This window comes from Doryrhamphus excisus, linkage group LG17 (genome assembly GCF_037039965.1).
Source record: "Doryrhamphus excisus strain RoL-2023G ecotype Guam linkage group LG17, RoL_Dexc_Guam_v1.1, whole genome shotgun sequence".
NCBI lineage: Eukaryota > Metazoa > Chordata > Actinopteri > Syngnathiformes > Syngnathidae > Doryrhamphus > Doryrhamphus excisus.
The window spans coordinates 10,001,360-10,209,344 of record NC_136373.1 but is presented as its reverse complement, the minus strand read 5'-3'; the positions used below and the strand labels follow the sequence as shown (position 1 = coordinate 10,209,344).

At 42.7% G+C, this 207,985-nt stretch overlaps 6 protein-coding genes and 2 long non-coding RNA genes across 30 annotated transcripts; 5 read left to right on the top strand and 3 right to left on the bottom strand.

Annotated features, from left to right (window-relative positions):
* Positions 1 to 13,644: 13,644 nt before the first annotated feature.
* Positions 13,645 to 14,704, top strand: LOC144901992 (uncharacterized). Its single transcript, XR_013630204.1, has 2 exons — positions 13,645 to 14,153; positions 14,601 to 14,704. It is a non-coding gene; the product is annotated as an uncharacterized LOC144901992 (long non-coding RNA).
* Positions 13,660 to 15,199, bottom strand: LOC144901991 (uncharacterized). Of its 2 annotated transcripts, none has more exons than XM_078798190.1 (7): positions 14,950 to 15,199; positions 14,777 to 14,847; positions 14,419 to 14,595; positions 14,287 to 14,333; positions 14,137 to 14,214; positions 13,963 to 14,022; positions 13,660 to 13,881 (listed from the first exon to the last, which is right to left on the bottom strand). In XM_078798190.1, the coding sequence occupies exons 1-7, from the start codon at positions 15,117 to 15,119 to the stop codon at positions 13,732 to 13,734; spliced, it is 753 nt and encodes a 250-aa protein (XP_078654316.1). In that variant the 5' UTR covers positions 15,120 to 15,199; the 3' UTR covers positions 13,660 to 13,731. The 2 variants fall into 2 exon arrangements, with proteins under 2 accessions (XP_078654316.1, XP_078654317.1); XM_078798191.1 differs by having other exon boundaries at positions 13,963 to 14,019; positions 14,950 to 15,197.
* A 14,404-nt stretch (positions 15,200 to 29,603) lies between these two features.
* Positions 29,604 to 34,777, bottom strand: idh3g (isocitrate dehydrogenase (NAD(+)) 3 non-catalytic subunit gamma). The gene is made up of 13 exons (XM_058085472.2): positions 34,545 to 34,777; positions 34,315 to 34,362; positions 34,070 to 34,081; positions 33,330 to 33,427; positions 33,130 to 33,245; positions 32,630 to 32,690; positions 32,082 to 32,214; positions 31,617 to 31,750; positions 31,440 to 31,542; positions 31,214 to 31,360; positions 31,029 to 31,123; positions 30,191 to 30,251; positions 29,604 to 30,108 (listed from the first exon to the last, which is right to left on the bottom strand). The coding sequence occupies exons 1-13, from the start codon at positions 34,623 to 34,625 to the stop codon at positions 30,007 to 30,009; spliced, it is 1,191 nt and encodes a 396-aa protein (XP_057941455.2). The 5' UTR covers positions 34,626 to 34,777; the 3' UTR covers positions 29,604 to 30,006.
* A 5,002-nt stretch (positions 34,778 to 39,779) lies between these two features.
* Positions 39,780 to 52,648, top strand: fam3a (FAM3 metabolism regulating signaling molecule A). The gene is made up of 10 exons (XM_058085149.2): positions 39,780 to 40,075; positions 40,980 to 41,011; positions 41,106 to 41,213; positions 43,104 to 43,136; positions 43,225 to 43,351; positions 43,611 to 43,669; positions 44,272 to 44,322; positions 44,563 to 44,647; positions 46,576 to 46,702; positions 50,663 to 52,648. The coding sequence occupies exons 2-10, from the start codon at positions 40,999 to 41,001 to the stop codon at positions 50,759 to 50,761; spliced, it is 702 nt and encodes a 233-aa protein (XP_057941132.1). The 5' UTR covers positions 39,780 to 40,075; positions 40,980 to 40,998; the 3' UTR covers positions 50,762 to 52,648.
* Positions 52,649 to 53,338: 690 nt separating this feature from the next.
* wnk3 (WNK lysine deficient protein kinase 3) lies at positions 53,339 to 116,099 on the top strand. The gene is made up of 25 exons (XM_058085130.2): positions 53,339 to 53,845; positions 67,689 to 68,820; positions 89,247 to 89,419; positions 89,956 to 90,176; positions 90,501 to 90,658; positions 90,739 to 90,827; positions 90,909 to 91,128; positions 91,263 to 91,533; positions 91,611 to 91,726; positions 91,812 to 91,979; positions 93,560 to 96,337; positions 96,618 to 96,661; positions 97,479 to 97,614; positions 97,684 to 97,800; positions 97,891 to 97,986; positions 98,059 to 98,107; positions 98,335 to 98,487; positions 98,714 to 100,290; positions 104,469 to 104,718; positions 107,791 to 107,867; positions 107,953 to 108,296; positions 111,654 to 111,889; positions 111,950 to 112,030; positions 112,173 to 112,336; positions 113,661 to 116,099. Exons 2-25 carry the CDS (start codon positions 68,125 to 68,127, stop codon positions 114,183 to 114,185), a joined length of 8,739 nt encoding a protein of 2,912 aa, XP_057941113.2. The 5' UTR covers positions 53,339 to 53,845; positions 67,689 to 68,124; the 3' UTR covers positions 114,186 to 116,099.
* LOC131137322 (uncharacterized) lies at positions 97,089 to 100,369 on the bottom strand. Its single transcript, XR_013630205.1, has 3 exons — positions 97,871 to 100,369; positions 97,680 to 97,777; positions 97,089 to 97,573 (listed from the first exon to the last, which is right to left on the bottom strand). It is a non-coding gene; the product is annotated as an uncharacterized LOC131137322 (long non-coding RNA).
* Positions 116,100 to 116,555: 456 nt separating the features above from the next.
* phf8 (PHD finger protein 8) lies at positions 116,556 to 131,607 on the top strand. 2 transcript variants are annotated; one of them, XM_058085144.2, is made up of 23 exons: positions 116,556 to 116,840; positions 117,282 to 117,323; positions 117,409 to 117,509; positions 117,600 to 117,685; positions 117,758 to 117,887; positions 120,215 to 120,375; positions 120,464 to 120,605; positions 121,846 to 122,032; positions 122,126 to 122,288; positions 123,883 to 123,970; positions 124,125 to 124,231; positions 124,309 to 124,400; positions 124,602 to 124,691; positions 125,519 to 125,791; positions 126,014 to 126,096; positions 126,185 to 126,351; positions 127,344 to 127,429; positions 128,500 to 128,621; positions 128,720 to 129,048; positions 129,126 to 129,221; positions 129,301 to 129,410; positions 129,497 to 129,857; positions 129,934 to 131,607. In XM_058085144.2, exons 3-23 carry the CDS (start codon positions 117,412 to 117,414, stop codon positions 130,020 to 130,022), a joined length of 3,060 nt encoding a protein of 1,019 aa, XP_057941127.2. In that variant the 5' UTR covers positions 116,556 to 116,840; positions 117,282 to 117,323; positions 117,409 to 117,411; the 3' UTR covers positions 130,023 to 131,607. The 2 variants fall into 2 exon arrangements, with proteins under 2 accessions (XP_057941127.2, XP_057941128.2); XM_058085145.2 differs by having other exon boundaries at positions 117,282 to 117,338.
* Positions 131,608 to 134,336: 2,729 nt separating this feature from the next.
* huwe1 (HECT, UBA and WWE domain containing E3 ubiquitin protein ligase 1) lies at positions 134,337 to 192,168 on the top strand. Of its 21 annotated transcripts, none has more exons than XM_058085118.2 (81): positions 134,337 to 134,444; positions 144,329 to 144,378; positions 144,482 to 144,549; positions 144,823 to 144,921; positions 145,103 to 145,309; positions 145,431 to 145,583; positions 145,677 to 145,739; positions 146,070 to 146,144; positions 146,225 to 146,272; positions 146,354 to 146,522; positions 146,604 to 146,704; positions 146,809 to 146,959; positions 147,026 to 147,153; positions 147,229 to 147,369; positions 147,468 to 147,573; positions 151,775 to 151,882; positions 151,980 to 152,081; positions 153,120 to 153,200; positions 153,327 to 153,433; positions 153,699 to 153,876; positions 155,172 to 155,263; positions 155,338 to 155,558; positions 155,684 to 155,741; positions 156,094 to 156,270; positions 156,804 to 157,049; positions 157,231 to 157,364; positions 157,446 to 157,558; positions 157,662 to 157,841; positions 157,918 to 158,134; positions 158,234 to 158,356; positions 158,977 to 159,214; positions 159,360 to 159,707; positions 160,618 to 160,740; positions 160,841 to 160,936; positions 161,028 to 161,297; positions 164,426 to 164,578; positions 164,655 to 164,782; positions 164,857 to 164,938; positions 165,012 to 165,188; positions 165,268 to 165,819; positions 165,956 to 166,151; positions 166,225 to 166,392; positions 166,476 to 166,624; positions 166,716 to 166,782; positions 166,889 to 167,112; positions 167,209 to 167,420; positions 167,506 to 167,688; positions 167,864 to 168,036; positions 168,216 to 168,355; positions 168,475 to 168,550; positions 168,624 to 168,722; positions 168,864 to 168,991; positions 169,061 to 169,220; positions 169,997 to 170,225; positions 172,220 to 172,398; positions 172,491 to 172,580; positions 174,068 to 174,249; positions 174,350 to 174,392; positions 176,825 to 177,202; positions 179,386 to 179,596; positions 179,726 to 179,850; positions 179,935 to 180,155; positions 180,255 to 180,646; positions 181,240 to 181,849; positions 182,781 to 183,492; positions 183,561 to 183,652; positions 185,409 to 185,565; positions 185,644 to 185,777; positions 186,085 to 186,295; positions 186,386 to 186,606; positions 187,187 to 187,286; positions 187,553 to 187,702; positions 188,083 to 188,328; positions 188,417 to 188,534; positions 189,094 to 189,234; positions 189,305 to 189,592; positions 189,663 to 189,768; positions 189,944 to 190,061; positions 190,859 to 191,040; positions 191,132 to 191,322; positions 191,409 to 192,168. In XM_058085118.2, the coding sequence occupies exons 3-81, from the start codon at positions 144,505 to 144,507 to the stop codon at positions 191,509 to 191,511; spliced, it is 13,695 nt and encodes a 4,564-aa protein (XP_057941101.2). In that variant the 5' UTR covers positions 134,337 to 134,444; positions 144,329 to 144,378; positions 144,482 to 144,504; the 3' UTR covers positions 191,512 to 192,168. The 21 variants fall into 21 exon arrangements, with proteins under 21 accessions (XP_057941101.2, XP_078654343.1, XP_057941103.2 ...); XM_078798217.1 differs by having other exon boundaries at positions 146,067 to 146,144; positions 155,338 to 155,540; positions 174,068 to 174,228; XM_058085120.2 differs by having other exon boundaries at positions 146,067 to 146,144; positions 155,338 to 155,540.
* Positions 192,169 to 207,985: the final 15,817 nt, after the last annotated feature.

The following is a 207,985-nucleotide window of genomic DNA, read 5'->3' as shown; positions in this document are numbered from 1 at the left end:
CCATCAATCAACAGGGGCAGCAACACAAACATTATCTGCTTTTCCAGCCTGTCAGATCCGGCATCTCCTCTCTAGTAACAGGGGAGCAGGAAAAACAGGATTGGCTAGAATTCAAGTGTAAAAAATGGTTGGAAGGCAGTGGACACAGACGTATGCATCCTGGAAAAAGAAAAACAGATTTGGGGGATTAGGAATCATAGGGATTAAGCAGAAAGGCTGAGAGCTTGGGAAATTGAGGGTGCGGGGAGTAACTGTTTAGTGAGGAGAAAGGAAGAAAGACGAGAAGCTGTGACGTCTGGTCGGATAAAAGAAGACGCTTCTGGAGCATTGTGCCCAATGGAGCCTCGAACAAGATCATCTTGGAAAAAAGACTGAAAGCACAGCATGATAGTTGTAGGAGACAGCACGGTTGTGTTTCTGTGTGTGTGTGTGTGTGTGTGTGTGTGTGTGTACACAGCACACGTACGTGAGTGAGCACGGCAGTGCGGCGCATGTTTCCATTCAAATGGAAGTTTGTTTAGAGAAGCATCAGTATGGAGAGTGAGTTTGCAGATGTCGATGTAGATGTAGATGTGTTGAATGGAACTCTGTGCAGTTCAGGGGTCTCCTGGATCAACTGTCAGAGTCCAGACGTGTTGGCCCATTTCGAGTCATTCATGTCATTCAACACCTTATGGACCTTCAGTGTGTGTGTGTGTGTTGCAGAGGCACTGAAAAATCCTATGGAAATATATTATTGCAACATCATGGCATGATGTATTGTTGACAATGACTTCAGGACATTTGTCAGTGCAGGTAAAATGTATTTATTTAAAAAGGCAGCTGACGTAGCGCAATCAGTAAACCAAACTAACAGGCAACAGAAAGATGCCCCTGGCTGAAGCAAATAATCAGTAAACCAATCAGCAGCAGGTACAGTGATTAAAGAAGTAAAGGCCACAGAGACCAGAACAACAACATAAAGGCATAATGTCCTGTTCCACCGTCAGGCCCTTCCTGTCCCCCTTGTTCTTCTTGGGCAGGAGCTCTTGGGACCACTGGGCACACCTGCTCCTGATTACCTCCTACCCTTCTTGATGGACCTGATGGACCACACCTGGGAGACGCTGGATTATTCCTCTGGTTTTGTGCATCACATATGGACAAACTTGACAAGACTCGTAGCTATCTTCGTTCTTTCATTGTAACCTCTTCTCTCCTCTTGAGGACTTCTCTCCAACGTCTTCCAGGTGGTGCAACCAGTGCTCCTGGCCCCCCCAAGCTTGGTGTCCTCTCTGCACCCACATAGTCTTAGCACCATTAGTGTTGTAAATTCCCTCATTGTGACAGGACATGTTTGGTGTAGGCACTGTTCAGGGCAGACTGTGGTCGTGTTTGAACCAGGCAACTTGTGGGCAGCTAAGGGGTCCTCTGGAAGATCACAGCCTAGCCATCAGAAGGCTTGTTCTCATTTCCATGCATGTCTGTCTGGTTCATGAGAAAGGTAAGCTAATTGGCTGTTAACGACTGTTCGCGATCGTTATTTATATGCTAATTAGGCGGCAAATATCGCCCATTCATGTCGTGTGCCCACATTTATTATGCTGACCCTTTCACATGCTAGCTAACATGTTGCCGCCCTTTCCATAGCCAAATACAGTGTATGTGTTCACATGCTCGCTAACCTGTTGCCGTCATTTCCATAGCCAAATACAGTGTATGTGTTGCATAGATTAGCCTGTGCTGTTTCAAGCTAGTGACCTGTATTTGTGCTGATGTTTTTCATTAATTTCAGAAACCAGACTCATTACGACATACCAGTTAACCTGTCAGTTGGAATTGGACTGTAATCAATAAAGCCCATACAGTTCTGCCACAGTGTCCGGACTCACTCTCTAACCGTAGTTCTGGTGTGGATGAGGTGCTCCAGCCACACTACCTAATAAACATACAGTCCGCTCTCGCCCACAATTAGCTCCAAAACACTGCCTTAAAGACCACTTTACCTGCATCCCTGTCTCCTTCCTCTGCATCTGGGGTCAAACCCTAGTCCGCACGCAACCGAATAATCCAGCCTCGTCATGCAGGCAGGATACAGGACCTTTATCCGCGATGATCATACAGTGGGAACAGACAAAGTGTCCATGGATTGGATGTCAACAGCTACCTCTTTAGATGTTCGGAAATCAGCTCCTTGTTGCTCCGTAGAAGCGACATCCATTTGGTCCGCTTCATCCCTATTCCTGACTGGCCTGGCATAAGACCTGGGTTTGATCCCCGTCACTATTATGTCATTCATCCTTGAGTTCTGATCCATGTCGTCAGTTGTGATTTTTAGCTGCTCCTCATTATTTTTTGGCCCTCAGTGTGGAATGACTCGCCTGTAATTCTTTATTGGCCACTTTCAAATCTTGGATCTCCTGCATTAGGGTGTCCATGTTTAGATCCCCCTTCTCCATCTTCTGATCCATCTCTTCTAGGTTCTGCCCCATATTGTCCAACTTCCATACCTTCCTGTCAATGTGAGCCAGCCTGCGATTCGTGTAATCCACCCTCTTTAGCAACCTGATTATGCCCTCTTGTGTGCTAATCGCCTCCTTTTGCAGTTTCACCGGCTGGTGGTAGGAATGTTTTCATTCTCCTCAGCAGGTCTCAGCAGTGGATCATTAAAAGTTGTCTGCGTGCTTCTAATAATTTTGCAAGTGCTTTGACCCGAGCTACAAGAGCTAGCAGGTATGCTCGTATGTCTGACGGGTGATCCTTTTGCCTTTGACTTTGACATTGTTGCCCTTGCTAGGCAATACCTCAACATTGTCCATTGATTAGCCCGTTCGCTTGCCTTAATAACTGTCTTTGGTGTTTAATGTTTGTTGTTATAGCGAGTGTTGTCACCGGCAAATCTCTCCAAAAAGATTCAAAGATGTTATGGAGTTTGGGCTAGGAACAGCTATTAGCTAAGCTAGCTAGCTAGCCTTGTCATGGCTGTGGGCTCATTACTGTTTGTTTGATATGGTGAGTTGCTATCTAGCTTGTGCTGAATTAAGACAGAGTTGTCAGCAGACATTTTAGACACAAGCTATGGTTGGGAATTTTCCCATAAAAGATGAAACTCCAGTAGCAAAGTCAGCGCTCTTGCCAGTAACGCCCATCCCTTCAACAGAAATGACGTAGCTGGATTTCTAACAAGGAAGACCTGAATAAATATGAAGTTGTTTGTCATACTCCTGTTTAAGGTCTTTTCGGAACATGGTGTGTATGTTACCATATGTTACCATCAGAGGGCTTAGGTAGTATTATTAAATGTTTTTCAGAGCTATGGGGCGACATATAATTCATCTTTGAAATGTAGTGTGTGGTGTGTCTAGTTACTGGATTTATGCCTGCCGGCAAAGTGGAGAGAATATACAGTATAAATTACCAGAGAACAGCAGTGGAGCGGAGGGTCAATAGGAACATATTAGCTCACATTTGCTGTGGGGCCTCTTTTGCATGTTCACTCTATCCACGCGTACCTGCATCCTTCAAGCAGAAGAAAAATGCAAGTGGAGATAACTACCAGATGAACTGCAGGTATTTGTTTAGAATCCTGGAACATCTCTTTCTGAAACCCCCAAAACGATGGATGGAGTGAGGCAGAAAAAGATGGATGAAGGCTTGCAGGTGGGAGGGGGCTTGACAATAGACGCATATCAATCTCACTTTGCAGTGGAAATCAGAATGAAGCAAACTTAATATAAACATTACAGTGCATGAAATTTCATCCAATGAGGGCTAAGAGTGGAAAAACTGCTGCCCAAATATGAGCACACACACAAATGCACGTTCATCTTAGCGGTAAGTATGTGCGTTCTATCAAAATGCATGTTTGTTTATGTCATATGTGGAAAATGCTTTGGAAAAGGAAGTGTGCAGATCCAAACGGTATATTATAAAGTGTGCATTCGGACATGCTTGGCAGCACAGTGCGGGTGCTGACGTCATAGCCTTAATGATGATGACGATGATCGTGTTTATTTTTCTCCAGACGTGGAAAAAAGTTGAACGGGCCTTGAATGAGGGTAGTGTCAGAAGAGGCAGCGAGTGCTACGTCGGCCAGGAAGAGCAGGAGAGTGAGGAAGCGGGGGTGAATAGTTCTCTGTGTCGGGGGAGAGAGACAAGAGAGAGCCTTCTTTGGTATGTTAATGTAATGCCTCATCTGATTGATCATGTCTGTGCGTTGGATAATAATAAATCCCAAAAGAAATGTAATATAAAACGTTTCACGTAGTGATATGCTGACGCAAGTTGTTTCATGCTTTTGAACAGCTGAGCGAGCGAAATGGGTTCCTATTATTCCACAAGTGTAAATCTAGCATGTGAGACACTGAGACGATACAAGTTGGCTTGATTTTATTATTCCCTTTCAAGAGCCAAGCAGAGCTGGTGTGCCTAATAGAAATCATATAGAGACACTAGTATGCTACTATTATGTAACTATGCTTATGTCCAAACGCCACTTCTTCTTCTCTTTCTCTGCCTGGGGTACCCTGGCTTTTTTAGCTTTATGCATCATTTTAGCTGAAAATTTCATAATTGTGATTTTAGAAATAAAGGCTTTGTATATTCTCTATAGGCTGCATTATGGATTATCCTCCCTGATCTTTTTTGCAGTACATTTAGTGATGAAGATTGCTTTTATAGTTAATAACCCAATACTCGACACAATAAGTATGGAGTGGTTTTTGATAGAGAACAAATTTTGCTTTGTTCAATACTGCAATATTTCTTGCCACCTTATGTTGTATATGTTTGAGATCAGGTTTCCAGCTTTCTATTTTCTGGTACGTATCTTTTCTGCTATTAGCAAACAGTATCATTTTACTTTTACTTAGGTTCAAGGATAATGTATTATTATTAATATGACCATTTCATCTCTGACCTTTTCATGATCTGAAAACAAAAGTATCCACAAATAATACCATTTTAAGTCTTTCGTGACTTTACTGATGCCATTGATATTCAAGTTGAACAGTTTTGGTTCCAGTATTGACGCCTGGAGTACTCCACACCTAATATTTAAACTTGCAGATGTGTGTTCTCCTAGCTTTACATATTGCTTTCCGTTAGCTAAGTAGCAGGCAGAGGGACACTCGTAGAGTTTAGCATGACTTCATTTTACAGAGCATTATAACAATATTAGTGTGTGATTTAACAAGAATATTCCAACCTAACGAGTATGTGATATAATAGTGTTTCATAGAAGTAGAAGTGTTAACAGAGTGTGTTCATATAAGTACATTTCAGAAGTGTTTATTCATTCATTCATTTTCTGTACCGCTTATCCTCATGAGGGCGTGCTGGAACCTATCCCAGCTTTCTTCGGACGAGAAGCGGGGTAAACCCGGGACTGGTGGCCAGCCAATCACAGGGCACAAATAGACAAACAACGATTCCCACCCACATTCATACCGATGGACATTTTGGAGTGACCAATTAACCTAGCATGTTTTTGGAATGTGGGAGGAAACCGGAGTACCCGGAGAAAACCCATGCATGCACGGGGAGAACATGCCAACACATAGATGCCCAAGTGGAGAATCGAACCCAGGTCTCCTAGCTGTGTGGCCTGTGTGACTCAGTAATGTTGGCCACAGCAAACCAATCTCCTCCATCTAACCCTGTCTTCCGCATCTGTCTCTCTCACACCAACTACCCTCATGTCCTCCTTCACTACATCCATAAACCTCCTCTTTGGTCTTCCTCTACGCCTCCTACCTGGCAGCATCCTTCTACCAATATATTCACTATCTCTCCTCTGGACATGTCCCAACCATCTCAGTCTGGCCGCTCTGACTTTATCTCCAAGGCCTCTAACATGTAATGTCCCTCTGATGTACTCCTTCCTGATCCTATCCATCCAGGTCACTCCCAATGAGAACCTCAGAATCCTCATCTCTGCTACCTCCAGTTCTGCTTCCTGTCTTTTCCTTAGGTGGGACTGTGTCTAGAGTCTAGGGGCAGGCAAACTACGGCCCGGGGGCCACATCCGGCCCGCCAAGTGTTAGAATACGGCCCGCCCGTTCTTTCCAAAGTATTTCATTTAAACTTAATGGGGTGACAGGGCCTTCTCCATTGCTGCCCCCACCCTACTGGAACTCTTTGCCCCATTCGCTGCGTGTTTGCCCTGACCTTCCCAGTTTCAAAAAACAACTAAAAACCCACCTCTTTAAATCTGTTTTTTAATGTCTAACTTTTTATACTGCCGGCACTGGGTCGTGTGGTTAGCGCGCAGACCTCACAGCTAGGAGACCAAGGTTCAATTCCACCCTCGGCCATCTCTGTGTGGAGTTTGCATTTTCTCCCCGTGCATGCGTGGGTTTTCTATGGGTACTCCGGTTTCCTCCCACATTCCAAAAACATGCTAGGTTAATTGGAGACTCCAAATTGTCCATAGGTATGAATGTGAGTGTGAATGGTTGTTTGTCTATATGTGCCCTGTGATTGGCTGGCGACCAGTCCAGGGTGTACCCTGCCTCTCGTCCAAAGACAGCTGGGATAGGCTCCAGCACCCCCCGCGACCCTCGTGAGGAAAAGTGGTAGAAAATGAATGAATGAATGAACTTTTATACTTGACTGCTGTGCCCCGCTTTTACCCATGTTTTAACTGCGTATAAACGAATGAATGTTGTATTTTAATGTATCTTTTACTCTGTTTACTTGCTTTTATTCAAGTCCATTTTTCTGTAAAGCATCTTTGAGTATTTTGAAAAGTGCTATACAAATAAAGTGTATTATTATTATTAATAATATGCAACCTGGGATCATGACTTGAGCCAACATTTTGATGGTTTAAGTAGCTGTTTGATCAATTTTGTTATTTGATGGGGTCTGTTGTTTACAAAAAGCTCCTTGAAAAGGGGACATGTAGCAGATTGCATGACATTTTTATAGATACAATAATTCCAGGTGGACTGTTACGTGTAAAATGTATAGTATGCCCCCCCCCCCCCCCCCCCGTCAATTTTGTTAAATCAATGCGGCCCACGAGTCAAAAGGTTTGCCCACCCCTGGTCTAGACCAAACAACATGGCTGGTCTCACCACAGTTTTGTATACCTCTCCTTTCATTTTAATGTCCCAAAGTAAAGACAGTACAGAAATGACCATTTGACCAAGTCATCTGTCAAGTGAGTAATTCCAAGTAGCCCATAAAAAATAATGCAGTATTAACCAGCTATTGAATAAAAAGGAACAACTGTTTAAGTGAGTCAAAGATCATGCATTTCAGCATTCAAGCCCATTTCAGCAAAGACAAGCAGGCGTCACCAACCAGATAGGGTAGAAAAGGGGTCAACTGGTTTTGTTTCCCCCTTAGGGGAGAAAAACTATTTTATGTGTCGTGGAAAATCTCCAGCACAACAATGAGAGGCGAGTACATGTATGGCGAGCTTACACAAACGTGGTATCGCTCTCCTGTTACACGCAATGAAACATTAAGTGTGTCAATCACCATATTGTCTGTTTGGCAAGTGTCAGGTTAGCTTCCTTCTTCCTTGAGGAGATACAGTACCTGTGTGCATGTTTGCACATACAGTATTTGCAAAGCCCAATGCACGACTGTCACAACAATAGCTACACCGAGATCAAAAACAGTGATCGACGCTGTCAGAGCGGTATCTGTTTAACAATCAGGGCCGGTTCTAGGCTTGCACATTTGGAGGGGCAGTCAGAAATTTTAAGGGCACATTACGCATTCATATCATGCTTTTTTTGCGCAAGGCATATTTTGTTAGCTGTGTGTCCAGCCCGCAACTGGGGAAGTGTATTGGACTTTGTCAGATGTTTGTCTACCCTGAGACCTGTCCTACTTGGGTGACCCACCTGAAGACTGAGGTACTGCTGTTATAGTTCTGAGGGTCATTGAAAAACGTAAACCCCAGGACCACAATAATGTGGTGATCTGGCAGGGGGAAACTGAAAACTAAAAATGAAAGTAAAATAAAATATCGTACATCCAGACTTTAAAAACCAACAATATGGGTCATGGGTCTTGACTCTCAAATAATATGAACCTAACTTACTAAAATCAATCTTTACAAAATTGAAAAGTAGTCCTGTGAAGAACAAATCAACAATCAAAAATCAACATTTTATACCTATAACTATAAAGAGTTAAATAACAACAGAAGTTGAACAGCGGATACAAAGCAGAACTGATGGTGGTAGATTGTAGTAGCATCACTGCTACTGCTTTTAGTACATGCAGGAGTTTTGTAAGCTCTGAAAAGGGGATTCAATGGTTATTTATTAACTATTCCCCCAGCTGAACAAATATTACACACAAATTTGATTATTCTTTGTTTCAAGCTGTTTTTTATTATTGTCTAATGGCTCGTGTTTCCTCAAAGTCTGTGTTCAAACCTGACTCCACAGCGCTGCTCCTGGCTCATTTGCATACTAACAGTGATTGAATGTTTTCTAGCGGAGGGAAGCGATGTGGGCTGTACCCCCACAAAGGTGAGAGCTGAAGGGATCTGTCTTGTGCTTTTTCTGGTGGAGTTTTCACCTCTAAAATTATTTTTTTTATCGCGGGGGGGACATTTATTTGGGGGGTCATCGCCCTGCCCTTGCCCAGTGTAGTGCCGGTCCATTAACGACACTGCTCTCATCACACTGAGAGCTGAGTCTAATGTTTTGGTTACTTCATTTGGTTATTTGGTATTATGGTTATTATGTTTCATACATACACAACAAGTTAGACGGAAAAACATCACATGTTTATCACATGTTCTTGCACAATTCAGCATGTTTGAAAAGGACTAGGTAGAAGCAGAGCTGATTTGATCCTACCATGCCTCAGCAATTATTGATGGCTTTTTCGCTTATTCGCAGTAGCTGTCACAGTTCTGCTCCTGCCCTTTCCCTGGATTTTGCCTATTAAAGGACTAAGACTGCACCTCTTATTGCCTTCCTCTGCATCTGGGGGCCCAACCCTCGACACGCCGTGACAGAAGGAACCAGCCAAGATATGGACCCCGCAGAGCCAGAGCCAATTAAGTTGGCTCTATGCCACCAGGCACAACGCCTGGGTAAACAGGAGGAGCAGCTCAACACCTTGGGCTCCTGTGTTAAGAGCCTGGCCGACCAACAAGACGCTCGCATGAAGGCACTTGAGGCTCAACTTAGCGGCGTTGGTGTCAGCCTTGCAGCGCGACGTTGCCATCGCCCCCCCCCCCGGCACTCCCTGAGCAGCCCGCTGACCTCCCGCCGACATCGGGCGTCTCCTTACCTGCTCTTGGCGCTCTGCTCTTCAAGCTGGAGAAGTTCTCTGGTGATTCGGGGGAGGTACGGCCGTTCCTCACCCAGTGCGAACTACATTTTGAACTGCAGGCAGCGGCTTTTCGCTGGGAGCGAGCGAGAGTGGCCTTTGTCACATCCCACCTGACTGGAACGGCTGGAGCTTGGGCCACTGCTGAGTGGAGCCGCCGTTCTCCCGTCTGCTCGTCATATGCCGCCTTCTCCCAGGCCATGGAACAGATCTTCCAGCGAACTCAAACACAACCTGTATATAGATTGGGCCAAATCCTCCATCCTTACCTGGAGTGTGTTCTGCCACACACACTGCCTCAGATCAGCGTGGCCTCGCACCACGTCCTCCTGCTCTGCCCCTCCCGATAAGATCACCTCTCCTCCGTCCCCGACGCCTACCACGATTTGCGGTAGGTATTTAGCAAGGATCGGGCCCAATCTCTCCCACCTCACCGGCCTTATGACTGCGCCATTAATCTGCTCCCGGCAGCAGTATTGCCGTCATCGTGGTTGTACAATGTCTCCCGGCCAGAGAGGGGGGCGCTTGAACAGCTCAACCTGCGTACGAGAGGGAGACGAGTGGAAGACCGTGTTTAATACTCCTCTCGGGCACTTCGAGTACCTTGTCATGCCCTTCGGCCTTACCAATGCCCCGGCTGTTTTCCAAAACTTAATAAACGACTTCCTGCGGGACATGTTGGGTCGGTTTGTCTTTGTCTACCTAGACGACATACTCATCTTTTCCTCCTCCCTCGCAGAACATATTCAAGTCCGGTTGGTCCTCCAGAGACTCCTCGAGAATAGGCTGTTCATTAAAGCGGAGAAGTGTGCCTTTCACACCTCCTCAGACGCGTTCATTCTGGGGTTTATTGTGAAGCGAGGTCAAATTAAACCCAACCCAGCCAAGATTCAGGCTGTGGTTGACTGGCCCCCGCTCCTACATCAAGGAAGCACCTCCAAAGGTTCCTGGGCTTCGCTAATTTCTACCGGCGATTCATTAGGAACTTTAGTCGGGTCGCAGGACCCCTGACGAGGCTAACATCGGTGAAGGTTCCATTTATTTGGACCCCCAAGGCTGAGTCGGCCTTCAGCCAGCTTAAGGGTCTCTTCACCTCCGCTCCGGTACTCATTCACCCCAACCCTTCTTCCCAATTCTTTGTCGAGGTTGACGCTTCCAATACTGGCGTTGGGGCGGTTCTCTCCCAGCGCTCCACCTCCGACCAGAAACTGCACCCCTGCACCTTCTTCTCTCGCCGCCTGACCTGTGCCGAACAGAATTACGACATCGGCAACAGAGAATTGTTGGCCGTCGTACTCGCTCTGCAGGAATGGAGGCACTGGCTGGAGGGTGCGTTCATCGTGCACACGGACCACAAGAACCTGGCCTACCTCCGCTCTGCCCAGAGGCTCAACCCCCGACAGGCACGGTGGGTGCTCTTCCTGGCGCGGTTTTCACCCTGACTTTTCGTCCAGGCTCACAGAACAGCAAGCCTGACGCCCTCTCCAGACTGCACTCTTCACCCTCGTTGGAGTCCTCCCCTGAGACCATCATTCAACAGTCCCAGATCCTGGGCGCCCTCCAGTAGGACATGGAGAGGAAAGTGGCCAACACCATAGAGAAGGTCTGTTCGTCGTTCCAGGACTCCGACCTGAGATCTTCCGCTGGGCACATGATGGCTCACTATGGCCCATATCCAGTAGTGCATGTCCTTAACCCATCCTCTGTGCAGCTCCATCTCCCAGAATCTCTCCAGATACACCTAGCTTTCCACGTCTCCCTCCTCAAGCCAGTCCCCCAGAGGTGCCTCCTCCTCCTCCCAGGCTGGCGATGGCCACCCCGCATTTATGGTTAAGGCCATTTTAGCCGTCAGAAGAAGGGGCAGGCATTTCCAGAATTTGGTGGACTGGGAGGGGTACAGGCCTGAGGACCGTTCTTGGATTTCCTGCTCCCTCATCCTAGATCCCACCCTCCTTTCGGATTTCTATAAATGTTTTCCCAAGAAGCCAGGTAAGCCGCCAGGTGGCGACCGTTAGGGTGGGGTACTGTCACAGTTCTGCTCATGCCTCCAGGTTGCTAGTCCCTGCCTTCTCCTGGTTGTTTTTTCCGTGTTTTCCAGATGTCCTTGAGCAGGCTGGAGGCAGGAGGACTGAGCACACCTGAAGCCCATCAATTCTACTGCCCACTTAATGCCGCCGCTTGCAGCCGGAGTCGCTGGTTCCTCGATGCAGATACCTGCTAGCCCTCTGGTGCTTAGGTCAGCCCAGCTCTCCCTAGCCATCCAGCCAGCCTACTGCTGTACGCGAGTTATTGTTTTCCCTAGCAGTGCCCAGTGGTCAGATTCTTTTTGTTAGTCTCCTTTCTTCCTCGCCACCACCTTGTGTTGCCTTCTGGGAAGTTTTCCTTGGATTTTGCCTATTAAAGGACTAAGTCTGCACCTCTTGTTGCCTTCCTCTGCATCTGGGGGCCCAACCCTCGACATGCCGTGACAGTAGCTACATATTCAAATAATGAACACAATATCATACATACTGTAAAATAAACAACACTAATGTGTAATTCTGGGATGGCAAACCCAATCAACACCTGCCCCACTATGCCACAATAATCCCATGGAGGAAGAGGAGTTATGAAATGAAGTTGCATGATCTGTAGCAGTTTAGCCCAGTACTCCAAAATCCTGTAATGTACTTCCCAGGGCGAGGAGACCCAGGGGCCGTGGAAGCAACAGTATGACAATTCAGTCCATAAAAAGATCTTGCCATTGGTTTCCTGCTCTTTCCCTCCTGGGATAATGACGATGTCACTTTAATTTAAGACTTTGAGATGTTGGGGCAAAAAAAAGTGCTCCTTATAAACTGAATGCAAGACATCTGTCTGTTTTTGTGTATGTTCACTCTATGTCTTGGTGTTGACGATCGATGCAAAGTTAGTGACAGACAGCGGATTAGATGCACTTTTTTTTCCCATTGTAACTGTCCATCATGTGATATGCTTTAACTTGTAGATTGTTGGATGAGAGGTGGAACTAAGCCTCTAACAACAAAATAAAACCATCCCACGGTGGCCCCTATTTTTGTTACCATTCATTAGGTCACTCTGTACTGTTTAGTGTAACATAAACGTCCCAGGACAGCACGTACGGACATATGTTAGCTATCTTACAGGCAATTAGCCTTTCATGGATACACTGCACATGTATCTTGTGCCATTTGGATTACAGTTTAAACATCTGAAGAACATTAAAGCCACAGCTTTGAAACATGAAGTCATCCAAAGAGAATTCAAAGATTTCATTGGTTGTTTGTTCTTATTTGGTGATGTGTTAAGCTTCAATTTTCATGTTCCTTTTACATTGTAATGTGAATCCAAACAATTAAAATTGAAAATGTCAATCAGATAATCACAATGTTTTAAATGAATCAATCATGATTAATCAGCAACTTTGTCCGAAATATGCCCATTTTTGCTGTATTTAATGAACAAAAAGATAAATGACAGGACAGGATGATATATAGTATTTGTATGTATTAACAGCTCCAAATGAACCGAATATGTCAATCAAGCTAAAAAAAAAAAAAAAGACCACAAAAGTCTCATTATGCTCATTATGCTCATTTTTCGCCCCTTTGTATTGAGTTGTGGATGCCTATAGAGCAGCTAGACACCATAACCCGCACAGACAACTTTCTAGATCTTCCAGAATCTGCACCTATTCCAGCTGTATTTCTTTGGATTTGTGCCAGTTTTAATTTTTAACACAATAATACTACATTCTAACTAAATTTATAGGTCAGAAAAGTTGGAAAAAGCATAATAGGTTCCCTTTAATAGTAGCAGCACATTTGAATTACACTTAACACTGTGTTATTATGATCAATGAGCGGTTGCGTTCAAAGACACTACAACATTAGGTACACACAAGGGCAGCAGTAAGCATTCGGCATTTCTGGCTGGCATAAAATATGACATTAATAAAAAAGGAATACAACAGCGGGCACGATCGTGCATCAGTCACTGATGGTGTCGGCTTGTTTCAGATGGTGGCTGATAATAATAATAATAATAATAATACATTTTATTTGCATAGCACTTTTCAGGATACTCAAAGACGCTTTCCAGTGCCTGCGTTACCTCAGGGTGACCCCTGAGAGGGCCTGTGATATAATTGTGGCATGTGTTGTTCTCCATAATATTGCCACTGTTAGAGGAGAGCAACACCCTGCCCTACAAATGGAGGGGCATGATGACAACCCCATCCACCCCGCAGAGATGCAGGACGGAAGAACAGTCAGAGACAGCATATGCAATAATCATTTCACCGTTTAAAATCATAATCACCATCACCAACAGCAGTAAAATAAACAGAAAGACAATTTTTTTTATTTTGTCTTCTTTATTTCCTACAAATAAGGAAAAAAAATGGTTTCTTACTTTTTAATCGTTACAATCATCAACACAATTCACCTATGACCATGCACCCACCTCTAACTTGTGTTTTAATAATTCAATTTCCAGATCCGTTTTAGTTATCTGGCGGTCCAGCAGCACCATTTCTTTTTCTGTTTTTTGGACTGTTTTTAATAAATGCACTTTGTAGATTTCTCTTAGTGGTAGCTGGGAACACATAAGGATGACATTATACAGTTGCACATGAATTCCACTGAATTAACCTCTGGAATTTACTGAATATCTCACTGTGTCAATCTGTGCTGTGGAGGTTGAGGAACCCTCTTCCTGCTGCCCAGCCATGCTCTGTTAAAATGGATAAGAATCCGTTAATACTTCAGTGTAGGCTAAAAGTCACTATAATCCACAAAAGCATGTAAAGACATGTGAATGGAGAGGAAATCAGTAACATCAAGATTTTACCTCTGTAGGCCTCTCAGGCTCCCTCTCAGACACCACAGAGAAGGCAGCAGACATTGTGGTCCCATCATCTTCATCATCCTGTTTAGAGTGTTGTGTTTCACTATGCATTACTTTAAATATGGCATAATCTCTGGACTATTGGCTACTTACAGTTAAAGTGGCACATGGATCCACTAGACCAAGTACGCCTTCAGAATCTGTTGAGACAAAAGAAAAACACATGAAAGGGAAATTAACATTGAACTATAGGCCCAAAAGAAGTTTGAGGCCGAGGCCTATTACATCTTATCAAGGCTGGTGGCTCCTGTGTAATCATGTCCGAGGATGAGGTTCCTCCAGGGATCCCCTCTGCGACTGGCCTCCCGACAGTCTGACTCATGGCCAGCTCCTCTGCCTCGGTCAGACGTGGTGGGGGTGGTCCTCCGCCAGTTTTGCGGGCATCTGCCCGCTTTCTGTTGGCTGAGTAGAAGTTAGATGTTGCTTTTCATATGTCTGATTTAACTGTATACAGGCGAGGACATTTATGTGTGTGAAAACAATATTATGTTGGAGATAATGCACACTGAAACAGCCGCTGAATGATATTTAGTGGTAAACATGATTAAAAAGAGGCACCCTGACTGTTATGCTGAGGGCTTACCTGTTTGAACAATGTTTTTATATTTCATCTTCAGCTGCTTCCACGTTCTTTTTTCGCCGGTGGGATTACATCTCGGTGACATAAATTGTAGCTGTAACACCATTCTACTTGTTTGCATCTGTAGCCTAATATTATTGTGATTGCATAAATGTATATAATAAATTTAAACTTACGCATTGACTCGAGCAGTCATCTTCTGCCACGCTGACTCGCGTTCTTTCGCTGCTGCAGCCGTGTTGCTTTTCTTTTTAAAAACGCTTTCAAATTCGCCGTATGACTGCATTAATATATCCACTTCCAGAGGACTGAAATACGACGATCTTTTCTTCTCACTCGTTGCCATGGTGAATCGAGGGAACGAGGCTCCATTGATGAGGGCTTTTTAAAGTCGTGGTGCACGCGCTTAACTCAGAGTGAACAAACTCTGTGTTGATTGAACCAATTGAAATCAGAAACCCGTAACTCAGAGTTTCCTGTCTCAGAGTAGATCAACTCAGAGTTCAGGGTTAGACTCAGAGTTGGTTGAACCTGCTTCGTGAAACGGGGCCCTGCTCTCTGCATCCTGGGGTCTCAACGCAACGACATATGCGCCGACCGTGACACAGTAAAACCACAATAAAACACATTCCAACATTCCAACATTCAGAGTTAAAGACAAAGTTAAAAGCAGGGCACAGCATTCAGGTATAAAAAGGTAGACATTAAAAACAGATTTAAACAGGTGGGTTTTGAGTTGTTTTTTGAAGGTGGGAAGGTCAGGGCAAAACACAGAGAGAATGGGGCAAGGAATTCCAGAGGGGAGGGGGGCAGCAATGGAGAGGGCTGTCTCCCCAGGTTCGGAGCTTGGTCCTACAGAGAAGTTCCAAAAGTCTATAAAGTCAGTTGGAAAACTGCTTGTAATACTGAACGCGGTGCTTTTGAAAAAATTCAGTCAGCAAGGCTGACACATTGTTTTGTTTTTAGATGAAATAATTATTATATATATAATAAAAATGAAAGAATAAAGTTTCAAGGATCACTTACAAACACACACATATAGCTGAATAATAAACAATACAACTTCTGATCAATCCATGTCAATTTCAGATGTAAAATAATGTACAGCTTTAAGCCCCGCCCTTTTCAAATTAAACAACACCAACTTCTGGTGTATGCCACGCCCACAACGAGTACAGATACGGATACAGATTGGTCATCCCTAGTGGATACCTAGGCTCAACAAGATGCTGATTTTCCATCTGCATTTTTGACCGGAGGACTGGAGCACACGTCTTGTGCTGGAAGACACAGCCATCCCAAGGAGAAAGGACATCGGAAGTGTTGTCACTGCTGTTGTTGTTTAAGGAAGTAGCATTAGTGTATCATGTATAAGTCTATGTGTAGAAGTTTGGGTAGTGTTCATCAAAATCATCCAAATAGTGCTAACAGTGCAGTAATAGAGATACTGCAAGTATTCCATGTTATTGACACGTGAGGTCTTGGCAGCTTTACAACAGCAGGACCAAAAGTGCAGATAAAAAGGTATTTTTCTTTATTTCTAATGCCCAGCAGCAGCGGGGGAACAGAACAGCAACTGCCAAGCCAAAAGACACCCCAAACACAATGAAGCCACAACAGAAAGAGCACACACCTGAACTAAATAGGGATTATGAAATTAGAGGCAGGCGTGAAAAGAGCAGGGGTAAGGAAAATGGAAGGGAACAACAAAGGAAGTGGTTACAAAATAAGGGCATGGAAACCGGAACAGAGGCAAAGAAAGAACTAAAAGAGCTGTCACGAGCCCAATCGTGACAGTTATCATCAGTGTACGTGTTATTGCATGATCACAGCATGTACTGTACATCAAACGATACGGTTGTTAGAGGGTTAAGTTTTCATAGTCGAAATAGGTGTATCCCAATGACAGCATTGTAAGCTAGCTCAAATTAACTAGTTTTCTTGTGTTATAATATACAGAAAAGGTAAGAAATATATGTTCATGTTTCACATGAAGTTTGTGAATGATGGGTAAAATTGTGAAAAAAGTGCAGTTCCCCGCCAAATTAAGAGCTACAGAGTGAGTGATGAGAATATCCACTTCCGTTTTTATTGTCTTCCTGTTTTTTTTACACACACAAACACATTGTAAAGCCGTTTTGGGGATATTTGGAATGTCCTTGAATGCATCTCACTTTCTTATCATGAGAATGAGGAAGAGTCCTTCCCAGGTTATTTTTGACAGGTTTAACAAATATACATACTGTATATGTATACAATATGTACACTGGTATAAAGTATTTACTGGGGATTATGCATTTTTGCCGTATACGAGTATGAAACGAGTACATTTCGTCATTATCCATAACCGTGTTTAAAGACCATGCTCATTATGTGTTCACTCTTCAAGCTCTGTGATTGGCCAGTCACACACAGCGACCGCCTCTCCCCAGATGGCGGAAGCTCAGTCGTCCCTCATTCACGTACACGGTGCAATTGGCAAGTGAAAAAAGGGCTGGTGTTGCGTTGGTGACAATGCCTCCACTTTATTAGGTTTGCTTCAGCTCGCCTCTATTTGGGTTTGTATCTAAAGTTACTTGGTAAACTTGCATCGTTACGTATGCGGCCTTGTATGCAGGCAATTGACTGCCGCATTGACTGGCCACAACATTAGGTACGCCTCTGCAATGGCTGCATCATGTGGCTATGGTCAAATCTATTGTAAATATTATAATATTAATATTGTAATTCATGTTTCCACCGCACGTTTCACAAGAGAGCTGCTGTCGTCTAATTTGGCTGATCAGCTAAAGTCACAAGTTCTGAACGCTGTGTCTTTTGAGAAAAATACAGTGAACAAGGCTGACAGATGATTTCCCTATCCGCCATCATCACGTCTGCATGAATCACCAACCCCACACAGATCATTAAAAAATAGGTCCTACAGATCAATTACACATATACAAAGCACACTTATGGCGGGATAATAAATATAGCAACTTCTGATCACTCCATGTCAATTTCAGACTTAATATAAGGTACAGATGTAAGCCCCACACATTCCCGGTTTATGCCCACCCCATACGGATTCGGATACAGATCATTCAGATGGGTGAACAGATACAGATACAGATATCGGTGTACTCGCTCATCCCTAGTATTCACCCCCAACCCATCCATTTTCTGAACCGGTTATCTTCATCGCGGGGGTATGCTAGACTAAAGTTGACTTCAGGCGAGAAGCGGGGTAAATCCTGGACTGGTCTCCGGCCGATCGTGCCGTGGCTGTCAAACAGGCCAGGAATACTGTTAACTAAATGCAAAGTTGTAAAAATAAGTCTCAAGTCGAGACTTGAACATTTCTACTATGGTAGCAGCTTTAATTTCAGGAGGTAGGGTATTCCACAGTGTTGGAGCACAAATAGAAAAGGGTCTAAAGGCTCTTGTTTCTGGATGTTAGCATTGCCAAAAGGCCGGCGTGTTGTGAGCGTAGGTATCTGGGTGGAGCATAGGGTACAACTAGGTCAACCAGATAGGAAGGTGCCAACCCATGTAATACTTTGTAGGCAAGTAACAGGACCTTAAAGTCACATCTTAAATGAACTGGGAGCCAGTGCAAGTTAGCTAGTACTGGAGAAATACGGCCCAATTTACGCATCCTTGTGAAGAGTCGTGCTGCGACATTTTGTACTAAGTGCAGACTTTTCAAAGAAAAGAAAAGATATTAAAAGATAAATTTCACACCAAGATTTTTAGCCAAGTCACTTTGGGTAATGCTGCTTTTATAAAAACTCAGAGTGGTGTCCTTAAACAGGCAACTCTGTTTAGTGTGGCCAATAATCAACATCTCAGTTTTGTCAGGGTTTAAGAGTTATGGGACATCCATTATTTAATATCAATAAGATTAGAGCAGTTCCATGGGTCAGTTAGCTTTAATGGCACATAAGGGTGAGTGTTGTTGGCATAACAGTGAAAGCTAAACTTAGATTTGCAAGTGATGTCGCCGAGTGGCAACATATAAATGGGGGCCAAGCACTGATCCTTGTGGGACTCCGTAAGTGACACCACTGTACTCAGAGGTCACATTATCATAAACTACACAGTGCATCCAGTCCACGAGATAACATCTAAGCCGAGAAAGTACTGGACTGGTAGCACCGTGTGTTTGAAGGTGTCCCAATAGGTAATCAACGGTATCAAAGACACTGTCTAGTAAGTATTTAGGGTTATTTTTGTTAAGGTCAATTAATCTAGAAAAATAATAGTATTTGCTGAGATGAGACCCTGTTTGTATTTTCTCAGATTATCCGCCCATGCCTGACGCACGACCCCAAGTTTAGTCACGTGCCATTTGCGCTCCAATCTCCGACGTAACTGTTTCAGCTTTCATCCATAAACCAAGGAGTAAGTCTTTTGGGATGAGATTACTATATTACTATATTACTATACCTTAATGGTGCTCCGGTATCAAGAGCTTTATTGTCTATAGGACTCGTATGCGAGGAAAAGGAGGAACCCGCTGAGGACAGTAGCTCAGTGCAGTAACAGTGAAGAACTCATATTAGGACTGCTAGAGCACTGATTCCGCTCAGAGCGGTGGCATTGGGTTAAGACTTCACATTTTCAAGACTTCAAAGGTATCAATTTCAGTCTGTGTTTGTGTGGGTGGGTGAGTTGGTGTTTATATCATACTTAGGCTTCTGGGCGTCAGGCAACAGGATGATGGGAAGTCATCAAGGAGAAGGCTTGCCAAAGGGCTTTGTAGCGGGAACAAGGAAGGGGGCCACTCAGGTATGTGCACTCGAGGACCCGCTGAAAGAAGCATCAGGTCATCAGCCGGGAAAGCATGTGAGAACACCAAGTGACAAACCCTCTTCGTCAGAACTGATAATAACAGTGTTTTTCTTAAAAGATACCAACTGGAAAATAGTGTTCTTCACTAGATGTGAAGATACGTTACATCCACTTCGTTTGTTTGTCAGTCTCCAAGCATTTGTACAAGACATTCGAAAACTGCATTTTAAGTAAGTGGAGGTTGCCAAGAACTACATCCTAAGAGATAAAGCCTAATGGCGATAGATCTGCTGAGAAACATCACGAGAGCTTAGTGCTATTCCCGATATATTTACTTCTTCGTCTCCTCTGGACTGGCACTTGCAGCTTTTCAGAGATGGCCAGATAAAAGGAAAGATGGAAGCAACTAGGTCAGGTTAGTGCAGTGCCAACATTTTGGGTGCCTTTAAACACGATTTGTGTTGGCTCTGGTTGTGTCAGTGATTAGGTGCTTTTAACCACCAGTGTTATCGTGCCAGTTCGAATTGGTTCACCAACTCCGGCAGCCATCAAAGCCACTCCTCTGACGCTCACATTTCCCTCCGGCGCCATTAGCTCTGATTAAAGATATGTGCTTGAAATCATGAGTCGAGGAACCTCGGGAAAGCACGTCACGCTTTATGAGAGGGCCCAGTGTTCATTCAGCCCACGTTCATGAAGATTCGTTCAGAAGAATTGACTGCAGAAATATAATCAAAAGCTGTGTTTTCCACTGGATTATATCGATGTTTTTTCATCAAAACACTTGAGAGATTCTTCACCTCAGGGGGGCGAGGAGTACAGCAGACAGCCTTGACGAGGGAGGGGTCATGTTTGTCAGAATGAGGAAATAGCAACAGAAGCAAAGCAGACATGGCTCTGGCTGTATTTACTGTTCTGTAATGAAAGGCTCCTCTTATGAGTTTTAAAAGGACTACACATATTTTGGATTGTCATGATGTCTTTGCCTTATGGTAGAGGTGAGGAAAACATGGGACCATCCTTCAAAGGTCTCGTCTCTTTCAACACCACAAAATTGTCTGTAAAGAAGGTGCATGAGATCACCAACAATGAGACCTTCAAAGGTGAAATGATGAGGACAAAAATGGAACCTCGCCCTGATGGCTTTCAATGTTACTGGTAAAACAAGGAGATCCCACCTGAGATGTTCTCCACATGAAAGTGGAGGGGGGCGCCATCGTCATTCAACAGGACAAGGCTACAGTTCACAATACCTGCTTGACAAAGGACCTCTTCCAGAGGAATAATGTCAAACCTGTAGAAATCCTCCCCCTGAGGACTCTAAGTGGGTTTCGAATAGAGGATAAGGGAGTCTTAAAGAACCAAATTATAGAATGAGAACCAGATTGTTTATTCCTGACAACAATACCTAATACAGACGTCCGGGCTTATCTGCAGTCCCTGTATGCCTTCAAGTAAGTGGGTCTTATTACAGCGCAGCTGCAAAAAAGCACCCTTCCTTTCCCTGCCCGGCCTTTTATACACTCCAGGCTGGAGTCCTGAGGCTGAAGTCCTGGACTGATCAGCTTTTGCCACTGCCCTCGCTTGAACCGCTTTCATGGTGTTTCTGCTTTTGTTTGTTCACTGGGGCAATAAGGCATCTTTCCTTTGTTCGCAGGGGCATCAAGGCATCTTTCCTTTGTTCGCATAGGCATCAAGGCATCTGGAACATTCAGCTTTTCCTTTGTTGCAAAGCAAGCTGTTCTCGATGTTTCCACCAAAACTGTCAGTTGTCACGTTAGTCCCTTTTTGGGTGGGTGGGTGCGTGTATAAGTATCTTTTGTCTGTATTTGTGAGACTATGTGTTTGCTTTTATCTTTAGCTAGCAAAATTGAGCAAATACCTTCACACCTTTGGACCATCTTGTTCTCCTGATCTAAATTTAGTTGAGAACATTTGGGGTTATATGGCAAGGGACCTTTACAAAAATGGACATCAGTTCCAGAGAATGGATTCTCCCTGTGAAGCCATCTTCATCACCTGGAGCATCATTTCCACTAGTCTCCTGGGAACGCTGGCATCAAACATGCCCAGACCAATTTCCGAGGTGGTTACGGAGAATGGTGCAACTAGTCATTACTCGGAGTGTCACGAGACACCCAACTCATGGAACAAGATGATGCAGGAGTCCACGAGAACGAGAAGACGATATTTTAAAATTGACCTGATGAGAATAAAAACAAAAAATATAATTTTACATTGTGTAGTTTTTGAGAAAAATGATGGTCGCATATGTTGACACTTGAATTTCATCGTCATTATATTTTGATAAAACACAAAAATTGTCAAAATTTAGTAATGATTTGCAAAACAATTTATTTAAACTTTAAAAATTTAAATTTTAAACATTTCCCAAGTGCAACAACATTTGAAGGACTGCTAACAGTTGCAGGAAGATGCATTTGTGTAAGTCAGTAAAGTAACAAGTCTAAAGTAAGTAAAAAATGATCAAAGTAGGTGCAATGCTTCAGACAGGGATAAATGGTCAGCAAAAATGACAAATTTAATATATGATTATAAAAAAATTTAATCAGATTAATCATGGTTTTCAAATTAATTGATCATGATTAATCACCATGTCTCACTATGTCTGAAATATGCCCATTTTTACTGTATTTTTATTGAAAGAAAGACAAATTATAGGGCAGAATTATATATATTTGAATTGTTAACAGCGACAAAATTAAAATGGGGAACATAAAAAAGAGATGGCACACATGTCTGAAAATCTATTTAGCTAACATTGCTTGAATTATCGCCTGAAGTCAGCTGGGATAGGCTCCAGCATACCCCCGCCACCCTAGAGAGGATACGTGGCACAGAAGATGGATGGATGGATGGATGGTCATAGCAGATTATTGGAATCAGACTTTCATTCGTTCATTCATTTTCTACCGCTTATCCTCACGAGGGTCGCGGGGGTGCTGGAGCCTATCCCAGCTGTCTTTGGGCAAGGGGTGGGGTACATGTACTAGCATGTTTTTGGAATGTGGGAGGAAACCGGAGTACCCTGAGAAAATCCACGCATGCACGGGGAGAACATGCAAACTCCACACAGAGATGGCCGAGGGTGGGGAATGTTCCACAAATTGACCAAATATACCAAAAATGTAGAATAAATAATAACAAAATACTATCATGAGAACACAATACTTCTTTTAATATGTCACCTTTCACTCTGTAAAGTTGTGAAATCATGTATTTACTTTGCAAACCAAAGATCTCAGTGAGTGTTGACTGCGTTGTTATTTCTCCGATGGGAAACTGGATATGTTTGAGGGGAGCGAGTTGGTTTTGCTGCCTTTACTGTTGCTACCACTTTGGATTAAATTCAGCGTATAGGCTGGTTGGTGTTGATGGTTCACCTTGCTCATTATCAATATTCCAACACGGGTTGTGACATTTGGCTTTTCTTTTTTCAACTGGTCTTAAAATGTAAAAAGCTCAACAAAGCTGAGTCACAGGACATATTTATGTGATTAAAGTGAAAAAGTCCACGTAACTCTTTGCTTTGGCAACCAAGGGGAACAAACACACTGGAAGTGGTGATCTGCAGGGCTGCAAAGTGGGGGTTTCTGCGGGGGTGCTGTCGCTTACGCTCCACTTTGAGGGGAGCGGAGTGGCGATGAGCTCAGGCTGGTGTAATGTGGGTTGTCATGAGTGCAGCATGCTTCCCTGCTTGTAATGTATCTCTAGCAGTGCCCTCTGAACTCATAGCAGCGACACAGACGGCAAAACGCTTAACAGCATTGAAGATCCGGAAACAAAGCAGGAGGGATTGAAAAGCAAAGAAAAAGATATTGAGAGAACATTGAGAATGGAAGAAGAAATATTTCAAATGGACCAAATATCATCAATAATCAAACCAGCACTAGTTCTACGTCTGGTCCGAGCCCAGATGCGTCATCTCAATGGACCTGCTAAGCAACACGTGTCCGCTAATCTATCATGAATATAAAACCAAAACAGAAATAGCTGCAGGCCTGCCTCCTTCTCAGTTTGCCAAGCGTCTTTCGGTGGGGGGGAAAAATGCGTGAGGTAGCCGAGGAAAAGCGAGCAAGACGGACTGGTTCCAATTTAGACACAATGCAATAAAGCTTCTGACATGCTCACTGACCCCCCACTGCCAGTGCAACATTTGAGCACAGCAGACCCCTGAGCGAGCAGATTAGCAGGGTGCAGCCACGCAAAGCTGCTGCTTGTGTAGCACAGGTGGAATCTGTCCGGGGTTGGGAACATGGCAACAGGAGCAGCATAGTGTCATATATACAGTATCAATGCTTAAGAAATATACAGTATGATCATCTTACTGAAGCACTGAAGGGTCATTCTCCAAATACTTTCACTTTAAATATCTTTACATTAAGAACATGAAGTGACTCTAAGGCCTACCGCACCAATACATCAAATCATAAACATACTGTACATGCAAACACGTGCATCATGTCTAACTGGGAACTAAGAGAGCACATGTGGTTTTATTTAACGAGTCCACAAGATAAATAAATGCTGCGTGAGATAAACATGAAGCATGCATGTATGTTTCTTCATCTACTGTATCAATGGAGGCCTTCTATGGCAACTACCGACACAAAACAGGACATTTTTTCACTTGGCGCTGCACAGTTGAAAAGTGGTTGGCATGTTGGCCACGCAGTCAGGAGATCTGAGTTTGATTCTCCACTTGGGCATCTCTGTGTCGAGTTTGCATGTTCTCCCCCGTGCGGGTACTCCAGTTTCCTCCCACGTTCCACAAACATGCATCGTATATCTCGATATGCCCTGCAAGGGGCTGGTCTTGTCAGGCTTGGCCTGACTTACATGGAAAGACTCGTATGGACCTGGGAATTTCAGACAGGATCAATCATTTTGGAAATAGGAAATGGGCCCAGAACCTGGAAGCAAAGCTCTTAGACCCCACTCTTGGTTATTCCTGGAGGATGTTATGAGATGTTATGTTGCTAACTGCTGAGCTAAGTTAGCATTGCCACTAATAGATATTGTTAGCATGTTATGAGATGTTATGTTGTTAACTGCTGAGCTAAGTTAGCATTGCCACTAATAGATATTGTTAGCATGTTATGAGATGTTATGTTGCTAACTGCTGAGCTAAGTTAGCATTGCCACTAATGGATATTGTTAGCATGTTATGAGATGTTATGTTGCTAACTGCTGAGCTAAGTTAGCATTGCCACTAATAGATATTGTTAGCATGTTATGAGATGTTATGTTGCTAACTGCTGAGCTAAGTTAGCATTGCCACTAATAGATATTGTTAGCATGTTATGAGATGTTATGTTGTTAACTGCTGAGCTAAGTTAGCATTGCCACTAATGGATATTGTTAGCATGTTATGAGATGTTATGTTGCTAACTGCTGAGCTAAGTTAGCATTGCCACTAATGGATATTGTTAGCATGCTATTTTAGTGTGTTTAGTGTACTGCTTATAGCTGAGATGGTATGTTGCTAACTGCTAGCTTTATAAATATTGCAGTAGGGTAGATGAATATCATTAATTATTCCCAGTAACATATAGTTAAAGGCAAATTGTCTATTTGAGAAGTGTGTATCAAACTGGTAGCCCTTAGCATTCATCAGGACCCAAGAAGTAAGAAGTTTCTAAAAGGTTGGTGACCCCGGTCTAAGAAATTCAAATAAAAACAATAAGTGGATATTCTTGTCACTCACTTTGTAACCCTTAATGCTCAGTACATTTTACTGCATTTAATGAGTCTGGGAATTCCATAAAATTCACCCAAAACATGTGAAATCATCTTAAATGACGTGGTGTCTTTGAACACAACTCCTCATTGCTCATAATAAAACAGTGCAAGTCTTATTAAGGCTTAAGGCTGCACGGTGACTGAGTGGTTAGTGCACAGGCCTCACAGCTCGGAGACCCGAGTTAAATTCCACTCTCGGCCATCTCTGTGTGGAGTTTGCATGTTCTCTCCGTGCATGCGTGGGTTTTCTCCGGGTACTTTGATTTCCTCCCACATTCCAAAAACATGCTAGGTTAATTGGCGACTCCAAATTGTCCATAGGTATGAATGTGAGTGGGAATGGTTGTTTGTCTATATGTGCCCTGTGATTGGCTGGGTTAGGCTCCTGCACCCCCCACAACCCTTGTGAGGAAAAAGCGGTAGAAAATGACTGAATGAATGAATGTTGTACACAGTAAAATGTTCAGTGTAATAATTTTCGCATATAAAATGAATGTCAACTCTAAATAGTGTTAAATTAACTATATATTAAGTGTTGGCTTTTAACACCGGTTAAGAGTTAATATTAAAATCAACTCCATTCGAGAGTCACATTTTACTCTCTAAAGAGTAGTATTTTATTCATATGACCCCCCGACCCCTTCAAATTTCCCCACTGAGGGACGAATAAAGGCATATCTTATCTTATCTTTAACAGCAACAAGAGGTCAGTTTTAACTCTGAATAGGGGGTAAAAGATCAACTCCAAAAGCAGAGTTCTATTAACTCTCCTGTGGAGTCAATGGATGGTCACGCATGTACACTCAGATTGAGTTGATTTTAACTCACATGGAGTTTATTCCAAAGACCAAAATTTGCTGTGTACCGCATATCCGAGGCTTAAATTCTCGTTTTCTTATTTCTTATAAATTCTTGTTATAATGCACAGAAAAGGGGAAGAAATATGTGTTCATGTTTCACACAAGGATTGTAAATGATTTCCAAACAGTTCCCCTTTAAGAAAAGTCAGAAAAGAGTCACAAGCTTTATTAGGTTATTTGTTGATCTATTTGTGATCTACGAGCTGACAAGGAAGCCACTCAACTGCTCAGTGAACTCCCGTGTGGCTACAATAGAAATTTTAAATATTATGCTGTTCTTTCCCCAGGCTCTTTCTTCATGTTCCAATGCCACGTTCATTAACACGCTCTCCTTTTCAGTCTTTTCCATTTTATCTGTTTATTTTTCCAGAGCACCCCAATCACGTCACTTGGTGGCCAGAAGACTAACGATGGAGCCATCCATCATGAGATTAGGCCTGTCACAGCTGAAGAACTTACTGGATGTCCCTCTACAGAGGAAGCCAGGGCGAGCCCCCAAACACAGCCAGCTGATCGCTGACGTAACCACAATCTTTGGAATCGCTGGAGCCAAGAAGCAGCTATTTGTACAGTGGTATGAAAAGGTTTGGGCACCCCTGATCATATTCAAGATGTTCCTTTGTAAATGACTGGTTGTTGGGATCATCCATTCCAGGTAAATATATCATATAGCAGACCAACACAGGGATAGATGAGAAGGGAAATGAACTTTATAGGATTTACAGAAAGTCTACAATCATTATTTAAACTAAAGTAGGCAGGTGGGTACATTTGGGCACCCTTGTTGTTTTATTGGTTAGAATACCTTTAACACTAATTATTGGTACACAACATTAGTTTGGTAAGCTAATTGACCCTTGACCTGCATACACAAGTGAAGCCAATCATAGAAAGGGTATTTAAGATGGCCAATGGCAAGTTGCATCTTCTCTGAAGAGTAGCACCATGGTAGCCTCAAAACAACTGTCACATGACCTGAGAGCAAAGATTGTTCAACATCATGGTCTAGGGGATGGATACAAAAGCTACCTCAGAGATTTCAGCTGTCAGCTTCCACTCTGAGGAACATAGTGAGGAAATGGAAGACCACAGGAACAGTTCTAGTTAAGGCCAAGAAAAATCCCAGATAAGCAGAGGCCAAGGATGGTGAGACGAGTCAAAGTCAACCCACAGACCAGCTCCAAAGACCTCCAACATGATCTTGGTGCAGATGGTGTCACTGTGCATCCTTTAACTATTCTGGGAGAGTCATGAGGAAGAAGCCTTTTCTGATCACATGCCACAAACGGAGTGGCTTGAGGTATGCTAAAGCACATTTGGACAAGCCAGCTTCATTTTGGAATAAGGTGCTGTGGACTGATGAAAGTCAAATGGAGTTATTTGGACATAACGCGGGGCGGTATGCATGGCGGATAAAGAACACAGCATTCCAAGACAAACACCTGCTACCCACAGTAACATTTGGTGGTGGTTCCATCATGCTGTGGAGCTGTGTGACCAGTGCAGGTACTGGAAATCTTCTTCAAGTTGAAGGTGGCATGGATTCCAGTCAGTATCAGCAGATTGTTGGCTGGATACTTCCACCAAGACAATGACCCTAAACACTGCTCCAATTCTACTAAGGCATTCATGCAGAGGAACAAGTACAACGTTCTGGGATGGCCATCTCACCCTCTGAGGGTGTACAGTTTAAGGCAGGTCCACATTTGGATCATTTAGCCTATGGCTGTCTCCTTTAGTACGTTGTACCCAAAGTTTGTTCCCAAACTTTTTTTTTTTACAGTCGTGTACCCCTTAAGACTCTGATTTTAGCATGCTTCCCTATGAATCGATTTGTGTAGACCTAATTTGAGCTTCACTTTTTGTCCACTCAGGATGGCTCTGGTTTAAGTCTACATATTCACTTCATAGCCAATTGAAGGCTAATGTTTAACAATCATGAGAAAGCAGTTGTTTATCGTTGATGTCTGTTAGAAGTAGAACATTTTGGAACGTTGTCTTAATGTTGCATGAGCAACAAGTGGTTGGTTGTGTAAATATCACCGACTTTGGGCTGCATGTTGAACAGGAGCACAGAGGTTGTATTCTGCTGTTAAAAATGGCAAAATTAAGAAAGGTTGAAACTTTCAAAGATATTGTTTTTAAATTGTGTTTGTAAAATGGCTCTTTTGATAGTTAAGGTTGCCGACCCCTGCCCTAGACTTATTTGGCATACCCTACTGCTACCCCAATTGTGACAAATGAGTAAAAGTAGCGTGCTTGGATCCACAGTTCTTGATTTGAGCTCCAACTACCAATTTACTCTTACTTTCAGTCTACGTTTTAGCATATTTCCACAGCATTCAAATAGCGCTTCAGCTTCCAAACAGCCCCCGTGTTCGTTCTAAATGGGGATTTTCATACCTTTTCAAAGTGTTTCAGTTATTTTGAGCTTTTCAGAATTCACATACAATGTCTGCTGACATTGCACCATTTAGTTATATTTGAATTGTAAATGAAACTTGTATTATTAGTGCAATCATTTACCTAATCGTGTCTGGTCCGGCCTCAGCGGACACAACTAGGGAAACAGGGGGAGGGCGGATAAATTGTGAATTAGCCAGAAGTGCATGCTCAATCAAATGTGATGGATGTATGTTGGATTCAGGAATCCAGACTGAGCACCCCCCCTCCAAGCTAAACACCCCACAGCACCGCTCTTTGGAAGCCACCTGCTAAACTTCCATGGTGTCATCACACTTTGGCCGGTGGCTGGATCAGCCAGAGAAACACGTAAGTGAACGATCGGTATTGGATTACACACAGAGGCCGGCCCTTTTGCAGATGCACACTGAATGCTGGCCCATGGAGATCAAGTGGCCGCTGGTCTGTTGCGTACATTTCCCCTTTGGTCCGTGTAATCCACCGCCATCTGCCTCCTACTTTGACTCCAGGGGATGGCTCAGGGGGGGCGGCGATGAGTGAAAGAGGGAAGAGTGTGCATCATGAAGCGATATGAGGTCAATTGCATGAGAGAAAGACAATGATGAGAACACGCCGAACCTATGTGGGGAGCCGCTTGCAAAAAGCACAAATAAAAAGAATAAATCCAAAAGAATTACTTCTTATGATCCAAAGGGGTGGAATGGGAGTCAAACGGCTATTGGCCAGCAGGCAGAGGGCAGCTCAAGGACACACCACTTTGGTTCTCTAAAGGTGGAAATGGACAAATGGAGTCTTCAATGCAAACAACTTCATGGCGACACTTTCTGCCCACACAGAAAATACTCTCATATGATTTGGAGCCCACATCTGGAACACTGCCGCTATGATGAACTAAGTTATTTCTGCACGTTTGGCTCCTCTGGAAAGAGCTGCTGCCCCCTAGCGACAAAACATATATCAAAACTTACAGTGTACTATTATGGCTACATTACTTGATAAACAAATAATACTTCAGGCAGATTAATTTAATTATTTGTATATGAAAAAGTATTTGTTCCTAATTATAAGCAAAATAACATGAGCCTATATTCAGACAGGAAGTGCTTTAAGTGTGATCATGTGAGTCAAAGACTTGCATGGCAAAAGCCTCATGTTTGCACTGGATAAATGAAGATGACATGAGAATGATGTCAACATACAGATCGTGCCATCGGTAAGATATACAGTACAGACTTTTCCATTGCAAGTTACAGCACAAAGAATGACAAATGCATTCATCATACAGTAAAGTGTGTTGTTTTACGATACAGAACAAAGAATGTGACTGGACAAGATCTCCAATGGGGGCATTATCAAGAGATAAGGGTGGGGCTATAACCGTTTCAATGTCAATAATACAAAGACATTTTGTTTTTAGATGTCAGCTGTGTGTTGCCCTTTGCTGTGGATGATTCTCATGATGGACTGAACCACCTCTAAAGTGGTGCCCTGCCCCCCAATATCCGCTGTGTGCAACTGAAGGGACAAGAAGAGAAACCGTTTGTGTTAAAAAAGGTGACGCATCTTAGTTCAAGCTGGCTTGTGAAGGCAGACTCACCCGGGTTTCATTCATGGTCGTGAGGACTGCATTCCGGATCAACGTTGCATAATCATACAGCCTGGAGCCATGCAAATACAAATAGACGGTGTGGACATTGAAAGGGTGAACGAAAATACATTTCTGGAGATCACAATAGATGAAAATACGAGCTGGAAACCTCATATTACAAATGTACAACATAAGGTGGCCAGAAATATTTCAGTATTGAACAAAGCAAAATTTGTTCTCAATCAGAAATCACTCCACACTCTTTATTGCTCTCTGGTTCTACCATATCTTACTTATTGTGTGGAAACAGCTAAAATAATGCCTAAGGCTAAAAACAACCAATTACCTAAAAATGTCATCCAATACTTTTCTCCAAGAGAGGAGAAATATGATCTCAGGGAAGAAGTACATTTGAAACACTTCTATGCTAGGACTACGTTAAAAAGCCATAGTATTTCAGTATGTGGAATCAAACTATGGAATGGATTGAGTAAGGACCTCAAACAATGCACAACGATGAGCCAATTCAAGAAACAATACAAGCAGTTGATGTTTGCTAAATACAAGGATGAAGAGTCTTGAACCAGTCATGATGTGCTATATATATCACTATATTGACACTTACTATGGTACCCATTATGTCATTGGATGGTCATATCACCTCGTACATTTGTTCAGGAAGTGAACAAATGTAACAGTTACTGATTGTAAAAGTACCAGATGGAGGGGTAGGATTTATGATGCTCATTTATGATGTTCAAATGAAATAAAACCATTACCATTACCAAATAAGGAAGAGTCTAAACAGTTCTACCACAGATTAACACCAAAGTGCAATATAACTTACTTAAGATGGTCAAGCATCATGCAGCTGGCCAGGAGCAGGGCCGTGGGGTTTGCAATGTTCCTGTTTGCAATGCTCTTCCCTGTGTTCCTTGTGGCCTGGAAATGGATTGTTCATTAGCTTATCTTCCTAACACTACGCCTGTACTTTAGATTCCTGTAAAAAGCAAAGTCTCATCAAACACTCACCGTTTCAAAGACGGCATAGTCGCGGCCGTAATTGGCCCCAGGCACCAGGCCAGGCCCACCCACCAGGCCAGCACACACATTGCTGACCACATTGCCATAAAGGTTGGGCATGACCATCACATCAAACTGCTGCGGATTCGACACCAGCTAGACAGACGAAAGAGATGTACACAAACTGCAGGACACTGGACTTGAACATTGTCCCTGAGCTGGTGCATATTGCTACCTGCATGGTGGTGTTGTCCACAATCATGCTGTCAAATGTGATGTCGGGGTAGCCCGAGGCCACTTCTCTGCAACACTGCAGGAACAAGCCATCACCCAGTTTCCTGTGAGCAACACAGTATTACGTAAGACCAGAGCGGATTGGACAACTCACATTCAACATTACCGAGTCGCTCACATGATGTTGGCCTTGTGGACCGCGGTAACCCTGCGCCGCCCTTTCTCTCTGGCCAGCTGAAAGGCATAGTCTGCGATGCGGAGGGAATTGTTCCTGGTGATTATTTTGAGAGACTCCACAACACCGGACACACTCTACAAGAAAACAACATGTACAACCAATCACATAGTGTAGTACTGAATTATTGATCGGTAAGAACTGTGCCTATTGGTCGTTTATGACTGAAGTAGTGCTGGAATTGGTGCATTTGGATCAGTCTACTTATTTGTAGTCTAAGAAGATATCTATACAGGTGGTACTCAGGCTACGTACAAGTTCACTTCCTTGACTGTGATCTACTACCATTTTATGGTTATTATCCAAGTATATACGAGTATGCAACCAAGAAACACACAAAGTATTAGCATTTGACAAGGCTGACACAGATGTAGAGTAAAGTATGTGGCCAGTCAATAAATGCCTCACCTCGTGCTCCAAACTGCTGTACTCTCCCTCAGTATTTTCTCGGATAATCATGATGTCGATGTTCTTATGGCGGGTCTGGACCCCAGGGAGGGACTGGCAGTGCATCACATTGGCATAAAGGTCCAGGCTTGTGCTGTTGACATAATCATTGAACAACGACATTCATTCGTTCATTTTCTACCGCTTATCCTCAAAAGAGGCGCGGGGTACTGGAGCCTATCCCAGCTGTCTTCGGACTGGTGGCCAGCCAATCACAGGGCACATATAGACAAACAACCATTCCCACCCACATTCATACCTATGGACAATTTGAAGTGGCCAATTAACCTAGCATGTTTTTGGAATGGGGGAGGAAACCGGAGTACCCGGCGAAAACCCACGCATGCACGGGGAGAACATGCAAACTCCACACAGCGATGGCCAAGGGTGGAATCGAACTCGCGTCTCCTAGCTGCGTGGTCTACACCACCAACCACTCGTACTCAACAACGACATTCAAGACTATAAATAAACATAACAACCGACCTAAGTATTCGTTTAAAACTCACCGTAGGAGATTATTCCTGGACTTGACAGACGGGGGCATGGTGTGTTTGGTTTCTATGTTACCTGTCAGCATAATTAAGAATAGTTCATTTATTATTTTCATTCATTCAGTCATTTTCTACCGCTTTTCCTCACGAGGCTGGAGCCTATCCCAGCTGTCTTCAGGTGAGAGGCGGGGTACACTCTGGACTGGTCGCCAGCCAATCACAGGGCACATATAGACAAACAACCATTCCCACCCACATTCATACCTATGGACAATTTGGAATCGCCAATTAACCTAGCATGTTTTTGGAATGGGGGAGGAATCCGGAGTACCCGGAGAAAACCCACGCATGCACAGGGAGAACATGCAAACTCCACACAGAGATGGCCGAGGGTGGAATTGAACCCTGGTCTCCTAGCTGTGAGGTCTGCGTGCTAACCACTAGACCGCCGTGCCGCCCGCTCATTTATTATTTGTCAATTTATTATATAGGATAAGAAGTTGTAACTGAATCACCTTTGAGGGCTACGCCATTACGTCGAATGGCGGTGATGGCATTGTTGATATCGTCTTCCGTCTCCAAGGCGGAGTTAACATGTACCACTTCAAAGTCCACTGGCACACAGCTGAACCTGTGATGGAGGCAGATGGAATGTACCTGTAGCAAAGTCAACACCTTGAAACAGTTGAAAGTTTGATTTTACACTTTTTCCTACCTGAAAACTTCTCTGACGTGATTAAAGAGCTCAGGACCAATTCCATCTCCGGGTATGAGAGTCACAGTGTGTCTGCCTCCATACTTAGCTGGGGGAGGCTGTGTTGATATTTAGACGTAGAAAAATGCTTACATAATGTAGATACACACATGCTTCCATACATCCTTCACATACATTTTAAAAGATATGACGTCAATGACGTGTTGTGTGTAATTATTAAAGAACGTCATGAACGCATGCCACGGTTAACTTTCCTCGTCAAAATCGATTTAGTTTGAATATGCCACCGCCTTCAAATAATATTATTTGTATGTTTTTGTAACTCAAACTCCCAAAATGGCACACCTGTCCCAACAAATGGACAAGGATGACTTTTGAAAATTATACTTTAATAGCACTTTAAAGCTGTTGAGATAAGTGAAAAACCCTCATTCGAATAACTTGTTAGCAAAAGCTCATAAACACGTCTAAAAAGAAGCCTGTTCAATTTGAAATTACCGGAGCTTGTAAAAGTCAGATGATGAAACCAGTACAGTGGAACCTCAGTTAGCATCCACACCAGTCAACATCTTGCCTCGGTTTGCATACATTCTCTGGTTAGCATACAAAAAGGCCGGTGTTGTCTCATGTTTTTAATGCACTGTGTAAATCCAACCGTGTTCTGAATGTATTTTAACCCTTAGATGCATAAGTGGGTCAAAATGACCCGGGATAAGTAAACAGTAGTAAATTATACTTACAATATTTCCTCCCTTTAGAAGACAACAGCAAGGAATACAGAGGGACATAAGCAAAGAAATCAAAATTATGATGAATAAGCAAATACTGAATAGTTTATTCAGTGCTATAAGATTATATTTAAATATTGTACAGTCATTCAACTAGCAGTTTCTCCATAAATAGGAAAACAGTCTAAGTGTAAATTAAAAAAAATCACATGTATTCACTTGGACTTGAGACAATGCCAGGTTTTAAATCCACTCACAGTCAGCATCGTTTTATTCCTGTGACATGACACGGTTGTCCCAAATACCTGAAGAACACCATTTAAAACATCTGTAAGAACACGTTTACAAATGAACAACCATTTCAAGCTAACTAATGCAATTGACCAGCAAATGTTTGACCTTGTGCTACGATGACAATATAAAGCAGTTTGGCCTTCATCTACATAACCGTTGGAGTCGTAAACAAAAGGACACTTTATTTTCTTACTTTGGCTGTGGTTCCTGCTACTCCAGTCCAAAATGGTTTGAGGATTTTGGCCATGGAGAGCGTCGCACTGTGCGCAGCCATCTTGAGACTGATACACAGGGACACTAGGTGGGGTTATAGGTGGGGTTATTTTCTTCTTCTTCTTCTCCTTCTTCTTCTTCTCCTCCTTCTTCTTCTTCTTTAGGCTTAATGGCGGGTTGCAACCACAGAAATGAAAGACGTAGAAAGCTCACACCCGGACACAACACGCAGCGCGCGGTGTCGCCGCCGCGCAGTGCTTCAGTGCATACGCCGCCATCTTGTGTAGCACAACTTGGCAGCTCAGCGTGCGCAGTGTATAGGCATGTTTAGGTAGTTTAAAGGTAGTTTACAGCCGCATAGTGGGGCATTTTAATGCCTTATCGCGTCCAGAATTTCAGAAACCATCAGTAAGAACGTCGAAAATCGCAAACGAACAAGGCAATGCTACACAAGATGGCGGACTCGCGGCGACAAAAACGTACGGCTCATGAGTTTTCTATGTAATGTACTTCTGTGGTTGCAACCATGACTTAAAAAAGGTGCATACCGCCACCTACTGTACCAGTGAATATTTTATATTCAGATGAGAAAGAGAGAAATGAAAACAACAATTATAATAATGGTAATAAATATTGTTTTATACAGTCCTGTGTCCTTTAAATAAGCTATCACCACCCTCTGTGTATCTCTAACACCCTCACCAACTGTTCCTCGTATACTCTAAATGCTCCACTGCTCCTACTTTACTAATCATTTTCCTTAGCTTTATACGCTCTTCCTTATATGTTCTACAATGTAACAATATGTGTTCTACATCCTTTATAGCCTTACATTCTTTTCATATTTCCCATGTGCATTTACCTACTAAAAACAATGTTTTATTTAACCTAGTATGATCGAATCATTAAAAGTTTCCTCTTTTCTGTTTTTCATCTTCACCCCTTGTGCATGAACAGATTTTGTACTTTGTAATATTATTCCTTCCACTATTATCCCTATTCCATCTGCTTTCCCATTTCTCCATTATTTGTTTTTTTGTTAATTTCCTTTATGTCACCTTTACACACAGGTACATTGATAATGTTTGTCATTCTAGTCCCTCTTTTAGCAATTCTGACTGCTCCCTCATTCCCTTCCACTCCTACTCCCACCCAGCAAAATACTCACCGCCATGTACCAAAACCCTGTGTGGTCTGTCATAGGGCGGGTATAAAGACGCCGCGCCCAGAGCAGTGGGTACGTGTGGAGGCACCATGCTGGATGATGAGCTTAAAGTTGCCCATCACCTCTTGCAGGGCGGACCTCTGTAGAGTAGCGGACCAGGGCGCAGTGGGGTCTGGAATGAAGTCCTCGGGAACCTGCAAAGTTTGCCCATACAGACTGGAATATGAAATGATAACATTTTTTCATTACAAAGATATTTCAAGAAAACAACCTGACCGGGTCATTTTTGACCCACTTATGGAAGGTTGGGGTAGTAACACAAAAACAAAAATTTCTTAAAATCTATAAAAGATAAGTTAAAAATGTCAACGGCATGATATCAAAAACATGTTTCTTGAGGAACCCTGGAATATGAAATGATAACAATTTTTCATTACAAAGATATTTCAAGAAAACAACCTGACCGGGTCATTTTTGACCCACTTATGGAAGGTTGGGGTAGTAACACAAAAACAAAAATTTCTTAAAATCTATAAAAGATAAGTTAAAAATGTGAACGGCATGATATCAAAAACATGTTTCTTGAGGAACCCTGGAATATGAAATGATAACAATTTTTCATTACAAAGATATTTCAAGAAAACAACCTCACCGGGTCATTTTTGACCCACTTATGCATCTAAGGGTTAAAATACATTAAGAACACGGTTGGATTTACACAGTGCATTAAAAACATGAGACAACGCCGGCCTTTTTGTACGCTAACCAGAGAATGTATGCAAACTAAGGCAAGATTCTGACTGGTGTGGACGCTAACTGAGGTTCCACTGTACTGGTTTCATCATCTGACTTTTACAAGCTCCGGTAATTTCAAATTGAACAGGTTTCTTTTTAGACGTGTATATGAGCTTTTGCTAACAAGTTATTTGAATGAAGGTTTTCCACTTATCTTACCATATCTTACTTATTGTGTGGAAATATGGGGTAATAAATATAAAAGCAATCTTCACTGGCTAAATGTACTGCAAAAAAGGTCAGTAAGGATAATTCATAATGCCGCCTACAGAGAACATACTACATACTACATACATACTCCTTATTTCTAAAATCACAAATACTTCAACTTGCTGATATAGTTCATCTTCAAACAGCTAAAATAATGCCTAAGGCTAAAAACAACCAATTAGCTAAAATGTCATCCAATACTTCTCTACAAGAGAAGAGAAATATGATCTCAGGGAAGAAGTACATTTGAAACACTTCTATGCTAGGACTACGTTAAAAAGCCATAGCATTTCAGTATGTGGAATCAAACTATGGAATGGATTGAGTAAGGACCTCAAACAATGCACAACGATGAGCCAATTCAAGAAACAATACAAGCAGTTGATGTTTGCTAAATACAAGGATGAAGAGTCTTGAACCAGTCATGATGTGCTATATATATCACTATATTGACACTTACTATGGTACCCATTATGTCATTGGATGGTCATATCACCTCCTACTTCGGTACGAGGTACATTATTTAAAAAAAAAAACAACTTAAACTGTATTATGGAAAGCAGGAAGTGAACAAATGTAACAGTTACTGATTGTAAAAGTACCAGATGGAGGGGTAGGATTTAATAAGCTTTGCTTCTTCCTACTCCTTTTGGAAATGTGGAACTGTGAACTGATTATGGGATGCACTCAATTGGAATAAATGAAATAAAACCATTACCATTACCAAATTGTAAAGCACATGCATTTATTGGTAAGAAAGTGTCTAACTTATGTAATGGGATGTCAGCCTCCGCACACATTGCTACTAAATCTTCCACACCACAAACTGTAATGCCTGTGCTTGTCATTAAGGAAGATGTAGTCACCCATGCAATATGAAAGATAGTTTTATGATACTCTTGTTTTGTTTACACCGTTGTGGTCAAACGGCGCTCTTATTTTGAAGGACGCTATATGTTGATAATTCATCCAGAGACAAATACTACCCTATACGAAAAGCTTAAGAGACACAAGGGAGATGAGGGACAACTGGCGATGATGCATGTGGATAGATATACTTTTATTCAGATTTTTACTGATGGATCTCAGCAACCAGAAACAGGGAAAGTGCGGTGCCAGAATTTAACTTCAAATTTGCAAATTTATTTCAGTATTTTCCGCAGAACTTGTGGCAATCATAATAGCATTGCAGTTGGTGGAGAGTAATAATATGCACAGACTCATATCCACCCTCATGTTGGGCTGGGTTGGCAGTTGTAGAAAAGAGGAAACATTCTTCACAAGGCTTTTGATTAGGACACACTGGTTTAAGCAAGACACTGTTCTTAATAGGTAAACATGGGACAGATGCAGAGCATGTTCTTATACATGGCACTAGGTATGACGGAGAAAGAAATAAAATGAGGAAAATCATGAACATAAAAGATTCATTCATTTTCTATCACTTATCATCACGAAGTTCATCGGCTTGCTGGAGCCTATCCCAGCTGTCCTCAGGCGAGAGGCGGCGTACACCCTGGACTGGTGGCCAGCCAATCACAGGAACAACCGTTCGCACTCACATTCATACCTATGGACAATTTGGAGTGGCCAATTAACCTAGCATGTTTTTGGAATGGGGGAGGAAACCGGAGTACCTGGAGAAAACCCACGCACGGGGAGAACATGCAAACTCCACACAGAATCAAACTTCGGTCTCCTGGCTGTGAGGCCTGCACGCTAAAATCGTTGCCTGTTTACCTGTTTATTTATTTATCAAGTCATTTATATTCGAGGGTTATATTGGCGTGGTCTGATTTCTGTGGGGGTCATGAACCCCCTATCTCCCAGTGCAAATTACCTGCTTGTTTACAGGACACTGGCAATCCAAACAACTAGCTTGCAGACTCCCGTCACGGATTATCACCTAACTACGGCTAATACGGCTATTTACCTCTTTTTGTCAAGATTTTGTCTTTTTTTATTAGCCGTAGGTGTCGACCAACAATGAAAAAGTTTTGTCTGTCAGCTTTCAGTGTTCTTTTCACGTTTCTGCTCTGTTTTTCTTTCTCCATCTACGTCAAACATTAGTGATGGGTCGTTCGTGGACGAGGTGGTTCAATGAAAAAATGAACGATGATAGTCGGCTATTGTTGTCATTTTCCCTAGCTCTCTCTCTTTTCCAATGTCGCTCTCTCTTTTTCACCTGTCTGTAGTGTGGTTTGGTTGCACTGCTCCGAGAAGGAGAGACTGGAAGAGAAAGAGGGGGGCGAGGACATGCAGTGAGTGTACACCAGTGCACACAGGCAGCTCTTGCTCTGTGTCTCAGCCAGAGGAGAGACAGGGGGGAGGAAAAAACGGAGAAGAGAGAGAAGAGGACGACACACAAACGCGGTTTGGTTGAAATTTTAATTTGGTTGCATATTTATTGTTTGTAGCCTTTTGAACTTTCCATAAAATAAACAACAATCACTCTTTTCAGTCGAGTGCAATACTTAGTTCACCAAGTCATCTATCAAAATTTTGCTTTTAAAATATTTAAAAGCAAAGCTAAAGTTAATAAAGAAGCCAATAGCAAACCAAAAAGAGCCGGCTCTTTTCACTTCAATTCAAATGAACCGGATCACACAAAAGAGTCGAAAATCCCATCACTCTCAAACATACAGCAAATAGCTAACATTAGGGAGAAAAGGGTAATACCAAGTATTCAGCGGAGAGAGGGGGGTTACATTACCGGATGATTAAACATGCTACTGTTTTGCTGGCAAATGGTGTAACTAAAGAAAATCAACAAGATGTTAATGAAATATATGTAAGATGCTTAACGATGTTTATTTTTATTAACTCGGATGATGTGATTATATTCTGGGGGTTATATTGACTGGATCTGATTATTACTGGGGTCATGACCCCCGTGCAAATTACGCCCTGATTATGGACGTAGCCTCTAAATTATAGCCATCATTCACATCCGGAGGGTGGCGGTAGTGCACTATTATAGTCAGACCCCGCTGTTAAACAACAACGAAGAAGAAGAGAAGCAGCAGAAGCAGAAGAAGAAGGAGAAGAGAAGGAGAGAAGCCTCAGTGCAGCTGGTGTGTTTTGGGAGTGGGCAGGATTTCCGGAAGACAAGTGACATGATTGTAAAATAGTCGGTTATAGCTAACCCAAGAGAAAAAGGCTATATACGCCTCCACTATGTAAAATACACGTATTCACTGGAAGTATGTGAGCTACAAATGAGGAAGCAGCGAAAAAAGTAGGTAAACTTTACTGGTTGCCGACCTACGGCTCCTTTATTGCTGATTCCATCGAAAGCCGATCGCCGCCGAGAGAAACACTTGCGACACGTCAGGTATCTGGTAGGTACAGGTATTCTTACTTTCATGACATCAGTTAATTGTGTTTACGTTTTCTTGTCATTGTAAAGTTTAGACTATTTTTGGAATGTTAGAGAAAACAAACCCACGCACGGGGAGAACATACAAACTCCATACGGAGATGCTCAAGCGGAGAATCGAACCCTAGTCTTCCCATCTCCTGACTGTGTGACCGACATGCTAACCACTTAATATTGATATAGATTGGACTATTGTAGTGTACATACTGTGGATAATAATATATATTATATGTGATATAATATGTATGCTATAGTATCATTTACTATATACAGTGTTTATATAATTTAGCCCAAATATACCGCATTTATACTCTTTTCAATGTTAATACAGCACAATCTATCCATACAGCTCTCATCCAAAACATTGCAAGAAAATCATTTACTCACGGAAAACACTCTACATTTCTGAGAAAGAGTAAAATGTGTTCCTTAGGATTATAATATAAGAAACAAGCTTGGATCAAGGTACATTTCAGGTCTCATGCATTCTTCAGAGTGCTTTGTTTAAGGCATGACCAACATTTGAATTCATGCTAATTCCTGTGATCAAACAGAAGGCAGCATATTATCATAAGGTGGAGGAAAACTCCCTTCCTCAATATCTGGTCAAATAATGATATTTATGACAATATGCAATGTGCTTGCTAAAATAGTGTTGATTTCAGAAATGTATAGAGATTATAGACTTAAATCACAGGATTTTATGAGGCCAAGTACACGTGCCACGTGTCCCAAGTAGTGCCTGTTGTGTTGTGTCGTGTGTCATGAAGAATGGAAACCTGTTTTTGAACAGGCCTCTTGGTAAAAAATGCACTGTGTAAACACAAAGCAACCACACTCAAGCAGTTTTTTTCGACTTTATCTAGGTGGAAGACAGACCCAATCATGAGGTTTACAGGTAGGTTTACATGTCACTAAATGGACACTCTTGTCGGGTGTTTAAAATAAAAAGATATGTGACCCAAGTGGTTGTATTCTCTTGGTCTCCACAGGCCCTATGCGAGTTGTGGCAGTGCTGCTGCTCGTGGGACTCGCCTGGCTGCTGGCAAACACCTTGTTTGGAGGAGGAGGCGGTTCATTTCTGCACCATTTCTTTAATAGTAGGTCGTCAAACTAAAGACAAATGAGATAAGGGCATGATGCATTGTTTTAAAAAGGATTTTGGCATTAATGGGAATGGTTTCAAATGTTTTCTATATGTTAGCAAAATAGTTTCACTTCTGATATTAATATAAGCTGACTGGTAGCAGGGGGCACCATAAAGGGGTGAAAGTTAGGACAGCCAGTAGAAATAATAATTTAATAAAGTAAATAAATTTGCTACTTGGTTATGATTTTAAAACATGTGTGTATACATCCCAAATACCATTTCATCCTGTACATGGGTGTGGCGGGCTGGGCTGTGGTATGTTCTCCCTGTCCCGCATCTGTCCGCCGGGTGGGGACTGGTTGTTCCTGCCTGCTGGCTGCTGGGGCGCGGTGGCTCGCTTGGGGTGGCCTGGGTTGTAGGATGTTTTTGTCCAATTTGCCTGCCCTTCCCGGGGGGACCCGCTGGCGCCAGTTGATGCCAGGGCTTGCACCAGGAGTGTGGTTTGCGGTGCTGCCATCATGGTCACCTCTGTGCGCTTGTGGAGGGTTTCGGCAGTCTCCGGGTAGTGGGGCCCATGCTGCTAGTGGCCTGCATGGCGTGGCGGCTTGGGGTTTTAGCGCTGTGCTGGCTGCTCCGGGGACCGGGCTGTGTGTTGGGGTGGGGCTTGGTCTTATTTGGGGACGGGTGGCGGGCAGGGGGTGGTTGAGTGGACTGCCGGGGGCCCGTTGCTCTGCTGGGCGGTTGGGTGTTTGTCAGGTTCTGGGGACGGGCTCTCCCAGTGGCTGGTGGCGTCCGTCGGTTGGTCTGCCGCTGGTCTTGCCTTTTCGGCTCTGGTGCTTGGCCTCCGCGCAACTTGGGGCCATGGCATTTCCGCTCCTTTGGATTTGCGGGTGTCGGCTGGCGCGGTGTGGTGCGTTCCCTTGCTGCTCGTCTGATCACCCGCTCGCTTGCTCATGTGCTGGCTTTCCCCCTTGCCCGCTCTTTTGTCTGCATCACCGTTGTCGTCCTGGTGCTGGGTTGGGGGGGGGGGGTTCTTGTCCCTTAGCAGTCCTGTTCTCTTCGTCTTGGGACTTGGATTGTAGGTCTGGGACCTCTGGGCCCCCTGCTCCATTGCGCCCCGGGTGCCGGGGGGGGGGTGACCGTGGTGTTGCCTGTGTGTGCTGAGTGTGCGCGTGTTTGTGTGAGTCCTTTTTATTGTTCTTTTTATAACAATCTCCCTTATTTGGTAGTAAGTTGAGGGAAAACTGCACTTTTGTGCAAAATTGTGCCCATCATTCCCAATCCTTATGTGTTTAAAGTTTATTCGGTTTTGGTATATTTTGAATTTCATCAGATTTTTTGGTACAGATTAATCACGAAAACAAGTGTTCGACTGCATTTTTTTTACAGTATTAGGCATGGCCAAAATATTAACAAAACCTTGTAGTCTTCTGCAGCCACACAAATCTACAACCACATTAATAAAATTGTATTTGAGTAATACTTCTCCTCACAGCTCTTTAAAGATTACTGACTCTTACTGATTGTGCAGGTATATCTAATAAAGTGTAAACTGTGACTGCCCATCATTCTCAATCCTTATATGAAACATGAGCAGATATTGCTTCCCTTTTCTGTGCCTTACAACACCAGAAAACAATGAGCTAGCTTAGAATACACGTCATAGGGGCACACCTATTTTGTCTATGAAAAAACCCTAAACAGCAAATATCAAACAAACAGCGTTTGATATACATGCTGTGATCATGCAAGAACTTCATAACATGTTATACTTACAATAGCTATAGTTAGCTAGGTCATATTAACAAATTTTCTCGTGCCAGAATGACACGCAAATTCCGAAAAGTGGAGTTTCCCTTTAAAAGCATGACCAATTATTGTTTTTGTTTCCTGTTTTCAGGTGTTTCAGGTGGAAGTCAAGAACCAACACCTGGTATGTACAAGAAAGTACTTTTATTATCCGATCCATCTTCAGCAACATTCTGCTAATGCAGCATTTTATGTTTTTGTTTATTTTGAAGCTGAAGTGCGACCACGGCGCTATAAATGTGGCCTCTCAGCGCCATGCCCCACCAAACACCTTGCTTTTCGTCTGGTGTCTGGAGCTGCCAATGTCATTGGGCCCAAAATATGCCTGGAGGATAAGATGTGAGATTCTGTATTGATAGTTTCCTTTGACTTTTCTGATCTCTTGAACATGTTCACACTCGTGTGTTGCCAGCTTTTTAGATATTATTGGCTGTTTGATATTCAAGCTGCACACTAAGCTAGACAAACGTATGGGGTGCACTCACTTTTCGGAGACACTGTAGAAAGCTATGGTGTCTATGGTTGGTAAGAAGGTAAGCAGTGAGGTGTTGAGTATTTGATGGTGTTTTAACCTCTCTACTACCATACTCTCCCACAGGTTGTTAAGCAGTGTGAAGAACAACATCGGGCGAGGACTAAACATCGCTTTGGTGAATGGTACCATGTCCCATTTTTAAATGACTACAGTCCTCACACGTTTAGTGTGGTTCATAGGTTCCAGACCTGACCCGAGATAAGTGAATTTCCGCAAAGTAGGATTCAAATTACCGTATTTCCACATCAAAAGGCGCACTGGATTATAAGGCGCAGTCTCAATTACGGAGAGTTGCTTCAGCAACAGTTTGTCGGCTAGTTCTGGTAAAACAAGCTTTGTTTGGCTTGAAGTAAGCTATGGAAATAAGTGTTAGGAAAAATTTGTAGCTGTTGGTCGTTTTAATTTGATAAAAGTAGATCTCACAAGAGATCACAAGTGAGCCTTACTATAGCCAGTATTACATTTAAACATTTACGCGATCGGTATTGGCCGATTTCACTCATGGATTACCGAGATCGGTATCACAAGCATAAAACCCTGGTGGGAATATCCCTATTTTTAATGAATAGTAGGCCATATTCAACCACAAATCAGCAATCATTTATTAATTTTTTTTAAAGCCAAGATACAGAGAGCTAGCGATTTTCAAACCGCAATGGGGGGGGGGGGGCTGTATATCCTAGTGTGGTTTGAATCGTCACACAAGTTTCGTTTTTTTCTTCAGGGGTCACGGGGGAACTCCTGGAAACAAAGAGCTTCGACATGTGGGCAGGAGGTATTGAAAGTTGATGTTGTTATTATCATGTAATAAGGGTCTCATGAGATGAGACAATACATGAGATTGGGTCTACGACACATTAATTTTAAGGAAAGTACAATGAAAAAGAAGAAGAACTATTAGATTATTAAGTGCCCACGAGAGTTTTTTTCTGAATGAGAAATCTTGTCACCTTTTATTCTGTGATGACATGTTGTGACACCCCCATAATGTGAATCATATGCTGTTTGTCATCAGATGTTTCAGACCTGTTGAAGTTTCTACGGCCTCTCCATGAGGGAACGCTGGTGTTCGTGGCCTCTTTTGACGATCCAGCCTCGAAGTAATAATCCCTTGTTCCGTACATCACTACTAGTCCAAAACATTACAGGCTATAATACTGAACACACGGGATCACACTGAATCTGTTGCAGCTCTGTTATGCCCGCGAGAAGCAATCCACAAGATTGAAATCCCTGTTGTAGGCTCACACTAGCTCCATGCGGCACAACGGAAACAATCCATTTGGGATCTAACTTTTTTTTTCAGATGCTGGAGCACTCTCGTATCATGTCATCATATCAATACACAGGGATGGGAGTTTTCCGCTTTTTGGCGGAGTTCCACTTGTTTCAGTCAAGATGGAACTTTTGGCCACTCCAAATTGTCCATAGGTATGAATGTGAGTGTGAATGTTTGTTTGTCTATATGTGCCCTGTGATTGGCTGGCCACCAGTCCAGGGTGTACCCCGCCTCGTGATCAAAGACAGCTGGGATAGGCTCCAGCACCCCCACGACCCTCGTGAGGATAAGCAGTAGAAAATGAATGAATGTTGGTGCTTATTTATGTACTTGAAGAGAGTTCTAGTGTATTGTAAGCAAACAGAGAATGATATTTCAACAACATTAGTAAAATTTTGATGTTAAAATTATAGGGTTTTAGGGTAAATAATCTCTAAAATCCATGGGCTCCCCTTCCGATTTTTTTTTTTATCATAACCCACTCTCACCCCTGAAAACAAGACGTCGATATGTAGTTGCAGATTTGGACGATATCTATCAACATTGTACCCTCAGAGAACAAACAACCATATGAAGTAATTCATTGCTATTTAATAATAATAACGGTTTAGTACTTGCTCACTGTATGAAGTCCAAAAAAAAAACACATAAATGTATGACACACGTGGCAGTGCAGGCAAATACGGCTATTGTTGACAAGAACTTTTTCTTGGGGCAAATATGACATTACAGTGCATTTCTTACATCAATCAAAATGATTCCATTATTTACATCTGTATTCAACTATCTGATCACAAGCCCGAAAGGAGTAGGCTGAAGCAAAAGCTTATAATTGCCTACCCCTTTTTGTAAGATATAATCATGTTCATGCCAGTCTTGTTTTCCCATGTTATTATTATCATTGTAGTATTATTATTATCATTATTGTTATAATATTTATCATTATTACCATTATTATTGTTATTATTATAATAATCATTAACATTACCATTTTCATCATTATAGTTATTAGTTAGTATAGTTTATTATTTAACTTTACAGACTTCATTGCTTCTTGTAGAGTGCTGTATCATTCCATCTGCTGTTTTCTGAAATCCGCAGTATTTGTGCTTTTATTGTCAATTTATTAGCCCACTTTTCCCCCCTATGTGTAACATTTACATATCATATACTTCCTGTATACAAAGCGAGTTATCACACGAATATCTGCTCTCGCAAGCGTGGTTTCTGTTGCCGGAGAGGACGGTCGCCACAGTGCCGACAGAGGTCAGTGTGAGTAGTGCCACACTGAGGCAAGCCGGACTGGATCAGGACTAGAGCCTCAACGGATTCAGAGATGAGATGTTACAGCAGTAGAAAGATACAAGAAGCACAACAAACCAAATACCTGTACGTTTATTCAGAAAGTAACATGAAAGCACCATTAAATAGGAAGAATTAACAAACAAAAGGTTCCCCAGACATTAGTTTGGGCCCATATCAAAGTCTTCTTCATATATCATTCATAGTTGTCAACTGTCTATCAACTAAGACACTTTATCTCGCCATTAAACATCAAGTGTAACATAATAATATGATAATTGATACCATTATAGTGCCTGAACTGTAAACAGGTCGTAAAAGTGTTTGAATAACCCGAGTTGATATTGTAGATGACTTTTATGACATTGTTAACATTTATTCTAAAAGGGCTCAGGCTCATCTGTAAGAACCCTGGAGTAAACATCTTCCTCTTGTCTCTGGCGGCAGGCTGAACGATGAGTCTCGGCGACTGTTCGAGGAGCTTGGGAGCACGGTTGTGAAGGAACTGGCTTTTCGGGACAGCTGGGTGTTTGTTGGCGCCAAGGGCATAGAGAACAAGAGTCCGTTTGAGCAGGTATACATACAGTGAAGAAAATAAGTATTTGAACACCCTGCTATTTTGCTATTTCTCCCACTTAGAAATCATGGAGGGGTCTGAAATTTTCATCGTAGGTGCATGTCCACTGTGAGAGAGATAAACTAAAAAGAAAAATCCAGAAATCACAATGCATGATTTTTTAACAATTTATTTGTGTGATACAGCTGCTAATAAGTATTTGAACACCTGAGAAAATGAATGTTAATATTTGGTACAGTAGCCTTTGTTTGCTATTACAGAGGTCAAACGTTTCCTGTAGTTTTTCACCAGGTTTGCACACACTGCAGGAGGGATCTTGGCCCACTCCTCCACACAGATCTTCTCTAGATCAGTCAGGTTTCTGGGCTGTCGCTGAGAAACACGGAGTTTGAGCTCCCTCCAAAGATTTTCGATTGGGTTCAGGTCTGGAGACTGGCTGGGCCATGCTAGAACCTTGATATGCTTCTTACGGAGCCACTCCTTGGTTTTCCTGGCTGTGTGCTTCGGGTCGTTGTCGTGTTGGAAGACCCAGCCACGACCCATCTTCAATGCTCTGACAGAGGGAAGGAGGTTGTTCCCCAAAATCTCACAATACACGGCCCCAGTCATCCTCTCTTTAATGCAGTGCACTCGTCCTGTCCCATGTGCAGAAAAACACCCCCAAAGCATGATGCTACCACCCCCATGCTTCACAGTAGGGATGGTGTTCTTCGGATTGTACTCTTCATTCTTCTTCCTCCAAACACGCTTATTGGAATTATGACCAAAAAGTTCTATTTTGGTCTCATCTGACCATAAAACTTTCTCCCATGACTCCTCTGTATCATCCAAATGGTCATATGCAAACTTAAGACGGGCCTTGACATGTGCTGGTTTAAGCAGGGGAACCTTTCGTGCCATGCATGATTTCACATCATGACGTCTTAGTGTATTACCTACAGTAACCTTGGAAACGGTGGTCCCAGCTCTTTTCAGGTCATTGACCAAGTCCTGTCGTGTAGTTCTGGGCTGATTCCTCACCTTTCTTAGAATCATTGAGACCCCACGAGGTGATATCTTGCATGGGGCTCCACTCCGATTGAGATTGACCGTCATGTTTAGCTTCTTCCATTTTCTAATGATAGCTCCAACAGTGGACCTTTTTTCACCAAGCTGCTTGGTAATTGCTCCGTAGCCCTTTCCAGCCTTGTGGAGGTGTACAATTTTGTCTCTGGTGTCTTTGGACAGCTCTTTGGTCTTCGCCATGTTACAAGTTAAAGTCTTACTGATTGTATGGGGTGGACAGGTGTCTTTATGCAGCTAACGACCTCAAACAGGTGCATCTGATTCAGGATGATACATGGAGTGCAGGTGGACTTCTAATGGGCAGACTAACAGGTCTTTCAGGGTCAGAATTCTAGATGATACACAGGTGTTCAAATACTTATTTGCAGCTGTATCACACAAATAAATTGTTAAAAAATCATGCATTGTGATTTCTGGATTTTTCTTTTTAGTTTATCTCTCTCACAGTGGACATGCACCTACGATGAAAATTTCAGACCCCTCCATGATTTCTAAGTGGGAGAAATAGCAAAATAGCAGGGTGTTCAAATACTTATTTTCTTCACTGTATGTGTACATTTGTACTGTGTATATTCCTCAATTGTAGAGTGAGGACTTTGGCACTTCAAATTGTCACAAAATATATAGTATTGTTTAGGTCAAGTTCAGATGTTCCTTCGAGCTAGCCCTCACGTGGACCAGGTTTATCACCTCCAAATTGTAAAGAGTGCAAAAGAAGAATAGGTCTTACAGTTGTTATGAAATAAAAACAGTATCCTTGCATGACACAGAAAAAAGTGTCTCAAAGGTTAGGCAAGTAAGCAAACAGAAAACGCATTATGATGATGATGATGATTTTAATGCTGATTGCAGAGAGAGTCAACTGGCAGGTAGCTGAAGATGTATTATAATTAGATTACAGACAACCAGTTATTTCACTGATGATGAAAAGATGATTTAAATAACAGGTTGTTGCCTTTTAACCAAATGATTACGATTCATCTTAATCATTAAGATTAACCGCAACAGTCTGTGGAGAACTTAGGCCAGGAGTGACGTGAACTGCTTCACTGACACAAATCATGTTTGGATGGCAAATAACTTTAGCTTACATTGGTGAGTACCTTTTATCCAAGCCTTGGTAAGCACAGAAAAGCACACCTTTCAATGACGTATAGGTTAGATACAGTGGTATGAAAACGTTTGGGCACCCCTGATCATTTTCAAGATTTTCCTTTATAAATCCCTTGATTGATTATTGATTATCTATTATTGATTGGAATTGATGTATCCAATGAATAATAGATTTTCAGATTTTCAATAATATTTCAGTCTGGGGACCGAGATGGCCATTCCAGAACGTTGTACTTGTTCCTCTGCATGAATGCCTTAGTAGAATTGGAGCAGTGTTTAGGGTCATTGTCTTGGTGGAAGTATCCAGCCAACTTCAACTTTGTCACTGATTCTTGAAGACTGTTGGCAACAATCTGCTGATACTGACTGGAATCCATGCCACCTTCAACTTGAAGAAGATTTCCAGTACCTGCACTGGCCACACACCCCCACAGCATGATGGAACCACCACCAAATGTTACTGTGGGAAGCAGGTGTTTGTCTTGGAATGCTGTGTTCTTCATCCGCCATGCATACCGCCCCGCGTTATGTCCAAATAACTCCATTTGACTTTCATCAGCCCACAGCATCTTATTCCAAAATGAAGCTGGCTTGTCCAAATGTGCTTTAGCATACCTCAAGCCACTCCGTTTGTGGCATGTGATCAGAAACTCTCCCAGAATAGCTGAATAGTTGAAGGATGCACTGTGACACCATCTGCACCAAGATCGCGTTGTAGGTCTTTGGAGCTGGTCTTGGCCTGCCACTCCGGGCCTTAACTAGAACTGTTCCTGTGGTCTTCCATTTCCTCATTATGTTCCTCAGAGTGGAACCTGACAGCTGAAATCTCTGAGCTAGCTTTTGTATCCTTCCCCTAGACCAGGATGTTGAACAATCTTTGCTCTCAGGTCATGTGACAGTTGTTTTGAGGCTACCATGGTGCTACTCTTCAGAGAAGATGCAACTTGCCATTGGCCATCTTAAATACCCTTTCTATGATTGGCTTCACTTGTGTATGCAGGTCAAGGGTCAATGAGCTTACCAAACTAATGTGTTCCAATAATTAGTGTTAAAGGTATTCTAATCAATAAAACAACAAGGGTGCCCAAATGTATCCACCTGCCTACTTTAGTTTAAATAATGATTGTAGACTTTCTTTAAATCCTATAAAGTTAATTTCCCTTCTCATCTATGCCTGTGTTGGTCTGCTATATGATATATTTACCTGGAATGGATGATCCCAACAACCAGGGATTTATAGAGGAACATTTTGAGAACAACCAGGGGTGCCCAAACCTTTTCATACCACTGTATATGCGACTTCACCATTCAGATTCTAGTAGCTTGGGTACATAATCAGATTTATATCTACATGTGAATAAGGCCTGAGTCGCATTTGAACAGAACATTTAATTGTTCTGTTCACACTTTCGTGAAAAATCAGGGCCAGATCACGTGAGCAAAAAAATTGGAATTGACCTGCAGTGTGACCATAATCTTAATACCGTTTGTCTTAAATTCATAGTTGCAAATTTCCCCACTGAGGGACGAATAAAGGCATATCTTATCTTATAGTTGTCTTATGTTGAATAAATACTAGTATAATACCCCCAGGCCCCCTGCCACAGCTACTGCTGTTATTTGTAAGAATGGAGTAAGTGTACTAATTAATAACAATAACACTAATAATAGCAAATGTAAGTGCATTGCTTGCTGTTGATCTGGAAGTAGTAAAATATGCTAGTAACAAAGTATATCTCAATTTTGTTGACATCTGACATGTTTGGTTGTTCTCATTAGCGTATGAAGAACAGTAAGATCGGCAACAAATACGAAGGTTGGCCCGAGTCTCTGGAGATGGATGGCTGCATTCCCCTGAGGCCACCACTGGAAAGTTAATTCAAGCCTCATCGTGTGAGGTAACGGCTTGAGTTGCATCTGACTGGCTGTTGGAAAGCTCTGGAGCTATGACTGAAACATCCTCCTTTCTCTCTTGGCTCAGTCATGAGTAAACCTGACATGAAATACTAAATGTGGAAGTGGTTATGAAAGTCATATAGAATTCAGTTGAGTGTGGCGTTCAGAAAGGGGACCTATTATTATTATTATTCTCATTTTTCCACCTTTTGTATTGAGCTGTGGAGCAGCTACACACAATAACCCGCACAGAAAACTTTCTAGTGGCGGCGTTGGTCCTGTGGAGCTCAGAAGCCGGATGTGAAGGCGCCGTGTCGACGTGCAGCACGTTCGACGTGATTACACCTTTCCTGGCGAGAGCGCACTACTTCTGGATTTAGCAACAGTTTGGCGGATATTTCATGTTCACAAAAACAGTCCCGTGGGAGATGCCATTGACAGGTGAAAGATGATACACAGCCACGCCCATAAGGAAGCCTTTGTGACATCACAAAGGAACAGTTTTGCAACGCCCTCTGAAACCAAGCGTTTTAAGCCATCCCAAACTTCTTCCAGGGCTCACTTCCAAATCTTTAAACCTCATTATCTGACATTTTGCCATGGTTTAGCACGGGAATACAAGATTCCCTCTACATTCACAGGTTGGAAAATTGGAAAAAGCATAATAGGTCCCCTTTGAAGAGACGCTTCAGAGGTGAAGTGCACGGTGAAACATGAAGCTGGAGTAGGTCTTCCATTCTAAAGCTGTTCAAAGTAAATGGAGTTCCTCTATGATAGAACACTGTAAACGTTCTAGACATTTGCACCATATCCAATGTTCTCCAAAAACAGCTGGTTTTGTGAAGGCGTGAGTAAACGTAATTGGCAAAAGAAACATTTGCGGTACTACAGATGCTTAAATGTAAACACCATGTTTTATATGAAAGGTAAATGTTTTTAATGCTGTGACAATTATTGATGTGAAATTATGCATACCAGAAGCAGTCATTGTTTCCTTACAACCCAATGCACCACCGTACTGTTTACAAACATCGCTTGACGATTGACTAGTTTGACTTTGATATAAACTACAGTGGTACCTCAGTTTAAAAAAATATTGCCAAAAATGTGTCTCAGTTTTCATCGATTGCCTCTGTCGGCCTTTTCTGACTGACACAGTTACACTTTTTGAAATTGAATATGGCTGTAAAATAACCCACAATGGGGCAGAAAAACAGTTTATCGTGCCAGCACGTTGATAAGAAAGGTGAGAAATGCAAATTCAAAAAGTCGTAGCGATACATGAAGGTGGTGTCTGTCTTTGCCAACAAGAGTCTTCAATAAGGTAAAAGTTCAATGTCAATTTGTCCACTTCATTTATTACTTGGATGTATTTCCACATTGTTTTCACCATGTAAAACTAGAATTATTATCAATTATTCTGTGTTTTGTGTCAATATTTTTTTTAGGGTGGGAATGTATTTTTGGTTTTTAAAATTTGTTTTCCAACGGACCCTTGGAACAGATTAATAATGCAAACCAAGGTACCACTGTATTTATCATAATGCACAAACAGGAGGTTTGACATGTGAGTTGAGTGGAACAACACTGCTCCAAATTAGAATACTATCTGATGCTGGTTGATATCTGTCCACTGTGTTGAGCTTTGTTTGACAATGTTGCATATATGCGTGATTTCTTTATGTTGAATGTGTCTACAAGGTCTCTTGTTACAACTATTTAAATGCATAGGAATAATATTATTGCTCTTTAATATGTATGTTGTGTCTTCATTGCCGTGAAGACCGTTTTATACAGAGCTGTGTTTGTGGAAAGAGAAGCTTCTCAATAAATGCATGTTTTTTCCGTCTAATTCAATTGTTCCGTTTATTCATAAACCACCAGAGGGCGAAATTACACCAAAATCTCATTGGGGTTGTTGGGTTCATCAGGCTTGAAGCCATTCTTTTGACTATGAACAAGTGTGATCTCGCATATTAACAGATTGTATGAACGGGGACGGCATACAATGTGGTTGCCTGTCGAATCGCTCTGCAATGGAATGTCAAAAAAATCAGCGGGCCATGATACTATGGTGCCTTCAATGGCATTTAGTAATTTATGGCTGAGCAGGATTCAAAAAGTAAAACTATTTAAATTTGTAGTGTGAATGCTGTTGTTACATCTTTTCATCTTTGTGTGGTGATTCATTGTTATATGTAGTGGAGGAAATAATGACTTGATCACCTGCTGATTTTGTCCAAAAGTTCTGGGTATGTTTATTTACAGTGAGACATAACAAACACCCACAATAAAACGTTTATAAGAAGTTATAAATGAATGATTGAGTAAAGTATTGAGTACGGTCTTTGATCCCGTCTTCGGGCCGATCTGAGGTTAGCCAACGAACACCTGAATGACTCAGACAACGCTTCGGAGAATGCCAAGTTGTCAGAAGAGATAAAAATTGAAATGTAGAAACACCGACCGCAAGGCTGAGCGCCTGAACGCAGCATCGGAGCAGCACCGCTGTTTGATTGGTTACAATATGCGCGTCTCTGCCGCCCCCTGGTGGTGAACCAAGCAACGGTTTTTCTCGGCCAGGCTCTTGCTGACGATGACGAGCCCTGTGGCAAGTGTGCACCATCAAGCGGCTTAGTTTCCACACAAGGAGTCATACGTTGTAAATAATACTACCAAATGACTGACATTATTGGCCTATCCATGAATGGAAGGTCGCGGAGCCCGGAATCGAGTAGTCTACTGAGTAGACAACAGTAAAGCGACGGCGGCGGGCATCGTGTGACGAAGGGGAGCTCCGCGGACGTCTGTCACCGAGGCTCGACGACTCATCTTCGGATTGTCAAGCCTTCAGCAACCGCCTTGAGAATACAAGAAGTCCACACCGAACACCCGTTGGATTTTTTTTTTTTGCGCTTTTCGAAAAAAATGCATTCCAATAATTTGTAGGCGACAAAGCCAAGTGTAAACATCACGTGGTAAATAGGAATAATACTTCGCATTTCAACCATTTGTGCTGTTTCTCAAAGGAAGGCATCACAGGACGGAACGACATGTGGAATTCTGGTGAGTGAAGTTTATTTAATTCGCCATGCAATTCAGTTGTTATGCTGGAATTCCATCCCTTCCTCTCCAATGGCAGCGGGATAACCACCTGCCCTGTTTTGCAACACTGCAAGCCTATTAGCTTTTTATCCATTCTTATGGCTACTTAGAATTGTGAATTAAACACAGCAAGTGGAGGGAAGCTTCCTCCCAAACACGCAACGGGGAATTATTTGCCCTGGGCATGAAAGGCCAACATTGGTGTGGGTTCATTTAGCATATTCATGTAGTCAGCCTGCGTGGGGTCGCCAATAGCTGCATTATTTTACGATACTTAGGATACTTACATAACCAGACATCGCTATATTGTACATTGTGATTATTTCAGCCATTGTGAGTCGCCCACTCCCGAGTGGAAAATGACGGGTCCACGGTGAGGGCTCACGGATGCTCCTGTGACTAAAAAAGGCTAACAGCTGCTGAGCCACTCAAATCAACTCTGATCTAAGCCAGCTCGATCATACACAAAGTTTCGGAGAACCTTTGCAACTTTGTACATTCGACTCATATTTCTACGTTGAGTTCTTCACTCATTTTGTTTAATAATTTTATTCCACATACAGATATACTAAACGTTTCAAAGGCGACCTATGATGCTTTTTCCACTTTTCTGCCCTAATAAATCTAACTAGAATGTTGTATTCTGGTGTTAAACCATGCCAAAGTGTCAGATAATTGGATTTGTGCATTTGGAAGTGAGCTCTGAAGGAAGTTCGGGATGGCTCAAAATGCTTGGTTTGAAAAGGCGTGGTTAAACTGTCCCTTTGTGATGTCACAGAGGGGTGGACTTCCTTATATAACGGATCAGGCAAAATGATCATACACATTTGTAGGTTAAATAAAAGGCAAAGAAAGTAAAGAAACAAAAAAGTGTTTTTATTTTGGAAAAGTACATATAATGCCATTCTGTTTCATTATGTTTTAAAAATTAAATCAGTTCTAGAAGTGCGAGGTCGGCCAGTTGATTTTTGTTTCAATGCAGATCCAGTAGCTCTGAAGTTGGTACCCAATACCAAGATGGTCCAAGATAGTCCCGCAAAACACATTAGATGTTACCGATGCTGTAGAAAACCTAATGCTAAAATGCTAAAGCTACTTACCATTGAGAGGCGTCTTTTCTTGAGAAACTTTGGACTGTCCAGTCTCTACTTCCTGGCTGTATGTTAAAAGCGTTTATTATCAATGCCTATGAAGTTGGCGGCACAAACTGGAAGTGTTTCTATTCACTGGCAGTGTGACCAATCACAGCAGAGTGGGCGTGCCTGGAGGTGGGCTGTGGGTGGAATACAATACACTGAAAAATGAGCATCATCGGTCCCCTTTGAACATACAGATGCTTTTAATGTACTTTTTCACCATGGATGTGTAGTCCGTCGCTTAAGAAAATATGTTGTATGTTTGTGGGTAGCCTGTTGTTTGCTTTGTGCATGGATTAGAGATGCACCAAATGTGTGGATTTTAATATCTATAAATTGAATGAACCAGCAATTTGTGTGTTCTCTATAACCAGTATCGTGTATTATCTGAATTAAGTGATCTTTTCAAGTTCATTTGATGAGTGAAATGTATTTTTGTACTGGAGTCCCCCTTGTCACTGCACAATAAGTCAGATATAGTAACACCGGACAACAGCAAAAGGTTTTGTTAATTTTGGTCCAGCATATGTTTTGGCTAATTCAATATTGATATTTCTTGACACTTTGTTGAGGTTCATTTTGTCATCGTCTATTTTTATTTGTGATAATATCAGTTTGGTTTTACAGTCAGCCCTCATTTATAGCTGTTAATTGGTTCCAGACTGTGATAAATGAATTTCCGCCTTATTGAATTCAATGTTAATAAATGTAGTATTTTTGTATTTGGAGCATAGAAATCATTTTTATGGCTTTCAAAATGCAATTTTAACACTATTAGGGCCCTTTTAACACCCGTATATCTTTACACTCCTGTTTGTCTTAATTTTCACGTAAGGGTCACGTCGCCGTAAAGGTGTTATCATGTTTGTCGTGTTCCCACTGTCCCACTGTCCCACTGCTTGCCATCCAGTTCATACTTGACACGAAGTAGGAACCAAACACCGATGTATTGTTCCATACAGGGGTCAGAGTTCGCTACGCATGTGTCTTAAACGGTTTGATACAGACACAGGTATTGTTGCACGCCTAGGATTGTTGTACAGTATATGTTTACTTTTAAAAAATCTCAAAATTTGGCAACACAACCCATTTGTGTATCTGGTATATCCAGCCATCAAAATAAAAGCACGGTAGTAAATTATTAGACTTGTACGCTTAGCTTTTTCATTTAGGAGTACAGGACTTACATATAAACACAGTGCCATCAAGGCCGCCATTTCCCTGGGACAGTGTATGACTATGTATGATATGAATGTATAATACACAGCCTGATATACTACATCCTGTACACACATGTACTAAGCTACACATACAGTCAATATATTAATAATAATAATTATAGTGACTTATTTCAGGAGCAAAATGCAAATAAAATGTCCTTGCACCAGTGGTCCCTTATTTTTTCCACTTGCACGGCCACTCAAGCATAGGCGAGTGAATTAGTCACACTGTACAGCCCTGTTTGGCTTTACAGCATGTTTTTAGAGGAGCCCTTTCTCATTGGATGAATAAAAATCTCACTCTCTTGTGAGTATCCGCTCCAACTGTGGAAACCACGCATGCAAGAACAGATATTACGCCATAACTAGCCTTGTGACTTGTAAACAATAGCCATATTTGCCTTTTTGTCAAGGTTTTTTGACTGCATATATTGAGTAAGTACAACACCGTATATTCATATTGTTGTTTGTTTTTTGAGGGTACAATGTTTATCGATATCGTCCAAATCACCACTGTGACAATACATTTTTATATGATGATATGATGTGACGGTGCTCTGCAGCGTCCCCAAACGGGTTATTTCCGTGCAGTACGGCGGTCGCCAGAGACGCACGGCGCTAGCGTGAGCCTACAACAGGATCTTACGGATTGCTTCCGGCGGCTGCAACGGATTCACAACATCAGTGTGATCCCGGGATTAACACAGAGCTCCAGCCAGTAGCTCATGAGCTACCAGTAGCTCCTCAACCACTTATCAAGTAACTCTCCAAAGGGTTTCTTCATTTATTATCCGATACCGACAAAATTAGAAAGTGGGGTTGTCAGTAGTCCGGAACGCTTGGAAGTGTGACCAATCATCTAAACTACAACAGAAATTATAATATTATATTATAAAATTATAATATGAATTAGAACAGTTTTGGAAATCCAAGGAAATCCAGCTGGAATAGGTGCAGATTCTGGAAGATATTTTAAGCTTTCTGTGTGGGTTATTGTGTGTAGTTGCTCTATAGGAGACCACAACTCGATACAAAGGTCTGAAAATGAGAATAATAGGACATCTTCAACTCTACTGCCCCATTAGCAACATGCTAACCTGCAAAACAGCGGCATGTACTACATAATGTAATCTGGACAGGATCTTTTGTTGTATGTTCTGACAGCTTGCTGTTTGCCTGTCACTCACAGAGTCGCATTGTCACAGGGTTTTGAGTTATTGAGCTAATAACAAGATTTATCTACTTATTGATCTCTTTCCACCAAGGAGTACAGTGGACTTGACCAGAGAGCCTTTGCAGGAGCGAAAGTAAGCCACTTTAACAACATGTAGTCCACGTTCAGCGGATCAGTGCTTCATGGAGGAGAATGCCACCTGGATTCTCTGAAGTACACCACCATTGTGATTGCTGAAGGGAGTGAAATGCAACAAAAAGCAAAGTTAGATAACACATGGTTGTCTCCCTCCCTCGCTCAGTGAACAGTACGCTGTGTGTGCTACCTACACTCCACTCTCGCCCATGCCTGACCTGGATTGGACAAAAGTCCTTGTGTTTTGGGCCTAATCCAAAGAGAACAATCAGCGTGTGTTTGAAGTTAGTGGCCATTAGTTGATATTTTCCATTAGACATCAAGAACTGTGCTGCTGAAGTGACTAATGGCCCATTTAGTTCCATCACTTTGTTTTAGTTGGAGTCGACGTACGGCAGTCTTGGTGTTCTGAGCTTTGGAATACATCGTAAAAGACGTTGAACGCTGGGCCCACCTTACCTTTGAGCTCATGGTCCTTACGCCATTATTTGTGTGTTGGAACGTCGGCGCCCTCTGGGCAGCTGGTACGTACGGTCCCTTTAAGACTCGGGCTAATTGTCTTCACATGCAAATATTTCTCCATAACAGTTAGAAGAGCAACCTCCAGGCGATGTTCTCGCTGCATTGTTTGATTTGGATGAGTCGAAAGTACATTCTTTTCTAACTGCTGATGTGTCGACTGGATGGCGTTCCTGTCTGGTAGACGGGGTGTGTCGCCAGGAAGTTAACGCGTTAGCTCAAAACATTTTAACAATGCAGAAGACAGAAGTGTTGAGGATGAATTGTGTCTTGAAGTCTTTGAAGCCAAATGGAGTGTACGACTTGGAGTTGCAACCAGCAGAGGCGTTGTTGATTCAGTCGCAACTCTTTTGTGGTGTGAAAAAGAAAGCTCGGTCTACAAAGACCCCCAACTATGTCACATTAGTTTTCCTTGTAATGGCTCATGAAAATAGGCTACAGTTTTATTCATTGAGCAGCTTAGCTCAAGTAGCTTAGTCTTCTCATGGCTGTGTAGTTTGTTAGTAGGATTACCGATTAATTTAATTTAAGATGGGAAAAATGAACAAGAAAGAGATAACGAGGGGCTTTTGGGGTGGGGGAGCACAGACAAAAGAGGGCTGGAGGGATTTTATAAAAAATATAATATATAAATATAAATATATAAAAATATATATAAATATATAAAAAATATATAAATTATATATATACATTTTTATATATATATAATTTAATATTAAATTAAATTACGGCAGGAAGTGGATATGTATTTATGACAGCCAATTTCGGGGACTCGTTTTTTATTTTCATTCACATTTGTGCTGAAATGTATTCAGTGTTCTCCTGACCATGTTGTCTCTAAATTAGATTTTTATCAGTGCTCTTTTACTGTCAAAGTTCCATTTAAAGGTCAAAGGTTGCCTCCCCTGCCTCCCCCCTTCTCTCTTTTCATAACTGTAGCTGCCATTGTTGTTGTAGACATTTGGCCATAGTCGCTGCTCTCATTCACATATTCAACACTGGCACATATTTTAGGAGACAAAATCCCGCCAGCCCTCTTTTGTCTGTGCCCCCCCCCCCCCCAAAAGCCCCTTGTTATCTCTTTCTTGTTCATTTTTCCCAGCTCTCTCCACTGGGCGCTCTCGTCCCGCCTTCAAACTCTGCTGTCCAATGACGATCCCTTCCTGTCCACTCTCTTCATGTACGTTAGCCCCCCCCCACACACACACACACACCAACTGGCTCTTCTTTTGTCTGCATGCCTAATCTTCCTGCAGTAGTTTGTGTTCAGGGGTTTCATGTGTGATCAAATAGAGGATTAAAAAAGCTTTTCGACTTTTTATGTTTACATTGTAAAGAAGACCGGTAGCTTCATCTGCAAACCTTTCAGCACACATGTTGCCCTCTGAGTGTTTTGAGAATATAAATAACTCCTGTAAGGGGTCTTTTAGGTGTCACGGTGACTTGGCTGCATGTACCAAAAACCCTTTGACAACTGGAGGTGTTTCTCTGTTGGGGCTGGAGGACTTGGGTAGTGCAGCTCTTTTTAAATATTCATTTGGAATGCAATACCTTCCAGGATGCTTTTCCCCACGTAGGAAATGATGGAAATTGACTTAATCAGTTTCAGGGACGAATAACTGTCAAAATAAAACCTTTGTTAACTGTGAAACCCGCGTTGGAAGTAGGGATGCTCTGATCAATTGGCCACCGATCAGTATCGGCCAAAATTTGATCGCCATATGCTGATGAGGTCCTTTCAATGCTGAGGTGAGGTGAAAAAGGCTACCGTGTCTGCGGTGGAAGAAGTCGGTGAGGAATAACTAGTAACTTAGCAGTATGGAGGTATTTCAAATCGGAGGAAATAATTTTCACCACCTTAAAACTTGGCACAAGCTCCAATATGAGGAACGTGTACGATGCCAGCCGTTCTCCTGTTCCTCATGGAAGGAAAAGCAACCTTATCACATTGCTAATATATGGTCCCAGTTGCAACAGTGGAAAAAAACGATTTAAAAAACCTGCTGAAAACGATGGATTTTAAACCACAATTATTAAGTACGACAAGCTCGACGTACAAGGAAGTCAGACAGACGGCTGCCTGATGCACAAAATAAGTACATGCTTGAAACGGGCGTCGTGCACACTGATGTCACTCTATTTGATCTCTCTCCTCTCTCTTACGTCACCCACGCGGAGGATAGAAAAGGAAGCAAGTGTTTAAAGAGTGTGCAGGTGTACCTAATGTTGTGGCCAGTCAATCAGTTAATGTCACCACGGTCTGCATACTGCAAACTGAAAATTAACAAAATTTTCTCAACGCTCATGCGCCTGCATAGTTTGCATATGTTACATATGTTACCAAACAAGTTTACCAAATAACTTTCCATGCAAACCCAAATGGAGGCGAGGAGAAGACAACCTAATAAAGTGGAGGCAGTGTGACCAACGCAACACCAGCCACTGAGGTAGTTATCTGAATTGCTTGCATGTCAAAAGCGACTTAAACATCAAAAGGTTGTCTCAGGTTGACTCTGACTACTTTCAAGTCATGTTGCCAGCTATTATGTTCAAGGTTTATAGTAAATACCGGCGGGCTGGATTCTACTGCCGAACCCCACATTTCAATTTTGTCGGAGTCGATAATAAAATAATGAAACCTTTAGATGGGTACTTGAAAAGAGAGGTTACATAGGCACCGCTATTGCGCTGTAGCTACAGAGAAGCCGAACGTGAGGGCGCTGCCTCCACCTCAGGAGCACTCATTGTCGGACACACTTTGACACAGGCACTGCAATTGCGTTCAGAAGCCGGGTGTGAAGACGCCTCATTATATTAAGTGCAAACAATCTTTGCACCTGTTGTGGAAGTTTTTGGTGTGGTCAATACCCGTGTAGGCCCACCAATTGTGGTGAAAAAGTTTGTAACAACTAAAAAATTGACAAGTCTTTTACAAGACGCTCCCTGTATGCACACTCTATAATGCTACACAGACAACCGCTTACTTACACAAACTAAACGGTGAACACGGTGCTAACAGAGTCAAATCTTCCACAAAAGTGCCGCAGAATGGGGAGGAGGGGAGGTGTACCCTGGCACGCCCATATAAGGAAGTCAGGCTCCCTGACATCACAGGTAGCCTGGCTTCTTTTATACAGGCGTTTGAAAAAAACTCTCTTCAGAGACATCCCAAAGTTCTTTCAGGGCTGAAACTTTGGCATGGTTTAACACCAGAATATAACATTCTAACTACATTTTATAAGTCAGAAACGTAATGGTAATGGTTTTATTTCATTTGAACACGCCTCAGATTCCAATTGAGGGCATCCCATAATCAGTTCCCAGTTCCACATGTCCAAAAGGAGTAGGAAGAAGCAAAGCTTATTAAATCCTACCCCTCCATCTGGTACTTTTACAATCAGTAACTGTTACATTTGTTCACTTTCTGCTTTCCATAATACAGTTTAAGTTGTTTTTTTTTTTTAATGTACCTCGTACCAAAGTAGGAGGTGATATGACCATCCAATGACATAATGGGTACCATAGTAAGTGTCAATATAGTGATATATATAGCACATCATGACTGGTTCAAGACTCTTCATCCTTGTATTTAGCAAACATCAACTGCTTGTAAAGTAAAGTGGAAAACGTATCATTGTAATGTACCCTCTTATGTGAACTTTTAATTAGGGATGCTCCAATCCATCGGCTATTTGACAGTATTGGCGGGTTTCTATGAAAAAGTACATGATTTGCATGTGCTTGCATAACCTCTTGCCATCGTTCCCCGCCCACTTCCCTTCACACTGTGCAGGCGTGCCAAAACCAAAACAAACAATGTGTGCATCTTACCTGCCGTTTGTGAACGTGATATAAGTTTTGCACCCTACAAAACATGCCATCATGTATCTCACCGGGGTAGCAAGACGTAACTTAATACAGCATTTGAAGAGCACAACTTGACAGAGTATAGTCAGTGTTCGAGGCTCACAATGTGATCATCAATCAAACGGCAGCTCATGTAGCCAAAACGCTGGACAACACTCGCCCATATATTAAGGGTGTGGGAAGTAATCGATATAAATCGATGCATCGATGGCATGCGTGCGATGCGAGTGCATCGGCTCATTTGCTGGGTATGGATGCAATTGATAGTGAAATCTAGATTCATCGCAATGCGTTTGTGGCTATTGGTAAAATCCGATGCAAGCGCCATTTTATTAATGTTCAACTTCACCATATATGCTGTTCCCCAGGTGCCATGAATGCACCATCGGTATTTGGCCTTTTGTATTGAATACGGACGGAAGCCGTGAGGCACATACAACTACTAGTAAAACAGCATGGATGTTCATAGCAATATTCTATATTTAACCCCCCTGCAACGTTTAAATGGTATGTTTGGAAACACTATGGATTCGCAAAGAACGACGGAAAGCTTGATAAAATGTCCATCATTTGCAAAAAATGCCGTGTTAAGAAGCCGTACAACGGCAGCACGACAAACATGCTGAATTACACTTTTCCCCTTTGCTTATTCGCATCATGTTGAATTGCATCATTTTGCAAGAAATTGCACCATATTGTATCGGATTGCATTGATTTGAACTAAATGATTATGGTATCGAATCGCATCGCCTCGTATCGTATCGCATCTTGAAGAGGGTGAATCGTATCGCATCATAGTATTGCTGGCAGCGCATGGAGATGTGTATCGAATAGTCCTCAGTGCTGAGATTCACACCTCTACCCTATATGCTTGACATTCAGAAGTCCAAAGCACAAAATATATATATATATATAGTATATATATATACACACACACACACACACAAATAATTAAATTCATTGGACTAGATGACCAGCCTCTCTCAGCGAGCCCGAAATTGGTTGAGACACAGGTTGAGACATTCCGACTAAATATAGTCGGGCTCAACTCGACCCACAGTTTGGGTTCTGGAATCAGACTCCTCGAGAGGGGCTGGACCTTGTTCTACTTTGGAGTTTCTGCAGGGGAGAGGCGGTGGGCTGGTGTGGGCTTATTAATAGCCCCCCCCCCCCAGCTTGGTGCCTCTGTGTTGGAGTCATCCCCAGTCAGTTCCCTACGTCTTTGGGTTGGGGAAAGGGTCCTGACTGTCCATTGTGCATACGCGCCAAACGGCAGTTCAGAGTACCCAACCTTCTTGGGGTCCATTAGAGGGGGTGCTGGAGAGAACCCCATCTGGCAGTGAAATCAGTTAAGAGCTTTGTGCATCCTATATTTTTGCAACCCAACCTGCACTTTATTTTCCCAGTGTCACCCGCAGCTACTGCAGTGTTATTGTAAACAGAAGCTGTAGTAATTCTATATTTCATCAAAGTTTTGTCTGTCCTATATTTTATCATTGTAGTTTTCTTAAAATTAATGTCAAAATATTGTCTCGTCTCATGAAAGAAAACCACTTTGGCTATGGAGGCAAGGAAAAACACCAAGGAAGAAACCTAGAAATGTCAGAATCTGATATATAGTACCGTCTAAACATTTTCAAACATCATTTTCAAATTGAACAAACAAAGACATACGTAGATATGAAAAATATCAAACGTCATATACCAGAATATAAATGTTGGCAAATTACACTGCATTTGGTTGTGTTTTCTTAACAAAATGGCTTTGTTTATGTCATGGATCTCCCCATCCAACTCCCAAGGGATTTTGTCCAGTGTACTACAATCTGTAAAATGTACAATTTGTGTAACCATACAATGGTAATGGTAATGGTTTTATTTCATTTGAACATGCATCAGATTGAAATTGAGTGCATCCCATAATCAGTTCACAGTTCCACATGTCCAAAAGGAGTAGGAAGAAGCAACGCTTATTAAATCCTACCCCTCCATCTGGTACTTTTACAATCAGTAACAGTTTTTTTTTAATAATGTACCTCGTACCGAAGTAGGAGGTGATATGACCATCCAATGACATAATGTGTACCATAGTAAGTGTCAATATAGTGATATATATAGCACATCATGACTGGTTCAAGACTCTTCATCCTTGTATTTAGCAAACATCAACTGCTTGTATTGTTTCTTGAATTGGCTCATCGTTGTGCATTGTTTGAGGTCCTTACTCAATCCATTCCATAGTTTGATTCCACATACTGAAATGCTATGGCTTTTTAACGTAGTCCTAGCATAGAAGTGTTTCAAATGTACTTCTTCCCTGAGATCATATTTCTCCTCTCTTGTAGAGAAGTATTGGATGACATTTTTCGCTAATTGGTTGTTTTTAGCCTTATGCATTATTTTAGCTGTTTGAAGATGAACTATATCAGCAAGTTGAAGTATTTGTGATTTTAGAAATAAGGAGTTAGTATGTTCTCTGTAGGCGGCATTATGAATTATCCTTACTGACCTTTTTTGCAGTACATTTAGCGAGTGAAGATTGCTTTTATAGTTATTACTCCATATTTCCACACAATAAGTGAAATATGCTTTCACTGGTATACATAAATCTAACTTCCCTTCACCTCCAGATTGAGAGTTCACCAAAAGTGCATCGTCAACATAGTAAAACAATCATTTTAACGTTACCCTTGCACACTTCAGTGTGTGTGCGATCTTAAACATCAGATTTTTGTAATGATATTTGCCTTGTGTAATCATTTTAAGTAAGTTGAAAGGCCACCTGTTGTTGTTAAAGCTAAATATAGCTTACACCCCGGAGCATGCATCCATCTTTTGGAATGTGACAGAACTGGAAGTCATCCTTGCCCATAAAATCCCTGAGGCATCTGGTGCTTATTGTCTTTGGTATTTGACTGTCAGGTAATAGCTTGCGATGCTAACAGTGACTTTTAAGAGTGCTGCAACATGCTTGGTTCTTTGATTATTCCTTTTAAAAAAGGTCTGGAGTTACTGCGCCTGTCTGGAAGCCAAGAGTAGATTTGAAAGGCAAAGATGACTGAGATCCTTGTGGACGCTTTCATGGTCTGAAGGTGCTGGAACATGAGACAGGGGTACCTTCAGCGCATGACCCGCATGTTTGCTTGTAAAGTAATATGTGTCGAGTAGTAAAAGTCAGTGCATATGCTGACCTAGACCACACTGGTTCTACTTTCCACTTCCTGCATCCACTTCCTGTACACTCGCTGACAGCCAAATTGCATTAGGACAGTGTTTGTTAACACGTGAATTACAATGATTACATTAATACAACCTTTTTCCCATCACAAATGAGGCTAATTCAGTGGTGTCATTAGGCCTGTTTTAGGGGGGCTTTAAAATGTTCTGAAGCTATCCTAAATAATTTGATATTTTGCATTGATTTTTTTTTTTTTTTTACAAAAAAAAATCTCTGACAAATTTGATATAATAGGGCAAAAGCAGGCTAATAAGCAAGCCAATAAGCAGGCTAATACTAATGCTAATACTAGTAATAATCAGAAGAATAATATTGATGATAGTGATGATTATGATAATAATAATAATATAATAATGATTATTCTATAATTGATGACTGTCCACTGGACAGAATGGTTGCAGAGCTTGAGCAGTGGTTTTGCAGTGTAGATTGTGTGTACTTGTGTACATTTAATGGTGGCCTAAAACAATTGACTATCTCTACTAAATATGTCCAAAAGTGGGAAAGTTATATCCCGCCTCTTGTTCTTTATTTGTTTTTTGGATTAAAAAAATGTTTTTGAACGTCTGCTACATTCATTCATATCCTGTGCATCTCCAGGGGGCTAAGCCCCCCCTGTCCTCAGAACCTAGTGACGCCCCTGGGCTAATTTATTGTATTATAATTCTAATAAACAAAAAGCATCTCTGTGCGGAGTTGGCATGTTCTCCCAGTGTGAGGGTTTCCTCCGGGGGAGTTACGGTATTTCTCTTTGCTCGTTGGTTATTTCAACGTCTCTATTCCAAAGTGGCGGTCGTGTAATCACACGGCTATCAGACCCTCAGTACAATTATGTTATGACACAGATTTTGCTCATAGTTCCTCATCCATATTTAATGGTCAGGATAGGCTTTACGCAGCTAATTAACACAAGGCTGTCATATCATAATGGTATTTATCTAGTAATTGACATTATTCATCATGAGACATATCAAATACAGGGAAAATTAAGGCAAGCAATACATACATATGAATAAATACGTACACTGTGTGTGTGTGTGTGTGTGTGAGAAAAAGCCGCCTTCCTGATTTCTTATTTTATTCCCTTTTAAGTTTGTCACACTAAAGGGGACCTATTGTACTTTTCCCTCTTTCTGCCCTATAAATGCAGCTAGAATGTAGTATTCTGGTGTTAAACCATTCTATAACTGTAGTTAGAATGTAGTATTCTGGTGTTAAACCATTCTATAACTGTAGTTAGAATGTAGTATTCTGGTGTTAAACCATTCTATAACTGTAGTTAGAATGTAGTATTCTGGTGTTAAACCATTCTATAACTGTAGCTAGAATGTAGTATTCTGGTGTTAAACCATTCTATAACTGTAGTAAGAATGTAGTATTCTGGTGTTAAACCATTCTATAACTGTAGTTAGAATGTAGTATTAAACCATGGTGTTAAACCATTCTAGAACTGTAGCTAGAATGTAGTATTCTGGTGTTAAACCATTGTATAACTGTAGTAAGAATGTAGTATTCTGGTGTTAAACCATTCTATAACTGTAGCTAGAATGTAGTATTCTGGTGTTAAACCATTCTATAACTGTAGTTAGAATGTAGTATTCTGGTGTTAAACCATTCTATAAATGCAGCTGGAATGTTGTATTCTGGTGTTAAACCATGCCAAAGTTTCAGATAAGTTTCAGATAATGAGGTTTACACATTTGGAAATGAGCCCTGAAAGAAGTTTGGGATGGCTCAAAATGCTCGGTTTCAAAAGGCGTGGTAAAACTGCCCCTTTGTGATGTCACAGAGGGGCGGCCTTCCTTAAATATAAACTGTCTGCCCTATCCCTGTTAAAACATATGCACCTTGCGATCTTAAAACTTGTTTCATAACTACATGGTACATTTTTGAAGACATCAGGCACGATCGTGCATCAGTCACTGACTGTGTTGTTTTTGTCTGTTTGTTTCGGGTGGTGGCTGGTTGTATGTTTATTGCTGTATTTGCATGAATGGCCATCTTCACACAGCTCATGTACATGAAATAATTATAATATCCTCTGTGCATGGTGTATGCCCCGCCCACTCCGAGTACGCATACAGATCATGTAGAGGGTGAACACATACAGATGTAGATAGTGGTGTACTCGCTCATCCCTACTATTTACAATTTTTAGTGCAGGAGGAACTTTTGTTGTGTGCAGGGCTGCGTCGGAATCCGGATGATGTGTGACGGGCGACGAGTGTGCCGCGTTTGAAACGGGCGTTTTGCACACTGATATACTAATATCGTATCTCCTGTTCATTGAGGTTTTCAATTGATAATGGCTGAATACTGGAAATAAATACATTATGAAATAAAAACTGTGAGTTATAATAGCAGTATTTTGTTCATTTAAACATTTACACTGCATGTCAATTTATTAGACACACACTTCACCCTCCCCTTGCTTCACGTATTGACAGAGTTGGCATTCGGCTACACCATGATAGCATACTCTAAATGTCTGGCTTGTGTTTCTTTTGTGTTGCAGGCTTCAGTCTAAGACATTTGCTCGACGCTTGGAGCTAGAAGGACTGTGGCTCTCCCAGCAGGCGTGTGGAAAGACTGCCGCTTTAGCGTGTTAATTAAGGCCTTGAAGGTGTGCTGTTTACTTGGCTGAGTGATGGACTCAAGTGGCTTGTGATGAAAATGTAGAAGATGCTGCAAAGGAAAGGGAGGACATAAGCTGTTCATGTGGAACAGAACCACTTTGTTCTTTTTATGTGGAATCTGTAAGGTATTGAAGACATGGAGGGAGTGAGGAACGTAGGGAAAGGTCACTAACTGGACCACAGCGAGCCTTCATAAGATACCTGTCGGACAGAAAGAGACATCTGGTCAACCAGGAGCAAGAGTCAACGAAGAGAGTGAGAGACGGGGGCTGTCAGAGAAGCAAAGGTGTGGAGGAGTTCTCGGAGGAGTTCTCCATGGCTACAGATCCAGGAGAGGCCACGGGTACAGAGGAATCCTCGGAGAAAACAGATGGACAGAAGGAGGAGGACCTGGACCAGGAGGGTACTTCCAACACGCAGAGGGACGGGACATGCAGAACCCCCTCGGGCTTCCTCCCATCCCAGCCTCAAGAAAGGAGAAGGACAGGAGGAAAGGATGGAGGAGGAGGAGAAGCTCATCAGGAGGGTATGGTGACCCCAGTCAAATCTGTTTTCTTCTCAACGCCCACCTTGCCAGTTGACACAGGCCAGAAATGTCTGAGGAGGGAGAAGCGCTTCTTCAGGAAGAGTGTAGAGATCTGTGAGGAGGAGGAGGATGTGGGTCTCCCAGAATCCCCCCACAGCGCACCTCACTTGGAGCTGCGCTCCTTTGACCCAGTCTTCACGAGCAATGCCCCACAGCAAGGAGGTGTGTCCTGCGCCGCCCTGGGCCAGGATCCGTCCTGCCCCGGCGGCCAGGACCCCGGCAGGGTTGGTCCCCCTTCCTCACCCACCCTAAAAGGAAAGGAGCGGGACCGTGAGGAGGAGGAGGCTGAGATGAAAGCTGTGGCCACTTCTCCCGGAGGCAGGTTTCTGAAATTTGACATTGAACTTGGCAGAGGAGCCTTCAAGACCGTGTACAAAGGCCTGGACACCGAGACGTGGGTGGAGGTGGCTTGGTGTGAACTTCAGGTATGATCACTTCTCTTTTTCAAACTACAATAACATGTGCTGGCGAATCCCTGCATTCCTTCTTCAATGTATAGGATTGCATCCTTCTGAAGAAGCTGAAGCTCGACTGAAATGCTGTGGAAGTACCCTAAAACGTAGAATGAAAGTAAATTGGTAGTTTGAGGGGCGGCACAGCGGTTGAGTGGTTAGCACGCAGACCTCACAGCTAGGAGACCAGGGTTCAATTCCACCATTCCATTCCGCCATCTCTGTGTGGAGTTTGCATGTTCTCCCCGTGGATGCGTGGATTTTCCCCGGGTACTTCGGTGTCCGCCCCCATTCCAAAAACATGCTAGGTGAATTGGCCACTCCAAATTGTCCATAGGTATGAATGTGAGTGTGAATGGTTGTTTGTCTATATGTGCCCTGTGATTGGCTGGCCACCAGTCCAGGGTGTACCCCGCCTCTTGCCCGAAGACAGCTGGGATAGGCTCCAGCACCCCCGCGACCCTCGCGAGGATAAGCTTCCATGCACTGGATTACTCTAAGCAAGTCCTCTGTCTGCTCTGAGTAACTTCAAAATTGTGATCAACACCACGGACATAAATTGTGAGCTTTGCAGTGTCGGTTATGTCTGTGCTCTCATCACGACCAATTGAATATGCATCAAAACATCTGGCTTTCTCACACAGGCGTTGCTAAATGTGACTTGACAGGTCAGAACTACGCTCTGCCGCTGTGTTGGCAGAAAGGCTGATGTTGCTGAACTGACAAATTCTACTTGTAATATGCATTTTTTGTTTTTACAAACTCGCCCTCTGTGAACGCCATCATCCGACTAACCATATAGCTACGTAGTTTCGACTGCTGCATCATTCTCTTTGTTTGCGTTCTTGAAGAAATCTTGTTACCTACGACATGTTTTGTAAGGCTGGCAACCCGGTTGGCTTTCTCATCCTCCTGGTATTTTTCACATTCCTCGACATGTTTAGTGGAATAATAATGTTTCAGGTTATATTCCTTGTGCACTGCAACTTTTTCAGCGCTGTGCTCAACAAAGAATTACTGCGTCTACCGCCGACCTTTGTCTTCATGCAGGCTTTGCTTTAGCAAAGACATGATGAGGGGGTGACAAAATGTAGTTTATTACACTTGCCGTTGATCTTGTTCCACGTTTCATAGAAGTGTTTAGCCAACTAGCAACACATGAACGTCTCGATGCGTGACGTCGTTTCAGCTTCGACTTGTCACAACAGCGCGGCGGATAGCGAACAGCTTGGTAGCAGTCGCCTTTCTCTGCTTTTCATTGTGGCATTTGTTGATGGTAGAAAGTCCACAACAACTTTAAAAAAAGGTGACTTCTACCGGACCGTCCATCATCCGCCACATTCTTGTTACAAGCGTAGTGTCCATGAAGTCGGTGTAGCTTACCCCGGGCTCACACTGAATCCATTGCGGCCGTCGGAAGCATTCCGCAACATTGAAATCCCTGTTGTGGGCTCACACAAGCTCCGTCTCTGGCGGACATACGGCACAACGGAAAGAATCCATTTGGGGACAAACTTTTTTTTTAAGCGCCGCAGCACTCTCTGGTCAAGCTGTGGTTTTCCGCAGCCGGGCGGAGCTCGCCGCTGCGTCCACGGGACTCAGTGTGAGTGACACTTTGTGACAAGCCGGATTGGATCAGTATCAGAGCCGCAACAGATTCATGTGAGCCCGGGGTTAGCCTAGCACCGAATGTCAGCCACGATGAGGAACGGCGAGCAGGGCTTCCTTCAGAGGTCCACTCCCACTGAATGCCGCATTAAGGCCTCACAGCTCGGAGACCCGAGTTCAATTCCACCCTCGGCCATCTCTGTGTGGCGTTTGCGTGTTCTCCCCATGCATGCGTGGGTTTTCTCCGGGTACGCAGGTTTCCTCCCACATTCCAAAATCATGCTAGGTTAATTGGCCACTCCAAATTGTCCATAGGTATGAATGTGAGTGTGAATGGTTGTTTGTCTATATGTGCCCTGTGATTGGCTGGCCACCAGTCCAGGGTGTACCTTGCCTCTCGCCCAAAGACAGCTGGGATAGGCTCCAGCACCCCAGCGACCCTCGTGAGGATAAGCGGTAGAAAATGACTGAATGAATCATGGTGGGGGCCACAAGATGTGGTAGAACGTACAAAAAAGACAAAGGCTTCATATGAGGATTGTAGATGATGGGCAAAATTCCAAAACAAGTGTCGTTTCCTTTAACGGGTGGGGGTCTGTTGTTGGACAGAAAACACAGGGAGAGTGTGAGAAACGTGACACAATAGTGATGAGAGAAGCAAAGACGAGGCAGTGAGAAAGACAGCTGAGAGACCGAGTGGTAAACTGATGATCCAAATAGAGGATTACTATGGCATACCTCCCAGAGAGCAGTTGTCTGGCTAATACTAAGCTAGCTTACAGTATGCAGAGAGGGCACTCGTGCACACCGAGGCTTGGTATGGTTGGATCAGGTGCCACATTCTTTGTGGTCACATCAGCCACCCCATCTACTCCTGATTATTGAAGTCGTTTGCAGTTTATGGGCAGGCTGACATTTCAAAGGAGCGATCAGAACGATGACACATGGAACCGGTAATGACGAATGACATATCTTAAAGGAAAACTACACTTGTTTTGGAATTTTGCCCATTATCCGCAATCCTTTTGAAACATGAACACACATCTTTTGTCTTTTCTGACTGTTGTAAAGATATCAAAAAAAGATTTAAAAAACCTATTAAAACCTATTTTACACAGGACTGTTTTTGTGAAGACGAATGTGAAATATCCACCAAAACTGTTGCTGAAGACAGAAGCAGTGTGCTCTTCCCGGGAAAGGTGCATTAATGTTGGACGCACTGTGCGTCCACAGAAGTGGCAAGAACCACAGTGCTCACTGTCTGGTGCAAGGTGGTCCCACCAAAAAAAGACATATCCACTACCGATGTTGTGCCAAGATTGTCTGCATTTCGTAAACGCGGCACCCTCACATTCAGTTTCTGACTTCCACATCACCAGCGGCGCCTCTGACAATGTGTGTCCGACAATGAGTGCTCCTCCTCGGGCAGGCAAGGTTGGAGGAGCACCAAAGGTGCTTACTCTTTAGCCACGTTTACATGGACCTAAATATTCCAATTCCATTCGGTTTATTTGCTCAAACGGAAAGAATGTAACCTTTGTATACACCTCATTCCGAAAGAAAAGTGCCAATCTGAATGAATATATAATGGGACTCACAGGGGTGGAATATTCCTTTCCCCAATCCGATTGTAGTATCGTGTACCCCCTCATTCGGAACGTTGTCAGGGTGCGTTCTTCAAATTTCAAAACTGGACGAAGGAAAAACTGGCAATACAGAGTTATTCCAACAAGTGAAAGAAAAACTCAGGGAAGTCGGTATCACGTGATGTTGATGTTTTACTGGGCATGCCCCATTGACTATTCTGGTTGATTATAGCGGCGCATGTAGACACGCGATTGGAATATTCCTTTCCATGGATACCATTGCTTTCGGAAAGGTCATTCAGAAAGATTCCATTCGGAAAGAGAAAAACTCCTCATGTAAACGTGGCTTTTGAGTTCATACACAATAAGTCAGGGGTCTTCAACCAGTGGCTCCTAAAGACTTTTCCATCAGCTCTCCAAAGACTCTATTCATTTATTATCTATATATTAACTCCTATACCTCCTAATATTGGAAAGTTGGGAGTGTTGAGAGTGTGACCAATCACAGCGGAGTCGGGGTGAAAAATGATAATAGGTCCCCGTTAACTGTTGTGTGCTATGGTAGCATCTAGCTCTTCTTCTGTGCACAAAGACAGGGACGCTTGGTCATTAGCTGTTCAAACACTGCATGAAAGTGAGAAATGTAATCTCACAGTGCAGACGCTATTGCTGTTATTTAAACAAAAGTACACACACACACAGCCATAGCACTTTTTTGCATTGCAGTCACAGACCTTCCTCTCTGGCTTCCTCTGTGGGTGTGTTTTTTCACAAGTATCACAGTTGTGCATGCAAGCCGTACCCACATATGCTCCTGGATGTGTCTATCAGACTCTTTCACTATCTCTATCTCTTTCACTACCTCACCCACCATGATTTGTCTTTGCGAGTAAGCATGTTGGGTGATCCAGGGAGTTAATTACAGCGGGGGCCTGTCAGGCTGGAACAAAAACCCTGCACAGACAGCAGAACAGTGGCATCAGAGACCTGACTGGTTCAACCCAGACTGGACCAGATTAACGCAGCTGTACAATCATAAGAGTAGCACTGTGTGGTGTAAAATGTTCGGTGGAGAGAAGAAATAAACTTCCTAACGACAGATCTATCTTTTATGGGTATTTATGCTGCAGAAGGGAAGACAGTAGAAACAGACAGTTGAGCGTCTGCCGCAAGTGTCCTCTTGAAGTACTATATTTACAGTATATTTCCAGTTACTATGGTACCCATTATGTCATTGTATGGTCATATCACCTCCCACTTCGGTACAAGGTACATTGTTTAAAAAAACAACAAAAACAAAAACCCAAAACTGTATTATGGAAAGCAGGAAGTGAACAAATGTAACAGTTACTGATTGTAAAAGTACCAGATGGAGGGGTAGGATTTAATAAGCTTTGCTTCTTCCTACTCCTTTTGGGCATGTGGAACTGTGAACTGATTATGTGATGCACTCAATTGGAATCTGATGCATGTTCAAATTAAATAAACCATTACCATTAAGTACAGGACAGAAGAATAGTTTACAGACATTATCAGGACTTTACCAGGTGCAAGGATGTATCCCACGTTAATCACAGCTTGTTGACATGGAAACGCCATTGGGCAAACTTGTTTTGGAGACGCAGGGGCTCAAGCCACACAGCATAGTCAGAAATACTGTATTTGTTGGTATTCTGTATTTGGAAATATTTACAAAAAAGACACCATTCTCCCTTCTGTAGGAAACGGCTACAACTGTTTTTCAAACAGTAGAGCAATTTTGGATCACTGATTAACGGCATCAGTACATGAGCGATTATGTACTCGTATTCATGTTTACGTAGCTTCTTACTCGGACCAACAAGAGTAAAAGCTACCGGTACACACACACAAAATAAGGACTTTGTTTTCAACTCACAGATCTACAGAATATCCAATACCCTGCATATCTTGTTTGTCATCTGTTTTCTCCTGGTGGGGTCATCAAGGATTATTAAGATGCATTAAAAATCACTTTTACCCAAATTCGGAGGCATGCTAGAATGGCAAAATAACACAAAGCCTATGTTACAGGACGGACTGTGGCAATAAAGGCCCTTGAAGTAAGTAGATGGTTAGTTTTGCCATCATGCCATCTTCTGTCAAAACAATTCTTTGACAGAAACTTTCTCAAAGGCTTCATGTTTAGATTGGGAGACTTCCTGTTTTTATCATTTTCATGGGAAAACGTCAGTAACGGTCTTGACGAGTTTGAGATGATCTCATCTGATTCTGCTGACCAATGACATGAGTCAAGGTCATACAATGGCACACAGGGCTATTGATTATAGTCTAAATTTAGAAACTAAATAAATTGCGCCATATTTTACAGATAGATGGGACGGATCGACCCAGGCTGACCAGACACATTAGCTGGCCCTGGGCAAGAAAGCCATCAACGGGGATTCCGGTGCTACTGCTGACAGTAACACTAACACTGCAGACTGTTGTTACACAGTCAATAGAAACTGTTCAGTCAAGGGAAAGCAACAAAGAGCTTGAACCGTTGACATGAAATACACATTTTTTCAATATTTTGGCTTTTGATGCTGTGATCGTCGACTTTTGATCAGGTATTCCAGTTTAGGGGACCTATGATGGTCATTTTCTGGCCCTTCGTATTGACTTGTGGACTTTGGAGCAGCATCACACGAAAACCAGCACGGAAGGCGTTCTAGAGCTTCCAGAATCTGCACCTACTGCAACTGTATTTCCTTCTGTTTCAGTCTGTTTTTATTTATTCCAACTCCCAAGCGCTCCCGACTACTTCCGAACCACACTTATTGTGTGGAAATATGGGCTAATAACTATAAGAGCAATCTTCACTGGCCAAATGTACTGCAAAAAAGGTCAGTAAGGATAATTCATAATGCCGCCTACAGAGAACATACTAACTCCTTATTTCTAAAATCACAATTACTTCAACTGATATAGTTCAGCTGATATAGTTCATCTTCAAACAGCTAAAATAATGCATAAGGCTAAAAATAACCAATTACCTAAAAATGTCATCCAATACTTCTCTAGAAGAGAGGAGAAATATGATCTCAGGGAAGAAGTACATTTGAAACACTTCTATGCTAGGACTACGTTAAAAAGCCATAGCATTTCAGTATGTGGAATCAAACTATGGAATGGATTGAGTAAGGACCTCAAACAATGCACAACGATGAGCCAATTCAAGAAACAATACAAGCAGTTGATGTTTGCTAAATACAAGGATGAAGAGTCTTGAACCAGTCATGATGTGCTATATATATCACTATATTGACACTTACTATGGTACCCATTATGTCATTGGATGGTCATATCACCTTCTACTTCGGTACGAGGTGCATTATTATAAAAAAAATTAACTGTATTATGGAAAGCAGGAAGTGAACAAATGTAACAGTTACTGATTGTAAAAGTACCAGATGGAGGGGTAGGATTTAATAAGCTTCGCTTCTTCCTACTTCTTTTGGACATGTGGAATTGGGAATGATTATGGGATGCACTCAATTGGAATCTGATGCATGTTCAAATGAAATAAAACCATTACCATTACACTTTTTGTCTGTATGGTAGTTGATAATAATTGGTTGAACCCTTTGGGGGCTGCATGGTGGCCGAGTAGTTAACATGTAGGCCACACAGTCAGGAGATCGGAAAGACCTAGGCTCGATTCTCCGCTTGGGCATCTTTGTGTGGAGTTTGTATGTTCTCCCCCCGTGTGTGGGTTTTTCTCTGGGAGCTCCGGTTTCCTCCCACATTCCAAAACCATGCATTAGGTTCACTGTCAGGTTGACGACTACAAACCTAAAATCAGTTTTCTCCGTAGGGTGGCTGGCTCTCCCTTAGAGATAAGGTGAGAAGCTGCTCGGGAGGCGTGGTCGCTTTGTGTGACTGGCCAATCACAGAGCGTCAACTTTGATTACATAATGAGAATTTTCTTTCAACAAGACTACAGATAATGAAGAAGTGTCATACGCATATCTGGCATAAATGCATTATCCGTAAACGACTATCCGGCTCATCCCCAGTGTCAGGTTTAAACCCCAACACTTGTAAAAAACACTGCCTGTACAAAGGAAGACACAGAGAGATGAGTTTCTTTTTACTTGCAAGGAGAGATGATGGAGACTACACAGTTACAATCCTCCTACCAACTCTGACCAGTCCCCATTTCTCCTGCCCTTTTATTTAGTTAGGGATGCCCTAGTTACATGGGATTTCAACTTCTAAGGGAAGGGGGGTTTAACTAAACAAGTTGAAACCGGTTCTTTGTACAATATGTTATCCATAGTGTGTGGGTATCTCCTCTTTGGCATGTGATCTTCTGGAGACACTCACACACACACACACACACATATACATTCTGGGTCACATGCGGCTATTTCCTGTCCACGAGGGTATGATAGAACTATCTGGTGAGAGAATGTTCTGTCACGTTCTGTTTTCTCTAATCATGATGTACACCACAAGTGCAGGCGTCACAGCATTAATCTTACATTGCTATGTGAGTGATATGAAACACATGTACAGCGTTAATCTTACTTTGTTATGTGAGTGATATGAAATGTTTGTAGGTCATAAGAAAAATTGGTCATAAGAATATAGTAAAAATAGAATAACTTTATGTACAATTCTTCTAACACCTAGTATGTAATACAGTAAAGTCTCGTTATATCGATATTCTCGGGAGTCGGAAAAAATACTGATATAACCGGACTATCCATATATCCGATCCTACGCCGAACTGCATTAAAAGTGGGCAATAATGCACTCGACATTGTTCTATAGTATAGAACAATGTCGAGCAGCTTAAATCAATCTTTGCTTAAGGATTTCAATACCAAAAAAGAACACGGCGAACGGCTGCTTCCAGTCAACTTTATTTTTCACACTTCCACCACCAGAGCGCAGCACACACACCGATTCCCGCACTTCCTGGTTCACAGGTCATGCTCAACCCGCCCCACATAGCTGGCCAAACACATGCCTGCAACAGAAGAACCAACGAACACCAGCATGTACATATGAAAAACAGTGATTATTGCAAGCGATAAAAAGATATCTGAATACAACACAATTAAATACATGTATTTGTACGCTTGTGTCTTCGTTGGAATAGGTGTGTATGCTATGTCAGTTGGTTCTTCTGTTGCAGGCATGTGTTTGGAAGCAGCCGTTCGCCGTGTTCTTTTTTGGTATTGACATCCTTAAGCAAAGATTGATTTAAGCTGCTTTTGTATCGATATAAGCAGACCAAATTGGCTGGCGTGAGATGAAAAGGGCATCGTAGTAACCGGATTATCATAATAACCGTGTATCATACTAACGGAACTAATTATATCATAAAAGACTAGAAATTTGCCGGGAAATGAAAATAGTATCGTAATAAGTAGTAATTCGTTATAACCGATATCGATATAACGAGACTTTACTGTATATGCAATTTGAAGAAACAGAAACAGTTCTTGAGGGAGTCTAACTGATGTGAATGAAACAGGCAAACAAAGATGAAGTTGAAATGAAGTAGTATAATATATTTTTTGGAGGAAAAGAGGTAAGTGTAACAAAATAAAACGGGTAGTAAGAAAAAAGATTTAATGAATAAAACCCCCCAGCTTTTACTTAACCCTCCTCTTGTGTTAGGGTCGGCACCGACCCGTCTTACATTTTAATGCATAAAAAGAATCATATAACATTTGTTTATTGCATCAAGGCTTTGACAGGAAGCTCTATTTCAACAAAATAAAACCAAAAAAATATTTTTTACTACATTTTAAAATGGTCTGGTTGAAATTATGTCCACTGTATTGTTAGGGTCGGCTTCGACCCGGTTATAATAATATGATTATAAAGCAATATTTTGAGCCAAAACTGAACTCATAAGTGTACAATTAGCCAACACAATGACAACCAGCTCCTCCTCTCATCATGTAAGCTTTTTGGCCGCTTTTCCAGTATACCAGCAGAAAAACAATGTCCAGACATGTGAGGGGAATTCACTCATTTGACTGGCTGATTTCACATTTACAATTTGGATCATGGAAAGAATGGCAAGAAGTACAGTGAACCAAGATCTGGACCACATTTTTGGTAACAATGAGGGAGAGGACAGACCAGCATAGTCATTGAGATGAGCAGGAGGACAATGATCCAGAAGACACAGATGATGCGAGTCAGATGAAGAGGTTGCTGGTGGTGAACCTGTTCTATAGCCCTCAGTAGTTGTTACCAGTAGCCAGGTAACAAAAGAACCTTCAATTTATTAATATGATTCTTTTGAGGTTCATTTTACCATTTTTGGAAATTGAAATCGAGGGGTATAGTGACAAAAAAGGCCTACATAACCACACCAAAAGTATTAAAACCAACATTTGGATGAGGAAGCCGAAGAAGGTAACCAAGACATGAGAAACAAATTTGATGGTAACTTATTGTTTTTAGTGTATTTTATAGCTGATTTAATACATGGGTCAAATCCGACCCGTTAACATAAGAGATGATACCAGAAAGCTAGCACAAGAGGAAGGTTATGGTATAAGGGTTTTTGGGTGTGGAAGGACAAAATAATACTTGAATGGTGGTTGACAGGTTCTTGAGTCTCATTGGTATAAAGTTCATTCATCAGTTCAGAATGTTTTGATGTCCACTAATTAAAGAGTTGCCTACCTTTTTTGTGTTACTAGAAATGTTGCGTAAGAATGTTTATCTTCCACTTCTCACAAAAGCAGAAGTGAGCGTATAGAATGGTTCCCTAAATATGTCCACAGTGGCCTTGTTAGCCCCTATATGCTCTTTATACTTTCAGATGCTGTTCCAGTTCACATGTTGGTGAACTTGGCCTACTGGCCTGCTGTTCTAATCCAGCATGTGGGCCAACCTTTTTCCAGCTATCTATCCTGTTACTGTGAGCCTTGTAGTTTACTGTAATCTAATCCCAACCACCCGCCACCAAGGATTGTCAAATGCCAGATGCTTATTTGCACTTGCAGGCAGGCAAACACACATAACTAGTCTAGTGTCTTATAGGGGACCTATAATGCTTATTTTATCAACCCTTTGTATTAGGTTGTGGACTTCTATAGAAAAGCTACACACAATAACCCAGAACCTTCCAGAATCCGCACCTATTCCAGCTGTATTTCCTTGGATTTGTGCTTCCCGCCAGTTTTAATTTATTCCACCCGTGGTCGCACTCCCAAACTACTTCCTGACAAGTGCGATCGACACGTTATACTTTAGTGGGTATAGGAATTGAATAGAACTGTGAACTGATTATGTGATGCATTCAATTGGAATCTGATGCATGTTCAAATGAAATAAAACCATTACATTACACTTTTTGTCTGTATGGTAGTTGATAATAATTGGTTGAACCCGTTGGGGGCTGCACGGTGGCTGAGTAGTTAGCATGTAGGCCACACAGTCAGGAGATCAGGAAGACTTGGGCTCATTATTTGACACTTTGGCATGGTTTAACACCGGAATCCAACATTCTAACTACATTAATAGGTCAGAAAGAGGAAAGCATCATAGGTCCCCTTTAACATCCAGTTAAGTTTAAGAACAAAGAAGCGTGTGGCTTACATGTGTGTCTGCTGGACAGTCGTAGAAAGTTCTTAACATCCACATGCGCGCACACACAAAGTTAATTATAAGTTATTTTGTTGTACTGCTTTGCACTGACTAAATCCTGAATGCTATGTCACATAGCGCACATTCAGCTAAGGGTCTGGTTTTTATAGATCACTCCAAATTGTCCATAGGTATGAATGTGAGTGTGAATGGTTGTTTGTCTATATGTGCCCTGTGATTGGCTGGCCACCAGTCCAGGGTGTACCCCGCCTCTCGCTGGAAGACAGCTGGGATAGGCTCCAGCACCCCCGCGACCCTCATGAGGATAAGCGGTAGAAAATGAATGAATGAATGTTTTGGGTGGAACTTTTTTGGCGCTGAAATGGGCGTACACAAGCTTTATAGATGAGACCCCCAATTTTTACATTTCAGAACACCAAAACAGAAACATCAATCTTTCAAAAGTCCAATCTTTCACAGTGGAGTAAACACAACAAGTTTTGTTGATTGTTGGTACTTTTACATTACTGGTGTTTGTATGTTTCGGAGGTTTTGCAATTTGACAAAATAGCTGATAGACTACTGATCAAAACATGATCTTTGTTTCCTCGTTCAACAGCATGGTGGCCTGGTGGTTGGCATGCCACGCTCACGTTCTAGAGACGCGGATTTGAATCTTTGCTGGAACATGTGAACATGTTTTTTCCGAGTACCCTGGTTTCCTCCCACCTCCCGCAAACATGCATGTTAGGTTAATTGGAGACCAAGTTGTCCATGGGTGTGAATGGTTGTGTAATGTGTCCTGTGATTGACAGGTGACCAGGGTGTACCAGTCAGCAAGAATAGGCTCCAGTTGACATACGCTTAAATATTTTCCTCATATGTACAGTGCATCCAGAAAGTATTCACAGCGCTTCACTTTTTCTACATTTTGTCATGTTACAGCCTCATTCCAAACTGAATTAAATTAATCTCTTACCTCAAAATTCTACACAAAATACTCCATTATGGCAATGTGAAAAAAGGTTTTTTTTTTACATGTTTTCAATTTATTAAAAATAGAAAACAAAGAAATCACATTTACATAAGTATTCACAGCCTTTGCTTAATACTTTGTTGATCCACCTTTGGCAGCAATTACAGCCTCAAGTCTTTTTGAATATGATCCCACAAGTTTAGCACACCTATCTTTAGGCAGTTTTGCCCATTCTTCTTTGCAATAAGTCTCAAGCTCCATCAGGTTGGATGGGAGACGTCTGTGCACAGCCATTTTCAGATCTCTCCAGAGATGTTCGATCGGATTCAAGTCTGGACTCTGGCTGGGCCACTCCAGGACATTCACGGAGTGGTTCTGAAGCCAATCTTTTGAGATCTTGGCTGTGTGCTAATGTCTACTGTCTATATGGTCAAGGTACATGACCAGTCTACTGAGGTCAAGAGCGTTCTGGAGCAGGTTTTCATCCAGGATATCTCTATATATTGCTGCATTCATTTTCCTTCTATCCTGACTAGTCTGCCAGTTCCTGCTGCTGAAAAACATCCCCACAGCATGATGCTGCCACCACCATGCTTCACTGTAGGGATGGTATTGGCCTGGTGAAGAGCCGTGCCTGGTTTCCTCCAAACATGGCGCCTGGCATTCACACCAAAGAGTTCAATCTTTGTCTCATCAGACCAGAGAATTTTGTTTCTCATGGTCTGAGAGTCATTCAGATGCTTTTTGGCAAATTCCAGACGGGCTGCCATGTTCCTTTTACTAAGGAGTGGCTTTCGTCTGGCCACTCTACCATACAGGCCTGATTGGTGGATTGCTGCAGAGATGGTTGTCCTTCTGGAAGGCTCTCCTCTCTCCACAGAGGAACGCTGGAGCTCTGACAGAGTGATCATCGGGGCCTTGGTCACCTCCCTGACTAAGGCCCTTCTTCCCCGATCGCTCAGTTTAGAAGGCCAGCCAGCTCTAGGAAGAGTCCTGGTGGTTCCAAACGTCTTCCATTTACGAATAATGGAGGCCACTGTGCTCATTGGGACCTTCAAAGCAGCAGAAATTTTTCTGTATCCTTCCCCAGATTTGTGCCTCAAGACAATCCTGTCTCGCAGGTCTACAGACAGTTCTTTTGACTTCATGCTTGGTGTTTGTGCTCTGACATGCACAGTCAACTGTGGGACCTTATATAGACAGTTATTATATTTCCAAATCATGTCCAATCAACTGAATTTACTGCAGGTGGACTCCAATTAAGCTGTAGAAAGATCTCAAGGATGATCAGTGGAAAAAAGATGCACCTGAGCTCAATTTTGAGCTTCATGGCAAAGGCTGTGAATACTTATGTAAATGTGATTTCTTAGTTTTCTATTTTTAATACATTCAAAAAAAAGTAAAAAAAAAAACTTTTTCACATTGTCATAATGGAGTATTTTGTGTAGAATTTTGAGGTAAGAGATTAATTTAATTCAGTTTGGAATGAGGCTGTAACATGACAAAATGTAGAAAAAGTGAAGCGCTGTGAATACTTTCCAGATGCACTGTACATCCAAAGCAAACAGAAAGGGAATGGTCATGTATGAAGGAAGTGTCGCTGTGTTGGTAAGGCTGACAGTGTTTGTATTTGACAAGGTTCCCTGCTCCAATGATGTATGTACTTGACAATCACGTTTCCCCGATTCCCTAATCGACGCATGCAGGTATGGAGACCATTTTAGTCTGTCTAGACAGAATTCTACCAAGTGAACTCTACGTGAACCGTGCAGACTTAAAGATACCAGGCAAAGGAGACACGATGGATGCTGAGGTGGCCATCAAGTTGTGTTAAACAACGCTTGGGCTTCCGCTGTGTCATGGTCATAATAGTGCAACGACAAGCAACTGTTCTGTTGATACTTCTTCACTGTTACGGGGGGGGGTTGTCTCTACCAGGACTTCCAGAAAAGGACACAGAACAAGTCTTGGAAGCAAAGGAAAAACATGAAACACAGACTGCTGGAGATGTCCTGAGTCATAAAGGCAGACCTCAGTACTGACATGTTTTGTACATGTACTGCTTTGTTTGTAATACAAAATAAATAGTCAATAGAACAGATCCATGGAAAGCTTACGTATGTTATGATGACTCCTATTTATAATCAGGCCTGTTTGTGAGACAGTGGCTGTTGTTTATCGGCCTTGTACAAAATTTGATTTTCTTTATTTTTTGAAACATTTTTCTTTTTTTCCTTGCAGAGTATTATTCCCATGTTTTCCATTTTTAAACTCGGCAAAGGCTAAAAGACCAAGGACCTGAAATGTTTTGTATTTTGTACTTGAGGAATAAGCAGTCAACAACAGTTGCTTGTGACATGTCTAAAAATAGTCGTCAGTATTTGCACCATTGTAAAGGGCTTTTTCTCTTGGTAGTGATGTTGCATGCTGGCATTCATTAGCACACTTTTCTTTCCTCAACCTGAAGCTATGGTATTTTAATGGCAAGTAGGTGCATAATTGTTTTAAAAAGTTGAAAGAAAAGACGAACAAATGAAAGACAGCATAAAATCCTTGAAAAGATGACCAGAGCCCTTGTACGTCTTTACTGGACCTATAAGACTCGTATATTCTTTTTAAAACAAACAATTGTTTAGTGTTTCACAGCGACTGGTTAGTGGTTGCTTCCGTCCCTGTGGGGTTACTGCTCATGTGAGCGTATTGGATTTCTGCCACATCCTTCATTGGCAATACTGGAGATCACACAAATGTGATGGAAAAAAGCTCATGGTAGGAATGCTCCGATCAATCAGCCACCAATCAATATTGGACGATTTCTGTCATAAAAAACGTGCAATCATCACATGGAGATAAGCGCCTTTCGCCTGCCAATCACCTGTCTCACGTAGTGTTGCCAATAGGCCTGGGCGACATATCGATATTTTAGAAATATCGATACTCCTGTTAAGCATGATACAAAAAAATAACAAGCAAATGGTTCATATCGATATAGACTGGATTTGACACGGAGGTTTCAAGATGGCGCCTCCCAAGTGTAAGCTTCAGTGGCATTTTTAGTATTTCATAGTTCTTTATGTATTACTTGTTGTTTTTTATGCCATACCGACCCCTTAAGCAAGTGTGCAGCTATGGATATTCATCTTATTACGTTTGTAGCTTACAGCTTGTTCCATTGTTTACACTCGGAGCAGCTGTTAGCTTTGAGAATCCCTTCGCTATGGGGAGTGATCGTAGATCACCGTGGAGATATGAAGGAGGAGAGGCTGCATAGTGGGAGTGAACAGCAAAAAAGTATAAAGGTTGCTGTATAAAGACAGTATCAACTAGGGTTGGACCATATGGACCTATATCACAATTTTTTGGGATGTATCACCATACAACGCTAAAAAAACTATATAAAATTTAAATTAATCGAAATCTTGTATAAAAAAATCTTCAAACCATAAGCAAAATTTGTGAGAAACAGTGAAATACACTCAAATTATAAAGCACATGTATTTACTGGTAAGAAAGTGGCTACATTTTCTAATGGGATGTTAGCCTCTGTACACATTGCTACTGTGCCTTTCATGGATTGCCTCGATGTGGACAATTTTATGCATTTTTTAAAATTCTCATTGTGGAACAATACTGGATCAGATTGCTCTGGTTAAAATCATGAGGTCAGCACAATGACAAATATGGGAATTTGGGTGTTATCCTTGACAAGGACATGTCTGTAGTGGCTATTTGTCCTTCAAAAATAAACTTAACTTAAACGATAATCAAAAGGCCACTGATGCACCACGGGTTGTGTTTTACGCCGGCAAAAGAGCCATTGTCCATACAATCTTGTTCCGTTTCTTCGTATTTCCTTTTATTACCAAGCAAGCAAACAAAAAAGGAACAAAGGCATTGTCTCCTGTTGCCTCTCTTGCTCTGGTACAAAAACCATAGGCCCACCCCGGTGCATGCTGGTCCTGTAAGCACTGCCTACTTAAATAGATTGCAGGTGCCTGGGGTGTTATCCAATGAAATAAACCCACAAATTAACTACTAATTAACCCAAACAAAATATGATAAATAAATAACTAACGAGAAAACATTATCAAGTAATCCAAACAAAACAACAACAACAACAAAAAATCAACAGATATTAGAACACTACTAAATAGCTCCTACAATGTCATTAGAGCATCACTACAAGCAGCTGACGAGAAATTGAAAGAAAGAAAGAAAAATCTCCAACATCAGGAATATGGTGTCGTATGATGATTTGGAGCTAATCGTTCATGCCTTTGTGTCTTCACGATTAGACTAATGCAATAGTCTTTTCTCTTGTCGAGGTAAGAAAGAGCTGTCTTGCCTACAATTGGGCTGTTGCTCCAAAGCTTTAGAACAGGGGTGCTCACACTTTTTCAGCATGTGAGCTACTTTTAAAATGACCGAGTCAAAATGATCTACCCACTACAAAAATGCAAAACATCTATTTATTTTCAAATGTATTGAGGATTATTTGTACATACAATGTACAGTGAAGAAAATAAGTATTTGAACACCCTGCTATTTTGCTATTTCTCCCACTTAGAAATCATGGAGGGGTCTGAAATTTTCATCGTAGGTGCATGTCCACTGTGAGAGAGATAAACTAAAAAGAAAAATCCAGAAATCACAATGCATGATTTTTTAACAATTTATTTGTGTGATACAGCTGCAAATAAGTATTTGAACACCTGTGTATCATCTAGAATTCTGACCCTGAAAGACCTGTTAGTCTGCCCATTAGAAGTCCACCTGCACTCCATGTATCATCCTGAATCAGATGCACCTGTTTGAGGTCGTTAGCTGCATAAAGACACCTGTCCACCCCATACAATCAGTAAGACTTTAACTTGTAACATGGCGAAGACCAAAGAGCTGTCCAAAGACACCAGAGACAAAATTGTACACCTCCACAAGGCTGGAAAGGGCTACGGAGCAATTACCAAGCAGCTTGGTGAAAAAAGGTCCACTGTTGGAGCTATCATTAGAAAATGGAAGAAGCTAAACATGACGGTCAATCTCAATCGGAGTGGAGCCCCATGCAAGATATCACCTCGTGGGGTCTCAATGATTCTAAGAAAGGTGAGGAATCAGCCCAGAACTACACGACAGGACTTGGTCAATGACCTGAAAAGAGCTGGGACCACCGTTTCCAAGGTTACTGTAGGTAATACACTAAGACGTCATGATGTGAAATCATGCATGGCACGAAAGGTTCCCCTGCTTAAACCAGCACATGTCAAGGCCCGTCTTAAGTTTGCATATGACCATTTGGATGATACAGAGGAGTCATGGGAGAAAGTTTTATGGTCAGATGAGACCAAAATAGAACTTTTTGGTCATAATTCCAATAAGCGTGTTTGGAGGAAGAAGAATGAAGAGTACAATCCGAAGAACACCATCCCTACTGTGAAGCATGGGGGTGGTAGCATCATGCTTTGGGGGTGTTTTTCTGCACATGGGACAGGACGAGTGCACTGCATTAAAGAGAGGATGACTGGGGCCGTGTATTGTGAGATTTTGGGGAACAACCTCCTTCCCTCTGTCAGAGCATTGAAGATGGGTCGTGGCTGGGTCTTCCAACACGACAACGACCCGAAGCACACAGCCAGGAAAACCAAGGAGTGGCTCCGTAAGAAGCATATCAAGGTTCTAGCATGGCCCAGCCAGTCTCCAGACCTGAACCCAATCGAAAATCTTTGGAGGGAGCTCAAACTCCGTGTTTCTCAGCGACAGCCCAGAAACCTGACTGATCTAGAGAAGATCTGTGTGGAGGAGTGGGCCAAGATCCCTCCTGCAGTGTGTGCAAACCTGGTGAAAAACTACAGGAAACGTTTGACCTCTGTAATAGCAAACAAAGGCTACTGTACCAAATATTAACATTCATTTTCTCAGGTGTTCAAATACTTATTAGCAGCTGTATCACACAAATAAATTGTTAAAAAATCATGCATTGTGATTTCTGGATTTTTCTTTTTAGTTTATCTCTCTCACAGTGGACATGCACCTACGATGAAAATTTCAGACCCCTCCATGATTTCTAAGTGGGAGAAATAGCAAAATAGCAATGTTCAAATACTTATTTTCTTCACTGTATGTTGATGTACCTTACATAACCAAATGAGCCAATATTGCAAAACACACATAATTAACTATTAAAATTTTTTGTAATTACCTGAGTTTACTTTGATGACTTGCACTGAATTGAATCAGCCAGGGATGCATAGTCCGGACAGTAGCTGCTGATAGCCAGGTTAGCCAGGCAAACGCACTTCGAAAAAGATATTGTGAAAAAAAAAGTCCACCTCCTCTTCCGTATGGAAGTGATATGTTTTTGCCTTTTTACTTGGTCCAGCTACTTCACTAATTTTAGTGACCATAAACTTTAGCGAGGGCTTAAAATCTGACGCAATTCGCCGACTAGCTTAGCACTTTGCATCGTTGTTTACGCATGAGCGGTGACCTAAAGGTCAAAATTCAGTTGTCATCTGACTGGTTGTCCTGTATGTCAATCAAGTAACGGGGATGGATGATAGGCTGACATCGTAAGTTCTGCTGCACTTAGAGACGTTGTTTGATTTGATTGGTCACCCGAAGGGCAACATTCAGTTGTCATCTGAATGGCTGCCCTGTATATCAATCAAGTGACGGCATTGATGCTAGGATGATATTTTTTTAATGTCACGCCGCGATCGACCAGCGATCGACCAGTACCACCTCCACGATCGACCGGTAGATCGCGATCGACTTAATGAGCACCCCTGCTTTAGAATGACCTTCCTCTCTCTCTGCGTTCATTAGATTCTGTTGATGTTTTTAAAACTCAACTTAAATCGTTTTTATTCCGTAAGGCTGATATATCCACTGTTGTTTTATTTTTGGGCTCTCTTAAACTGTATGTATTGGTATTTTTTTTTTTTACTGTTATACTGTTCAAATTTTTATTTTTGATTTTGAAGCACTTTGTGACCTCTTGTCTGTGAAAGGTGCTATATAAATACATACATCATACTTTACTTACTTACTTCCTACTAAATCTTCAAGCAACTGTAATGTCTGTGCTTGTGATGAAGGAAGATGTAGTCACCCATGCAATTCCAACTGCAAATGGAAGATATTTTTTATGAAAACGGCGCTCCTATTTTAAAGGAGGGTCACGGAAGTATGTTCTGTCTGTGGGGAATGTGTAGCTAATATGAGCTACTTTCGAAAATAAATGTGCTTCTCGTATTTATTCACTTATAACCTTCTAAACGGGCACTCTAAAACCTTCCTTACATTAAAGCTGTAAAACACAACCTGGTAAAAATATACTCATCCAGCCCGAGTCCTGCACACACAACCACACAAGCTAACCCTGCTAGATTCCATTCACACTTTGGAAGAAGATATTTAGCCAACTTTCGCCGACATTTATTGCCATTTCAACCTGTGTAGGTTGGGAGGGGATTGTTCAGTGTTTATAATAATTGTTTTACCTTTTAAAGTCTCGGTAAGCACAGCAATACATGCCTCTCAATGACGTAAACATTTACACTGCATGTATGTGATTGGTATTGGTATTGGTATTGGTATTGGTATTGGTATTGGTATTGGTATTGGTATCGTCCGATTTCACTCATGGATTATTGGGATCGGTAGAGGCAGCATAAAATCCTGATCGGACTTGCCTACCTACTTATTTGGCTTTGACCTTTTGTCTAAACTCACTTTGTGTAAAAAATATGGGGATATATATTGTGTATTGATATTCAACCTAAATATATCTGGATACAAGTTTTAGTCCATATACCCCAGCCCTAGTTGCCAACAAAATGACGCTTCTCGTATTGAGCTTGGCTATTTTGTTTTGAAATCAAACAAGCAATGCGATTAGTTCAGAGCTTATTTTTGTCCCAGTCACATGCGGCTGTCACGTTCATGGGGTTTTCAAGTGTCACTGAACAACTTTCAACAACCTTCTTACATGTCTTTTTATCATTATACTAATTGTATCTCGTCCTTAAAACACTATTTGTGTGTGGTTGTTTCATGAACATAAACACATAGGGCTCTAATTTCATGTCAGAGCGCAGCGCAGCCCTTGAATTAGTAATTTGGTTCAGCGCACCACTGTGGCAGCCTGTTTGGTAATATGGTAGACTGGACTGCGCCGAGGTGGGCATGGTGGCACACCAGGGAATATGTCCACATTTTCAGCTTAGCGCTGTGACAATTTTGTGACAAATCAGCACACCAGAGGTGCACTGAAACATCGCCAGCTCTGGTCTATTGTTGGTGCAGGCCCCTGCGCGGTGGTAAATTGACTGACGGGCGCACAGTCTACACACGTCACCCAAAACTCACAGGCAGGTTTTCCAGAGTGTCGCCCACATTTCAGTGGAAAAAGCAAGGACAGCAACCACTATTTAATGTTTGATTGTTGCTCAGGACAGTTAAGTAAAGAGTTTGGCTTCTCAAAACAATACGCCTTCAAAGCATCATACATGCATCACATCCATGCCTATTCTCAAAAAATCAAACCTCACAAATCGCTCGCTCTGCATTATTTTCTTTGGCAACTCAGTGCAATGAATGCTGAAAATGCATCCCATAACGCCTCATGCCTGCTCCTGTCTTCTCAGGACCGCAAGCTGACCAAGGCCGAGCAGCAACGCTTCAAGGAAGAAGCAGAGATGCTGAAGGGGCTCCAACACCCAAACATCGTGCGCTTCTATGACTCTTGGGAATCAGTCCTTCGTGGCAAAAAGTGCATCGTACTGGTCACTGAACTCATGACCTCAGGAACACTCAAAACGTATGTAGGATGTCATTTATAGCCTCATATTCATGTCTTGTCCTTTCTGATGACAATGATCCATGAATTACTTGTAAACATTGCCATCAAAAATCAACAAGAGTATTCCATGGGTATTGTGGTTGTAGTTTGCTCTGTTATAACCTAGTGTTAGTATTTGACTATATTTCTTTGATTGCTATTAATCGATGTCCAAATATACTGAACTCCTCTTTCCATACATGTGTTTTATGGAGCAGAATCATGCTCAACACAGCTCACGTCAGTTCCAGCGCAATACTGACGGTAAATGTTCTTGCAAAAAAGGTGAAGTGCACGTTGAAAATGTTGTACTTTTAGCGTCAATGCCACCGTATTGTAGACTGCAGCCTTTGACTATTCATAGTAATATTCTAAAACGACAACTGGGTAGATCTACAGTACCAACATTGTGATTTACATGTCTATGAAATGAATTTAACACAGCCTAATAGGACCTGATGTGGAGAAGGGAGCATCACATAACAATATCCATGCAACCCCGTCTCCTCCTGCAGTTACCTGAAGCGCTTCAAGGTAATGAAGCCCAAGGTGCTGAGGAGCTGGTGTCGGCAAATCTTGAAGGGCCTTCACTTCCTTCACACCAGAACCCCTCCTATAGTCCACAGGGACCTCAAGTGTGACAACATCTTCATCACGGGCCCCACCGGATCTGTAAAAATAGGTGATCTGGGACTCGCCACCCTCATGAGGACCTCATTCGCCAAGAGTGTCATAGGTAGGATTTTTAAATAGGCGGTGGTGAAAACAATGCATGTGTTTGCTATATCAGCACAATGAATAGACATTTTCATAGCAGGCCTCAACTGCCTTTGTTGTATAGATTAGTATTGATAGTCACTGTAAAATGTACGTGGGCAGCACTTAGACAAGCGTAATTGTACTTCATAGGCAATTTAAGCAAAGCAGAGAGGATGCTGCACACTGTAAAGATTGTAAACCCTGCTAATGGCCCCTGTTGGGCTCTATAAGGATATTAATAATGAATACAAATGTCAAAAGTAATGGGCGTGAGGCTGTATTTACATGTTCTGCTGTAAAGGAACCCCAGAGTTCATGGCTCCAGAGATGTACGAGGAACATTATGACGAATCTGTGGACGTCTACGCCTTTGGGATGTGCATGCTGGAGATGGCTACATCCGAATATCCCTACTCCGAGTGCCAAAATGCTGCTCAGATTTATCGCAAAGTTACAAGTGTGAGTCCCTTTAACTAAAAAAATAAATGAACTATTGGTAATTTAGGCATTCCAGCTATGTTGTGTTTGTGGTTGTTTAGGGTATAAAACCAGCCAGCTTTGATAAAGTGAATGACCCAGAGATTAAAGAGATCATCGAAGGTTGTATTCGTCAGAACAAGAGCCAGAGGTAAGCAAGTTTTCATTTTATGGCCGTGCCACCCAAAATTCCTTCAATACTTTTCTAAGTAGCTCCTGGTTCCTTCCACAGACTGTCCATCCGAGACCTCCTGAATCACGCCTTTTTTGGTGAGGACACGGGGGTCCGAGTGGAGTTAGCAGAAGAAGACACAGGCACCCAGGAATGCTTGGCTCTCAGGATTTGGGTTGAGGAGCCCAAAAAGCTGAAGGGGAAACATAAAGATAACGAGGCCATTGAGTTTAGCTATGACCTGGAGAACGACAGCGCCGAGGAAGTGGCTCTGGAGATGGTGAGGCAATGTTTAAATGGTAGAAAAGAAAACTAGCTCTCTAGCTACTTTATCACCCGTTTCAAGGTAGCCTACTCCCCTGTGACCTAGATTCTACTTTTACAGTATTGTTATCCATCTCCGTCTCATCACAGGTAAAGTCCGGCTTCTTCCACGAGAGTGATGCCAAGGTGGTGGGGAAATCCATTCGGGACAGAGTCAATCTGATAAAAAAGTCACGGGAGCGACAGCAGCAAAGCTCCGACGAAAGACGGGACTCCGCTGTATCCTGTACGCATCCATCCTGTCCATCTTCACTGGGGCCAGGAGCAACTGGACTAACAGGTGCAGGAACTGGGCAGGAATCTGAGGACCCACATCAAGTGGAGCAGAATGTGGTCGGAAGGGCGACACTATGCCTGCCAGGTCCAATATACACAATCATATGTTTTATATACTGCTTTTTTATTCTCCTCATATTCTAACTACGCTTTTCTGTGAAGGGGAGAGCCTTGGGTCTGCCAGCTGTGAATCTTATGCACACGGACTAAGCCAATCAAACTCTCAGCCAGGGGAATCATTTGCCCTTGCTCAGACTTCTCAGCCCATGACGACATCTGTATGTGTAACATTTGATTTCATAGCAATCATAAGTAACAGCAGACTGAATGACATGGATGATCCGCTATTTTATTTCCCTACAGTGCACAGGAACCCCGGCCAATGCTCCGAGCCTCCCATCTGGTGAAGGCGGGAGTGTCCCAAATGTCCCTGTTGGCCACAGCGTCAGTCTGTCCAGCATGGCCATGGGTCAAAGCGGGGGGCCCCCTGCTGGTCAGACATTTCTTCAGCCCAGCACCATGGTTCCACAGGTATCACCAAGCATACCTCAGAAATATTTTCAGGTGAAAGGAGCGATGTCACTAACTTGTAATCCATTGCGGGGGTTAGGGGGGTCTTCAAGATGGGGCCTATGACCCTCTATGTTACAGTTAATCAGTGTTTGTACGAATACGACCATTCCATCTTCATACCACTTTTTATCCCTGATGGTGCCGTCATATGTTAGTCATTGTCCCGTATAGATTCTTCCAATAATAAGAAATTAATGATCACTTTGTAGGCTTTGTTTATTTAAGAAGAAAAAAACTGAAGTGATTTTGTGAAGTATATTTACGTCTAAACTCTGGCCAAATTATTTTCTGAATATTAACTGATTAATAATCTAAAAGGCACATCATAAAAAAGGTCAAAAAATTCATTCAGATTGATGATTCCACCTTCATTTTTAATAATTACTTAGCATCTCAGTGATATGCTGGAGCCTACCCCAACTCACTTCGGGCGAGAGGCGGGGTACACCCTGGACTGGTGGCCAGCCAATCACAGGGCACATATAGACAAACAACCATTCACACTCACATTCATACCTATGGACAATTTGGAGTGGCCAATGACCCTAGCATGTTTTTGGAATGGGGGAGGAAACCGGAGAACCCCGGAGAAAAAATGTTTAGGTTTTCTTCTACTCCTTAGTGCCAGTCAGTGATTTGTGTGCAGAGACTTTACGGGAATTCTTCTACACTGCAGTCACTTTGTACCTCACAACTGACATTAACGTTGATGGGGGGGGCTATTGAGTTGAAACACATTTGTAGTTGGCTTAGTGTAGTTTAGTTTTTATGTTTCACATTGTAGAACAAGCTATGCTACCATCAGATTTGATCTTTTTTCCTCCCCAAATAACTGTTTACCTCACCACAAATCATGTTCATAATCCTGTGATGCTGTTTATCTGACTGACTGCATGCATGCAGGACTTTCCCCAGGACATTTGGTGGAGCGCGCTCAATCGTCAAACTAAGCCTGAAATACTTGGGACTGTATGCACATTTTTCATAATTCCAAATTAAACTTAATATTTGTTTGATCTAAATAAAATAACTGCCATTCATGGCTGTTGGCATTCAGCTACATGTTCGTAATGCGTATACACACACAAACATAAATATTTTCCGAGTATGGTGATCGACAATGTACATTCATGTCGTTGTTACGATATGTTGCTACACAATGATAGCTTACATTAGTAGCTACACTATGCCAAATAGCTATCATTAGCTGACAACAAATATAACTAGTTTGTGTTTGTGTGTAACTCCAGTATAGCTTGCATACTCAAAGCAGGAAGAAGTGGCATATGTATACTGTAATACTTGCAGTTCATAGAAAAGTTGGCTCCCCCCAGCAGCTGCATACAGTCCCTTCTGAAGACATTTAAATGTTTCTATTGTTCAAATTTAAGCTGATGTACCTCCACTTAAAAACAGTGGGAAATCCTGCAGTATAAAATGTGTTCATTGTTGTGGCAAAGCTTATTCTTACCTAATTTTTACTACTTTCTCCCCCCCTTCTTTCACCACCAATCATCCTTCTGTCACATACTGAGCAGTCGCAAACATCCCCCCCAGATGCATTTCAAACCATCACACCTCATGGGCTGTTGGCCCCGTCACACCCATACATCACCCCTGCTCTCACTTCATCTGTATCCCTCAGTGATCCTTCCGGGCTAGCAGGGACCATTGTTGCCCCCATTCAGCATCCCCAAGCCACTCCCATGCAGCTGAGTGACATCATCCGCCAGCCGGCACCCCAACAAACACAACCTGTCATGATGCCTCCGATAGGAGTCCAGACAGCCCACCTTCAGCAGCAGCAAGTGGACATCCAGGTTGCTTTGGCAGAACAACGTGCCACTCCGCCTGCTGTGGGACAGCTTCCACAGATCCTTTCAGCAATAGCTGTCCACAAACATCAAAATGAGCCTCTGCAACAGGTCTGTGTACAGCAGACCCTTCAACTAACTCCACAGGAGCAAGCAGCATTATCGTGTATGGAGCAGCAAGCTGTGCCATTGCCACATCCAGGAGAACTTTCTCAACCAACAAGGGATCCTTGTGAGCAGACCATCATGCACACTCAGCAGCAGCACGTTTTCCAGCTTGAGTCACATCAAGCATGTGTCCCACCTGATCAGCAACCAGACCAACTGAAGCAGAAGCAAGCCCTTGTGCATAAACAATTATTGGATCAGCAACAAGCGCTTATTCAACAGCAGCATCAAGCTCCGCCTCAGCAAGCACTTTTACAGTTCAAGCAACAGCAGCAGCAACATCTGTATCAACAAACCCAGGCAAAAGTACATGAAGATCCCTTGATGCAACAGCAAAGTGGACAGCAAGAACCTGTCAATCAACAGCCCCAGCAGGCTCAACACCAAACTTTCTTACAGCAAAAGCTCGTCTTCCAACAGCAGGAACTGCAACAGAAGCAGAAACAAAGCCATCAACAAGCTCAACTGCATCCGCAGCAGCAACAAGACGTTCTGCCACAGCAACAGGCTCTACTACAACAACAGATCAAAGAGCAGCGCCAACACCAAGCTGCCATTGTTCAACTTCGGCAAACCGAACACCAAGAGACCGTTCCAATTCCTCCAAGTAGCAGCGAGCAGCTACAACCACGTTTTCATCAGGCATGCACCACCGAACTAAACAGCACGTTCATATCTCATACCCCTGCCACTGCCACCGGGCAGCAGGGACAACAGCAAACTCGTTCTCAGCATGCTATTCCGACTGCTGTCAATCCTCGTATCCCAGCTGGAGCTGAAGTCATGCAGCATCAAACTCATATTTCCTGCCAAGACCCGGTTACCATGGTTGTACAGCCTGCTCAGATTTCTCTCCCGGTTCCAGCTCAAGCCCTGTCCCAACAAGGACAAATTGAAGCTCATATTCAGAACCGAATCCAGGTACCGGCGCAGTTCCTAAGTCAGTCTGCAACTCAAGCCGCGCCAACTATGATTGATGTCACTCATATGGTTGGAACGACCCAAGGACCGGCACAAGTCGTCATCCAAGCCCAGAAACACCAGACTACTTATCCTGAACCGACTTCTACTGTGAACAAAGGCTCTGCTCAGACATTCATTCAAACTCAGCCTGTACAGCAAGTAGTTAGCCAAACCCATCAAGTTCATAACCAGAACCCATCTGCTGACACGCATATCATGGGCCATCAAAGCATACCTGCTATTCAACCTCCAACTGCCACCAATTCTAGTCATCTCCAGCATGAGACTCTTGTTCACCATAACGTTCAAATACCACCCGTAGTGGAGCCTCGGCTTCAGCAACAAAGTCCAATCCAGCCCCTTGTGAAGGTGCAAGGTCACACTGCCCCAGCCCTTCTGACCTCTCATTACGGCCCTCAGTCCACCTACCAAAGTCCACCACTTTTTCAACAGGGAACAGTTGCACAGCAACCAGTGACACAGTATCAGCAGGTGGTTACGGCTCCTGGCTCATCTGGAAGTGCTGGAACCAACACAGCCCGTCTCAGTTCTGTAGATCCCGCAAGCGTTGTCATCACTGCAGTCAATATTCCAGTGTCACAACCAGTGGTCCTACCACAGCAGCAACCTATAGGAAGCACTGCAGTGTACCCAGTAATTCAGCCCATCTCCCAAGCACAGCTACTAATGCTTTCTCAAGTTCAACAACCAGCCGCCATGGCATGTCCAAAGCAACAATTGCCTTCAGTCGTCCAGTTACCACTGGAACCCATCCTGGCTCCCAGCCATCAAACATGTCCTCTCAGTCGTGCTTTGATTGCCAGAGAAGAGACAGAGCTGGCAGCACAACAATGTCAGCCTGCCTCACATCTACTAACCCATCCTGACACACAGATAGCCCCCAGGAATGTGGGCGATCATCACTCCCAGAGCAGGATCCCACCCAACTGCGGCGTGACAGGCGCAGCACCTTCCCCTCAGAATCAGGCCAAGCACACATTGGCAACACACACTCGCACACAAAGCAGCATTCAGGCCCAATCACACTCACAGGCTGATTCACACACACAGACGCCAACTGTTGAACAACCTGTTCTTCCCCGTGTTGTCTTTCCTGCACACGAAGTTGCCCCCAGTCCCTCCGATACCTCATATCCCCCATCATCGCCATCCCACCAGCCCGCTGCTACCCCTGCGCCAGCGCTGCCAACATCCTCACCGGCAGCCCAGGTCACCTTATCAGGGCAGGCCGACTTTATACCTCCCTCCCCTTCGCCTGCCGCCGCCCTAGAGCTGCTTAACTCTCATGTCCCCAAACTGCCCCAAGCCTCGCTGCAAGACTGTGACATTTCCCTGCTGGGCATTTCTCAGGTACAGGAAGAATGAATTGAGAGAGTTGACTGTTCTAGGCATTGTTATTTGACTCACATGGTAGAAAGCGGTCTAATTATAGGAAAACGTTTGTGATTCAGACTAACATATTTTTCATTCTTATGTATAACTATAAATGTTTAGCATCCATGTAGTTCTCATTGCCTTTGTTTGACCAAAATGAAATTACAGCTTCACTTGTATCCATTGCTGCTTGTTGTTTGTGTCTTTTTCTTGTGCTTCTTTGTGTTTGTATTTATGACATAAATGTTTTCCTCAGGATTGTCTACTCCTGTCAAATACAGAACGTCCTTCCTCCACAGGGTATGTCTGATATCAGAAGTGTCTCACCGTGTGTCCATCATGTATAAAGAACTTACATGGGGAATTGTTTAACATTAGTATCAAGTGATGCCTCCATTTACTGTATATGACACGCTTTACGAACAGGACAAGAGACGTTGAGGTGCACTCTAAACTTATTGATTGCAGTCTTCAGTCACTGCCACACATGATCAAAAACATGGAAAAAGATGACTGGACAATCTTAGGTTATTGAAAAATACTGGCAAATAAAACATTGGCAGTGATAACAATTGTGATCATCTGGCCGCCACACATATTTTACATGTCAATACTAATAAAAGTTGATTTACCTGGCCAAATTTGGCCCCCTAACTGCAGCCCAGCTTCTTGCTCTGCAACTGATGTGTGTTAGAAGCCAAAGGCCTGCAAGATGCTTCCCATGTTCATTAATATGAACTTTGTCAATATGATGTGTGTAGCACAAATTGTCTGTGTGTCCATGTTTGAATTATCAATCAAGAAAAGACCAAACATCATCCAAGGTTCATGTTATCATCATTATACTTCAATAATGTAGTAATTATAGAACCATAGAATTTACATTTCACCTACAACTAACAATTTTAAATTATACAGAGATGATCCTTGTAAAGATCTCTGCATGTTCGGAGAACGTGTCATATATGTTGTTTTTCCAAATGATATTAAATATAAAATATTAAAATATTACGTGTTAAAACTCAAGGACATGTCATATACTGTATATGTACTCATGTATTCAATGTCTTTGTGACTTCTGAAATATGTAATGACTAAAGTAGAGCGCCACCGACAGGTCTTTGCCAGGAAATGGAGAAAACGCCATTTTGCTCATGTCGGATGGGAAATCAGAAAAAGTAAAGACTCAAAGGAGGGCTTCTTCTCTGAGACCTGAAAAAGTTTCACATCAGTTTCAACTTAGTATGCTCCAGGTGGGTGCACACAGCAACAAATGAACAATATTTCTGTAAGCATGCATCTGTTCAATCATATTTACGTAGGTGTCAGGCAGTGGGGACAACATGGTGGAATGCCAGTTGGAGACCCATAGCAATAAGATGGTGACGTTTAAATTTGACATGGAGGGAGACGCACCTGAGGACATAGCAGATTACATGGTAAGGTATCATAATAATATAATTATTAATTATAATTCTGCAATTTATCGTAATAATGCTTGGTCTTAACCTGTAATATCTTGTCTTCAGGTGGAGGAAGTCTTTGTCCTCGATATGGAAAAAGAGATGTTTGTTGAAGACCTGAGAGCCATAGTTGAGAAAGCCCAGGAAATTCTTCAAACACATGTATGAGGATTTGCCCATTTCCTTGTCAGCCAATGTTCTTTGACATTTTTCAATCTTACATTTCTCTATTAGACTGGATCTTGTGACCAGTTGCAAGTCAGCACTCCCACTAGCGCTACATGTGAGTTCATATTACCTTTGTATCAATCTTTGCCTATAATAGGGCACTACAGAATGGAAATGGGGACAATAATTGATAGTAAATAATGATGTTGATTGTATGTAATTGATTGTTGACTAATTGGGTCTTGAATATTTGTTATTTCATTGATTACTGCGCTCTTGATTGAGTTGAACTAGTTTGCATTCTGAGGAAGAACACACAAATTGTTCTGTTTATCGTCTCAGCTGACTCGCAGCCACATTCATCTCCAGTGGGGCGTTGGCGCTTCTTTATCAACCAGACCATTCGCCACAGAGATTCTCTTTCTAGCCAGGGAGCAGCCACCACGCCACCCACTGCGGAATCACGGCCACTTCCACCTTCTGCAGTAGACAAAGGTAAGCTCACTTATCGCTGTCATGTCACTTTATATCTTGTGTATAACAGAAAATACTATTATCATTTAAAAATGTGGGCCTTACAGGCTGCAAAAAACATGCACCTATAGGTTTAAATCAAATCTAGTCAAACATGATGCCAGACGTAGCCAGTGATGCATGCAGAATGAAAGGAATGCCCTTCCATTGTAACAATGCTATTTTTCTACTCACATCTGCTTTGTAGGAAATGAAGGATCCCACAGTCTAGAATCCACCAGTGGGGTGTCCTCTCCACCTTGCCCCACTTTACTCGATGTCGCCACTGTGCTAACCCCCGTCTCTGTTGGCCCCACTACTACACAGACGCCGCATGCAACTGTATCTGAAAGCATCTGTGCACCAGCCTCTACTGTTCGACCCCCCAATCCTCAAAATATTTCAAGTGATTGTGACCTGCCGATCCTTACCTCAATTTCTGCTGACCAAAGGCTGGGTGCGCCCTTATCAACAGCAAAATGTTCTGCCACAAACCTTACCACAAATCTCACGACTGCCAAAGCCCCCAGCATTCAAACGGACGTAACAGTACCCCACCCTGACTTGGAGCATCTGCAGCAGACACTTGCTCAGGGAGTCAAACAGCCCCAGCTTCAACCTGCACAGCAGCAGGTTCCAGCTGGACAGCAGCGTTTACAAGCATTGCAACCAGAGCAACAGGCCACACATAATCTCCAAGCAACACCACAACAGCAACAGATGCCAGATCAAGCGTTCCAAGAGCAAATGCAGAAACCAATACCACAGAGTACTCCACAGTGCCAGATACAACAGCAGATCCTGGCAACCCAAGCTGCTTTTGTACCTCCACAGCAGCAACAATTAAACATACAGCAAAACACAGACGTACATCAGATGTTTATGGGCAGCGCTGCCTTTAAGTCTGATCACATGTTGCCCTCATCAGTGAGTCAACAGTTTCTTCAGGCGCAACAAAATGGTAGCCACCTGCTGCAGCAACAAATTCCAATTCCCGCCCAAGTGTCACAACAACAATGTCAAACACAAAACCCAGAGCAACAGGAAGCGCTAAGTGCCGCGGAAACACCTCAGAAACAGCATCCGCTTCCCAAACAACCATCTCCACAGCACTCTGAGTCAGAGGTGTCCACAGGCGAGATGAGTGTCACAGATGACACAGGCAGCTGCTCTGTGCCGTGCCATCTTTCCTCCGACTCTTCTTTGCCGCCTTTTCATTTGGGAGCTACTGAAGCCTCCTTACCACCACTCTCCCTCACGTTCACCCCATCCCCTGCTCAGCCTTCCTCTGTGGCCGAGTCAGACAGCGAGGGTCCCCCTAAAATAGAATTTGTTGACAATCGAATAAAGACACTGGATGAAAAGCTGAGGAACTTGTTATATCAGGAGCACAGCAGTGCAGCGGCTCAAGCGGGGGGGGCTGCATCCACCCCAGCTGTCTGCACATCCGCAGGTGGAGAAGAGTCATCAGAGCCGCTGCCGTTATCTTTCCCGCCGCCTGCCTCTATCTCGGACACATCTCCCCACTCTTCATCTTCCACTACTTCCTCCACCACCTCCCATTCCTCCTCCACCACCCATGACCCTGAAAGTTGTGGAAGAGCAGAGGATGCCTCCTCAGAAGTTCTCAACTCAGCAGAGCAGGGCCTAATAGAGCAGCAACCTGGCCCATCTCACCCGAACACCCACACCACCGCAGTGCCCCCTGCCACTTTCCTCCCTGTCAGTCAGGATTTCTCTGCAGGGGCCCAGCACCCTCCGGTGCCAGGAGAACCAACCATCCTTGTGAGTGACTAACACCAGTCGGGGTTTGAGTAAATCCAAAGTATTTCCTCGAATAGTGGCCTCCTTTCTAATAGACGCCTACAAATAGGCTTCCTCTTTTTTTACTGGGGGGAACACATGAGCGGTACCTTTACTTACCTCCATTCATAGATGCTGTTGCTAAGAAACCCACATTAAAAGGTTACCCATTGAATTGGATTGGCTAACTCAGTTGCTACCCAAAACAGATGCATGTGCTGTAAGCTATCTCATAGCTAAGATTAAATGAGTTCAGTGCACCTGAGAGTTGGCTCTCTCTCGTGCTGATTGAGGCCGTGTGAACATGTGTGAGTGTGACTCCACCAATCAAAACACTGCATATGATGTGATATGATATCAAAACCCAACAATAAGGTCAATAGCAAAAAATAACAGTTAAATATAAACACTAAAGCATAAGTACAGTAGTTAAATATACTGTACGTGGCTCTATTCAACAAAGGAGTTCTGTTGCGTATAACCGTTTACAATAAACGTACACAACTCCCGTAGTTTGATTGAAGCTTGGTAACTCTGTAGCCACAAGCTGGAACAAATATTGATGGGAAATTGAGAAAGAAAAGAGTATTTAGATTAGTAAAGTTAGCTTCAAAGCCCTGGCAGATGGCTCTTGTAGCAAGACTTAAGTTATTCGTATATACTGTCGCTGTGTTTGGGTGATCACGGATTCCATGGCTTGCCAGAGACTGGAGCAGTGCTGGTGACATTCCCCAAAACTGCCAGAAAATGCAGACATCTCCTCATTGCGGCATGTTTCTTCCCAGCCCAGATCGCCCGCCTCCATTAGTAAACATCCAATCACTGTTGGTATGCTACCATCCTTTTCACTGATATCGGCCGATACTGATCTGTGACTGATCGATCGGAGCACCCATAATCAGGATATTTTTGGGATATATCACAATATGATATTCCGCCCAGTATGTGCAAGCCTAGAACCGGACCTAGCAGGTATTGTTTTTATTGTCATATACAGTGGAACCTTGGCATAGCCATTTTTGCATTGAACTGCCAGCTAAAATTGGAGTTCCAGCTGCTACTGACGGGTTGTCAATGTGATGACCGTGGCTGAAGTCCAGTGTTGTGCTAGCTAGGGAGAGATTTTCAACACCTCAGCGCAGGCCACTCAGCTAGGAGACCCGGGTTCAATTCCACCCTCGGCCATCTCTGTGTGGAGCATGCATGTTCTCCCCGTGCATGCGTGGGTTTTCTCCGGGTACTCCAGTTTCCTCCCCCATTCCGAAAACATGCTAGGGTAATTGGCCACTCCAAATTGTCCATAGGTATGAATGTGAGTGTGAATGGTTGTTTGTCTATATGTGCCCTGTGATTGGCTGGCCACCAGTCCAGGGTGCACCCCACCTCTCGCCTGAAGACAGCTGGGATAGGCTCCAGCACTCCCGCAACCCTCGTGAGGATAAGCGGTAGAAAATAAATGAATATTATGTATTCTATACATTGTCTACCACAATGATGTACATTAGCACTCAAAGTTAACAAATCTTACCTTTATGCATTCAGACATAGTACCAGAATTTGGGAGCAAATATGAGGTGAAAGAAAAAGGGGAAAAATACAAGTACATCCATACATCCAAAATACAGCCATCTGCATGGGACAATGGTAAACAAAGCAATCATAAATAGCCGCTCGCATTAAACATAAAAAAACGGGGATTTCTAAGTAATAGTTTGAAAATGTGCAGCCACACAGTTTACACATACTTCACACCTGAATAATTTACTCAATACCACTGTGGGGACAAAATTACAGTGTAAGCGTCAAGGTGGCTTTAATGTTTGCATGTGCATTTTTTGCAGCGGACCAAATCATACTCGGCAAATAATTTTCACAAAGCCGTGCAACAAAACTCACACACTCAAAACAAACATGACGGGTATTTCCCCGTCCATTTATTTTTTGAGCCTATTGCAGCTCAGTTTGGCGAGAGGCGGGGTACGTCCAGACTGGTGGCCAGCCAGTCAGAGGGCACATACAAAAAACCATTAATTCAAACAACCACACACTTATGGTTAACCTAACATGCATATAGTACTTTTGAATGTGGGAGGACATCTCGAGTACCTGGAGAAAACCCTGGCATTCACAGGGAAAACATGCAAACTCCACACAGAGATGCCCAACAGAGATTTAAACTAGGGCTGTCAATCGATAGAATAAAATAGTTAATACACATTAATCACATTTTCCCCATAGTTAACTCAGAATTAATCACAGATAGAACTATGTTTTTTATCTTTCGTAAGCCTTCTTCTTTCTGCATTCTCTCTTGTTATTTGGCAAGTAATGGTAATGGTTTTATTTCATTTGAACATGCATCAGATTCCAATTGAGTGCATCCCATAATCAGTTCACAGTTCCACATGTCCAAAAGGAGTAGGAAGAAGCAAAGCTTATTAAATCCTACCCCTCCATCTGGTACTTTTACAATCAGTAACTGTTACATTTGTTCACTTCCTGCTTTCCATAATGCAGTTTAAGGTTTTCTTTGTTTGTTTTTTTTAATAATGTACCTCGTACCGAAATAGGAGGTGATATGACCATCCAATTGAAGGGTACCATAGTAAGTGTCAATATAGTGATATATATAGCACATCATGACTGGTTCAAGACTCTTCATCCTTGTATTTAGCAAACATCAACTGCTTGTATTGTTTCTTGAATTGGCTCATCGTTGTACATTGTTTGAGGTCCTTACTCAATCCATTCCATAGTTTGATTCCACATACTGAAATGCTATGGCTTTTTAACGTAGTCCTAGCATAGAAGTGTTTCAAATGTACTTCTTCCCTGAGATCATATTTCTCCTCTCTTGTAGAAAAGTATTGGATGACATTTTTAGGTAATTGGTTGTTTTTAGCCTTATGCATTATTTTAGCTGTTTGAAGATTAACTATATCTATATATAAGTAGTAATAGTACTGCATCTGCAAGATAATATAAACATCTTTTCTGCAATGGGAGCCTCTTCTCTGGAGTTTAACTACTTATAGGTCCCTTGCAAATAGAGGAATTCCTGAAGCTTGGGGTGATGCGTGAACAATGTCCATCGCAGGGACTATGTTGCACACTAAACAGACTTGACTTAGGTCTAAATAAGTCATGTGGGACCATGGCATTTTGTGCCAATGCGCACCATTTGAGGTCACAAATGATGTGCCTTATGTGTAACTTGAATGCATAAACACAATGCAAACAGTGTGCAGACGAGTCTTCACCCTTTTCAGGCACCTTTAGCATCTACAAGACAAGCATCACCAAGGCAAATTGTGAGACAATGTGGAGGCAATAACTACTATCAGAGGAAATACAGTATGTAGTTAAAGGGGACGTGCACTTTTGGGGGGAATCATTCACAATCACTATGTGAAACATGAACACATTTCCTTTTCTGTGCATTGCTGTATTTCGATGATTTCAAACCCTACCTAAACTTCTTTTCTCAGCGCATTGATACTCGTACTTATGCTAGTTTCGTCAATAAGAGCAGCATAGATGCAGCGACACCACTTCCCATGTCCGCTCTCATTGGGATGGCTGTGTCTTCCAGCACAAGGCGTGTGCTCCAGTCCTCAGGTAAAAAACGATGTTTTTGTAGCGCAATTGAGAGGTTGATATCCACTCTTCCGTCTGTGAATGACGCTGTGACGAGCACTGAGGCGTCGTGTTAGCCCGCTAGATAACATGTTTCATGTTCGCTGCTGCAATAATAATACAGCTGTAGCTTGGTTAATATACAAGTTAGTTATGTAAATGGAACACTGTTGCCGTTTTTTTTTTAGATTTTCTTGTAAGGGCTTTAGCGTCAAAATAGGTATTAACACTGATGTCCGTTGCTAGCTAGCTCAAATTAACTTGTTTTCTCATGCTTGAATGCACAGAGAAGGGAAAGAAACATGTTTCTCATCAGGATTGGGAATTATGGGCAAAATTAAAAAAAAAGGTGCAGTTCCCCTTTAAAGTTAAATCATGTCTTTTACTGCCACTGCCTTCCTTTAAATGTGTGGGTATGGGTTTCTTTCTCTAGAAAATGTCTCCACCCACCCAGCCACTGTCAAATTAAACTGTCTAAACTGTCTGTTACACTGTCTAAACTGTTTTCTTAATACTTGTTTTAGGCTGTGCCCCCCCACTCTGACACCAACACCAGTGGAGAAGCATTGCGACTCTCTCTCCGTCAGCAACCGATCCCCCTCCGGCATGGACCGCAGCAACATAATGCAGGAGGTGGATATTTTGGCCTAAACCTGACATGTCCTAGTATCAGAAATCCTGTTAGCAAGAAATCCTGGACTCGCAAATTCAAAAACTGGGCATGCAAACTGCGTCATTCCGCCAGCTTGTTCAAGAAGCCCAGAGTCCAGCAAGGTAGCGTCCTCTTAGGGATTTTTGGAACGAGAGGAAGTGTGAGAGGAAGTGTGAGAGCAAGTGAGCGAGCAAGTGAGCGAGCGAGTGGGAATGATTGTGATGTTGAGCATGGATCTACTGTCAATCAAATATCTAGTTTAGTCATTTTAACATAGTCAATTAACTTTCAGGAAGTGTTCAATGTTGACTGCCCTGTAACCCTTCTTGTGTTTTGTTTGACTACTGATCTTAATCCGAATTCAACATTCTTTTTGTGCTCAATTTAATTTTCTTGCCAGTCTTTCCTTTTGCATGGGTTTCTCTCCGAAGAGGCAATATCAGTGAAGAATATAGGGAGGGGTGGGGGTTGGCTCCACAAAGCTGATCGCCCTCCCTGCAGTGCCAGTGGCCAAGATATGTCCCTTCATTTGACATGACCCCTCCCTGCCCCCAAGTCCATAGGCCCTGCCAGCAGCAGCCTCTCAGCTCACCACCACCATAGATAGCAACATGCATCAAGTCATGCAGTGCAATTACTAAGCTGTATGCACAGTACATACAGCATAGATCTGCTTGATTGACTGCCAATTGTAGTATCTTTTGGGTGGTGTCATCATTTGTTTCTGTATCACGCATGCTACTTTGGCCTAACAGTTGTGTTGCATGGAATTTCATTTGGCTACATTTTTATTATTATTATGTACTTTACACTTTCTTGCAGCGCTGCATGTATTTTTGTTGCATATATACTAGGGCTGGCAAATAATGAACATTTTTAATCAGATTAATCATGGTTTTCAAATGAATTAATCACCATGTCTGAAATATGACCATTTTACTGTATTTTTATTGAAAGAAAGCCAAATTATAGGGCAGGATTATGTATTTGTATGTATTAACAGCGCCAAAATTGAAATCAAATGAAGTGATGGCACACATGTCTGAAAATCTATTTACCAAACACTGCTTTATTGAATTCTCGCCTGAAGTCAGCTGGGATAGGCTCCAGCATACCCCCGCGACCCTAGTGAGGATACGCAGCACAGAAGATGGATGGATACTTTAATATCAGATTATTTGAATCAGACTTTAACTGTTTTATTATGAGCAATGAGGAGTTGCGTTCAAAGACACCACGTCATTTAAGATGAATTCACATGTTTCGGGTGAATTTTATGGGATTTCCCAGCATCATTAAATGCAGTAAAATGTACTGAGCATTAAGCGTTACAAAGTGAGTGACAAGAATATCCACTTATTGTTTTTATTTGAATGTCTTAGACCGGGGTCACCAACCTTTTAGAAACTTCTTACTTCTTGGGTCCTGATGAATGCTAAGGGCTACCAGTTTGATACACACTTCTCAAATAGACAATTTGCCTTTAACTATATGTTATTGGGAATAATTAATGATATTCATCTACCCTATTGCAATGTTTATAAAGCTAGCAGTTAGCAACATAACATCTTAGCTATAAGCAGTACACTAAACACACTGAAATAGCATGCTAACAATAGCATGAATTAGTGGCAATGCTAACTTAGCTCAGCAGTTAGCAACATAACATCTCATAACATGCTAACAATATCTATTAGTGGCAATGCTAACTTAGCTCAGCAGTTAGCAACATACCATCTCAGCTATAAGCAGTACATTAAACACACTAAAATAGCATGCTAACAATAGCATGAATTAGTGGCAATGCTAACTTAGCTCAGCAGTTATCAACATAACATCTCATAACATGCTAACAATATCCATTAGTGGCAATGGCTAACTTAGCTCAGCAATTAGCAACATAACATCTCAGCTATAAGCAGTACACTAATCACACTGAAATGCCATGCTAACAATATCCATTAGTGGCAATGCTCAGCAGTTAGCAACCAGCTCGGTGTCTGAATCCCAACACACTCCAATATGACGGTGCCAACAGCATCTAGCATTGAAATAACCTGGTTACTTACGTTTATAAGCCACATTGTTAGTTGAACATCAAATGTTTCGACAACCCTGAAACCTGCGCGGCTGCCCTGGTGCATTCAGGTGCCCATCTAGTATCGTAAATGGGAGCTGCGTATAATCATGTTCCCTTAAAGCAGCACAAGGGAATGGACACAGGCAAACCCGTCTTTTGTACAAATATATTTTAAAATATACTGTCCTTTCCAGTTTACATGTAATTGTGATTTAAACAAGAATAACAACGAAAAAAAAGAGATGCAGCTCACCGGTTGTTGTGATTTTCGGGGTGTTAGTGAAAGCATCTCGCGATCTGTCTATTGAGGAAGTGTTACGATGACGAACGGGCTATTTGTTTTAGAGTTGAGATACATAAACGGTGTTTGAATGTCACTGCTGTTGATGTGTTCATCTCAGAATAAAGTTATAAAGAGGCCACAGAGCCTGTGGGACTCTGTGGGGAGCTACGCTGTGCCGGCATCCGTCGTCATAACTTGCCATGATGCACATGCGATAATTACGCAAAAAATGTAATGTAATCTAATTTATTAAATAAATTGGTTACGGCCGTTAACGCGTTGTTTTTGACAGCCCTAATATATACATGTTAATGTATAATTATGTTAAAAATAATTTTAGATTTCTGTTGACACATGTCAAAGATGAAATAGTGTCATTAAATCACAGATAAAATGTGAATGAGACAAAGGTAAGAGTGAGAAATATGATTCTGTTTATTTGACAGCTCTGCTTTTTTACATAACAAGTTACAATAATATTGCTTTTAATAAGCCATTAACAATGATAAGCCATTAACTGCCCTTCTCTCCATGCTCATTGTTAATGAGCGTTTTAATGACAATACAGGATTTCTAGGTCATAGTTAAACATATTAAAACAGCAAAACTGCATGCAACCCAAATGTCAGCAAAAATGATGATTAACTCCAATATCTGTATGTGTCTGTGGTCCACGATTGTCTTGGTGCATCTGTTCTGTTTGTCATCTTTCATGGACATGATTTCTCTGTTGGTTGTTTTTTGTCTGTTTGACACATTGTATGTGTGTTCTGCGTATTTATGTTCTCTGTGTGTGTCTCTGACTCCCCGGCACCCCATTTTGTTTATCAGAGGGCCGATCCATCAGTCAGTCTTTCAAAGAGGAGAAGGAGGTGACCCGACATCAGTCACACAAAGGGCGATTTCAAGTATGAGAAGAGACAATATTAGTCTGACATTCATTACTTTAAACAAGGAACACGAGGCTCATGCCTTTCCGGCTGCTCTCAACAGGTGACACCAGTGTCCGAGTCCTCTCCCCCAAAAGATGTATCATCATCACGCCACGGCAGCACCCACAGAAAAGTCGGACGCTTCTCTGTAACAAAGGCTGAGACGCAGGAGGAAGACGGCCAGAGTGACAGTTCTCCAGTGTCTCCTGTTGTGATCAGGGAGAGGAGGCGATCTCGGGCAAAGGATGGAGAGAAAGATGAGAGCAAGAGGACTCCGGGGATGGCCCATCTTTCTCGAGATCATGAGCACAGCCACTCCCCCGTAGGCAGCAGTGATGATGATAATGACGAAAGTGAATTGGAGGATGAAGACTTGAGAAGAGAACTACACAAGCTGAGAGAGAAGTGAGTGGGAAAAATATAAAAGCACTAAATAAGGCATAGACTTTGGCTAAGTAGGAAAGGTTGTGGTTGCAAGTCTCAAATTTTTTTATTCACACTGCAACCAGTAGAAAGTGTATTAATTGCATTGTATTAAAGGGCGGCATGATGGTCGAGTGGTTAACGCGCAGACCTCACAGCTAGGAGACCAGGGTTCAATTCCACCCTCGGCCATCTCTGTGTGGAGTTTGCATGTTCTCCCTGTGCATGCGTGGGTTTTCTCCGGGTACTCTGGTTTCCTCCTACATTCCAAAAACATGCTAGGTTAATTGGCCACTCCAAATTGTCCATAGGTATGAATGTGGGTGGGAATGGTTGTTTGTCTATATGTGCCCTGTGATTGGCTGGCGACCAGCCCAGGGTGTACCCCCCCTCTCACCCAAAGACAGCTGGGATAGGCTCCAGCACCCCTACGACCCTCGTGAGGAAGAAGCGGTAGAAAATGAATGAATGAATAATTGTATTAATTGTCCCGCTTCCACATGATAGCAAGTATAGCATCACTTCTTAACAGTAGAGGTTCTAGCGTCAATGGCGCCCTTTGTGAGACAGATCGCGTCTTTCAGGGACGCCCACGCCGTTTAGCAACCTTACAATGGTATACTCTACATAAAGCAGCTCGGCCTGGCGCAGCGCCGCGCACCCACGCCTCCATTCCTCCCACAGCGCAAGTGGCAAAGAGGGAAGAGAGAAGGCGTGACAGGGTTTAACACAGCCAAGTGTAATCTCAAATGAACGCTTCTCATTGCTTTTAAAAGCGCATCAGAGACCACAATGAGCGTCACCACACAACCACCTCATGGGTGGGACACGTCATCATCATTAAACACAGCAGCAGGCTAATCGAAGTATCCACCAGCATTCCTGCTTTGCATCGCCAAATAGGAGAGCCACGCTGTCGAGCGAAAAGGGCTACAGTATATTCACGGTATCTCCTCCTCATCCTTCTTGAGAAAAAATGAACAGTAAAAAATACTATATCCTACAGCCATATTGTAACAACCGACTTACAGTGAAGAAAATAAGTATTTGAACACCCTGCTATTTTGCTATTTCTCCCACTTAGAAATCATGGAGGGGTCTGAAATTTTCATCGTAGGTGCATGTCCACTGTGAGAGAGATAAACTAAAAAGAAAAATCCAGAAATCACAATGCATGATTTTTTAACAATTTATTTGTGTGATACAGCTGCAAATAAGTATTTGAACACCTGTGTATCATCTAGAATTCTGACCCTGAAAGACCTGTTAGTCTGCCCATTAGAAGTCCACCTGCACTCCATGTATCATCCTGAATCAGATGCACCTGTTTGAGGTCGTTAGCTGCATAAAGACACCTGTCCACCCCATACAATCAGTAAGACTTTAACTTGTAACATGGCGAAGACCAAAGAGCTGTCCAAAGACACCAGAGACAAAATTGTACACCTCCACAAGGCTGGAAAGGGCTACAGAGCAATTACCAAGCAGCTTGGTGAAAAAAGGTCCACTGTTGGAGCTATCATTAGAAAATGGAAGAAGCTAAACATGACGGTCAATCTCAATCGGAGTGGAGCCCCATGCAAGATATCACCTTGTGGGGTCTCAATGATTCTAAGAAAGGTGAGGAATCAGCCCAGAACTACACGACAGGACTTGGTCAATGACCTGAAAAGAGCTGGGACCACCGTTTCCAAGGTTACTGTAGGTAATACACTAAGACGTCATGATGTGAAATCATGCATGGCACGAAAGGTTCCCCTGCTTAAACCAGCACATGTCAAGGCCCGTCTTAAGTTTGCATATGACCATTTGGATGATACAGAGGAGTCATGGGAGAAAGTTTTATGGTCAGATGAGACCAAAATAGAACTTTTTGGTCATAATTCCAATAAGCGTGTTTGGAGGAAGAAGAATGAAGAGTACAATCCGAAGAACACCATCCCTACTGTGAAGCATGGGGTTGGTAGCATCATGCTTTGGGGGTGTTTTTCTGCACATGGGACAGGACGAGTGCACTGCATTAAAGAGAGGATGACTGGGGCCGTGTATTGTGAGATTTTGGGGAACAACCTCCTTCCCTCTGTCAGAGCATTGAAGATGGGTTGTGGCTGGGTCTTCCAACACGACAACGACCCGAAGCACACAGCCAGGAAAACCAAGGAGTGGCTCCGTAAGAAGCATATCAAGGTTCTAGCATGGCCCAGCCAGTCTCCAGACCTGAACCCAATCGAAAATCTTTGGAGGGAGCTCAAACTCCGTGTTTCTCAGCGACAGCCCAGAAACCTGACTGATCTAGAGAAGATCTGTGTGGAGGAGTGGGCCAAGATCCCTCCTGCAGTGTGTGCAAACCTGGTGAAAAACTACAGGAAACGTTTGACCTCTGTAATAGCAAACAAAGGCTACTGTACCAAATATTAACATTCATTTTCTCAGGTGTTCAAATACTTATTAGCAGCTGTATCACACAAATAAATTGTTAAAAAATCATGCATTGTGATTTCTGGATTTTTCTTTTTAGTTTATCTCTCTCACAGTGGACATGCACCTACGATGAAAATTTCAGACCCCTCCATGATTTCTAAGTGGGAGAAATAGCAAAATAGCAGGGTGTTCAAATACTTATTTTCTTCACTGTATATAAATCTTTGTTTTTAGTTGTTGTTAATTATTAGTTGCCTAATGGGTCACTTTCTCTGTGAAATTTGTCTGTGCTACGTGTTTTCACGCTTTTTAGCATACTAACAGTGGTTACTGAGGGGAGGCGCAGGAGGGGCGATCTAATTTAAGATACCGTCAGGTTGAGTTCCCATTATGTGTGACATCTTTGATCTGACATCAGATGTGATGGGACGATAAATACAAAAATGTCCATGCTGGTTCAGACGGTTACATTAATAGTGGTTGCTGTCATTATTTTTTCCACTGAAATGTGCGCGACACTCTGAAAAATCTGAAAAATGAGGTTTTGGTGCACTGTGCGCATGTCAGGCAATTTACCACTGTGCAGGGTGCGCTTCACCTGTGCCAGGAATAGACCAAGTTGGAGCATTCAAGCTTTCAGCGCACCTTTGGCGTGTTGTTTTGTAACAAAATTGTCACTGCACCAAGCTGAAAATGTGGACACCTCCACTGGTGTGCCACCACGACCATCTCGACGCAGCCCAGTGGTGTGCTGGACCAAATTACCACAGCGTGGGCCACGCCACCCTGCGCATCCCTGCGCTGTGCCACGAAATTAGAGCCCATTGTCTGAATCATAGCATTGACAATTGTCAACTGTGACAATAATTCAACCGTAATAAAATGCCTTACCTGTGTTTTGAATCTCCACATCTGTAGGCACATCAAGGAAGTGGTGTCGCTTCAGGCCCAGCAAAACCTAGAGCTCCAAGAACTGTACAGACAGCTTCGCTCCCAAAAAGGACAAAGGCAAAGTCTGCCCACTTGCCTGTCTCGTACCCCTGCTCTTCCTCCACTAGCCCCAGTCCTTTCTCCTCGCAGGCCAAGGCCGGCCAAAACCAAACTGCGGCCCCGACCTCACTCTCACATGGATAACAACGGAGTCACACTTGCTGGTAAAGTGTTATTATTCATGTGTTCTGTATTTGTAGATATTCAATGTGTTTCTCGTCCAGGATTCCAACAGTCAAGTAGTTTTTTGGGTGCTGAGCAGAGTGGAAATCCTCCTCATGGCACTTCACTGCCTGCTAAAAGAGGTACTGGTGTAGAATACACTGGTGTCAGGTTTAAGATATTTGTTGTCTTTTTTCATGAACACAGTGGAATTCAACTCTTGTGCTGTGCTGTGTAGCCAAAATGGACGGAGACCACAGCTGATTGTTTTTGTTGTTCCTCCAGATCAAAGCCCGATAAGGAAAAACACGTTCACTGATGAATTGCACAAACTGGTTGATGATTGGACAAAGGAGACACTGGACCAAACCACGCCCAGGCCTTCTCTCAATCAGATCAAACAGATTCAGCAGGTGCAAGAGTTGGGGGGCTGGACTCAGCTGATTGAGGTACTATTCACACCAGGCAAAGCTGGAATCATACAAGGGGGCATGCCCTGCAATGCTGAAAGCTATGGTGATGTTTTTCTAAAAAGTTCAGCTTTCTGTGACCTCAAATCCAGTTTGTTTGTAAATGAATGGCTAAAATGCATCGAAAAATTACATTGGTTTTAATGTATTTGTTTGTTAATGTGTTTTTCCACTTTTCTGACCTATAAATGTAGTTACATTTAGTTGGAATGTTGTATTCTGGTGTTAAACCATGCCAACGTTTCAGATCATGGAGTGTGCGCATTTGGTAGTGAACCCTGCAAGAAGTTTGGGATGGCTCCGAAAGCTTAGATTCAGAGAGTTCTTTGAACACTGGTTCACAAAGTGCAGGGCTTCCTTATATGGGCGTGCATTGTAGGCCAGATACGTTTTTTTCTGCCCTGCCACAAGCATTGGCAATGTCTCCCAGGAAGCGTTTGTTCGGTTGTACGGTAAAGCTACATTTGAAGCAATTCCTAACGAGGCAAACTTCAGGCACAAGTGGTTGGAGTTCCTGTTTCCCTACCAGCAAAAGAAAAAATTTGAATCTGTCACTGGCATTTCACACTGGACTGTTTTGGGAACATGGGCCAGTATGCAGCTAGACTAGCCAACAAACTGTTGCTGAAGCCTGACGCCTTTCCAACGTTAGTCAAAAGAGTCAGAAGAGCAACCAGTAAGTAACAATTTATCAGTGTAATATTTGGTTTAAGCAATGGAACAAAAGAGGTTGTCTGTGTAGCATTATAGAGTGTGCATCCGGGGAGTGAGGTACAAATTACAAGCTCACCGAGTCTGGAGTTGCTAATAACCATTTCCCACCACAATCAGTGGGTCTCCCCGAGGTTTTTAAACACTGTTAGTCCCGCAAAAAAAAACACATTACATGTTAGAGATGCTGTAGAACACCTAAGACTAAAATAGCTACTTAGCATTGAGCGATGTCTTGAAGTAACCTCTTTTCTTGAGAAACTTCAGATTGTCCAGTCTCTACTTCCAGATCGGATTCGGGATCCAACACATACAGCTGTATGTTAAAAGCCGACATTTTCAAAAGCTACAAAGCCGTTTAAGTTGGGTTCGGCAGCTATTCGGCAGTCCTCATGAGCCCTTGGAGTGTGATCAATGAGCGGAGTGGGCATGCTTTGAGGCGGGCCTTGGGTGGAATAAATTAAAAGAGACCGTTTTCGCGGGAAGCAAAGAATTCAAAGAATAGATGCAGATTCTGCAAGAATCAGAATGATGCTTGCTTTTTCACAGCTAACAGTCCCAAAGCCTCATTGTATCACTCTTTCCCTTACAGGTGGCTCCTCCAGGCTGGTTTCCATTGGTACCACTAAATCCACAGGCAGCCCCAGCTGCCGCCGGCTTGTCTGTGGCAGCCCCTCCCTATAGCGGTCTGTCTATCTTCCCCGGACCTTCGCAAACGCACACAGCTCAAGTGCCACACACGCAGCCGGATTTCCAGCTCCAGGAGATGACCTTTCAGCCGGCCCCCGCGTGCCAGCAGACACAGCAACGTCCCATCCAGTTGACACAGGCCATCATCCAGCTGCCCTGCTCATCACCTCAAAACCAACCGCTGCTGCCTTCCCAAACGACCACGTCTCCGGCGTCTACAGCTGTGACTGTGCAGCCTGACAGTAGCTCCTCTGCACCCGCAGATGGCAGCGTTGCTAGTGGGGGGGCATTTTGTTCCTGTTCCTCCTCATCTTCAAACTGTTGCTCCTCCTCCTCCTCCTCCTTCTGTTCTAAAGCTGCTCTACCTTCCAGTGCCAAAAATCACCCAACGCCCCCCACCGCCACTCTTCCGCTGGGACAGAAATGAAACCAAGCTTGAGGTAAATATAATGATGCAAGAAAAGATCTGAAGTATGAGTACTGAGGTGCAGTACTATAACTGCAACCAATGATGACAGGATGTGGGGAATGAATGCGAGATATGATTGGTTCTGGTATGTACAGAGAGAAGGCGACATTGAACACAGCCCCTGAGCGTTGTGAATAACGGTATGTGTGGGTCTTGGGGTGTACACGTTGTTTAACGTATGTATGTGAAATGTATGTGTGTTTACCTGTATGTGTGTGTGTCTGAGGACATATCTCCGACAAACGTTTTCTTTTCACTGTCAGAACTAAACTGTCCCTAAAAATATGTTTCATGATGTGTCCATATCCTTGGTCATTTGTTTTAGTTTGTCAATGTTTGCGGTGAAAGGACTATCAATTTTAAAAGTGCAATTAGTAATGATCATTGGAATTGATCAGCATGTATTGTAATCATTTCTAAGTCATCAAATATTTTCATATGCAGACATTGACTCCTTTTTAAAATGGCAACCGCACAATCTGCTTCAATGGGCAGAGAAAAAAAACATTAAAAGAACCCAGTACAGACTTTTTCTTTTCCCAATAGAAAAGATTCTGCTGATTCTAGTATGACCTGACCCAAATTAACACAATTGAAAAATCTCACTACACACTAGAGTACACGTGAAATAATACTAAAGTACCGTAGTCATTATTCATGTTAATGTAGGTACTAATATCTGTTTTTGTGGGAAAAATGTTGATTTTTCACCCCAATTGTTATTAGACCTGTGACATTATCGCTTTGTCACAGAACGAGGAAGCACAATTGTGATCACCATGATTGGTCCACAACCAAAACATCACACTATTATGCAATCGATAGTGTTGGACAGCATGTGTTTATTTTGTCCTTGTTTGGAGTTGTGTGATTAAAACAGACTTTCCGTACACTAGTCTGTATTTTTAATGTGCATGTTAGACTGTATGTATATGTTTGACACAAATACATGATGGACTACATTAGATGACTTTTTTGGCTTGCACCTCCTTAACCAAAATTTGTCAATTCGAGCATCACTCAACCAACAAAAAAGCTCAAAACAAAAGAAATGATCTCTCTTTTTTCCTCAAGTAAAGTAAATATACACTGTGATGATTATTGATTTGATGTGCACTTGCCTGTCAAACTGCAGACTGTCATAAGATGAACCAGAATCAGACAGTTCCATCCTTTATTTGACTCCTCTGGTAGAGCATATACATAACATAACACATGACATGTCACATGTGTCACATCTGGCTTAGCAGCTCATTTAGCCATGGATGGTCAGGTTTATGCTTATTATGCTTATTAAACGACTGCTGCTTAAGAACATGAATGGTCAAGTAGCAATAGTTCCTTTGGACATCAATTACTATATGACGATGGTTTTCTGTATGCGTTTCATCCTAGAAGGTCGGATCCTTTGCTGTCATGTCTGATACTAACATGTAGACCCTGTGCATACAAAACAGCTTCATTATCATGTTTCATGATGCCGTTTTACCAAAATGTTATCTAAAAAAAAAGAAGAAAAAAAAATACAAAAACATGAAGATTATTTTTGTATTTTCTAAAGTTGGTGTTAAATTGTAAAATGTCACTCTGGCCATATTAAGTAAGGTTTTGAGAGCTTAAAAAAACTGGTTCTCAAGTTTGTTTCCATGGTACTTTTTTAAAATACCTCTTTTAGGATTTTTGGGCTTTATTTCTATGAATCACCGAAAACAAAACAACATAGTTTCTAGGCTTTATTAAACGTACTCATGGATGCAAAAAAGTCAAGGGCGTCCCTTTAAGGCATGACTGAGAACCAACCTCCTGTACATTGTAACAAAATCACTGTTATGTTTTGTAACTAATCAATAAATGATGTCAAACATCACACAATTGTGACATTTTTCCATGCTGTGTTATATTCTTACAACACAAACTGTGTGAAAATGTCAAAGTTACAAATATCAAGCTCATTGCAAAGCAAATATAGATGTTTTCAATGTATGCAATAATGTGCAAGTTCACCAAAACTGAAAAAATGTAAATCTTTAAAAGGAAATTGACATTTGACATATTTAAAAATGTTGTCCTTTTTATGTCTTACATCCAGCTTATTGAAATGTTTTCTTTTCAAGTGTCTGTATGTGTAAAAATATACAGTATTTTTGCATCAAGCACCATATTTACAAATGGCATAGGCATTTAAAATGTATTTTAAATCATTTTAAATCTACATTTTGATCTCTTTTTGTAAATAACGTGTCCCATGTTCAATCTTAGATGTTTTAAAACAGGAGCTTTTTTTTCCAAAATACCAAGTTTTGACTGCTCCAACTTTATTGCTCCCGCACAGGTTAACAGTGATGAACAACGGTGACGCTGTTGTATGCTTTGAAAATGGCGTTCTTTCGTTCCAGTACGCTGTCATTTGTAGCTATAGTGCTCGTCTAAGTCGCTTAGAGGTTCAAATTCCGGCTACGCTGCCATTGTCTGATCCGGATTTCCATACTCAGGCGTTACATAGTCCTTATATAAAATGTGGTGAAGCAAACCCTAACCAATGTCCGTTGCATAATAAGGCCGCAGCCGGGATCGTTCGTAGGGATTACAGCGGCGATTGAGTGCTTGGCCTCGGTGAGTTGCTATGTATCACTTCGCCCCGTTGTCTCGTATAAACGGTTTGTCTCGTCTTTGTGCATTGTTCATTTAGTTGGAGAGTTCCTTGTCAATGTGTTGTGTTCTTGCGAATTGTAGCTGTAGAATGTTTAAAAGTGTTTATAGATTAGCTACACTGTTAGCTAAAATGGCTAGCATAACAACGTGAACGTGTTTACAAATCCCAGATATTTTTATCTATAGCGGCACAAATCACCAGTTATATCGTCATAATGACCTTTGATCAATGTGTATTTCTGCATTTATATTTATTCTAAAGAAAGCGTGTGTTAGCTTACCGTTCACAGCCCACACCGTAGCTAAGCTTAGTGGGAGAGTCATGGCTCTAACTTAATATTGTGTGTCTTATATATTCTGTCATTATTAATATGTTGTTATGTATTTTTTTATGTATTTCAGCTCTCCTGGTGTCTTCGCTAGCCTTCACCCTTAGAAACCACAGTAATATTCAGAACTGTACTGGAAATCTATCGAAACAATACTAATTAAACCTGCAGAGAACTTTCACCTTCTTCCAAATATACAGAGGATGGCATCTATACCAGTGTACTGCTTGTGTCGCTTACCCTATGATGTGACTCGCTTCATGATCGAGTGTGACATTTGTCAAGACTGGTTCCATGGCAGGTAAGTCATGATGTGCTATAATTGTCTGTATATCGATTATTGCCATCATAATCTATTGCGTGTGCCATGCATTATCCTGCAACTCTGTAGTTGTGTTGGTGTCGAGGAGGACAAAGCAGCTGAGATTGATCTTTATCACTGCCCCAACTGTCAGATCAGCCATGGCCCATCTGTCAGTAAGTAAAACTTTCAATTCCTTATTCTACCTTTTTATGTACACAGACATTGTGCGACTGTTAATTCTTTAGTGCGGAAACGGCGTGGCGGGAACAAGCAGACAGATGGAAGCATCGCCAGTGCAGGGAGAGACCCTACTCGGCTGGTGAAGACTGGCAGCCCCCAGTTTGTGAGGGAGCTACGCAATCGCACCTTTCCAAGGTATGGCCCTAGAAGGAAAAACACTGTCCTCATTTGTGTTTGTGTTTTCAACATTCTGACAGCAGAATAGAGCTTTAAATAAATCAAGTGAAGATGTACTTGGTAGTTGTGGTAATGTAGTATTTATACCCTGTGTTCACTAATTTTGCCTCCACTAAATATTAATCACAGTAAGGCATTTATTGCTCAATTGTGCCAGGTAGCCTATATCATTATTAACTTTCAAGAGGAGCCATTGCATTAATTCCATGAAACATTTTTATTACACATGTAAATGTACATTTGAGTGAGTGAGCCGTGGGTTTTGATCTTTAGTGGTTTATATGGAGTCTGTTTTTCTGTTAAGAAAGGCGGTTAAGACCCACAGAGGAGCAATTTCATTCCAGTCATTCTGTAACGCGTTTACATTGCATGAGCATATGCAGGATCAATCATACCATACCCTGGCCTTCATCTTCCAATCGGAGGGGAACTGTACTGACGCATACATCGGAACACTCACAATAGCAGTGCTGGACTGTAGGTATGAAGTGGGCCCAGAAACTGTATGAATGGACTAGTGCATACTTGCACATGATCATACAGTGTATTGTGGGCCGCGGTCACCATTTTAGAGCAAAAGCGTTGGTTTACTAGTTGCAACAGAGAGATACACAACTTAACAAACACATGGACCACGCCAAAGAGAAAGGAGATGGACCGTACTGTGGGAAGGATGCAAGATCTATGAATTTTACAGTTTAATGACAAGACGGTCATCATTTCATTTTGACGCACTGTGTTTCTGTCTGTCTCATTTTACATCCATAACACTCATTTCTGCTTCCAACATCATAACATAAGCATTGCACCATATTGTCGCATGTTGATTGCATCTGCAGTCAAACCTAGCACACGCTACCAAACATAAGGCATGCTCGCCAGCGCACGTGTTGTTAAATGTTTAGTTGTCCATTCATTTGTCATGTTTTATTATTTTCGTCACATTTTTAATCACTTCATTTTTTGCCTTTATTGTCTATAAAATGTGTTTGGTGTGTCTGGAACAGATTAATAGGATTTACATTATTTTCTATGGGAAAATTAGCTTGAGTTTTGTTTTGAGTCGAACCTTCTGGAACTGATTAATGACATTAACCAAGGTCCCACTGTATTATTTAGGGTATGCTTATACATTTTAGGTTAACTTCACATGTACTGATGTGTATCTCCGAAGAGGAGTTCATTCATACAAAAGCCTGTTTGGGGGGCGCTACACATTTATTAGCTGATTAGTCAGAGAATTGGGGCAATGTGAATGGAATAAAGAGAGATACAATGGAATATGTAAGTGCATCAGCTGATGTTCATATTTCTATCAATAAGACAGCGAAATGAGGAGTGGAACGGATTCTTTACTTGTTGACCTCTGGTCAAATATGGCAGCCCAGCTAAAGCAGACAGTGCAACCACTTGTTACGATAGTGATATTGTTAAGATAATAAGATGAGCTGGGATATGGGATTTAGCGGTCCACACTAAAAGCCAACCCACAAGGTGGGTTGGATTTTATAAGCTACCAGGGTGCCGTGTCTTGTTATTAATAAAAGGATGGTTTCTGTTCTGTTCAGTGGACAGTGGACTGACACACAACAGAGGCCCCTATTTGAGGCTATACAGTATATGCATTCTAAAAGTACTCTGTGTGTTTTAAAGCAGTGTTACTACACCTCTTTTTGCACAAAATGGGGAGAGTGTTTGTACACATGCCTTGTTGTTGGCTTAAATTAAAAAATGTAACTGCACACCCGATGATGTCATACGATGGTAAGCCAGACAACACGGCTTTTCCATCCCCACCCAAATGTTGAATGTTTTTAAAAGTACCCACCAAACTCTTGTTTTCAGTGAATGAAAACAGAATTTGCATGTAGACAAATGACCATATCCATATATCCAAATGATCCATATATCTACTTTCTATACTGCTTGCCGAAGCTAGGGTCACGGGTGAGCTGGAACCTATCCCAGCTAACTCTGGGCAAGAGGTGGGGTACACCCCTGGACTGATCATCAGTCAATCACAGCCACATTGTCAGGCAAAATCACTCACATTCACACCTATAGACAATTTGTAGAGTCTCCAATTAACCTAACATGCATGTTTTGGAAATATGTGAGGAAGCCGGACTTCCCGTATTCCCGCAAATATGATAGCATGCCAACTCCACCAGAGATCCAATGGAAATTTGAACCCTTGACAGAGAGGCAGACATACTTACCACTATATCACCGTGTTGGACGAAATATGAAAACAAACGTTCCAATTTCTGTTTGTGTGTACACAGTGCAGATGAAGTCTTGCTGAAGCCGTCAGGGGCCCAGCTCACAGTGGAGTTCCTTGAGGAGCATTCTTTCAGCGTCCCTGTCATGGTACTAAGGCGAGACGGTCTTGGCATGACTCTGCCACCGGCATCGTTTAGTGTCAGTGATGTGGAACACTACATCGGTAATCCAGCCTACCCTGCAAATGTACAGCTCAACATGAACACAACTTTATGATGTTCGTTCTCATGAAATGTTGCTGTTGTCTGCAGGTTCGGACAAAGAGATTGACGTGATTGATGTCTCTCGCCAATGTGACCTGAAGATGCGACTGGGAGATTTTGTGGAGTACTACAACAGCCCTAACAGAGATAGAGTGCTCAATGTTATCAGCTTGGAGTTCTCAGAGACCAGGTTCACTCCCATCACGTTGTTTATCATGCAGGGACTTGTTAAGGGATGTTATTCTTAAAGGGGACCTATTATGCTCATGTTCGGCCCTTTGCGTTGAGTTGTGGACTCCTATACAGCAGCTACACTTGATAAAACTTTGTAGATCTACCAGAATCTGCACCTATTCCAGCTGTACTTCCCTGGCTTTCCAAAATGGTCTGTTTTAACTTATTCCCCTCAAGGCCTGTCTTCTGGTCATGACTGTGATTGGTCACATTCCCAAGCACTCTAAGACTTTCGGACTACTGCCGAACCCCACTGTCTAATTTTGTCGTTGAGTTGATAAGTGAATAAACCCTTTGGAGAGCTACTTGAAAAGGGGTTAGGAACTACTGGTAGCTCATGAGCTGCTGGTTGGAGACCCCTGACTTACCATGTAAGAACTCAAAGAGTGGTAACGCAGGTACAAGTTTACTGCGTGCAGACAATGTTGGCATAACATCAGTGGAAATGTGGTCATTATGTTTTTTCGGGAAAAAAAAACTCTGGTAGATCCACCAATTGTGGTAGAAACTAATTTGCATGCATGCAGGTGCCTGAGTGTAAGAAGACGCTTCCTGTAATGCTACACAGACATCCGCTTACTTTCCCAAAATAAAAGCATTTAGGACATGGATAAACTGTTACTTAAATTTGTGCTTCTGACTTTTCAACAAGACAAACTAACATTGGAAAGGCATCGGGCTTCAACAACTGTTTAGTCTGGCTTTGCCCATGGTCAGTCCCATATGTTTCTCTTGCTGGTCAGGAGCCTGCAACTCTGATGTCACAGTGAGCCGATGACGATAAAAACCAGCATTCAGAACCATTGCATACTTCTTTCAGGCCTCACTTCCAAACGCGCAACCCTCATTATGGTAAATGGTCTTTCGTTCTGTAGCGCTTTTCCACCTCCAAGGCCTTCAAAGCGCTTATTTACCTGCTGATGACTGCATCAGGAGCAACTGGGGGGTCAGTATCTTCCCCAAGGATACTTGGACCTGATCACAGAGAACAGAGAATCGTATCCACAACCTCCTGGTAGAGAGACGACCATTTTACCGCCTGGGCCATGCCGTCCCCCGTATCTGAAACGTTGCCAGAGTTGAACACATTTATACAACATTTTAACATTTTTGGTCAGAAAAGCGGAAAAAGCACAATAGGTCCCCTTTAACATTTCATATGAATGAAAGGTAACTAACTGTTGGGTTGGTTTCAGGCTCTCAAACTTGGTTGAGACCCCAAAGATTGTTAGGAAACTGTCATGGGTGGAGAACCTTTGGCCCGAGGAGTCTGTATTTGAGCGGCCCAACGTGCAGAAATACTGTCTCATGGGAGTGAAGGATAGTTATACAGACTTTCATGTTGACTTTGGAGGCACCTCCGTTTGGTATCATGTTTTGCGGGTGAGGGAGACATGAACAAAATTATTGATACTTTCATGATCTTTTCACCTTTGTTGTCATTTTAAGCACGTCCTCCCCTTTCTGTTCATTCAGGGTGAGAAAATATTCTATCTGATATCCCCGACACCAGCTAACCTGGCGCTTTTTGAGCGATGGAGTTCTTCATCCAATCAGAATGAGATGTTCTTTGGAGACCAGGTTGACATGTGTTACAAGTGTTCTGTCAAACAAGGAAACACCTTGTTCATTCCAACTGGTGAGATAGCATGAACATCTTCGTTGTCTGTGTGTTCTGTATCTTTGGGTATGTTCATACTGCAGGACCGTGCCTATTCTTTTGCTCAAATGTGAATTGTTTCATGCCGGTGTGTCCAGTACAATTTAGATTCGTATGTCGTTATAAATCCATAGAGCCACACAACACGCTCATCGAGGCCCGAGTCACGCACACACAACCACACAAGCATGCTCAACTAAGCGAACCCCTGCCAGCTTCCGTTTATGTTCAGCAAGAGGAGATTCAGCCAACTTTCTTCTGCGTTTCATTGACATTTCAAACTGTTTATGTCTCACAAAGACAGGAAGTCACACACACATAGCAGACATGCTTGTTCTGCTGCAGCGGGATTGGCCAATGTCGATACCGTTCTTTTCCACCGATATCGGCCGACACGATTGGCGGCCCAATGATCAGAGCAACGCTAGTACTTACTGGTAAACAAAAAAATCCTAATTGGGCATCATACCCTGCAGTGTGAACATAGCCTTGGTGCTCTGCTTTTTGACTAGTTTATTATTATTATTTTATTTTATTTTTGCACCCCTTTTGTTATTGCCCTGCCCATTTGTTTGTTTTAAGCTGTTCCAAATTCCTTCCTATCACTATTACTGCTACTTATTCAGATTATCATTGCAACACACAGCTCCATCTTGAAACATGAGATCTCCGCATCGAATACAGTCTATAGTGATATGAACAAAATGCTTGTTTTTGATATAATGCTTTAAAAAAAATCCATATTTTAAAAATATCGCCCAGCCCTAATTGAAACAAACAACTCTGCCAAAACAATCATAGTCTTATATCTACATGCGATCTATCGGAAAGTCGAAATTTCAAGTAGGCATGACCGGACCCAAAAATAATGCAAATTTCCCCACTCCCATGTAAAAAATAAATAATTAAAGCCCATCCATACAAAATGTATGTCCACATAAAGACACCTTGGCCAGCTTTCATGTGCAGTTTGTCCCAACCTGAAAACGAAATCCCGACCATGCACACAGGCAACCGTTGTCGGCGCTAATGAGACCTTTTGACCAGCCTAACTACGATGTTGTCCTGTCATTTTGGCAACGTCAAACGATCATTCATCAATTATCTTGGTTAAAATTAGGTTTTTAGGTTTTTAAACTTTAAATAGGCAGAATACAGAAGTGTTGAACATTTCAGCATAAAAAATAAGATGCAAAGTTGGGGGCTGTACCCCGCTGTTCGCACTCAGCTGGGATGGGCTCCAGCATATACCCTGCTACCCTGGTGAGGATAAGCGCCACAGCAAATGGATGGTGGGCAGTGATGCCGTCCAGGTTGGCCCACAACCTCAAGTAGGCTTTGACTTTTGGCCTCCTGTGTGATTGACTTTGACACCGCAGTCTAATTCCAGCTCACGTTCTCCCAGTCCAGGTTTTACCAAAGTCAGCTGGTGTAGGCTCTGGCATACACCTGCAGCCCTCATTAGGAGAGTGAAACATGGGGGGAGAGGGCTGACTTTTGTGGGATATTGTGTACTGTATGTCTGACAAGTAACCTTACTGTTGACAGTTTCTGTGATGATTGTGTCTTGCAGGATGGATTCATGCTGTGCTCACGCCTGTGGACTGTCTGGCCTTTGGGGGGAACTTTTTACATAGTCTTAATATTGACATGCAACTTCGGTTAGTTTCTTCAAAGCTCCTTCTGTCCTACCAGTAGAATCCACTGTATTAAACGTCCCCACGGAATGCTAGATCACAGAAAGAGCAGGGAATACGATTCATGAGGACAACATACAGTACGTTCCAGCTAACTTGTAGTGTGCTAACATTTTAGGGCATACGAAATAGAGAAGCGGTTGAGCACGGCAGACCTGTTTAAGTTTCCCAACTTTGAAACAGTGTGCTGGTACGTTGGGAAGCACCTGCTTGATACCTTCAGAGGTAAGATCTGGCTCATTGGAATTGCATTTTGTTTTGTCTCGTCATCTTTAGTAAGCAAACAATATTCCCTCTCACAGGGTTGAGAGAAAACCGCAGACACCCGGCCACTTATTTGGTTCATGGGGCAAAAGCACTGAATAATGCCTTCCGAACCTGGACCCGGAAAGAGGTAGACCTTTTTATAATAGGTGTTCCCTCCTCATTGTTACTCACGAGCATTAGACCTGACCCAGGACAGCACAGGATGTGATGGTTGACTGAATAAATGATACTTTGTGGATCTTCTGTCACTAACTTTGACACAAACTCCAAATGTTCCTGAAGTGATGGTGAAAGCAAGGAGTTCATTAGTATACCTTCTTACACTCAGGCTTTGGCCGATCATGAAGTGGAAATTCCAGAAACCATCAACACTCAGTTGCTGGTGAAGGACCTTGCCAAAGAGATTCGTCTGGTTGAGGTAAGTAAAGAACGTGGTTACATGCTACTATTAAAGAAACTTGTGTTGGGTAAATGGGATTTCAGACAAGTGTGCTATCATTTAGCTTGGTTTCAATTTTCACTTAATTTGGAGATGTTAATATCTACAATTGTGTCCTGTCAGCTGTCTTTATTTTCATAAAATACAGCAACATTTGGTGAATTTCAATCAAGCCAATGTCTGCTGAGAAAGGCTGCTCAAGAATTCAGTTATTCATTCATTCATTTTCTACTGCTTATCCTCACGAGGGTCGCGGGGGTGCTGGAGCCTATCCCAGCTGTTTTCGGGCGAGAGGCGGGGTACACCCTGGACTGGTGGCCAGCCAATCACAGGGCACATATAGACAAACAACCATTCACACCCACATTCATACCTTTTGGAGTGGCCAATTTTGGAATGTGGGAGGAAGCCGGAGTACCCAGAGAAAACCCACGCATGCACGGGGAGAACATGCAAACTCCACACAGAGATGGCTGAGGATGGAATCGAACTCGGGTCTCCTCACTGTGTGGCCTGTGCACTAACCACTTGTCCGCTGTGAAGCCCAGAATTCAGTTATTTTCAGGTTATTAGGTTAGCTGCCTGTCTGTCACACACATACGGTGGAGTGTTATGGCTGCATGGTGATTAGAATAGTACATATAACTTGTCTTTCAGGGTTTTTAAACTAATAATAGGACATAATAAACCACAAAACAGTGATCATTTATTCTTTTTTGACACATTGACACACACATGCATATTTTCTGAGTGGTTATCAAGTGGTTTTCTTTAATATTTTGAAATTGCGCCCACTGTCTTCATAGGACATTTTCCAACAAAACATTGGCCGTACTGGACCACAGTTTCCCGGATCGCCCCTCTCCAAAGCTCCCTTGACCGCCTCTCAGAATTCAGGCCGCCCACCTGGAAAGAAGAAAAGCCTGAAACCCATAAGAAGTCTGGGGCTACCTGGACCCAAGAAGAAGAATCAGAAAGCTCTCCTTAAGACAGAGGCAGGAGAGTTAGACCTGCTGGAGATCCACACCAAACATACACTCAAAAAAATCCAGCCTGGCAAATCCAGAAGCAAGAACAAGGTACACCGATTGAAGTCTTACTTTGGTACATCTCAAAAAAATTCTGGTCATGCAGAAATTCAGAAATTTTGTGACTCATTTAAGAAATAGATTCATTCCACATTGAGGGAAATATTTCAATCCTTGATTCAGTTTGATGATTATAGTGTATAGATCATTAATATTCAGTATCTAAGTACAAAGTTAAACCATCATTTTGACATTTTTCTTCCTTTTATTCAGTTGGAGCTGCCTTTAGAAGACTTTGAAGAAAAGTTAAATAAAAGCAAACTGAAACTTGTGCTTACCAATGGGAAGATTCAAGGGTAATGTGTTTCTATTCAATGTATCTGTATCACCTTCATACATGGTCTTAGTCTAATTAAAGTCTGTTTGTTGTCAATGACACTTAAGGAAAAAAGAGGGCAGCAATGGTGCAGGAGGTGCCGCAAAGTTCCATCATCTGTCCATGGAGGGATCCAGTCTCTCTGACCTGGAATCAGAGGATGAACTCCAAATAGATGAGACCCCTCCACCACGGCGCAAGCTTGCAGGATCAAGCAAAAAGAAGAAACTAAGCGGTGAGATTATTTTAATATATGTGGTTATACACAGGCTGCAAATGTTGCAGGAATAAAATTTGGAGGGGGTTGATTTGTAGTTGGTGTGTTTTGAGTGCAAAGTCTCCATGCCGTTGATGTTTTGAAAGTCCTTATGTAATTCCTTATGTAATGACCACACAACTGAACACAAAATGCAGTTTTTCTGTAAAACTTTTTATTATTAAGTGACAAACTGTGTGGGAAAATATGATTTACCCCTTGAAGCTAATAATTGGTTGGGCCACCCTTGGCAGCAACAACTGCAATCAAGCGATAACTTGCAGTAGGACTCTTCCAGTGCTGTGGAGGGATTTTAGTCCACTCATCTTTGCAGAATTGTTGTCATTCAGCCACACTGGAGCCACCCCCAGTGTCTTTCTTATGGTGGAGTTTTAAACACTGACCGTGACTGAGACAAGTGAGGTCTACAGGTCTTTGGATATTGTTGTGGGGTCTTTTGTGACCCCTTGGATAAGTTGTCGCTGTGCTCTCGGGGTAATTTTGGATGTTTTTCAGTTCAGTTTTATTCTGTACACATTAGTCTTACATTGTACAATTAAGAAACCAGTTATATAAAAGTGACACGCTATCTTCCAATGTGCAAAAGAGCACATCATATCCCTAAGCATTCCCAATTCGGGCATCGTTTACAACCCTAGTGTGAGAAATTGAAATTGAACTAGGTATGATTAGCAACAGTTAAATTGTGTTTTACCCTACGGCCATCCTCCACCAGGGGGCAGGACCCTAAGAGATAGGGTGAGGAGCTCAGTCATCCGAGAGAGGCTCAGAGTAGAGCCCCTGCTCCTTCACGTCTTGAGGAGCCAGTTGAGGTGGCTGGGGCATCTAGTCATGATGTGTATGATGCTGCTGAATGTTCATTTATATGGAACCCAGTCAGTAAGGTTCTCGAGATCATAGACGCTATTTGCTAACAGTCTAAATGTAAATGTATGTAAATGTGCTTTCAGGTCTTCCCCGGAAGCTGCCAAGAGCTAAGCCTTGTTCGGATCCAAACCGCATCCGCGAGCCCGGAGAAGTCGACTTTGACATAGAGGTAAAACTATGGACCAGCCATAACCAGATCAATTTAATCATAACTCAATACCATTTGGATGCTTGTATTAATTGCAAGTCAAGGTAGTTCCAAGGAATATTGATATACACATAAAAAAGGTTCACATTAAGGATGTATAAACACAAATCCTGTCATTGAAAAAATAGTATTACATTATCTGATATCTGATCTGATCTATGTAAAATCAGTACTTTGAATCTTTAGAAAGTGTCAGTGCTTCAATTGTGCCTTTAAAAAAAAAAAGGAAAACTAGGTTTGTCCATAAACAATGCCTTTTTTTTATTTGTTCGCAATTTTGTGACGTGGAAGTTGAACAGAATAGTAATTTAAATACTTCAATATTATAACCAAGTTATAAATATGATCTCAGGGAAGAACCCAATTTGAAACACTTATATGCTAGTACTACGTTAAAAATCCATAGCATTTCAGTATGTGGAATCAAACTATGGAATGGATTGAGTAAGGACCTCAAACAATGCACAACGATGAGCCAATTCAAGAAACAATACAAGCAGTTGATGTTTGCTAAATACAAGGATGAAGAGTCTTGAACCAGTCATGATGTGCTATATATATCACTATATTGACACTTACTATGGTACCCATTATGTCATTGGATGGTCATATCATCTCGTACTTCGGTACATGACAAAAATAAATAAATAAAAATGTAAAAAAAAAAATTTAATTAAAAACAATTTAAAAAATACATTATATTAGGAAAGCAGGAAGTGAACAAATGTAACAGTTACTGATTGTAAAAGTACCAGATGGAGGGGTAGGATTTAATAAGCTTTGCTTCTTCCTACTCCTTTTGGACATGTGGAACTGTGAACTGATTATGGGATGCACTCAACTGGAATCTGATGCATGTTCAAATGAAATAAAACCATTACCATTACCAAGTGTTGAAAAGTGCCCATCAATGAAAATGGCAAAAAATTATGCCATCCTAAATGTGTCCATCCATCCGTTTTCTACCGCTTATCCAGCCGCCTTCGGGCGTGAGGCGGGGTACACCCTGATTACTAATTGTACGTGTTTAGGAGGATTACACCACAGACGAAGAGGCCCTGGCTGCTCATGGTGTGAAGGGTGGTGCGGGGGGCATTCTGGACTTGCTGAAGGCCAGCAAGCAGGTGGCAGGCTTGGACTCCTCCGCACTCAGGTTGGAATGCTTTATGGAATGTTTGTACTTTCTATAAACACCTTCTATGTCTGTTTACATGAAAAGCACCATCTTATCTTGCTCAACTGTGTTCTCAGTGAGGAAGCCCCAGCCTCTCCCAGTACTCGTGATGCCATTCAGGGAATGCTCTCCATGGCTAACCCACCTTCCTCCTCTTCATCCTCTTCCTCCTCGTCCTCACCCATGTCCATCTCTGGAGGCCTGACTGAGGGCTTAGGGGTAGTAAAGGAGAAAGGTGGCAGGGCTGTGTGGGTGACCGGGGGGGTCAAAAAGGCTAGTGAGAAAAAAAGCGTCATTCAGCGACCTGGTAAACGGCCCATTAAGCGGCCGGCTCGGCACCTTAGCGACGAAGACAGTCCAGATGAGCAGGAGACTCTGGGAACTTGTTTTAAAGACTCGGACTATGGTGGGCAAAGGACTAAATAATGAACATTACCACAAATAAACTTCCAGCATTGTTGATTGGGTGGCTGCTATTTTCAGTTTACCCGTCGTTGGAGTCCGATGAAGAGGACCATGCCATGAAGGCGAAGATGAAGCGGAAGAAAAACTGGGATGACACACCTTGGAGCCCAAAAGGTAAAGTCGAGTCCAGGACATACTTGACATTGTAATCCTCTGGCTCCGAAAAGTCTTGTCATTCTGCCTGCATTTGCAGCTCGGGTGATGCCAACCCTTCCAAAACAGGATCGGCCAGCCAGAGAAGGGGCGAGAGTGGCATCTGTAGAAACGGGCCTGGCAGCAGCTGCAGCCAAGCTAGCACATCAGGTGATTGGGGTAGCAATGTAGTGATGAAATAACCCTGTGAAGATTATAGATTATTAAACAATAACAACATATTCTGTTTTCCTCAGGAGCAGCAAAAACCTGCCAAAAGGAAATACACCAAAAAAGTGCGTCATCCTGTTCCTGTAGCAAGCCCCCCCCCTGTTCAGACAGAGCTAGCGCCTCCCTCCCCACCACACGTTCCAGAGTCTGCACCAGATGTCAGCCCAGATAGGAGGATGGATTACTATTCCGCCAGCCTACTTGACCATGAATACACAGCAGGCCCGGGACCTTTTGGCCCTGGCGGCCCGAGAGGGGGCGGAGCTATGGCCCCTGGAGTATTCCTCACTTCGCGGCGACCTTCCTTGTCTCCGCAAAACAGCAGCTCGCACCCGGGTGCATCACCGTCAGGGCTAGCCAGTCAAGGCATATCAGGAGTGGGTCAAGGTAAGCAGAAACAGTTGAAACGGCACACTTCCATATCTCTGGTCTCATACGTTCTACTTGTATATTTGACATTTAGGGAGGCGCCCAAAGAAAGGACTTGCAACAGCAAAACAGAGACTTGGAAAAATTTTGAAAATTCACCGCAACGGCAAACTTTTGTTGTGAGGGAGTCTGCACACATTGCTGAAGACCTGAGTAGGAATCCATGTTTGTGAAAATAGTATTGAAGGAAGTAGCGATAGTCATTTATATTTTATATCCATAAAGTTGTTGACTAATATCTGTTAGTTTGACCATGTCTTTCCCTTCAACTGTTGCTATCCGCTTGATTGGGCATGCCACCTATTTTTTTGTGCATAAAGGGTTGAGCAGCACACCACTGCTTATGAAGACCACTGAAAGTAGAGAAGAATCACATCCAGTATGTGATGATGACAATAGCATGGACAGTTACCGTCTTTAAGCTGTTGGCTACTGTCTCTCTGTATCGACGATGATTATTTTGGTATCGCCGAGCGGAATTAAAGCTTTCCAATTTCATTTTCAAAAGGGACAGCGAACGTTTTCTTAGCCAATTACAATAGAAGTGTGTGTTTTTTTTAATATCATTTTTACCTCTATTTATTTGAATATCCTTTTTAAATTCACTGTACAATGTGTGTGAATTCACTCTTGCTTGTTCAATCTCTAGATCGGTCCACAAATTAAAGAAGTGAACTGATGCAACAATTGACATTGTACAATGATATTTATTGTAGTTGTATTTATTTTGAAAGGCAACATTTTGTCATCTTGTAGCCTATGTTATGTTCTTACCACCCGTTTGTTTTGGTCCCTAGAGTTAAAATACAGTTGTTAAAATTGTTTGACAATTATTGGTTGAAATTATGTTCGTATTTGTTTAATTTCTTTCAATTGTAAATATGTAATATTTGTAATTTATATAGCGAGACTGGATGAGCAAACAAGATAGAGACTTACAGTGGATATATAATGATTTATTGAGGAAAATTGGATAAAGAACATTTATGCCAAACTTAAAAATACCTGTATAACAATTGGTTCAAAAATAAATATCAACGCATTGATAAGCTAAAGCAGTAAATATTCTGCATGGCAAATTTGAGGTTGCACTTAGGTTAATTTTGTGCTGTACCTTTTGCTGTTGGAATGATGTCTCATCAAACCATAAGCCAATTTCCAATATGTTCCTGAAGACATAATCTCCTGATACATGATGCCTTTTATGCTGGTTGTGATTGAAGGCAAATGACCAAAAATGAGTGTGTTCAGTAACTACCTTATACAGGTATTTTTATTATGTTGTCTTTTTTTTCCTTTGATTTTTTTTTTTTGCATTTGCATTTTCTTTGTATGTTTTTCTTTTTATATGGACTGTAATTCTTGCTAGGCTTCAGCATTCCTTCCATAGAATGTACCAGGAACAGAATGTCAGCATACGTCATGTGTATCATATGGGGGGGGAAATGTAAATATATGTTGTATTTTTTTATAGTACCAGAAATGTTGAACCCTTTCTTATCATTTTACATGACACATTGCTGTATTTTTTTATATTTGTAGTCAAGTCTTGGCTGTATAACATTTGAAGTGTACTTGTTCTAGATGTTCATTTTGTTTAGGTTAATGTCAATCATCATATTCATATTTAGTTTTTGTGTACAAACTTGTTTCAACGTGTTTTAAGTAGGACCTGAAACTGAAAATATAACTTTTTTTCCAAATATAATGTATTGGTTCTGTGCATTCATTCTGTTGGGGTAACGTATCAGGGCCGAGTTGAACTGTCTGGTTATTGTTGAAAAAGGAAGTTGTACACATGTACTCAATGTTTTCATTTCTTATTGGTGCACCTCGTGTCCACGCTACATACTGTACTACCACTACACTCACTAGGAGTTTGTACCCTCATTGGGTTTTGGGCGAGCTGGAACCTATCCCAGCTGACTTTTGGCAAAGGACAGGATACATCTATGATTGGTCACTCAGCAGTCAATCACAGAACATATAGGGGGTGGGCAAATTATGGCCCGGGAGCCACATCCGGCCGACCAGGGGTTTGAAAGCAACCTGCCAGTTGCTTCCATAGTACAGTGCATCCGGAAAGTATTCACAGCGCTTCACTTTTTCCACATTTTGTCATGTTACAGCCTCATTCCAAATTGTATTAATTTAATCTCTTACCTCAAAATTCTACACAAAATACTCCATTATGACAATGTGAAAAAAGGTTTGGTTTTTTTCACTTTTTTTGAATTTATTAAAAATAGAAAACTAAGAAATCACATTTACATAAGTATTCACAGCCTTTGCCATGAAGCTCAAAATTGAGCTCAGGTGCATCTTTTTTCCACTGATCATCCTTGAGATCTTTCTACAGCTTAATTGGAGTCCACCTGCAGTAAATTCAGTTGATTGGACATGATTTGGAAATTTAATAACTGTCTATATAAGGTCCCACAGTTGACTGTGCATGTCAGAGCACAAACACCAAGCATGAAGTCAAAAGAACTGTCTGTAGACCTGCGAGACAGGATTGTCTTGAGGCACAAATCTGGGGAAGGATACAGAAAAATGTCTGCTGCTTTGAAGGTCCCAATGAGCACAGTGGCCTCCATTATTTGTACATGGAAGACGTTTGGAACCACCAGGACTCTTCCTAGAGCTGGCCGGCCTTCTAAACTGAGCAATCGGGGAAGAAGGGCCTTAGTCAGGGAGGTGACCAAGGCCCCGATGGTCAGTCTGTCAGAGCTCCAGCGTTCCTCTGTGGAGAGAGGAGAGCCTTCCAGAAGGACAACCATCTCTGCAGCAATCCACCAATCAGGCCTGTATGGTAGAGTGGCCAGACGAAAGCCACTCCTTAGTAAAAGGAACATGGCAGCCCGTCTGGAATTTGCCAAAAAGCATCTGAATGACTCTCAGACCATGAGAAACAAAATTTTCTGGTCTGATGAGACAAAGATTGAACTCTTTGGTGTGAATGCCAGGCGCCATGTTTGGAGGAAACCAGGCACGGCTCTTCACCAGGCCAATACCATCCCTACAGTGAAGCATGGTGGTGGCAGCATCATGCTGTGGGGATGTTTTTCAGCAGCAGGAACTGGCAGACTAGTCAGGATAGAAGGAAAAATGAATGCAGCAATATATAGAGATATCCTGGATGAAAACCTGCTCCAGAGCGCTCTTGACCTCAGGCTGGGGCGAAGGTTCATTTTTCAGCAGGACAACGACCCGAAGAACACAGCCAAGATCTCAAAAGATTGGCTTCAGAACCACTCCGTGAATGTCCTGGAGTGGCCCAGCCAGAGTCCAGACTTGAATCCGATCGAACATCTCTGGAGAGATCTGAAAATGGCTGTGCACAGACGTCTCCCATCCAACCTGATGGAGCTTGAGACTTATTGCAAAGAAGAATGGGCAAAACTGCCTAAAGATAGGTGTGCTAAACTTGTGGGATCATATTCAAAAAGACTTGAGGCTGTAATTGCTGCCAAAGGTGGATCAACAAAGTATTAAGCAAAGGCTGTGAATACTTATGTAAATGTGATTTTTTTGTTTTCTATTTTTAATAAATTCAAAACATGTCAAAAAAAAACTTTTTTCACATTGTCATAATGGAGTATTTTGTGTAGAATTTTGAGGTAAAAGATTAATTTAATACAGTTTGGAATGAGGCTGTAACATGACAAAATGTAGAAAAAGTGAAGCGCTGTGAATACTTTCCGGATGCACTGTATGTATTTCATTCAATCTTCTAACATACAAGGTGGCAACATGACTTTCCTGTCGTCCGAGTCAAGTCAACCTTTTGATGGTTGAAGTAGCTTTTCCCACGCAGTGATGCAGACAACGACCTACCCATGGTGCCAAACAACATAGCCTAGCCACTGCACTGTCTAGGAAGTAAAACATGAAGGATATTCACTCCTTAATAGTAAATATTTTACCATTAATATTACTACATATACTACATAGTCTGGCAACCCCAGCAATTTACTCTCATCTTTTTGGCTCAAAGTACCACCACAACGGTTTTGAAATGAAACAATGATGCAATAACAAACACCTGGCCCGCTTTGGTACCATAACAAGTGGGAGCCATATACAGACTTTTAATTCCTACATGATTATATGAAATATATGACCCTGACTGCATTGACCAACTATGGTTCATACCTGCAGCTAATGTAGAGCCTCCAATTCGGCTAACATTTTGGAATAGGAAGAAACCCAACTCTGTATGACGTGTAGATGTTCCCTCCAGAAATTCAAACCGGGATTTGCACGTTTTGTTGATAGATGACTTAACCTTTAACCCCCTTACTGACCATGTAAGCATTATTTTATTTCATTGTTAAAATGCACACCCTATGCATACCCTATTCAGCTCAGTTAAAAACTTTGCTAGAACTTACTATAAACTGTATTAAACAAGTTGGCTTGTTTGCACTGTTTGAACATGGGAGTGCCCCGTGTCGAAGCAACAGGGGCTATTCTCGCGAGATCTTGTCTTGCCCTCCCACTCGCTAGTTCAAGATGGAGAAGTGAATGTAACACGCATTCGAGGTAAGCACAAATACTTATCCTGTCGTGTCTCCATGAGTTTATAAGTAGCTAGCGACACACATTAAGCATATGAAAATGGCAGCATTGAGAAAGTCACACATGGCCCAACACTGAGGCCATATGTTTTGAAAGCTACATTGTGGATGTACCCTCCAAACCGCCATTTTTAATTTAGCCATGATCCACACATACAGCATTGTGTGGGTTCCCATTGCTATCTTGGCTGGTTGGCTAGCTAGCTAGGAGGCTAGGTAGAATACAAACTGACAACCGGTGATTACTGTACTCCTGTCAAGAGACACACGACTTTTTCAGGTTCGTATTCGCTCGCTCTCCTGAAACGGACAGACTGCGAGGAGCTGATCATGTTAAGATCATATGTTCAGATGTGTACTCGAGTGCTAATTTGACTTTTCGTAATCTGCGATTGTTAGCATTGGCTGTTAAACGTTAATTAGAGCCGAGGTGGTCGGCGATACCTTAAACTGCATCTCTCAAAAAATGTGTTTCGTTTACCGAAAGGGGACGATACATTTGATAATCATTGCACCCCGGTGTTACCGGACAACGTGACCGCGTCTCACTCTTTGGTGAACTGGGATGGAAGAACCGAATGCATACATGCTCTGTAAACTCCGATCAAATTGTGGGCTTTCATGTCTATTCGTTCTCGCTTTTTTTCATATGATGTAGGATTTATTTCCATTTGTAAAAATGTTTGTTTGGTTGATTACTTCATTTTCAATTTCGTGGAGGATTTCTGTTTTGTTGGACCACATCAAGTCAAATTAGTGCTTGGAAAATGAAGTTAAAATGAACTTTAAGCCTTTCAAACTCCTGGACCGGAGCGATAGGACAAGATGAAAGGCATGTGGTATATTAATTTACTGGAATATCTATCCGCAGATGAAATATCATTAAAATTAATTTTATTTTTATTTGTTTTTATTTTGCTTTTGCATTGTGGTCAGTGTGGGGTGGAAATGAATGCACAGCATGCTGCTGCACTGCAGTGTGAGGCATTACATGACAAATATGACACTTGACCTTCTTCCTTGGACTTTTTTCAAATATCAGAACACGCTACTCTTTTGACTTTTACAACCGATTTTCACAGCCTAAATACTTATTAGGGCTGTGCAATATTATTTATGTACCGGTATAGATTCTTCCAATGATAAGGCAATGACTTATATCGGTAGAAATGATATATAAGATGAATGAAATGCCGTCATTTTGAGCGTTTGTGCATGGAACTATTTTCTCAGCAGACAGCTCAGTCGTGGCATAATCATGTTAAACACTAAACAATCCCCTCCTGACCTTAACAGGTTGAAATGGCAATAAACGCCGGTGAAAGTTGGCTAAATCTCCAGCGTGTGAATGGAAGCTAGCCGCGTTAGCTTGTGTGGTTGGGGTGTGTGCGACTCGGGCTGGATGAGTACATTTTCACCAGGTTGTGTTTTACGGCTTTAATGTAAGGAAGGTTTTAGAGTGCCGGGTGACGATGTGCAGTTTATAAGTGGGGAAAAATACCAGAAGCGCGTTTATTTTTGGATGTTGCTCATCTTAGCTGTAACTACACATTCTCCACACACATAACATACTTCCATGACCATCCTTCAAAATAAGAGCGCCGTTTGCCCCATGTCTGCCTAAACAAAAGAGAGTTGTAAAAACTATCTTTCATACGCAGTTGGAATTGCATAGGTGACTACATCGTCCATCACAAGCACAGGCATTACAGATTGTGGAAGACTTGGGCCTTGTCCACATGTAGCAGCGTATTTTTAAAACCGTATATTTTCCCCTCTCCGGATGTGAAAAAAATGGTGTCCACACAACCTCGTATTTAAAGAAAAAAAATGCATTTGGAACCACAGTTATAAGCATGCCAAACCTGTGGGTGGCAGTAGTTCCTATCCAATCAGAATCATCCTCTATCATCCTGTCACGTCCGAAAACAACTCTTTTGTGTGGACTGACAAGGAGGAATGACTTCTAAATGTTATTTTAGAATACAAAGTCAACAAGACGCAAGGAAATGTTGATTGGGAATCTGGTCAAAGCAACCTGGATTCTGAGCTTGCTACGAGGAGGATGCCTCGGACGTGAAATTATTAGAGCGAAGACGGACCTCAAAGTCTTTCTTCGCCTCTGCTCTTTAAAGTGAAGCAATATTTACAAGCAAGTAAAAACATGGAGGGCATCCATGTTGTTTCTGTCGTAAACACAGGCCTCTTTTGTGATGTCACAGCATACGTTGTCACAGGTGACAACCTGTATCTGGTATTTGGCGTCCATACCCAAACACATAATCAGATTTTTCTTCAAATCCACACTTTGGCCCAATGTTGAAATGAAAACCTTACTTTTTAGTTCCAAATATCTACAGGTTGATGTGGCTCATAGGCCTGATCGTGGAAAAATGACTTTGTTTGATGAGATACCCGCCTACGTGTGGGCAGGGCCTGTAGTATGTTGTATTCCTGTGTTTTAACGATGCCAAAGTTTCACTTAATGTGGTTTGCGCATTTGGAAGTGAGCCCTGGAAGAAATTTGGGATGGCTGTGAACTCTCAGTTTCAGAGAGTTTTTCTCGAACACAGACTCAATGTGGTCAGAGGGAGCTGAACTTTCTTATATGGGCATTCCCGGGTAAGAGCTGTATGCTTGCCCCCCCCCCCCCCCCCCCCCCCGCTGCACCGTGTCACTGCTCTGATTTCACCATGTTAGCACGGAGCTAGGGCTAATGGTTTCCAGGAAATATTTGTTGAGGTTTGAAGGGCATGACAATCACAGCTGAATAGGTGTATAGGTGAACGATTGAGTTTTTTCAAATGTGACCATATGTGGAGTTTGATATACTCGCAGATGTATGTAAAAGTTTTTGTCATGCAAAAAATGATTTTAATGTCAGTGGAGCGGGGCTGCATGGCGGTCGAGTGGTTAGTGTGCAGACCTGAATTCAATCCCACCCTCGGACATCTAGAGGAGTTTGCATGTTTTCCCCATGCATGCATGGGTTTTTTTTCTCCGGGTACTCCGGTTTCCTCCCACATTCCAAAAACATGCTAGTTAATTGGCGACTCCAAATTGTCCATAGGTATGAATGTGAGTGTGAATGGTTGTTTGTCTATATGTGCCCTGCACTGGCTGGCCACCAGTCCAGGGTGTACCCCACCTCTCTCCCGAAGACAGCTGGGATAGGCTCCAGCACCCCCGCGACCCTCGTGAGGATAAACGGTAGAAAATGAATGAATGTCAGTGCATCAGGTGAGGGGTTAGTGAATGGTTAGTGCGTAGGCCACACAGCTAGGAGAACCGGTTTTGATTCCCCACTTGGGTATCTCTGTGTGGAGTTTGCATGTTCTCCCTGTGCGTGGCTTTTCTCCGGGTACTCCAGATTCCTCCCACATTCTAAAAACATGCATGGGACTTCAAATTGTCCATAGGTATGAATGTGAGTGGGAATGGTTGTTTTTCTATATGTGCCCTGTGATTGGCTGGCCACCAGTCCAGCTGGGATAGGCTCCAGCATTTGAGTGTGCCACATCTAGTGTGCATACATTTTTTAGTGTATGCACACTAAAGCAGTGGTGTCAAACATACAGCCCGCAGCCCGAATCAAGCCTGCAGGTGGGTCTAATCCGGCCCGTGAGACGATATAAAGTATAAAAATAAGGTGCATAAAAAACTACTGTTCTTATTATGGCCACTGGATGGCGCAATGGTAATTGTGTTAAGCAAGCAAACTGTTTATACCATTCATTTATTCATTCATTTTCTATCCTGCTTATCCTCACGAGGGTATGCAGTGCAGAGCAAATAAAGTACAGCCAGCCAGCCGTGTGGTGTCATCTATTACGGCTTCCACATTTAACATTATGGTCTTTGGCACCCCCATTACCACAATATGTCTCCGTCAGAAAAGAGAAAAGTGGACGCAGAGTGTTCCAAGAAAAATGGTCATCATCCTATTTATTCAGGTTTGGAATAGGAAAGCTGTATGTTTGGTGTGTTCACAGCATGTTGCAGTGCTGAAAGAATAGAACCTTTGTCGCCACGATGTGAATCTTCATGACAACAAATATGACAAGTTTCATTGACAGCGGAGAAGAGGGAAGGTGAATGAACTGTTGGTGGGACTGAAGAAACAGCAGTCTGTGTTTACTCACTACCAAGACATCAGAGCCTGAGTGGAAGCTAGCAAGGTTAGCTTGTGTGGTTGTGTGTGCGGGACTCGGGCTCGATGACTATATTTTCTACAGGTTGTGTTTTACGGCTTTGATGTAAGAACGGTTTTACAGTGCCCGGCGACGACGTAGCTCATCTTCACCATAAATACACACTTACCGTCCTTCAAAATAAGAGCACTGTTTGTCCCAAGTCTGCGTAAACAAAACAAGAGTGTCATAAAAATATCTTCCATATACAGTTGGAATGGAATGGGTGACTACATCTTCCTTGACAAGCACAGGCGTCACAGTTGGTTGAAGATTTAGTAGCAATGTGTACAGAGGCTGACATCCCATTAGAAAAGTTAGCCACTTTCTTACCAATGTGCTTTACAATTTCAGTGTATTTTATTATATGGCTAAAGTTTTGTAGCTATTTATACAAGACTCTACTGAATGAAAATCTTGGATCGTTTTGCTGTGTTAGTTAGGTTAGTAATCTTAGTAAGTTACATTAACGTTCATCATTGGTTTTTACTATATTAATTTGACTTTTGTCTGGGGTCGTCCGTTCCCTTCTGGGTGTCTTCAGAGATGATGCAACATCGAAGATGCGTTATTGTGGTATGTACTGTATTTGCTGCACCATGAGGCACACCTGATTATAAGAAGTAGTCTCAATTACAGGGTCTATTTCTGTACTTAAAGGGGACCTATTGAGCTAATTTTTCAGCCCTATGTATTGAGTTACACACGACACCCAACACAGAAAAGCTTTATAGTTCTTCCAGAATCTGCAACTATTCCACTGTATTTCTGCGAAAACAGTCTGTGTTAATGTATTTCATCCACGGCCCGCCTCCAGACACGCCCACCCCCTGTGGTTGGTCACACTCCCGAATGCTGAAAAGGACTTCTGGTCTGTGCCTGCAAACCCAACTTTATAGTTAATAATAAATGGCAATTTATCTTTTTAAAATGTCCACTTTTAACATACAGTCATATGTGTTGGATCCCAAATCCGATCTGGAAGTAGAGACTGGACAGTCCGAAGTTTATCAAGAAAAGAGGCTCTCAATGGTAAGTAGCTTTAGCATTTTAGGGTTAGGTTTTCTACAGCATTGGTAACATCTGTGTTATGGGGGACTACCAGTGTGTAAAAAAAAAAAAAAAAAAACTCGGATGCTGATCAACTGCTACTTATTGCTCGCTTTTCTGACTCTGACTTTCAGGGCTCGCTTCCAAATGTGCAAACGTCATTATCTGAGACTTTGGCATCGTTTAACATGAGAATACAACATTGTAATTACATAATCGGCCCTCTTTAAACACAGGTAGTCACGCAAAAAAAATTTAATGGCCAGATTGACACAACCGATGTTTCAAGATTGTCTGCACCCAATAAACTCAGACCTACGTTACTAGTACTCCTTTGAGTTAATAATACATGGTAAGTCGGGTTTCCAGCCAGTCGCTCATGAACTACCGGTAGCTCTTAACCACTTTTCAAGTAGCTCTCAAAGAGTTTCTGCATTTATCAACTGCTATACCAACAAAATTAGAAAGTGGGGTTTGCCAATAGTCTCAAAGTCCGCAGGAGCAATTGAGAGAGTGACGAATCACAGTAGAGTGGCTGTGGGAATAAATTAAAACAGACAAATTTGAAAAGCCAAGGAAATGCAGCTGGAAAAGATGCAGATTCTGGAAGATCTAGAAAACTTTCTGTGCGGGTTATTGTGTATAGCTGCTCTATAGGAGGCCCCAACTCAATACAAAGGGCCGAACAATCAGCATAATAGGTCCCCTTTACAACCTTCTGCATTTCAGTATGTGGAATGAAAATGGATTGAGCAAAAAACTCAAAACAGGGCACCAATATTCAAGAAACAATACAAGCAGTTGTTTGCACAATATGAGGAAGTAGTCCTGAACCATTGTGTCAAATGCAATGTATAATCACAATCTGTCTTCACCCATGCCCTAATACGTTCTGGTCCATTGAAATTTCTCAGCTGATGATTTTATGCAATTTAAAAAAAATAATATTGACCTAATTAGGAACAAATTTAAGGACACCCTTGCTTCCTGGTCGAGTAAACGTGCCGGCCCGCCAAGAATACTGTTGGCATTACCTCTATTATTCATCCAAGGAGTTTCTGCTATTTTGACAAAGTATTCTTTGATGGGCTACAAAACTTGTAACTTGCAAAACAGACAACATGCCTGCTGGAACCCCTTCCTGGGAAACTCGTCAAAGAGCTGTTCCAAATTTTAGGTCCTTCAATCTTAAATATTATAAATGTGTCACTTTCCTGCGACACTGTGCCTGCACCTTTTTTGAAGAGGTCGACAGTGAGTCGACCTCGACACAAAAAACCCCCAAACATCGACCCTGAGAGTATTTCTAATTATAAGCGAATGTCTGACCTCCCATTTATTTTGAAAATCCTTGAAAAAATTGTAGCGTAACGGTTTAATGATCACATGGTCTCTAGCAATTTATTTGAATCTCTTCAGTCTGTTTTTTTGACACCTCTTCAATATTATTATTATTACTAGATCTCAGTGCTACCTAGGGCTGGGTCGATATGGACCAAAACTAATATCCCGATATACTTAGGTTGAATATGGATATGCGATATATATCTCGCTAACGATAACGTTTCCAAACTCAAAAACAGAGCAGCACGAGCGGCAGCTCCAATATGTGGTGTTACTTTCTGGTAGTTGCAGGGGTGGACTTGGAGAAAAATGGTGCCCTGGACTTTTGGTCCAGACTGGGCCACTACATTCTGCGTACATATACTGTACCAAATGGCCCCATTAATGTAGATGCAAACACGCAAGCTCTTAATGACACCACTGTACTAAACAACATCCCTCTATATTCTAGAGCTGTGCATACATTATCAAGAGTGAAATCATTTGTCAGCTGGGTCAAATGGGCTGCTGGCGTCTCTGGTGAGTTAATGTCCACAGGAAATCACAAATCTGGTCATGGAAAGCAAATGAATAGTTCCGAACAAGATTACAGGCATAAAAAAAGAGCCTGTATGCAATCAGAACTTTGCCTAGTTGTTAGGGTAGGGTGATGTTTTTTATATATACCAATAAAAAGTCTTCCAACGATAAGAAATTGACTTATAGCAGTATAAATAATACAAACGGAAACAAGCCGAGTTGATACACGAGTTGAATGAAATGCTGTCATTGTGAAGAGAAGGAACGTTCATATGGGGAAGTATTTACTTGGCGGACCATTCTCACTATAAACACTAAACCGCCTCCTGCTGAACTAAACAGGTTGAAATGGTGATAGACACTGGCGAAGGTTTGCGGTCCCTCGGGAGAGTGGATGGAAGATGATGGAAGCTAACCCCGCTAGGGTTAGCTTCGTTTACATGCTGGTGTGGTTGCGTGACTCAGGCTGGATGAGTATATCTTCACCGTTTGTAAGGAGCGAAGACGGGCAGCATACTCGCCGTACAGACATTCTGACCACACAGAGGACTTCAAAATAAAAGCACTGTTTACAGTCTGTGTAACCAAGAGAGCCGTACAAAATATCTTCATATGCAGTTGGAATTGAATGTTTGACTACATCTTCCTCAATCACAAGCGCAGGCATTACAGTTTGTTGAAGATGATGTAGCAATGTGTCCAGAGGCTGACATCCATTAGAAAAGTTAGCCAGTTTCCATCCATTTTCTATAGCGCTTATCCTCACCAGGGTCGCGGGTATGATGGAGCCTATCCCAGCTGACCTTGGACGAGGTACACCCTGGACTGGTGGCCAGCCAATCACAGGGCACCTATAGACAAACCGTTCCCACCCACATTCATACCTATGGACAATTTGGAGTGGCCAATGAAGTTAACGTTAATGTTGGCATGGGGGGTGAAACCCACGCATGGGGAGAATTAATGTAACTCGTTTAATATGCAGGTCATATGGGGCCTATGAGTGAAATATTTGCAACCCATTAGATTCATTCAATAGCTGCCTTTTTTAAGCTGTTTTTATATCTTTAGAAGGCGCAGAAAAGCGAAAGATGTGTGTTCGTGTCTCACATCATGGATGATGGACAATATTTTTTAAAGCTATATATAAAAGTTATTGTGTGATGATTTGATTGGATGCCATTAAAGCAGTCACCATCAACTTTGTGGATAATATCTGAAGATATACATTATACAGTTGGGAACAATGTGGTAATTGTAAGAGTACAGCAATGTTGTATGCGTGGAGGTGCTGTAATAATTGGCATGGAATATTGTGGTTGGGGGTTTACAGCATTGCCATTTCTCTGGAAATGGGTGGCTGTCATGAGAGGCTTGTCCGCCTGTTAGCACTGGTGACTTTTTGCACACTACTCAAGAGTCCGGGTTCAAACGCTGGTGCCTATGTGCGCTGTACACGCGCGGGCAGCGTCACTCGTGTTCTTTGCTGAGCCCTAAACCTCTTCGCTATTTTATTTTTCCTCCCGAACGCAAGCCTACAAGCCCATTTCACGGTGTCACGTTAGTCCCGTCCGACGATGATTCAGCGAGTTATTATGCATTTGCTCTTGCTAACAACTCGCCGCAGCTAGCTTACAAGCTAGCGTGTGCTACGACTGTCTTGATGAGTCAGGGTAAGAAGCTGAGCCTTGGTCAACACACGTTACATCGCTGCAGTTATTTCACTTACACGCATGTAATCATCGCGGCTGCCCGAGTGGTGTTTGCTGTGTAGTTGTTACCATGAGGCGAGGTGAGACGGGACAAGGAGGAGGAACTGCGAGCCTCTTTTGAGGCCTGTGCAGCCCGGACCTAAATTAGTAAAGAGTCAGGTCAGGACAGTGTGGTGAATCGCGTAGTTGTGGATTGACAGCTCCGACTCAGATTGTTAAAACGGAAATGTGTTGTCAAGCGTTGGTCCAAGATGTGTGCTTCTTAGTACACACTTGTGTTTCGTGTTAATAAGCCGTCTTGCACTACAACTGGTGATACTTTAAGGCAGTGAACAGTGTGTCTTGTCATACTTCAAAGCGGCACAGGCTAACACTAACTTCACAGCAAATGTTGCCCTTAGCTTTATTGCTTGTGTGATCTTTCCTCGAATGTATCGAATCTTCTATCAATAATGGTTTCAACGCTATTAGCAACTACAGTTATGAGAGGTTCGCTGTTACCGCTTAGCAAATAACATCACGCTGCTGTTAGCGGCGGTGTTAGCATGCTATTAGCTAGCTAGCCAGCCTGCTAGCTATAACTTTAAGCTGTCAGTGTTTTATGATTGTTGTAAACAAAAGGGAAGCGATTAATGTAATTTCGTAGCTTTTTGCCGCAGGCAACAACAATACACACACAACTTTGTCGGAATAATCGAGAGCAATGGTTCATTTTACTGGGTGTCGTGTGTTTCTAGCTTCTCACAGGCTAATGCGCACTCTTCAGTTTGCTTTGTGATGAATAGTCATTGCCAGGTGACTTCCGATTTTTTTATGATGTTTTATTAAGTACTATTCATTTTTCTGGAAGGAATGTTCAGTCCTTTATTGGCCATTTTAGATGTTTGTAAACATTCAAGATGACGGTAGACTTGCCCACTTGTTTGACAATATTGAGTTGTGCAACTGATACTATCATTTTGATAGTATTTGATGCATAACATTAACATTCGGAGTTTGCATCTCAATGTTCTTATTTGGGTTTCTCTTTTCAGATGAAGTGACTGAAACATGCCGCTAAGTGGGTATTGCCAAAACAATTTCTGTACGTATATCTCAGATTTTGTCTTCTGCTGTTAATCCATTTCATCCTTAGCATTGAACTAAAGTATCAGAAGTGATTTACTAATACCAGCACTTTTCGACAGGAGCTTCAAACCGATTAGCAACCATGAAGGTGGACCGGAGCAAGTTAAAGAAAACCCCTACTGAAGCTGTGAGTATGCTTAATAACTCGTCTATCATTATTGGTAGCCATTCTAGTGTTGGCCGAAAGTAACACACATATATGTGTGTGTGTGTGTGTGTGTGTGTGTGTGACATAGTTATGGCTCCTCAATCAGCCATTCCCAATTGAGATTAAACACTCTTAGCAGGTGTAGACCACATCCTGACATCTCATGTTGCCACTAAACATATTGTTCTGTTGAGAAAAGAAGGAAAAAGTAGACTTGTTGTTTTTAACTTTGTGCACCCTCTAAACCCACAGCCCGCTGACTGTAGGATCCTAATAGAGAAGCTGAAGGCATGCAGTGATGAACAGCTGCTGGTTGAGCTACAGCACATTAAGACCTGGAATATTGGCAAGGTGAGCCCCAAAAAGCTGATCTTTGGAAACTCATAGGCCAGTTACTACATTCCATTAATGTCACAGAGTGAAGTCCTGTTGCGCATGAGGGTGATGGGGTGGAATTTTGATCAACTTAGGCAAAGCTTTGTTTCTTAGACTCCGAAATACTTGCAAACTCACATTGGTCTGTTCTTAATAGTGTGAGTTGTACCACTGGGTGGATCTGCTGGACCGCTTCGATGGCATTCTGTGTGATGCAGGCCAGACAGTGGAGAACATGTCATGGCTGTTGGTGTGTGACCGGCCAGACAACGGACAGCTCAAAGCCCTGCTTTTGGCAGTGCTCAACTTCACAGCTTTGCTCATCGAGTACAGCTTCTCCAGACACCTTTACAGCTCCATAGAGGTGGGATTAACTTGATATACTTAAAATAAATACAGTGGGTATTCTGAAACATGCAGTTGTCACAATACCCAAAGCAGCTTACGAAGAAGAAAAACAATATCTGTTGTTCTCTCTATCGCAGCACTTAACAACATTGTTGGCGTCATGTGACATGCAAGTGGTCCTGTCTGTCCTGAACCTGCTGTATGTGTTCAGTAAGCGTTCCAACTACATCACAAGACTAGGATCTGACAAAAGAACACCTCTACTGGCTCGTCTGCAACATCTGGCCGAGGTTGAGTGAATATGAATGTTTTGTTAATGCAGTACAACCATCTACCCCTCAAGAAAATATGCATTGTTTAGTGTCTCTGTTCACCTCCATTAGAGCTGGGGTGGAAAAGAGAACGGCTTTGGCCTAGCCGAGTGCTGTAGAGATCTTCTCATGACGGTAAGGATCTGGAAATGACCTACTACTTATTCCCTGTTTATTGATTAAACACACAATAAGCAATACAAATTAGTTCAAAACATTATAAAGGCTTAAATAAAACAATGTGGTTGCTGCTTGTTTGATAACCCTCAGTCTTTTAGTATAGCCCCCCATATCCTTTGAAATGTTCTAATGCAGGCCATGTTTATCATTTTGAATAAGACACAAGCAATGAAAACTAGCTAACGTTCCACGCCCACACTTTAGACACCGCTGGCTGAATCGTTCCGGCCCGATAAAAAACTGTCAGATGAGATTTAATAAGTTGCAATGTCCTCCCTTCAGAAGTACCCTCCCAGTGCCACTACACTGCACTTTGAGTTTTATGCTGAACCAGGTCCTGAGGTCAAAGTTGAGAGGAAGGTAAAGACAAATCTTTTTTTGCCATATGTATTATTGTGCTTCATGTTATGTATTTACACTGTGTAAACTATCTTCAACAGACGAGTAGTAACACACTACACTATATTCATATTGAACAACTTGACAAGGTATGTGCCAGAATGGCAGCGTGACCGCTGCAGTAATGACTATAGGGAGTGCTTCATTTTAAACATGGTGGTTTTTCCCAGATTTCTGACAGTCCGTCTGAGATTATGGAGTCTCTCACAGTAATGTACAACATCCCTAAAGACAAGCAGACACTGCTTTTCACACACATTCGACTGGCTCATGGCTTTTCAAATCACAAGAAGAGGCTGCAGGCGGTGCAGGCCAGACTGCATGCCATCTCTATATTGGGTGAGTTGAAGCTTCCCAATTCAGATACAGTCTAAAGGGACCTCAAGTTCCAAAGGCTAAATGCTTTTTATGTCTTTGCAGTGTATTCCAATGCACTTCAAGAGTCGACCAATAGTATTCTTTATAATGGCCTAATAGAGGAGTTGGTGGATGTATTACAGATTACAGACAAACAACTCGTGGTGAGTGATAAATGGCTTTCTCTGGCACGTCACAATTCCCCCACCTCATCCCATATTGCATAATATGCAGGCACTGGAAAGTTAAACACATTATTGCGTTCCAGGATATCAAGGCTGCATCTCTGCGCACTTTGACCTCCATTGTCCACTTGGAGAGGACACCCAAGCTTTCCAACATCATCGACTGCACTGGCACTGCTTCCTACCATGGCTTCTTGCCTGTGTTGGTTCGCAACTGTATACAAGCAATGATTGGTGGGTGTCCTTTTTTGATAGCGGATGGTTTGGCATCTAATACAAAGAATACTTCATTTTTTCTAGATCCATTGATGGAGCCTTACCCCCACCAGTTTGCCACTGCACTCTTCTCCTTTCTCTATCATTTGGCCAGCTATGATGCTGGAGGTGAAGCCCTTGTCTCCTGTGGAATGATGGAAGCCCTCTTAAAGGTATGCACTGCTCCTGCTTGTCTACACCTGCGTTATCAAAGCTGGTTTCTTCATTTCATCACATCCTTTTTGTAGGTGATCAAATTTCTTGGTGACGAGCAGGATCAGATCACCTTTGTTACGAGAGCTGTTCGGGTTGTAGATCTCATCACCAACCTTGACATGGCTGCTTTCCAGTCCCACAGTGGCCTTTCCATCTTCATCTCCAGGCTGGAGGTTGGCCTTTTCCTCTTGTTTCCAACACACAGAATTATTGCCTGCTCTTCAAATATTCATATTTACCTAGTTTCATATCCTGCATTTGACACATGAAGCATGAGGTGGACCTGTCGAGGAAAGAGTGCCCATTTGTCATCAAGCCAAAGATCCAGAGGCCAAGCACTGCTGTGGAGTCTGAGGACATGGACACAGACATGGAAAGTAAGTCAACTTTACCGTGACGCATTAATTGGTTTTACTTTCCAGCGTAAAGAGTAAAACCCAATAACACGAGTTCATTAGATTCATGTTTGTACTAGGGTGGCAATAGAAACTATGTATGGCCTACGATGGAGATTTTAATCTGTTTTCTGCCCTCCGTTTCTATATAGTGTAAATATAGTTGTATTCATTTAGATATTTTTAAAATATATGAATCTTGGATATTTTACCTTATTTCTGTTTTATATATTTTATGCGTATTATTGCCATTTTATAGGAGTGTTTTTCTTCTACTATTCAGTGACTGCAGCTAAGCAGTTTCCCTTGTGGATCAATACAGTCTGTCTAAGTCTAAATCTAGCACGATAATGCATTTTGATGATGCAATCTAGCTGCGCCCCGCAAAGCTGTAACAGGCCCCAAGTCGGCGTAAATGTAATAGACCTGAAGCTACAGTGGCCAAAGTATGTCCTTTAGCAATCCATGTTGGCACCACTATCACTGAAGGACAACAATGAAAGAAGCTGTGCTCAGCACAAAGCCAGCTTGTATGTAAAGTCACCAAAACAGAATTAGTGCTTAGTACAATTTAACAGAGATCTAGCAGGAAATGCATTACAGCAGAGCAACAGGCTTTGGACAGAAAACTAGCAAGATGATGAACTAGTCTAGATAGAGAATAATACGAAACGCATACCAGACATTGGGAATTAACACTAAAAAAATACATTACACCAATACATACATCAGCGACCACAGGAGGAGTCTTTGTAACCTGGAACCACTTTTGAAACAAAGCTTTGTCCCCACAACTCAGAGTAGGCCTGGGCGATAAACCGAAAATGTAACTTCACCAAATTGAACTACAATAACTGTCATTTTTTTGACCATGTCGGTAAATTGTGTGTTTTAATAGAGTAAGAAAATAAGTCATTTTCTTCTTTGGTCTGTTTTGACTTTGTGTGCTGGTATGCTATGTCCATTCCCCTTAAGTCACGGGACTCCACCCATCCATTCTGTCTCAATCAAAGTAATGTGTGGGCAATAAATCAACAAAAAGCAGTTATTTTGAATTTCCTGCATTTATTTTCAGATGGCAAAGATAGTGGTCGGGGATTTATTGTGCATTTATCGTTATCAAGGTAAAACTGCCCAATTTATTGTGGTCATTTGAGGTCATATCGCCCAGCACTACCTCAGATATATATATATATATATATATATATAATACATATAATATGTTACTAATGCCCGAGATGGTCTTGCACTGGCCCCCCACAGTACAGTGTAGTCGTCAATGAAGATCTTTACTTTAGTGTCAGAAACAGCAAATGAAATCAGAAAAACTTGCTCATGCCTTTGTGACCTCCAATTTGAATTATTGTATATATAACTGTCTATAACTGTGTATATATATGTATATAACTGTCAAATACTACGGCAGGTTACTTAACCCAAACCAGAAGGGGAGATGATATCTCACCCGTATTAGCCTCACTGCACTGATGACCTGTCACATTTAGAGTAGAGTTTAAAATTCTTCTTGCATATAAAGCACTACAGTCAGGCACCAGTATATCTTCAAGAGCCCATAGAACCCAATCAACCCAGGAGAGAACACTGCGCTCCCAGAATTAACTGACTTGCCACTCCTTTTTAACTCAAAACGTATCTTTGTTTTTTTTTGTAAAGCATACTGTTAGTTAGAAGTCACCCCTGATACGCTAAACTATGGGATGTGACGCGCTATAACTAGACAATATCTACTTGAACCCAACTGGTCAAGACAGATGGCCGCCCCACAGAGCCTGGGTTCTCCTCAAGGTTTCTTCACTTGCCTCTGTCGCCAAGTGCTTCCCCATGTGGGGAACCAGTCAGTTGTGTTTTTCATTTCTGAATACGACCATGAGATGCATAAAAGGTATCTCACAACTGTTGAGAGGTACCGTATAAACCAGGGGTGCTCACACTTTTTCAGCATGCGAGCTACTTTTAAAATGACCGAGTCAAAATGATCTACCCACTACAAAAATGCAAAACATCTATTTATTTTCAAATGTATTGAGGATTATTTGTACGTACAATGTATGTTGATGTACCTTACATAACCAAATGAGCCAATATTGCAAAACACACATAATTAACTATTAACATTTTTTGTAATTACCTGAGTTTACTTTGATGACTTGCACTGAATTGAATCAGCCAGGGATGCATAGTCCGGACAGTAGCTGCTGATAGCCAGGTTAGCCAGGCAAACGCACTTCGAAAAAGATATTGTGGAAAAAAAAAGTCCACCTCCTCTTCCGTATGGAAGTGATATGTTTTTGCCTTTTTACTTGGTCCAGCTACTTCACTCATTTTAGTGACCATAAACTTTAGCGAGGGCTTAAAATCTGACGCAATTCGCCGACTAGCTTAGCACTTTGCATCGTTGTTTACGCATGAGCGGTGACCTAAAGGTCAAAATTCAGTTGTCATCTGACTGGTTGTCCTGTATGTCAATCAAGTAACGGGGATGGATGATAGGCTGACATCGTAAGTTCTGCTGCACTTAGAGACGTTGTTTGATTTGCTTGGTCACCCGAAGGGCAACATTCAGTTGTCATCTGAATGGCTGCCCTGTATATCAATCAAGTGACTGCATTGATGCTAGGATGATATTTTTTTAATGTCACGCCGCGATCGACCAGTACCACCTCCGTGATCGACCGGTAGATCGCGATCGACTTAATGAGCACCCCTGGTATAAACCAATTGATCGGTTGATTGATTCATTGAAATGTGAAAATAATGTATATGCCACAGAATATATATATCTTTATCATAACAGGATGCAATTTACATATACAGGTACTACCCAAAAAAGTAGAATATCAAGTAAAACTGGCAATTTAACATAAATTAAGTTTTATTGCACCATTACACACAAACTGACATATTTCCTTGTTGTAACTTTGCTGATTAAGATTGTCAGCTTATTAAAACCACAGACTCAAAGTTAGAGCACTGTGAAAAGCTTCAATTTTGTAGGTTCAAAGAGTCAAATTGTAATCAAAACATCTGCAAAAGGGTCCTGAACCTTTAAAAAGTCTCTCAGGTTGGCTCAGACATGGGGAAGACCGCTAATCATCCTCCATGCAAAAGGACACAGACAGAGCGAACAACAGAACCTGGGTGTTCATGAATGGACAGTCAAGTGGGAGGAAGAAGTGTGGAAGGAAATTGGATACAAGCTGAAGAGCTGACCCAGACTGGAGAGGGTGGTCCGGAGAGGGCCGTTGAAAAGTGTGGGGGAACTTCATAAGGAGTGGACTGATGCTGGGCCTTCATGGCCAGGAGAAAATAAAATCAAATCAAATGTCCTGTTTTTCTGATGAGAGCAAGTTTTGCATCTGATTTGGCAACAAAGGTCCCAGAGTCTGGAGGAAGACTGGAGAAGAGCACTATAGGCGATGCATGAAGGTTTCCCCAGTCTAGAATGACTTGGGGATCCATGCCAGCTGCTGGTGTTGGTCCTCTGGGCTTCATTAAGTCTAACATAACCACAGCACCTCATGAAGCCGTTAATAAAACTTCATCTTCCAGCAGGACTTGGCACCCTCTCACACTGATAAAAGTCCTGGTTCAACAACCATGGGAAGCCCATGCTTGATTGGGCTGCAAACTCACCTGACCTGAACCCCACAGAAAATCTGTGGGGCATTGTCAAGAGAAAACTGTATGGCCAAACAAAGAAGTGAAAGACCATGAATACTGGTCTTCCATAACCCCTGAGATATACCACAAACTGGTAGCATCCATGACACGCCGGATAAAAGCAGCTACTTGGTCCTAAATACAAGTACAAGGGTTTAGTTTTGGAGACCCCACTTCTTGTATTTAAAATCCTTCTCTACATTGCCTTCTGTAATATTCTAATTTTGTGAGTTTTCAATTTGAGCTTTTTAAGCTGCAGGACCTGGTCAGCAAAATCCAAAGAAATCAAAACTTGAAATATATTGATTTGCATATTATGCATTTCTATAGTATGTGAAATTCACCTTTTAAGTCGAACTGTAGAAATGCAATGTTTTCAGGATATTCTAAAATCTGAGTAGTACCTCTATCTGAATATGGATTTTTGGCCATATCGGCTATGGCTAATTCATAGTCAGAAATGGCAATTGTTGGAAATGTGCTGAGCTCATATAATTAACAGCGTCAGAAGTTGCCATGGAAAGCAGCCCTGGACCATCAATGTCTTCTGGTTCCAGACCAGAGGTGGACCAGAGAGCACAGAGCAGCACTGCCAACACGCCTCGTGCAGGTAGACACACTAGCTGCTATTGAAGTAGTATTATATACTGTAATATAATACCGAACTAATTTTTAGAATATGTACTGTACCTCTACTGTTCCTCTAGGTATGCAGTGTATTCCCCAAAGGGCAGCTCTTTTAAAATCAATGCTCAATTTCTTGAAGAAAGCCATCCAAGATCCTGCCTTTTCTGATGGCATCCGCCATGGTGAGTCAATTACATCCTCGACATTCAGAGTCATAGATACATTCATAGTGTTACCTCGGTTTTAGTAAATTTACACGAAAGGCTCTGACAAAAGCATGCTGATAAAAGACAACATTTCTCTCATAGGAAATGTCAATCACATTAAGCCCTTCTAGACACCAAAAATATTAACAACAAATAAATGGTATAGAGAATAGTTCCAGTTTTACATGCAGAAAAGAATGTGAAATAAAGAGATGGCTAAATTGACGTTAAACATCACAATGTGGAGGATGGGAGCTGAAAGAAGGGGATCCATGACAATAAGTACTTCCCCAAAACATCTTCCTTCATTTGATCCCTTGGGAAGCATTTAGCTTCCATGATTTGTATTTCTTGGCCAGGACGGAACTTATCGATGTGCCCACAGACTAGGATGTGTAACATTCTCATTTGAGTGTGCCTTGCAGGATACCATAGTGTGATCCAATATTTCGGATTAAACAAGAAATGCTAGGAGTAGTATTTCGAAATTTTTATTAATACCACAAGATTTAACCTGGGCATTCATTGAGCCGGCAGTATTTTTTTCCACCAAACACCGTTAAAGCCAGTATAGAAATATGCTTCACGGTGGAGTTTCCCACCGCCATCGCCAACAGAGCAACAGCTTTGCTATAATATTGTACCAATATGTATATCTTCATATAGTAACCAATATGCCTGACTTACAATACTGTCAACTGTTGGAAGGATTTTCCCCATCACACCGGTGCTTGCACATTTAGCAGTCAGCCAAATGTGATGAGCATAAATGGAACAGCTCAGTGATTAAAGGGTCAGGCAACCTCAGACATACTTTGAATGCAACATAATCTGAAGGTTTTCCCAGCTTTGACTGCATACCACTGATATTTATTTTTTATATTTTTACCGTTTTGTACAATAACCAAGACAATGTATGAGAACCGAGGCAAAGCATTGGAAAACAGGGGTTTGGCTATATATGATGTTATGTTTGTTGCTGATATTGGTGTGATGGCTTATTGTTTTTGCAAGTAATGGATGGATCCTTGCCTACCTCACTCAAGCACATCATCAGTAATGCAGAATATTATGGACCCTCACTGTTCCTTCTTGGTGAGTTCATGTTCAAGCTTCAATGAATTCCAACACCTCCAAGAAAGATCATTGTAGCTGTTGCCATTTCACTGCTTGTTGTAACAACAATAATATTTTTCCCTTCTTGTTCTTTTGGGTTTGTAGCAACCGAGGTTGTGACGGTGTTTGTGTTCCAGGAGCCATCTCTGCTTTCCTCCCTGCAGGATAATGGTCTTACTGATGTTATGCTTCATGCACTTCTCATCAAAGATGTGAGTTTCAAGCAGTTCCAAAGAGCTGCATTTTGAGGCGTTTTTAAAAAGATATCCACCAGTGACTGATCTGGTGTATACCTCCTCTGACCCTAAGTGGAGATATCTGGCCAACTCATTCTTCTTGTTGGGACTTCTTTTGTCCAGTATTTACAGTAGTAGTAATATATATATCTTATTTATAGCCCTCGATAATGACATCACACTGGACTGCTTGTATCTGACTTTTCTAATTGACTGTTTCTTTATGGATTCTTTAATCCAGGTCCCCGCCACACGTGAAGTCTTAGGGTCTCTTCCTAATGTGTTCAGTGCCCTCTGCTTGAATGCCAGAGGCCTCCATTCTTTTGTTCAGTGTCAGCCCTTTGAGCGCCTCTTCAAAGTGCTCTTGTCTCCAGACTACCTACCTGCAATGCGACGTCGACGCAGTTCTGACCCACTAGGTGAGTGGATCTGTATGCTATGCAGTGCCGTGGCCACCACAAATAGAGTTGACTCCACCTGTTCACCCTGTGAGAAGCTACAGACCTCAACCCCTCAAGTGAGGTGTGGCTACAATCAGAAATGGGAAATATATGTATCTTTTCCTTGCAACTTCATGTAGTAGGTGGCTGTTTGCATTGCAAACACTGCTTCTTAACATCTCATACAGTAAAGTCTCGTTATATCGATATCGGTTATAACGAATTACTACTACGATACTATTTTCATTTCCCGGCAAATTTCTAGTCTTTTATGATATAATTAGTTCCGTTAGTACGATACCCGGTTATTATGATAATCCGGTTACTACGATGCCCTTTTCATCTCCCGCCAGCCAATTTGGCCTGCTTATATCGATACAAAAGCAGCTTAAATCAATCTTTGCTTAAGGATTTCAATACCAAAAAAGAACACGGCGAACGGCTGCTTCCAGTCAACTTTATTTTTCACACTTCCACCACCAGAGCGCAGCACACACACCGATTCCCGCACTTCCTGGTTCACAGGTCATGCTCAACCCGCCCCACATAGCTGGCCAAACACATGCCTGCAACAGAAGAACCAACTGACATAGCATACACACCTATTCCAACGAAGACACAAGCGTACAAATACATGTATTTAATTGTTGTATTCAGATATCTTTTTATCGCTTGCAATAATCACTGTTTTTCATATGTACATGCTGGTGTTCGTTGGTTCTTCTGTTGCAGGCATGTGTTTGGCCAGCTATGTGGGGCGGGTTGAGCATGACCTGTGAACCAGGAAGTGCGGGAATCGGTGTGTGTGCTGCGCTCTGGTGGTGGAAGTGTGAAAAATAAAGTTGACTGGAAGCAGCCGTTCGCCGTGTTCTTTTTTGGTATTGAAATCCTTAAGCAAAGATTGATTTAAGCTGCTCGACATTGTTCTATACTATAGAACAATGTCGAGTGCATTATTGCCCACTTTTAATGCAGTTCGGCGCAGGATTGGATATATGGAAAGTCCAGTTGTATCGGTATTTTTTCCGACTCCCCAGAATATCGATATAACAAGACTTTACTGTATGCACTTGGTCTGACAGATTAAGATCAGCATTCAGGAGCAGTGAATGCAGATGTGGGCCCATTCCCATGTAAAAGACACTTTTGCAATCACATTGCTTGCTAATGTATTATGGGAATACAACAATGACATTATGTCAATAGCCCCCCACCTATGATGTGTTTTATATGCCTGTGTCTGCTTGAGTTAGTTATTTGATGTCCACCTCCAGGTGACACTGCATCCAATTTAGGAAGTGCTGTAGATGAGCTAATGAGACACCAACCAACATTGAAGACAGATGCCACTACTGCAATTATTAAGGTAGTAATTCAGGCATGCTTTCTTGTATCACCCGGTCATTCGGCAAGCTAATTAAACATTCCTTGCTGTGATAGTTGCTGGAGGAGATCTGCAATTTGGGTCGAGCCCCTGAGTACGTCTGCCAGAAACCGTCTATCCAGAAAGCTGATGGTACCGTGGCTGTACCACCAGCACGATCCAGCCACGCTGCTGAAGAAGCGTCAAGTGAGGATGAAGAGGAAGAAGAGGCTCTCCACACGTTTAGCCAGCAGCAGGGGGAACCAGAGAGCAACAGACAGTCAGTGCCACTTGAACTGTATGACACTGAGTTTATATCACAGTTGGGCAGCAGCTCTTGATAGTTGTTTATTTAAATTATTATTTTCTGCATTTCAGTTTGTATTGTTGTAATTGTCATTTTAATTGTGTCCCTCCTTTCAGGGTGGTGGGCACTGAGGAGCGGATACCAATTCCTCTGATGGATTATATTTTGAATGTGGTGGGTGTTTAGTCTTGAACGGATAGTTTGGATTTTTTGACATGAAGTTGTATTCCCTCCCAGTGTCCTGAGCCCAGTTCTGGTGGGATTTGGGTGTTCCATCTAGTTGCTGGGGACAGTTAAGAGTTTGGCTTCTCTAAACAATATGCCTTCAAAAGCATCATACGTTTGCATCACAAAAATGCATCAGGTGCCATCAGACTTTCCTCCACACCGAAATCCCAGTCGCTGTTGACTGACTTCACTGCTTATGGGGGTGTCGTACAACTTCATGTCAAAACATTCAAACTATCCCTTTAAGCATAATTCCAAGTTTCCTTTTCAGATGTAACAGTGTTGTCTTGTTTTCCAGATGAAGTTTGTGGAATCCATACTTAGCAACAATACCACAGATGATCACTGTCAGGAGTTTGTGAACCAGAAGGGCCTGCTCCCTCTGGTCTCCATTCTGGGTCTGCCCAACCTGCCCATAGACTTTCCTACTTCAGCTGCCTGCCAAGCTGTTGCTGGTGTATGCAAATCCATTTTGGTGAGCATCGGGAACAGTATCCAAAAATTAAAGGAGACCTATTATGCTTTTCCCACTTTTCTGGCCTATGAATGTAGTTAGAATGGTGTATTCTCCTTTTAAATGATTCCAAAGTTTCAGATAATGAGGTTTGTGCATTTGGAAGTGAACACTGAAAGAAGTTTCGGATGGCTCAAAATACTCCGTTTGAAAAGGCGCGGTAAAACTTCACCATTGTAATGTCAGGGGGGCGGAATTCCTTACATTGGTCACAGTTAGGAAGCACTTTTTTTGCATGTGACCAATCACAGCGGGGTGGGCATCGCCACAGGTGGGCCGTGGGTGGAATAAATTCAAATAGTTGGCGGGAAGCACAATTAAAAAAGAAATTATGCTGGAATAGGTGATTTTGATTCTGCTAAATCTAAAGTTTGCTCTGCGGGTTATTGTGTGGATGGAAAAGGTCAAAGGGTGGACAAATGAGCATAATAGGTTCCCTTTAAATTATGTTTCACTTTCTCTAAGCATACTTCCTGCTTCTCCCATTGTTCTAGACTCTCTCACATGAGCCTAAGGTACTTCAAGAGGGACTGTGCCAACTGGACACTATTCTAACATCCCTTGAGGCCCTACATCGGCCAATTGAGGTGCCTGGTGGATCGGTTCTTCTGAGAGAACTGGCTAATGCTGGGCATGTGACGGACGCCACATTGTCGGCTCGTGCTACGCCACTGCTGCACGCTCTTACTGCAGCACATGCCTACATCTTGATGTTTGTCCACACCTGCCGAGTAGGACAGGTAGGTCGAGATTTGAGTGTATTTCATTATTAGCTTTTTGCTGTTATACTGGTAAAGTATGAAACGCCATTGTCAGCTTACTCAGCTGGAACAGATGGCCAAGAAAGATGTCTGATATTCACCAGTAATGTTCTCCAGGAGTCCCAGTATCTCAAAACGTGTCTCTTCTATCTTTGAACAGAGTGAGATCAGGGCAATCTCAGTTAATCAGTGGGGCTCCCAGTTGGGCTTAAGTGTTCTCAACAAGCTGAGTCAGCTCTACTGTTCACTTGTATGGGAGAGTACTGTTCTGCTCTCCCTTTGCACGCCTAACAGGTATAATTTCAAAGAATGATGCCTTTTATTTGAACAATGTAGCACACGTTACCCATCCCAACGCTTCATTTCCTCCCCCAGTCTACCTCCAGGCTGTGAGTTTGGGCAAGCTGACATGCAGAAACTGTTACCCAAAGAGGAGAAACCGTCTAGTAGTGCTGCAAATACAGCGGCCTCTGGCTCAAGAAGAGCTGGTAATATATTCATATCATTTCTATACTGTAGTCAGGTTATTCTATGAATCTTAGGGGGGACCCTTTCATCATGCCTTCCCCGTTATGTACTTTTGTCAAGCAGATTCAGAGGCAGTGCCTGTAGAGTCTTCTACTGGTGGACTATTGGAAAGCATGAGTTTAGATGGGGACAGCTTGGCTCCCATGGAGACAGATGAACCTGTTTCAACAGATCCTAAGGCTAAGTCCAAGCTCACCCCAGCAATGGCAACACGCATTAAACAGATCAAACCCCTCCTCTCGGGTGAGTTGAGTTTTATATCAAGTACTAAACCTGCTGAACTTGTCCACCTATAATGTCTTTCACTGTTGTCCTTCAGCATCTTCTCGACTCGGGAGGGCTCTGGCTGAGCTTTTTGGCCTACTGGTCAAGTTGTGTGTGGGCTCCCCCGTGCGTCAACGTCGCTCCCACCACGCCACAAGCACAGGCACCACACCCACGCCTGCTGCCCGAGCCACGGCTTCTGCTCTCACTAAGCTCCTCACCAAGGGTCTGAGTTGGCTGCCCCCACCGTACACACCCACCCCTCGTTTCAGGTACCAGGAATCTTTTGCAACTGGTCACGTGTAGCTTCTAATATGGGTTATTGGAAAGGGTTTCATACAGTAGTGTTGATGTGGCCTCCCATCTTGCAGGCTCACTTTCTTCATTTGCTCTGTGGGCTTCACATCACCTATGTTGTTTGACGAGAGAAAGTACCCCTACCACCTCATGCTGCAAAAGTTTTTCTGCTCTGGCGGGCATGATGCCTTATTTGAGTAAGTAAATTTTGTTTGAATTCTGTTATACAATGGGTGTCACAAGGCACTCACAGGACGAAACGATACATGACTTTGTGTCTTTGAGGACGGGACAAGATTTTAATCATACTTTAAAGAGAAGCACAATGAGAAATTGATATTAGGCAAACTACTAATTACTAAACCCACGAGGCCACACTGCTGCATTTTGTGTATATGCCAGTGGCCCTGCCTCCTCCCACCGAAACAAAGAGACTGTGGTGGACAAAGGGGCTCACCCCGTTCATGCCATTGTTATCTAGAGCAAATACAATACAGAGTGAACTCTCTACCTGCCTGTTTGGAGGTGCGAGACGAGGAAAACAAGACACACATATACATGTAATATATTGAGGCCCCTCTAAATTATCAACTTTTTTCATCATTTCTTGTTACTTATTTATTCATATATTGTCCCAGACCTAGTGCCCACAAGACACATTTTTTAAAAATTTTATTTTTATGAACGAGAAATCATGTCATATTTCAACCTTGTGAGAGCCTGTGACACGACACCCTTAGTTATCCATTTATGTATGTTCAGATATTGTGTTGTCAAACACAACATTGATTTCACTGGTTGTTTTACATTTGTGCAGGACATTCAACTGGGCCCTGTCAATGGGTGGAAAGGTTCCTGTGTCCGAGGGTCTGGAGCACACTGAGCTGCCTGATGGGACAGGGGAGTTCCTGGATGCTTGGTTAATGCTGGTAGAGAAAATGGTGAATCCAAGCACTGTGCTGGACTCGCCACACTCTCTGCCAGCTAAAATGCTTGGGGTGACTCCCACCATGCCCCAGTTCAGTGCCCTTCGGTTCCTCATCGTTACCCAGAAGGTGAGTTGTGACATCAGATACTGATCACCTGAAATTAACACGGAAATAAACAGAGAAACGTTGATATATGGACTAAATCGGACAGGGCACACTAGTAAGACGACATTATGCTGATGTAAAATGTTTCTTGCTCTCACATATACAGGCTGCTTTCAGTTGCATCCGCAGTCTGTGGAACAGGAAGCCACTGAAGGTTTACGGAGGCAGGATGGCTGAATCCATGCTGGCCATCCTTTGCCACATCTTGCGGGGGGAACCAGTCATTCAGGAGCGCCTGGCCAAAGAGAGAGAGGGGACAGTGCGTCCAGACGACGAGGGGGCTCCTTCTGGTTCTCTGGGACCAAGCGGAGCCCCTGGAGTACCAACATCCAGCGGAGAGACACCAGCAGCCACTGGAACAACGACTGGAGGGCCGGCTAGTGCATCAGCTGAAGATTCTACTAATTCCACACCACGCCGTGATCCCCAGGTTAACCAGGCTCAGCTTACACAGGTAGGCCATATATTATTTGAAGTACTGATATTGCTATCTTGGCCACCATATAAATAAAAAGGTTTATGTTTCAAAAGGTAATAGAATATTGAGTACAATAGAATAACCATTGATTTTTGTACGTTATAGTACAATCTGGTATTAATATTGGGCTGTCAAAATAGCCTCCCAACATGGAGTCTGACACTTCTAACTCTGATCCGAATGCATTAACAGCAGTGCAATCCCAACATCACATCGGCAGTGACCTCACAGCGCCTCAGACCATTACCAAAAGGTCTGAATACATAATCTGGTGCCAGTTGTTCTGAATCCAAAATCCCTCCACACTCTTTATTGTTCTCTGGTTCTACCATATCTAACTTATTGTGTGGAGATTTTGGGGTTGGTAAGGATAATCCATAATGCCACCTATAGAGAACATACAAACTCCTTATTTCTAAAATCATATACTAAAACTTGCTGATATAGTTCATTTTCAAACAATTAAAATAATGCATCAAGCTAACAATAACCTATTAGCTAAAAAATGTCATCCAATACTTTTCCTCTACAAGAGAGGAGAAATATGATCTCAAGAAGTAGTAAAGGTCAAAGACTTCTATGTGAGGACAAGGTTAAAAAGCCACAGCATTTCAGTATGTGGAATCAAACTTTGGAAGGGATTGAGTAAGGACCTCAAACAATGCACAACGATGAGACCATTCAAGAAACAATACAAGCAGTTGATGTTTGCTAAATGCAAGGATGAAGAGTCTTGAACCACTCTATTTGATGGTTATATCTATGATCATTATTGTTACGGTCGTAAAGACATCTCCATTTTGTCACGATATGGTTACAGGTTACATCACCTTATACAGTATGTATACGTATTTTTTGATGTATCCAAACACTATTTGTATTACAGCTGATGGACATGGGTTTCTCAAGAGAGCATGCCATGGAGGCCCTATTGAACACCAGTACCATGGAGCAGGCCACAGAATATCTTCTTACGCACCCTCCGCCTCTCCTTGGTGGAGCAGTGAGGGTAAGGTCTTCCAACATAGTGTACACTTACACACAGTCCTCTTATGAAATTATCATCACTCAAGCTAGCGCTACAAGCTCTCTTATCCTTTCCTGTCCAGGACCTCTCTATGTCTGAAGAGGACCAGATGATGAGGGCCATTGCAATGTCTCTCGGGCAGGAGGTCAGTATGGAGCAGCGCTCAGACTCCCCTGAGGTGCGTTCATGCTGCATTCAAACAAAATATGTGTAGCTGGGGGAAAATGACACAAATAACTTTGAGCTGAGTTATTGTGGTGTGCCCTCAGGAAGCAGCACGTCGGCGTGAGGAAGAAGATAGGAGAGCTAGGGAACGAGCAGAGGAGGAGGAGGCTCGCTGCTTGGAGCGCTTCATGGAGGCTGAACCCCTGGATCCCCAAGAGCTTCATGCCTTCACGGACTCCATGCTTCCTGGCTGCTTCCACCTTCTGGATGAGCTGCCCGACACAGTGTACCGGCTCTGTGACCTGCTGATGACTGCAATCAAAAGGAGTGGCCTCGAGTACAGAGATCTAATCCTTGGCCAGGTTGTCCACCAGGTTTGTGATTTCAGTCTTTATGGTTTCATATCTATAAATTTTCATGGGTGCAAATAAGACTGGGTTTGGAATCTGTATATTATACTTATGTAAACAAAAACTTTGGGTTACTCAATTTAAACTTGTTTGAGAGTTTAAGAGTGAGGTGGTTCACGATGGGATACCTTGGGTGTATCACTGCAGAAGCTCCAATGACACATCTTGTCAGTGAAAGACGAGCTGTTCCCAAGGCCACACCCGCTCCTGTAACACACTTTTCCCTCCAAATCATTCCTCATGGTTTCTTATCAAGGACTGCATCTTTGAAACAGCTCACTATCAAATACCAAGGTTGCTTTGAGTAACCCACCCAAAGTTCTTTTTCTAACTTGGATTGGTTTCACTATAATGGCCATCTCCTGGATTGCAGCAGACAAGCTAAGCGCTTCAGTTCAATTTGCGTAGCTCACACACGCAGAAACGCCTCTGTATCCAACACTGTGTGCGCCACAGAAGGCGCAGACACTTCAAGATGATAAAACTTGACAAACGTGTGAGGTGTAGCCCGGCAGGCTACCGCGCAAATATCACACACAGAAACCCTTTGAAAAGGGCCCAAGAAGTGGCCACTCCTCTCGTGGAATGGACCCTCAAACATGAAGGTGACAACCCCTTGCAGGCATAGGCCAGTGAGATCCACAATCCAGTGAGACTGGCTTGCCCCTATGGGGTGTGGCCCATGACACAAACAGCTGATCCCCTCTTCTGGATTCTCGTAACATACACGTGCAATGCCCTTATGGGGCATAAAGCATTAAGCCTATGCTTTTCTGTTGTTGCAAACGGATGTGGATGAAAAGCCCTCAACTTCACAGTGGAACACATAAAAGATGAGTCCATCACCTTAGACACAAAAGCAGGCTTGAGCCGCAGAAAGGTCCCTCAGCCCTGAGGCAAACTGCAGACAAGCAGGGCTTGGAGAAGCCCTGAAGGTCACACGCTTTGCTGCAGTTAAGGCCAAGAGCAACATCGTCTTCATGGAGACAAATTTCATACCCACAGCCTCAAGTGGCTCGAATGGATGACCTGAAAGGTCATTCAGTAACCACGGACATATCCTGGGGGAATAAGAGGCAGAGAAACTGGCTCTTCTCTTTTCCACCAAGTCCTGTACAAAACACAGCAGGTCCACTACAGAGCACTGATAAGAAATGATGCTCCTTGAACAGCTCCATTCCTCCAAGACATGCTACTTGCTGTTATTCAAGGATCGTGTGGAAGAAGCCCTTGCACTCTGAATAGTGTCAATGACCCCATCAGGTAGACCTGCAGCATTTAAAATCCACTTCTCACAGGCCAGGCCCAAAGAGCCACCCGGTCTGTGTGCGGGTGGTAAATCTCTCTTCTCGCCTGAGAAAGCAGGGAGAGGCCAGGATCCCCCCCTCCAGCAGCTGCACAATCTCTGCGACCCAATGCTTGGATAGCCACTAGGGCGACACCAAAATCAGTGACAGGCCCCGCTCCATCAATATAGCCAGAGTTGGCGCAAAATAAGGCTGTGGACCCACAAAGGTGCCCCCATGTCTGATAGAGAGAACAGCAGTGGAAATTTTGGGTTTACCTGCGAGGCGAAGAGATCTGCAACTGCTTGGGCGTACCTGATCCATATTATACACCCCTTGGGTTAACGCTTGTGGAACATTCATTCATTCATTTCCTACCGCTTATCCTCACAAGGGTCGCGGGGGTGCTGGAGCCTATCCCAGCTGTCTTCGGGCGAGAGGCGGAGTACACCCTGGACTGGTGGCCAGCCAATCACAGGGCACATATAGACAAACAACCATTCCCACCCACATTCATACCTATGGGCAATTTGGAGACGCCATTTAACCTAGCATGTTTTTGGAATGGGGGAGGAAGCCGGAGTACCCTGAGAAAACCCACGCATGCTCGGGGAGAACATGCAAACTCCACACAGAGATGGCTAAGGGTGGAATTGAACTCGGGTCTGCTAGCTGTGAGGCCTGCGTGCTAACCACTCGTCCCGCTGTGCAGCTCCATAAGAGGACCTGCCGTGCCCCGCTGGTGATTTATATGCCGCCACAGTCGTGTTGTTGGTTTTCACCAGGACATGCCGGACCCTCAGATACAGCAGAAAATGTTGTAGTGCCAGAGCCCAGAACTAGCTTTGGCCCATCAAGTTCGCTCCCCAACCTGACACGGAAGCATCCATCATCATGGTTACCCTTGACAACACTGCCCCCATCATGACGTCCGATGCAATGCGGGCGGTGTCCCTCCACCAACAGAGGGTTTTCACCGGCCACGCTGTAAAAAGTTTCCATGGTTTACATGAGGGCACTAACCAAAGTTCTTGGATGAAATGTCTGAAAGTCTCCATGGGGTTTTTATGATATGAACTTTTTATGAATTACTTAAGCACCACAAATTTCTCAGAGCTATTAATAACCAGTATATAAGTATCAAACATTGAACATGAACAGAAATATTTAGTCTTTATATATTCAAGTACATTTTCATAATTGATTTGTATTTTTAAAAAGCGTATGAAAAAACATGGAAGTGGATGGTTTGCTTTAGAATATATGGCTTTATAAAGCCAACTCTTTTCAATTTCAATGTGAGTGGGAACTACATAGCAACAGCGGTACCATATATCTAACTGCCAATGTATAATTAACAACAATGGCGATTAACATCCACTGGCCAACGTGGAAAACTTCATATTCATACGACCTCCAACTTCATACTACCTCCATATTGAGTTACTGCTTATTCTTTGCTGGCATCTTCCACCGCAGACGTGGCAGCCTGTACCCTCCATGCTTAAAATAAATATCCATATTTCAAAAATATCAATATAAAAATATCAATATATCATCCAGCCCCAAGATGGCATGATAGCAGCCCCACTATTAGCATGAATTAGCTTAGTGTAGTTCCCACAAGGGAAGAAAGGGATGACTTGGAGGGAAAGGTGGGCTGTGTTATAGGAGATAAGGTCGCTATACCGGTAAATGTCCCTTTCTTATTGGAAGAATCTATAGTGGCATACCGCCCCACCCTAATTCAAAGACTCAATCACACTGGGCACATGTTCGATCCTAAGTGTCAGCATGCTGTTGTAGGTGTGGGAAGCAGCAGACGTGCTGATCAAGGCAGCTGTGCCTCTGACCACCAGCGACACAAAGACAGTGTCTGAATGGACTAAGCAGATGGCCACACTGCCCCAGGCCTCCAAACTGGCAACTCGAATCCTGCTGCTCACGCTGCTGTTTGAGGTAACTCCGTTCTTACAGCATGCCAGTGGTTTGTGTACCCCAAGCAAAGCTAATTTTTGTTTTGTTTTCTCTGAAGGAACTGAAGCTGGTGTCTGCCAGAGTTGTAGAGAACAGTGGCATTCTGGATTTGCTGATCAAGCTGCTAGAGGTGGTGCAGCCCTGTCTGCAAGCAGCTAAAGAACAGAAAGACATTCAGACACCTAAGTGAGTTTGCGATTAAAAAAAAAAAAATGCAAATTATTCGCCATATTTTGACACTTAAAATACACTGTCTGCAGGTGGATTACACCAGTGTTGTTGATCATTGACTTCTATGAGAAAATGGCAGTGTCATCAAAGCGTAGAGCACAGATGAACAAGGTACATGTCAACTTGATAATTGGGTTTATTGTACCATTTGGGACTAATAATACCTTTTGTCAATTGTTTGCAGTATCTCCAACCTAACGGAAACAACTGGAGATGGTTTGATGACCGCTCTGGCCGTTGGTGCAGTTACAGCGCCTCCAACAATAGTACTATCGATTCTGCATGGAGAGCTGGAGAGAGCAGTGTCCGTTTCACGGCCGGACGCAGAAGATACACAGTTCAATTCAACACTATGGTGCAGGTATACACCAACACACACCTTTACAAGCCATTTTTATTTAGCGTTGTATTGGTTCTAATTACAACTATTATTGGCACAGGTGAATGAAGAAACCGGTAACCGACGACCCGTGATGTTGACTGTTCAGAGAGTACCACGCTTACCAAAACCTGCTAAGACCGGAAGTGTTACAGACTTGGAGAGAGAAGAGGGCGACAGGTGTAAAGCAGAGGAAACTCAGGCTAATATAGACTCTAGGACAGCAGTGGAAATGAGTACTCCTAAGGATGCTTCCAGCCAAATAAAGGAGATAACCTCTGGACCCACATCTTCTCAGGAGTCCGACTCTTCACAAGGCTCAGATATCGTTGTAAATGGCCTGACGGAGGACATGACCACTGTTCTCATCCGCGCTTGTGTCAGCATGATCAGTGTCCCTGTGGATCCAGACACCCTCCACGCCACACTGCGCCTCTGTTTGCGACTGACACGGAATCACCAATACGCCATGATGTTCGCTGATCTGAAGAGCACTCGAATGATTCTTGGGCTGACACAGACCTCTGGATTCAATGGCTTCACACCTCTTGTTACTCTGCTCTTTCGACACATCATAGAAGATCCTGCTACTCTTCGGCACACCATGGAAAAGGTTGGAGTTATATGCTTTAAAACGCAAAGAAAGGGATTGTTTTAGTTGATTCCAAAATAATACTCAATAGTCATTTTACAAATGTAGCTAACTTGTGTGACTTTTCATAAATAGATTTTGTTTTATGTTGCTACAGGTTGTGAGGTCTGCAGTGACAAGTGGAGCAGGTAGCACCACATCAGGTGTGGTGTCGGGCAGCCTGGGGTCAAGGGAAATAAACTATATCCTGCGTGTCCTGGGCCCTGCTGCGTGCCGCAACCCTGAGTGCTTTGCTGAAACTGCCAGCAGTTGTGTCCGCATTGCCCTGCCGGCACCCCGTGGAGCTGGCACCGGTGAATGTAGTTCATTGTAGTTTGGGATTTTGCAACCCTGCATTCATTTAATTTGTTTTGTTTGTTTCCATAGCCTCTGATGACGAATTTGAAAATCTTCGAATTAAGGGGCCCAATGCTGTGCAGCTGGTGAAAACAACTCCTCTGAAATTGTCTCCACTACCGTCTATCCCTGAGACTATCAAGGAGGTCATATACGACATGCTCAATGCCTTGGCTGCTTACCATGCGCCAGAAGAACGTAAGCTAATTCTAGTTCCTATCCTAATCTTGGTTTATTGTAATTTTACCTTCGTAGTTGAACTTTTTCATTGTATTTTAAAGCCGAGCGCACAGAAGAACGTGCGGCAGCTGTACCCGGTGGGCAAGACCTGTGCCAGATGTTACAGGATGTCGGTGATGACGTTTACCAACAGTACCGTCTTACACGACAGGGCAGTGACTTTGACTCCCAATCTGCCTTCCATATCAATGTGAGCTGGATGGGGACGTCCTTTGTGAAAATATCCAAATAGCCATTAGAAACGGCTTAAACTAATAATAATATTGGTGTCTTTTTCCTAGGCTCAGGTTTTTGCTGCTGATGGAGCTGTGGCTGAGACATCCCAGTCGGGCACACCACAAGGAGAAGGTGAGGAGTATTTTAATAATCATACAGATCTTTGAATATTCCCATTGTAGTTTCACTCTGCAATAAAAACCTCAAATGTGAATCTGGAACACATGAACTTTCCCAGCCTCAACACCTGAGGAGATGAGAGAAGAGAAAAAAGAGCAGGAGGGAGATAAGAGTAGCAGCTCAGAGGAGGCTAAAGCCGCAAAGGTAAAGGCGAGCAAACCTCTAATGCCTACCTCCACCATCCTGAGGCTGCTGGCTGAACTGGTGCGCTCCTATGTCGGAATTGCCACACTAATTGCCTCTTACTGCTACACCGCAGGACAGTCTGAGCTCATTAAGGAGGTGGGTGATGAGCTTTGTTGATTTTGATGCATGTTGTGTCTTGCCATTAAAACGCCAACTTTCTTTTCTTAACTTGTTACAATTGTACCCTACCAGGATTGCAGCGTACTGGCCTTTGTGCTGGACCACTTGCTGCCTCACACCCAGAATGCAGAGGACAAAGACACCCCGGCCTTGGCCCGTCTTTTTCTTGCCAGCCTAGCAGCTGCAGGCACTGGCACCGATGCCCAGGTGGCTCTGGTTAATGAGGTGAAGGCTGCCCTTAGCCGGGCTTTAGGAATGACAGAAGGTGCTGAAAAACATGCCAGGTAAGCATGATTAGCGGCAAGCACACTTAGGTGACTACAGTCCTCCATTGGTGTTGCAAACCTCAAATACCGATTTCTGTTCCAGGCTTCAAGCAGTGATGTGCATCATAAGCACTATCATGGAGTCATGCCCCTCCACATCCAGTTTCTATAGCACAGCGGCAGCCAAGACGCAACACAATGGCATGAATAATATTATAAGGCTGTTCCTCAAGAAAGGACTGGTCAACGATTTAGCCCGTGTGCCGCACAGCTTGGATCTGTCCAGGTATGTCATGGTACTGCTGGAAAAAAAAAGTTATATAGTTTTATCTCAGTCAGAATTGCCTTTTGTAGAATTTTCACATGAAATGTAAAATTGTTGTTGAAAATGAATTGCATCATAATTTGTAATACATAATGTATATAATAACACCTGTTCTATTTCTATTTTTTTGATTAAGCCCCAACATGGCCAATACAGTGAATGCTGCCCTCAAGCCTCTAGAAACCCTGTCCCGCATTGTTAACCAGCCCAGCAGTTTGTTTGGTGGTAAAGGAGGCTCCAGCAAGAACAAGACTGAGCATGACTCGGTGGGCACTGCGAGGGATAGCAACAGCAACACTCAGGATCAAGGTATCTGCATGTAACCCAACAGTTGATGTGCTTGACTGAAGACTGACATTGAAACTTCCGAAGTGATGAGCCGCCATCATGTGTTCCTCTGTCCATCTATACAGTTATATTATCACTGGATCTGGTGTTTATGAAGGTCAATATTATGACCATTTTGTGATCTTTGGCATCTATTCTAGGGGAATCTGGTGAGGCGGAGCCAGTGGAGGGCAGCCACAGAGTGCAGGGACCAGACAGTGACTTGATGGATGGAGAAACGGAGGGTGATTCAGTGGTCATTGCTGGTCAACCGGAGGTTCTCAGTACACAAGCTATGCAGGTGATTTAGCATTGTTTTACCAGGGTATTTAGTATATCTGTGCTGTCTGTATAATCAGTTACTGGACATACCTTTACACTATGGCTGACACATTGGATTCAACATTTCATGTGCTGAAGGTTGAGAATGAGTTGGTGGATCTGATTGATGAACTTCTTGAGAGAGACGGTGGTACAGTGAACAGCACAATTATAGGTATGCATGTTTGCATTTATTTTGTGAGAACAAAGCCTTAAGAAGGAAACAAATCAACAACTCTTACCTTCAGTGGGACGAAGTGGTGAGGATGAATCACAAGAAGATGTGTTGATGGACGAGGCCCCCTCCAATATCAGCCAGGCATCCACTCTTCAGGCGAACAGAGAAGGTTAGTATATAGAGAAAGAGAAAACAACACTTATATAAAATATATTATAAATATTGAGAAAGTTGTCTTAATATAAAATGCTAAAAACAGTCTGTCATGGTTTAGGTTTTTAGCTGATGTTTCTTTATTGTCTATGACCAGACTCAATGAATATCCTGGAACCGGAAGATGAGGAGCACACGCAAGAAGAAGATTCTAGTGGCAGCAATGATGATGAAGACAGCCAAGATGAAGAGGAGGAAGAGGAAGAAGAGGAGGAGGAGGACCAGGTGTGGGTCAATAGCATTGTCTAGTATTGTGTAGTGTTGTCTTAAAACTCATGACTGGCATTTGTCAAGGATGACGAGGAAGGGGATGAGGATGATGATGACGAAGGTTCTGAGATGGAGTTGGACGAGGATTTCCCTGACATCAACACCTCCCCTCACATCCGCTTCGAAAGGTTTGACAGGGATGATGACCTCATCATCGAGTTTGACAACATGTTTTCCAACAACGGTAAGCAGCCCAACCTGTTTTCTCCCATAAAACAATGTACTGGTCATGTAGTGCCCAAACTGCCATTCAGAGCACTGAACATCTCAGCTGGATTAGTTAACTATAGGCCTGTCACCATAACTAGCATGTTTTCGGAATTGAGGAGGGAACCAGAGAAAACCCACACATGCCACAGAGATGGCTGAGGGTGCAATCACACTTGTCTTGTAAACACACAGTAATGGCGCTTCTACTTGGAAAGCCGGTAGTCTGGCCTCTGTGTGTTGATAACGTCTCTACAACCAGTTTGGTACAAGAAGAAACCTGCTTCTCGCCTTTTCCACTTTCACACAATCTGCACATTGTCCTCGGGCATTGTAAAATGCTCTTCCATTCAAGCGGTGAAGGCCGAGTCGTACACACGTCCACACAAGCATGCTAAATTGAGCTAGCCATAATTCATAGCATAATTCATGCTCATTCATTTGTTTCCATTCCAACCTGTTTATTCTGGGGGTAGCTGATTTACATTATCGCCCCAGCGCACCATTTTGTTTATATTTATTTGCTGATGAAACAAGTCATTAAGAGTTGACTCCAGGGGCAGCTTTTATTTTCCCCAGTTGGAAAAACTGGACAGGGTGATTGTTGGAGGTGAACACACATGTCGGTTATATTCATTTTTATTTATCGCATGATGGATTGAATATGTTGTGACTTTGAAACTACATTTGTTGCTTTAACTTAATTGAGGTTTTTGTTCCCCAATGTCTAAACTATGTTTTTTGTTTCATCAGCTGACATCCCTCCTTCCCCCGGCAACATCCCCAGCTCCCACCCACTGATGGTGCGTCATGCTGACCACGGTTCCCTCACCTTAGGTGTAGCAGGCACAAGCAGTCGTCTGGCACAAGGCATGGGTCGCAGCCAGCGGACGCTCCGCCAGCTCACTGCCAACAGTGGGCACACCATCCATGTGCACTACCCTGGAAACCGCCAGCCTAATCCTCCACTCATTCTTCAAAGGCAAGCACATATTTCTGGGTTGTCTTTTTCACAAAGCCTTTGTGCCAGAACAGTAACTTAGATTATTTTGGATTTATTGGTCCCCAAGGGGAAATTTGCCTTCGCTGACTGTACATTACAAAGACTACAAAGTATATCACATACTGTACCACAACATTAAGAACATATGATCAACCTGACAGTAACTATGGCAACAACAGGCTGGACAGACAGATCAGCAGGGTCTGCTATTTCGGCCTGCTGTGGCTGCAGGGATCAGGGTTTTTTCCCCAAGACAGGCCCTCCTGAGGTTAATTGTTCTGTATCTTCGACCTGAAGCTGGTGGGGTGGGATGGTGAGGCAGTGGCTTGGTGATATAGTGTGCTATGTTGTTGGCTATACAAAAGATGTGTGGTGAGACAGATTAATTTAAAGCGTCATTTGCCGCCATGTCTGTGTAAACAGCACAAAATTGTCATAAAAAATATTGTACATATGCACAAGCGCAGGCGTTGGTTTGTTGAATTCTGCTGATCTGCTGAAATTTTATATTGTCCTGTCATGATACATGTGGAGTACAGAAAGATGGGTTGAAGCCTTTGATTGGGCGAAACGGGACACCTATTGTGCTTTTTTTTCCCAGTTGACTATAAACATAGTTATAGAATGTTGTATGGTCATGCTAAATGATGACAAGTTTCAGATAGAGGTTTGCGCTTTATTTAGCGAAGTAAGCCCTGAAAGAAGTGTGGGATGACTCGGAACGCTCGGTTTTAGAGGGCATTCTAACACAGGTGACACAAGTAGTTGGAATTTCTGATTCCCGACCAGCAAAAGAAAAATATGTGACGTTCTGATCAGGATTTCTTGCTGCCGAGACCGATCCTGATAGTCCATTAGTGAAATCGACTGATACCAATCACATGCATGCAGTGTAAATGTACTACATTGGGGGTCACCAACGTATTTTTCTTGTGAAAACTACTTTTACAAAATGAAAATGAAAAAATAAGCTTTTTAAAATGCCACACTGGTGAGACATTTTGAGGCACGTTTTGCTTAAGATCACTCTCCTTTAGACCCACATGCGGCAGACATGCTTGTTCTGGGTGCTGCAGGGGGGACGGAGCTGATCAATGTTTTAAAGTGTGATTATCGGCCAATGTTGATACCATCCTTTTTCACTGATATCGTCCGATACTGCTGGGTGGCCAATCAATTGGCGCACCCCGACTGTAAACAGGATTTCACACTGGACTGTATTGTGTACATGGGCCAGTATGCAGCTGGACTAGCCGAAAAACTTGCTGAAGCCTGACCCCTTTCCCATATACAAGCTTCCCAAACTTGCAGTTGCTAACAACCAAATCCCGCCACAAACGGTGCAAAAAACCAATGCTGTAGAAAACACGTTAGCTACTCCCTTAGCTACATCCCCCTGTTGGTATATCCACATACAGTTGAAATGATGGTAACGCAGATGATGATGGTCTGCAGCTGTTAAAGTCCCTAGAATAAACAGCGGAGCACCGGATGCTAACATAGCATAACTAATGTAACATTAGCATCCTCAGCTACTAACTCGGCTGCTGTGATAATGCTAACAATGGAGGCTACATTGAAGTGGTTGACCACAACAGTAGGGAATTCCTGTAAATAGAGGGACAGGGGTGGAATTTCCAGCTTAGGTGTGCAGACTTTAAGGTGATGTTATTACATCAGCTGTTGTTGCTGAAAAGGCAGACCCCCACCACCATGCATTTTCCCCTAGTGCATTTCCCCTAATCCGAAATGATCGAGCCAAGTCTCAAAAGAGAGATGCAACAGATGTTTGTGAATGTCCTTTCTAATCAGCACCTTGCATGTGCCAGATCCATCACGTTTCAGAGTGATCAGACATTGACCCCAAATAAACAGTCTGACAGTCAATACTGTCAAAAGAGTGAGTGCTGCATCAAGCATTGTTTTGTTACCAATCTTGACTTTGATATTTTCCACTGCTTAAAAACATTTAGGTTGCTGGGCCCCAGTGCTGCAGCAGACATTTTGCAACTGTCCAGCTCCCTGCCTCTGCAATCTCGTGGTCGAGCTCGCCTTTTGGTTGGAAATGAGGATGTTCACATTATTGCTCGTTCCGATGATGAATTACTCGATGACTTTTTCCATGAGCAGAGCAGCACAGGGGGTCAAGCAGGTGACAATACCCAGTCTTTTATTGTTATGACAAAATATTATAGTTTAGAGTGGTTTCAGATTTCTTACATGTTTTGGGCCCTGTTTCTCTAGGCACCCTCTCTAGCATCCCCACTGCCTTAACTAGATGGACAGATGAGTGTAAAGTGCTGGATGCCGAAAGTATGCACGACTGTGTAGCAGGTAAGGGCTGACACATAGTGGCCACACTCATTTCACCTGAATTATTCCATTGTGAGCAGCATATTTTGCTACACGTCAAGAGTGGGAAATAATTGTACTAACAGTTTAAGTTTGCATCTGGACTCCGGTAGGTAATTTAATAATAAACAAAAGTTTATGCATGGTTGCATGCTGTGCTGTTTAGGAATTACTTTTCCTTGCATTATTCTTTGGCCTCAGCTATGCTCTATACTCAACTCTTGGTGACAGAGGGTCAAGGTTTATTGGCTCCACACCCGACCGCGACGAGTGAATTTCCGCCAAGTAGAGTTGGATATTAATAAATAGTTATGGCACGGAAAACCTGAGCCCTGTAGACATGAATACACCCCCATAGTCACCTTTACACTCCCGTTATTCCTATTATTTTGGTTCACACCACATTGCTCAACTGCATGGTATACATGCTAAGATCATGCAACAGGTACATTGATAACATGTAACATGATAACATGTAATACTTACACTGTTTTTATTCATACAGTATTACTGTAAAAAAATACTTTCAAAAAAAATATTTTCGTTTTTTAAAACATTACCGGATACTTAGTCAACTTAATTTGATTTTCATGCTGCCATGAATTTGTGGCTGGACCCCTTCTATTGGCTACATGATATTAAAAAAAAAGGAACCATAAAATCACCTCTACCCTTTAGGCGCCAAGAAAATATTGTGTTTTTGATACTGTATTAATATCTCACATGGTTGTGGCTTGAAAATGGTTAGAGAAAAAGCATCAGTATGGTGGAAATAAATTCACTCATCTACATTAATTTGCATATTATGAAATTGTCAGACCTGTAATAATGTTATACCAAATACCAAAGCCATCCACGATCCCCAACAGGCTCATCAAAATGTCTGGACTTGTCATACTCTTATTCTTATTATGTCATACTCCTAATCTCTCACGCAAACACAGCCATCACCGTAGGATCTTGAACGCCACTTTCGACGCTACTAGAAGAAAATGACATATCGGACAGACGCGCTGCCGACAGCATCTTTGTGCTTCCGTGTACACGACATGACATGTGTTCACTTCCTATATTTCAAGTGTGGTGTTTATTTTTTTATTTGAACCATCATGATAAGGTAATGTAACAGTTAGAGTTGGAAAGTGGCCCTTTTCCGCAATCATCATAATTATATATAATAGTCAGTATAATAAATAAGTAGGAATCGACATAACAGAACAAGTTCAAGACTTCTTCCATGTATTTAGCAAACATCAACGGCTTGTATTGTTTCTTGAATTGTCTCATCCCTGTGCACTCAATCCATTCCATAATGTGACACTCATATTCATGAACCAAAATGCTGTGGGTTTGGACCTTCAATCAAAGACTATATCACACGATGAAGGTTCTGTAAATCATTTGTGAGAACTCGTTTCTCCTTTTGACTGGCCAAATAAAAGTAAAATGGTGCCATTTGTTCCTGTCAGTTGTGAAGGTGCCAATTCTTCAGCAACTAGAGGGTCTGCGAGATGAAGAGCTAGAGGAGCGTAGAGAGAAGCGGAGGCGACAGCTTGCTGAAGAGGAGGAGTCCAAACAGAACGAGCGGCGGGCATCTGGAGCAGAACAGGTCAGGGATCAGAGCCTGCAGGTTTGCAAATTACATAGTAGTGTAAGTAAATTGTAACCTGGTGGATGTTTTGTTGTCTTCTGACACACAAGTCCAACCATTTAAAACTGTTGTATTTGCTGTGTTACTTTCTCATCTGTAGGGTTCTGGATTGGGGACGATTAATGGTGCAGAAAGCAGTGCAGGTATTTCCATTTTGAAATGGTTGTGGTATTATTTATTCATCCCAAATGGGCATACCTTGAAGTCACAGGGCCACAGGAGTCAACAGTGCCTGCTCTGGGATGAGGTAGTAGTTTGTATAGTTTTAGGATCACACCAGATCTGGGAGATAACTATACAGCCTACTGTCTTTCTTATGGCAGCGCCTCAACCACTTGTCAACAAAAGGGAAACTCAAATGTAGTACCATTGTAGTACCGTTGTTCCGAAACAGGCTGTGCTGTGGTGAGGTAGTAAATTGTGTTGTTGTTGGGGAACAGGATTCTATGCCCCGTTCGGGAGATAACTATACAACTTACTGCCTTCCTCAGTAGAATCCTTTGACGACAGTGTCGTTGAACCGTTTATATGTCTACATGCTAGATTTGTCTCTCATTTTAAGTCGTTTGTTTCTATCATTGAGCTGGGGTCGAAAGTCGTCTTGTGCATGTTTTGTCAGCACTCATGGTAACTTTCAACTCGGCCTGCACGATATATCTAAAAAATATCTCCATCGCGATATGTGCACGTGCTATATCTATATCGAAAATACGCGCGATAAATTGAACATAAGTAATGCAAGTAACACATTTCTTCCATGCCCACTTTGGGGGTGCTACTTTATACGGGAGCAACCTTAAGGTGCCGCTTTGCTATTGGCCAGAGTGAGCCATTCTTTCGGTCTCGGCGGAGGACCTGCAGGTTTAACCAAGAGACTGATGGAGACCAAAGCAGAGAGCAGCTCATTCCTAAAACACTACACCACGCCACCGCAATTTGGCAGCTCCATCGAGGGGAAACACAACCCATCTCCACAGCCACCTAGAACACAACAAGGGCCTTTATGATGTGCATTTGCGATCTTGCATTCATGAAAGTTTTGCTTCTGTCACTCCTTATGAGAAAACTTTGAAGCGACACAACATTTTAACTGCAGTCATTACCCGATGTATAGCGAAATGCACACACTCCGTTCATACTGTGTGTAAAGAGGGCTTTTTGGAAATTGTAAAGGAGTTCATTGAAGATATTGGGCACCAAGTCGCTATTGCCGAGTTGTAAAACACTTGTGTGAAGTGGATTTATTTGCTAGCACCATCGACATGTAGTCCAGTCCAACCACAGAGCTCTGTATGAGCTTTACTGGGTAAATGTCAACGTATGACACGCTGTGGCGACAACAAAAGTCACAAGCTACATAGTCACAAAACTTTCATTTTTTGCCAGTATAATGCTATAGCTATCAGTGTAAGAATGTTTGGTTATGATCAAGAAAACATTGCTAGATATCTCTTCTTAAACTCTCTTTTTAAACTCTTCTAAGCTATTTTTTTATCATCATCACATCTGTCCAAACAAATGCACCTTTAGTTGTACCAGGCATTAAAATCGATCAATAAACTGAAGAAACAAGGCTGGCCTAATCATTTTTTTCGTCACAGTACAATCTGGCGAATGGGAAGTTTAAAATGTTTATAATATAGAAACGAAACGGCATGGTCAAAGCTACTGCTTCCATTGCACTTTAAGTTAAAGATTTAGTTTTTCCAGGTACAAAAGCGGAATGTAGATGTTCACGTTTTGTCAAAGCTTTTGCATCCAAGTGTTTTCAGGTTGCATGAAAAATACACATGAACATTTTAATGTTATAATGCAAATAAATGCAGCAATTGAAATGCTTGAGGAATTTTTATTTTGTCTGCAAAATAATGGAATAAGCAACTTTAGGTCAACTTGACCTTAATTTTTTGTTTTGTGTTTTTTAGATATTCTTTTTTAAATATGGTCCATAAGAGATTATGGGGAAAGAAAAAATATCGCAATATTGACACTGCATATCAATTCTGATTTTTTTTTCTTTTTTTGCCCATTTGTGACCTGTATCTGATGATTCTTATGTGATGCGTACAGTTGCAATTATTTTTTTCCAAATGCGACACATTTGCATGTAGATATAAATCTGATATGTATTAAATCGACTGCAGTCTGAACGGTCAGTTCGCATATATCTGACCTATATATGTCATTGAAACGCATGGTCAGCGGCTCACGGCAATGTGCCACCATGCCTGTCACCCACACACTCCTCCGAACAGACGCGAAGAAAATATTGACTCACTTTGCACCAAATTAACCAAGTTAAGGCCAACAAACATGTACGTTTGTGAATGCACATCACTTCCTCAACGTTTTGCATGCACATAGAAAATAATTAGCATCCCAATTTTCTTCCTCCGGGTTTGGAAATTTGTGCGGGCCACATGCGTGATGTAACGCCCCCTTTTGTGGTGACTATACACTATTGTTTGTGACAGTTATGTCACAGAATATTAGCAAGATCTGATCTCTGAAAAGGTAATGTGTTGTTTGAAAACCTCATCATCACCACCATTTACAGTGTGGTTGTTTGTTTCAGAGGGTGTGCAGGCTCAAGGAGGTGCAGTATCCTGTTTGGACCCACCCAGGGTGTCAGAGGGCTTTCTCACTGCTCCCCCTTCTGGAGAGGTCACCCCAACTATCCCGGCTCCACATGAACAAGCTCTAGTTTCGTTGGAAACCGCAATAAACCAGCAGGTCCACCAACCAATGGCTGACCTGCTGTTGGCAGAGTCACATGCCAGCTCATTGGCAGCTCTGGCAGGAACGCACCTTCCACCCTTGTCTGCAGCTGACAGGCCTAACATTGAAGCAGAAGCATCTCAGATGGAGATGTCCCCAGCTCCCATAATCGGTGAGAGAGGCAGTGGAGAAAGTGGTGGTGGTGGAGTTGGAGCATTGGATGAAGGCAGGGAAGGTAGACTCACACTTTTTATATAGACTGTCTATGAGCGAGGACGCATACGCAATTTAAAGGGGACCTATTGTGCTTTTCCCACTTTTATGACCTATAGATGTAGTTGGAATGTCATATTCTCATGTTAAACCATGCCGAAGTTTCAGATAACGAGGTGTGTGCATTTGGAAGTGAGCCCTGAAAGAAGTTTGGGATGGCTCTGAACACTCAGTTTCAGGGGCGATTTTGTGATGTCACAGATTAGCAGGCTCCCTTATATGGGCGTGTGCTGTAGGCCAGATACGCTCTCTGCCCTCCCCCAAGCTCTGCTCCTCATTGACGGAGTTAGCAATGTCTCCTAGATAGTGTTTCTTCGGGTGTAAGGGAAAGCTTTGTTTACAATTCCTAATGAGCACAAGTGGTTGGAGCAAAAGAAACATATTTTAATATATCAACGACATTTCATACTGGACTGTTTAGTGAACATGGGCCAGTATGCAGCTGCAATAGCCGACAAACTCGCTTAGGCCTGACTCCTTTCCAACGTTACTTGGTCGTGTGGAAGAGTCAGAAGTGGTTGTCCTCTTAATCCAGACTCTTCCCTATATTTTGTTCTTTTATGAGCTGAGGATTTGAGCATAGCGAAAGGTTTGTTATCAAAAAGAGTATTTGACTTTTTCTATATTTAAAAAAGAGAATGGCCCACTTTATTTTAGCAGCTATTTTTAGATAGGTTTGTGCATGAAGCTTTAAAAATAAAATAAAAATCCTCCTGTTAAGTATTTATTTTATTAAAACAACTTCACATGCATATCCTCACTTTGTGGCTAAAATATGGGTATATATATCGTATATTGATATTCAACCTAAATATATCGGGATATGAGTTTTTTGCCCAGCCCTAGGGCTACCCGGGTTTGTAAAACACTGGTAGTCTCGCACAGATGCTGTAGAAAATGCTAAAATGCTAAAGCTACTTAACATTGAGAGATGTTTTGAAGAAACTTTGGACCAGCCAGAGTCTACTTCCGGATCGGATTTTGGATCCAACACATATGGACATATGGCTGTACAGATAAAATATATTTACAGTATAGATAAAACGATAAATAGCTGTTTATTATCAACTCCTATCAAGCTGGGGATGTCGGCTGTCGGCACAACACCGGAAGTCCTCCTGAGCATTTGGGAGTGTGACCATCCACGTCAGAATGGGCATGCATGGAGGGGGGCCGTGGGTGGTATAAATTAAAACAGACTGTTTTCGCAAGAAGCACAAAATCCAAAGAATCATTCTGAAAGATCTTGAAAGCTCTTTCCATGCTGCTTATGGTGTGTAGCTGGTCTATTGGAGTCTACAACACGATACAAAGGGACGAAGAATTTGCATAATAGGTCCCCTTTAAAGGGAAACGGCATTTTTTGGAATTTTGCCATCATTCCCATGTGAAACGTGAACACATACTACTTTCCTTTTCTCTGCATAACACGAGAAAATTAGTTAATCTGCGCTAGCTTACAATGCAGTCATTGGGACACACCTATTTTGACTATGAACGCCTCTTAAAAAAACCCTAACAGCGTTTTGTGGTTTAATTTCCATAGTGTGATCATGCATTACCACATACATTGATAACATAGTTGTAGTATCTCGGTCAACAACAGCAGCGACACTTACGATGTCTGCTCTCCTTGGGATGGCTATGTCTTCCAGCACATGACGTGTGCTCCAGTCCTCAGGTTAAAAAAAATGCTGACAGCATCTTGTTGAGCCTTTTGTAACGAAATTGAAGGCTAGTTATCCGCTCTTCCGTCTGTGAATGACACTGAGACTAGCTGTCAGCGAGGCCGAGGGAAGGAAGTTCAGGTAGTGTTTTAAATGATCCAAATAGGGCGAGATATTGCAACTATTACATGTTATCAGTGTACAAGTTAATGCATGATCACAGTATGTGTTTTTTTTAGTGCTTCATAGTTGAACTATTCCAATGACAGCATTGTAAGCTAGGTCATATTAACTTATTTCTCATGTCATAATGCACAGAAAAGGGAAAGAAATGTGTTCATGTTTCACATAAGGATTGGGAATGATGGACAACATTCCAAAAAAAAGTGCAGTTCCCCTTTAAGTCTTAACTGTACAGTTAAAGATGAGTTTCACAGTGAGTTGAATACTGATCTTAGCTTTTGAAATCTTTCCCCAGTCTCCTTAAGCCCGGATATTGCAGAGGCCTCAGAGCCTGCGGCTGTGGGTGTGTCACAACTGGAAGGCTCACCAATGGACACCAGCAGCCCTGCCTCTGCCACACAAGAAGAAGCTGCCTCCAACCCCGTCCAATCTACCAACGCGTCTCAAGATCTGTCTGGCAGTGGGGAAAGTGGGTTGACTGACAGGCAGACAGATGGCGAGACGGGGTGAGTTCCCTAAAGCATTCCCTTTTTTGTTATAAATGTGTTGTCAATAAGATGGAATGTTTTCACGTCACATTGATTCATTTTTGAGAGAATTTTCTTTTTTTTTTCTTTTTTTTTTTTTTTGTTTAGCTCCACCTCAGCCTCATCTGCTGGTGATGTAATTACCAGGAGTGGCAGTGCTGACAGTCAATCACAGGCTATCCAAGAAGAACCACTCCCATCCACAAGCAATGAGGAAGAGGACCCTCTTGCAGGTACAGTTGGTTGAATGTTTTGACACACCCCACCAAACCGCCCGCAAATGTTTCAAAACCATTGTGGTGTTTTTGTCATTTCAGGAATCAGTCTTCCCGAGGGTGTGGATCCATCTTTCTTGGCAGCTCTTCCCGAGGACATCCGTAGAGAAGTTCTTCAAAATCAGTTGGGAATACGACCACCGTCCCGCTCAGCTGCTGCTCCAAGCCTGCCAGCTTCTACAGCCCCTGTGCTAGGAGGACCGGGGGTTACAGAGGTCAGCCCTGAGTTTCTGGCTGCCTTGCCACCTGCCATCCAGGAGGAGGTTAGAAATAATGTATTGGCTGATAATAATATATATTTAAAGTCAACGGAGAACTTGAGATAAGCAATAATTTTCCATGCTTGACATCGCTCATTTTAGGTCCTTGCCCAGCAACGAGCCGAGCAGCAGCGCAGGGAGGTTTCCCAACAGCCCCCACAGGGAGATACCCCTCTGGACCCAGTTACCTTCATCCAAACACTGCCCTCGGAACTCAGACGAAGTGTCCTAGAAGACATGGAGGACAGTGTGTTGGCTGTCATGCCTCCAGACATTGCAGCGGAGGCAGCAGCACTGCGAAGAGAGCAGGAGGCACGGCAAAGGCAACTGATGCACGAGAGGCTGTTTGGTCATAGCTCAACATCAGCTCTATCAGCCATTCTGCGCTCGCCAGCCTTCACCAGTCGCTTAGGGAGCAACCGTGGCGTCCAGTACACCCGGCTGGCTGTACAGAGAGGTGGCACATTTCAGATGGGCGGTGGATCTAACCATAGGTAATCCCAACATCCATGATTATAGGGGTGTCACAAGATTAAAACTTGACAAGATTTGTCAATTGCTTAAATAACGTATTTTGGGCACTAAGCCTGGGACAAGAATAAATCAATAATTAATTAATCACAAAATAACTGAAATGAACTTGATCATTTTGCCGGCCTTCTTGCATTGCCATGTGCAAGCGTGTCTGTTATCCTCTTATCCCGCCTCCCAACAGACAGGAAGAGGGTTCGCTCTGTGATCTTTCAGCACCTTGGCACATTCCATAGAATAACGGCATGAATGGAGTGAGCCCTTTTGTCAGTCATACAATCTGTCTCGGTTGGATGCAGGGCCAGTAGCATACTGTAACATAGTATAATGTTACTATATTGTCATATTTTTTTCATTGTACTTTAATGAAAAGTAATGTTAAAGTCTCTTCTCGCCTCCTCATAGACCCAGTCTTGTGTATCATCGCATCCTTTTAACTCACCCGTACACCCGTATCTACTAGTGACTTCATATGGAAGCACAGATGTTTGAGATGTTTGATGTAAGATGTTTGAGATCTTGATATATTAACGTCCATATCTTGCTCATTCCTCAGACCATCCAGTTCCAGTGTGGATTCTCTGTTGCGTCTCCGCGGTCGATTGCTACTGGACCACGAGGCTTTGTCCTGCCTGCTGGTGTTGCTGTTTGTGGATGAACCGAAGCTTAACACCAGCCGTCTACACCGTGTCCTTAGGAATCTTTGCTATCACTCTCAGACACGTGGATGGGTCATTCGCAGCCTTTTATCCATCCTCCAACGCAGCAGTGAGAGTGAGGTGTGCGTGGAGACGTCACGTCTCGAAGACTCTCGTGGGAAAAGAAGCTCTCAGGGGGGGAAAGGGTCATCCTCGTCTTCTTCCCTGGAGCTTCTAAACAGAGTGGAGTCCCGCAGTTCTAGCCAACTTTCTTGGCTGTCTGTGTCTATGGATGCGGCTCTAGGCTGCCGGACTAACATCTTCCAGATCCAACGTGTATCTGGTAGGAAGCATGCTGACCGGCACTCAGCTGGAGGTTCAGCAGCATCTGCAGCCCTGGGAGGAGTGTCAGGAACTACTGCAGGGGTCACATGTGCTGGAGGTGGAGGCTCCACTGTACACATCCACCCACAAGCTGCCCCAGTGGTCTGTCGGCACGTGTTAGACACACTCATCCAACTTGCTAAGGCAAGTGTTCACACCTCCTGAACTAAATTGGCAATTCATACGTGAATAAGACCATAAGACCTGATCAAGTCTTAAGACCAGTTGAAATATCACTAGAACATGCATTTTGCACATTCGGACCTTAATTAGGTTTTAAGTAGAGCTACAATATCGAAAAGGAAGAAGGGGGAGTGTGACACAAACATTTGGAATAAAAAATTTAAAAAATATTTTTTTTTAATGATCAAAAGTTTAAGACCATAGGCTATAAAAGCCAAGTACGCTAAAAATGATCTTTCTGTCGGGGTCATGCCCTCCTGGTGCCCAAAGTTAGCAGCTTTCTCTTCGTGAACGTGGTCGGATTGTCGAGCTGCATAAGCAAGGCCTCCGGCAGCGTGCCATTGCTGCTGAGGTTGGACGCAGTACGACAGCCATTCTACATATTTTGAAAGATCCTGAGCATTACCGGAAAGAGAGGATCTGATTGGCTGTCCGTCGAGGCACAGGGCGGTCCTCGACCCAAATTAAGGCCCTTGGTAGTGCCGAATGCAGCACAATAACCCTCAGACAGCATCTGCGGGGAAAGGGTTTCAAAAACGGAAAAACTAATTCAGACCTTGCTCCTTCAATGCCATAAAACTTCCCGTTGAGTCTTTGCCAGTGAGCATCAAACATGGGACAGGTGGAAAACGCTGGAGCTACCAATTTCTCAGTCCTGACATTTTTTTAAAATCTGTTAGCAGTATTTTGTGTAATTTTTTGAGCGGTGGTGTTAAACTTTTGATCAGCTGATGAACAGCCTATTTCAGTGTAATTGTTGTTTTCACCTAAAGAGCTTTTTGTACAGTCTAGTGATTTTTCAACTGGTTGTAAGATGGAATTATTCCTGTATTATGCGCTGATCCATGGTAGGTATGCTTGTTGAATCACCTTTTTCTGTCATTCCCTACAGGTATTCCCTAGCCACTTTACTCAGCAGCGCTGTAAGGATCTGTCGGTGTCATCCTCTGACCTGGAGTCTCGCCTTTGTTCAAGCTCTTCGGGTGGGGGAGGTATGGGCGGAGGATCAAGGTCCAGTTCTCAGTCTCAGAGCAACACAAACTCCAATGCTTCCAGCACACAGAACTCTTTTGGCTCCTCTGCTGCTACTCCTCAGTCTCTGGGAATCTCCACTGATTTTTGGGACCTACTTGTAAAGCTGGACAACATGAATGTTAGTCGCAAGGGGAAAGCATCAATGAAGACAGTGCCTCTAGGTGGTAGTGCCGAAGCTGACGGATTGCAATTAAGCCTAGAGAGTTCCCCTCTTGGTCAGTTGATGAACATGCTGTCCCACCCTGTCATAAGGCGGAGCTCCCTGCTCACTGAAAAGCTGCTCCGCCTGCTCTCCCTTATATCCATTGCCCTTCCTGACAACAAGAGCACAGAGGTGCCTGCTGGCCACCTTACTCCGCAGACCGCAAATCCAAGCCCAGCAACCAGCTCAGGGTCCACAGCCCCTGCCACCACACAGGGGTCAGCATCAGGCGTCCAACCTATTGCAGTGGGAACCGTAGCCTCTGGGGGAACTGGAACTCAGAGCACCAACTCTGGAACAGGCCTGTTAGTCTTCTCATCTTCCACTGCAATCCCTACACCAACGTCCACTGGAACAGTCTCAACAGGTATAGAAATGTTATCATCGACACTATTCAAAATAAAGCTTATACAATATTCCATTCTGCTCCGACAGCAAAAATGAAGAGCACCCCAAGTAGCACAGAGAGTGACAACAAGATGGCTTCCACTGGACTCACAGAGAAACAGCTTCAACTTTCAGTGGAGGTATAACATGCTGTTGGGATCTTGATAGTTATACTGCCTTTTCTTCTCAGTCCAATGTCTCATTTCATGTAGAATATCATTTTAGAAAAGCAATGTTTGCACCTTACTGTGTAAGATAATTATCAGACTGAAAATTATAGGGCCAGTATGAGGAATTTCAAAAAATCGGATAACAGGAAAAAAAATAGCTCTAATAACTAATAGCAGCCAAATGCCATAGCCCCGTGTGGCAATATTAATGAGTAGGGTTGTGAACAATAAACCAATGCGACTGGATATCTGCTTTGAAAAGCCAGTGATACAGTTGCACTGCGAGAAGCCCCCGGGATCGATAAGAATCAGCCATAAAACCTGTTGACAGTGAGGCTCTTAAACAACACGGGAGATAGCCTGGCCTGCCTGCGAGAGGATTGTCACGGGTGCACCGCAGATCATCTTAGCTTAATATGAGAATGGATGTACGTTGTAGCAACATCATTAGACAGATTTCTCCTACTTATTATAAAAATTTATTTCTATCTGCGATTAATTGTGATAAATTCCAAGTTAACTATGGACAAAAATGTAATTGTGATCAAATATTTACAATTGATTGACATTAAATATGTGTGTGCGTGTGTGTGTGTGTGTGTATATATATGTATATATACACACACACACAGGTATATTTTATATAAGGATACATTTGTTAAAGTGCTAAAATATCACACAGTAACATATAGATAACAGACAAGATGCTACCAACAAATAATGCAAAATAACCAACAACTATGTGAGCTTTAAATATGTCATTTATTGGCCATTTACAACAGAACAGCAAAGCACTCTGGGAAACAGGAAGAGATCCCGCATTGTGCGCTAAGTGTACTATGTCAACGTCGCCACCAGATGTGCTGCTGTTTTCATTTTAATGCAGACCTACCAAAATGTACAAATCTATAGTACTCAACATCCAATTTGACTCCTGAACACGCTTGTATGCTCTCCATTGTATTTGCATCAGTTTCAAGTTGTACAGTACAGATGAATAAAGATCAGTTGTCTAGTAGTCAGGGTGGCTGCTAAGCAGCAGTCTATGGGGCTTGCATTACTGAGCAAGCCCATAACTAGAAAATTCCTGCGGAAATTTTGATGGACTTGCCACCTGTGCTGTGAACCTCGGGGCCCGGTGTGCCGATGGCTACCATGCTAGCACCTAGCAAGACAGCCTCAAGTACCGAAAAGGTTGAGGCAGTCCCATAGTGTCCCGACATCATGGCGTGTGTGTATTTGGCTTTATAAATGAGTAAATTAGCTGACATGTTAACGGTCGTCATGTTAGCACCTAGCAAGAGAGCCTCAAGTTTAGAAAGTGCCATGGTTGTCCTATAACCTCCCTACATCATGCCATGTGTGTATTATCCTTTAGACATGAGTAAATTAGTTAAATTCTAACATGCTAATGGCTACCATGCTAGCACCTAGCAAGACAGCCTCAGTTTGTCATGTCCAACTTTGAGTAGTTCTTACCTACAGGTGTGCACAAACTATAAGTAAATCTCAATTTAAAAAAATAATAAATAAGTAATCGGGTATCTGTTTTATGAAGCAGGAATTTACTGGTGTTGGCTTGGGAAAAAAATATTGTGCATCAAGTATGTTGTAATTCCTTGTTTATATTTCTATTTTATAATGCCTTTAATGATGCCGTACTTGAAGACATACAGTGTATAAACTTTTAAATGATGGCCCGTTTGTTCTCTCTTGTTCTTATAAGGTGTTGACCTCCCACTCATGTTCAGAGGAGGGCCTGGAGGACGCCGCTAATATTTTACTTCAGTTATCGAGAGGGGACGCTTCCACCAGAGACACTGTGCTGAGACTGTTGCTCAGTGGAGCAAGACACCTTGGTTATACTCTTTGCAAACAGATTGGTCAGTGTTATGGAGATACACGCTCTTATTTTAGCGTAGACGCTTTTCTTACACATTTAAAATGTTTGTTTGGTCTAGGTACATTGCTGGCTGAACTTCGGGAGTACAACTTGGAGCAACAGAGACGAGCACATGCAGATTCTCATTCCCCCGATGCACCTCCCGAGGACTCTTCCATCTCTGCCAGGCTGAAGGGCAAAATGACCAGCAGGTTAGCCAGTAGCAACTCTTGGTCACTCACCCAGGGATAAGTAGTTTGTCTTTACAATAAAATAGTGCTGTCAAAAACCGTTTCCTCTAAGGGCACTATTTTTTTTGATGAAATCTTATCTTTATGCATTCCCACATCCTGTTTATAGTATTGGCATTTCGGACCAAAGATGAGATGAAAGGGAAAGGGCGTGTAACATTTGTTTTAAAATTATGAAATGCCATCCCTTTTTTACTGTTACTGTTAATCATCAAGGCTGATTTTTTTGTGTCTACAGTTTGCTTTACCTTAAATGCTTATGTTTTTGGCGGCACAGGTTTGATGGAGCAGAGAGTGTGGTGATTGTGGCTGCACAAAAACGCACACTTGGTGGACGAGAACTACAGCTCCCTTGTATGAGTTCTCTAACGTCCAAGACGTCCACCCAGAAATTTTTCCTCCGAGTGTTGCAGGTCATTATCCAGCTACGTGAGGACACACGCCGTGCCAACAAGAAAGCCAAACAGACAGGGCGATTAGGTGAGATAATTAATTGTATTAATTAATTAATTTTTTTATTTAAGAAAATCTGTAAGTTTAAAATAAAAAATGCTGATGATGAATGTCCAGGCTCGTCCAGTCTGGGCTCAGCCAGCAGCATTCAGGCTGCTGTCCGTCAACTTGAGGCAGAGGCTGACGCCATCATCCAGATGGTGAGAGAGGGTCAGCGGGCACGCCGGCTTATACAGGCACCGCCGCCCACTGCCGCCGTCACCGCGGGATCCTCAGTGGAGGCCTCTCATGTCCCCACTGGTGCTGCCCCCCCTGCTGGCACAGCTGCTGCTGCCACGGTTAGCATGGGCTGCGTTAACAGCAGTCATACGCCTGTACACACCTCACACATGGTTCGATTCGGAAAACGGCCCTTGGCTTCTGACGGGCTATAATAGCTCATTTGCCTTTGCCATGCGACTGTTTGCATTCTGGAAAACCATAACTATCATTTTATTCAGATATACAAGTGTCTACTGTGTAGTTAATGTACTAATGTCACATATTTTAGGTACACCTCATGTAAATGTAATGTCTGCTCCTTGCTGGAGTTTTAGTCCTGTTCTGTCAAATGACTGATCTACTTCATGTACCATCAATGTCTTTACATTATTACGTTTTAGCTTTGTAAATGGAATGTAAATGTGAATGTGCTTGCTCCAACATGGTTAAACCCCCTTGATGTTTGGCGGCTGGCTGATGTTGCTTCATGCTTTTCTCATACCTGCTCCACCCCTTTATCAGAGGGTTCTGGGCGTGTCTTAATGCTTGTCAACATCAGCCCACATCAACAGATCAAATGTAGTAATTCTTGTCTGTCTTGTTTTCCCAATGTGGCCATCCCGTCTTCATGGCCCTTCCTGGTTTGGGTCACTGCAGTCTGAAATGCAGTCTGCGTCGGAGGCCCAGGCATCCCAGAGGGATGACTCCCCAATGGATGTGGACCAGCCGTCACCAGTCGAGGACTCTGCACCTCTGGGTGAGTCATTCACACCCATAAAGTGTTAGGTATCTTCAGTGAGCACTAACTGATATTTGTCATCAAGGGATATCATAAATTCATAGATATCAATCACCAAATTGATATGTGTAATTGTATTTATATTGTGTGTAATTATTTGTTTTTCTAAATGCATTATCTGTAATGAATACTCTAGTACGAGTACCTGGCTCATCCCTAGACTTCAAATACATTTGCAGCCGAGTGAATCCAATGAGTAGATTACATGAAAATGTCTTCAACAGATGAAGATGGAAATGGCCAGTTGGAGACCGAGGAGAAACTCCCAGACCTTCCCCTCCTGAGCGAACAGCTCTTGTTGGATGAGCTATGGGACATGCTTGGGGAATGCTTGAAGGAGCTGGAAGAGTCCCATGACCAGCATGCTGTGCTGGGTAGGAGTGTTCTTCGTTCTAATTTACAGTGGTGTGAAAAGGTGTCATTTGTCACACTGGAATGTTTCGGATCATCAAACTAATGTAAATATCAGTCAGTGACAAGAGTGAACAGAAGGCAGCTTTTAAATGACACTGTTATCAAGGGAAAGAGGATCTAACAGCTTGTTGCAGTCGTTGATGCCAACCAGGTATTAGGTTTGGTTTGGTTTTTTGAAATCTCTTATTAATGGGAGGTTTGATTCAAAGGTTACAGTGTTTTATATTCAGGTGTGTTGTCATGGACAAATATTAATATGTCTTTGATCTGAAACATAAGTGTGACAAACACTGTATATACAATATATTGATTCATATCAGTGTACCTGTATATTTGTCAGTTCTCCAGCCTGCTGTAGAGGCTTTCTTCCTCGTGCATGCCACTGAACGGGAGAGCAAACCCCCTGTTCGGGATACACGAGAGAGCCAGCTTTCTCACATCAAGGATGAGCCTCCACCGCTGTCCCCAGCACCGCTCACACCAGCAACACCTTCATCCCTAGACCCCTTCTTCTCTCGTGAACCATCCTCCATGCATATCTCCTCAAACTTGCCACCAGACACTCAGAAGTTCCTCCGATTTGCCGGTGAGCTTAACTGCAGTTTGTTTTTTGAAGCCTAAAAAATCTCTGGGCAGGGTGTCTTGAAGCATGATGGCTTTTATCTTTCTTGTAGAAACTCACCGCACAGTACTCAACCAGATCCTGCGTCAGTCCACAACTCATTTGGCTGATGGGCCTTTTGCAGTGTTGGTGGACTACATACGCATCCTGGACTTTGATGTGAAAAGGAAGTAAGGAAGAGATTTGCACCATATAAACCGTACATGTCCAACTATAGCAATGGCAACAAGGCATGTTGATGCCTGGGGACCACAGGCTGCAACACATCTTCAGTATATTGCAGCATCCTGACAGAGCTGTTACTCCTTGCACTAATCCTCCCTGCAATGGCGGCAAATAAAGTTAATTCATTGGAGGATGAGGAATAGCTATACGCATGCAACACACTGGGCAGGAGACAGGGAACCATGTTTACCACTAAACTAGCTTGAACATAAAGTAGTGAAACATCCAAAGAATAAATGCTTATCACGCCTATCAGACATTTAACTGGAACTGTGTCACATTCAACAGTAACCAGATATTAAGAGAATAGTACAACTCGTATACACAACTACAATATTGATGTCAGTACCACAGGATGCTGCAACGTTTCAGTAGCCATTGATGAGCTAATTTGGAGGGACGTCTCAGTTAGCGGTGGCTTGTTTTTACAATATAAAAAGAGAATGTGTACCGCAGTATGGATTTCAGGTCACCAATCCCGACCGGTCTACCGGTATCTTCCAGGTATTTCCGTCAGGAGCTGGAACGCCTGGATGAAGGTCTGAGGAAGGAGGACATGGCTGTGCATGTGAGAAGGGATCATGTGTTTGAGGACTCTTACAGGGAACTGCACCGTAAGAGCCCCGAGGACATGAAGAACAGGCTGTAAGTTCCTACTGGCCAGCATCTCCATGTGTGAAGCACTCCAGTCTGACCCTGCCCCCTTTCCTTGTAGTTACATTGTTTTCGAAGGGGAAGAGGGCCAGGATGCCGGCGGCCTGCTGAGGGAATGGTACATGATCATCTCCCGTGAGATGTTCAACCCCATGTACGCCCTTTTCCGCACATCTCCCGGGGATAGGGTTACGTACACGATCAATCCCTCGTCCCACTGCAACCCCAATCACCTCAGCTACTTCAAATTTGTGGGTCGGGTGGTGGCCAAGGCCGTTTACGACAACCGGTTATTGGAGTGCTACTTCACTCGCAGCTTTTACAAGCACATCCTGGGCAAGAGTGTCAGGTAATGGTGGAACATGCTTTTAGAACTTGCTTTTAGCATTTGTAACCATGATTCCTCCTCTTGTTCCCAGATACACCGACATGGAGAGTGAGGATTACCCCTTCTTCCAGGGTTTGGTGTACTTGTTGGAGAACGATGTCTCCACCTTGGGCTATGAGCTTACATTCAGCACGGAGGTTGGTGTTGGCTCTCTAATTGCTACAATTAGCTTGGAAGATTGATATCATGCTGATGGAGTCTGATTGTCCTGGTGACATGGATGCTGCGGCTGCCAGTCTCAATTAGATGGCATGAAGATCATCTGCATGCCATCTACTAAATACTAAGGCAAGTACTGCTCTGTGTGTTCAGGTCCAGGAATTTGGTGTATGTGAAGTGAGAGACCTGAAGCCAAATGGTGCAAACATTGTGGTCACAGAAGAAAACAAGAAGGAATATGTCCACCTGGTGTGTCAGATGAAGATGACTGGTAAGCTTGGAAATATGCCTTGTTTGGACGCTTGGAAACTCTTAAATATGAAAAAGAGTAGTACAGTAAAGTCTCATTATATCGATATTCTCGTGAGTCGGAAAAAATACAGATATAACCGGACTATCCATATATCCGATCCTGCGCCGAACTGCATTAAAAGTGGGCGGATCTTTGATATGGCATGTAATTTTCTCCTTGAGTTCATGGATTACGTATCTAGCATGCTTTTGTACTACAATACATTTTGTACTACAGTAAATAAAAATAAACTTACGCTGTAGTGATTACCGGTTACCGGGACATAATTCACCCCGGAACATAATTCACCCCGGAACTATCGATAGGGAAGGTGTTGCCACCCGGAGGGGTAGGCAGGAGGGACGGGTGTTTTCCGCTGTGTGTGCTGCACTCTGGTGGTGGAAGTGTGAAAAATAAAGTTGACTGGAAGCAGCCGTTCGCCGTGTTCTTTTTTGGTATTGAAATCCTTAAGCAAAGATTGATTTAAGCTGCTTTTGTATCGATATAAGCAGACCAAATTGGCTGGCGGGAGATGGAAAGGGCATCCTAGTAACCGGATTATCATAATAACCGTGTATCGTACTAACGGAGCTAATTATATCATAAAAGACTAGAAATTTGCCGGGAAATGAAAATAGTATCGCAATAAGTAGTAATTCGTTTTAACCGATATCGATATAACGAGACTTTACTGTACTAGTTTCACCTCATATAGTGTATTGAAGTACCAGAGAAGGATGGAAGGATGCCACTTATAGAGGTGGGATGTTTTGTAGGTGCCATCCGCAAACAGCTGGCCGCTTTCCTGGAGGGCTTCTACGAGATCATCCCCAAGAGGCTGATCTCCATCTTCACTGAGCAGGAGCTGGAGCTGCTCATCTCAGGCCTACCCACGATTGATATTGATGACCTGAAGGCCAACACAGAGTACCACAAATACCAGTCCAGCTCCATCCAGGTACCTGTAGTGAATGCAGGCTTACGTTTATATGGAGACCCCAAGCAGCGGGACTAACATGACCCCATATGTCCGTTCCTCCGAACTACAGATCCAGTGGTTCTGGAGGGCACTGCGCTCCTTCGACCAAGCGGACCGAGCCAAGTTCTTACAGTTTGTCACCGGCACGTCCAAAGTGCCCCTCCAGGGTTTTGCTGCTCTCGAAGGAATGAACGGCATTCAGAAATTTCAAATCCACCGTGATGATCGCTCCACCGACCGCCTGCCGTCTGCCCATACGTGGTAAACAACACGCTAGCAGAGTAGTTAGCCACACGTGCTTTGGTTTGGAAGCCTTCCATTGAAATGCTGTGCCCTGTGATGTTTAGTTTTAACCAGCTGGACCTCCCTGCCTACGAGAGCTACGAGAAGTTGAGACACATGCTGCTGTTGGCCATCCAGGAGTGCTCGGAGGGATTCGGTCTGGCTTAATCAATATGACTCTTTACCCCACATATATACACACACACACACACACACACCAAAAACATGAATTAAATCTAACTCCTCATGGGTTACATGCACATACACACACCCTCCATAGACCTGACTGGGTTACCTTGGGAATGGCCGAGACTGACTGGTTTCTCGTCCTTGTCCATGAACATGGAGGATTAACATAACACCACACAAAGCATGGAGTGGCAGGGGATAAAAGGTGGACTAATATAAGAGACATTTTCTTCATCTAGTTTGGTTTTCTCTGTACAAAAGGTTTGGGAGTTTATTGTTTCATCTTTTTGTTCTCTGGCTTGTAAAAAGAGAGTGTTGTTTGAACAGGATGGTTATAAAACCTTTGGGGAAAAATGTTGGTGGTTTCTTGTTGCAAATTTTTGACCTCACAAGCCTTGATCGTTTTTATGGGGTGGCTGTATGAACAACTTGAGAAATTCACAAAAATGCACTTTTCAAAAAACATTTTGTGGCATTTTTATGGAAGGATGGTACGCATGATGAAGCGAAAACCTGAAGGAGATGGAAAAGTACATTAACCATAAATTCTAGAGTATTTTTGGCTATTAAATTGCTGACTCAACCTTGAGCCTTTGAATCAGAGTGAATAACTACATGAATAAATGCATAAAAGTGCGTCCATTGTCTCTTTTAACAGCGTTTCAGCCCTTCTATTGCAAATACGTATCAAACGTATTCCACCAGTTGGTAGAAGTTAGCCATAGTTGGACCTTTAATTACGCTGCTCTGCCACCCTCCTTCTCTTCCAGATGAACTGTAGTATGAACTACCAAGATCAAGCACGTATGACATCTAATTAGGCCCAACAGATGGATCAATATTTTAGAAGGTTGGTGTGTAAAATCAATGGGTGGATTTGGGTAGCTAACAAAGCTTTGTGGAGGATCCATCTGGACCCGGTCCTTCATCTTCCGAGGGTCTCAACCTATCAGGCCCGTCCACTAGTGACTTCAAACTCCAGTCCTTGACCCGATCTTAGGAGTCCGTCACTAAAGTGAACCGGGAAATGGAGTCAATGGTCTCAAAGCACGTGTCCAGATATTGGTACGTATCAGATTATCTTTAGTCACCAGTCAGAGCGAATGTTGAACTTTGGGCTGAGTGAGTGAATCAGCTGACTGCTGTATTGCAAATAAGTATTTTTCTTTCCGTGATGCAGGACGGCGGAAACGTTCCATGTCTGATGCTCAGGCGTGCCGAGCGAAACGGTAGCGTTGCCAAGCTGGGTTTTTAGATCCTGGTGTATGAGAACCCCCGTTTTGCACAATACTGGGAGAGCCAGGTGCTGCCAAAGGCCTCAGCTCTCACCCCCCAGCTCTCACCCCCACCCTCTGATCCGAGCATCTGTTGCTGTGTGGACGCTTTGATTTACATTTAAATAGATGAGAAAAAATCCACCATGTTTCTAAGAGTCTAGACGTGCTGATGAACCATTTATTTGATAACTTCCTGCTGGATATGTTTTCCCACAGATATTGCGATGTCAATACAGGGGGGGGTCTTCTTTGGGTTTTGAAAGCATCTGGAATGTAGACGTTTGTCTTTTATATCAAAATATGAAAAGTAGAATGTTTTAACTGTTAGGCATGAATTACTTATTTTATCTTCGAGAAACAAATGTTAAAAATACATTTAAGGATTCTGTCAGTAGTTTACATTTCTACCTTTGAAAATATAGGCATGAAATATCAAACATTTTACTTTATTAAGAATTTGTCAATATTTACCTTTGATCTGTTAAACATTTGAAGTAAACAATGTTTTCAGTTGGCCTTTTAAATAAAAATTTATATATTTTCTATTAAGATGAGTCAAATATATATATTACAAATATAGACATGTTTGGACTATTAAGCATTTGTCAATATTTTGATGACTATTTTCATTTAAAAATTTATTTTATAATTGAGCAATGTCAATTTATTAATATTTTTATCTTTAGCATCTATGAATATTTTTGTATTTTTTTTACAATTTATTAAAAATTTTAACCAGCATCTATGAATATTTTTGTTGCATTTTGAAATGAATAAGATTAGTTAAAACATTTTTTATTTTTAATGCAAATGTTATTTATGAATTAAACATTGATGAGGGTGATTATAAAACATACAGTATTTCTCCACATCCTGTTTCTCCATTGAATATTGTTGCCATGGTTGCCTTCCAATCAGCAGTGGGATGCTGAGGCTGTTCATCACTAATGAGAGCCTTGTGTAGGAGCCAGAAGGCTCTCAGCCACCGTATCCAGTATTTGGTCTTCCTGCTGCTGTGGCAGAAATCCCAACAACCGTTTTAACTTATAGCCACAAACGCAGGGCAAAGGGACTGAGTCCGTTCATTAGTCTAATTGGCTGGAGAGAGATTCTACATCCACGAAACTACATGACCGCACTTGAACCTTTTCTCCTTTTTTCACGATTCATCATCCACTTCAATCCACTTGTTTGGAGTGTTCATTCATCACACTGTCAGGGAAGGGTGGAGATGTACAATGATATTAAACTGTGGATCAACTGTAATACTGTTAACTGTGAGCATTTTCATCCTGGTATTCAGGAAAGATATTCCAAATATGACGTCTGCTATCCTGGTCATCTTTTATTTGCAGATGACTTTGCTGCATGGAGACACAGGCCACCCCTGGAGAACTTTATTTAGGTCCTATTCTGATGAGGTTCCTGAGACCTGAAATGTCAGCTTATTTTTTATGCAATGGGGTCAGGCGTGTACACACGGGTCATTCTTTTGGTGCCGCACATGAGACCAGAGCCACATTTTCAAAAGGATTGACAATCTGTTTCCTTTAAAGGTCATGATGCTGTTTCCATTGTTGCTTACTGTTCAGTATCGACTACTATCTGAATAAACATTTGCAGGGGGGTCAATAGTTTAAAATACTTGCTGAAAGGTGAGGGGTGTACTTGCTGGTGTGAAATACTGTACCATCAGTGTAGTGTGCTACAATGGAAAGTATTATTTTTGTAGGAAATAATGTGTGACGTTAAAGGCAAATATGGCCACCTCCTTTTTGGTGCACCGGCAGAAAAAAGGCAAGTCACAGAAGTACTTAAATACCAGTTAACACACCTAATGGGATGTCGGCTGCAGGGGGGAGGGGGCCAGGCTGAGCTAAAGCAGTCATTTCCCTTCACTTAGTGAGTGATTAACGCTGGCTCAGAGATGGCCAGATGACCTTGGGGCCACATCTTGACTTCCACCGGATCAATGGACCTCCAAATAGCAGCAGTAGCAGATAGACCAGACCCTCCGGGGGCCAAAACTCTTCCTTGTGAAGCCTGACTGTAAAGTAAAGTAGTAAACATAACCCCCCTATAAAGTGCACCAAATGAGTCCAATGTTTTCCCTGGTCCATATATGCCACAGGTAGATCTTTCTGAATGATAATAAGCATCTGGTTCATTTCTCCATTTCACTGAGCAGCTGTTGACGTCTACGCTGGTACAGGATGTGGTGGAGGTACTGTCGTGCACCTTGGGCAAGTGCAAGGAAGCAGATCTGGGTGGACCTCCAGTACTTAAAAGGGCATGCTTGTTTGAGGATGGTATCTTCTCCCAGGTACAGTGAAGAAAATAAGTATTTGAACACCCTGCTATTTTGCTATTTCTCCCACTTAGAAATCATGGAGGGGTCTGAAATTTTCATCGTAGGTGCATGTCCACTGTGAGAGAGATAAACTAAAAAGAAAAATCCAGAAATCACAATGCATGATTTTTTAACAATTTATTTGTGTGATACAGCTGCAAATAAGTATTTGAACACCTGAGAAAATGAATGTTAATATTTGGTACAGTAGCCTTTGTTTGCTATTACAGAGGTCAAACGTTTCCTGTAGTTTTTCACCAGGTTTGCACACACTGCAGGAGGGATCTTGGCCCACTCCTCCACACAGATCTTCTCTAGATCAGTCAGGTTTCTGGGCTGTCGCTGAGAAACACGGCGTTTGAGCTCCCTCCAAAGATTTTCGATTGGGTTCAGGTCTGGAGACTGGCTGGGCCATGCTAGAACCTTGATATGCTTCTTACGGAGCCACTCCTTGGTTTTCCTGGCTGTGTGCTTCGGGTCGTTGTCGTGTTGGAAGACCCAGCCACGACCCATCTTCAATGCTCTGACAGAGGGAAGGAGGTTGTTCCCCAAAATCTCACAATACACGGCCCCAGTCATCCTCTCTTTAATGCAGTGCACTCGTCCTGTCCCATGTGCAGAAAAAACACCCCCAAAGCATGATGCTACCACCCCCATGCTTCACAGTAGGGATGGTGTTCTTCGGATTGTACTCTTCATTCTTCTTCCTCCAAACACGCTTATTGGAATTATGACCAAAAAGTTCTATTTTGGTCTCATCTGACCATAAAACTTTCTCCCATGACTCCTCTGTATCATCCAAATGGTCATATGCAAACTTAAGTCGGGCCTTGACATGTGCTGGTTTAAGCAGGGGAACCTTTCGTGCCATGCATGATTTCACATCATGACGTCTTAGTGTATTACCTACAGTAACCTTGGAAACGGTGGTCCCAGCTCTTTTCAGGTCATTGACCAAGTCCTGTCGTGTAGTTCTGGGCTGATTCCTCACCTTTCTTAGAATCATTGAGACCCCACGAGGTGATATCTTGCATGGGGCTCCACTCCGATTGAGATTGACCGTCATGTTTAGCTTCTTCCATTTTCTAATGATAGCTCCAACAGTGGACCTTTTTTCACCAAGCTGCTTGGTAATTGCTCCGTAGCCCTTTCCAGCCTTGTGGAGGTGTACAATTTTGTCTCTGGTGTCTTTGGACAGCTCTTTGGTCTTCGCCATGTTACAAGTTAAAGTCTTACTGATTGTATGGGGTGGACAGGTGTCTTTATGCAGCTAACGACCTCAAACAGGTGCATCTGATTCAGGATGATACATGGAGTGCAGGTGGACTTCTAATGGGCAGACTAACAGGTCTTTCAGGGTCAGAATTCTAGATGATACTCAGGTGTTCAAATACTTATTTGCAGCTGTATCACACAAATAAATTGTTAAAAAATCATGCATTGTGATTTCTGGATTTTTCTTTTTAGTTTATCTCTCTCACAGTGGACATGCACCTACGATGAAAATTTCAGACCCCTCCATGATTTCTAAGTGGGAGAAATAGCAAAATAGCAGGGTGTTCAAATACTTATTTTCTTCACTGTAAGTGTGCACCTAAGTGCTCCTTAAGTAAAACCAAAAAGACGTACATTTCCTTGGTTGTGATGCTGGTCATTGCTTGTTTGATGACATCATCCTCTGTGGTTTCATGATGTCATAATTTGCATGCCAGAGAATGTCGTGCAAAGGCATACAGCATTTTTATATCAGGTTTCATTATAGGGCAAAAAAAATGATACCAATATCAGTCGATATCACATTTTTATTCCAGGTCGATTATATCAGACAACTCTATTTCGGTGTCTCCATGTTCTAATAGGAATAGAAAAGTGTGTATCAGTAGGTATATAGCTTATTAAAGATAAATGAATAAATAATACTGTTAGTTGAGTTCTATTAGCCGCTTTTTTCTTAAACTTTGCTGCTAATTTATGGCACATTTTTTTACGCATCGTGTTGTTTGTGATGATGTGACTTCAGAGTTCCACAAGGATCAGTGCTCGGCCCTCTTCTGTTCAACATTTACGTACATGCTGCTGCTTGGCGACATCATTCGCAAACATAAGATTAGCTTTCACTCTTATGCTGATGACACTCAGCTATATGTGTCACTAGTTAACCAAACCGCAGGACTGGAGGCATTGATATCAAACACTGGATTCCTGTAACTTTTTACTCTTGAACCCTGATAAAACTGAGATGTTGATCATTGGCCCTGCTAAACAGAGTGGCCTGTTTAAGGACACCACCCTAAGCTTTGATAAAAGCATCATTACCCAAAGTGACACTGTGAAAAATCTGAGTGTGATATTTGACCCGACTCTATCTTTTCATAAGCACATTAAGAATTTTACTAAAACAGCATTTTTTCATCTTCGCAACATCGCGAAGATACGGCCTATTCTATCCACCTCTGATGCAAAGACCCCAGTCCATGTATTTGTCTCGTCTTGCCTTGACTACTGTAATTGTACTGCTTTCTGGTCTTCCCATGGCAAGTCTTAAAAGCCTGCAGTTAGTTCAAAATGCTGCAGCACCACTTCTTACAAGGACGCGTAAGTTTGATCATATCTCTCCAATACTAGCCAACCTGCACTGGTTCCCAGTTCATTTAAGATGTGACTTTAAGGTTCTGCTTCTTGTTTACAAAATACTACATGGGTTGGCACCTTCTTATCTGGTTGGCCTAATTGTACCCTATGCTCCGTCTAGAAACCTACGCTCACAACACGCCGGTCTTTTGACAATCCTGAGAGCCAGAAAGAAGTAGGCTCTAGAGCAGGGGTGGGCAAATATTTTGACTCGTGGGCCGCATTGAGTTAACAAAATTGTCCAGGGGGCCAGAACATGTATTTAACACACACATTTTCCTTGAATGATTTGTCTAATTGTAGCTGTATGTTCTCATGTGGCTTTTTTCAGGAGCACTTTAAACATCAAACTATGTCACTAAATTTTACATTTAAAAAAAAAAAGACTAAATAAGACATGTTGCCAGTTTGTATGTTAAAAGTTGAAATACTGAAAAAGCAACTGGCGGGCCGGATTCAAACACTTGGTGGGCCGCATGTGGCCCCCGGGCCGTAGTTTGCCCACCCCTGCTCTAGAGCCTTCTCCATTCGGATAAGGAATGCTCTAACTGTTCAAATCAGAGCTGCTACCTCAGTAGAAATGTTTAAGTCCAGGCTTAAGACTCTGTTTGGAAGTTGCCCTGACTCAACTGGACAACGTCTGACGTGGCCTACCGTGTGGAGGCGCTGCAGCAGAGGGATGGTGATCATCCCAAGACCTGTGGCTGCCCAACTCTCCTAATGGCATTCCATCTTGGACCTTGACTATTATACTCTCTGTTATATTTAACTGTCACATGTTACCCTCTCCGCATCCACTGCAGCCTGGTCATCCTAGAAGGGGGATTCCTCCATCTGGGGTCCCTTCTCAGGGTTTCTTTTTCCCTAATGGGTTTTGAGTTTTTCCTCGCCCTGATGGGGGTTCAGATCAGGGATGTCGTCTATTGTCTATCATCTGCTGTATCTACTGTTGCCTGCTTGTTAAGTCCTTTGAGGCTCTTTTGTGATTAAGGGCTATCCAAATAAACTTGACTTGACGACATACAGTACTGTGCTGCTTGCGAGTCAGCTCTTTGTTGGGCAGGAGCCAATCACAAACGATCAGTGCACTCAAGATGAGCTCTGCAGGAAATTGCAGGAGGCCATTAAATAAAGTATAACAGTGAAGGAATGAGATGGCCCTTTATTGATCTTGTCACGTATACAGAAGTACAAGCCAAATTGTGCAATCATCCGTCCATACATATACAACATACGATACAGCGAGACAAGGGGTGACAGGACAGGATGATTGGGGGAGAAAAGGGAACAACAAGAGTAGAGGGGAGAAGGGGGAAAAAGGAATTCCAAATGAAAGTCCTAAAATGAAGGAGCCCAACATGGGACTGTTACTAACCTTGGCATACATTTGCAGCAAACACATTTTTTAGTCAACATGGGCTGGATGAGGAGGGACGTGAGTGCGAATGCACATACTTGTATCTTAGATGCATGAATAAGTGGCCCCCAGACGCTCCCTTTGTCAGTTGCCCAATCTTGGAGCTCAGTTCGCAGGGTGTCATTGTGAGAAAATGGCAGTTGCCATGGAGATGTCCATGGGTGAGCCCACACAGGAGAAACAAACAACAGGTGTCCATGAAGAAATAATGGAGGGTCAGAACGTCTTGCTGCGGAAATATGTATGTTGGGAGAAGTTGTTGTCATAACACGACCTTGGTTAGCAGGGGGGGGGGCATCCTTTGTGATTCGCAGGAGTGCGAACAGCTTTACCCACAATATCATTCGCGACGGGCAGCCGCTGCCTCCATTTTACGAATCCTGCGATACACCAGGGCAATTATCGTTAATGTTATCGTGGTTTAGAATCGGTAGATGGCTTCGCTGATAAACAAGACGTAAGAAGCAAGCTAAGGAAGGAGAGCCAGAGAAGAAGCAGACTGACAATGTCATCTTACTAATACACACAAAACTCATCACACAGCAACTTAAGACTCAAAAGTTATACCTGAGAAATATACAAACATGTAGCAATATTTATTTTAAATGAAAGTTTTCCCATATTGTATTGCGTCAGAGAAAAGCATGCATTGGAGCGCTGCAATGACATCAGCTTCCCTCTGCGCTCCTCTGGATCCCTCTGGTGGACAGAGACAGCACTGCAGCACCATCCATCCATTTTATGTTGCTTGTCCTTCAATGAAATGCTCTGCTCAAACAAAATGCATGAAATGAAAACTTATATTGGTTGTACATTTATTAGGTACGCCTTTGGAGTGTTCACTTGCTGCGTGATGAGTTTAATGTTCTTTGTAAGATGACAGCGGGAGTTAAACTGTAATGACCTCCTGCAATTATCAGTGGGTTGATAAGCTCGTTGTGCGTTTTTTCTTCACTTCCTGTCAAATCAAGAGCTGCCGCCACAGTATGTCATTTTGTGACGTGTACAATTGTTTTTTTCCTTCCTTGCCCCCTTCCCGATCTTTTATCCGTTTATGGCAGCACCCTGTAGTACGCATCATCCTTGATGGTGTGGCGTCTTGATTGCATCATCCTTGAGGGCATCCTTTGAGAGTTAAGTTCTGTTAAGTTCCGCTTATTTTCTGTGATGCTTCCTTCTTGTCCCTTTAGGATGTGACAACGACTTTTCCATAGCAACCTACCGTCCATACCGCATGCATGCAGTATACGTGTCTCCTCTTCAGTTCCTGCCATTGTGTGTCGCATTGCTAGCCTTGTTTCCGTCTCCTCCGCCGCGTCCCCGCCCATACGGCAGCCATTTACGATATTGCTTCCCTCCCCTTTTGCTTTTAAGCTGATGGAATTGTTTCTCTGTGTCTTTTGCTGACTGTCTCTTTCTCCTTCCACTCCTGACTTTAAGTTGTTCATTCAACCCCCCCCCCCCGGCTTTATATATCACTCCCCATCTTCTGCCCGTCAGCCAACAGACTCTTAGTCGGTGCGTCAGGACTGAAGGGGAAAATGAGCAAGGAGCTTTGGCAAGGTCAAGTAGGAGAAGGATAAAAGGTTTGGAGTCACATCTTCATGAGGACGTCACATCTGAGGAATGTGTCTCCTCACGTTGTTGTTGTTGTTGTGGTTGTTGTTGTCATCACTCCACTTCCCTCTCTATTGATCTCTGGATGCTCCACCTGCATTTCCTTTATCTATTAGTGCTCCTGTTTAAATAGCTTGCTCATTTCCTCCCCAGCTTCCTGTTGACAAAGTAACCTTAAAGCGGACCTGTTAGGCTCACTTTGTATTGAGTTGTGGACTCCTATAGAGCAGCTACACACAGTAACCCGCACAGATAGCTTTCTAGTTCTTCCAGAATCTGCACCTATTCAGCTGTATTTCTTTGGATTTTGTGGTTCCCGCCTAAACGGTCTGTTTTAATGGATTCCACCCAAGTCTTCAGACACGCCCACTCTCCTGTGGTTGGTCACACTTCCGAGTGCATAAAAGGATTTCCGGATTAGCTGCGAACGGTGATGTATCTTTTCAAAATAAAGCCATAAAGCCATATGTGTTGGATTCCGAATCCGATCCGGAAGTAGAGACTGGACAGTCCCAAGTTTATCAAGAAAAGAGGTTACTTCAAGACGTCTCTTAATGGAAGGTAGCTTTAGCATTTTAGCCTTGGGTTTTATACAGCATCGGTAACGTCTAATGTAAGGGGGGGGGAAATAATCGATGCATCGATGGCATGTGCTCGATGCGAGTGCATCGGCTTATTAGCTGGCTATGGATGCAATTGACGGTGAAATCTAGATTCACCGCGATGCGTTTGTGGGTATCGGTAAAATCCGATGCAAGCGCCATTTTATTAATGTTCAACTTCACCCCATATGCTGTTCCTCAGGCGCAGTGAATGCACCATCAGTATTTGGCTTTTTGTATTGAATACGGACGGAAGCCGTGAGGCACATACAACTACTAGTAAAACAGCATGGACGTTCGAACCCCCCCCCCGGCAACGTTTAAATGGTATGTTTGGAAACACTACGGATTCTCAAAGAACAATGGAAAGCTTGATAAAATGTCCATCATTTGCAAAGAATACCGTGTTAAGAAGCCGTACAACGGCAGCACGACAAACATGCAGACCCCCTTAAAAAGGGGACACCACAACACGGACAAGTGTTTCTCACCTATTGAAGACTGTAGTAGCATCCATCCATCCATTTTCTATACCACTTGCCCTCACCAGGATCACAGGGCTATGCTGGAGCCTATCCCAGCTGTCCTTGTCCCCAAACTGGTTGCAAGCCAAACAAAGGGTACATATAGACCAGCAATCATTCATAGTCACGTTCATACCTATGGACCATCAGTCATTATTCCCATGATGCCTTCTGCCTCTGCAGCTTTTGTCTGCTTGCCTGGCACCAAGTGTATAGCGAAGGCTGGCAGATGGGCATGCTGGCACCATCAGGTGATGTATATACTCACACAACTACGGCAGCCAAGTGTTGTCTTGGACAGGAAGATGTCCTTTATGTACAGTATATGTATTAGAATCAGACTTTATAATCATATTTTCCCCTTCAGTTCACTTACCACAGGCTTTGTGTGATGCCTATAGTACCATAATAAAAGCGCGTCTTATAGATGGCATTATGTTATGGACAAAAAATGTTCATTTGCTGTCACATTTTTCTGCTTTTTTGTTGATGAATTTAAGCAGACGTCACTCAGGCGTTGGATATTCCATAAGCTAAGATAAATATTTTTCTGAGAGGTATTTGGACCGCTTATCCTCACGAGGTTTGCAGGGGTGCTGGAGCCTATCCCAGCTGTCTTCGGGCGAGAGGCGGGGTACACCCTGGACTGGTTGCCAGCCAATCGCAGGGCACATATAGACAAACAACCATTCACACCCACATTCATACCTATGGACAATTTGCAGTTGCCATTTAACCTAGCATGTTTTTGGAATGTGGGAGGTTTGCGTGCTAACCACTCAACCACTGTGCAGCCCTGGACTTCAACTTACTAGCACATTGACTCTATAGGAAATGAACACAAAAGAGAGTGAGCATCCTAACTCTTAAGGCTCTTCTTGGGGGTGGGGCTACATGGAGTGTTAGCAGTTAGCGATAGTTAAGTCGAATGCCACAGTTCCAGCGTGGATGTGCAGCACAACCTTCCTTCCGACAGTCAACGCTTTCTGAGGCTTTTGATGGGAAGAGTAAATATTAAAGGACAATGGTGTGCATTCACAGTCGTGGGCTGTGGGCCAGCTTGTAACGCACAAGAAGCGATGAGGTCTTTAGTCTCCCTACTGAGCTGTCATAGCTTGTGATTCGCTCCGGATTCGCAGTGTTGTATTCTAGCAAATGTTATGACGTGAAAGGATGGCTACCATCTAAACTCACACAGGTCATCCATCTTCTATGCTTAGTTGACATCAAACCACGTTTAGTTCTATTCCATTCCATTCTCCTCCGCTTACCAGACGTCCTGGTCCCCGGCCACCTCCTCCAGCTCCACCAGTAGGACACTAATGCTGGGTTGTTTTTTTGAGCCAACCGCTGGGTTGAGCCTGTCGGGTCATTTAATTGGGTAATTTTTATTGAATTGGGTATTCTGAGAACCTAAATCGCTGGGTTATCTCTGTTGGGTGCTAAGTTATTTGCTGCTGGGTTGTGATTTCCATTAGATTGTGCTGGGTTATTTTGGACAACCCAAAGCGTTGGTTAGAATTATGGGCATGCGCAACAAAGCCCCGCCCACAAACTTACTTTGTTCGGACCGCACATTTCAACTGAGGAGACGAATTTCAGCACGGAGCAAGGTTTGTTACATGCCCACTATTGTTTTACCGTAGAATTGCCTTTAAATTATTATAAAAAGCTTCATAGTTCAAGTTGTTAAAATGTAAGTTTGTGAAGCACTGTTGAGTACTACACTCTTAAAAATGCTGGGTTATTTTTTTGACCCAATCGCTGGGTTGAGCCTGTTGGGTCATTTAATTGGGTTATTTTTATTGAGTTGGGTATTCTGAGAACCCAATTCGCTGGGTTATCTCTGTTGGGTGCTGAGTTATTTGCTGCTGGGTTGTGATTTCCATTATATTGTGCTGGGTTATTTTGGACAACCCAGAGCGTTGGGTAGAATTTTGGACATGCGCAACAAAGCCCCGCCCACAAACTTACTTCGTTCGGACCCCACATTTCATCTGAGGAGACCAATTTCAGCACGGAGCAAGGTTTGTTACATTCCCACTATTGTTTTACCGTATAAATGACTTTATATTATTATATAACGCTTCATAAACGTGTTAAAATGTAAGTTCGTGAAGCACTGTTGAGTACTAGCTTGAGGAATCGATCGGTAACCTTAGCAAACTTCCATTCCCTCCAAAAGTGGCAAGCGAACACATTCGCTGGCGAGCTATGTAGGAACCAAACTATGTTGTTGAAATTACAAGAGACATGTGTGATAGTTAGGAGGACAACGTCAGTTATCTCGTCAATTTGCCATTTTATGTGATATCAAGTTAAAGAATCTCGTGAATTAATACGAGCGTGCTGATGAACCGGTGTTTTTTTAAGCTAGACTGCTGCATGCTAGCGGGCTTCCGTTAGCCACCGATAGTCCACTGTATACTAATCAGTTTGGGCGCGAATTCGACGACAGTTTTGTAAGTTGCATATAAATGTTTGGACTACTGAATCTTATTTCATTTCATGGTATGTTTGTTCTTATGCACCCTCTTTGTGATGTTTCAGTTCGCTGAAAAGTATCTATGGATGAGTTTGTCAGTTCCAAATTGACTGAGTGGCAGCTACCTGGGCTGATTGAAAGGTAAGTCATCTTCATGCCTTCATTTTATGGGTATTGTTTTACAGTAGCTACTGTGCCTGCTATATGTTATAGACATAAGAAATGGCGGTGGGTCAGTCACTGTTGCTTGTACCAATACCCAAATTTTTAACAGGGTGAGCCATCTTGTGAATCCAATATATTTTGCTGTTCTATCAGCCTGCGAGTCAAAGTTTGCTCACCACTGCTCGAGACAATGATGACAAACCCTCTATGGTACACATTATGATCCCAATTGGTAAAAAAAATGTTTGGGGTGTGTTTTTGTGTTTTAATATAGACCAAGTAAACATAATCGAGACATTTTCTCAATATTATTTTAGGGTTGATTGCAATACGACAACACGCCACAGTAGTGGAACATATTGAAAACAGTTTTATCTAAAATTGTAATATATTATAATATTTAAAACTCATGTTCTCAACAATCTGGTAATGACACCCATAATTGTCCTACAGATGCCAGGGGAGAAGTTGCCCATGACGCTGCTGCCCATCCTGCTCCCTCCGCCTGTGTTTAAAAAGGGCAGGAAATTGGCCCGGGCGAGTATTCAGGAGGTGAAGAGAGCCTTCATCGATGTTAAGCTGGTAAGTAATTTACCTTTCAACAGAAATTAAAATGTAAATGAATTGTGACATGACTCCAGTTGTTCTTTTACACAGTTTTAAAGCAGGACTCTTTTTATGAGGAGCGACTTGAAAAGATTGTATTTCGTGGAATGTGTGACAGCGTAACATTTGGCTGTTTCTCATTTCATGAAGCACTATTCTTACAAGTTGTAACTTGGTGTAAGTTGTTACTCCATAGTGATGTGTGACGTATAAACCACAGACCAAACATAAGACTGGCCAAACCCCCTGAATAAATTGTTGAACACGCCATTGACTTTACAGGTGTCACACTTCTCCCCGTAGAATATATATTGAAATAGCTTCAGTAGAGAGCTGATGACAATTGCTCTGCACTGCTAGAAATACTTACAAAATACTTACCTTTTTTTCTTTTCTCATCATAGGTCGGAGCTAACATGGTGGAATACTTGCAGCAGGCACAATCGCCTACCCATTTGTGCTGCTGCTCACAGAGCCTCTTGTTCTATGTATATATCACTCTCTCATAGCTGTCCCCCTCACCCGTTCTTAAAATGTAATTTTTTGGACATAATTTGTTCATATGTGAAGGAAATGTTGTGAGTTGTTATATTTGTATGTTCTGGAAATGTAATATAAATATATTATATATAATAAATAAATATTTTATTGTTACATTGGTGTCATTGTATTATTAATAATATTAGCATACAATAAAAATAAATAAATTATATATATATATATATATATATATATATATATACATATATATATATGGTATATTGGCAACCCAACTTGTTGGGTTGAAATAACCCAGCCGTGTAGTAAATATGAACCCAGTGTTGGGTCATATGAACAACCCAATGTACAACCCAATTGTTGGGTTAAGAGAACCAACCCAACTTGTTGGGTTAAAATAACCCAACGCGAGGTTGGTCCTATATTTAACCAGCGTTGGGTTGGGAAACAACCCAGATTGGGTTGTTTTTAACCCAGCATTTTTAAGAGTGCTATAGCTTCAGGAATGGATCGGTAACCTTAGCAAACTTCCATTCCCTCCAACGTGGCAAGCGAACACATTCGCTGGCGAGCTATGTAGGAACCAAACTATGTTGTTGAAATTACAAGAGACATGCACTATGTGTGATAGTTATGAGGACTACGTCAGTTATCTCGTCAATTTGCCATTTTATGTGATATCAAGTTAAAGAATCTCGTGAATTAATACGAGCGTGCTGATGAACCGGTGTTTTTTTTAAGCTAGACTGCTGCATGCTAGCGGGCTTCCGTTAGCCACCGATAGTCCACTGTATACCAATCAGTTTGAACTAGCTGGGGTGCAAATTCGACGCCAGTTTTGTAAGTCGCATATAAATGTTGAGAATACGTTTGGACGACTGAATCTTATTTCATTTCATGGTATGTTTGTTCTTATGGACCCTCTGTGTGATTCAGTTTCAGTACCCTGCTCCTGGCTGGGTATGCCCGGAAAACCTCACCTGGGATGCGTCCAGGAGGCATCCGGACTAGATGCCCGGGCCACCTCAACTGGCTCCTCTCCATGTGAAGGAGAAGCAGCTCTACTCTGAGCCCCTCCCAGATAACTGAGCTCCTCACCCCATCTCTTAGGGTGAGTCCAGCTACCCTACGGAGGAAACTCATTTTCGCCATCTCATTCTTTCGGTCACGACCCAAAGCTCATGACCATAGGTGAGGGTGGGAACATAGATCCACCGGTAAATTGAGAGCTTTGCCTTCCGGCTCAGCTTTCTTTTCACCACGACGGTCCGGTACAGCGACCACATTACTGCAGAGGCTGCGCCGATCCGTCTGTCGACCTCAAGCTCCCACCTTCCCTCACTCGTGAACAAGACCCAGAGATACTTAACTCCTCCACCTGGGGCAGGACCTCATTCCCAACCCAGAGGGAGCACTATACCCTTTTCCGACTCAGAACCATGGCCTCTGATTTGGAGGTACTGAGTCTCATCCCAGAAGCTTCACACTCAGATGCAAACCGTCCCAGTAAACGCTAAAGGTCACAGCCCGATGAGGCCATCAGGACCACGTCATCCGCAAATAGCAGAGATGAGATTCTCATGCCCCCGAACCAGACTCCCTCAACACCTTGGCTGTGCCTAGAAATTCTGTCCATGAAAATTATGAAGCAGGGCGGCCTTGGCAGAGACCAACCTTCACCAGAAACACACCAGCACGCAGTTGCATGCCACCAATCCCGTACTCCCGGAGCACCCCCATAAAGATGCCACTCGGAACACCTTCACCGGTCTACACGCACATGTAGACCAGTTGGGCAAATTCCCAATTCACCCTCCTGCACCCTCATGAGGGTGTAGAACTGGTCCAGCATTGAACCTCTTGTAGCAGAGGTTCAACCAACGGTCGTACTCTTGTCTCCAGCACCCTTGAATAGACTTTTTCAGGGAGGCTGAGGAGTGTGATCCCCCTATAGCTGGAACCCAGTCACCCTTCTTAAAAAGGGGGACCACCACCCTGGTCTGCCAATCCAAAGGTACTGTCCTCGACTTCCATGCAATGTTGAAGAGACGTGCCAGCCAAGACAGTCCCTCAACATCCAGAACCTTGAAGAATTCAGAGTGAAACTCCTTTGCCACTGAGGAGCATTTTTACCGCCCCAGATACCTCAGCCATGCTGATGGAATTCTCCACGTATGTATCGTCTGACTCTACTTCCTCAGTGGAAGGTATGTCAGTGGGATTGAGAAGGGCCTCAAAGTATTCCACCATCCTACTACATCCTCAGGTCAGCAGGCCCCCG

Bases quoted from the DNA above. Each gene is read 5' to 3' on its own strand.
- LOC144901991 (XM_078798190.1), bottom strand. From the start codon at position 15,119: ATGGCAACGAGTGAGAAGAAAAGATCGTCGTATTTCAGTCCTCTGGAA. The intron at 14,334-14,418 runs GTAATAGGCCTC...TTGTCTCAACAG, and splicing joins GCCACCAGCCTTGATAAGAT to ATTCTGAAGGCGTACTTGGT. The intron at 14,215-14,286 runs GTAAGTAGCCAA...CACTCTAAACAG, and splicing joins ATCCATGTGCCACTTTAACT to GATGATGAAGATGATGGGAC.
- idh3g (XM_058085472.2), bottom strand. From the start codon at position 34,625: ATGGCTGCGCACAGTGCGACGCTCTCCATGGCCAAAATCCTCAAACCA. The intron at 33,246-33,329 runs GTAGGAAAAAGT...CCTCCATCACAG, and splicing joins CACGTCAGAGAAGTTTTCAG to GTTCAGCTGTGTGCCAGTGG. The intron at 31,124-31,213 runs GTGAGTGTTTGA...ATCCATTTCCAG, and splicing joins ACTATGCCGTCTTTGAAACG to GCCACAAGGAACACAGGGAA.
- fam3a (XM_058085149.2), top strand. The intron at 43,352-43,610 runs GTGAGATTCTGT...ACTCTCCCACAG, and splicing joins ATATGCCTGGAGGATAAGAT to GTTGTTAAGCAGTGTGAAGA. The intron at 44,648-46,575 runs GTAATAATCCCT...CTCTGGCGGCAG, and splicing joins TTTGACGATCCAGCCTCGAA to GCTGAACGATGAGTCTCGGC.
- wnk3 (XM_058085130.2), top strand. From the start codon at position 68,125: ATGGCTACAGATCCAGGAGAGGCCACGGGTACAGAGGAATCCTCGGAG. The intron at 97,801-97,890 runs GTAAGGTATCAT...TCTTGTCTTCAG, and splicing joins AGGACATAGCAGATTACATG to GTGGAGGAAGTCTTTGTCCT. The intron at 108,297-111,653 runs GTGAGTGGGAAA...CCACATCTGTAG, and splicing joins CTACACAAGCTGAGAGAGAA to GCACATCAAGGAAGTGGTGT.
- phf8 (XM_058085144.2), top strand. From the start codon at position 117,412: ATGGCATCTATACCAGTGTACTGCTTGTGTCGCTTACCCTATGATGTG. The intron at 123,971-124,124 runs GTTAGTTTCTTC...CTAACATTTTAG, and splicing joins AATATTGACATGCAACTTCG to GGCATACGAAATAGAGAAGC. The intron at 126,097-126,184 runs GTAATGTGTTTC...ATGACACTTAAG, and splicing joins ACCAATGGGAAGATTCAAGG to GAAAAAAGAGGGCAGCAATG.
- huwe1 (XM_058085113.2), top strand. From the start codon at position 144,505: ATGAAGGTGGACCGGAGCAAGTTAAAGAAAACCCCTACTGAAGCT. The intron at 145,310-145,430 runs GTGGGATTAACT...TCTCTATCGCAG, and splicing joins ACCTTTACAGCTCCATAGAG to CACTTAACAACATTGTTGGC. The intron at 161,298-164,425 runs GTTTGTGATTTC...ATGCTGTTGTAG, and splicing joins TTGGCCAGGTTGTCCACCAG to GTGTGGGAAGCAGCAGACGT.